This window comes from Alosa alosa, chromosome 18, assembly GCF_017589495.1.
Source record: "Alosa alosa isolate M-15738 ecotype Scorff River chromosome 18, AALO_Geno_1.1, whole genome shotgun sequence".
Taxonomy (NCBI): Eukaryota; Metazoa; Chordata; class Actinopteri; order Clupeiformes; family Clupeidae; genus Alosa; species Alosa alosa.
The window spans coordinates 29,401,888-29,670,383 of record NC_063206.1 but is presented as its reverse complement, the minus strand read 5'-3'; the positions used below and the strand labels follow the sequence as shown (position 1 = coordinate 29,670,383).

General features: G+C 40.1%; 4 protein-coding genes across 9 annotated transcripts; 2 read left to right on the top strand and 2 right to left on the bottom strand.

The window, feature by feature from the left end:
• Positions 1-10,876: 10,876 nt before the first annotated feature.
• Positions 10,877-82,541, top strand: LOC125311190 (centrosomal protein of 55 kDa-like). Of its 5 annotated transcripts, XM_048269011.1 has the most exons (10): positions 10,877-10,971; positions 11,558-11,645; positions 27,803-27,946; positions 28,040-28,138; positions 52,617-52,667; positions 52,894-53,047; positions 80,627-81,075; positions 81,289-81,360; positions 81,689-81,814; positions 81,904-82,541. In XM_048269011.1, exons 3-10 carry the CDS (start codon positions 27,803-27,805, stop codon positions 82,117-82,119), a joined length of 1,311 nt encoding a protein of 436 aa, XP_048124968.1. In that variant the 5' UTR covers positions 10,877-10,971; positions 11,558-11,645; the 3' UTR covers positions 82,120-82,541. The 5 variants fall into 5 exon arrangements, with proteins under 5 accessions (XP_048124968.1, XP_048124967.1, XP_048124969.1 ...); XM_048269010.1 differs by lacking the exon at positions 11,558-11,645 and having other exon boundaries at positions 81,904-82,540; XM_048269012.1 differs by lacking the exon at positions 11,558-11,645 and having other exon boundaries at positions 27,803-27,940; positions 81,904-82,539.
• A 5,280-nt stretch (positions 82,542-87,821) lies between these two features.
• LOC125311604 (cone cGMP-specific 3',5'-cyclic phosphodiesterase subunit alpha'-like) lies at positions 87,822-99,551 on the top strand. Its single transcript, XM_048269823.1, has 22 exons — positions 87,822-88,623; positions 89,769-89,921; positions 90,624-90,713; positions 90,800-90,940; positions 91,052-91,126; positions 91,238-91,302; positions 91,390-91,456; positions 91,539-91,586; positions 91,703-91,852; positions 91,938-92,081; positions 92,226-92,291; positions 92,984-93,130; positions 93,259-93,366; positions 94,124-94,233; positions 94,333-94,420; positions 94,558-94,658; positions 95,662-95,769; positions 95,891-95,954; positions 98,505-98,579; positions 98,707-98,790; positions 98,913-99,072; positions 99,171-99,551. The coding sequence occupies exons 1-22, from the start codon at positions 88,156-88,158 to the stop codon at positions 99,206-99,208; spliced, it is 2,550 nt and encodes an 849-aa protein (XP_048125780.1). The 5' UTR covers positions 87,822-88,155; the 3' UTR covers positions 99,209-99,551.
• Positions 99,552-110,643: 11,092 nt separating this feature from the next.
• Positions 110,644-151,180, bottom strand: LOC125311648 (serine/threonine-protein kinase MARK1-like). 2 transcript variants are annotated; one of them, XM_048269910.1, is made up of 18 exons: positions 150,799-151,176; positions 142,573-142,767; positions 138,797-138,850; positions 133,645-133,693; positions 133,456-133,521; positions 132,886-132,956; positions 125,763-125,819; positions 125,432-125,668; positions 125,215-125,334; positions 124,990-125,089; positions 124,774-124,886; positions 124,158-124,311; positions 123,301-123,482; positions 123,096-123,184; positions 122,817-122,966; positions 119,092-119,343; positions 113,408-113,452; positions 110,644-112,464 (listed from the first exon to the last, which is right to left on the bottom strand). In XM_048269910.1, the coding sequence occupies exons 1-18, from the start codon at positions 150,847-150,849 to the stop codon at positions 112,122-112,124; spliced, it is 2,328 nt and encodes a 775-aa protein (XP_048125867.1). In that variant the 5' UTR covers positions 150,850-151,176; the 3' UTR covers positions 110,644-112,121. The 2 variants fall into 2 exon arrangements, with proteins under 2 accessions (XP_048125867.1, XP_048125868.1); XM_048269911.1 differs by lacking the exons at positions 110,644-112,464; positions 113,408-113,452 and having other exon boundaries at positions 119,095-119,308; positions 150,799-151,180.
• A 5,786-nt stretch (positions 151,181-156,966) lies between these two features.
• efemp1 (EGF containing fibulin extracellular matrix protein 1) lies at positions 156,967-233,350 on the bottom strand. Its single transcript, XM_048270252.1, has 11 exons — positions 233,173-233,350; positions 232,506-232,592; positions 232,312-232,357; positions 231,516-231,791; positions 181,103-181,225; positions 180,342-180,461; positions 178,854-178,973; positions 178,613-178,732; positions 175,380-175,503; positions 168,854-169,046; positions 156,967-159,353 (listed from the first exon to the last, which is right to left on the bottom strand). Exons 2-11 carry the CDS (start codon positions 232,581-232,583, stop codon positions 159,192-159,194), a joined length of 1,362 nt encoding a protein of 453 aa, XP_048126209.1. The 5' UTR covers positions 232,584-232,592; positions 233,173-233,350; the 3' UTR covers positions 156,967-159,191.
• Between the last annotated feature and the right edge of the window lie 35,146 nt (positions 233,351-268,496).

The following is a 268,496-nucleotide window of genomic DNA, read 5'->3' as shown; positions in this document are numbered from 1 at the left end:
TAGCTTTGTTTAAAGATGATGATAAATATGGAGTTTTTGATCCACATTCAAGAACACCTCATGGATTTCCAGCAAACAATGGCACTGCTGTGATGTTGACCTTTGATGAACATTTGTTAAGGGCCTGGAATGCAAACATTGATATTCAGTTCATCCTGAACCCTTATTCCTGTCTGATGTACATCTTGTCATACATTTCCAAAGCTGAACATGAGATGAGTGAGTATTTGAAAAGAGTTGTCTCTGATACTTCTCAATCCAATACCTCTGACTGTGAGGAAATGAAACAAATCATGCAAGCATACCCAAAAACAGAGAGGTTAGTGTTCAAGAGGCTGCTGCACGAGTCTGTAGCTTGAAACTGAAGTCTTGCTCTCAAACGTGATATTTATACCCACTGATGACAATGCTTTGAAAATGAGCGTCCCTTTAAGGTACCTGAATGACAGAATCCCTGATTCAGAGAATGTTTGGATGTCCGAATGGCAGACAAATACAAAACAGACCAGATACACCAGAGTTTGCGACAAATGTTTATGGCAGAGTTTGCTTCCACTTATAGAGTTGTGTATGGAAGGCAGAAACAAGGAAAAAGGTTTTGCCACTTCAAAATGAAATGGGCTTCATTCAGAAGCTTAACGAAAGGAAAGCCTGCCATTATCAGATACCCCGATTTTTCTGAGCAAAAAGCTCCAGAGAAATTCTATGGCACATTGCTCAAACTGTACCTCCCTTTATCGCTCAGATTCACAGCTGAAACCCAGAGGTTTTCCAACATATGAGTCATTTTACACATCAGGTTCTATATGTCTTCCTGGTAGAGACTATAATGACAGAGTAGTTTCTGTTGTCAAGGAGAACAGGTCACAATTTGAAAAGAACAGTGATGCAATAGAGAAAGCTATTGAGAACATAGAAGAAAATGGACCTATGGAGGATGCATGGACAACACTTGCACCTGAGACAGAGCTTCTTCGGCTTGAGTGCATTTCTGAGCGTGAGGAAATAAATCCAGACGAAATGAATGAACGGGATGACATTCCTGAATATAGCTCAAGGACCACAGACAGAGGAAGTGCAGCACCAATGTTTGAGGCTCCTCAAATAGACCCTACTGTAGTCCGTAACATGTATCAAAATCTAAATCAAACGCAGGCATCTATATTCTATACAGTGCGTAAGTGGTGCATGAGACGAGTGTGTGGACAGAGTGCCGATCAGTTTTTTTACTTTGTCACTGGTGGAGCTGGAACTGGCAAATCTCACCTTATCAAATGCATCTACACAGAGGCATCAAAGATACTCTGCAAGTTACCCCGCATCACAGAGGAAAGAGACATGTCCATGCCCACTGTCCTTCTTACAGCATTTACCGGCACAGCAGCTTTTAACATATCTGGCAAGACACTGCATTCTGTCCTGAAACTGCCAAGAAGCCTTAAACCACCTTTACCAGTGCCTTGGAAACCGCCTAGATGAAGTGAGAGCAACCTTGTCCAATGTTGAAATAATTGTCATTGATGAAGTGTCCATGATTTCAAAATCACTCTTTGCATATGTCAATTGAGACTGCAAGAAATCAAAGGCAGCAAGAAACCCTTTGGCGGAGTCTCAATCCTGGCCTGTGGTGATTTCAACCAGATAAGTCCCCCTGGTAAAGCCAAACCTCTCTGTGTGTTTGAGGATCATGTTCTTGATATCTGGAAAGATCGATTCCAAGTAGTCACTCTCACAGAAATCATGCGCCAGAAAGATGATGTGCCATTTGCTGAGCTGCTCAACAGGATAAGGGTGAAACGCAAAGGAGAGGCATTATCTGAAGCAGACAGAGCTCTACTTGGCCAGGCCATATGTCAAGTTGATGACTGTCCCAAAGACATTCTGCATGTTTTGCTACAAATAAACAAGTAAACCAACACAATGCAAACACAATATCTGCTCTATACTCTGAACTGGTCAACATTGATGCACATGACTATAAGAAAGATCTACAAACTGGTCAGATGGAAAGGCAGAGAGCACCTTTTGAAGGACGTAAAGGGGATTTACCAGACAGACTACAAGTTGCTAACGGTGCCCGTGTGATGCTCATGAGAAACATAGATGTGGAAGATGGACTGGTGAATGGTTCATTTGGAAAGATTGGTAAAATTGTTTATCACGACCAAGATGGCAGATCACTTGTAAAAATGCTTGGTGTTGAATTGACAGTCCCAATGCAGGGCAAAGACATCGCAATAAGGGACCAGAAGGACCGGACAATTTGGTATACATTGAAAGAGTAGAGGAACCTCTTAGTAAAAAGGGTGTGGTTCGTCACCAATTTCCAATGACTCTAGCCTTTGGTTGTACCATACACAAATGTCAAGGCATGACGACAGTTTCTGCAGTGGTCTCGTTGCAGCATATTTGAACCTGGTATGGCATAATGCTGCTCTCAGCAGAACGACCTCACTACATGGTCTACGATAGTTGATTTTGATGAAAACCAAATATATGCTGATCCAGAAGTCACGGTTTCTGTGGACAGTATGCAAAAAAGTTGACTTTGGAAACGCCATGCCCCTTCTTCACTGCCTCCCCACTCTGAGATCACCATCTTTAACACTGGTCCATCACAACACTGAAGGACTGTCAGCCCACATCGATGACGGAAGAGACATCATGAACTGTGCCTCGCAGATATTTTGTGCTTTACTGAAACACACCTTTTGGCACATTTGTCCCAGAAAATATCCAATTGGAGAACTATCAAATGTATAAGCTAATAGACATGTGTCATACACTACTCTTTCACATTTTGCACAGAAAAATGGTGGGGAGTTGCTATGTTTGTAAAAGCCATGTTCTAGCCCATCACGTGCCATACATACAGGGTGTGACTGATCTCGAATTCCTGGTATTGAAAGTTGTTGCTCCAGTTCCACTATTAATTGCAGTGATTTACAGACCGCCGGATTACAACACAAACCTATTTTTGCCAAATCTCTGCCATCTACTGGAGTCTTTACATGTTATTGCTGATAGTCCAGTTATAGTCTGTGGGGATTTTAATGAGGACATGTTGACCAATGGAAGGAAGCCAATCTATGAGTTGTTCCAGTCAAAAGGATTCACAAATCTCATTACTACCTCCACCACTGAGAAGAACACATTGTTGGATAACATCTTCATCTCTGATCCTCAGCACTGTGCCCATTCAGGTGTTCTACAAACATATTACAGTTATCATGATCCTGTTTTCTGTATTCTTCATTAATTTAAATACATCAGCTAATTTTACATTCCTCCAATCCATTATATCAGCTTCAGAATTAGGTTAGGCACAATGTATGAAATATCGATGTGCATGGTGTGTCAAGAAGTATGATAACATTCATTAATTTGGCAGATGCATTTGTCCAAAGCGACTTATAGCAATAGAATAACATTTAAGCTATTAACATTGAAGCATTTAAACATTTAAGATACAGAGCTATAACTACAACAATATAATAACATTTAAGTTATTAACATTCAAGAATTGTAACATTTAAACTTTTAAACAGCAGTTATGACTACAGCATTAAAAAACAAAATTTAAACTACAATGAAGAGAAGACTACGGTGTGTGAGGTTGTCAAAAGCACAAGGAGAGGAGGTATTCATGGAAGAGTTGTGCCTTTATAGTGGAGCTGACAAATACAGATCAACATTAAACAAGTTACACAAAGTATATTATGCAGAGTTAACTAAAATATTGTTAATCTTTTATTGTTAAAAGATTGTTCTTTGACCAAAACATACTGGCACGATTTTAATTGATAGTAAAGCTCAATAAAGCCTTTTTACTTGCAAATATCTTCTTGAGTGTCTCAGACTCACTACTAAAGATTGATTGTTAGACATTACAGGGTTCCTTTGTGCAAATATAACAGGTATAAACACTCATTTCTCCCTTTCGGTGAATGTATGTCAATGAATGTATGAATGAATGTATGTTTATGACTGACAATGTATGTATGGTTATGAATACAGGAATTAATACATATCTATGATTGAATATATGAATATATATGAATGGATAAATGAAGGTATTTGTAAGACTGAATGCATGGATGCTTATGAAAATTTGTAACAAGTTTGTATGGTAGAATAGAAGAAAGCATGAAGGATGGCAATTTACACAGCACATTTTGAGTAGCCCAAATGTTTACTGAACATTTTCCCTTTATAACGTTTTTTTTTCTTTTTTTTCTTTTGTGTGCTGGTTGTGTATCTGTTTAGCATTTATTGCAGCAATTTTCCTGACCAGGTCAAATTTCTCCCTGGGAAAACTAATAAAGTAACTTTTGCTTTTCGGCATTATTAAGGGCAATTCTTGTTTTTTTAGAATCGGCATAGCATTTAATTGCAACGAAACTTGCCAACTAGATGACAGTCCAGAGGTGCAATACAACATAATAGGTAAATATGCAGTATGCTAATAGAACACTGTATGAACAACCAATTTAATGTAATCATGTTGATAATGTAGTGGGACAAGCATAAAAGTTAAAAAAATAAAAGTTCAAACGGACAATAACCAAGCTAAGGTAATTGTAGGCTTGGCCCATGACAATGTACACATACCGTAACAATCAACAAACAAACAAGCCATCCAGGCTATAAAATGGCCACACAAACTCCCCAAGGGGAGCCTTTTGCCACACTAGGCCAGGATGTGCTACATCATAGTCACTCAATCTCCCCACTGGGAGAGTAGTTATGCACTCAGCACACACTACCACTGTAGTACCTTTAAAATGAGCAGGTCAAGATCTCACAGCATGACAGCAGCTGAGGACAAGACCCAACATAAAACATACACACTACACACAGCCATCCATGGCTCTCACACAACCAATGCTGGCGGGCTCAAAAGGCACTGAACTAACGCCATCTTTTAAGGGCTGTCCAATCAACCCCAACTAGCTGACACGCTGACAATTTGAAATAGAAGTTTGTCTACTTAATCATAACCTTTAAAATTGTATATTGCATTAATCAATTAAACAAACAATCCATATATTTTTACTGATCTCATTTGATACCTTATGAAGGAAAATGACATTGGATGTTAAAACTAGATTTCTCTCCCTCTCTAACTCCCTCATTGTGGTGCATGAACTATATTATAAATTGAATCTCTTACTTTACATCTGAATTCAATTTCACATCTTTGCATTTTTGCTTTTTCATGCACTGTATTTCCTTCAGGAAATGCTTTTCTAGTTACAGTGCATGAAAATGCACTGTACTGTTATTCCAAGGCTTTTTCTTCTTCTTCTTCTTCTTCTTCTTCTTCTTCTAACGCAGTTAATGCAGCTTAAAACCGTGTAACGTTAAAACTTCATTCAAACTATGTTACGTAGGTCTTACTTAGGACATGTGGGCTTTGTATTTTTCAACTTTGTAACTTTTATACTTTTTAAACTATTAATTAAAAACTAGTCAAAATTTCCCCCATAGACTTAACATGGGCTGATGACATCACAATAGAGCCAAGTAAGCAATTAGAATCCTATGGCAGGTGTTCGGGCCACCTGGACCAACTGCCAGTCTCAGGCTTTAAGCATACAAACTGGCCCTATTAAGACTACACATCCTGTTCAACTGCTTCCTCTGCCAAAAACTGTTTCAAAATAAAAGTCCTCACTACAATATTTCACTGTTAAACAATTTAACGCTTTAAACTACTGAACTTTTTAACTGTTCAGCCATTGTAACTGTTACTTGTCATCAACTATGACTCCTACCCACTGTAGCTAGTTAGCTAAGTTAGCTAAAATAACATGGTTAAGATAGTTAAGCATGCTAAGATGTTAAGACGCTTAGTTAGCATTTTTAGCAAAACTGCTAAAAATGATTAGTTAAGTTAGCTAAGTCACATGGTTAGCATAGTTAGCATGCTAGCATGTTAGCATGCTAGTTAGCATTTTTAGCAAAACTGCTAAAAATGATTAGCTAAGTTAGCTAAGTCACATGGTTAGCATAGTTAGCATGCTTAAGCATGTTAAGATGCTAGTTAGCATTTTTAGCAAAACTACTTATAATGATTAGCTAAGTTAGCTAAGTCACATGGTTAGCAAAGTTAGCATGCTAGCATGTTAAGATACTTTAGTTAGCATTTTTAGCAAAACTGCTAAAAAATGATTAGCTAAGTTAGCTAAGTCACATGGTTAGCATACTTAAGATTTTAACATTGTTAGCATGCTAGTTAGCATACTTGGTTAACATTATTATCTTTGTTAACATAGTTAGCATAACTGCTAGCAAACATTAGAGCCATTCCAAGTGTCAGTTATCACAACTATCTACCTAAATAATTTAACCATTTAAACTATCCACTTATTTAACCGCTCAATCATTCCAACTATATTAAACCTTATCTACCAAGTAAATTATTTACCTATATAAACTATCCACCTATTTAACTGTTGAGTCATTCCAACTATATTAAACCTCATCTACCTAGCAACCAATATAGTTTGTTTTTACTCTGTATGATATTTGACATCATATTTTTTGCATTTTCATGCACTGTATTTCCTTCAGGAAATGCTTTTCTAGTTATTATTCGTCTTCTTCTAACGCAGTTAATGCAGCTTCAACCGTTTAACGTAGAAACTTCATTCAAACTATGTTGCGTAGGTCTTACTTAGGACATGGGGGCTTTGTATTTTTCATCTTTGTAACTTTTATACTTTTTAGACTATTAATTATTAACTTTTATAAAATCCCCATAGACTTAACATTAGGCTGATGACATCACAATGGACTAATTAACTTGATTTGCACCTGTATCAACTTCCAGCTGCTCATCTAGGCCCCATCAAAGAATCAGTTCAACTGATTGCACCTGTATCAACTGCTTTCTGCTGAACTAGGCTAACTCTCTCTGTGTCTCTCCATTCTACAAGGATATAAGGCACATTTCATCCAACTTTCTATCCATTCATCCTCTTCAAACCATTCACTCATCCACCCATTAAACTATCCATCAACATCCATTAAACAATCTGCCTATCAACACCCATTCAACTTTCTGTCTATCAACATCCATTACACTATCTACATTTTTTTAAACTATATAATCTGTCTCAGGCTTTAAGCATACAATATGGCTCTGTTAAGACTGCCGTTAAGCAATTAGAATCCTAGGCCAGGTGGCCAGGCTATATTAAACCTCATCTACCTAGTTCAGTCATTCCAACTATATTAAACCTCATCTACCTAGTTCAGTCATTCCAACTATATTAAACCTCATCTACCTAGCAAATAATTTAACCTTTTACACTATCCACCTATTTAACTGTTCAGTCATTCCAACTACATTAAACCTCATCTACCTAGTTCAGTCATTCCAACTATATTAAATCTCATCTACCTAGCAAATAATTTAACCATTTAAACTATCCACCTATCTGTTCAGTCATTCCAACTATATTAAACCTCATCTACCTAGTTCAGCCATTCCAACTATATTAAACCGCATCTACCTAGTTCAGTCATTTCAAATATATTAAACCTCATCATGTTGGTTGCCAATTAACACATCATCTGTTTTAACAATATATTTCACACCATATGTTTTGCATTTTCATGCACTGGTAATTCCCTGGAATTGCGTTTTCTAGTTTAAACATACTATTTACGAATGTAACAGGGTAATACTTGGAAGGGCCAAGGGGCCAATCACAGTAGCCTGACTACGCCACCCTGAGGCCTAGTGCATCAGGGAATCTTTAAGAGATCGTACCTCTAAACCGAGACAGCTCTTTCAGGTTCGTAATTACACCATGGAGACATGATTCCAGGAAAACAAAGGATTTATTAATACACAAACAGATGGGGATCTGAGGGTGGCAACTATGGACGTCCACACAAATATTTTACATGCAAGCATTAAGAAAAGCTCACCTATTACACAGCAAAGGCACACCGCAAAGCGATAAGCAATATACAAAACCACACCACACGTATGCTCAGAGTAGCCCCCCTCAGAGCCACCTCCCTACTAAATAAACATAAAAGTTACAAACAGAAGGACAAGACAGGCAACACAAAAACCAAACATAAAATAACCAAAGCAAAACCAAGACAAGACAGCAGCACGACCCATGTTCCCCATCAGCATGACTGTGCTGCCTAAAAGAACAGAACACAGAAGATTAAACAAAGAACACACCACAATATACATAACATAAAACCACAAATGTCTATGGGGAGACAGCATAACTGACGGTAGCACAGACAGGGGCTACACCAGTGGAGTCTACATTGCTACTGGCTGCTGCCCCTCTTAAGTAGTACTCCACTGGTGCCAGAATGATCAAATGCCTATGCCCCGCCCCCTTCATTAGCACTTCCAGGTGCTATGGGGAAATAGCAGGCAGAGAAGGTCTACCTGCTACACATACATCATAATAAAATATTAAAAATGAATTATGGAAGTTTAAGTGTAAAATAAAAAACTTTGACATTTCAAAAATCGCTTAAATTACAATCTGATTAAACCCTTTTAAAGCTAAACAGTTAATCACTATTTAAATTATAAAAATAATATAATTGGCACCTAAAATGACATACTCTTGGCCCTGAATCTGATCAAACTGGTCTCAAACAGAAAGGAGTCAATGGTGTAACCGGTTACATCATTTGACATGTCTACTTAAAAGCAACATTTGCAGGCATTATTATGGACAACAATGTACACACTTGACCTTTATGTGAATATAGTTTTTACATTAAATTCAATATTGTATGATTATTATGATTTATCAATATTTTCAGGAGGTCATACCATTTGACATGTAACCTAAGCTTGCCTGACCATGGCCTAAAACACTATTTTGTTAGTTTTTTTAAGAGAGTTACTAACCTTGACTCAGCAGTGTGGGTCTTCAAGGGTCCTTCTCTGACATCATTTTCTGTCACATGAAATACATAATACTTACAAAATGGCTCCTTAAATGGTGGTTACACCACTTGACATTTCAAGTGGTTGATGTGACAGACATGATTCCCCATATTAATTAAAACAATGGGGTTCTATTACTTCTATTAAATATAGAAAAGTTATTGTGCAAGATCATGCCAGATTATTTTAGAAGGGATTTTGGGCAGAATTTCACATTTGTGAAAGTGTAATTATTTGGTTCATGTTTTTGTGGTTACACCGTATTGACATTTTTACCCAAATTCAGTTAATACTCTCTCAAAATGTAATAAATCCAAAACTTTAAGATTAGGGTTTGATGAAAATGATATTTGAAAATGTTAACAATTTTAAATGTATCTATATACAAAAAAAGTCATTGACCCAAACATAAAAATATAAAAAACATGCAATACAATTTTTTCTCATCTTAACATAAGTAACCGACTGAGAAAGTTTCATGGTGATCCGGTCCGTGTAACGCTTATCAGTTTGATTTTCTAAACAATCGGACATTTGGAAAAACAGAAAAATGGATTCAAATATCGAATTTTTCATTTTTTCCACCTTGACAAATGAAAAACTTGGATCTTGGAACTGTTTTTCCAATTTTCTGTTTTTATTCAGAGGATCAGGACTTTAGAAAATGAAAAAATTGCATCTGGGCTCCAATTAGGCTATTCAATACTGCAATGATATTCTCTCCCTTGTTCCACCTAGTTACCAACGATTGGTTTGCTTATCATGGGTGTGATCTGGACCACTTGAGGCTGCCGCAGACCGAGAAGTTGATTTGTCCATTATGGGCTAGGCCTATAAGCCTACTATGAATCTCGATTAGTGGCAAGGCATGTTGCGCTCTAAGCCAGGGTATGCTGTGACTCAAAGTGGCTGTTTTAGCGTCGTATCACCAGTGTCTTATGCTGCCAACCAAACCTGGTCGGGAGCATGTGCTCACGTGTATATGTGTACTGTAGCCTATGTGTCTGTCATGCCTACTGGTTAGTAGCCTGACGAGCCAGACCCACATTAAAATGTAGGGTCTGGGCACTCACCGTTCGCAGTGCTCAGTCCGAGGGGCGGGATCAGTTGTCTTTCAAATTCCCTCTGCACGCAATAAGACAGCGGCAGCGCTATGAGTCCCATGCGTTTCCCACCAGCTTAGCTAGTTGGCTAGTTCAAACGTTTGCCAACTTAATAAAAGCTTAACGCGTATCACACTGTTCGCCAACAGCAACATCCATCTTATTTGTTTTCAAGTAGCAGGGAATTCAAGCCAAACCGTTGCAACTCTGCCATCAATCATTATGCTAAGCCCACCTAACGACTCTATACATGATTTCATTGGCCTGATTGAGTTTCGATTTCTGGAGCTCACAAGCCAACGGAGAGTTGCTAGACTAGCCCTGGCCCGCTAGGGGCGCGTCTAGATTTCTTGGCTAACTGGTTAGCGCTTCGGACTTCCAAGATCCAAGTTTTTAATTTGTCAAGGCGGAAAAAGTGAAAAATTGGATATTTGAATCCATTTTTCTGTTTTTCCAAATGTCCGTTTGTGTTTAGAAAATTTAACTGAAAATGAACTGATAAGCGTTACACGGACCCTATACGACCTTACACAGACAGTGATATCTATTTATTTTTTTTACCCTCACCTGTAGGCCTACTGTGTCTTGCCTTTGCCTATTTATGCTAATTATGCAAATTGCTCAAAGTGCAACTTTAGGCAACCAAGTTGAATTCCATCCACTAGGCCTATAGATGACATTTCTGCAATAAAACTTTAGGGTACTCAACATTTCTGGGTTTATTATTGGGCCTATTGGGATTATGACTAGACAAATGGGGAAACATAGCAGCTGGTGCATCAGAGACGTTCCTGACATGCAACCGTGACGCAGTAAGTTAGCACTACACGAATCAACACGATGTAGGCGGTAAATGAGGAGTAGCCTAGTCGGGTGCAAGTTCAACCTGCAGGAGGATACCAGTGTAGGATCACCTTCATTTAAACAGTATGTAGTAACATATGGCTTGGATGTTAGTAATCATTCCGTAAATACAGAAAGAAATGAAAAAGCACCACTGATGTGCAGGGTGTCAAGCTAATTGATTGTTTATTATGAATAGAAGCTATTGGTAGCTAACCTAGCTAACAAGTTGTCACCATTGAGGAATGTAACCGTTTCTAGATTCTAACGTTACCATTAACTGATAACTGTATGTGAAGAGGTAACTCTAAAAGATGGCTGCATGCCTAATATACTTTGTCATAAATACCTAGAACTATTGTTTGCGGAATGGTGGTAACTTAGGCCTATCATCTCCCGACTTTTGAATGTTTGTAAATATCAATGCAATTTAGCATTGACTTTACTTAACGTTAACGTTAGGAATAAAGCTATCATAGCTGCCCAAAGCCTGTTTGTTAACTTAGCTCAGAGGACGATCTAAATGTAACCTATAGCTAGCTGGCTAGCTATCACATTCAGTGAGATCTACTGGCTTTAGGGTGTTTGCCAGCGCGGTGAAGTTGGCTGGACGTTTGATATTCAGTTGATATGTAAGGGACTAATGTATTGTCCACCGGGTAATGATCAGAAAATAAGTCCCGACAGGGAGAACAGAACCCCTACGCGCAACGGACAGGGCGAACAGGACCCCGACGTATTTCATTCATTGATTTTAGGTGAATATTTTTTCAAAATTTGAATCCTACAGTACTTCCATGTAAGTTGATATTTCAAGATAATTTAACTTGTAGTAAGTATGTGAGAGTTTGGGAAGTACTACAGAATGAGAAAAAAAAATTCATTTATTTTTGGTTAATATTTTTCAGAGAAAATTGAGTTCTGCTTCCATGACATTTCAGGATAGTTTGACCTGTAGTGCTAGTAACTTAGTGTGAGAGTTTGGGAAGTAGGCCTAGGCTACAGCAATCAGAATGAGAAGAGCACTGTCATGTCATCTGGAGAAATATAATTTGGACGCCGCCATTGACCGATCCGGGCTCCCATTGACTTACATTGAACACATGTAAACAAAACGTCAATTATTTGCTCAAACTAACGCTGCTGACTTATGCCAGCAACCATTTCACTTTGATAACAAACTACATTTTCGTACAGCATTTATACAGCAAAAATAACTGAATTTGGATCAAGCAGGATTTTGGATCAAGCAAGATTTTGAAACAGTGTGGGCAGTGAAAATAGTTGGCAGGAGTCATAGTTGATGACAACTGACAGTTTGAATGGCTGAACAGTTTAACTCATTATGCCAAGCTGTTTTCGGAAGCTTTGTCCTAGAGTGCCAGCAATCTAGACCATTGTTGATGATTTTTGTACAGCCACAGCATATTCTGTGTTATAGCTATGAACACATACAATAGCTCGATTGTGGTGGGTGCAAACTTTCTCAAAAATTTCTACATGGCTCTGTTCCTGAGAAATCCCAAGCTAAACAGTGGCTAGTTTTCATCAAAATCACTGTTTTTTTTTTTCTAGAAATGGAGATATAATGTCTTTCATATGAAATATGAAGTGTTGCCTGTAAACTTTCCAGGAAGTGATCAGTGAGACCTGGCGAGACTGCCACCTAGTGATAGACCCACGAAAATGGCCTGGTTTTGAGATGACGTGCATGCATCAATGATTCGACCCAAAGCCGCAACCGAGTTATGATAAAATGTCCAGATAAAATGTCCAGATTGTGCGTTTTCATGAGTTTTTGATCGTCATATATTTCATTTCCATTCATCACAGAGTTCCCAAAATCACATACAAGGTGTGTTAGAGTGTCTAGTTTCGTAATTTAAAAAAAAAGCTAAAAACGTAGGCTAATATTACGTTTTTGGCACTCAACGCATGGGAAGGAAGGCACTCGATGAGTTAATAGTTGAGTAGTTTAAATGGCTACATTATTTAATAGGGAATTATTGTAGTGAGGACTTTTATTTTGAAACAGTTGTGGGCAGAGGAGACAGTTGAACAGGATCTGTAGTCTTAAGAGAGCCAGATTGTATGCTTAAAGGAGCGATTTGTAGGATTGTTACTAAACGTTCTGTAGGCCAAAATCAAAACACTGGTGAACATTCTCAAGACTACCTAGACGCGAGCTTCTTCTGGGTTGCCAGATGTAATGCAGACTTAGTTAACATTTGTTGACCTGCAGCTGCTTAAACATTTCTCCAACCATGACCCAGCTACAGATTACGGAAACAGTGAAAACAAAAAATACCTCTGTAACCAACGTAACATATTTAGCTTAAGTTAGCGATGCAGATGAAGTTTAGCCTATAGGCTAGCCTACCTGTCGTGGAGAAATATGGCCAGCATGCGTCAGACTTTATATTCTTTGTTTAACAAAGACGTCGCCATCTCAGGAAGCTCCTCCGATGTCCACTTAATTGGTTTCTTGTTTTAATTTTGGAAATTTGCCTGCCTCTCGTAGGCTACTCGTTCATGACTACAACTGACAGCTGTTGACAGTTGGCCTTTGCTAATTTGGCAACCCAAATGGGGGGACGCGCCAGCCCATTATTAATACGCTATTCTATAATTAATCGTTCAAAACATAAACGAAAATTCCAAGAGATTCCGCCCCGTAACTAATTATTTTCACTGGTTTTGCTTTGATATATGAAGTCCAAACTTGGCAAGGGGACTTGTTAACTGATTGTGTTGACACACTAGGGAATAATTTGGCCTCTATAGGGGACGCTGCAATACAGGAAGTGAGCTAATATCTTAGCAATGGTTTGATGTACAAACTTCAAACTTGGTATAAGGACTTGGTACATGATCGTGAGGATGCACTAGGAAATTTGCATCATTTGGCCTCTATAGGGGGCGCTGCAATACAGGAAGTCAGCTCTTATCTCAGCAACGTTTTGATGTAGAAATTCCAAACTTGGTATTCACCCCTTGCAAGTGACGTCACGTTTTGTTCGCGCCACAGCAAAATAGCCTAGTGGACGGCAAGAACACGAATCAAATCAATGGGTTGTAATGGGACATATCGCACAGCTAGGAGATTATAGTGAGATTTAACCGTAGTAATGCCCTTCCACGACTGTTGGCTTATTGTTTGGAATACAACAACATCCCATGTTCTTGCATAGATATATTTTGGTTTGTTTTCTTTGTGTTTCGGGAGTATTTCAACCACAATTGCATGCTTATCTCCTCAGTGTATGAAGCACAGCAGCGGTTGCTATAGCAACCATAGACTCTGAACAGGACGGCAGATAGCACTTAGGCAAAGTCTTTGGCAAGATTTGAATGTAAACAGATAATACCGTTCAAGTTTTTTTTAAATTTCCTATTTCTTTTTATTCTTTAACTTAAGACATGTAAGAAGTAAGTTTATTCGCTGGGCAACGTACAAACTGACGAGTTACATTAGCCCTAGCACTATGAGCTACGATAAACGTTAGCTAGAATAGCTAGCTTCTAAGTGTAGCAGCTAGTTATTATTTCATGTTCTGATATGACATTCTTAACGTTTTGACTATGTTACAACTGATAAAAGCAAGACAAATAAAGTAACCAAATCGCTTTGCAATATTTTAGTCCAGAAATACTTATTGGTGTTCATTTACCATAATGTTAATTACAGTAGCCTAACGTAACGTTATCTCCCCTTGCTGTTACCACCAGTTTTAATAACTTTACATTTGCGATCATGACCCATTTCATCTAACAACACCACTGGCATCTTCTTTGACTATCAGACCCCAAACAGCAATACATTGAACTACAAAGATGTTATAGTAATGGTGGTCAGTTCATCATAATCTTTATGACATAATGTAATTTGCCGTCCGTCTCCCATTTTTTTGCCGTCCAGCATGGAGCCGTCACGTGACTTAAGTCACGTGTCTGCAAGGGGTGAATAGGGACTTGGTACCTGATTGTGAGGATGCTCTAGGAAATTGGCATCATTTGGCCTCTATAGGGGGCACTGCAATACAGGAAGTGAGCTTGTATCTCAGCAACGCTTTGATGTATGAAGTCTAAACTTAATACAGGGACATAGTAGCTGATCGTGAGGACATGCAAGGGAAGTGGTCTCATTTGGCCTCTAGGGGTGCTGTAATAAAGAAAGTGAGCTCACATCTAAGCAACGGTTTGGTGAATGAAGTCCAAATTTGGTAGAGGGACATGGTAGCTGATTGTGAGAATGCACAAGTCCTCTAGGGGCACTGTAACAAAGTAAATTAGCTTATTTCTCAGTCGTTCTTTATCCAATTGCCATCAAACTTGCTGTGCTTGCTCATGCTGCTTGCAGCTGGGTAGATGACAAATAGCAGAATTCAGACTGTCCATGTGTCACACACTTATAAAAAATGGCAATTGTTAAGAATTGATATGGAAATGTTGTAGGTCTGGTAGGTTCAAGTTCTGTCATATTAAATTTATTGGATTTGTATTTCACTTTTGACTTAAAATAATCATCCAAACATAAAAATGTCATATGGTGTGACTGTCCACCATGTGTCAAGAACTTCCTAAAAAGAGTGTATATCCATAAAAGGTATAATTACTTTAAAGTTTTACCATGCATATAAAATAATTGGATGTTTTTTACAACCACAGAAAGTTTTGATGTTTATGCATGCTGTCCAACTAAGTTATAATCAAATATATTTTGTCCATAAAATGGTTGTCATATGGCGTGACACTATATTGTATATTTTGACTGGGCATTCATTTGGACATTATTATTGTGAAGAGGACCCTGCTTAATCAGGAAGTAACAATAGAATGTCAGGAGTAATTGGCATGGTCAAGAGGTGAGTTCAGCTTTTTTAGATTTTTATATAAAAGCTTTGAATTGGACATCATCAATCGTGGCCAAATTTTAGTGTCTTATGGTGTGACATCATTTGCCTAAAAAGTAGCTATTTTCCACAAATATTCTTCATGAATTCTTAAAAAGCACTGCTGCCATGTGGTCAGTTGCATGCTAAATAATAGTTAGCTGTATTTAACTGTCTAGAAAATTAGCTTAACTGTCAAAATGTCATATAGTGTGACGCTGCATCATATGGTGTGACAGCTTTTTTCAAGTCACACTATATGACATTTCTGTCACACCGTATGACCAAATTGCATTTTTACATAAAAGTTCTTGTAAAAACATGTTTTAAATTCAGATATTATTTGTTTTTTTGTTAAATCTGTGATAATTGGGAAAAAAATGTATCTGTACAATTCATATTTCTCATACTTTTTTCTTTTATGTTACCATGCCATGTAAGTTTAAAAAATAAATACTAAACTTTCATCTATTTTGCTGTTACATGCATACACCATTCATAGAGTGACTTAAAAATTCATTGTTAATGATTTTATTGTCATTAAAAACCCTGTTTTGCTCTGACACATGGTGGAGTGGTGCAGTTCATCATATGGCGTGACACCATGTCATTTGGTGTGACATTAAATAATGTCACAAAAAAGACTTTATAATTGAAAAATCATTAAAACATCAATAGCACACAAAGGAAATGGTATCTGCAAGAACCTCAAGAATTTTGAGTGAGTTCTTACAAGAAATATCAGAATTAAGCTAAAATATCTGGTTACACTTAGGAGCATTCTCCACCTTGACAAAATAACTTGTTAAATTTTAGGTTTTTCTTCTAAATATTCACAAGGAAATGTTGCAAATCAAAGCAAACATGATTAAAATGTACAGTGACATAAATTAAAGTAGAAAAAAGTATCTAATTTTCATTTTATTTCAAATTATTTTCACGTCACACCATATGACAATTTTAGGCACTAACATGACAAATTGACATATAAATATATATTTCACTTTTTAAAAAAAAAAAAAAAAATGTATATTAGTCAAGTTTAGAGATACAGCAACACATATAAACACTTTTTAGGGATGATATTTGAAGTTTTTTTAAATTCCTTTTTTCAGGCTTATTTGTCATCCACCCAGCTATATTTTTAAAGTTTTATTTTAAGGATTCTCCCCATTCTTCATCTGAAATCTCTATACACAACTCTTTCCCCCATTGTGTTTTTATATTAATTTCCATAGGTGTTGCTTCCATGTGTGTTTTCTGCCATTCCAAATAAAATGAGCTGTAATCTTGTTCCAAAAATTAAAAAAAGACTCTGGTAGGGTAACTGGTAATGCCTGAAATAAAAAGAGGAGTTGTGGGAGGACCATAATTGTTTCCACTCTACTATATACTCTATTAGGGATTAATGTCTTTAAATCCTGTCTTATCCTGTCTTGCAATAATCATTTTTATATAGTTTTTATACCAAGGTACTTTATCACCTCTATATCCCACTTAAAATTATAGCATTTTTTAAGACTTTTTCAGGCGAAGTTAAATAAATAACTATGCTATTATGTAAGGGATAATGTATAGAACGCCGGTCATTATGGGGAAAATAAGTCCCGACAGGGCTTAACCGGACCCGACCAGTGGAGGGGTCTTGTTTCGCCCCCTGAAGGGACTTATTTTCCCATGATGACCGGGCGTTCTATAATGCTATCCCGCTTTATTATATACGGCTACTTGCCAAAACGAAAAAATAAACTCCATGATATGTCTCTTTACACTTATTTGTTACCGCTTTAAATTCGTGGCTTTTGCTGAGAAACAAATAGTTCGCAACACACGCTGAACTTGAATCAAACATTCTTTAGAACACAGCTGATCAACCGTCTACTTTCACATTTGAATGAAGTTCCAAGCACAAACTCCGTTGCCATTGACAGCGGTCATTCTTGTTTTCAGAGGTCCTTTCCCAAGAAATAATGACCGCTACAACTTTCGGAAATCCCATTCAAGTCAATGGAGCATTCTACTTGCATTGTGAAGAGCCGTATAATAATTGCATATAGTGCCAGTTTATGTACTTACTTCCCAATCTCTACTCCTCTAATGTCTGGATTTTGTCTTATTGCTATTGCTAAAGCTTCAATGTAAATAGCAAACAAAAGTGGGGAAAGAGGATCACCTTGTCTGGTGCCTCTTTGGATACTAAATGTTCTCGATAGCCTACCATTTGCTTTTACTTTGGAAACAGGTTTACTATAAAGAGCTTGTATCAATTGACAGAATCTCTCATTTAAGCCAAAGCCCCTCATTGTCTTAAACATAAAGGTCCAATTTACCAGTCAAAAGCTTTTTCTGCATCCAAAGTCAATAAAAGGAGGTCTGTTTTTTTTTTTTTTTTTGTGCGTGATTCATTACATTTAGAGTTCGCCTAATGTTATCGGCCAATATTCTCCCTGGTATAAATCCACACTGGTCCGCTGTTACTATGTAATGGTGTCTTTTAATCTATTGGATAGGATTGAAGAAATTATCTTATGATCAGTATTAAGTAGTGATATAGGTCTGTATGATGCACATTCTGAGGCATCTTTTCCTTCTTTTTATGTACAGTTAGTGTAATTATTGATGATGCCCATGTTTGTGTCCATGTTCCCGTGTCTAATGCGTAATTATATGCTTTCACTAACAACGAGCTAATTTGATCTTTAAAAACTTTATAAAATCATTTGTAAATACATCATTCCCTGGGGATTTTCCTAGTTTTAGGGCTTGTATTTGTTTATTTACCTCTTGTATTGTAACTCATTTTGTTAGCTTCACATTATTTTCTTGTGCTACTTTGGGTAGCTCAAGTTTTCTCAAATAGGCCTGTATAGCTTTTTTATCCTCACTTGCCTCTGGCCTGTGTAAGTTTTCATAATAACAAGCAAATTCTTCTACAATCTGATCCTTATCGGTTAAGTTATTATTTTTAATTGATGGGTCCTTAACTTTGCAATATGTGAGTTCTTCATTTGTTTTTTAAGTTTATAAGCTAATATTTTAAGGACTTTGGTCCACCATCATAGCCTTCTTGTTGTGTGAATCACATTAGTTTCTATTTCTGTTGTATGTAGCTTCTCTAGTTGTGCCTGTTTTACCTTTAGCTTTAGTTTATCTGTATCACTATTTGTTATACTGTGTCTATTTTCCATATCCTTTATTTCTTCAATTAACTGTTTCTCTTGTGCCTTTCCTTTATTTTATCTTAGCTGAAGAATATGAAATGAAATATGAGATGAACTCCTTTTAATCATCTCTACAAATGTTGTATCTTCTAAAAGTGAATTATTCACAGGGATTTGCCCTTGCTTGATTGTAGAGTTTCTTTCACCAAAGTTACATTATTATTATACATAAGGAAATAATCTAGTGTGGGGGGAAGGGGCTGCTGTCATTGCTGGGACCTCAGTGCAGTGCTAGAATCTTCCTAACGTTACCCCCCCCCAAACGGCGCACCTTGTATTGCCAGATTCCAGACAATCGTACTTGTACATAATATTTCTACTGGCATACTTCCAGTAGTGGTGAGATTCTTAGTGAGATTACTACAAAAATATGAAGAAATAAATGAGACGCAATTTTTATTCTTTATATAAAGCCTGACAATACAAATATTATTACATCATACTTTCCCAGATATGGTTAGCCCAGGCTACAGCATGTATGGCCATTGCAGGACTATTAACTATCTTATCTTAGATTAAAGGAAAATTCTGGTATTTAGCACTTTGAGTCCCTTTTCTGGTTTGTTTTGGATAAACTAGAGTGGTGGACACCGACATTTTGTCACTTGATGGTGCGTTGAGGCAAGGATAATTGACAGCATTTTTTACTTAATAAATGAAACGAAACGAAAAAGAAAGAAATACCGTTGTCCTCTGTGGTAGATACAGCCATGTGACTGCAACTAGGCGACGACGGTGCGTTTAGGCAGTGATAATGGTCTCGTCAGCTAGTTTTACTTAATAAATTAAACGGAACTCAAAGAAAGAAATACATGACAGGGCTCCAGACTAACTTTTTGCACTGGTTGCACTGATGCGCCTAACTTTTTTTCTTAGGTGCACCAGCACAAAAGTTAGGTGCACCCAAATTTTCAACCACATCACATTTAACACCGCAGCAGGTTCACTTTTTTTTCCCTTAATTACTGTCCTATATAGGTTGTCCTATGACTTGTGATTTACAATTCTACAAGAAAAGTAACTTAATGAAGTGTTGGTGCTTTAAGTGCTTCACTGAGCTGAAATTTAAAGGAGAATTCCGGTGTGATATTGACCTAAAGTGTATTGAAACATGATACCGAGTGTGAACGTATGTCTCATAGCCCATCTCGGCTTGTCCCCTGCACTCCAAAATCTGGCGCTAGTTAGCCGATGCTACCAACAGCTTTTTCAATAGTGGTGCTTCGGCATCGGGCTAGCCATGCAAATAAATCACTGTTTTACACCCATTTACGAGGCTCAATGTATCTCCACACTTCATTGGTAGACTTCCGAGGGCCCTGACATTTAAAACGAGACATTGAGAACTTTGAAAAAGCACTGGTAGTTTACTTACAAGACGATACAGACAGTATCTTCACGAAGTTTAGCGTTTGCAAACTTGACGTACGATAGTCATGCTGGTTTGCTAGAATGACCAACATAAGCTGGCATGGCCAGTTAAATCAGCAATGTAGACCAGCAACACAAACTAAAATGACCAGCTGAGGTGGTACGACAAGGCATAAAAAACAAATTCTTGGGTTCCGGTTTCCGACCGACCCTGTCAATTTATGTGCGACCCAAATTTATTTTATGAGCTTGGGGAAGAAATAACACTAAATAGTCTAGGCTACATTAAATAAATCCACAAATAAAAGGAGAACTATAATTACATTAATTACCCCTTGCGTTATGTAGGCTATAGGGATGAGCGTATTCTCTCTTTTACAAAGTAGCCTATACACAGCTGTTCACGAAGACGATTGTTTTCGTCACTTACCAAGGCACTCGCAATTTTGTCCGAACACCGCAACTTTTTCGTAAATTTGACCAATCATCGTAGTTTCACCGTGAAATTTCACCTACCACAACAGTCCCTCATGCAGAATATTGAGCCAGATGGCACACTTCTGCACCTTCTGTGACACCAAAGACTGCCCTAACGTGTTCGTTCCTCTGCAGTTTTGATGACAATAAATAGAAGGCTAACGTTAATAATCTGCTTACTTGCATCTCTCAACCTGGTGTTGCTAACCAACCTACCTAGGCTATGAAAGTAAGTACGCCTACTTGGTTTACTGACATTTGAGTAGGCTATGCAACCCATTGGCAAACGTTTACCTGGATATGTCCTTTTAGCGTCATGTTTGCTAGCTTGTGGGCTTAGTTTGAGTACAGTAGTGCTACCAAAATCATAGAAATTAATAATATTGCAAGACATTTACCTCTTCTATAACATTTATTTTAACTAATGACATAGAAGACATTCCCAATTGCATCCACATATCGTAATGCACTATGCAAAAAGTGATTTACACTCGTAGCCAAACACAGTGAGATGCAAGCCTTCCAATCCACCCTCACGTCCTTAAAGGGGCAGGCTGTCAATTAGACGTACACCACCAATGTAATGACATTAAACAGAAGTGTAGTCAAATAGTTTAAATTAATATGAAATTACTAGATACTTACTTGCTATTAGTAATTATACATTATGCAGGCCACAGACTATGAATTATTAAAAAGATATGAACTTAATATGAATTACAAAATATATGAATGTATTGAAACATATGACATGATGCCATCTCTTTTTTGGACAGTTCTCTGAAAAGGTTATACTGCTTTGTGAATTACCTCAGTCAAAGCATTTTCACAAATAAAGTAGGCCTACTTTGATTTTCTGTAATCCTTACTGTTTACCTTTGATTATCCTTTTTTAATCAGCATCAAGATAAGTGTGATTTTGGTCTTACTAACCTTAATTGCCCTACATTAAAAAAAGAAAAACTCTTTTTACTGCCACTGGGAGAAAAAAAAAAAAAAAAAACCCTACCGACCCATGGCCTCAACTGACAACCAACAGGAACCAATTATTTTTATTTTTTTTATGCCCAAGCAAAACCAGTTGAATCACCATCGTAAGATGGGTAAACCAGCTGAAGATTTGCCGGTCTAGCTGGTCAACCATCATAGGGTGGTCAAACAAGCTGGTCAACCAGCAAACCACCTTAGGCTGGTCAGGCTGTTTTTTTCAGCAGAGATGTATTTGATTTTTGAGTTTTTTTATTTTGAAGTAATCCAAAAGTATTCAGATTACATTACATTATTTTTGTAATCCAATGGATTACGTTACTGATAAAAATTGTGTAGTCTGTACTCAGTAATGGATTACATTTCAAAGTAATCTGATCCAACACTGCTAGTAGCCTACAAGCAAGAAAACTATGGGAAGTAGTGCAATCATCATGAAAATGAGTAATTAGTGAATATTTTTCCCCATAAATGGCCTACGTTTCGTATCCTTACTACCATTGGCGATCAACCAGAACAGTCAGACGTCCCTTACACAAACCATAGCGACAGAACAGATGGTGAAGTACTGTGAAGCTTTACGTCGGATACAAATCTCTAGCGATAATAACTGTAGTTGTTTTCTCTTGATACTCTGTAATAATGTCAACTTTCTTTGACCCTGATCACATCATTGACCTGATTTGTGTTGTCGTTCTTGAACGAAGGAGAAGTTAAAATAGAATATCAAACGTCCAGCCAACTTCAGTGTGCTATGGGAGGCTCTCTAATAAGGCTTCATTTTCAGCTAGCATTCCATTGACCCCCATTCATTTTGGCGTCATTTTGATAGCAAATAGGGGTGGGCGATATATATCGTCTGCGATAATATCGTGATTGTTGTTTTAACGATGTGCAAATTGACATTATCGAGTATTTAAATTACTTATGGGGGAAAAAACACTCGAAATCACGCAGTGAAGACTCATACATTCACAGGAGGTGTATGCGGGAGAAGCCCCTGGCTGCAGCAGAGCAAGTGTCACGTGATCACTAGTGGGTCACAACGTTGTCACAAGCACGCCTAATGTTTATTTTGTGCAGCGAGAGTAGCCTATTTGGGATTTTATGCTGCTACTTCTGTTCAAGTAGCATTGATGAGACGGTCACGTTTTTTCCTACACGGTATTATATGGAGAGAAAACATTAGCCTTTGAGTATTTTAATAGTCAGTTGTAAACAAAGAACTATTCTCATGTAACTCTTGTAAATGGACTGAAGTTAGCACTAAATATCTACGTTTACCGATTATGCTAACCGTTAGCATCTCTATGGGATTTCTCATATACATTAGCCATAAGCTAACGCATTAGTTTCTATACTGTAACTTGGAATGCCTACATGATTGCAATTAAACAAAACATCGAAGGAAATAACTGAGATGTACTCTGTTGGTCTGCCTAGTTTTACAGTGAATCCTATGTAAAGGTTTGAAAGGAACTTCAGCTTCAGACTTTCTCTTGGGAAACTGTTAGGCCTATTCATCTTCTCTAATGTAGCTGGCTAGACCATGTCATTGCCACACACACAAGTAGGGGCAGAATTGGAAATGTACATAGAGTGACAATGCATTGGTTGATTTGGTAAAAAAGTCACAGGTTAGGTTATTGGTTATTATTGTAAAGATGCTATTCATAAATAATGAGCTGTTAAGTAACTCAGACTTTAACAAAACATTTTTTTAAAGGATATCGACTAATTATCGTTATCGTCAAAATCACAAAAAATATCGAGATATTATTTTTTGTCCATATCGCCCACCCCTAATAGCAAATAACTTTACATTTGAAACATTTAAAGACTCTGTCCATTGTTTATTTCTAAAGAAACACAACAATGTAAGAAAGGCTCCATTACCTTGTATCTCACGTGATGGCCCCATATCAGCCGTTTTTGTAAAAATAGACTGACAATGATGTCATGACCTCACATTCTGTTGCACAGTAAAGAAATTATCGTATAGTCAGGAGAAGCTCGCAATGAATATGGGGAAGTATGTGGGAAGCACAAAACCATTGACAGCGGTCATTATATGTTTTCAGCGGTAATTACCTGAATTCATTATCCGCCTCTTCACAATGCTAGTAGAATGATCCATTGACTTGAATGGGGTTTCTACCAGTCAATTATATTCATTTAATTATCGCTGAAAACATAATGACTGCTGTCAATGGCAACAGGTTTTATACTTCTGATTCACGTCTTTCATATCACTCAGCAAGTAGTCTGGTCACTTCTTGCAAAGGAACTTCATTCAAAAGTGAAAGCAGTTGATCAGCTGTGCTCCAAAGAATGTTTGATTCAAGTTCAGTGTGTGTTGTGAACTATTTGCAGGTCATTATCTGGAAAATAAGTCCCTTCAGGGCGAAGGAAGTTTGTGAAGATGAGGCCATGTTACGCAAAAAACAATTAATTAATTCATTAAAAAAACAAATGAACTATAACATTGTTGGGAAATATATATTTATTTATTCATTTATCTTAGGTGCCGGAACACAGTTCCGGACCGTTCCGGCCCACATTAACCCCAGGTTGCTTGTCTGTTTCGTAACTGCAGTGTCGCCAAAGATCCTTGACTACTAGCTCCGCTTTAACCCTCTCTGGCGTCATGTTTCATATGAACATTCATACCAGAAATGTCTCTGATGCGGAGCTGCTGCAGACAGTCTGATTATTACTCTCTTTACTGTCTCTTTTGGCTGGAAATGCTTCCAAAACACCTGCCTGTCGTGTAAAAAATAGGCCTATTTCTAGCTGGCACACGTTTGAAGCACGGCAATAAAAAGACAATACTGAAAATTTAGATGAAGGATCAGCAAATAGCAGAGGTGGGACCAAGTCACTGTTTGGCAAGTCACAAGTAAGTCCCAAGTCTTAGCAGTCAAGTCTAGGGGTGGGCGATATGGACAAAAAATAATATCTCGATATTTTTTGTGATTTTGACGATAACGATAATTAGTCGATATCCTTTAAAAAAAATGTTTTTGTTAAAATCTGAGTTACTTTACAGCTCATTATTTATGAATAGCATTATTACAATAATAACCAATAACCTAACCTGTGACTTTTTAACCAAATCAACCAATGCATTGTCACTCTATGACACATTTCCAATTCTGCCCCCACTTGTGTGTGTGGCAATGACATGGTCTAGCCAGCTACATTAAAGAAGATGAATAGGCCTAACAGTTTCCCAAGAGAAAGTCTGAAGCTGAAGTTCCTTTCAAACCTAGGATTCACTGTAAAACTAAGAGCAGACCAACAGAGTAGCCTACATCTCAGTTATTTCCCTTATATGTTTTGTTTTAGAGCAATCACGTAGGTTAGCATTCCAAGTTAAAGAATAAAAACTAATGCGTTAGCTTATGGCTAATGTATATGAGAAATCCCATAGAGATGCTAACGGTTAGCATAATCGGTAAACGTAGATATTTAGAGCGAACTTCAGTCCATTTACAAAAGAGTTACATGAGAATAGTTATTTGTTTACAACTGACTATTAAAATACTCAAAGGCTAATGTTTTCTCTCCATATAATACCGTGTAGGACAAAATGTGACTGTCTCGTCAATGCTACTTGAACAGAAGTAGCCGCATAAAATCCCAAGTAGGCTACTCTTGCTGCACAAAATAAACATTAGGCGTGCGTGGGACAACGTTGTGACCCACTAGTGATCACGTGACGCTTGCTCTGCTGCACTTCTCCCGCATAGCCTGCCTCCTGGGAATGTAGGCCTATGAGTCTTCAGTGCGTGATTTCGAGTGTTTTTTCCCCATAAGTAATTTAAATACTCGATAATGTCAATTTGCACATTGTTAAAACAACAATCACGATATTCTCGCAGACGATATATATCGCCCACCCCTAGTCAAGTCCAAGTCAAGTCCCAAGTAAAGACAGAGAAGGGCAAGTCCAAGTCCAATTTACATCAAAGCCAAGTCGAGTCCAATTCCAAGTCCCAATCTTTTTCAAGTCCTGAACAAGTCATCAGGTGCTCTTCACTTAATAATGCCATTATTAGACTTTTGATCATAATTTTAACACATCAATCTAATCTACAGTATTTTTTTTATAAATGCAGATTGAAATATGGTCAATGTTTCTGTCTTGAAATCCTTTACGATATGCACGCGCATACCTGTGAAATATACGCATGAGCATACCTGAGTAATCTGTACGAAATGGATAGCTGCCTGACACTCAGCACAGCAGCATATTGTTTTTCCAAATTGCGGCGTCCACTGTAAGGATGAGTAATAATTTGACTGATGGCATTTCACTGCGCTAGGACACAGTTTTGCCTGCAAGCAATTTATTAGGCTGTCTACCAGTGGCGACTCCTAGGGGAAGCCAAGGTCATGGTTAATGATTACAATAAATGGTGACGAGAAGTATCGTCACATAGGCTACATTAGTAAATTGCTGAGGTTAAATATTTTACATTTTTATTAGGGCTGTCAAACGATTAACTTAAAAAAATAACTAGTTAATCTCATATTTTGAAATTAACTAGAAATATTTGATCTAGATTAATTACGATTAAAAAGTAAATTTTCTCCCTAAAGACTAAGGCTTCTTATATGGCATATTTACAGCATAAATCACAAAATGAATGAGTAACCACAAAGGTAAAAGTTTGATGATGTTTAACTCATTTGTAAATGGGGCACTGTCACTTTAAGCCCATTGTGTGCCACTGTCCACACGTTCTCCTAATGATCTTTTTTTACCAGCTCCATTCTAATAGGTATGGCTAATCCACAAACTCTAACATTGTGCCACATATAGCACAATATTATGATAAGCATGATATTAAGTTGGCACAAAAAGCTTTCATTCCTTCGGAAATAAAAGCATGTAATGACATGATGCTTGCTAGACATTTTCTGTTTGCAATTAAAAGTGAATTATGAGCCTGGTAGCCAGTAGCCACCTAGCTGAGTGGAATGCGTTTCAATCGGTAGCCTATATCATGTGCTTCATGTAAACGAATTATTGAAGACTTCAAGACTCACCAGTTCCATTACAAGAAGGCAAAGACAACTCTTCATATTCTTGTCCATTTTCCAAATCACAGTGAGTGCAGCCTATGTGCCCTGGCTCTCACAGTTTAGGCTATAACAGTAGTGAGAACCGGATAAATCCGCAATTTTCTATAATCTCGTCTTTGTTGCCTTCATGATTTCCTTTTATATGTTACTTATGTTTAAAGGGAGTTATCAATCATCATCAACAATGACAGGCCAGCTGGAACCTGCCACTGTTTTCTCTCCCTATCCTGCGTGCTGAAACGCGTTCTTAATTATATGGAGTAGGCTAGCATTTGTTCAAGTTGGATCTTAATGGGGAGGACCCGAAAAGTATCATCTTTATGTAACATGCTGTTGGTGCATTTTGGTATTGTAAATGTTCTCTGACGAGTGCAAATCAGTTTGCAATAAAGCTACTATTTATTTAATGTTGGTCCTTCTTCTGTCTCGATTCCCTACACACAGTGCGTGATGCGTGTGGTGGTAGCAGCAGCACTGATCACTATGCTCTGCACGCTTGTGTCCACTGTGCTTTGTTTTTTCGTCGCGGAAGTGAAAGCATCTCTGGCGTGACTGGTCCACGATCAGGAAATGTATTTTTTGACTCGAGACATGTCAAGTCATTACAAGTCAAAGAGGCAAAGTCCGAGTCAAGTCTCGAGTGAATGGTATTCAAGTCCAAGTCAAGTCGCAAGTCATGCTGAATTTTATCAAGTCGAGTCTGAAGTCATTAAAATCATGACTTGAGTCTGACTCGAGTCCAAGTCATGTGACTCGAGTCCACATGTCTGGCAAATAGCTAATATTATCGGCACACCGAATTATCTACTTCACTCTTCAGTCTCATGCAATCAGAAAGGATAAAGTATAGTATACTTAAGTGCCCTGTCCTTTCAGATGAACCTGCACATTAGAGAAGTTGAGGAGCGAGCCAAACTGCTTCGGTCACTAAAAACTGAGACAGAAGACATCAAGAATAGATTGGTGACAGTCTCTGCCAGGTGCCATGAACTGGAAAACATACAACCATCAGAGGTACAGGTAATGTCACAGAACACTGTATTAGGCCTACATGGCTGAATTACATTTTTGTGCTTCATTATACATACTTCAAAGTTTGATTAAATCCAATAGGCGAAATCTGAACAACTGGCACCAGAAAGGTGGATTTCAGGCACAGAATGTAATGTAACTAGCAGAGGTGGGACCAAGTCACTGTTTGGCAAGTCACAAGTAAGTCCCAAGTCTTAGCACTCAAGTCCAAGTCAAGTCCCAAGTAAATACAGAGAAGGGCAAGTCGAGTCCAAGTCCAAGTCTCATCAAAGCCAAGTCGAGTCCAAGTCCAAGTCCCAATCTTTTTCAAGTCCTGAACAAGTCATCAGGTACTCTTCACTTAATAATGCCATTATTAGACTATCGATCATAATTTTAACACTTCCATCTAATCCACAGAATTTTTTTTTTATAAATACAGATTAAAATATGTTCAATGTTTCTGTCTTGAAATCTTTTACGATATATGCATGCGATACAATATACACATGTGCATACCTGAGTAATCTGCACAAAACGGATAGCTACATGACAAATAAAAATATTGTTTTCCAAATTTCGGAGCCCACTGTAAGGATGAGTAATAATTTGACTGATGGCATTTCACTGCGCTTAGGCCACAGATTTGCCTGCAAACAATTTATTAGGCTGTCTGCCAGTGGCGACTCATAAGGGAAGCCAAGGTCAACACTTTTATATTATTTAAAAGATAATAATGACACAGTAATTTTGTTTTAAAGTATTCATTTCTTAAGAAATACTACACATGTGATGCTGTTTATCTCATTTGTAAATGGTGCACTGTCACTTTAAGCCCATTGTGTGCCACTGTCCACACGTTCTCATAATGATCTTTTTTACCAGCTCCATTCCTATGGCTAGTCCACAAACTCAAACATTGTTTGTGCCACATGAATAGCACAATATTAACAATGATAAGCATTATATTAAATTGGCACAAACAGCTTTCATTCCTTTGGAAATAGATGCATGTATGACATGATGCTTGCTTGACATTTTCTGTTTGCAATTAAATGTGAATTATGAGCCTGGTAGCCAGTAGCCACCTAGCTAGCTGAGTGGAATGCCTTTCGATCGGCATATCAATGTGCTTCATGTAAACAAATTATTGAATAGGCCTACTTCAAGACTCACCATTTCCATTAAACAAAGGCAAAGACAACTCTTCATATTCTTGTCCACTTTCCAAATCACAGTGAGTGCAGCCTATGTCATAGTGACCTGGATCTCATAGTTTATAACAGTAGTGAGAACCGGATAAATCCGCAATTTCCCCTAATCTCGTATTTGTTGCCTTCATGATTTCCTTTTATACGTTTCTTATATTTAAAAGAAAATATCAATCATCATCATCAACAATGACAAGCCAGCTGGAACCTGCCACTCGTTTTCTCTCCCTCTCGTGCGTGCTTAGATGGGGTTCTCAATTAAATGGAGTAGGCTAGCATAAGTTCAAGTTGGATCTTAATGGAGAGGACTCGAAAAGTATCATCTTTATGTAACATGCTGTTGGTGCATTTTGACATTGTAAACGTTCTCTAACAAGAGTGCAAATCAGTTTGCAGTAAAGCTACTAGTTATTAGCTAAATGTTGGTCGTTTCTCTGTCTCTTGGTGCCCTACACACAGTGCGTAACGCATGTGGGGGTAGCGGCAGCACTGAACTGTGCTCTGGACTGGCCGCTTGTCTCCGCTATTTTTTTTTTTTTTTTTAGTGAGGGAAAGCATCTCTGGGGTGACTGGTCCACGATCAGGAAATTTAGTTTTGACTCGAGACATGTCAAGTCGTCACAAGTCAAAGAGGCAAAGTCCGAAATCAAGTCTCGAGTGAATAGTATTCAAGTCCAAGTCAAGTCGCAAGTCATGCCGAATTTTATCAAGTCAAGTCTGAAGTCATTAAAATCATGACTCGAGTCTGACTCGAGTCCAAGTCATGTGACTCGAGTCCACATGTCTGGTAACTAGCCTAGAAATCTAGACACGCCCCTAGCGGCCGCAAAATTACATTTGCTGCCAGGACTAGTCTAGCAACTCTCCGTTGGCTTGTGAGCTCCAGAAATTCGAAACTTAATCAGGTCGTTAGGTGGGCTTAACATAATGATTGATGGCAGAGTTGCAACGGTTTGGCTTGAATTCCCTGCTACTTGAATATTTCCTATTGCGTGCAGAGGAAATTTGAAAGACAACTGATTATCCCGCCCCTCGGACTGAGCACTGCAAACGGTGAGTGCCCAGACCCTACATTTTAATGTGGGTCTGGCTCGTCAGGCTATAATGTAACATTAAAATTGGTCAAATAATATAACATTTATCATGTATTTGGACTTAATGTATTTAACTGTTACAGTAATGTTGTTTATTTATTTGTTGTAGATTAGATGAGGGGTCTGGCTGTTTAAAGAAACTGATCAGGAAGGGGATGTTTGGATGACCATTCTACTGAATTCGTGCAAATGCAGAGGTTGAAACATTTTTTCAACCTCATCACTTTTTTTCCCCCAAACCTTTTTATTCACATGCATTGTATAACATCTAAGGTACACATTTCTAACAATTGGACATTTTAATTTCATATTGTCTTTTTGTACAGTTTTAGAATGTTTTCCTTCTCCCAAAATGTGTCACTACCAAAACACAATAACAATTAACAAAAATATAGCTGCCTTCGCAGCAATGAGGGGGCCAAGGTTGTTGCAGATACTTGAGCCGCCGAGATGGCAGATAAATTTGACATTGCCGAGGAATCAACTGCTTCGCCTGCCAATTGCCTAAAGGTCTACGTACCAAGTTTGGTGTCGATACGAGAAAGTGTTGTTAATTATAGCCCCCCTTGTGGTCAACGGTGAATAAATGTATTGTGCGTCCTCAGGATGTGGTCCCGAGTCTACGTACCAAGTTTGGTGTCGATACGAGAAAGTGTGGCTACTTATAGCGCCCTTTGTGGTCAATGGTGACTAAATTTATTGTGCGTCCTTAGTTTGTGGTCCCGAGTCCATGAACCAAGTTTGCTTCTGATATCTGAAAGCCTTGCCAAGATATTAGCTCATTTCCTGTGACTTTAGTGACCCCCTAGTGGTCGAAAGTCGAAAGGTTTTTCCGTGTCCTCAGGATGGTGTCCCAAGTCCATGTACCAACTTTGGTGTCGATACAAGAAAGTGTTGCCAATTATAGCGCCCCTTGTGGTCAACGGTGACTAAATGTATTGTTCGTCCTCAGGATGTGGTCGAGTCGACATTACCAAGTTTCCATGTACCAACTTTGGTGTCGATACGATCTAAATGTATTGTTCGAGGAAAGTGTTGTTAATTATAGCGCCCCTTGTGGTCAACGGTGACTAAATTTATTGTGCGTCCTCAGGATGTGGTCCCAAGTCTACATACCAAGTTTGGTGTCGATACAAGAAAGTGTTGCGAATTATAGTGCCCCTTGTGGTCATCGTCAGGGTCAGGGCCATGCTCTGATGGCATGTGCCAAGATTGGAATTTATAAGTCAAGGCACTGAAGAGATATGAGTTGACTTCCTGTGTGGCGGCTTTGCCGCCATATTTGATTGGCTCTCACCTGCCGACACTTTTGAAATTGAAAAATCTGACTTCTAACTTTTGTGAGGCTTGGTCTGAAGATCATGTGTGTCAAGTTTCGTGAGAAACGGACAAAATTTGAGACCCGTGAAACTTTTGGAAAGTTTGCACCTTGGCCTGTTGGTGGCGCTACAGCAAGCATGGTAAAGTCTTGGGAATTGGTGGGTGGGGCAGTACCTTTTGCCTTAATCAACTCTGCAAGTTTCAGCTTCGTAGGTCTAAGTTTTGCGGAGCTTCTTGCATTAATGTTGTTAAAAAATTGATGATTTTTGACCTGTTGGTGGCGCTAGAGTTTTGGGGTCTGGGGTCTGTACATTGGTGAAAGTGATCAGTGCTATGAGTAGAATAAGTGTGCCAAATTTCACAACTTTTCACCAGACGGTTCTATGGGCTGCCATAGACTTCAATGGCAGAGGAAAGATGTTAATAATAGGAAAAGCTAGAATCACTATGCTGCCCTACAAAGGCAAAAGGCAGTAACTGACCAGAGTGTCAAACTGAGAAAAATGAGTTTTTTGTTTTGTCTACACAAATGTATTATAGGTAGAGCAATAAAAATCTGGTGAATTGTTGCCCTGATGAAGAAATGTGTGTATATAAAAAAAACTTGTGCTCAAAGTTGACCGTTGACCCTTATTTGTCAGATACTGTACTCTGCCTTTGTATTATGTACTAAAAATAAGGAGTCGTGCAAAGGCAAAAGGCAGTAACTGACATATAATCAATATTTGCTACCAAAGGCAGAGTATGGTAACTGTACTTGTACGTCAAAGAACAAAGCCAAAGAACAGTAACTGCAGTTGTGGCTCTCTGCCATGGTTGCTTGTATGGTTTTGGGAGTTACGGTGAACACAACCCTCTATTTAAAAAAAACAAAAAAAAACAGTCAAATTGAGTATAGATATTTATCCACATGATAAAGGAAGTCTTTAATATCCCAAAAATGACATTAACTCATTTTCGACCAAAAATGACATTACTGCCTTTTGGCTTTGTAGGGCAGTATGGGTTGCCACGCAGCTTCGCTGCTTGCCCCCCAATAAGAAGTTTTATGATAACATAGGAATTTCCTTACCTTCTAAATATATTTATTAGAATTTTCTTAAAGCATTTCCATGATTCATAAAGGTCATTTATGAGATTAATTGCATTTTAAACAATATTTCTTTATAAAACGCATAAAGTTGATCATACCATTTTCAAATTTAAGTATGTATTACTATAAATATATTTAACCAAACACCACCATGTTATCTTGTCAGATGATTAGATATACTTTTTTTAGATGATTAGATATACTTTTTTTTAACAAAGACATTTGGGTGTTATAGGATGCAAGATAGAAAATGTATGCTTGGTTTTATTATCCTTTAAGAAAGTGTTAAGGGTAAGTGTGTCGAGGCGGGTTGAGCAAAAGGTGGAACACTCTCAGGAAGGACTCAAGGTGGATTGTGTAGAAGATGGGATTTTATTTTTCCCAAATTATGGCCCGTAGGCAATTAATTATTCATAAATAATAACAAAGCAAAAAAAATAAAAGATAAAAATAAGGAAAACAAAAACTTTTTGAATAAAGAAAATAAACTGACATGATAGTCAAAAGATGTCTAGACAACAATAACAATGACTTTGCACCAGTCAACATTACCTTAGGAAAGAGAGCTACAAGACTCACGTCTGTCCATGACCTGCTCTCCCTACCAACTAAGCCTGTTAGAGTCGCGATTCACTCAGATCTTTCACCCGTATCTTTAAATTAACCCATGAGTCGCGAGTCTCTAGTATCATTAACTCGGATCAGTTGAGTCCTACTACAATTCAATCTAAAACGATAAACAGCGCCACACACAAACCTCTTGCAACATTAGCTAGCCTACTAGCCATCATAGCTGCCAAAAATGTAACAATTTCGTAGGTAGGATAACCACATCCACAAATCAACTCAAGCGACTGAGTGAGCAGGCAGTCCGAGATAACTGGTTTACTTCCCGCAGAGCCGGAAACAGACCATGGGACTCAGGAGCTGCTGAGTAGCAATCCGGGTTAGTCGGATCAGCCGGCCAGTTAGGCTACATTGAGTACGAGTCGGCTACGGCTACGTTGTATGAGTGGCTGTAGACTAGGAGTAGCTCCTCCTCAAAGTGAAAAGCAATTCCACAACAAAAGCCATTCTTCACTTCTGAAATAACATTCAATGTTCTGCATGTAGCCTAGGCATACTTTAGATATGGTGTATAGATGTAGCATATTAAAATGCAATTAGGTCGCGCAGACAGTCCGAAACATTGCACGCTCTTAATGGAGCTGCTTTGTATACCCGGGTTAGTCGGATCGCCGGGCGGCGGTTACGTTATGTTGTCATGAGTGCGGCTACGTTGTCATGAGTGGATCTGTAGATGAGCGAGTAACTCCTCGTCAAGGTGAAAAGCAAATCCACAACAAAAGCCATTCTTTCACTTCTGAAATAACATACAATGTTCTACACGTAGCCATAGCCTACTTTAAAATGCAATTAGGTCACGAAGACAGTCCGAAACATTGCAAGCTCTGTATGGAGCTGCTCAGGCTAGCCGGGTCAGTTGGATCAGCAGGGCGGGCCGGTTATGAGTGCGAGTCAGCCGAATCAGCCGGCTACGTTGTCATGAGTGGATCTGTAGATGAGCGAGTAACTCCTCGTCAAGGTGAAAAGCAAATCCACAACAAAAGCCATTCTTTCACTTCTGAAATAACATACAATGTTTTACACGTAGGCATAGCCTACTTTAAAATGCAATTAGGTCACGAAGACAGTCCGAAACATTGCAAGCTCTATGGAGCTGCTCAGGCTAGCCGGGTCAGTTGGATCAGCAGGGCGGGCCGGTTAAGTTGTTATGAGTGCGAGTCAGCCGAATCAGCCGGCTACGTTGTCATGAGTGGATCTGTAGACGAGCGAGTAGCCTAACTCCTCGTCGAGGTGAAAAGCAAATCCACAACAAAAGCCATTCTTTCACTTCTGGAATAACATGCTTATACAAGGATACAAGGAAGTTTATTGTCACATGCATATAGTTACTGGAAGTAAGAAATGCAGTGAAATTATGTCTGGTGTCAGCCTATTTGTGCATTAATGGGGGGGGGGGGTAAAAAGTGCGCCCTTCGGTGCTCGGGCCCTAATATTTTACTATTTTATTCCTGATTATTTTTCTTCAATTATTGTAGATTCGTTAATTCAGCTGTACAGTTATAGATAGCCTTTTTTATTTAAACTGATTATTTTGTTTTTCCACACTTTTATTGCGTTTTATGAAGTCTGCCTCTAGTCCGAAGTTCTAACGCTACCTGCGCGCTTTTTTTTTTTTTTTTTTTTTTCGCCTGGTGATCAGCATTTTTTATTTATTTATTTTTTTCCCCACTGCCGATTGCCATCAGCAAGGCCTTCACTGCTATTGGACTTGCTGTCTGCTTGTGGGGTGGAAGCTGTGCTGGATTCGAGCTTGCTAGTGTCTCTCTCCTTTTCTATCCTGAATACGCTTGGGTTCATATAGTCGGGTTGATCGTCCAGCTGCTGGTTTAGTCGGTTGACTGACCAGCCGGAGATTGAGGCTTCGCGCTAGCTAGGGTGATTAAACTGCACACTTTGGACTGGCTGATGCATCAAGCCGTGGTCGGAGTTTGTGTTTTGGCTATGGGGGCTTTCAGTACACACCCCTTGAACCCGACAGTTCGCCTCCACCGACACCATCAACATCGAGGTGCTCCACCTCTGCCGGCAGCGGGGATCCTCCGCCGCGAAAACGCTTACTTGCACAGAGGCGCACGCCGCTCTATCATCCGTGCGACAGACGAAAACATCCCTCCATCATCTCCATGGGATTTCTTGCCTAATCAACGCGGTTTTTCCAGAGCAGTCCGGCCCCGCAATCAACTCGCCCCCAACAGTGTCAGTGGAGAATCTACAGCGACCAACAACGCAGCGAAATCTGTCTCTCACATCTTGGACAACTTCGATGGAGCTGCTGAGAATGTCACATCACCATGTCAGACTGCTTCCCTGAATCACGCCAAGACCTTCATTCGAAGGTAAAGGTTCTCACAGCTGGTTCACCGCAGGAAGTTCTGCAGTATGCATAAAGACCCTCCTCCGCCAAATTTGCATTATTGAACGCACAATCTATCTGTAACAAGACTTTAATTTTAAACGACCGCTTCACGTCTCATCACCTGGACTTTCTGTTTATAACGGAGTCTTGGCTCAGCAGAAATGACGTCATTCCACTTGGTGAACTCTGCCCTCCTCACTGCAGCTTCATGAATTCCCCTAGGGCTACTGGTCGTGGAGGTGGTCTGGTCACTGTTTATAATAACAACTTTAAATGTAGAATTGTACAAATTGATATGTTCTCCACTTTTGAGGTACTTGACTTAATAATGTGTTCACTGCGGGCATTTCTACGTCCCTGTTTCTATGTCTATGCCTACATTAAAAGCCTATTGCTTAGGAGACTAGGACAATAAATAAATAAACAGTCTGGCTCAAACAGCTTCCTTCCAGTGAGTGGGTGCAGGTTTGATGCATATTATATTATATTGTTACCTCACAGCTATTAGGTAATATTAACTAGTAATTATATGTTGCCTAATATTAGCAGCCTATTAATATAATAGGTTATTACTATTAGAATCCCATTAGTAGTAGCCTATGAGTATCCAGTAGTGGTAATACACATTGTAGTAGAGCAGCATTAGACCTAAGCAAACTTTTCTATTGTTAACAAAACAACAACAAAGAATGAATTATTATAATGTACCCTCTCTGTCCACAAAGAGCAATTAATTCTAATAGGTTTCTTTAAGCTTATTTGACAACATGTTGTTATTCAGGTAGTGTCATAAAGCCCTTCCCCCCTCTCTTTTGTAATGTATCTGGCTGTTTGACCCTCTGCCCCTTGGCTGCACGGAAAGATACTGAGTGAGTGAAGTTGCCGTGGTAATGTACTTGACCGGCCCCCTTGACCCCTTACCCCAATAACAGGCCTATCTGATTGGGAGGTAAGGGGGTAGTCCCCATCCCCCACCTATTGTCCCCAACCCCCAAGTCCAAGATTCTCTTGTAAACCCCTCAGAGAGAAGTGACAAGAGAAGTGAGAGTGGTGTCAAGATAATTTGGAGGTTCATTTCAAGGAGTTTTTGAAAATGAGCACCAGAAAGAAGAGCAATGTGTGGATGCACTTTGACCAGGAGAGCAAAACTCAGGCTAAATGCAAGATTTGCAAAAACCTTATTTCAAGTCATGGAGGATCCACATCCAACATGAGGAGGCATTTGAAAACTAAGCACCCCACTGCACTGCTTGAAGACACAAACGAAGGAGCAACAGCAGGAGCAGCAGAAGCAACAACAACAGAGGCAGCTACAGCTGCAACTACATCTGCAACGGCATCTACCAGCACTGGGGTGGCAGTTCCAACACCACAAATTGTAAGAAGGCGGACACAAGCTACAATGGGGGCATTTGTGAGACGGCCAATTCAACCTTTGCAGCAGAGCAAAGTTGATGAAGCCCTCACCAAGATGATTGCCATTGACTTTCAGCCATTTTCAATTGTGGATGACAGGGGCTTCAGAGCATATACACATGCACTGGACCCTTCATACATCTTACCAAGCAGAGGCACAATTTCTAACAGGTTGCTGCCTAATCTGTATGAAAAAGTCAGAGCAGACCTTAAAGACAGAATCAAGACTGCTCCTGCTGTTTGCCTTACCACAGATTGCTGGACCTCCAGCACAACAACCAGCTACATGTCGGTGACATGTCACTATATTCAAGATTTCCAGTTGAAGTGTCCAATTTATTGGACTGCTTTATAGTGACAGAAAGCCACACTGCAGAGCATCTGGCACACAAATTGGATACTGTGACTCAAGAGTTGGGCATAAAAGACAAGATTGCTGCTTGTGTTACAGACAATGCTAGCAACATCCTAAAGGCTGTGAGGGAGCTTCTGAAGTGGAACCACATCAGTTGTTTTGCCACATGTAATCAATCTGGTGGTCAGGAATGCTCTTCAGCAGCCTGACATAGTTTCTGTAATTCAAAAGGTGAAGGCCATTGTAGAATATGTGCGCAGAAGCACAGTGGCCTCTGCAAAGCTGCGTGAGGTCCAGCAGCAAATGGGACAGGCTACATTGCGACCAAAGCAAGATGTGGTAACACGCTGGAACTCCACATTTTACATGCTCCAGCGTATGCTGAAAATTAAAGAGCCCCTGGTCTCCACACTGGCACTGGTGAACCCACAGCTGCCAGCACTAACTCTGGCTGAGTGGGAAACAGTGGAGGAGGCCTGTGATGTGCTACAGCCCTTTGAGGAGGTCACAGTAGAAATGAGCTCAGAGAGGTATGTAAAATATACTGTACATATACAATGGGTTTTTATAGTTATACTTATAGTATTTTGTAGACATTTTGTCCAAAGTAACTTACAGAATATTAACATTACAATAGTAAAAGTAGAGTTAACAGTTTAAAAACCTACATAAAGCATAATAATAACAATAACATCAATACAAATATAAAATATCAGAAAAGAAAAAAATGAGTTTTAAACTAATCATATAAAACCCATAACTCTGTAAGATAATTACTTAAATTAAAGGAAGTAAATGTACTATACATAGAGTGATTGTCTTTCATAAGACCTATTATTATTGAAAAAAAAATGTAAATACTGTCTTTTGCTCAGCATACACTGATCATGGTTTATTATTTGTTTTCTCACAGCTATGTGACGGGCTCCAAAGCAATTTTGATTGCCCGTGGGCTTCAGAGGATTATTGCTCACAGGCAGAAATATCCTCCCAAGACTGAACCAGTGAGAAGGCTTGTTGGCACTTTAGCTTTTGAACTAGAAAAGCGTTTCGCAAACATTGAGCGTGTTCATGTCTTGGCCGAGGCAACTTTTTTGGACCCACTGTTCAAAAAACATGCCTTTGTAAATGAGAGGAACGCAGACGACACCATGTCAAGAGTGGTGGGGGCAACCGCTTAGGCGGCAGCACCAACATCGGCCACTGAAGAGAGTGAGGATGGCACAGCTGCTGCTGCTGAAGCAAGCCCCAAACGTCAGTCAGTACCTCAAGTTTGGGCTGACTTTGAAGAGAGGGTGACTAGTTTACGCCCAGACAATCAAAACCCTTTAACTGAGGCCATGCTTGAGATCAAAGGATTTTTATCAGAGCAGCTTATCCCCCGCACAACTGACCCACTGCAGTGGTGGAAAGTCAGAGCACTGGTGTACAAAAACTTGAGCACAGTCATACAGACTAGGCTCTGCATTGTTGCCACCTCTGTGCCCTCAGAGAGGATCTTTTCCAAAACAGGGCAAATCCTTTCACAGAGGAGGTGCAGCCTCAGCACTACGAAAGTGAGCCAGTTGGCATTTTTAAATGCCAACATATAATAATGATGAAGCAGTACTTATAATGTAAATAGTTATTTTGTTTTCTCTTAGCATTTATTATTTGCACATTTTGCATGTTTGTTCCATTTGATTGTTGTTTTTGTATTTAATTTATTGTATTGTTATATTTTATTGTTGTTGTATTATTGTTCCAGTAATTTGCACATTTTGCATTTTTGTATGCTTGGTCAATCTTTTAATTGATTTGCACATGTTGCATTTTTTTGTATTCTTGGTCACTTTCAAATTTATTTGCACAGTTTGCATTTTTTCCATCTATGATTACAACATTGCCTATGCGTGGCTAAATGTTGTTTGTTTCTTTTATTAGGTATGCCACTTTAAAATAAATACTTGTTACTACACTGGTAGCCAAAAGTCTTGGTCCATCTTTGTTTATCAACTCCACTTTCATTTAAGGGAAACACTGCAGAAAACTCTGCTGTCATACTGTAAAGACGGTAACATGGCAGACTAAAACATCACCTTCGTACATCTGAAATACTGAGTCTGCACCGAGTGAATCCACAGAACTTCATACTACGTTAGTGGTTAGAGACAATGGGCTAGGACTGAGTTTTCTTGGCGATTTAGCAATACTGACTCAAGTGACTCAAGTGACTCGCACAACCCGGATCAGTTTAGTGAGTGACTCAGAATAACCCGGATCCTTAAAAGGAATCGAGTTTGCCAGGCCTACTACCAACTCACTGGGGAGGCTTAAATTAGGCCCAAGTGCCTCTCTGAATTGGATCATACCAACTCGGTCAAAAGTACAGGGGGTATCACTGGTGAGCTAACAACAAATGAGCTAAAACAGCTAGAAAACACTCCAAATATCTGGACAATTATATGTGACATATTTTAAACATCTTAATTCCAGTCGGCATAGCCAACATTCTTTTAACAGTCTATACAAATTAATTTATTAAAACACGGGTTCACTTCCGGTGAACCCGGAAGTCAACACATTAATAAACCCGGAACTTGGCACGGGAAATCTCTTACCAAAACAAACAGAAGACGAGACGCTGAACGCTGGTGAGACAAACATTTTGCAATGTGACTTTTCTGCTGTATGGTTTTAACTTAAAATAAACACAACATTGGTGTGACAAGACAGGTTTGACGAGTGCTTATTTTAACGTAAATGACAATGAATGGAAATGTATGATTTTAAACTGTAAAGAGTTGTAATGGATAAAAGTAGCCCAGGCAAATTCACCGTTGTGTTGAATGTTTTAAGACGTCTAATTAACAGCAACGGGAATTACTGAAATTGTATGATGAATGACATGGTTAACAGATATGAAACATAAGCAGATGAATGGCATGGAAGACAGACATAACAAACACGTAAGCTGACGTTCACGCTCAGTCTCAGTTAACGTAAGCAGCGTGTCGCTGCGGTGGTGGTAGCTATGCGCCCCGTCACAGTAAGATTTATTAAGTGTTCAAAAATGGTCACATTTAAAAGTATTAGTATCTAACATGTTGACAATTGCTCAAAGAACACATACTGTATAACCTCTAGATCTCATTAGTGCTGGGCGGTATAACCAAAAATGTATATCACGGTATTTTTCAAAATTCTTACGGTTTCACGGTACATGACGGTATTTTTTTTTCATGCATAATCAGATGGTCACAGCATTTTCTACAGGTTGAGAGAGGAATTGCTGCAGTACATTGACTAAGGATGGTCTATTTTACTGTCATGATGTAGAATAACTCCACACTAGTGGTAATGCAGTTTTGCATGCCCCCAGAAAATGATGCTGTTTACAAAGAGCCACTCATGATTCTAATGAAGAATCTAATCAGAATGCAAAGACAATTGCAATCAAAATACATAACTTTTACTGTGCAAATTTCACAAACATCTTATATAACCAATAAAACGTATAAAACCAATACAAAAAGTAGTGCAACTTGCAATAATTATATATTTTTTAAAACCTCTCTGCTAATATGCTTACTCTTTCAAATAGGCCTATCAGAAACATGCCTTATTGTTATTGTGTGGTTTGCATGACGTTAGTGGTAGGCTAACATTAACTTCATGTAGATGTAGATGTCTTGTTAGCCTGCCATGAGCTTCGGTTCGGTTCGCTAGGCAAAACATTAACAAAAAAGTTTGTTTTGGTGCACTGATGACAAGTCAGGATCATTTCTAACTAGCCAGCTAGAATTGCTCAGTTCATGTCTATAACATGCTTTACTTGCTACCTGGATAATTTCAGCGAATATTCTTAAGGTGAGATAAATGATAAGATCATTAAACTTCACTGTGTTCGGTGGGTTGCTAACTAACGACATCACCTACTAGCCAGCTAGTTACAGCTATTGAACAATCTCAATAGAATTTTCGTGACGGTAAATCCCTTTCAATGCAGTATCATTTAACGTTTTTTCCTTAACTAAAGAAACAATTTCAGGTATTCTGTGCAACACCCTTAAATAAACCCCTTACCTAAGGATAAATTAAGCCTTAAGGGTCATACTTCAGGGGAAAAACTTAAGGTGTTTTGGGTTTACCCTCACTATGCCTGCCTCGCAGTCGCACAATGCGTGCGTGTGAAAAAAGTCCGGTCTGAAACACTGTCGCGCGGCGCAGCGTTCCAAACGTTGTGTAGGCCTAATCAAATACACCGGTATGGCGGTATATTAAAAATTCATATCATAATGAAAATATACACCGGTTTACGGTGTGAACCGGTATACCGCCCAGCACTAGATCTCATTTTAGTGTTCAATTTGTTACCTTCAGGGCCCTGTTTGAAGCATATGGTTCAGGTGTATCTAGGGAGTGTCTAGTTCACTTTTCCTAGTTTGACAGCGGAATAAGTGACGCCAGGTGCATGGTTCAAAATGATTGTTCTAATGTCCTATGGTTTAAGTTTGCAATACTTCGGTTTATCTGTAGGATGCCCATGGATACTATACCGCCGTGTGTAAGGCTATTTTGTTTTGATTGTTTTTACGCTGGAGTATCCCTTTAAGCATGAATGTTTGTTAGGTATAACTCATAACTGCCAACACTCCCGTCAGACAGCCCAAGTAGTTAAGCAAATCCGCAGTTCAGTTATTGTTTTTTAAATGCAAGGCAAGGTTCCTTCCCAAATTTCAACAACGAAAACAAAACGAGGGTGGAGGGGTGGTCCACTGTGTAGGAATCCTAGACCATGACCCGGATCAGGAGTAAGGTTTAGGGGGCTTTAGGAGTGTAACAGTAGTATGTTGGTAAACCTCCCTTCAGACGCCTATAGAGTAGAGTTGCAGGCTAGGCTTTTGTTATTTTTTTTTTTTTATTTAAAAATTAACAGGGAAAAGATTAGAATGTTGGTCAAACTATAATAAGGAGAATAGCAATAACTAGATAATGTAATTCCTGGGAATTACGAGTGCATGAAAATGGAAAAATGGCTGCTGAATAAAATATTGTTCAATATTGTTTAAAATCTAATCCAAGTAAAAAGATGGAGGTCAGATAGAGAAAAAAGTTTGGTGGGGAGTTGTAGTTGATGACAACTGACAGTTGGAATAGTTGAACATTTAAAAAATTGGATAGTTTAAATGGTTAAATTATTTAATAGGGAATTATTGTATTGAGGACTTATTTTGAAGTTGAGGACAGAGGGAACAGTTGGCGGGAGTTGTAGTTGATGACGACTGACAGTTGGAATGGCTGAACAGTTAAATAGTTGGATAGTGAAAATGGTTAGGTTATTTAATAGGGAATTATTGTAGTGAGTACTTTTATTTTGAAACAGTTGTGGGCAGAGGAAACAGTTGGTGGGAGTCATAGTTGATGACAACTGACAGTTTGAAAGGCTGAACAGTTAAATAGTTGGATAGTTAAAATGGTAAAAAAAATTAATATAGAATTATTGTAGTGATGACTTTTTTATTTTGAAACAGTTGTGGGCAGAGGAAACAGTTGACGGGAGTCAAAGTTGATGACAACTGACTGTTGCTAGAGTAGTAGAGTAGTATGGTGGTTGCTAAGCTGGTTGCTAGGTTTTAACTGTGAATGTGGTTGCTAGGCTGTTGCTAGGGTACTTGAAGTTGTTGCTAGGGTGTCCATGGTGGCTACTATCAGAAATAAAGGAGTTACTACAGTGGTTTGCTAGTATAATCATGTTGGTTGCTATGGAAACTGACATAGATGCTTAATTTCAATGGTTGCTAAACTGGTTGCTAGGTAGGTGGTGGTTTAATATAGTACTGTTTGCTAGAGGCATAGTTGATGATAACTGACAGTTGGAATAGTTGAACAGTTAAATAGTTGGATAGTTTAAATGGTTAAATTATTTAATAGGGAATTATTGTAGTGGAGACTTTTATTTTGAAACAGTTGTGGGAGGAGGAAACAGTTGAACAGGATCTGTAGTCTTAAGAGAGCCAGATTGTATGCTTAAAGCCTGAGACGGACAGTTGCTGGAGGTGGCCGGAACCATATGGCTCTGGCCGGAACACTTGGCATAGGATTCCAAGTGCCCTATTGTGATGCCATAATCGGCCATGTTAAGTCTATGGGGAAATTTTCAGTAGTTTGTAATTAATAGTTCAAAAAGTATAAAAGTTACAAATAGGAAAAATACATTCCACACCTGTCCTAAGTAAGACCTACGTAACGCAGTTTGAATGAAGTTTCTACGTTAAACGGTTGAAGCCGCATTAGACGCGGAAAAAGCGTTAGAAGAAGAAGAAGAAATCGGATAACAGTAGATTGTATTTTCATGCACTCTAATAAACAACAATGTCAATTCAATCAATAGCCTACAGTAATAAAATAAGCAATGAAAATGAGGGAAAAAGCAATAATAAACAATAATCTCCATTCAATCAATAATATAAAAACAATTACATGGTAAGACTACATTAAGGAGAATATCAATAATAAACAATGATGTCAAATTAATCAACAGCCTAATGGAAATAAAACAATATTATACAAATCATAACGCATAAGATGCGCTTAAAGAACTAAGTGCATGTTGAACAGGAATGTCTTTAGACCCCTCTTAAACGACCCAAAACTACTACAGGAACGGAGAGCACTGGGCAACTCATTCCACCAACATGGAACCACTGAGGAAAAGAGTCTTGAATTAGACCTAGTGTTTATAACTGGTCGACACAACAGGCGCTCATCAGAAGACCGCAGTGGGTGGTTGGGGATGTACAGTACGCCTTAATTATCAAGTTACGTGCTGATCTAGTTGGGGTCAGTGAAGTAGAGTCAAGCTGAAGGTGCCGATCTTTCATCCAGGCTGAAATATCCTTAAAGGTCTCATTCACCGAGAAACCGTTTAAATACTTGTTCCTTTCGAAATACTATAGCTCACTCCAAGTTGCATATGCATGCTGCACGTGAAAATGATCTTCTACCCCCATTGCCCGCATTAGCCAATGAAAGAAAATACACGGAAAAAACAAGCGAATCAGAAAAAGCCCTTCCCCAGACTCCCGCCCGGGAAAACAATTATTCATGGCCTCGCCCACCTTGACTTGTGACCGCCCACAGGAAGACAGGAAGATTTTGGCCAGGAGATTGTCTCTCTGCAGCTAGTTGGAGCTAATAGCAAGCTGCAAACATGGCGGAACAAATTCGTGCCTGTGTTATTTGTGGCAATAACACATCAATGTTGCATGTCTTGCCTTAGAAAGAAGAGTTGAGGAAGAAATGGTTGGAATTTATCGTTGGAACACCAACACCGAACTATAGTGCAACATTAGTTCTGTGTTCCAATCATTTCGACCACACTCACTGTGCCTGCCTACAGTTAGAAAGTGGTTTTGCATCGATGTTCTGAAAACCTGGACCTGTACGTCACAACAATCGACCACCAGCTCACAGGCTGTAAGTACAAACAAACTTTTCCACCTAACGACTGTTACAAAATAGCATGTTCATATTATTCACGTTAGCATGCATGAAAAGAGCACAAGCTAGGCTTAGGCTAGCCTATATTACAGGAAGCTACACCAGGCACGTAACTGAAGTGTTCTGTTTGCGACGTGTAAAATCAGAGAATGTCTAATAGGAAGGGCTCTGGTAAAATCCATTAGAGGAATGGTCTATTTTTTTTTTTACGTAGCCTACAGGCCACGCGCCAGGTGTAGCTACTTCCATTGGTTAGACCTATTGGAAGCTAATTGTTGCAGAAGATGCAACGCGAACGGAATGCTTCAGTTACGTGCCTGGTGTAGCTACGCTTATAAGAAACTGTATGACCACACTACCCAGAGATTTAGCTTGTTGAACCTATAATCATCTAACCTAAGTGTTAAACCACAAATAATAATATTGGCAACAATATCTTATGCTCAACTAAGGACTGGTATTGTTCTAGTCTAAACAGGGAAAATCAAAAACACAATACCCGTGCACTATTAGGCTAAGTTGCTATCACTAGAGCCCAGGTATTTACACTTCAGTCTAATTTATGTCTTCTTGCCATTATTACATTGGCCTTTGTAGGCCTACAATGATGTTTTGTTTGATTACTTGCTGTTTACTTAGTGTTTTGTATGTCTTCCAGAGCACATCCTCATGTCAGGCTACACAGCTTTCTAGCCTACATCACGTTAGAAGCAAAGGTTTGTGATCTAACTTTTATTGTTGTGCTAGTTAGTTTCTAGAAGTCTTTTTCTAGTAGGCTAATACAGGTTCTTATGTGCTTGTCAATGTTTGGGAAAGTCAATTCATGGGTTTCTTCAGGTCACTTTCCACGGGTGTATAAAATCAAGCACCTCGATTATGAATGCAGACTGCATGGTGCTTGATTAATACACCTGTGTAAATGGACCTGATGAAACCCATGAATTGCATAACAGATATAATTGATATTACTGAATGTCTTCTTGTGGGTGTGCTACTTAGTACATCATACACCTTACCACAGTCACTAAAATATTTTTGTTTCCATTGTGCCAGTACAGTTTTGTGTGAGATAGTGAATGTCCTGTGTACTATTAGTATCTTGTAACTTGACAGTAATACACATTTATTTATTTACTTTAGGTACCCAAACAGAATACTTCATGAAAAGTATGAGTATTGATACAAGCACTTCGGATACACCATGGACATGGGGGCCTGCTACTTCTACTCCCATCAAGCCTGTTCACCCAAGGCCAGCTAGAAGACCTCGGGTTGATCAAGAGGAGGAGGAGGAGGATGAAAGTGACATCTCCACAATAACACCTGATGGCTCCACCTATGGCCCAGCGCAATCAATGAGCAATATAATAGAATCATCACAGCCAACGAATGTGTTTTGTGTGTTATCCCTTCGGATACCCAGGACAACACAAGCCGAAACAACAACTCAGACCTTTTTCCCTAATTAATCCCAGCACCATCTTACAAAAAGGATCTGTAGGCCAGATGTCTGCATCGTCTGGCAAAAAGAGGACTTTGTTATTCTGTGCATACACTGTGTGCAAAATTATTAGGCAAGTTGTATATCTGAGGATTAATTGTATTTTTGAACAAATACAAAGAAAATCTATGTGTGCAGAATTATTAGGCAACTATTGGTGTGCAGAATTATTATGCAACTAAATAAAAAACTAAAATTTTCCCACTCCACTTGTTTATTTTCATTTCCTAGAGTAAGAATAAAAAATAAACAACTCAAAATGTACAAATAAACACTTCATGAAATATTCAGTGACCAATATAGCCACCCTTCTTTTCAATAACTGTCATGAGCCTTCCATCCATGGAGTCTTGATCTGTTGATGATGAACATTTTGTCCAGCAACCACAGCCTCCCAAATGCTGTTCAAAGGGGTGTATTGTCTTCCCTCACTGTAAATCTCACATTTAAGAAGGGTCCACAAGTTCTCAATGGGTTTAGGTCAGGTGAAGAAGGGGCCATGTCATTATTCTGTCATCTTTAAAGCCTTTGCTGGCTAGCCATGCAGTGGAGTACTTGGATGCATGTGATGGAGCATTGTCCTGCATAAAAATCATGGCCTTCTTGAAGGATGTAGATTTTTCTGTACCACTGCTTGAAGAAAGTATCTTCTAAAAACTGGCAGTAGCTTTGGGAGTTGATTTTAAGTCCATCTTTAACCCGAAAAGGTCCAACTAGCTCATCCTTAACAATAGCAGCCCATACCAGTACCCCACCTCCACGTTGCTGGCGTCTGACTAAGTGGAGCTCTGTACCCATTAGTGATCCAGCCACGGGTCCATCCGTCTTGTCCGTCAAGAATCACTCTTATCTCATCTGTCTATAAAACCGTTGAAAAAATCTGTCTTCAGATATTTCTTGGCCCAATCTTGACGTTAAACTTATGAGTCTTAAGTGGTGGTCGTGTTTCAGCCTTCTTCCTTACCTGGGCCATGTCTCTGAGCACTGAACACCTTGTACTTCTGGACACTCCAGGTAGGTTGCATTTCTGGAATAAGGCCGCACTGGATGTCAATGGGTTCCTGGTAACTTCATGTTTAATTATTCTCACGTCTCTAGCAGTTATTCTGCGCCTTTTTTTCTCCACATGTTTCTTGCAACCCTTTTGACTATTTGCAACAAAACGTTTGATTATTCGGTGATCAGCCTCAATATCTTTGCTTCTTCAAGAGTGCTGCATCCCTGTGAAAGGCATTTTAAATTTTTTTGCTTTTCAGAGTCTGTTAAATCTCTTTTTTGGCCCATTTTGTCTGAGGTAAAGAAGCTGCCTAATAATTATGCACACCTTGATTGTAGGGTGTTGATCACTTTAGGCCACACCCTCCCTCATTACACAAATACACATCAACTGATGATGCATAAATCCAATTAGCAGTCAGGTTTATATAGGTTGGAGTTGGAAATATGCATAAAAATTATGATAAGGTAAAAATACTCACTTGCCTAATAATTATGCACACGGTGTAGTTTGGATCTTCTTGTTTTGTGTTTGCATTATTTTAATAGACTGCAATATTACTATTTGTCAGTGTTTCTCAAACTTTTTCAGACCAAGGACCACTTAAACAATAATAATTTAAACAAAAAAAAATCACTGATCACTGACCACCTAGCAAAACAAAAAAAACAGTACCTACTTCAACAGTATACAATAGGCCTTCTCACTAAACCACCTTGCTTATTGTCTTTGCACCATGCTTATGCTGTCAGAGGATTCATATGATTTAAACTGGCATACTGTAGGTTACATGAATGTTGCAGAACTGTTTGGATTTACTGTACATACAAGTTGGCTCAATTGCAAACAACTCATCTATTATATTTTACCACATCTACTTGTGGAACACTTGAGAGAGCTTGTGGACCACACTTTGAGTACCACTGCTGTATGTAAATATAATAAAGCTATTTATTGAAAATAGACCTGTTTTGTATATTAGTTTTAGGAGTTGCATCAGTTTTTGTCCCTTTTAGGCTAAAGGTTTATCTTACCTTTCATATCTTCAGTCTCACAGGGGGCCATAGTCGTCATAGTCGAATGTTTAGTGCATTTTGAAGGAAGTACATTATGTTAAGGCAGACTGGTTCTAATCCTGGGTACAGGGTCATACAGACAACATGGGTACTCGTGTTGCCCATTTTTCTAACCACATGAGCAATCCCCTTATGAAAAAGTAGTATAGGAATCTTATAGTATTTTGGGACAAAATATTATAGTAATCTTATAGGAATACGCATTTTGGGACATGCTGTAGAAGTACTACTAATAACTCTATAATATCCTATAACTGCTATAGTCTTGCAGCACAAGTTCTCTGCTTCTGTAGGCATTCTGGTGCAATTCCAGCGAAATGTAGCTAGGAGTAGGTAAGTGTCTTTGCATTTAGATCTATATATATATTGAGCTATAACCAATTGGTCTTTCAATGATAGTATCATGGAATTCAAACCATAACTATCTATTCCGATAGCATACAATTAGCAGGCTAGGTCAGTGGCTGAACTGCATTTAGGGTGCTTATAACCTGTGTTGTGAAGTAAAATATCTACTAGGAAGATTGCAAAGACTTTTGACTGTGTAAAGAAATAGGTCTTTATTTTAAAACGTTTCCAACTGTTTATTACTTGAATGCAAGATGACGATTGCCACAAACGTTTACCTCTTTTAGGAGAAATTTTAAGCTGACATGCAATTGTTACCATTCTATTAAACCAACGTTCACCGACAAACGATCAGGAAGCGGTTCTTCTTCCTACTCGGATACTAGGATCAAACACATGAAGTTGTATCTCCGAAGACATTTTGTGCAACAGTTTTGACTCGAGTTTTAGCCAGGTTTTAGCAATGTAAAGTTGAATATGGAGCATAGCACAGGCAGAATCGGATGAGGACGCACTGGAGGGAGCGTCACAGTACTGTTAGCCAATCAGAGGCGAGATCATTAAAATGTCATGAATATTCATGAGCAAGATGCAAATCCTGTCGTCCCTCCCCTCCCACCTTCCCCACCAAAACTAGAACAGCATGAAATAGACACAGGAGAGCATTTTTTTCACCAAAACCGGCTCACAGGGCATTCATTAATACTAGAGACCATGGCAAAATTAATGAAAAAACGATGAGATGAGACCTTTAAGGCATGCAGAAATCCGGTGGGAAACGCTAGAGTCATCAGGTGGGAAAGACAGGTAAAGTTGAGTGTCGTCTGCATAACATGATAGTCAAATCCATGGGAGCGAACGGTCTCACCTAAGTAAGTGGTGTAAATAGAGAACACATCGCTTCCTAACACCCCGGTAACATTCCAATGAATGTTAAAAATGCTAAGGACATTCATCCAAGCACACCAGCACAGTCTTTGAATTGCGTTGCCAGGGACTCGTTGCTTAGGTCAGTGGTTCTTAAACGTTTTGTCGGGCGACCCCCAAAACATTGGCCAAGTCTCAAGACCCCCTTCTCTCCAGCCAATGACATTTGGTTTCATTTTGGAAAATGTTGCAAGACAGGGATTAGAGGCAGAGGCAGAAAATATCTTCTCTTATCAGTTAGCTACATATGTCAACATCAAAACCAAGCCTTTGGCAATCTAATTTATTGTTTTCCAAAAGATAACTAGCACTCATCCAATGTATAACTGGCAGTCCTGTGGCAAGAAAAGGCTGCATAATGTTCTGTCACTGGTAAGCTTACGTACAGCATCTTTGAAGTTATCGTTGCAGGAGTCGCAGGTAGAGATTTGAGTTTGCATAAACAAAGCATCCACATTCGGAGGAACATTATGGAAACACTGAATTGTAAACCTATATCTAGGTCTACCTATGTCTGTTTTCGCGACCCCTCCCATATTTTTGTCGACCCCCAGTTTAAGAAACACTGGCTTCCAGTAGCAGCAACTGGAATCCATGCATTTCCACAGAATTATTTTTGGATTCTGATCCCTTATCATACCTGTTCATTCCTACTCGTCGCTTGACCTATCATGACTAAATTCAAGATGGCGGTGAACGGTAAACTTTGTGAAGGTACTGTCTGTATAAATTGTCGTTGGTGGCATCGGCTAACTAGCGCCAGATTTCTGAGTGCAGGGGACAAGCCGAGATGATCTATGAGACGTGGGTTTACGCTCGGTATCATGTTTCAACACACTTTAGGTCAATATCACACCGGAATTCTCCTTTAAATAAGCTAAAATGCATTTTATTTATATAAATGTATTGTATGTTCTGAACTTACAAATACACAAATGAAAACTACATTTTCAAAAAAAAAAAAACAACTAAAACAACTTGATTAATTGAAAGAAATATGTGTTCGGTAGTGACATTCTTAAATGTTCCAGCCTGATTTTGAGATTTTGAGACTGCATTTACTCAAAAATGATTGCACTGATCTACTCACCATGTGGCCATGAGAGAGAGAGGGATGCACACATAGAGATATATATTTTAATTTTAATTTTAGTGAGTCGAAAATGAGAAAACTTCACGTGGCTTATAATGATGCACTAAGAATTGTGCTTAAAATCCCTAGGTGGAGTAGTGCCAGTGAAATGTTTGTGTCTAACAATGTGCCCACTTTTAACGCTGTTTTAAGAAATTTTATGTATAGATTCATGTGCAGACTGACAGGGTCTAAGAGTATGATTATTGTGTCCATAGCTGATGTCTCTAAGAGTGACACCAGGTACACATCTTGTTTTTGGAAACATTGGACCCGAAGCCTGTATATGTTTTGTAAATGATGCCTCATCTGCATCATTCTTAATGTTTTGTATTGTTTTACATTTATATATCTGTACTGTGTTGTCTCTATGGACCTTTGTGTCTTGAATAAAGTTGAAAGTAAAAAGTAAGTATATATAGAATGGCTAGATGTCTTATGGCGGAGTCTCCAACGGCATCACCGGCGGCCATCTTGTCTGTGGTACCTGATGGCTCTTCTACTAAAGGCAGAACAATGCCCCCAGGCTATAACAATGACACCTTCAGGTCATTACAGTGCACCATTGAAACACAATGTTATGAGTTAGCGAGCTGACTGTGGCAAGATGGCCGCCCGATGCGGACGTCGACCTCCATTGGCCAGCAGCGCGGACGAGACATCTAGCCATTCTATATATATCTATGGATGCACACACACACTTCCTGGTCCAAAATGGAGGGGTGTGGCTAAAATCATTACCATCCTATGGGCTAAACCTTACAGTGTTTCCGTTGTGACATAAAAATGCGGGACAGCATTTTTTTATACAGTATAATGATTTACATAAATATAAAAATACATAAATGGAATAAATATATTTTTTGGATTGCTTTTTATCATAGGTATTCAAAAGATCTTTATAAAAACATCAGTGGAAAAAATTACAAAATTACAAAAATGATTTCATATTTCTTTTAGGCCTTTGGGTTTGGGACAGCCACCTCTCAATTGAAAGTACCCTAAACATATTGATTTTATATTAAGCTTGATGCTACCTCAAATATTGTTTTAGTTCTTAAAAGATAATAAAAAGATCTTCATAAATATGTAACATCTTTCTGTATAAATGCTCTTTAAATTAATTTTTAGGATCTGGGACAGCAATTTGCACGAATTCTGTAGAAAAGCCCATTGTGCAATCACATGCCGCCTATTCTAACTGTTGTTCCTTACATAGCCACTGGGCTAAATTGTAAAATGTAGTCCCAATTAGAGGCACTGGTAAATAATCCATATTTAGTAATCCTGATAAGTCTGTATCTAGATCAGGGTGATCTAACACCAGAGTATTTTGAAAAACCAGCATAAAAGTAAAATGGATTATCTGATCTCCGAATCCGGATCATTCAGGTTGGTGGTACTGGGCCCAGCTTTTACAATGCTGCATCACCACCTGCTTTATTATTTACTGTATAGCTATATTTACTGTATAGCTATATTTATATATCCCCCGGGGTGGCAGTGGTGTGCTTGTGTTTGAACTGATCATCCCAGTTTTGAGCAGTCTATGGTCAGGAGTAGGGTGAATGTGAGCATGATTAGACCTGTAACTTCAAGATCACAGAGAGCTAACAGTTACAACAGTTACAACAATAATATAACAGTTTTTTTTATTCAAGCCTAGTTTTAGGTGTACATGTGTGATGAGAAGTTCCTGAAACAAGGTTGAACAGTGGTCTCTACTTTATTGTTATTTTGATAGGTCTATAAACCTACATCTGATGTTGAAACAGTTCAGGAGCTCCTGCGAGATGTGAGTGTGATTTCTCAGTTTCTCTACATTTTATCTCTCAAAGCAGATTTAAGACCTATATAAGTACAGGGTTAACTTGCTGTTTGTGCTTTTCACATCATCTCAATGTTTGAAGTGATGTGGTCATTTTTTGAAAAGGAGCTTTTGAACAGCTTCCCAAGGCACAGTGTCTCTGCTGGTATTCTTTCCTTTCCCCTCTCTTGCTTTTATTTTGTCTGTTGAAAAGGCCCTGGAGAAGAATCAACAGTGGCTGGCGTACGATCAGCAGAGAGAGGCTTATGTCACAGCAGTGCTGGCCAGAATCTACCGACTAGAACAACAGCAGGGTAGGACCAGTGTAGCCATCCAGCAGCAGCAGCACAAAGATTCTGATTCAGAAGGTGAGATTTGATCACCAGTTTATTTCAACATCACCACAGTTGACATGATAGACCACACTATTATGTGTATGTATGTATATGTATATATTTTTTTTATTTTTTTTTTTATTATTTGGATAGGACAGTGAGGTTTGACAGGAAGTAAGTTTGAGAGAGAGATGCAGTGGGATCAGGAAATGACCGCAGGTCAGACCCAAACCTGGGTCCCCTTGGGCACTTGGTACACATATGGATGCTGTAGCCAGTTGCACTACAGCACCCTCCAACTATTATGTATATTCAAGGAAGGCGAGGCTAATTCTCTCTCATCTGTTGGTCAACAACAGCAAACCATGGTTTAGGCAGGCAAGACAAATATTCAAGGGGGACACCAAATTACTGACATTGTAATGGTGTAAATGTAATTATTTGCTGGTATGCTCCCAGAGAAACTTTTAAGGGGAGAAAAACACAAAATAGTCAGACTAAAATAGGAAAGATACATTTTCTTTTCTTTCGAAAGCTTAAAGAGTAGGATAGTCTCACTCTACTCCTGAGCTTAACATTTATATTAATTTAGTATGGTTAAAAACATGTATAAGGAGTTGACTTGCTTTTGTCATTTTAGTCAGGGGAAGCCCAGATAGCCTGGTATTTTTTCCAAAACCAATTGGATGAACTTCATTTGCAAATGTTACAGATCTGGATAAAAGTTGATTTTGATTCAATTTAATGTAGTGAGTAGGGTATTGTCCAACAAGCAAGCTCGTTCAAGCAAACATCACGAATGTCCAGACTCATAAGATGGGATTTGAACTAACAGGGTTAGAATTTCTTTTTTCAATTTGTGCTATAGACCAGTGGTTCTTAAACTGGAGCCCCAGGGGGGTCGGCTAAAGGTTTTTAGTCCAAGGCTGCCACTGACATAATGCCTAATGTTGACATAGCCTACCTATGACAGAAGACTTTTTCTGCCTCTGCTTCCAATGCCCATCTCCCAACATTTCGAAACCAAATTCTGCTGGTTAGAGAGAAGGGGGTCGCAACACTTGGCCCATGTTTTTTGGGAGGTCCCCAGATGAAAAGTAGACTGCTATATACATGTTCTTTATGGTAGGGTGCACTTAACCCAAAATAAATTAATGTAAAGTATTCAATATCAAGACTAGAGCCTGGCCGATATGTAAGGGATAAAGTTAATGACCGGCATTCTATACATTATCCCGCTTATTATCCGGCTATTTGCCGACACAAGAAAAAGAAACTTCACATGATATGTCTCTTTATATGTATTTGTTACCATTTCGTTGTGGCTTTGAGAAACTAACCCTAGTTCAAAACACGCACTGAACTTGGATCAAACATTCTTTAGAACACAGCTAATCAACCGTCTGCTTTCACTTTTGAATGAAGTTCAATTGCAAGAAGTGACCGGACTATTTGTAGAGTGTTATGAAAGACATGAATCAGAAGCACAAGACCTGTTGCCATTGACACCGGTCATTACATGTTTCAGCGGTAATTACGGTGGGCATCGCTTTCAAATGACCACTTCAGTCGCGCATTACGAGGCGTGAAGCTGCGTGAAGCTTTAATACCACTTTCGGCCACTGTGCATCGCTCTGCCACTGTACATCGCTCTGCCTGCCGCCCCTTCTGAAAAATAAGGAGGCTACCATTAAAAATAATTGTTGCCGAGAGTAATCCCAGCCTACGAACTCAATAACAAAATAAATCATGCATAATTAAACATTACCTCAATTTAGGCTACTTGGGTATGGCTTAAGGCTTGACTACACGATGGTAACGAAAATCGAAATCGAAATTTGCTGTCTACATTATTGTCAGTGTTGGGGAGTAACGCAACTCATAAAATTAAAACAGTGTCTTGTGTGATAATTGAGCCAGTAGAGAAATAACTGTTCAGAATTAATCTGTAGCCTTGGGTAGGCTTCTGCAGAAAACAATGTTGTTGCCGATTTAATACTATCTGGCGATGTTTTTAACAGGCTACGCAAAAGAAGAGTAGACAACTATGACCCACGTTTTGGTTTCGTAAATTAATTTGCCCTACTTCTTGACTGCAATGTAGTCAATTGACTGCTTGACATGTCATTTTTATTTTTTCTGTACAATAAACAAATACATCTGCTTTATGCCGCAGAATTACATTCATATTTGGCTGACTTCTGCAGACGCGCAAAAAAACACTGCCAGGCCATCCTTAAAAATATTTTCGTTTGCCGTAACTCGACTGACCCTGTCAATTTAGACCAAATATTTTTTTTTTAAGTATTGTGAATATAAATTGCCTACATACAAACGTAGGCTCTCTTAAATAAAACCCTGTGGCGTCATCTCTACACCATTGGTTTACGCATGTCACTATGGCCTATACGCTTCGTTTCATTCACACAAACATCTCGACTCAACACTTATTACTTGGCACGAAGCTCTGGAAGAACTGTCTAACGGTGACCGTGTTGAAGAATTGAAATTAGTTGTGGTCTATTCAGCATTTCTCAAAATATGGGCTCAACCCAGATTCGAACTCTTGGACAGGGGACTGATAACTACTGCGTAGCGGGCTGTCATCAGCCGCCTTAACGCTCGCCACAGAATTGGCGGGCGTGGGTGAATAGGGATAAATAACAATAGACTACACAACTGTTTCACCAGCATTTTAAATGACTTGACTAAAACCGTGCATAACTGGAGGTACACCTGTTGTCTGAGCAGTCTATGCGTCCTCATTTTGCTTGAATCTTGAGGGCGATATGAGTCTGTTGCATTTAAGTTAGATGTCGAGTCACGCATAATGTTTGAAAACCACTGGCTCGTAATCACAATAATTTAACACACGACAGTTGGATACTTCATCATGTTCCCATGCCTACATTTTGGTGAGTAGCATAGAGATCGTTGAAATAATAAAGTATGGCTCTCCGTTTGGGACATCGAAAACGTATATTTTTAATAGGGTAGACCAGTGATTCTTAAACTAGGGGTCGCGACCCCAAATGGGGTCGCCAAAAACTTCCGTGGGGTCGCCAATTATTTTCTGTATTCAGTCTGAAATTATTATTAGGCAAGGGCGTAGGTTTGGTCTGAGCTTTGGTGGGTTTCACTACCCACTAACCCCCCCCCCCAAAAAAAAAGGCACTCAACTCTTTCACCAGCCCCTATAGATATATAAAATGATTACAATTATGTGTCCAACTACTATCCATGATTGAAATGTGTTACTGTCCAACTTGATATAACTACTGTGTAGCCTACATAATCTGATTTTAATATGTACAGATATGCAGGCTATATTTAACATTTAACATTTATTTTCTATTTGGTCTGTTATGAAATCATTTAAGCACAGCTCCGTTTTAAGAAACTTAAATACATGCATGCTTAGCATTTTGTGAAAAGAAATCATTAAGGCTACATTGACAAACTCTTAACCGTGAGCTGCCTATATATTCTCTGATTCTAATATTTACAGATATCTAGGCGATGTAAGCACAGCTCAGTTTTAAGAAATGCTTAAAGCCGAAAGACAATGTTGAATTTTGCTACAATTTATTTCAAAACCAACTATGCAACTATAGGATGCATTACACCTCTGTGTTCGGTAAGGTCTGCTGTTTATTCTGATATACAGTATGGTTTGTCATGTGTTGTGTGAAGAGTGTGTAGGCCTATGATATTCCACCGAGACAAATGGATGTGGAGATGGGCGCAGAGAATAATTATTACATAATATGTTAAAGTTATTTTTCTCGTGAACTGTGTATCACAGCAAATAGTGGCTAGCCAGCACCGTTTAAAAGCTGAGAAAAGCCTCTTTCATGTGACACATGTGTGATGAGTAACCTACTTCTCGAGGAGTTCAACAGAGAAGAATGGGTGAATTTGGACGCACTTCATATGCCTTGTGAAGTGAAGCTGAAGCGCTGTGCCATGCATGCTGCGCAGGAGATTGCGGCTGACTGGTAGTTATTATAGGTAACTTCAAATCAGCGCGATTTACCCTTATTGGCTACTGCACATCACAAGATCTGTACGAGATAATCCGCAGCACTGAAGTGAGAAATGATTTAACTCTTTGTGTAGCGCATGTGAGCGCTTTTTCCCCCATTTCAACCTGAATATTGGTGGGGACATTTCAGTCGTAATTTGACATTGGTGTGGACACGTCCTTCGGTCCCCACGCAAATCTACGCTCCTGTTATTAGGTGAAACAAAGGAAAATAATATTGCCCTTTTCTGCCTTTTTCTTATTTACACGCAGTTAAGAGAAGAGAGAGAAATGTTTTCGTCTTTCAACGAGATCTGGTTCAGTCTATGGGCTACTGGTCCGCTGATAGAAAAAATGTAACTATCTGCTCCCACTATGCAAACTCAACTTGTTCCCGCTATTTTAAGTAAAACAAAACAAAAGACAGGTAGCCTACTAGCCAAAATGGACAGGTGGCTGCTTAAAAAATTTAACAAAAGCTCGGAAGTGCCATCTACCAGTGCGTCTACTCCTCCGTGATCCTCAGATGGGACAAGTCTGCAGCCGGTGAGGATAAAAAAGAACAAACGGCGCGTCGGCTTTATCAGAAAGAATTTCTGAAATATGCATCACTTGCCAAGTTAAAGATAACCTCGACCACCCACAATGTGTGATTTGCGGCGATGTTCTGGCGAATGAAAGCTTAAAAGCTGTCAAAATGAAACAACATCTCAAAATTCGACAATCTCCTAGAATTAACTTGCTATGTTCACGGAAGCATGTCCACCCTTCCCATTGAAATTGTTAAAGATAGTAAACCAGAAAAGGGAAATAAAAAAAATATTGTTATTGTTATCGCCATAAATATAATTAATGTAACGTTGTAGGCCTAATGCTGCATCTGTGTATGTGTGTGCGTGCTTGTGTGTGCGCGCGCTACGCACATATCGCTCTGATCTGATATGGCGGCAGCCTACACTTGTTTAATCGTGATTGTTTGGTTTTCTCTGTTCTTGTTCATATGGAGTAAATAAAACAAATGACTTTGCTTTCTAGTTTTTGCTTGATTTAGTTGTTAACGTTTGAGGGGGGTATTTGAGTAAGGACTTAGAATGGGTTTGGGGAAAGTGGGGTCGCCAGACCTCGCCATACTTTTTTGTGGGGTCGCCAGGCAAAAAGTTTAAGAACCGCTGGGGTAGACTACCGTCGGAGATGCTGACTTGCAAAGGCCTCGGAATAACACGTTATCTCCACTATCATCAGTCAATGCCCCCTTGATCAAAGTGGGGAATGAAAGAAAAAGTTTGAGAACCACTGGCTTAACAAGTTACCTGCAGTCCAGAACACACAGAATATTGCAACAGAAAGTTGCCTTTATAATCAACTACTATTTGTTCCAACAGCATTCAAACAAAGCCTTTGGGCTATGCATTGGGTTAGACACCAGGGGCCATATTCACAAAGCCTTTTAGCCCTAAGCCCTAAATAGCAATAAAAAAAGATTTTAGCTAGGAGTTTCTCTTATTAAGTTATTCACAAAGCCTTTCAGACCTACTCCTTGTAAGGGAAAATGGCAACTCCTGAACAGATTCTGGAGCTGAGCGCTCTAGAATCTTTGACTAAGAGTGAGTGAGTCTTCGTTGCTATGGATGACGTTATTACTCATGCGAGCTTGACTGAAGTGACCACCTTGATTGGCTGATGATTATAACGGAATGATTCCAAACACCTCCCTTACGATGAGTGGCAGGTGACAGGTCTGAGAATGCGTGCGCTACACAAGGACGGAAGATGATGAATAACTGAATAAAAAGGCCTAGCCTAAATGAATCAAGAGTAAGGCAAAACAAATAGCCTTTTGCAAAATGCAAAATTGCTTCCTCACGATTGGAAGCTCCTGTAGCCGCATAGGATTTCAAAACAGGCGAAATGCCACAAAACCGGTTTGTGAATAGGTCTGTGAGTTAGGAGTCCTCTCGACTTCTTTTAAGCTGCCACAGTTGGTGGGAAGGTGTGATTTGTTGGGGGCAGGGCCGGATTAACTGGGCACAAATGTCTGATGGCCCCCCCTGCCCCCCAGTCAACGTGAATCAAAAGGAGTAATTTCGGCTTTTTGTTGGAACTGAAGAGTGGACGGCACAGCAGGGCATGCCCAATGAAAATAAAATAACGCAACGCAACACAACACAGACCCCGCTTCTCTCGCATCAGTCACTGAAATGAACGAAACACAGAACCCGCTTCTCTCGCGGCAGTCACTGACAGTAGCCTAGAATAAATGCATGGGGAAAAACACTTCCCCATGACAAAGACATTGTAAAACACTGAAAGTTAATATTTTGTCACTAGCAATATACATCTGTCCTTTGTCAAATGTGTTACGTTCCAAGTAGCCAAGTGCGTAATTCTTCATAAAGTTGAACAAATACCTTTGCTTATTTCACAGAAAAATATAAATAGCCAGTTTAGGGTCTACAGTGCAGAGTTGGTAAGTTATGGTAGGCCAACTTGGAGGGAACATAGAAACAGGGGCAATTCTTTCTCTAAGAGCTGAGTAACCTGATGGTGCGCTCGTAGACATACGGCCAAACATGCAAGTGCCAATGAATTGTGCTCTCACGACAATCACGCTGTTAAATTTAAATAGGTTAACATCACTCTGTTCGCCTTCAAGCAAGGAAAACGATGATTTGAAGACATCTGTTTCGTTGGAAGGGCAAGGGGGTAGCAGCAGGGCAACACAGAGACAGGCCCGATGGCAGGGCTAATGTTATGAGAGTATTAAAATATGGGATTTCTACGGGAAAACATTAAAACGGCAAGACAGCGGGGGAAAGTTAAAATATGTGATAAACACGGAAAAAGTTGGCATGCATTGTTTCGGTCCCTGTGCACAGGGATTATTTGTCATATTATTAACCACATATGATTATTTGTGAAATTGTGCAAACAGGTGCAACACATTTGAAAAGGAAGGACTGGTAGCATGCAAGCTCCCGGGAAAGATTGATTTAAGAACGTTATCACAGTGTATCTTCGTGGCGCAAAGCAGTGTGGGCGGAAGACAGCAACAATTGGCAGGGGAGGGTCATGTCTTTTTTGACAATTCTGTCGGAGGGTTATTGAACAATTTCTAGCAGGCAAGGGAGGGTCATGCAACTTTTGACTGAAGCACTCAAAATTCCTCCGGTGGCCCCTTCAATATATAACGAACAGTCCCTAGATTGCTGCTGGGCTATATGTCTTGGTTCATGTCTGTTAACAACTCATTGCCGTCAAACGCGTATCTCGCGGTTGCATCCATTACAAACAAACATGCAATGTGAACGTCTGGGATTGGGGAGAGCACTAAATGCTCTACTGAATAAACACGAAGTCAAACCTTTAAATAAAAAACACTCTTTAATAATCAAAAAAATAAACCGCTAATGAAGTAAACTTGAGACCATCAAAAATCGCCTGTAACTCCGTGATAACAGGATGTTACAGGAAGGCATTTGGCTGAGCAACGGAGGTTAATATGCTCTATATTTTGTCCAAATGATGTCTGTCTATCATCGTTGCACTCGGAGAAAACCAGAATGTTTAATTTGTCCTGCATTTCTTCTATGGCTGCAAACGGGATTCACTCGCAGTTAACCCTGCTCACTTGAGACATCTGCCGGTTGTTTGGGTTGTTCCAGCGTCGTTGCAGCGTCACAGGAAAAATACAAATTAAAGTCGCGTGATACCGTGTGATCCCGCGCGCGGACCGCGAGGCAAAAGCTGGCCAAGTCGAAGTACTGCCCACTGTACATGGTGCATATTTGACTGTAGAATGTTAGGAAATCCCATTCAAGTCAATGGAGTGTTCTACTAACATTATGAAGAGCAGTATAAATTGATTTATTACACGGCTCTTCATAATGCTGAAGAATGCTCCATTCACTTGAATGGGCCTTCCCAACGTTCGGTGGTCTGCCATTTCTCGATAACAGACTGTTGCTAAGTATAACAGACCTCTGTCAAGAAAAATGTGTTTTGTGCTTCTAATTCACGTCTTTCATATCAATACGCAAAGACTGGAACTTCATTCAAAAGTGAAAGCAGACGGTTGACCAGCTGTGTTCTAAAGAATGTTTTATTCAAGTTCAGCATGTGTTGTTGCGAACTATTTGTTTCTCAGCAAAAGCCACAATGAAACGGTAACATAGGTAATTACATGGTCCATATTTGACTGTAGAATGTTCAGCGGTAATTACATGGTGCATATATATATGAAATCCCATTCAAGTCAATGGAGCGTTCTAGCATTATGAAGAGCAGTATAATAAATTGATGTAATTACCGCTGAAAATATAATGATATAAACATAAGGGATTTTGAAGACCGATATCAACTTTTTATCGACTATATTTGAGGATTTCAAAAAATTATAAATTGGCCGATTTTCTTTTTTTTTTTACAAACACGATGTAAATGTGTGTTCTAATATTTAGCATAAAATTCTGATCAAGGTGGGATAATGTGTTTAAATAGGCCTAACTATCTGGTATCCTAATGAAAGGCTCTTATACAATACATTTTCATTCAACACCCATGTTAACAGGTTAGAGCAGCCACACTGCCACCATCATATCCAAGCAGAAATACTAACCCCCAGTCCCCACCTTTCTTTGTATTGGTACACTGTATTAGCAGGCTTCATTAAAGGAGAATTCCGGTGTGATATTGACCTAAAGTGTGTTGAAACATGATACCGAGTGTGAACGTATGTCTCATATCAAAAAGAATTCCGTGGAAATGCATGGATTCGATTTTCTTCCAGTAGCAGCAACTGGAATCCATGCATTTCTACGGAATTATTTTTGGAATCTGATCCCTTATCATACCTGTTCATTCTTACTCGTCGCTCGACTTATCGTGACTAAATTCAAGATGGCTGCAAACGCTAAACTTCGTGAAGATACTGTCTGTATAAATCGTCTTGTAAGTAAACTACCAGTGCTTTTTCAAAGTTCTCAATGTCTCGCTTTAAATGTCAGGGCCCTCGAAGTCTACCAATGAAGTGTGGAGATACATTGAGCCTCGTAAATGGTGTAAAACAGTGATTTATTTGCATGGCTAGCCCGATGCCGAAGCACCACCATTGAAAAAGCTGTTGGTAGCATCGGCTAACTAGCACCAGATTTTGGAGTGCAGGGGACAAGCCGAGATGGGCTATGAGACATACGTTCACACTCGGTATCATGTTTCAACACACTTTAGGTCAATATCACACCGGAATTCTCCTTTAAGATATGTGATAAACTGGTACTTGGTTAATGTGATAAATCATTCTGGGTCAACTCCTGTCCACTAGGGAGCAATAGTGTGTGCCAGGTCACCGCACTAACCGTGTTAGGCAGGATAAGAGAAGGAGTTTGGGATCCTACGTTGAATTCCATTGTCTCCATGCCTAAACACCTGCCTTCTTTTTTTTTAACTTTCAAGTGTAAAGAACTTGGTTTGTGCTGGCCCAAGTTCCCCTAGGCTTGAAGCCAGCTACATGACCACCAATCAGACTCTTAAAAAGTGAGGAAAATTTACCAAAATGAAGACACCCCCCATTTCTCCTCATAGGACTATTCTTATCTATCTATCTTTCTATCTATCTATCTACAGTACCCTCCAGAATTATTGGCACCTCTGCTAAAGTTGACTAAAAACTGGTATAAAAAATAATCTGTTGGTGATTTATTGTAATCTCACAATGAAAAAAGAAAATCCAACCTTGAAGGGAAGCAAATTTATTTTGAGAAAAAGAAAAATCATAAAGAAATAAATATTTTAAACAAAAACACCTCGCTCACAATTATTGGCACCCCTGCTTGTAATACCTTCTTAAGAAGGTATTACAAGCAATTGCCAATAAGACAGCTTGTAATATTCTCCTATGACACCCCATAAAGTTGGAGAACACAAAGCAAGGGATTTAAGACCGTTCATCTTTTAAATAAATCTCCACAGATTGTCCAGATTCCTAGGTCCACATTTGTGCATTCTCCTCTTTGACTCACCCCACTGTTCTCCTATGGAGTTTAGATCAGGGGACTGAGATGGCAATGTCCGAAGCTTGATTTTGTGTTCAGCAAACAATATTTGTTTTGATCTGGACATTTGTTTTGGTTCATTGACCCAATAAATGATCCAATCATGACCAACTTTTAGTGTCTTGGCAGAGATTGACAGATTTCCTTTGAAAATGTTCAGGTTTTTCTTGGTGTTCATGATATCATGCACCTTAATTAGGTTTCCAAGGCCTTTAGGAATAAAAACAGCCCCACAATAGCACAGCCACCATAATTCTCATTAGGCATGGGGTTCCTTTCAGTATAGCCATTCTTCTATGTACGCCAAACACACCTAAAGTGTTTCTAGCCAAAGAGTGCAATTTTCATTTCATCTGACAATAGACCACACTTCCAGTAACTCCTGCCGTTTACATTGGTAATTAAATGACTGGACAGGCTTTTACCTGGCATGCCCTCTAAATAATCTATTTGCTGTGAGGTTACTTTTGAAGATTTTTTTTTTGACCCCAAGATGATACCTTTGTCTGTAACTCTCCAACAGTGGTTCTTATGGAATTTTTTACCTATCTTACCATCCTCCATACTGTACATGGTCGCAAGATAACCATGGGTCCTTGTCCAAGCATGTTTGTCACATTTCCAGATAATTAGAACCTTTTAATCATTGTTTTAACTGTAAATATAGGCATTTTCAACAAAGTACCTAGTTGTCATAGACATTCTCTGACTTACAAATGTAAATACACTTTCTTTTTATTTAAATTAAGTGTATTCTCTTGTCTTTCCAATGTTGAAAAATGACTAGGGGATTTAGCCTCTGTGTGACTTTATTTTCATACCATAGTGAAAAAGTAAGTCATGAACTACTTCTGAAAGTTCACAGACAAAATGCTTCTGCAAGGTTTTGTATATACAATTTTTCAGGGGTGCCAATAATTGTGAGCGACGTGTTTTTGTTAAAAATATTTATTTCTTTATGAGATTTTCCTTTTTCTCAAGATAAATTTGCTTCCCTTCAAGGTTAGATTTTTCCTAAATGTTTTCATTGTGAGATTACAATAAATCACCAACAGATTATTTTTTGTACCGGTTTTTAGTCAACTTTAGCAGAGGTGCCAATAATTCTGGAGGGTACTGTATATCTATACAGCGGAGAAAATAATAATTTCTTGCCTTGTTTAGCTGTATGTTTTGGATCATTGTATAGTTTAATGGTCCAATGATGCCTATTGGGGCAGGTCTCATTGCACACTGCCTGATCTTTTCCGCCAGAATCTCAGTGTAGCCTCTTGCTTTAGTGTTACCGTTTACTTTGAGAAGGTCACCAGGTCCCCCTGATTGAAAAACATCCCAAAATAATACTTTTCTAACCCCCACGAAATGGACATGGTGTCATTGGAATTTAATGCTTCTTTTTTTAGGCTAATCTCAGGCCATGTCCCTGGGTCAAAAAAAATCAGCGAAAGCTAAATTCTTTGTCCAGGTGTGCCCTTATAAAGGTTTAGCTGAGCTGTGCATGTTTGGAGAAGAGTGATCCATGATCAGCATCCAAGATGATCAAGTGATCCATTTTGAGATGAAGTAAACATTTCAACCACCAAAACACCATCCACAATGTGGAGAATAGCTATAGAAATGTATTCGTTTTGGGTGTTTTTCAGACAATGGGACCTGGTGAACTTCTCAAAGTAAACGGTAACACTAAAATAAGGGGCAAATTGAGAATTTTGGAGGAAAAGATCAGGCTGTCTGCCGAGAGACCTGCCCCAATAGGCGGCATTGGACCATTAAACCACACAATGATCCAAAACATACAGCTAAACAAGGCAAGAAATGGTTAACCGAGAACAATACCAACATTTTAGAGTGGCCCAGCCATAGTTCAGACCTCAATTTGTCCTTATCCTATGAATAATTTTGGACATGTAATTTTTCATAAAAAATGCTAAAAAAGATAAAAACTATTATTTTTGTCTTACAACCTTTTGGCATGTGGCAGTGTCATTTTCAGTCAGAACAAACATATTGGTCAAGAGAAAATCAACATTACATCAATATGCCAGGGGTATGAATAATTTTGTTCTTAACTGTATATAGATATAGTATACTCCTATGATTTATGTTTTCAATTTGCTGCTCTGGCGCTCTTGCACGTTCCATGCCCGAAATTCAACCATGCTTAAAGGAACCGTATGTAAGATTGTTGCCAAAACTGGTACTGCCATCACTTTCAAATTACTGTAAAGCGATGTATCCCCTCCCCCTCCCCCCTAACTGGCAGAGCTGCCAACCCGGATGGCAAAACACTACTGACTTTGTGATTAGTAGACAGGTAGAGGGTGGCGCATCAGGTCAAAACACAACATGACAACATCAACGTCAGTTGAGGGCTGCAACTTCACTTTTTAAATGACAATATCCTGGCCGGACTACTGTTGTAAGACGCTCAGAAATGATATATATAGCCTCGGAAACATAGAGTCATCGAGCTATATCCTCACTATGTGAAGTAGGGTGAAGAGTTAAATGATATTATTACATACTCGTTAATCTGACTCCATTTGATTAATAATTTGTATCACCAATCAATTACCAAGTAACTAGTTTATCAGCTATGGTGGAGAATGGCATGGCACACTACGAGAATTGGGGATATCCGATTGGTAGGCAAATGAACAATTTATTTGGCATTAAACCTTAAAGGTAAATGTAACCAATATCACTTCAGTTGAAGGTAAAAGTAAACTCACATGGTCTACTGTAACAAAGTAGCAAATGGTAACAAAGGAAACTTAACCAATTCACAGAGGTAAACTTGACATATAAGAGATAATAGATACACCAGATAAAACAATACAAACCCAGAGCCTTTATTGTCTGAGGTGGATGGGTGTGGCCCAGTTGGATATCATAACTTTATGCTACAGTGTAATTCTTAGTCTACAACTATGCACAGATACATGCAATTGTAAGGAAACCATGATCAGACTGTTGCCCACATTACATTAATTCAAGACCAAACATGAATGTATTATTCACAACGCGTATTTACAGAGTAGTACTGTATGATAATGAGGTTGGCCTAATCTCACCATAAGACATCAAGTAGGCCCAGGACTGAGTTACCTCAGAGGGGCCAGAACAAGGAGCAAATGGTCACTTTATGCATGAGCGGGTGTTGGGGATCTTTGGCCATGGCCAGCTAAGACAATACAGATCAAACACGGGTATCCACACATGTAAATTGAATGCAAAAGGCATTCTTTAGAAATGCAAAAGGTTTGAGCAAAAGACGGGCCTTACACTGTTGTCAGTGATATAAGTATTTGAAATGAACATGATTTCTTAATGTCTAGTGACATATCAGTGCCATTTTATGATGAATTGAAATACATTTCTTACATACGGTTCCTTTAAGTTTGACCGTGGCACGCTGTAAATCATGCTTATTTTGCAAGGAGCAAACACAACACAAATTTTTGTCCCATTCACTCAATCCAGCGCAACCTAGCAGCGAGTGCAGTGCATGCCGCCTTCTATCTGTGCCTTATCACTTTATGTGCGACCGCAGAGAACGCATTGTTTTTTTGATCATCGATTGCTACTTATAAACCTTGTTTGCTGTGGAGTACTTGTCAAAAAGGCAGACAAACATCTAAAAAGGAGGACACTCTTCTTTGACTATTGCACTTCTATGCTTTTATCAGCTATTCATGTTTTCTTTTGTTTATGTAAAGCATATTGAATGACCTCTGTGTATGAAATCGCTATATAAATAAAGTTGACTTGACTTGACTTGACTCTACCTAGGTCCGGACAGAGGGCTAGAAATCATGGGAATGATCACCCTAGGCAAACAACGCAACCAATGCTAACATTGTTTTACTGTTGGACTTCATGTTAAGCTGGAAAGACAATACTGGATATTAGGGTGGTCCTTATATGGGGTAAAAACATTTTTTTTTTGGAAATGTTTAACTCTCACCCCCTAAATGTGTTAATAAAAACACACTGTGCAAATTTTTTAATTGTTCCTACAATATCTAGAGGTTGCTCAAGGCCTTTGAATGTTTCCGGAATCGCAAATTTTTGCAGAAATTGTGCCATTTAAGAACACACAAAAAATAAAATGCAATATTATGTTTAATAACACAGGCACTGTGGTAGTGTGGTAAACAACATACAACATCAAAATCATAGAAACAAACAAACAAACAAACAAACAAAGAAAAATCACTTGTCATGCTTGTATGACGTAATGACAGAATGTTGAACTCAGAACGATAGTATAGTATCATCATAATGTACAGTTGTACATCTGAGATGTCCATTTTCACTCTGGACCAGAAGAAAGACTCTATCTTATGGATTCTTGAGATGAATGAGTGCATCCTGAAATGCAATATCAATAAGGTCTCCTAACTGGTATATGAAGGCCTCTACATTGGACGGCTGAGTCTTGGAAGTTCTCTTGGCATTTTTCTTGGCTTCTGCCATTTGTCCTGAAGTGTTTCCAGTTGTTTTATGGCATGATGTTGGGGACGAACGGGAATCCTAGCCTTGTCCTAGAATACCAAGACTTCTTTGATCACAGCTGTTGCACTTTCATGAATAGTTTTTTTTCAATGTTTTATGTGATACCCTTGGGTCTGGCCCTTGAGTCGTGGATCTGCTTGAGGTTTCTTCCTATATGTATATCCAATTCTAGGGAGTTTTTCCTCGCCCCTGTTACTCATGGGCTCTCTTTAAATGTTTAACACTCTGTAAAGCGTCATGACACATGAGTAATGTTTTGCCGCTCTATAAGTGAAATTAAATTGAAATTGATATTACAACACACATGAAACCTGCTTCTTGGAGGGTAACTTGCAGTTATTTCAGTCTCTTCTGATCCGAGTAACCATATAGCGGACTTGCTTCGTGTTGCTTCAGCCATTGTCTCAGTGTATATTGTCTACTGTGCTTCATTCACATTGAAGTGTTCTTGCTTTGAAATACATATCACAACTAAAACAAGGATACAAGGAAGTTTATTGTCACATGCATATAGTTACTGGAAGTAAGAAATGCAGTGAAATTATGTCTGGTATCAGCCTATTTGTGCATTAATGGGGGGGGGTAAAAAGTGCAGTAGAAGAGGGGTTTAGTAGATTAAGTGGCAAGGGCTGCATAAAAAGGTGGGGAGGATTGGGATTGGGTGGGGGGGCACCAACAAGGAGCACCCAAAGAGCAACAGGGGCAAGGAAAAACTCCTTACCAAGGAAGAAACCTTGGGCAGATCCACGGCTCAAGGGCTAACTCAACTGCCAGGGTCTTGGTGTGTGTGTTGGGGGATGACAGGGGAGATGGGATAGTGTGCTGTGTATGTGGGGAGAGGGCAGTGTGCAATATGTGTGTTGGAGAAGCTTCCTCATGAGACAATGTGCTGTGTATTGGGGGGGGGGGGCAGTGTGCTGTAAGTATGTTGGGGATGTGTGTTGGAGAAGCTTCCTGATGAAATAATGTGCTGTGTATGTGGGGGGGGGGGGGGGGGCAGGGACTTACTATTGCAAGCAGAGTACTGTATGTAATGTATGTGAGTGATGACAGTGAAGATGTGTGTGTGGGCTGGAGGGGAGTGGAGCAGTGACTGTGTGTGTGTGTGTGTGTGTGTGTGTGTGTGGGTAGGTGGGGGCAGTGTGCTGTAAGTATGTAGAGGATGTGTGTTGGAGAAGATCCTGAAGACAATGTGCTGTGTATGTGTGTGTGTGGGGGGGGGGCAGGGACTTACTATTGCAAGCAGAGTACTGTATGTAATGTATGTGAGTGATGACAGTGAAGATGTGTGTGTGGGGCTGGAGGGGGAGCAGTGACTGTGTGTGTGTGTGTGTGTAGTGTGTGTGTGGGTAGGTGGGGGCAGTGTGCTGTAAGTATGTAGAGGATGTGTGTTGGAGAAGATCCTGAAAGACAATGTGCTGTGTATGTGTGGGGGCAGTGTGCAGCAAGTATGTAGAGGAGGCTTACTGTAGCAAGCAGTGTGCTGTATGTATGTGAAGTAATGACAGTGATGATGTAAGTGTGTGTGTTGGGGATGGGGGTGGGGTGGGGTGGGGGGGGGGGCAGGCAGAAAGGCTAGGCAATCAAGGACATGGGTAGATGGAGGAGAAATCAAAAATAATAAATAAAAAGTGTGCAAAAGTTGGAGAAAGTCAGATATGTGTGTGTGTGTGTGTGTGTGTGTGTGTGTGTTTTGACGTGTGATGAAATAAGAAAATAAATAAAAGGTCTGTAGCATAGGGAGAGGGATGTAAAAGTGCTAAAAGTCTTGTAGGTGGGTGTGTGTGTGTGTGTCATGAGGGCTGAGGAGTGAATGAGTGCAAAGTCAGTATAGTGTGAGTTCAGAGTTGGGAAATGTTTGAGAGTGCTGAGGAGTGAATGTGTGCAAAGTCAGTATAGTGTGAGTTCAGAGTTCGGATGGCCTGGGGATAAAACTTCTCCTGAGTCTCTCAGTTCTGGCTTTGTGACTACATAGGCGCTCTTCTTGATTTCAGCGGTAGGAATAATCCATTGTTAGGATGAGAAGAGTCCTTCAGAATCTTTTGGGCTCTTAGGAGTACTCTTCTGGAATAGATATCTTGTAGAGCAGGGAGTTGAGTTCTTATAGTACGTTCAGCTGAGCGCACTACTCTCTGCAGAGTACTACAATCTCTAACTGTGGAGTTCCCATACCAGGTGATGATGCTACCAGTTAGAACACTCTCAACCGCTGAAGTGTAGAAGGCCTTCATGATGGATGTAGAAACTTTGAATTTCCTTAGCTGACGAAGGAAGTAGAGTCGTTGTCTGGACTTCTTCAGAACATATTGAGTGTTAACAGTCCATGTTAACTCTTCAGTAATGTGGACACTAAGGTATTTAAAACTTGTGACTCTCTCTACAGGTTGCCCGCTGATCATTAGTGGGGTGTATCTGTAGTTCTGCTGCTGCCTTCTGTAATCCACTACCATTTCCTTGGTTTTATTGATATTCAGTGTCAAGCTGTTAGATTGACACCACTGTGCCACCTCATCAACCTGATCCAAGTAGAACTGTTCATTGTTGTTACTAATCAGGCCCAAGATCACTGTGTCATCTGCAAACTTGATGATGGAGGTATGACTACTGTTGGCTTTGCATTCATGTGTGTAGATGTTGTACAGCAGTGGACTCAAAACACAGCCTTGGGGAGCACCAGTGCTGATGGTTAATGAGTCAGATGTCAGACCCCCCACTCTAACCACTTGTGAACGGTTGGTGAGGAAGTCAAATATCCAGTGACACAGGGTGGTGTTCAGTCCTAAGGCCTTCATCTTTGTGACCAAGGTGAGAGGTACTATCGTGTTGAATGCTGAACTAAAGTCAATGAACAGCATCCTCACATAATTCCCATTCCCTCCTCCAGGTGAGTTAAGGTGGTGTGCATGAGGTTTGAGATGGCATCCTCTGTAGACCTGTTGGCTCTGTAAGCAAATTGGAGGGGGTCGAAGGAGGCAGGGAGGGATGAGCAGATAATGTTTTTCACAAGCTTCTCAAAACACTTCATCACTGTAGACGCCAGGGCTACTGGGCTACTGGTAGTCATTCAGACATGATGGACTTTTGTTTTTCGGTACTGGAACAATAACAGACTGCTTGAGGCAAGTAGGAACTGTCTCTTGAGCCAATGATGTGTTAAAGATATAAGTGAACACAGGAGCTAACTGAGCAGCTTGGGATTTCAAAACCCTGTTAGAAATTCCATCCGGTCCAGTAGCTTTTCTACAATTTACCCTCCCAAAGGCATTGCTCACATCGACCTCAGAGACACAGAAAGGTGCATCCTCATTTGCTTCACATGCTGCAGCTAGTCCAGTATAGTCTGTGTTTTTCATGTCAAAGCGAGCATAAAAAAAGCATTAAGTTCATCAGGGAGGGCTTTACTCACATTCATCATAGGAGGGGACTTTCTTTCAAAGCCAGTGATGGTTCGAGTCCTTTCCACACTTTCGTGCTGGATCACCCTCCAAGAAATCAGCTTCAACTCTGTCTCTATAGCCGCTTAGCATCTTTAATAGCTCTACGTAAACTATAAGATGCTGCTTTGTAATCCGTCATATCCCCTGAAATAAGCCCAGCATTATAAGTCATGGTGCGTGTCTTTAATGCCGTTCTCACTTCTCTATCCACCCATGGCTTCTGGTTAGGGGAAGCTTCGGATCTTTACAGTTGGGATGATGGAGTCAGTTAGCATATTGATGTAACTCAATGATACTTCCGTAAACTCATTGATGTCAGCAGAGTTCGTCTTGAACATCTCCCAGTCAACGTTGCTAAGGGCGCCCTGTAGCCTGGCTTCCGATTGGTCAGTCCAGCTTTGACCTCCTTCGTCACTGGGGTCCGTCCGACTTCTCTGTTTGTACATAGGCAGTAGGAAAACAGCGGCATGATCTGATTTTCCGAAAGCTGGTAGAGACTTCACTTTGTAACTGTTCTTGAACTGTGTGTAGCAGTGATCCAGTGTGTTGTCACCACGTGTAGGGAAGTGAATGTGTTTAATAAATTCAGGCATGGACCGGTTCAGATGTACTTGATTGAAATCACCGGCCACAATAAGCGCAGCTTCAGGGTGCGTGTGTTGTTGTCTATTTAACACTTCTTGCAATGAAGTGTTAAATAGACAAGAGAAAGGAGAAACAGGAGTTGCTATGAAAATTGCTCACAACAGCATATTATTGGGAAATACCGGAATCAGCAGATGAGATCAGCAAATCATCATTGTAAATTTGCATGGACAATATGGAATTCCCATTTTAAGATTCATTAGGTGATGTAGGTAAAACCACCACATGTGGTAACCAATAATCAATACACATTGTCATTGACTGCATGGTCAAATAAGTCCATTGCTGTCATAAGAATATATTGTTAAACAAATATACATGCTAGCACAATGTATCACATAATACGCGAAAAATCCCAAATATACAGTGGGCATCGCTTTCAAATGACCACTTCATTCACAAGATTGCGCCGGGCGTGAAGCTGCGTGAAGCTTTAGTACCACTTTCAGACACTGTGCGTCGCTCTGCCACTGTACATCGCTCTGCCTGCCGTCCCTTACATAATTGTTGCCGAGAGTAATCCCAGCCTACGAATTCAATAACAAAATAAATCATGCATAATTAAACATTACCTCGATTTAGGCTACTTGGGTATGGCTTAAGGCTTGACTACACGAAAATCGAAATCGAAATTTGCTGTCTACATTATTGTCAGTGTTGGGGTTAACGCAAACTCGCCAAATCAAAACAGTGGTGTGATAATTGAGCCAGTAGAGAAATAACTGTTCAGAATTAATCTGTAGCCTTGGGTAGGCTTCTGCAGAAAACAATGTTGTTGCCGATTTAATACTATCTGGCGGCGTTTTTAACAGGCTACGCCAATAGAGGCTTAGACAACTATGACCCACGTTTTGGTTTCAGTAAATTAATTTGCCCTACTTCTTGACTGCAATGTAGTCAATTGACTGCTTGACATGTCATTTTTATTTTCTGTACAATAAACAATTACATCTGCTTTATGCCGCAGAATTACATTCATATTTGGCTGACTGCAGACGCCACTTCCCTCCCCATATTCCAAGATTAAGATAGTATGAAGTGCTTTTTGTATAGGCTACTATCATAAAAAAAATAGTTAAAACGAATAGCTATTTGCAATTTGACAAAACACTGGTCCTCATTTTGCGAATCGCGAGGACGATATGAGCCTGTTGCATTAAGTTAGATGTCGAGTCAATGCATAATGTTTGAAAACCACTGGCTCGTAATCACAATAATTTAACACCCGACAGTTGGATAACCTACTTCATCATGTCCCCATGCCTACATTTTTGTGAGTAGCATAGAGATCGTTAAAAACAATAAAGTATGGCTCTCCGTTTGGGACATCGAAAACTTATATTTTTAATAGACTACCGTCGAAGATGCTGACTTGCAAAAGCCTCGGGATAACACGTTATCTCCACTATTATCAGTCATGCCCCTTGATCAAAGTGGGGAATGAAATAAAAGTTTGAGAACCACTGGCTTAACAAGTTACCTATAGTCCAGAACACAGAATCTGTTACAATATTCTGATGATGGGCGATGATATCGGCAAATGTTTGTTTTCCAAAGTAAAATTTCACTTCACCATGCTCCTTCGACAATACCTGGCCTACCTGGTATCATTACAAACATTATTCTGTGTCCTAAAACTGGCATATTTTATGACATTGTGTCATGTAAGTTCGTTGCAAAATCTAGAGAAATGTGTGAGGTGGTCAGCGGGGACAATTGAGACACACATTGGATTGTGTTATTACTTGAACATTCCACACTATCCACAGCTGTGGTAGGCCTATCAGGGGCAGGAGGATTACTGTCAGCGCCAGGCTTTATATAAAATTCTTCAACAGAAGGCCTCGAATGTTGTCTTGTTTGTGGGGCTTTGCTTCGCTTCTGTAATTTCGGCTTCATTGAAAATGAGGGCTTCCCTCAATGACCCTCGAGAATAAATAAAGGTTGAATGAATGAATGAATGCAGGCTTGCCCAAAATAAAAAAGGCATGTGGTTTGCGCAGCCTACAGTAAATAACAGACCAGCCAGAATAATGCGTTGATGCTTTTTTACGAGCAAGATGTTTTGGTACCCTCGCACACTGCATGTTCTTAAATAACAATGATCATCAGTAATATTCGACCATTAATTTGGGTAAATGGGCAAGCGTGACCACCTTGATTGGCTGATTGGCTGGCTGATTTAACGCGGGCATGATTCCAAACACCTCCCTTACGATGATGAGTGACAGGTCTCAGAATGCGTCGCTACACAAGGACGGAAGATGATGAATAACTGGGGCCGTAGGCTATTCACAAAGGCTTTTATCTTACTACTAGGAGTAGGCTACTCCTAAATCGCACTTAAAGATTTTAGATTGGAGTTTTCTCTTAAAAGTTATTCACAAAGCCTTTCAGACAACTCCTAAACTAGGAGTGAGTCTTCGTGGCTGTGGATGACGTCATTACTCATGACGTCATTACATATCCCTAGGCTACGTTTGCAAAGAGGAGAACATTTTAATTTGATTCACAATGAAACGTTACATTTAATTTACATGTTAACAATGAGTAGTTTTGGTTGTTGTTGGTGGCGTTATTGCATCCCTTTTATGAATGCAAAATTGTTCCCTCGCGATTGGAAGCTCCTGTTGCGCATAGGCTATTTCAAAACATCGCAACGTAAAATGCCACAAAAAAGCTGTTTATGAATAGGTCTTAGTGAGTTAGGAGTCCTCTCGACTTAAGCTGTCCCAGACGTAGGTGCTACTTTTAGGTTTAGGTCTAAAATGCTTCGTGAATTACTTTTTGTGAAAAAATTAGAAGTCCTAAAGTTAGGAGTGACACGCCCATTATTTTTAGGAGTTGCTCCTAAATTCGCCAGTTAGGAGCTACTTTTAGCCTTAAAATTATTTGTGAATACGGCCCCTGAATAAAAAGGCCTAGCCTAAATGAATCAAGGCAAAACAAATAGCCTAGTAGCCCAATGAAACATACGGATTGATGTAGTATCTTTGTAACATTATTAAATTATTCTGTTACTATGCCTACGTTTGCAAAATAGAACATTTTAATTTGATTCACAATAATTTTACATTTAATTTACATGTTGACAATGATTAGCCTAGTTTTGGTTGTTGTTGGCGGCGTTATTGCATGTTAGTTATGCCTACAATGCAAAATTGCTTCCTCGCGATTGGAAGCTCCTGTAGCTGCATAGGATTTCAAAACAGCAGGTTTGTGAATAGGTCTGTGAGTAAGGAGTCCTCTTGACTTCTTTTAAGCTGTCAGAGGTGGGAAAGTGTGATTTTTTGGGGGAAGGGCCGGATTAACTGGGCACAATTGTCTGATGGCCCCCCTTCCCCCCAGCCAACGTGAATCGGGTGGTTAGTTAATAGGCCTATCGTGAAGATTTTTCCTGCCATCTAAGGCACTAGCGCATCTGTGAGGCCAAGCCTCACCAAGTAGCTCGTTTGTTTACAACTAACATTCAATTTAATTAAACTGCTTTATAGGCTATGCCGAAATAGTTTTCAACATTTTGAATATTAGTGTCGGGTGAATTGAAATGTTCTCAAAGTAGCCTTATGGCTGAAAGCTGCTTGGGACACCTCCCCCCCGTCAAGCAATATAACCATACAAACGCGGCTTCCTGCACTCATTGTTTCAAAAAGGAGTAATTTTGGCTTTGTCAGAACTGAAGAGCTGTGGACGGACGCGGCACGGTATGCCCAATGAAAATAAATTAGCATAACGCAACACAACACAACAACACAACCCAGCTTCTCTGAGTCACTGACATGAACGAAACACAGAACCCGCTTCTCTCACGGCAGTCACTGACAGTAACCTAGAATAAATGCATGGGGAAAAACACTTCCCCATGACAAAGACATCGTAAAACACTGAAAGTTAATATTTTGTCACTAGCAACATTCATCTTTCCTTTGTCAAATGTATTATGTTCCAAGTACCCTATCGCGTAATTCTGCTTCATAAAGTTGAACAAATACATTTGCTTATTTCACAGAAAAATATAAATAGCCAGTCTACAGTGCAGAGTTGGTAAGTTATGGTAGGCCAACTTGCAGTGAACATACAAACAGGGGAAATTATTTCTCTTGCAGCTGAGTAGCCTCAGGTGCGCCGTGTGGGCTATAAGGCCGAACATGCAAGCCAATGAATCGTGCTCTCACGACAATCAGCGCGTTAAACTTAAATAGGTTAACATCACTCTAAGTTCGCCTTCAAGCAAAGAAAACGATGATTTGAAGACATCTGTTTTTAGTTGGAAGGGCAAGGGGTAGCAACAGGGCAACACAGAGACAGGCCCGATGGCAGGGCTGTTATCTGCGAGTATTAAAATATGGGATATTCTACGGGAAAACATTAAAACGGCAAGACAGCGGGGAAAGTTAAAATACGTGATAAACACGGAAAAAGTTGGCATGCATTGTTTCGGTCCCCGTGCACAGGGATTATTTGTCATACTATTAATCACATATGATTATTTGTGAAATTGTGCAAACAGGCTAAACACATTTGAAAAGGAAGGACTGGTATGCAAGCTCACGGGAAAGATTGATTTAAGAACGTTATCACAAAGTGTGTGGCTGTGGCGCCGGGTGGAAGACAATTGGCAGGGGAGGGTCATGTCTTTTTAACAATTCTGTCGGAGGGTCATTGAACAATTTCTAGCAGGCAAGAGAGGGTCATGCAACTTCCAACTGAAGCACTCAAAATTCCTCCGGTGGCCCCTTCAATAAATAACGATCAGTCCCTAGATTGCTGCTGGGCTATATGTCTTGGTTCTGTTAACAACTCATTGTCAAACGATAGCCTATCTCGCGGTTGCATCCATTACAAACAAACATGCTATGTGAACGTCTGGGATTGGGGAGAGCACTAAATGCTCTACTGAATAAGCACGAAGTCAAACCTTTAAATGAAAAACACTCTTTAATAATAATTTTAAAAAAAACGCTAATGAAGTAAACTTGTGACCATCAAAAATCGTTTATCGCTTGTAACTCCGTGATACCAGGACGTAACAGGAATGCATTTGGCTGAGCAACGGAGGTTAATATGCTCCATGTTTTGTCCAATTGTCTATCATCGTTGCACTCCCCGTTTCAATCGTCCCGGTTGTACCTACTCAAAACGCAGATAGAACCTTATTATTCTAAGGTAGCGAAATAGCGTTCAGCATGATTCATGCCCAATTAATTCCCCTGTTAAAGTGTTCTTCGCCTTTGTAGTTTGGTTTAATTGATAGCCTATGATAAACGGCTTATGGCCAAATATGTGAAAACGTTAAAATACAGTAGGCGATAAACCCGGAAAAAAAGTTGACAGTGATTTTTTTCATAATCACTTTGGAGGGTCATAGAAAAATGTATTGCTGGCGAGGGAGGGTCACGCTTTTTTGGACTAATGCTCCCAAAACTCCTCCGGTAGCCCCTTAAATAAATAACGAACAGTCCCTAATGAAGTAAACTTGTGACCATCAAAAATCGTTTATCGCCTGTAACTCCGTGATAACAGGGCGTAACAGGAAGGCATTTGGCTGAGCAACGGAGGTTAATACTCTATATTTTGTCCAAATGATGTCTGTCTATCATCGTTGCACTCGGAGAAAACCAGAATGTTTAATTTGTCCTCGCGTCTCACGGCTGCAAACGGGATTCACTCGCAGTTAACCAAATATTTCTTTATTAGGGCAGGGCAGGCATATTTCTGGCTATTACATTATTTCTAAACCAGTCTGCTAAAGTCTGTAGTGAAGTCTGTGTAGGGTTTTCCAGGCTCCATTTCTTTTTTTGGAGACACCCTGCTCACTTGAGCCATCTACCGGTTGTTTGGGTTGTTGCAGCGCCTCACTGGAAAAATACAAATTAAAGTCGCGGTGATACCAAGGTGATCCCACGCGCGGACCGCGAGTGAAGCTGGCCAAGTCGAAGCACTGCCCACTGTATGCACATTGCACAGTATGTGTTAAACTTCAAAGGTCTTGAGCAACCTCTAAATATTGATTAATATTGATAACATTTTGTTTTTTTTATTTATTCAAACATATTTGTGGGGTGAGAGCATGAACTTTTAAAAGTTGAAAAATAAGGACCACCCTACTGGATATGTATCACTATCACTATTTGGCTGTCCTTAATAAAAAATAATTATTATTATTGCAAACATTCTTACCGATACCTAGGCTAATATCGGCACACCGATTTATCGGTCAGACTCTACTTTAGAGATGCACCGACATGGAATTTTAGGGCCTTGAAAAAAATTGTGAAAAATGAATCAGGGACAGCATTTAAAAAGCATAATTTAATTGCAGTAATTAATTACCTACCACCAATGATGGACAGAACTCATAATAGTCCTCAATGGTACATCAGTCAACAAAAAAGCAGTAGCCTAGCCCTATGTGTGGCTCCTTTAAGTAAACCTCACATCAGTGAATTGTGAGTGAGTGGCCACTGGCCAGCGACAGTGAGTAAACGCAGATAAACTAGGCTAAACTGGGAAAAAGCTATAGTGGCAAAATCGGACTGTATCTTATGTTTTGAGGAAGAAATATAGCCAACCAAGCTGAAGTAGCTCAGTGTAGCCAGGCAGGCCTTACATACAGCTAGTTGGGAAATGAGGGCTTTAAAAAATATCGGTGCAAATTATCAGCCGGATTTCTGTTATAGGAGCAATAATGTTATTAAGTATAAATAAGTATAAGTATATATACTCTTTTGATCCCGTGAGGGAAATTTGGTCTCTGCATTTATCCCAATCTGTGAATTAGTGAAACACACTCAGCACACAGTGTACACACAGTGAGGTGAAGCACACACTAATTCCGGCGCAGTGAGCTGCCTGCATCAACAGCGGCGCTCGGGGAGCAGTGAGGGGTTGGGTGCCTTGCTCAAGGGCACTTCAGCCGTGCCTACTGGACGAACCGGCAACCCTCTGGTTACAGGTCCGAAGTGCTAACCAGTAGGCCACGGCTGCCCCCAAATTAAAAAAAAAATAATAATAATTAAAAATTTAAAATAATTAAAAATATTATTATATTACAATGAAATATTTTCATTTTTTCATTTGTCAGCCACCGATATATCATGCATCCCTACTCTACTTCACTCTTCAGTCTCATACAATCAGAAAGGATAAAGTATAGGACATGTATAGTGCCCCTGTCCGTTCAGATGAACCTCCACATCAAAGAAGTTGAGGAGCGAGCCAAACTGCTTCAGGCTCTAATCAAGACCTGTCATGGAAAGTGATTTGGGAGGCAAAAATTGTCAGATGGGTGCAACTTTATTTGTGCGTGCCTGACAAATGCATCAATCTCAAACTAGCAAAGACACTTTCGTCACACCTAGCACCCCGTTGCCCTGGACGGAAGATAGGGCCCTCAGACATTTGTGCATGTTTTCTGGCAAGTTACCAACCTTTGATAGAGGAGTAGTGGGCCATCTTGTATTTTTTTCCCTTAAGTCTGTATCCATGGTCTACACACTAGATAAGGCTCTCAAACATTGCAATGTTGCAGTAGAATGTGGAGGTGAAAAAATAGTTGTTTACCTTTATGCCACAGTGTCTGTAGAAACAAGGAGCAACACATGAACTAATTAACTAATTAATCAATACTAACACCATCAGGTACGCCATGCACTAGACCCGTTATAGTTTGCATACCAGGAGAAAGTGGGCGTGGACGATGCCATCACTTATCTTCTACACAGGACACATTCTCACCTAGACAAGGAGAAAAGTGCTGTGAGAATCATGTTCTTTGATTTCTCAAGTGCTTTTAACACCATCCAACCCCTCAGACTGGGAGACAAGCTCATGCAGATGGGTGTGGGCGCCACCTGGTAACCTGGATTACAGATTACCTGACCGAGGCGACCACAGTTCGCCAGACTGAAGAACTGTCTCTCTGACATTGTGATCAGCAGCACCGAGCCCACAGGGAACTGTGCTCTCCAGTCCTGTTCACCCTGTACACATCTGACTTCTGCTACAACACCGAGTGATGCCACATGCAGAAGTTTTCTGACGATACTGCAATTGTGGGGTGTATCAGGGACGAGCAAGAGGAGGAGTACAGGACCCTGGTGGAGGACACCTTCACCATGACACTCACTCTCTTGAGCACCTTACCATGTTTTTGCATCTTCACCATGACACTTACTCTCTTGAGCACCTCACCATGCACACAGAACTACAGGCCAGTCCCGGCCCTGTCACTGCAAGCGTCTCATGCTTGATCACCCTCAAGCACACTGTGGATTTATTATATATATTATGTGGATATATATAAATTTATTTAATTTATATAGTATATTTAGTATTTAGTTTTGTTAGTTTTCCTTATATTCTACTGTCTCTATTGTACAGTGGAGTTTGGTTATATGTTTATACTTATACTTACCATTTCTGCTGTAAGTGCATGTTGTGTGTGATGTCTGTATGCTACTGAGACCTTGAATTTCCCCTTGGGGATCAATAAAGTATCAGCCGCTGCCACTGGTTGTGTACAAAAGCAGTGTTCAGTGATGCTCCTCTGTCCTCACATAAAACCTGTTCCGTATCAGATAAGCTCTTATGATTTGTTCCTGAAATTGCAGTGATTTGTCAATTTCGAATTGCTTTGCCTGGTGCATGGATTATGGTACAGCGGATTGGATGGATTACGTACAAACAACAAATCTACCATGTTAAATGCTTGTTACGAAATAATGTTTTCCATGAAAACAAGTACTAGACATTTTTCGGTAGGCCAAGGTGGCACAAATTCTCCTCTCATTTCTCTATGCAGGAAAAACTCTGGTTTTCTCACATTTGGCATGGTGCTTTTTAAAAATGTAATATTTGCATTTTGTAATTATGTGATCATCAGTCTAATGTATTGACTAATCACAGCCCAAGCATTTGACATTTTCTGACATTGCAGATAGAAGCTGTCAAGAAGCACAAGGGCAGTATGAGAAGGCCCTGAAGTCCTGTGAAGAACAGCTGAAGCAGGAGCTTCGAAGTATTGCTCAGGCACAGGCAGAGCTGGGTCATGTGAAGAGAGAGGTTCATGACAAAAAGGAAGAACTTTTCCAAGTGCAGATTCTGATCCAAAGCAAGCAGAAAGATCTCGACCAGGTACAGACATACACCCAAGAGAAGCAGGAAGAGCTGGATCAGTTGCGGCTCCAGATCAAAGAGACCCATGGAGATCGGAGTGAAATACAAGACCTTCTTTGCTGCAAATGGACAGAGCTAGAACAGCTGCAGAATGAGATCCAGGTCAAGCAGTATGAACTTGATCAAGTGCAACACCAGGTCAGAGACAAGCAGAGCGAGATGAGTCAGATGCATCAGCAGCTGAAAGACCATAAGAGAGAACTTAAGAAAGTGAGTTATAAGCCACAGCTTAAGTTTTGATTTGACAGTATTACTATTTATGGTTAGATATTTCTGTGTCACAATAATACATGCCACACTACTAACTACTCACTACTGTTGTGTTCGTAACAATCTGTACCACTGAACCAGAGAGGGTTGTTAGTTATCAAGGATCTTTGGCTGAACCATTGAAAAAAGTTACTAAATATTTCTTTTTTATAGGGGGTGCAGCTGCAAGAGGTGTTGCAGAAACAGCAAGAGGAACAGACCAGGATTGCCGTCCTAGAAAAGCAGGTACAGTACCTAAACATAGCATTCCTCAGTGCTTTTCAAATGCCCTGGAAATCATGCCAGGTATCTAATTAAGCACCTAATTTGATTGAACACTACGGTTAAATAGAAACCAAAGATTGTGTCTAATATCCTACGTGTGTCATGATCCTGCCCATTAAGTCCCTGTAATCCTTATGGCCCTGATGAAGTTGGACACCTGTCATTGGAAGAGTTTAATTTGATTTTAAACTGTTTAGTCAACAGACCTCAAAAAGCAAGTTTGAACTCAGAAACTCTTCACATTTACATATTCTTTCCTAAAAGCATTGTAAAAGCCTTTTGTCTTAAGGTTTCACGCTTTGCTGAAGATGTGGAAACACAGACATGTGAGAAACAGCATTTGCAGCGGCACCTTCACAAAGTTTTAAAAGATCTAAGCAAAGCACAGGAATACATCTCCAAATTAGAGGATGAGGTTAGTATTTGGATAACATCATGGTCTGTATTGGTGTTTATAAGGGTCTATAATGCTGTTTTTACCCTTTTTTTCTTAACTTTCCTCAGTTGGATAAAGCTCAGAGTAAAACTGACACCTTTGAGGAAATGACCAGTCCTGGGCTTGAGAAGCAAGTGAGACAGAGTGTTCAAGGCCTCAAGGGATCACCAAGAGTGTCCAATCCCCTGAACGAGAGCTTTCTGGAGTGTCCTAACTGCAAAATCCAGTATCCAACTAGTCGTCACAGGGAGCTAGTGATTCATATTGACAAGTGTTGTGGATGATAGCTTACTTTTTTATACACAATAATACAGTATGTTTTAATCATAATAAGACTTTCAGAATACATTCATTAATGTAAGAAGTTGTCAGGTTTATAGGTGTACCTTATAGGTGTTTATAGGTGTTCAGAATGCAAATTTTATTTAAGTTAAATTTTCAAGGAATGTTTTTATGGAAGTAAATGCATTTTCAAAATATTACATTTGTATTTAAATAAATTCCTTAGGGTCTAATCTTAGGACACCTGCTGTCTCCCAACACAAGACATTTTGCAAATCAGATCATTGGCTCACACCAGATTGCATGAGTAAAGCTGCATATTATACTATTTCAGGCTAGGGATTATCATGGCATGGTGGGGTTAGAGGGCAGGAGAGGCTCCTGGTCATATGAGGAGAGAAATAGAAGCATTGGTGTCAGAGAGGAATAGCAGCATTTCAACAGCCTCTACCATGAATGCTTGTTTTGAGTATATGGAAAATGAAATGATAATCATAACAGAGAGTCTATGAGGCATGTTTTTAATGGGCTTGAGTGGGCTTGAATACAGAATGAGACTGCACTGTGAACAGCATCAAGCTTTTATTTGTGTCAAGAGAATTGAACATGTGCTTTTGCATACAAAATTATTTGTATACAGTACGTCAAATTTGCTAAACACTAAACTGTTGTGGAGAATCAGGTGTTGCAGTGATGCAAAAAGTTAATGAGGCTTTTAGGAGAGTTTTTTTTTTTTTAATTATCTACGTATATGTTCAAGCCAGGGTTGGAATTTCACGGTGGCCACGATGGCCATGGCCGTCATTGCCCCTTGCATTGTCCGTGATGCCCCTTTGAAAATCGGAGGTTCAAAGTGAAAAGTCAAAGTCAAAGTCTGCTTTATTGTCAATTTCTTCACATGTCAAGACATACAAAGAGATCGAAATTACGTTTCCCACTATCCCACGGTGGAGACAAGACATATTTTACCAATTAAGTCCACAGACAAACATAACATTCAAGTAAACAATATAAAAAGTAAATAAGAAGGCACATACAATGAAGAAATAAGAGCAGCAAAATTTGGGTTGAAATTGTGCAATTTTGCATACAGTAGACAGTCAATATAATAGTGCAAAAGTCAGGCCAATAAATGGCTGAGGTAGTTCTGTTTGACCTAAGTATGCAAGTGGCATAGTGGTGCAAGTTATGTAAGAGTTATGTAGAGTTATGTCCCCGAGGGCAGTAGATCAAACTAATTGTGAGCGGGGTGACTTCACTCACAATTGTGGTCGCCTTGCGGGTGAGGTGGGTGGTGTAAATGTTCACAGGTCAATGTGGTTTTGGTGGCCCCCTTCTTTCCATATTCTGCTTTGCATCTGACTAATAGCAATTTTTATTTACCCTATGGTCTGTCAAAATAATCTTAGCATTCACAGTGCAAATGAATTTAGTCTTTTACGCAGTGGAGAAAGTGACAGCGCACGACAAGAAAGAAAGTGCGCCCAAATTCACCCAATCTTTTCTGGTGAACTACTCGCGAAGTAGCCTACTCATCACACAGACATTACATGTAGGCTATCACATCACATGAAAGAGCTTTTTCTCAGCTTTTAAATGGTGTTAGCGAGGTTCACAAGAAACGTAACTTTAATTCAATCATAATTCATCTCCCTACCCATTCATCTCGGTGGAATACTTGCCTCAACACATGACAAATATATCAGGATAAACAGCAGACCTTACCGAACTCAAAGGTGTAAAGCATTCCCCTGTACAGTTAGCCATTTTAGAGTAATCCAATTTTCGAATTTTCAGCAAATTTCTGCATGCATGTCTCCAACTTTGGCCTTTAAATTTCACAGTCACAATGTGTTTAAATTGTTCAGTACATTATTTCATAAACGGTCAAATACAAAAATAATGTTACAAATATCGCCTAGATATCTGTAAATATTAAAATCAGAGGATATACAGCTGACTAAGAGTTTGTCAAAGTAGGCAATGATCACAAAATGTTAAGCATGCATGTAGGCTATTTGAGTTTCTTAAAGCTGAGCTGTGCTTACATTTTTACACATACATGATTTTATAACAGGCCAAATAGAAAATTAATGTTAAATATTGCCTAGATATCTGTAAATATTACAATCAGATGATTATGATCATATTCTATGTAATATGTCATGTTTCATGTTTTTGTCATGTTTCACAGTGATGCAGGTATACTGCTGTGAATAGGCTAAATACAACTTTGATCATTTTTATGTAGAGTTTATGTTAAGTTTGGCCTTGGTGCCCTGACGTGTGGCCTTTGTGCCCCCCGCCAAATATGCTCAACTGAAGGCCATGTGGCCTTGCCCCTAAAATTATGAAAATCCAAGCTTGGTTCTAGCCTAGGCTAGCAATTTGGAGCTGTTTTTGAAGTCACATGGTGAAAAAGTACAACAGAACAGCTAGGAATAATGCCCAAGCATCATCTTAAACTGCTATATGATTTTTTAAATATTATTATTGTTTATATTTCTCTTCTTATAAAGGGCATTTTAATTAAACAGTTTAGCTAGGAACAAACACTAATGAAAAAGGTGTAGCAATATGTTCTGTATTGCTTAGAAATGTAACCACAAACAACAGATATCAGACATCTCTGAACAGATGGTATGTGTTATCTATAAGACCCTCGCATCTTCTTTACATTCTACTCTGAGCTGCATCATTCCCACGCGCTGATGTCTTTTTGCTCTCTGAAGAATCTGATCATGCTCAACCTGGCACTGGTCAACGATCAACTGACCAACCTCCTGACCACTGCCACTTGTGAGCAATTCTAATGGACAATTTGATAGATATTGAAACATAGGAGCACCTTCATTTGGAGTTTTTTTTCTTGTCTGTCATTCTTCCATTGACATCAGACGGTGAGGATTTTTTTAATAAGGTCACCGGTTCAACCACACTTTTCTGTTCATAGCAGACCGGCTCTTTATCGCCATCAATCTATCCATTGTCATGGTCTGGCATCTGAGTCTGGGGATATGCCTGTACAAGCTACCATAATAGTGGTAATGGAGGCTTTTTTTGGTCCAACAGTCACATGTGGAAGTATACCCTGATATTAACTTCACTAATATATAAGCAAAATCAGTGTAATGCGCACTGCGCAGTACATGTAATTAAGAGCTTTACTAAAAATGATGGTGAACTAAACTGCATTTTGGTATTTAGCATGAATATTTTTCACGCCCATCTAGCATTAGCGTGAAATTATTAAACAGTAATAATTTGGAAGTAACATTTAGGTTTTTAGATTTTTACATTTATTTAAAAGTACTAATCTTGATTTAAAGTCTCGTAAAGGAACTGTATAACCTTGTGGATATTAATGTCTCAATACAGATTTAATTAGCTACACTTATATGTTAGTCACAAAATGTCAGTCCCTCTCATCCCCCTTTGTCAGATCAGCAAAAGGTCAAAATGAAGTCTGGACACTAAGAGGATCATCTATAACTGAGATGCCCTATGTACCCAGACAAGACTGCTGACTGCAGACATACTTAGCCTGATGATTTTTTTGATCCATTATGTGGATCCCCATCTTCATCCTTACAGGTGAAAGTTTCTGTTTCTTCCAGTATTAATTTTTTTTTATATTAAAACACCTCCATCCTCAGTGAAAGATGGATACATCATTAAAGGAATGTTCCTGAGCAAAAACAACCTACTGTAGGGTCTATTTTCAGAAGCTAACACGTTCAAAATGTTGTTTGAGAGCATAATTACGTTAATTGGTGGAGTTTTGAGCAAGAACCTTGTTTGCATTAACACCAAATTGTCTTACAGTGAAAGCGTACCGGGCATAGGCTACACTCGAACCACTTCGAAACAATTACAACATTTACAATACTTTGATTTGCCTGTAGACAACCTCACCACACTACCACAGAAGAGTCATTCTATTGACTCCATTAATGGTGTATAATAGTTTGTTTTTGAAGTGAGTGTATGCCCGGTTCGCTTTCATTGTAAGCCAATTTGGTGTTAATGCAAACAACGTTCTTGCTCTCAAGCACAAAGACAGTCACCTATTCACCTAATGCTGTGAAATGTAGGAAGTGCACTGCATACATGAGTTGGTAACATCAGTGAAGAATTGAGAAAAATAGTGCCAAGGTTATGTGAGAACACTGGCACACACTGTTTGCCAAACAGTTTTAGATCAGCAACATACAGGGCAAGAGTAGCAGCTATTTATATTTTGGCACCAAAATAGATTGTAGTGGTTGCCAGGTTTACTTTAAGTACACCAACATTACTTATTGAGCTAATGAATCAGTGATCCCTTCTAAAAATAAAAGAAAATAGATCCTGGTGCCAGGACAGTGCTCTCCTCTTCCTTGCTGTCCAGAGATGTAGTATTTTGCCTTCTTTGATAAATTGTGTTAAGACATTTAATAATTATGTACATTCATGTAAGAAATATTCACAACCATCTTCAGATAGATGGATATCCTTAGCAAAAAGAAATTAATGGAAGTGTACTGTTGGTCTACTTATTTTGAACTAAGCATACGTCTATCTTATTTGATTGATTTAATACTTTATTGATTTATACTTGGCTTATTAAGAATACACAAAGGTTTACTTATACCTAATATACTTACTGATGGAAAAGTCCAAGTATATTTACTTGTACTTGTAGCCAGAGACTGATCTTTGAGATGCAGCATGAGAGACTCTCATTTCATTTCATTTTATTCACTTAGCAGATTCTAATATTACCCTTCCGGTTAATGTATAGTTTACCGAGGATATACTTTAAGCATACTATCATAAACATAAAAAAGTGGGCAGCATCAGCAGTGGGTAGCAGTGGCTCAGAAGGTAGAGGAGTTGTCTAGAACCCAGAAGGTTGCAGGTTCGAGCCCAACTCCTGACAAAACACTTAACCCCAAAAGTGCTCCTGATGTGCAGGTTGGCACCTTGCATGGCAACCAATGCCATTGGTGTGTGTGTAATTTAAATAACCATGTACCATTAGTAAACTACAGTTCACTTATAAGTTTGCTTGTAGTGCACCTAAAGGTTTACTACTTTTACACCTTAACATATTTTAAGTATACTATGATTAACTAAAAGATGTGCTAGAAGTATAAAACTGAGGCCAATTTAGTTCAAATAAGTATTAAAATAGTACATATACAAGTGTACCACAAGCACATTTATACTAATAAACTTACTACATAAAGTAAACTAGTGAATTATACTTCAACTGCACTTAAGTTTACTTGATAAAATGAACTTTAAGTATATATTTTTTTATAAGGGAAAGACAGGATATGTTTTAAGTGATTTTTGTATATCTCTGCCATACTGTCTTTGCACTTTTATTGTTATTCAAAGAGTTTTGGGCAAATGACACAAAAAGACTACTGAAGCAGCTTGAGACTAGGTTAGTGTCACAACTTAATCAATGAGAATTGTAATTCCTGGGCAGAAATATAATACCTACATAAAGGTGTTATGGTCTGGAATAATCAAGGGTTTGTGAGAGAATGATGAAGTTCACTACAGTATATGCTTAATAATCCTTAATAATGTACAAAAGAAAGATGTACAGTGCATTTATTACATTTGACTGAGAAGAGAAAAAATAAGACTACATCTAACATCTTTCCACAAACAAGTCAGAGCTCACCAGATACACAACTCGTTATCTGATGATAGGATTATTTACACTAAAATGACACCCACTAGGATTAAAAGGTTAGGAAAGCTCAGAGATTTATGGCTATGATGTCATGTTCATAAGCCCCGCCTTGCCTTATGGATCAACTCAGAAAGCCAATACTTACTCTCATCTTGTTCAGGAGAGATTCCTGGTTACTTTTGCTCCCAACACAGAGAAGCAGATTAGACAGATTAGAGTGATGCTGCTTGGAGCCACTGGCAGTCACTCGGTGTGAAGTGCTGCTTTTTGTTCAGATTTTTTGTTATGCTACTCAAGTGATGTATTATTGATATCTGGTTGCGAAGCAAGAAGAAAATCAAAGAAAATGGCAGACCAGCAAGCGGTGGAGACGTTCCTTGATAACAACCCGCAGGTTGCCAAGGCATACTTTGAGAGGAAACTGAAGGCTGATGTAATAGGGGCTGCATTCACAGAAAAGGTGGATATCAAAGATACAGCCTCTTTCAAGGATGCTACCCAGATTGTGGAGGCTGCATTTATTTATGAACTTGTGAAAGAGTTGCAGAGCTCTGTCCCTATGGAAAAATCTTTGCATAAAGTCCTGCAAAGAATTGCCTTGCTGCTGATGGCAGACAAGTGCAGCTACTTCAGCAGCAGGTCCCGAAATGGCACTCCAGAGCTCTCCACTCTACTCTTTGATATTACGCCAACCTCTTCTTTTGAGACAAACCTGGTACACCCTGATGGAGAGATTGTGTTTCCTCTTGACATGGGGATAGTTGGTAAGACAGCAGTGTCAAAGAAGTTTTTCAATGTTCCTGATGTGAAACAGGTGAGTTGGAAAGTGAAACCTCTCAATTAGCAATGAAGTTGGAACTTGGAGTTTCTTTAAGTATCAATCAGCTAGCACAGTTGTGTACTGTTCTGCAGATTTATGATTCTGACTGCTCAGACTGTGTTAGTTTCATGAAAGAAATCTCTTTAAAGAGCAGCATGACTAAGCTGGTAATACTATTAAGTAAAACCCCTCTCTTTAATTGTGGTTGTGGGGATAGGGGATTTCATTTACATGACCACATACATGTAGAGCAGATGAAAGTTGTTCAGATGTAAATAAAATCACTTGGACAATAATTTTCATATTGTTTCAACTAGTGAAAAATCACATACGTATAAGGGTATTACATTTTGCGATAAAAATAAAGGATACACTTTTGTATCCTTGATTTAAAAAAAAAAAAAGTTTAATTCATTCAAGAGCCAGTAGGTCTAGCTATTTCATTGTTCATTGCTGCATTATGTAATCATTTCAAAACACAAACTGGTGAAAATGTTACCAGGGTGTTCTAAGGCAAAATGAAACTAATTACTATAATTTTCCTATTATTTTGTTTCAGTGAAAATGATATGTAGGTACAATTAGCCAGAATATATTAATCTGTAGATTCATGCTAAAGTGTAACTCTTGTCAAAATGCAACCTAGGGTCTTTTTGTGAATGTACCCGAGTCAAACTTTAGTTTAAAAGCATAATTACATCGGAAGCGCCACTTTTAAGATTGATCGTACAGTATAATCGTTTTCAGGTCAAATGGCCTTTAGAATGGAATTGCTAGGGCCACTACTATATTGATGCATGATCGCATCAAAATCGCTATTTTTAAAACACTAAGAAGGCTCGACACAATATGAAACTTTGATCAAAGTATCACTAGGGTCTCTAAACATGAACTCCAGCATTTCGAATATTGTTTGTGTACACAGAGTTTACTCTGAACAACAACTCACTTGGTTTTTCCGCTCGCCACCATCTTGCCAGTCAAGAAGTGAGTTGTCCAACACCTTTCTTTTTAGTACAAACTCTCTTTCACTCCGGAACATTTACAAAAAGACCCTAGGATGCGTTTTGGCGATAGTTACGCTTTAGATATGAAATGTTGCACTGTAGAGCTAAATATGTCTCTAATGTGTTTTGCAGAACTCAAACTTTAGTGACTTTGTGGACAAGCAGACAGGATACACTACAAAGAATGTTCTCACTGCTCCCATTATAAGTGGGAAAGAAACTATTGGCGTTGTGATGGTCCTGAACAAGCAGGGAGCCAGTGAATTTTCCAAAGCAGATGAGGATGTAAGATGCCAACTTCATTGCGTGACTCTCTTGACGTACAGCAGCTGAGCTAGTGAATGCCTCAAACAGCATATTCTTAATTTTTGAAGTTTTTGTTTTCACATGGTCAATTTTATCCACTGTTTGGTGATGCATGTTATATTCCAAGTGATAAATCATGACCTATACTGACCCATATTATGAATTAATTATTTCTTTCAATTAAATGTTCAGATGTTCCATGTGGGTATACACATAATTATTATAACACAACAATTATTATTTGTTGTTAAAATAATGTATTTATTACCACTTGTTTTTGTCAGTCTTCATAAAATATGCATAAACTTTTATTTGATATTCATTATGGCTGTCTCACAGTACATGAAGGGTTACGATGAGTTTCCAGAGATCTTAGACAGTTTCCTGTGCTTGACCTGGAAAATGGAGTGAGACAATAATTAGAATATGCAGTATTATCTGTGTCATGTTACAGAGGAAGTCTGGCTTTAGTATGAAAGCCTGGCTAAAGCACATTACACAACTATGCTATATTTGGTGATTGTACTATCCCACGCAACGATGAAAAGGTAATTCGTTATGGCCCATTTAACACTATCAAGTATTATTTAACACCACATGCCTTGCGGCTTTCATTACAGAAATTGCATTCAATAGTTTAAACTGATTGATTGATTGATTCATTGATTGATTTAATTGCAGCTCTTCAATAAGTATATGGCCTTCGCCAGTGTGATTGTTCTTCAAGCCCATACAGCCTACATGCACAATGTGGAATCCAGAAAAAGTCAGGTACCTGCAGTAGTAATATTTAATGGTGTGGTTTATACTTTCAATATGCTTCCATTTTGGATTAACTCACCACTTTGAATTCAAAGGTGCTCTTGTGGTCAGCCAGCAAAGTGTTTGAAGAGCTCACAGATATTGAGAGGCAATTTCACAAGGCGTTGTACACTGTCAGGATTTACCTCAACTGTGAAAGATACTCCGTAGGTCTCCTGGACATGACCAAAGAAAAGGTTTGTTCACGGAAAACAGGAATGATTTATTCAATATATAACCTCAATATACTGTATATCAACACAGTAAACATTTTGAATGGTTATTTATTTGAATCACTGTTTATGCAGGAATTCTTTGATGAGTGGGCAATCAAACTGGGAGAGGAGGAAGCATACAAGGGTCCAAAGACACCAGATGGAAGGGTGAAAAAACTCAAGTTTCTGTTGGAAGTTGCCTGTTTTGTATATGCAGGGATAATTCACAGCATTTCTGTAATTGTTTTTGTTTATTACCCATTGGCTTTTTCTATACAGGAGGTGAACTTCTATAAGATCATTGATTATCTCCTGGAAGACAAAGAAGAGATTAAAGTTATCCCGTCAGTAACCATTTTATTGACATTATTTTTCATTAGGTTTGAAGTAAATGATTCTATTCAAATCCAGTGTCATGCTATTTATTGCAGAACTCCAACACCAGATCACTGGGCACTGGCCAGTGGCCTTCCAGCATATGTTGCGGAAAATGGCTTTGTAAGTGCTTACCCTTTTTACATCTGTATTTCTGTTTTGTCCTGTCAAATACATTTCTATTAACAGAGATATTTCTTTGCAGATCTGTAATATGATGAATGCCCCTGCCGATGAATACTTCACCTTTCAGGTGAGAAATTGAATAATTAAAGGGTTTTTGTGGTGACAGAGCATTGAAATCTGCCTTGAACAGAGTCCTGACTCAATTTTTGGAGCTAAATCTAACAGATACATATTCTTTTTCAGAAAGATCCCGTAGATGAAACTGGCTGGAAGATCAAAAATGTTCTTTCACTTCCAATTGTCAACAAAAAGGAAGAAATAGTGGGTGTTGCCACTTTCTTTAACAGAATGGATGGTAAGCCATTTGAGGAGAATGATGAACAAATAACAGAGGTAATTCTTATCTCATATTATGAATGCTTTCTATGTGTTATAATTCAATAGGACTGCTACAAAAAATTTCCCTGTGACATTTTAGGCACTCACACAGTTCTTGGGGTGGTCAACACTGAACACTGACACCTACGATCGCTTAAACAGAATGGAATGGAGGAAGGACATTTCTCAAGAGATTCTCATGTACCAGACCAAAGCCACCCCTGCAGACATGCAAACAATCCTGGTGAGCTATGCAAAAATGGATATAGGGATATATTGGGTCATGTTTTCCGCTTACATATTTAATGTTTTATCATTAATCAAATGGATGCTATTGAGAATGCCAGGGAACATCATTATGATGATCGTTTTCTGTCCATGTGTGCAGAATACAAAGGCGAAGTTTGACAAAATGCCTGAGGAATGTGATCAGAAGGAGATGTACAAACTTTTGGTAAGACATGTATTTGTTGCACTACAGGTTATCAGTTACACTATCATTTTTTTATCTACAGTATACTCAATTTGTTTCTCATCTGACATGTATGGTGTTACAATGAAATAACATTGTAACCATATCAATATTGATAAAGCACTTCTTAGTTGACTTAGTTGGCCATGATGATATCCTTTACCAATCCCACTCTCACTCGTGCAATATTGCTTAATTAATTGATAGTTACAATTCATTAAGCAGTAATGCCACCCGTTGCAGAATCTTTTCCTGCCTACAGAGCTCCCTAAATGCCAGAGAGTTTTCTTCCTCTATTTATCTCTTTTCATTTACATAAGGGATCATAGGAAAAGACAAACATAAAGAGAAACATAAAATGCCAAACTGAACACTGACCACTGCTCCATCCTTTTCACCCAATCATCCTCATTCTTTTTTCCTCTGACAAAATGTCATGCTAGAAAGTTATCTTATATTTTGAGATTCAGCCATTCCCCTTGCCAAGTGAGGATTTAATAAATACTGTAGATGATTAGCATATCTACAGTATGAGTTCATGGAAGATATACACTGCCTTCATTGACAGAGAGCAGTACACACTTATGATGAATTCTGAGTGAGTTTCACCCTGTCTAGTTTGTATGTACAGAGCACTAACACCATACCCCAACACTATACCCCATCCTTTACAGAGGTCAAGTATTCCTGAGTGTAAAGATGTTGAACTACTGGAATTCCGCTTCAGTGATTTACCCTTGCAAGAATTTGATCTCATCAAATGTGGCATCCGCTGTTTCTTTGAGATGGGAGTTGTAGAGAAGTTCAAAGTACCTGCGGAGGTATTCTATGGCATGTTTATTATTCTATTAGTTCTATGTTCTCATAAAAATGTTGAAAATGAAAAATAGGGTTGGGCATCAACATACCAAAGAATGAAGTAATATTTCTCATGAATAAATGTTCACAGACACTAACAAGGTGGATGTACACAGTTAGGAAAGGCTATCGTGACATCACCTACCACAACTGGAGACATGGATTCAATGTGGGTCAAACAATGTTCACCCTCCTAATGGTGAGTTAAATTTATTTTAGTTAATATACTTTTGTAACCTAAACTCACTTGCTTTATTCTCTTTCCCATAAACTTTATACATCTGTATCTGTATCTGTATACATCCGTATTTCATGAAATATAGAATATAATTTAGAATAAACAGGATTAAAATAGGATTTTCTTTTTCTTTTTTTAAATCTTGGAATCTGTGCCTTTTTCCCCAAATTGTTTTGAACATTCCATTACACAGTACATCAGTATTGTCAGTACTGCTTTCAATGGTAACATAAACAATGGCCCAAACATAACTTTTGTCAGACCTCCGCAAACAATCAATAATAAACTCAGTTATGGCAGTGAGCAAAGGTGCAGCGGCCCTCTGCTCTCTATACATTTAGTCTTATAGCACTATTTAATGTTACCTTGTTGTTGTTTGCTTTGCTTACAATGACAATAAAGTCTTTCTTTGTTTCTTTCTTTCTTTTTTTCTAAGAGTCCCTCTAGCGTAGACTATTTCTGATAACAAGCAAAATAAATAACAAAAAAATAACTATAACTTGATTTGCACAGCAGTGATCCATGGCTACAAGCATTAGGGATCCAGAGGCCTCTGGAATATTTTCCACACAGACATTCAAATTTAGCCTTATTTGCTCTTAAATACTATGCAAAAGTTGCAGCAGGTGACAATGATATTTTTGTGTATCTTTTTTGTGTACTATTTGTTAAGTATTTGCATATAACTTCTTAAGAACTTCTCTCTTTTCTCTCTAAGACTGGCAAGCTGAAGAAGTATTATTCTGACCTAGAGGCCTTTGCCATGGTTGCTGCTGGATTTTGTCATGATATTGATCACAGAGGAACTAACAATCTGTACCAAACAAAGTAAGTCACATAGTCATTTATTTTGCAACCAATAACCACTGACCCCTTGCCTTCTGTCACAGATTTAAAAACACATATAATCTTCTACCATGTCTTCAGGAGCGCGTCTCCTCTGGCTAGACTGCATACTACATCTGTGATGGAGCGGCATCACTTGGAGTTCAGCAAACTCATAATGGAAGATGAGGTGTTTATATACCCATCCCACTAAAAGTTGTGACAACCATACGTGATTTCACTCATCTATGTTATATTCTTGTTCTTGTGAAAAGCTTAATAGCAAGTGTTGATGTTAAAGGTTGACACTTCCTCCTATACTTTTAGAATCTAAACATCTTCCAGAACCTTCAGAAGCGCCAGTTTGAGACTGTACAACATCTCTTTGATGTATGCATCATTGCCACAGATCTGGCTCTCTATTTCAAGTAAGTATTGGCATCACTATGATTTAGACACACATTTATTTTAATAATTATTTATTCGGAGTGTCTATTTACACCCCTGGTATGAATAGCCTTGGCCACACAGCTGAGCTATTCACACCCTGTGACATAACAACAAAAAGACGTTGCTCACGTGCACAAAAAACATGGCCGGACATTTTAGATTGAAAAATTGTGTTTTGTTTTCATAATCTTGGTTCAGTGAACACATACAACCATCAGTTTGTTAGTTAACAGAAATTTTGTGAATATGACACTCAGGCCTATAAACTGTTAGTTTGTATAAGTTAGATAGTACGGTGGTCACAGACATGGTTTAGCACGTGGGAGACCGGGGTTCAATTCCCGCATGATGCATTTTGGCAGAGTGAGTGTGCATGTGTACCAACGTCTCTGGAGAGAAGGCGCGCAATTTGAACAAGAAATCGGTTCTCAAACGGAAGTTTTGATTGCAACAATTAGCTAGTTCACGAGGTTTAGTTTACACCAGGGTGTAAATAGCATACATTACTATATACACCAGGGTACGAATAGCATCCACTTCTAACTATACATTGATGCAAACAGCATACCTTATTCAGAGTGTCTATTACACAGCTGAGCAATTCACACCCTGTTACATAACAACAAAAACATGTTACTTGTTTTTTTTTATTATGACATTGTGTGATCAATATGCCAGAATAAATGCACAGGGGTGCAAATAGCATACACTGATATTTGTACCAGACGGGGTATTAATAGAACACATTGCTGTGTGCACCGGGGTCCAAATAGCATACATTGATATTTGTACCAGAAGGGGTACTAATAGAACACAGTGCTGTGTGCACCGGGGTACAAATAGAATTCACTTCTAATTGCACCAGGGTACGAATAGCATACACTGCTAATTGTACCAGGGGTGCAAATAGCCTTACCCTTATTTATTTAGCTCAATAATTATGTTCGACTGATATTTACTAGTATGGTCTTTTTTTACCAGGAAAAGGACCATGTTCCAGAAGATTGTTGATGCTGTGGAGCCAATGACTGATGAAAAAGAAGCTGTCAGTTACATTGCTAATAATGCCACAAGAAAGGAGATTGTTATGTAAGTACTCTTATCTGAGAGTTATTTAACCTTTCTGAATTCTATCCATAATCAGTTGTGCTATTTGGAAATAAGATACTGTAAGTGGAATGTACAGAACTGAATATTTCTACATTGGCAGGGCGATGATGATGACTGCTTGTGACTTGTCTGCTATTACTAAGCCATGGGAGGTCCAAAGCAAGGTATGCCCCCATTTAAACCACATTTTAAGGCAAATATGGATATAAATATGTTATGTACACATGATTTGTCTCTGCAAACGCATACCGTACATATCTTTCTCAAAGATGAAATATGTCCTCTGGTGGCATGGATTTGTGAAAAAGCCTATGTTAATGTAACGGATGCCAGTTAGCTTAGCTGTGTGTGGAATGCTGGTAAACCTCACTCCCCGACGCCTCAAGAGTGCTGCTGGCATGAAAGCTAGTAGCCTGGGCTTTCAGCTCGATTGTCAGCTCACTCGACTCCCAATCCGAGGTGCTGTTGTTTCGTGGGTTTGAGTCGGGGCGTGTGCAGGGCTGAAACGCGCAGGTTGAACACAATGCAGGTTACATTAACATAGCTCTCAATACAAATTTCAAGTCAAATGTTGGACCTCTATAGAAAGCTGAGAACCTCTAGTTTTCGTAGGAAACAGTCAACATAACTGTGTGATGTACTCACACAGAGTTACAGAGGCTAGAATATAGTTTTTTCTTTCTGCCGGATTACAAGCATCTCTGAACTGGCCACATTTCAGCCCTCTGGGTCACTTGATATCCCTTAGAAACACAACTGAGCCCTAGCACCAGGTCTTGTGAGGCTGTGTGCAAAAGAAGATCAATATAGAATGAAAATATGAGTGCTTTAGACCATTATTTGCCAAGGTATGCTCATGCGTTTTGTAAAATGCCTATGGAAACTCCCTATAGGACTTTTTGTTATCCAAAATGCATACTGACACTCAAATGCTTACTGCACATGAACCCCTTTGTGTAGAAGCATAATCCTGGTCTCAAATGAAAGAGGTTTCTTGTGGACTATTTAGATTGAGGCTTTGAGGTTTCTTGTGGACTATTTAGATTGTATGTCAGGTGTTCTGATATAGACTGACTACACAAAATATGGAATAATTACAAAAAAGTATCTATTATTGCATTTACTTTGTTGGTTCAATGAATGTGTATAAGATACACTATACATCTGTACAACTAATATTGGATAATACAACATGAAGATTCCATTTCTATGGATTCTTGTGAATATTTCAGTACCCAATATGTTGCATCTACTTATGGTGCTGCAGCTACACTGCAACCAGAAGTCAGGGTAGCACCAAAAGCGGAGGGGGGTCATTTTGGATCAAATTTAATTGAGACATAATCAAATTAATCTGAAAATGTAAAGCACTATACACATTGTACCTGAAAAAAGTTGTCATTTTTGGATTCCCAAGAGCCAAAGCTTTGAAATGGTGTATAACATTACTATGCTACATAGCAATATGGTGCATACAATTGATTTAGAATGTTGGGGAGGGGGTAACCGTCCCTTGTGGTCATGAGGGTTAAACTGTTAACACATACACATGCAAATATCCAAATATTGGATTTACAGTAAACTTAAGTGATAGAACTTTACATTACCAGCTTTGGTAAAAGATTAGCTCATACCTACACTGGTATTTTTAATGTAGGATCTGTAACGCATTCTGTAATAACTTGACCAAATGTAATACATTTTCACATCATTATGTAATAACTGCCGCATTTTGTAATAAACTGCTTAAACACATTTATTTTATACATTTTAACGCATCATGTAATAAGTTATTACAAAATGTAGGTGTTGCAAAGAAAAAATGGATGTAAATGTAATAATAAGGTGCATTATGTAATAACCAACCAAAATTAGATAGATAGATAGATAGATACTTTATTGATCCCCAGGGGAAATTCAAGGTCTCAGCAGCAGCATACATACAACACAAACACATTCTTTAACAGCAGAAAGAGTAATTAAAGTATATAATATAAAAACACAACTAAGCAGTAAGGACAGTAGAAGATAAAGAATATGCTAAATATACTAAAATACAAATTATACTAACACTTAATACAATATATAAAAATATACTAACTAAATTGACATCTTTATTGATAAAAACAGCATAACAATGTGTATTTTACTCAAAATTCAAAGTGTTTAAATGTTCACTTGTTCAAATGTACGTTTAAGAAAAGGCTATTCAGTTAATCTTGCTTACATTTTCCAAATTAAAGACTGATTTGTGTTCTTTCTGGATTTAAATGGCATTCAGAAGGTCAATGATAAAGTCCACGTTCCATGTTTTCATTTCAACCTACAGTAAATTAACTAGGTGGTGCACGCGCATTCACGCTACAAGTAGCCTATGTTCGGGAAACATTTGGTAAAAACAAACACGATCTTAATATGAATCATAGAAAACCCTTGTAACATGTGCGTGTATTCATCGTTATGGGGGAACCAGGCCCTGTACAACCGTCACAGAAAGGGGTGGAGTCCTTGGGCTCTACATTTCCGAACATGATGAATGATACCGACAGGATTTCTGTAGGACATTCTACAGTGGCCCAAGATATAAAGTTCATTGAACAATAAGTTTCCCAATAAGTGTTCTAATTGTGTTAACATGGTAACAGGTTTTTGTAAATTCTGTGAAACCCTGTCATCATTGAACCCCTAAATCTGCATCATCTCTCTTTTAACAGGTTGCTGTCATGGTTGCATCTGAATTCTGGGAACAAGGAGACCTTGAGAGGACAGTGCTAGACCAACAGCCTATTGTAAGACATTTCCCTGTAACATGCTGCTATGTATTATTAATACCATGTTACATGTTCCAGCGACACCAGTGTTCTCAGTGCGGGCTATAGTTTTGCCAATGAAGTTTACACATTCTTTGTTTTATAGCCAATGATGGACAGAAACAAGGCTGATGAACTTCCGAAAATGCAATGTGGTTTCATTGATTTTGTGTGCTCATTTGTTTATAAGGTAAAAATAATACTTCTTAATTCTTATTTATTTGTTCATTTAAAAAAGTTATACTTATTAATTCCTATGTATTCATTTATTTTTGAAAAACTTTTTTAAAGTGACCTCATATGCTTCCGCAGGAATTTCAAAGATTTCATAAAGAAATTTCGCCAATGTTCGACGGAATGACCAACAATAGAGCGGAGTGGAAGAAGCTGGCTGATGTCCATGAAGCGAAGGTCAAAGCTCTAGAGGAGGCCCAGAAGAAACTGGAGGGTGCTGGTGAGGGTGCTGATGGCGGTAGGTTCAGTTGTGCTACATGAAAACATATACTGTATGTACATTACTTCTGTTCATTCAATGTTCATTTAATCATTCTCTCCCTGTCTGTCACTCAGGTGAAGGTGGAAAATCAAAGACTTGCTCAGTATGCTAGCCCTCCCATTTCAGAACATTCCATCATTGCCATTCCATCTGAAGTGAAGGCTGAACCTTTCCACTGATCTGGCAGGAAGATCACAAGCTGGGACCCTTGCTATGTATGTGAATACTCCTAGTGTGACATTCTGCAAATAATCTTAGAATTAGACTTCATATTTATTTTTTTATATAGCCTGGTTAAAGGAGGTAATACATTATTTTTTGACATACTAAAATACATGTATGACACTGGGTAGTTGCAAATATTGCCAAATGTTGTCATATATACATTACACACAGTCACTCAGCAGAATCAGAAAAATGTGGAGTGGTCTCTTAATTTTTGGATTTTCATTAGTTGTCAGTTATAATTATTAAAATTAAAAGAAATAAACATTTGAAATATATCAGTCTGTGTGTAATGAATGAATATAATATACAAGTTTCAGTTTTTGAATGGGAATTACTGACATAAATCAACTTTTTGATGATATTCTAATTATATGACCAGCACCTGTATATATTTGTTTATTTCTTCTTTACTAGAATATACTGTGTGTATATTTACTAGACTCCTATAATGTAACATGTTGGTAGATCACCATCAGCAACTGCATGTAAAGGTTAAATAACCACAAGTTATTATACTCTTCAAGTTTGATATCTCTTCATTTCATAATATATGAATGATACAATTTACTGTAACACACTATGTCTCAGTTAAACATATACTTTTGTCTACAATAATATGTGCTATGAGGTAAAACACCTATCATCAAACTTAAATGTATGCAGCAGAAATAGTTCATCATCGTGGTAAATAAATCACACAGCCTCCTGCACAACTTTGCTGGCAAATGTGAATGTAATTGCCTCTTTCAACTTTAAACAATTAAAAAAGGTAAATAAGTAAAGTGTTTCTCCCATTTTTTTCATAAACTTACAAAGGCTTCAAATGATTTGACAAAATACATTAAGCATTGACAAACTGAAGAAGTTAACCTTTGCATATCTTCCTGCTTGATTGATTGGCTGTTGATTGCTAATGGCTCATATTTGTACATTAATTAAACATTAATCATATTGTGGATAGTTGGAAAATCTTCAAAAGGCATATATGCCGCTCTAGTTTTAAAAGGCTTGCTATTATAGTTGTATATATGTAATGGTAACAGAGGTTTACAAATGTAAGAAGATTGGTCAGGACTGGATTTTGTTGTAAGCCTGCTTTGAAGATCCAAAAAGATTTAGTTATTAGGGACCTGGCTTATGGACAGTGAACTGTATGTACTAACTAGTGCCTGTCACCATGGGCAGAGCTATAAGTAAACTCACAATGGTTGAAACAAACAGCATAGTATAATGTATACATCATCACGTTCATTGATAAGATATCACTATGTCACTGTTCAGATGTCACATCATCACAGTTTACCTTTCGGTGAATTCATAAATGTCAACCCACTTTACACTGTATCAAACTGTTTAATCAGTTTTCAAAAAAGAAAACAATACTGTAATTTCCAGGTACATTGTATGATTACATTCAAAAAGTTGGATGGGAAAATGAGATGTGATGATATTTATACCACAACACAACCAGGTATTATCAGTGTAATCCAATCAAAATGACATGCTCATTCATGACACTATTACTCAACATTGCTAAAAGGATTCAGTAAGAGGGACAGTTTGTTAGAAATGACATACACATCTGTACCATTTAACATATTTGATCACGTATACCACAAGTTAAAGACATTTTGAGATAGAAATTCACATTCTTATTATACATGGAACGTTTGTTTGGTGTCCCACTTGAATGTAATAAAGAAACTTATTGCATACATTTTTGTGTCTTTATAAAAAAATAAAAAATAAAAACGCCCTTACAAAGTTAATGACTGAGATTTTGACATTTTACAAGCAGTCACTCTTCCTCTAATTTCTGCATAGTGTTTCACAACAGGTAGTTAGGGGATGTTATAATTACAGTGGCTAACACCTGTTAGGCTTTCTGAATAGCATAGGCTGGTTTTATATTCTCAGGAGGGATTATACTTGTACAATACGAACATAAAGGCAGTGACACATAGGCAAGGCCTCACAAGGGTAAATCTCTGGTGTCTATGCAGTGTCAGAAAAGTGATTTTACATGCCATCTAATTCGCTTGATGTTGATAGGTTGGATTACGTATCCTTAAGTGCAAAGAGAAGGGAATCCTCATGCTCTGGGCAACTATGAGGAGCAGTGTTTCAGATTAAATGAGCAACAAGAGTACCAAGAGTTGCCTTACATCATTATGACCGCCGCTAGCGAAGCTAGCGAAGCGGTCATATAGGGATTGTACCCGGGACACCGAACCACCGGGGCACATGAAATTTGGTAGGTATGTAGCCCCACTAGACTTTTACGGAAAAATTTTGTTTCGTCCCAGGGGCCACTCCCCGTGCTGGGCCCCCGAACCGCAAAAAAAAGCAGTTTTCCTAAATAACTACCTGAACCGTGGCACTGAGGATGAAGAATCTTTTATGGTATGTTGGTCTCAAGGGCCCACATCAACCTGGCCCATAATCACTCATTTGTGATTTGCACCCCAAAAAAAAATGAAAATGCAATATTATTCGGCTTTAATCGCCTCTATCTTCAGTTAAGATGTTCAGAACTGCACCAAATTGTATGTGTATGATTGACCTGGCATTCTCTGGGGGTATGCCAAGTTTTAAGTAGAATTTCATCCATGGGGGTCTAAAAAATTACGTTATGTGTACATTTAGTGACTGTACACTCATTGGCCTGTAGATGGCGGTGCACACATATACACATGCACACACACACAGGCACCCACATACTATCGGTATTAGAACGGCCGGTACATAATTACAAATTCAGTAGGATTAAAAGAAAGCCAAAATAAATATTCATCATCATCATCATGGCTGCATTTCCATTGGCGATAAGTAGTCGTTTGTCCACTAGATGGCGCATGGTTGCAGTGAGACGTAATTTTGTTGGAAGTTAAAAGTGGGTTGGAAAAACAATGGACGCTTCCTACAAGGACTATAGTTTACGAGAAACGCCTAATAAGGATAGGACGATGTTCACATGAAGTGTAATTCCCATTTCTTCTTGAAGCCGAAATAAATCTGAGGATGTTTATCGGACATGCTTGGTTTTTACTGCAGGTAGCCTACGTTAATCTTATAATATCAATAAGGACCTAGGTAATGTTACCATTAGCGTTGGTTGAGTGATGGAGGCCAATTTGATTGATTGCATTTGTAGAAAACTATAAATGCGGTTATACCAAGCAAATTGATAGCAGCACTGTAATTGTATCTTTCGACTGTCATTTGTTGCACGTGCTACAAAAATCATTCTGTGCAATGGAAGATTTACCAACGTTACACCAGTCTGATACAGTTTTGCCTATACATGCGTGAGACTGAGACGCCTGTTTATTTTGTTTTAAGTGCGTGCAGGGTGTGAGAGGGGAATCGATGTGCTTTGATTACAGCTTGGTAGTTGTAGGCTTAGTCTGTGAAATTAAAAAGCACGTGTGTGTGAAGTATCCAAACAATGACACCTTCATTTCATTATGGCTGCTTTAGCAAAACACCTTAAGCTACTGTGTAGTTGGTCCCATTTAGAAGTGGCTACTTCATTCGCGCTTTCCTTGACTCATGGAGCAGCGTGAATTTTATTACAACTTTTCGCCATGATATGACAGTTTAAGTCCGCTTGATACTGTAAGGCGTAAGCCATTGGTTTCCAAAGGAGATTTTATTTGTGTCGCCAGCATAGCCTATTGACAATTTATGGCCTATACCTTATAAACCTACCTGTAGCTTAGGGAAGCTAACAGCTTTCTATTAGGATCTAGTTTGTTAGTTACAGTTTTGTCATAACTCCCTGATGCATTTTTGCATTTAGAATAGCCAGAGCGTGGATATCTCAATCGGAAAATTAAACAATATCGGGTGCCTATGGACTAGGCTGGGTGAACCCAGTCTGATCTGCCCGCTTATTTATTTTTTGATTTCTTAAAAGATTGAGCTTGGTCTGGTGAAAGCCAGACTAGCCATGGACCTCAGTTACGCAATGCAAGGGAACATGAATCAGCCTATATTTGCACGAACAATAACGGACAACAGCTCTTCAACTTTGGCCCGTTAAAATGTGTATGAACAGTCTAGCGACAGCATTTCATCAAGGCCCATTTGGACATGTCGGTTATTTGCACCACTGGTTAGATGTAAAACAGCATTTCGTTTCAGACTACTGTTACTTAATTTGTGCATTAACAATAACGTTTCAGACTACTGTTACTTAATTTGTGCATTGACAATAAAGTATTACATGAACTAAAGATGACTAAAATCTTATGTAGAAGAAGAAACATTCACAAAAAATCCATCCATCCAAAAATGACATTTGTTTTTGATAGCTGTTGAAAACGGCATGGAACTGACAGAGATGTTTTTGTTTATAAATAAATAAATAAATAAATAAATAACATTATGCTGATACCTTTTGCTTTTCCCAAATACAATGTAGCCTACAGGTGTACAGTAAGTGACCTTTCATCAATCCAGTTGCAATGGATGAACTGTGATGAACTGCCCTACTTGTGATTGTTTAGAGATTTTAAAGGTTTTGTAACAATGCTACATCTTCTTTGGCTCTTCTACAATCTATTCACCTTTTCAGCACCAGAAGGCTACTTTCTGTGCAGCCGCACACACACACTCAGGCATGCCAAACAAGCATACACAAAAGTTTCAAGAGTGGGGGATGGAGTAAAAGATGGAGACAAATTGAAGTGTGATTTATTTTCGCGGAACGGATGTACAGGACTGAGCGGCGGTCATATTTTGTACCGCTATGCGGTACATCTAGTTAATTATTACGTTCTTTGTATGTCACCTTATCCATGCTTATACTTGATGTTTCAAACACTGCCTCCTCAGTCATGTTCTGAATCAACCCTTCAGTGAAAGTCTGATATTCAAACAGAAATATGTCAGATGATTCTTTAACACAATTTCACATCAGCCGGACAGTGTGCGCCGAAGTCCTCTGTCATGCACAAATTCACAGATTCAACCTTTCATTTTTGACACTCCAAAGACTTGTGCTTGCTTTGCTCTTTGCCAGCTTTAGCCTGAGTAGAGGCTTAACTCATATCATCAGCACACGGGAAGATTTGTCATACTGTCTGCACATGTCCTCAAAACATCCCACTTAAGACCTCCTAAGTATGGGGATTCCCATCATCCTGTTACACTTGTTTCTAGGTTTCAACGTGTCTCTAAAATTAGGATATTGACTACAAAAACGTAACCAATCTCTTGTTACCACTCACCTGATAGAATGAAAAGTGTAATTTGAATCTACAATGCTGTATTTGGTGCTGGATAACTGGAATACAGCGAATACAATATTGGACAACAAGTGCTTGGCAATAGAATTACTACACCAGTTCGCATCAGTTATGGAGCTGTGTGTTACTACAAGAAAACTGTCTGAATATGAATATGACAAATAGGATCTTATGACTCATTGTCATGGTCATTATCATTTTTCTGCATTGGTGTCAGAGTGTTATTTTATTTGATGATATCAATTATGAGCAAACAAGTAGGCCTACAAATAATATACCGGTACTGCTGTCATATACTGCTCTTTCTCTCTTGAAATGCCCTACTTCCATGTTAGTTTTTCAGCTTCTTTGTTCCTGAAGATGGTTTGTAGTGCTAGGTTTAATCAATTTATCATATCATAGAGATATTGCTTATTACACATTGTTGAAGACAACTGGATGTGAATATCTTTTTTTTTTTCTTCCTACCTTAAACATCTGGGGGGCCGTATGAAACCTGCTGGCGGGCCTGATCTGGCCCCTGGGCCTTATGTTTGACACCCCTGGTTTAGGGATTTACAAACAGACTCCACATTTGGTGGAAAGTACCAGAAATGAAGGCCAGCTACATCCATCCATTTCTAATGTTACAATAAAACCATTTTGTCACACATATAACTGAATTATTGAAATGTTCAGAACCTTATGCTTCATGTTCATATAAGTCTTAATTAGGACTCGTGTAAAAACCTGTGAAGATTTGCTGCTGATGAGTAGAGAGAAAATGAGTTGAATAACGCTTAAAGATCTATTTAAAAATCTATCAATTTCTGCACACCACACATAGTACAACTGTGTGTAGCAGCTTGTTTTACTACTTGTTTTGTTGTCGTCTTATTTTGAACATTCCAATCTCACTCGAAACCTCATAACTTCATTCAGAGCATACTCTTTAATATTTTTAACTTCAGAGTCTGTGATTTGTGTAATATTCTTTTTATATAACTTTCATGGCGTAAAATATGTAGATGTCATGTTGAATCATTTAAACCATAAAATTGGATTTTTATAACAATTATAATTTTCTCACACCAGCATTGTAGTTAGTCATATCCTTTAGTTTAAGCTCAAAAACACATGTAAATGTACCTCTTGTAAGCCTAACAGTTTGAAGGGTGTGAAAAATGTGTGAAACCTGTAAAAAAGTGTTTAAAGACTAGCCATGCAAAGTAGGTGATGATAAAGGTCAATTTTACCAGTTTCATATGGCGTTTATAAATGATAGTTCGAGAGGAGCGTGACCAAATGTGTCATGCCTCCTTCTTCAGTCAGTCTTATTCGTACCTGCAGCTTAAAGGAGAATTCCGGTGTGATATTGACCTAAAGTGTATTGAAACATGATACCGAGTGTGAACGTATGTCTCATAGCCCATCTCGGCTTGTCCCCTGCACTCCAAAAATCTGGCTAGTTAGCCGATGCTACCAACAGCTTTTTCAATAGTGGTGCTTCGCATCGGGCTAGCCATGCAAATAAATCACTGTTTTACACCCATTTACGAGGCTCAATGTATCTCCACACTTCATTGGTAGACTTCGAGGGGCCCTGACATTTAAAAGCGAGACATTGAGAACTTTTGAAAAAGCACTGGTAGTTTACTTACAAGACGATTTATACAGACAGTATCTTCACGAAGTTTAAGCGTTTTGCAGCCATCTTGAATTTAGTCACGATAAATTAGAACAACGAGTAAGAAGGTATGATAAGGGGATCAGATTCCAAAAATAATTCAGTGGAAATGCATGGATTCCAGTTGCTGCTACTGGAAGAAACTGGAATCCATGCATTTCCACTGAATTATTTTTGGAATCTGATCCCTTATCATACCTGTTCATTTTTACTCCTTGCTCGACTTATCGTGACTAAATTCAAGATGGCTGCAAACGTTAAACTTCGTGAAGATACTGTCTGTATAAATCGTCTTGTAAGTAAACTACCAGTGCTTTTTCAAAGTTCTCAATGTCTCATTTTAAATGTCAAAAATCACTATGAGACTTATTCCCCTTGAATGGTACCGATTGACCAAAATTAGGGGTCTCACTCAAGGACTATATGACAGTGACATCTTGGGAGGAAATTCATGCTGTGATGCTTTCTTGCCGTTTTGTACATACAATATGGTGCGGTGGTACTGTAGTGTAGTGGTTAAGGAGCTGGGCTAGCTAGCGTGCAGTAGCCTGAAAGTTGTCGGTTCAATTCCAGGCTTCCACCGACCCCAAGTTGCTCTGGGGACAATGTGATCCCTTGTAATAAAGCTGACATATGTAAGTCACTTTGGTCAAGAAGTGTCTGCTAAATGTAATGTAATGTAACAATATGTAAAGTAAATTATGGTTGAACCTGTTCATATGCTTTACATTATGTTGTCCGTTGATTGATTGAAAGCAAATACTGATTGTTGTGAAATCAGAAAGAGATATTTGTTTCTATGTATAATTGAGATGTTTTGTGTTATGTGCCATATCTGCCAGTGTGCCTTTGTTAAGGCCTGTGTGTAACTTGTTTTGAAAGCAGGTGTCAGGATGCTTGCATACTGTTTCCCAGCCTCCCTCTTGTGGAGGTTTAGGTGAATTACCGTGTTGGCATTGAGGAAGAAATTTAATGGAAGTGATCTGATTGAATGTTAATATGATGTCTGGTGGACATCAGCTTAGCTGCAGAGTAACCACTGCTTTCTTCACGACTCACCCTTAAGTGCAAAGTGTTTGTCCTCATCCTGCCAAGTAAGTCAAGACAAATGGACTAATATTTTGTAACAAACTAGATACATTATATGAGTGTCTGATACAACTCAGCCTTGGCTCAAACAAGCATGTGTATAAAGTTTGACAGATGTTCTTGCTGTACATTAAGATTTTATTTCATAGAAATGGTATATATATTATTATATATTAATACTTATTTCAAATGGAAGTTGAAGAAAAATATTATATTTTTGTACAAAGTTTATAAAGTTACGACTTTCTTCTGTTGTGCTTTTTATGATAAAAAGAAAATCTCTGCATGTTTTGGGATGTGGGAAGGGGAGGTATGAAAAAGATTAGGTATAATCATACATGTACAGTTGAACAGGTGTATTACTTGTGCAAATTTACAAAAGATTAGACTTCAGTTGCTACAAATGTAGTTTAATGCTACACATAATTGACAGGCAACTGTTGATACAGTTGACAACTCTGCCATGTGAGTTTACATACCAGTGAGAAATATATTCTTTTTTTACCTGTCCCCCTATTTCAGATATGCAAATCCATTTGCAGTTCTCTCTTCGTGCCAGCAGACCACTTCAATGCTCAAGCCTGCATGTTCTCTCCCCACTTTCCAAAATGGCTTCTTTATTGTTTCTTCCTCCCAGTTACTGATCAATTCAGACGTGGGCGGTGGTAGTGTAGTGGTTAAGGAGCTGGGCTAGCGTGCAGTAGCCTGAAAGTTGTCGGTTCAATTCCTGGCTTCCACCGTTGTACCCTTGAGCAAGGCACTTAACCCCAAGTTGCTCCGGGGACAATGTAATTATTATAATTAGTAAATGTAACCCTTATAATATAGCTGACATATGTAAGTCACTTTCGTCAAGAAGTGTCTGCTAAATGTAATGTAATGTAATTCAGTTTCTCCTGCAGTGCAATTTCATTATAGAGATTCGCCTCAAGGGCACTCGCTCTTCTCCCACCTTTGTTCAGACTACAAAATAAGGTTGCAGCATGGTCTTTTTTCTTACTTGTCCAGCCCACTTGCAGCTCTTCCTTGAGAATGCCAGTTTCACAGTCTTTTCTTATGAATGCAACAAGCTACATTTATCTGGGTTCACATATATGATCGAAACTTCCCTGTTTCTGCATGTCACAACGGGTCAACTGGGGCAAGAGGCCTGTTAGATCACCTGCCAGGGAGGTTTCTTCCTTACAACTCATATTAAAGTCTAGCTCTCTTTCAAATTAGGTGGTATCCAAGACATAAAGTGTATATGAAAATATATGGTTTATATAGTTGAATCAGTTTTCCCTTCATGGTGCAGACCAAAATGTATTATGTGTACACTTTCTTCACCTAAATCCATAAAATACCATTCATTTCAATGGGAAATTTACTTAAGTGGTCTACCAGGTACAGTGTTTACCAGGTACAGTTATTTCTTGTTAACATGACTTTTCTTAAACTCTGGGACCAGGACTACAAGAAAATACCACTTAAAGGGATATTTCACCATTTGGGGAATTACGCTCATTTTCCACCTCCCCTCGAATGAACTTTTAGCTGATTTGTACCTTTCTCCAGTTCATCCAGCCATTCTCTGAGTCTGGCAATACCACTTTTAGCTCCAGCCTAGCATAGATCATTGAATCGGATTAGACCATTAGCATTTCGCCTGCTAGCATCACGCTCAAAAGTGACTAAGATTTCCGGTAATTTTCCTATTTAAAACTCGTCTCTTCTCAAGTTAGAAAGTGTAATAAGACTAACTGAAAATTAAACGTAGCGATTTTCTAGCCTGATTTGACTATAGTCTCATTCCGGCGTAATAATTAAGTTACGTTGCGAACATACCATGGGCGCAGCAGCACAATGATATCATGCAGCACCTGAAAATAGTCTATGTAGACTGCAACTTCCAGCAACAAGTTTGAGCTGCAACAGATTATTACGCCGGAATGAGAGTATAGTTCCATGTCAAATCCTAGAAAATCGCCACGTTTCATTTTCCGATCACAGATTTTTCATACTAGAGCCAAATAGAGCAAGATAAAATGAAAACATTTAATACCTTTATCATGGTGTGCCAGTTAAAGGGATAAACAAAGAGGTGCAGCATAGCATTCAACTGTGGCTATTCATGAAAACAGCAACATTTCAAAGTGGCTTGTTTGGTCTTGGTGTACTGGTGTGCATCCACAGTAGCTGCAGGCATTGTCCTGTGCTGGCAGCTTGTAATCCTCACATTCTTCACACTTCAGGCACCTACCCCTCTGCACACCACGTTTATCCTTCATTTCCTTCTTTCCTGCAGGGTAGGGGAGTTAAATAAAGGCCTCGCGCTGTGGCTGTCGAGTGGAGAGACTGAGGGTCCTGTAGAGGGCACTAGCAAAGATTCTAGAGCGAAAGTGATTTCTGGCGCCATTACGTACTCTTCAAATATCCTTTCGGTCCTGGTGATTATTTGTGAAATTGTGCAGCCATTTTAAGGAAGGAGTGGTAGCATGCAAGCTCCCAAATTGACGCTCGTCTGAGAAATTGTATTTATTAGTTTTGGATGTTCATCTTGGGCAGCTTTACCTATATGCTAAAATATACAATGACTGAGGAAGCCTAGTGACGAGTCCATAGCAACCAGTTCATGTGTTGCATTTGTTATTACCCAATGTGCTTTGTTAAATGGTCTCAATGTTTCATTTCATGTGAATACTAGTTTACTAGAGGAGTAACTTAGTATTTGAAGTAATGCAGTAAGTGTGCATTTAGTTTCCATGCTTATTGTGTTTGCACAACAATGTTAGTGAGTAAATCTACTGAAATTGCCACCATCTTGGTGGAGTGTGATGTGTAAGATGAGAAAGCAAAGGTTAAATCATGTATGTCATGGTGTAGAAAAACTGGCTATCTGTACATCTTTGCCAAATGCAAACCAGTACAGAAGGCATCGAGAAATAATTGGGGAGGGTCATGCCTCTTTACTCAATCATTGTGAGAAGGTCCTCAAAAAATGTATTGCTGGTGAGGGGTGGGTCACGTCTATTTTGACTAAAGATCCTAAAACTCCTCCAGTAGCAAATAATATAAATCTATTAGATGTTATGGGCTATGAATACAATTGTAGATCCTTGTTTATTTTTTCTGTAAATATATTGTGGACATTGGGCCCTGGGAAGGCGTAATGTGGCCCTGCACATGGTTGCAGCAGCTTTCTGATTGGACCCCTACAATAACTTAGTTTATTTTATAACTATTATCTGCTAAAAATCCTCAACAAGCAAGTTGACACATGCTCATTACTTTGTTCATGCAGCAGCCAGAATGAGAACAGGCATCAAATCATTTTCTTTTATTTCTTCCAAGTTTTAATATTGTTTATCAGAGATGGAATCCAAAATGACTCATTCAAACTTTTTTCAATGGAAACTTCTTGTTGGAATGTTTTCATTGAACATAAGTAAATGTTATGGTAACACAACCACAATTCTGTAATATTACAGGTTCTGAAATGATCTCTAAATGTCCTGACTTCAGTGCATGTCTCATTCTAGGGAGTTGGTCAGGATGGGTCATGATCGAAGCAAAAGGAGCAGATCTAGCACAATGCCTCTGAAACACTATTTGCACATATGAATTCCATGTCCTAGAGGTCAACACCCTCTTTTAATTCCCGATTGATTATATTTGTAAGGGTTTGGAATGAATCACTATGTCAACTTTACTGTAAAAGACCCACCAGTGAGTGGACTAGAAACAAGAGCCTTGAAAAACATCAACCGCAATTTATTTCTTCAAGTGCTCATTTCATTCCCGTTTCATTCATCCTTATTCACAACAGAAACGGAAACAAAATGTTTTTATCATTGCAAAGCAGTGTCTGTCTTTCTCTTTCTCTCTCACTCACTCACACACAAACACATACACAAACACTGAATATAATAAATACGTATTGTCAACAATTCTTGTAAAATCTAAACTGAACTGGAAAAAAACATCGTATGAGATGTGGTGATCAAAGTAAACCTGATCAGCAGGTTGTACAAGTGCAACAGGGCTTTGTGAATACAGTACATCACTTGCTTACAGAAAACAGAGGAGTGATAATAATAAAGATAACTGATGGGCATGTGTTGTTGAGTCTTTTGGGAGTCTGTATGAACATGTGATAAGAGTCTCATCATCATCCAACTTGCAATTTCACATATTTCAAGTAATTTATATACAGTACAGTTTGTTTTGCATGTACAATATGAACATACAATGTTTCTTATACAAGAATAAAATAAAACTTATCTGTTAGGGCACAAATCTTTAGAAATTATAGCTATTATACAGTAAGCATAGATTTTTTAACAGATATCAGAGCAACTATACAGTACCTGTGGGCGCAATGCATAAACTTGTAGCATAGTATAACCATAACAAGATTAAGCGTAAATGAGCAATTTCACATGTTCACCTATACAAGAGGAAAAGCACGTTTGGTTTGCTCCTTTCATGGCCATTCAGTAGACAAAACTCATAGTTCCTAGGAGGTGAGTGACATTATTGCCTGGATGGTTGTCTTCAAGCCACACACTGCAGGAAACAGACTGGAGTACTGAAGCAGGCTGTTACTAAACGAGGGTTGAAACTGAAGTGTTTCTCTTCCATCTTCATATTTGTCAGTGGACAAAGACCTCCACTATATCCAGATATAGACAGACATCGTTATCTTGTGTCCAAAGTATGTTGATCTAAAGAGAGTAGATGCTCATCTGATCTAACTAGACCCCTTTCGACCCTCAGATTATTTTCTCACCACTTCATTTTCAATCCTTTCACAACTTTAGCTCATTTGCGATTTTGCAGGCAATGTTCTTAAAGGCAATGGATGTACCAGATATTCTCTTGAAACGCACACCATTAAGTGAGAGGCGGGGCAGCTTGCACACCTCCATTTCCCATTGGACAAGGCTATCCTGCCGTGCATCACCATGGACACAGAAGAGGAGGAAACGCTCACGCTGCTCATAGTCGCAGTTATTGGCATCCAGCACCTTGCGAATCTCACGCATCATGTCCCCTGGGTCCATAGAAGAGGTGGTCTTCATGCTCCAAGTGAAGCGCAGCGAACGGGGCTTGCAGTCACGGCTCTCCTCTTTGGGCTCTCCAGACGCACTCCTGCAGGGGGAGAAGGAGAAGGGGATAAGGGACAGCCCAAGACTATTCATCATGACGTTGGCACACAGCTATGGAAGAGGCATATCAGTCAAAATGCTAAGTGTCATTCATAATGTCTATGTTCATTATAGAAGGGGGCCTGAAGGGCCTCAAGTAAAGTTACTTTCATAAATTTACATTTCAAAGGTGTCAAAAAGAGTACAGTGACAGAGGGGGCATTTGCAATTTCCAAGGGGGCACAATTCTTTGTATTGCAGAGGGGGTGGGGGGGGGGGGGTAGCCTAATGTTATTTGCAACCGCATATGTTGACAAGTGAAACAGTACTATTATTATTAGAGATGTTTTTCTAATTACATAATTAGAGCCATCAATGTATATCAATGTTATCTGACAGACGTTCAGAACATAACATTGTAGCATATGACTGAGGACGCTTTTAGCTTAGTTACATGGCAGTAGGCTAAGTAAAATAGTTTCCAAGCTAAGGTTCATTAGAAATTTGGGATTTGCCTGCTTGACAACGAGAGAGATGGAACTAACGACTGGCCTTTGGCCATACCAACCATCCATTAAGAACTAGTAACGTCAGTTTGCCCTGCAAGTTGAGAAATTAGTTGATAAGTGGCAAAAGAAGTTCTAAGTAAGTAGTACAGAAGGGGGTACTGCATTGTTTTTATCTTAATCAAAATTGGTGGGTGTCTGCAATGGGTTTATTATTTAATGGACATGAAATATATGGACTATAGATTCAACTACACAACCGACATGTTACTTGATGATGTAATATATATTTAAATTTATAACTGGCGTGTATCCCTGTTTGTATTTGGAAGATATAAAAAAATCTCCAAAGATCAACAGCCTCTGAGGTCACATGAAAAGCCAGACTGGTCAGAACTGCTCCAAGCATAGATAGAGGAGAATCAATGAAAAGGCCTTTACCTTGGAGTGTCCGTTCTGCCACTTGCTTCTCCTTCACTTGGAAACCTCAAAAATAATAAAGAGATTTTAGTTCAGTACACACATGCACGCACGCACACACGCACACACACACACACACACACACACACACACACACACACACAAAGGTGAAATTATGCAGGCTAGAAGGGACAGGGCTGCAGTGCAATAAGTGGCTATCTCTGATTACCATATTAGGAAAGAATGGGTGCTACACCTGGATCCCAGCATCGTACAGCAATTATTTGTAAATGTGCATGCACAGAGAACCTATGAGCATGTAAGACAATTTTTTTTGTTTTTGTTTGGTGGGGGGGGGGTTGGGGTAGATATGGTATATTGACTAAAGAAATAAGAAATAACCAATGTCACCAAGCCTAGCAGTTATTGTAACTAGATGTACCGCATAGCGGTACAAAATATGACCGCCGCTCAGTCCTGTACATCCGTTCCGCGAAAATAAATCACACTTCACATTTGTCTCCATATTTTACTCCATCCCCCACTCTTGAAACTTTTGTGTATGCTTGTTTGGCATGCCTGAGTGTGTGTGTGCGGCTGCATAGAAAGTAGCCTACTGGTGCTGAAAAGGTGAATAGATTGTAGAATAGCCAAAGAAGATGTAGCATTGTTATAAAACCTTTAAAATCTCTAAACAATCACAAGTAGGGCAGTTCATTACAGTTCATCCATTGCAACTGGATTGATGAAAGGTCACTTACACCTGTAGGCTACATTGTATTTGGGAAAAGCAAAAGGTATCAGCATAATGTTACTTATTTATTTATTTATTTATTTATTATGTATTTATAAACAAAAACATCTCTGTCAGTTCCATGCCGTTTTCAACAGCTATCAAAAACAAAGGTCATTTTTGGATGGATGGATTTTTTGTGAATGTTTCTTCTTCTACATAAGATTTGTGTCATCTTTAGTTCATGTAATACTTTATTGTCAATGCACAAATTAAGTAACAGTAGTCTGAAACGTTATTGTTAATGCACAAATTAAGTAACAGTAGCCTAGTCTGAAACGAAATGCTGTTTTACATCTAACCAGTGGTGCAAATAACTGACATGTCCAAATGGGCCTTGATGAAATGCGTCGCTAGACTGTTCATACACATTTTAACGGGCCAAAGTTGAAGAGCTTTTGTCCGTTATTGTTAGATTTTCAAAATATAGGCTGATTCATGTTCCCTTGCATTGTTTAACTGAGGTCCATGGCTAGTCTGGCTTTCATCAGACCAAGCTCAATCTTTTAAGAAATCAAAAATAAATAGCGGGCAGATCAGGCTGGGTTCACCCAGCCTAGTCCATAGGCACCGATATTGTTTAATTTTCCCGATTGAGATATACACGCTCTGGCTATTCTAAATGCAAAAATGCATCAGGGAGTTATGACAAAACGCTAACTAACAAACTAGATCCTAATAGAAAGCTGTTAGCTTCCCTAAGCTACAGGTAGGATTATAAGGTAGGCCTATTTACAACATAAATTGTCAATAGGCTATGCTGGCGACACAAATAAAATCTCCTTTGGAAACCAATGGCTTACGCCTTACAGTATCAAGCGGACTTAAACTGTCATATTGTGGCGAAAAGTTGTAATAACATTCACGCAGCTCCATGAGTCAAGGAAAGCGCGAAAGAAGTAGCCACTTCTAAATGGGACCCACTACACAGTAGCTTAAGGTGTTTTGCTAAAGCAGCCATAATGAAATGAAGGTGTCATTGTTTGGATACTTCACACACATGTGCTTTTTAATTTCACAGACTACAACTACCAAGCTGTAATCAAAGCACATCGATTCCCCTCTCACACCCTGCACGCACTTAAAACAAAATAAACAGGCGTCTCAGTCTCACGCATGTATAGGCAAAACTGTATCAGACCGGGTGTAACGTTGGTAAATCTTCCATTGCACAGAATGATTTTTTGTAGCATCGTGCAACAAATGACAGTCGAAAGATACAAACAGTGCTGCTATCAATTTGCTTGGTATAACCGCATTTATAGTTTTCTACAAATGCAATCAATCAAATGCCTCCATCACTCAACCAACGCCACGGTAACATTACCTAGGTCCTTATTGATATTACAAGATTAACGCATTCCTGCAGTAAAACCAAGCATGTCCGATAAACATCCTCAGATTTATTTCGGCTTCAAGAAGAAATGGGAATTACACTTCATGTGAACATCGTCCTATCCTTATTAGATGTTTGCTGCGTAAATTACAGTCCTTGTAGGAAGCGCCCATTGTTTTTTTCCAACCCACTTTTAACTTCCAACAAAATTACGCCTCACTGCAACGATGCGCCATCTAGTGGACAAACGACTACTTATCGCCAATACTGAAAATGCAGCCATGATGATGATGATGAATATTTATTTTGGCTTTCTTTTAATCCTACTGAATTTGTAATTATGTATCGGCCGCTATAATACCGATAGTATGTGGGTGCCTGTGTGTGTGCATGTGTATATGTGTGCACCGCCATTTACAGGCCAATGAGTGTACAGTCACTAAATGTACACATAACCTAATTTTTTAGACCCCCCCATGGATGAAATTCTACTTAAACTTGGCATACCCCCAGAGAATGCCAGGTCAATCATACACATAAAATTTGGTGCAGTTCTGAACATCTTAACTGAAGATAGGGGCGATTAAAGCAGAATAATATTGCATTTTCATTTTTACTGGGGGTGGGGTGCAAATCACAAATGAGTGATTATGAGCCAGGTTGATGTGGGCCCTTGAGACCAACATACCATAAAAAGATTCTTCATCCTCAGTGCCACGGTTCAGGTAGTTATTTAGGAAAAACTGTTTTTTTTTTATGTTCAGGGCCCAGCACGGTGGTGGGTGGTGGTGGTCCCCGGGATCTAAATGAAATTTTTCCGTAAAAGTCTAGTGGGGCTACATACCCACCAAATTTCATGTACCCCGGTGGTTCGGTGTCCCAGGTATCAATGACCAAAAATTCAGGGAGTAGATGACGGAAAAAAATTTTGAATTGTGTGCATGTGTATGTACAAATTTATGTTTATGTGTGTGGGTGTGTGTGTGTGTGTGTATGTGCGTGCTTGTGTGTTTGCCTGCGTATGTGTGTTTGTGCATGTGCATGCGTACATATGTGTACTGTGTGAGTATGTGTCATACGTATGATTACTGTAAATGTATGTGTGTGCGTGTGTATCTGTTTATGCACATGTGTGCACATGGAATGGGTTAACATGACCCTGGAGGCAAACATAATGGAAAAATTGGTAATCCTAAGCCCTACAGTTCTCAAGATATTCACAGAGAACTGTGTCTGCCCTACCCTCCTTTCGGGGGGTCCAGTCCAGCTGGGGGGGGGCTACAGATCAAAACGAAGAATGACGGTTCCATGCTATCCATGTGGGGGTACATGCCCACCAAGTTTTGTGTACCCGGTCTTTCAGTGTCCCGAATCCTTGTTGGTGTACGTCACTAAATGTACACATAAATTATTTTATTGTAAGGCCCCCCATGAACGAAAGTACACAAAACTTGGCATGCATTCGGAGGGTGTCATAATGATCCTACACTTTTAATTTCGTGCAGTTTTGACCTTGTCAGCCAGAGATATTGTGATGAAAACACCACATTTTTGCTTTTGAATTTTTAACTAGGTGGCTATACATGAAATAAGTGGTAATGGAATGGGTTGACATGCCCCTTAAGACCAACATACATAAAAAGGTGGACCTCCTAGGCCCCACGGTTCTCGAGATATTCACAGAAAACTGTCTCCGCCACCTACAGGCCAGTTGGTGTATAGTAACATAAATTAATTTATTGTGTGGCCCCCCATGAACGGAATTCCACAAAACTTGGCGTGCATACAGAGGGTGTCATAATGATCATACACTTCCAATTTCGTGCAGTTTTGACTATGTTAGGTCACAGATACCTTCAATTACAACACCTCATTTTTTACTTTTTGTGTTTAACTAGGTGGCGCTATACATGAAATGAGTGGTTATGGAATGGGTTGACATGGCCCCTTGAGATCAACATACAAAAAAAAAAATGGTCCTCCTAAACCCTACGGTTTTCGAGATATTCACAGAAAACTGTGTCTGCCCTACCCTCCTTTCGGGGGGTCCAGTCCAGCGGGGGGGCTACAGATCAAAACGAAAAACAATGGTTCCATGCTATCCATGTGGGGTTACATGCCCACCAAGTTTTGTGTCCCGGGAATCATTGACGGAAATTTGGGCATGCGAAAAAGAAAAAAAAAACTGACTGCGCGGCGGTCATAATTAGGAGCTTTAGCTTGATCTGTATGTATTATCCGGCTCTGCACAATGCTAGAAGAACGCTGCCTTGACTTGAACTTCATTCAAAAGTGAAAGCACAGCTGGTGATCAGGGTGATCAGCTGTGTTCTAATGAATGTTTGATTCAGCGTGTGTTGCCAAGTATTTGTTTCTCAGCAAAAGCCACAGTGAAACGGTAACAAATAAATGTAAAGAGACATAGCATGTGAAGTTTCTCTGCTCCGCATCAGGGTCCGGTTCGCCCTGTCGGGACTTATTTTCCCGATAATGACCGGCGTTCTATACATTAGCACTTATGTATTATTAAGGCCCATAGTATTTTAATGCATATGTCTGTGGATCAATATTTGTGAATACATATTCTTTTTGAATGTTCAGTTATGGCTTACAGCAAAGACCACTCCTTGAATATATTTATATTTTATCTAAACTTCTTTTTTACATTTTGGAATCGAAAGGAATCGATAGGAACCGGAATCAGCAAGCAAAACCGGAACAGGAATCAGAATAGATAAAATTTGAAACAATACCCAACCCTACTAAAAACCAAACCATTCCATGATTAGTCCTTTCAGACAAATGTTGCAACACTAAAGAGTGGCCCAGAAGGGCCTCAAGTAAAGTTACTTTCCTAAATTTACATTTCAAAGGTGTCAAAAAGAGTACAGTGACAGAGGGGGCGTTTGCAATTTCCAAGGGGGCACAATTCTTTGTATTGCGGAGGGGGTGGGGGTGGGGGTGGGGGGTAGCCTAATGTGTTTTTGCAACCGCAAGTAGAGACCCTGCTATGATCTAACATTAGCTTACCAGCTATGGCTCTTCCATGCATGTTGCTGACTGCTGATAACTTTGCCAAATTTGTTTAACAAATCTTATCTCCGTGATTTACTTTGTTGTGATAAGAATAAACTAGTTCATGTGAAAACTGTTCAGTAATGCCTTTGGGAAATTACATTTGTATGTGACTCAAATAAACTACTGTAACAAAGATCATCATAATCTTTTCCATTCATGTACAAAAAAGGAACAGGAGACGTTTATCTTTTGACCAATTGTACAAAAAAATGCTTATCAGTGTTCTTCCCAACTATTTCTTGCATGTTTTTGATGCTCTGAAATGTCTTGTTGAAAATGTAGCCCGTGGCAAGTATCCAGAGGGTTGAGACAGAGAAAAAAGATTAAAATAAGCCATGGGATGAACACTGAAACGAAGAGCAGTAAAGAAGTAAAAAAAGCAGACTGAATGCAGAAATATCAGCAGCATAAAGGAAGATGAGAAAAAAAGACAGAGCAAGAAAAAGCAAAGGTGAGAGTGAGAGGAAGATACAGAATGGTGCAGGAGTCGCCACTAACCTTCGTACAAACTTGGAGGTGATCTTGCTGATGATGCCCGTGGATGTGCCACGGCAAACCTGAGCAAGAGCGGCTGTGTCATGGGAAAGGGTGGGTGAGGCAGGAGGCCCATTGTAGGTGGCACTGCGACGGTCACGGAGCTGAGCACCATGGAATGTACTGCGGCTGGAAGTACCTCGTGGAAACCGTGTGCGCTCTGGGGTGCTGATGCTGTGGGCTGAAGGGGAAGTAGAAGGGGGACGGGGTGTGGAACTGGGATAGAACATACATACACACATATGCACATAAATAAAAATGCACACAGAGACACGTACTGTACTGTATAGGTACAAATGACCATATGGCTAAATGACCATAATATGGGCTAGCTAGGGCATACATTCTTAAACTTGCTAGATACTACTATTGGTACTAGTCCTCTTAGTATTGGTTAGCTGGGTTAGCCACCCGGGTTTGTATTAGTGAAACATGTGTAAGGTTAGCCAGCTAAATCACAAATAACTGAACCTAGTCTACAATAAACAGATCCTCTCTACAGATCCTCTACAGAATCCCTGTGCTATTGGATAGTAGGTTGCTTAATAGGCCGGGATGTTTTTGGCTACCTTTTTTTACTATTATTTCCTATTTACTTATACCTTGGGCCATCACAAGTTGATAATGACCACCCCCAACTCGGCCCCATTTGGTTTCAGGGGCCAAAAAACACCCTTTTTGGGAAAAGCTTTTGGCGGTGAATTATATTGTGAATATTAAGGTACTGCTGCTACATAAATGGTCATATAACCCTAATATTTTGCAGGGTGTATCCTGACACATAGGGGAAACAGGCAAAAAAAAAAGATTCTGGGGATTGCTGCCTTTTTCTGCCAAATACCACCCTCAACATACCCCAAAAGACAAAAAAATGTCTGTCCGCCTGACAAATTGTCATAAAAAGTTTCAAGCATTTTATTATACATATCACTGCCTCAAATGTACATGAAAAACTTCCCAAGTTTATAAGCTTCAATTTACAGTAAGTAAGTAAGTCAAATGTATTTTTAGAGCACATTTAAACACAGCTTTCACTGACCAAAGTGCTGTACAGAATAAAATAAAGAAACAAAAAAGAAATAAAGCAGAAAAAAGTAGACAGACACAGATCAACAATGACAACAGGAGACATGTACAGAGTTACAGACAGGGCAACAGACAGAGAGTTAGGAAGCTGGCGAGGATAAGGTAAAAAGGTGGATTTTGAGCCTAGACTTAAAAACACAGATGGAGGGAGCATTTTTAATGTCCAGGGGCAATTGGTTCCACAGCCGTGGCGCTGCAACTGCAAAATTAACAGGGAGCCAATGCAAGGATGCCAGGACTGAAGTAATGTGGTCATGTTTCTTAGTACCTGTCAGCAATCTAGCAGCTGCATTTTGGACCATCTGAAGTCGATTTAGTAGGGACTGGGGGAGGCCTAGGTATAAAGAGTTACAATAGTCCAGCCGTGATGTAATAAAGAACTTTGGTTATACCAGCTGTATAGAAACCAGCTCTAGATAGAAAGGTCATCTCGGACTTAAATGGAAGCTTACAGACTTCTGAAGTTTTTCATGTACATTGGAGGCAGTGATATGTCTAATAAAATGCTTGAAAATTATCACTTTTAATGATAATTTGTCAGGCGGACAGACATTTTTTGTCTTTTGGGGTATGTTGAGGGTGGTATTTGACAGCAAAAAGGCAGCAAGCCCCAGAATCTTTTCTACTAGCTTCCCCAATATGTCAGGATACACCATGCAAAATTTGAGGGTTATATGACCATTTATGTAGCAGCTGTACCTTAATATTCACAATTACATCATTCCATTCCATCAGTTTTTCCCCAAAAGGGTGTTTTTTGGCCCGAGACCAAACGGGGCCGAGTTGGGGGTGGTCATTATCAACTTGTGATGGCCCAAGGTATAAGATAATAGGAAATAATAGTGAAAATAAGGTAGCAAAAAATAAGGGTAAAGCAAAAAACATCTTCATTTGATTCAATCCTCACTGCAACTTGATTTTAATGCTATTCAAAAGTGGTTCTCGGATAATGGACATACTGAATAAAAGAAAGTCATACAGCATGTTATTTGCCACTAGGTCTGTCCGACATACCCAAGGTAATAGTTTAACAATTAAATTCTCAGATGGTACATTTATGGAGAATGTTGAGGAATTTAAATATCTGGGCCTCTGGCTCGACTCCAGTCTCTCCTTCAGGCCTCATATTGACTCTATAGTGAAAAAAGTAAATTATAACTTAAGCCTATTATACTGTTCAATTAATTGCTTCACACAACAGATTAGATTAAGAATTGTAACTCGGCTTTTATTTCCTATTATTGATTATGCTGACATTGTCTATATGAGTACAACAGAATCACTCCTTAAATCCCTAAATGTTGTCTATAACAGTCTCTGCCGATTTGTGTTGAGATGTCCGTTCCTAACCCATCATTGCCATATGTATTAGCAACTGAACCTCTTATCACCAAAGGCCAGACGACGGCTACACTGGTTTCAGTTTGCTTATAAATGTATCTTTTTTAATTATCCTTCTTATTTGAAGCAACACTTAGTCCTATATAGGTCAACTTATGGCCTTAGACACCTTGATCATCTCTTTTTTTCTGTCTCAAATATTTCTAAAGAAATTGGAAGACGTGCTTTCAAATTCAAAGCCCCCTCTGACTGGAACAGCTTGCCTTTGTTTCCTAAGGTCCATCTCTTCCTTTCCACTCTTTAAAGGTGCCATGTGTAATGTCCGCCAAAAAAATCAATTCATACTCCACATTCCATAAAAGATGGGGGCAGTATACCTCCAGAAAGTGAGTTGGTCTACCCTAGAGTAACAACCGAGAAACGTGTATTGCAGTTTGGCTGGTGGTTATGTTGCCCGCATACTGCCTCCCATGGCCGAAACTGGTATTATGACACCTGTCTGGCTGTGGCTAGTAATTTAGCATGCTAATTCAGGTTGATATCTCTGCAGCACTATACCTTGTCATTTTTTTAATGACATCATCACCCTTATTTCTTCTCATTCTTTTGATGCATCTAGCTCATTTTTTGGATATTTTTACCTCAATTCTTACACATGGCACCTTTAAGGCATCCCTCTTATCTTACCTGCAATCCTGTGACCAATGTAAATGTTTCCCTTCTCTTTCATTAATGCCCTTATTAGGAGATTATGTATGTGTGCACTAGTGTATATGTGCATGTATGTGTACATGTGTATGTTGTATGTATATGTATGAGTGTATATGTGTATATGTATGTATGTGTGTATGTATGTGTATGTATGTACGTATGTGTATATGTATGTATGTATGTATGTATGTATGTGGGTATGTATGTATGCATGCATGCATGCATGTTTGCATGTGTACATGTATGTATTTTTGTATATGTATGTATATGTAGGCTATATATTTGTTTGTTTTTGGTGGCTTTTCTAAATTTGGTTCTCTCCTGTAATATCTTACCATTCTGATTATGTGAATATGCTTTGGACAGAGGTGGGACAGGCTGGGGTGGTTGGTTGTGAGGAAGAGCTTTAGTGTGTGCGAGTGTGTAAGTGTTTTGTGTTACTTTGAGGACCCCCTCGAAAACGAGATGTTCATCTCAAGGGATTATCCTCCAATAAATGAATTTGAATTTGAATCCTGAGGAGTGGACCTGGCTCCCGGCCTATAACTCACCCTGGATTGTATTCGCTGTTATCCTGGATGGGGGGTAGAGTGCTTTTGGAGGGGTGGCCTGAGGCTGACATGGACTTGGTGTGTCGGGGGCGTGGAGGCACCGGATTGGAAGAGGCCCCAGACGTAGAGGAACTGGCGACCTCAGTTAGACTGTGGGGAAGAGTAAGCAGAGTTAAATACATGCACAGCTCCTCCTGTGCTTCAGCAGTCAAGTGTTCTATTCTGTTCTGTGCAGAGCAATGGCCTGCTAATCTGTGGGATGTTCTGTGCAGTGGTCACCTGCTGTCTTTTCCATTGGGGATAGCTGAGAGGCGGTCAGCTGAGCGCTCACACACATATGTGTTTCTGCGGGTCATCCCTCCATTGGTCTGACAGGAAGAGAAAGAGGGTAGAGAGCTGTGAAGGTTCCTAGTATCAAGCAACATAAGGGGGTTGGGCATCAAAACCAACCAACGACCAATGACAAAGTATTGGGTGGGATTACCCCTGATATGGTGGACAGTTTCTTCTTGTCAACAGCATGTAATGGCGAGGCTTGGAGATCAGCTTTGGAGCCAGCAGAGGTCGACTTAGATGAACTATCTTGTTCATCCTTCTGTTCACTCTCCACAATGCTGACCTGAGCATGCTTTGAGCCAGACACTGCTGGAGAAACAGATTGGCCCACTGCCAATTGAACCCCCCAACACACACACGCACGCATGCACACGCACACACACACACACACAGAAATGGAGAGTTATGAAAAGATGTTATGTTATGAAGTTATGAAGAAGTTATGTTATGAAGTTATGAAAAGAGAGTTATGAAAATAAATGTGTATTCTGTTTTGTATCTTTTCTACAACAGCTGTCCAGTGTAAGTCTCAAAATGATCCCAAGTCTTGCCCAGTCATTGTGCCAGTAGCTTGGCCTTCAAATTCTTCTTGCTGACAAATTCTTTCTTTGCAAACAACTGGTGGAGAGGCCAAGGTCTTGTGAGAGAAAGGGCTACATGCACTTGATACTGTACATACTGTATGTATAAGTCAAACTGAACTGAACTGAATTGAATTTAAGTAGCAGAATTAGTCAGACACTATTTATTCTACCTCCACTTTTATGTAGATAACTGTAAGAAATGTAACTCCTAGGTCATCAATGTATATACACAGGTGTTGCATATCTTCATGTCGAATAAAAGTTATTTTATCCACCAACCTAACTTTCTACAGCTGTTTGAGCAAAATGTTTTTGAACATGAGTAGCCAGCCGGTCTGGTACCAGCAAGTAAGCAAGCATAAGAGACCACACAATAGTATTTTAAGAGAGTGAGTAACCTATAGTGGCCAGTCATCCTCACCATGATCACTGAAGCGTCGTTGCTGCTTCTGACTGGTCAAAATGCTGCGCTGAACATTGGATGGGTTTGGGGGCTGACCAAGGCTGTTGTTGAGGTCATTGCTGGGCCGTGACCTCTGACACAGGTTGGTAGACACAGATTCATTTCCTTCAAACTGGACAAAAAGGGAAGAATAGGTACAATTGATGAGGGAAGACCTGCTGTCAGGACAGCATAAACATACAGGGTTAAACATGTACATGTCAACTTGCCATACATTGTAAAACTAGCATGTTGAACAGTGACACCAATAATATGACTGAAGTAATAGTGTTTTTGTACAGGCCGAATAGCTTGTGGAAGAGAGCTTCAGCTCTTTTGCGTTATCATGCTAACAAATCATGCTATTTTCACATATTTTATAGGCCGTGCCATTCTGGTCCACAAAACGACATGGTGCATAGCCTGGAGGGCTAGTGGGGTTGGATAGTGTGTTGATTGATCACATGACCATATGCCATCAAAATGAATGTGAAGATGACACCAAAACTAGTTGGTCACAAAAACAAACTTACAGTAAAAAGGGGAAACTGCTGCAAAGTACTGTACTGCTTTAAGTCAGTGATGATGCACAAACCTCTGGGGTTTTTCTACCAAGTAGCAGGTAAGTGGCCATAACCTCATCGTACTTCTGTCCCAAAAGAGAGTCAATGACCTCATCCTTAGGGAATCCCATTGTCACCATCAACTCTGAGGAGCAAGACATGACATCAGAGATCGGTAATGAAACAACATCACCAGCAGATGGAGCAACATGCCAAATATGGGCATGGACCCTGAGGAACTTACTTACCAATTCTTTTAGTGTCACTGTTGTTTTGTTCTGGCTCCGTATATGGTTTCAGCGCTTCCTCCTCATGGCCTACATTCATCCACCTGTCCTTCATCACTTGCTGGAGTGAGTGGGGTATGTGAATAAGGAGGAAATTATTAATTTCCAATGCAACCTTTGATTTGAGAGCTTTGATAAATATTTTTCAAAATTAGGTGTTTTTTGTTGTGCAGAGACTCCAGTTACCTCCAAGCTGCCTCTCTTTACTGGGTTCAGCACTAAAAGCTTCTTAAGCAGGTTCTCACAGTCTGTGGACATGTAGAAGGGTATGCGGTATTTCCCTCTCAAAACTCTTTCCCTTAGCTCCTATTCAAAGCAACAAATGGGTTTTTGAAGGTCTTACACTGATAAGAGTGTGTAGTTTTAGAATTATTATCTGTGTTATAAACTATGCAGAACAAACCTTCAAGTTTTGGCCATCAAAAGGTAATGATCCGCTGACCAGTGTGTATAGGATGACTCCTAAGCTCCAAACGTCCACTTCAGGCCCATCATATTTCTTTCCCTGGAAGAGCTCAGGGGCAGCGTAAGGGGGTGAGCCACAGAAGGTGTCCAGCTTGCTTCCCAGGGTGAATTCATTACTGAAGCCAAAGTCTGCTATCTTTATGTTCATATCTGCATCCAACAGTAGATTCTCTGCCTACAGGACAGCGAGAACGAGAACCATTGGAACATGGTTGCCTGAGACCACCTATACACAGTATCATGGTGTTATATGCTGAATAAACACTGACCTTCAGATCTCTATGCACTATCCTCTTCTGATGGCAGTACTCCACTGCAGACACAATCTGAAGTGCAGTAGGACTGATTGTTATGCAAACCCCATTCAAAGTATTTTTTTAGCATGCTGGATTCATATTACTGCAATATCCTTGTTTCAGCATACAGTATGTGTAATACACTTCTGTTGACTTTCAAACAAAATAGAGAGCTAGCTCGCTACTTCCTCCCCCTCCCTCCCGTGCTGCTCCCGTGCAATTGAAACTCTCCTAAACGCGCATCTCATCTGTGATTTGCTGGAACAGTTTGTTATGTTTTTATCTGCTAGGTTTGCCCAGGTTGTTTTGGTTGCCGTTTTTGGAGCCTGGGCTGTCTACAGAGATCGCGTTTTTTTACAGTGTATTCAGGACACAGACAGCTAGCAGTTGGTTAGGTGATGTTTGTAGTAAGTGACATAAAATGTTTTAGCTAGGGCTTTTAGCTTTCAGGCCACAGATATAACCTAGGGGACACAATGAAAATAAATTAACACTCCCCTCAATGTCAAAACTTATTTCTTTGCATTGATGTGCGACTATAGAGTTGATGAACTCCGGTGATATGCAAATTCCTTGCTGCAGACATTGCAGAGGACTTTATTTTCAACACTTTATTTTTTATGAACACCATCAGGCCGTTTTAAAAAAGTAAATGTTCCAATCAATGATCCAGGCAGCACGTTTTCTTCTCTCTCCTTCATTTTACAGTCTAATTTTTACTAACTAGAACAGCTCTGGGTCAAAGGTCATACGGAATCGATTAATCTGCACTAATTTTTTTAATCAGTTATTTTTTCTCAAATTAATTAATCGAAATTAATCAGTTATTTTGACAGCCCTAGTTTTAGCCTAAAAAACACGTACCATCGCTTAGAGTACCTTTAATAGATTGATTAATTGAAAAATTAAATGAATGAATGCCTGATCTGTGACACTAACATAAATGTATCTCTCTCTCTCTCTCTCTCTCTCTCTGTGAAAATATGGCCCTTGCAGTCCATACTCACACACAGGATGAGTGGCTAGGACTCACTGAGGTGAAGTGATGATGGGGTGAAGACACAGCAAGTAGGGATGTGACGCTCAAAACTGACGTTTCGAATCAGTGTCGAGGCTTCGAAGCACAATTGTTTCGAAACACTGCTTTGAAACATGGTTCAAAACAGGCATGTCGTGACCACTGCTTCGAAATATCGTTCAAAATGCCCATGTCATGTGACCAAAGCTAAGTGAACCTTCGGTACATGTCACCTGTGGTGGAAGCAAGCTACTATGTGCCCGTACGTTTAATTAACAATGTAGACTTTTCTTAAGCCATAGCCATGATTGGTAGAGTGGTTAGTGAGGGTGTTTTTGCACAGTAGCCTAAGCTGCTCAAATGTGGTTCGCTCCCCGTTTGGTTTGTAAGGTATTGCTTCAGATAATATCTCTATATATGGTCAGCTTCTTACTTTATCATTAACCTCACAGTTTCAACTAAACTCCCCAGAATGGTGAAAAGCACATTGCAACTTCGAGAGTTTTTATGAGAAGAAAATGATTTAGAGAACACTAGCGGCAGCAATAAGCTTCTCTGGCACTTCTCATTGTCACTTTATGTGGTCTCCAATCCAAACTATCACTCAATTCATGTATAGCGCCACCTAGCTAAAAACGAAAAAGTAAAAATGAGGTGTTGTAATCGCAGGTATCTGTGACCTAACATGGTCAAAACTGCACGAAATTGGAAGTGTAGGATCATTATCACCCTCTGAATACACGCCAAGTTTTGTGGAGTTCCGTTCATGGGGGGCCATACAATAAATTAATTTATGTTACTGTACACCAACTGGCCTGACGGTGGCCGGACACAGTTTTCTGTGAATATCTTGAGAACCGTAGGGCCTAGGAGGACCACCTTTTTTTTGTATGTTGGTCTTAAGGGGACATGTTGGTCTTAAGGGGACATGTCAACCCATCCCATTTTATTTTTAAATTTAGAGATTCAATTGTCTCTGGGGTGCCAGGCAGTATTTGCTGCCAATTCAAATGTAGTCACCGTTAGAGCGAAACTATCACACAAATTAAACACAAACACGTTTTATAAGTTTCAAATCATATATTGTGATAGTTTAAATTAAACCAAAAATATTCATACACAACTTAAATAATCGATATCCCTCCATACAATCAAAAACAAAAATGCTATTTAAACAAAAAGGGAAAGTATGAGAGAGTCTGAGTCACTGAAGGAAAGTGAGTTGTGGAATATGTTGAATTAGTTGTATACTGGTGGAAAGGAAACGTGAACTCGGAGATGAGTGTTGAGTTACCAGCGGGAGACTAGCCAGGGAGCTGCAGAGTAGGCCTCTGACTTGAACCAGGGATCTTTATAACACACAGCGACAAGAGAAAGGAAAACATCTTGCCATGCTGCCGATCCATTCCGTTCGTGCGCAACACAAAAGTAGTTTGAGCCGGTCCTATTTTGCTCAGGATCCGCACTGCTTCATAGTAATTCCTCAAAGGGATTAATCCACAAGGGAATGCGATCCAAGGAATCCAATGTAACTTATCCAGTGTGAATGTTCTGTTTTAAAATGCTCCCTCCATGTCTCACATGCCCTCGGTAACTACCCTCTCCGATAGAGCTTCCTGTAATTAGCTCTCCCGCAGGTTAGGCCAAGCAGCCTTTTATCGTCAGCTGACTGCGTGGACGTTAACCTAATTGGCCTTTAAGCAACCCGGTTGGATAAGCCTAAAGTAATACATTTTTATTATAAAGAATATGGAGCGGTCCGCTACACTCTTCCCCCCATGGAAGGACAACCCATGGTTGGTTAAACGTCAGCTAGTCAATTGAAATCTTCATCGGAATCCGACAATAGAAAACTCAATACAGACTGCTGTTTCCAGGCGATCCCGGCCTCTGTTGGTAAACACTGGTTATTCTGTGGTCTAGTGAAATCTCTGACGTCCTTTCTGACCACTGGAAAAATTGGATGTACGAAACGTTCAGGAGCATGAAAGGATTTCTTACGCTTCTGACGCTTGGGTAACATCTCGACCGTCCGCCTGGATTCAGATGGTGGCGAATGGTGTCTCGTCCGTACTCCATCTCTTGGGAGGTAAGTTACTTTGTTTCTTTTGGAACTTTGTCGTTGGCTTCGCTTGTCTTTTCCAAACTGTTGAGGTTGAAAAGCATTTAACACAGGTCTATTATGTATAGCATTAGACACATGTGAAAGTGGAACAAAATGTTTCATTTTCTTGCAAAATTGACACTTCTCGCAGGCTTCAATAAATGCGTTGATGTCACTCCACATTTGTGGCCAGTAAGCCACCTTACGAAGTCGCTTAAATGTCTTAAAGATGCCTTGATGTATGTTATCTGACAAAACATGGTAGGCTTGCAGAAAAGAAGAAACTAGAGACTTTGGAACAAAGATACGTTGAAGTCCTGACGAAGTCTTCTATGAATAGCAGCTCGTCCTGAACAACATACTTCGATTCTGACATGTTACATCCTTCATCTAACTTTCCAACAATGTTTTGTATCAGCTGATCATGTTTCTGTTGTTCACAAATCAAGGAGATGGAGATTGAAAAGTCTTTAAATTCAACATAGCTCTTGCACGGAGGAACAGCGGAGAAAAGAATGAGACCTCCCCGTAGATCCACAGGAGATGTCGCGGAATTCGCGCACACAGGCCCAGCAAGCGCGCAACTAGCTTCACCAGACTGCTGGCACGGTTCAAGGGAACGTTGATCCAAGAGAATGTTGACCATGGAAGGTTTCTCATGGAGATCAGCAGTAGTGGTTGGCAGTAGCGGGGTGCTCTTGTCGACAGCAATGCTCAGCTCACCTTGCGTCACATCGCTGTCCAGGTGGGCAAAATCTACAGCACAGACACGTCCGCGAAGTAGACTTGAAAGTTGCTGAAGTTGATGTTGCAACTGCTCCACCTTGCTGCGAATGTCAGCAATTTGGTGCGACGTTTCTTGCAGTTTGAATTCTAAAAACATCGTTTGAAGCTTTTTTAACACAAAGTTAAATCCACTGTCTATACAATTGCTCTCTGCTAAGGTTGCATGAAGCGCTGCAAACTTTTGCTCAATTTTTTCAATAAAAGATACAAATCTTGCTTCCAAGTGGAATCTGTTCCGCGTCATCTGTTTTGACAGCAGATCAAGATGATTCTTCTGATCGTCCAACTTGTTATGAAGAACTGACCAGCTCTCTAATGGGTTAAGCGTAAATCCTAATTTCTGCCCAGAAGTATGCACACCGACACCAGGTGGTAGTGGAACTTCGAAGTGGCAGATTGAGTAGGCCTAGGCATAATAGCGCTCTCCATTTCTGAATGTAAGGAACGCGAGGTAAAATTCAAAGGAACACTTGTGTTTCAGGAGACAACTCGTAATCTAGCCTATGCAACAATGTTGTGCACTAGATAGAGGTGATTGGAGACAGCTTTAGTTAAAGTGGCGTGAAGTGCTAAGGAAGCGCTCAGGGAAATAGGCATAAGAACCATAGCATATAGCAACTCTTAACAGCAAACCCCAATATTTAACAGTCCATAACACATATCACATTTCAAAAATCACAGATCAATAAAGCTCAGTCCATTTATCATGAAGTCTCACAAAAATCACGTTTTTTTTTTCTCTTGCATGTGTTTTTGTTTTATCCACATAGGGCAGAGAGTTCTTTCAATGTTCAAAAAGGCTTTTCAGTCCTATAATCGTATCCCAGTCTTTCTGTAGCGCAGTTCAGCAAAACACCAGTGTAAGTTAAGGAATGTTCGTTGCTTCTTTGGGAAAAAACGTCTGTGTGGTTAGTTAGACAGTGTCCCGCCTGTTAACTATGTTCAGGTCCCATCTGGGGTGCCATTCTGTAACGTGACTAATCTGAATCTTTTATTTTTAAATTTAGAGATTCAATTGTCTCTGGGGTGCCAGGCAGTATTTGCTGCCAATTCAAATGTAGTCACCGTTAGAGCGAAACTATCACACAAATTAAACACAAACACGTTTTATAAGTTTCAAATCATATATTGTGATAGTTTAAATTAAACCAAAAATATTCATACACAACTTAAATAATCGATATCCCTCCATACAATCAAAAACAAAAATGCTATTTAAACAAAAAGGGAAAGTATGAGAGAGTCTGAGTCACTGAAGGAAAGTGAGTTGTGGAATATGTTGAATTAGTTGTATACTGGTGGAAGGGAAACGTGAACTCGGAGATGAGTGTTGAGTTACCAGCGGGGAGACTAGCCAGGGAGCTGCAGAGTAGGCCCACGACTTGAACCAGGGATCTTCGCAACACCGCGACAAGAGAAAGGAAAACATCTTGCCATGCTGCCGATCCATTCCGTCGTGCGCAACACAAAGTAGTTTGAGCCGGTCCTATTTTGCTCAGGATCCGCACTGCTTCATAGTAATTCCTCAAAGGGATTAATCCACAAGGGTACGATCCAAGGAATCCAATGTAACTTATCCAGTGTGAATGTTCTGTTTTAAAATGCTCCCGCATGTCTCACATGCCCTCGGGTAACTACCCTCTCCGATAGAGCTTCCTGTAATTAGCGCTCTCCCCGCAGGTTAGGCCAAGCAGCCTTTTATCGTCAGCTGACTGCGTGACGTTAACCTAATTGGCGTTTAAGCAACCCGGTTGGATAAGCCTAAAGTAATACATTTTTATTATAAAGAATATGGAGCGGTCCGCTACAACTCAATTCATGTATAGCGCCACCTAGTTAAAAATTAAAAAGCAAAACATTTAGTGTTGTAATCACAATATCTCTGGCTGACATGGTCAAAACTGCACGAAATTGAAAGTGTAGGATCATTACGACACCCTCTGAATGCATGCAAAGTTTCGTGGACTTTCGTTCTTGGGGGGCCATACAATAAATTAATTTATGTGTACATTTAGTGACCGTACACCAACAGAGTTTTCTGTGAATATCTTGAGAACCGTAGGGCCTAGGATGACCAATTTTTTGCATATGTTTGCCTACAGGGGTCATGTTAACCAATTCCATATGCACACATGTGCATAAACAGATATTCACACACACACATACATTCACAGTAATCATACGTATGACACATACACACACAGTAGACATATGTATGCACACACACAGGCAGACCCACAAGCACATGCACGCACGCACGCACGCACACACACACACACACACACACACACACACACACACACACACACACACACACACACACACACACATAAACACGTACATGCACACATGCAGTTCAACAATTTCTCAGAATTATGAACAGGCGAGATGGGGGTGGGGTTGTATAAAATGTATTTTACATGTGAAATCTATGAACTAATCATGTTTTGATACTTGTTTTCTAGCAGATACCAGTGAGAATTGAGTGTGCATAATGCAATTCAGTGAGACACTGAATCATATATGCCTTTCACCTTTTGTTTTTAGCCAGCAGCCAGACCAGCAGATACCCTGACTTTGCTGAATTACTGAAGCTAAGCAGGAACAAAGTAGGAAATGAACACAATTTGACAAGCGTGACTTATTTTTGTGGAAAAAATGTGCTGGACTGGGCGGGGGTCATATTTTGCACCACTCTGCGGTACATCTAGTTTAAAATGGGGATACCCCTGCACAATCAGCCACTTTCCAATCAGGGAACAAATTAGTGAAAGTGTCTTGGGGCAAAGATATTGTGCAGGAGCAGGACGTGTAAGCTGTCAGTGTTTACATGGTACTAGTTAGAAGCTAGTGCCTGTGTGCGTGTAAGCGTGTTTCCTTTGTTTGTGCATGTAGGAGAAAAACAGTTGCAGGAAGGGTCAGGTGGATTAGGGAAAAGGAGGGGCTACCTTTTCACACTCTCTCTCTCTCTGGATACTGAACAATTTGTAATAAAGTGAAGTGTGTCCTGTTTGGCAAAGGACAACATACAGTAGAATTCCAGTGACCATGGTATTATGTCACTGTCCTAGTCAATGGTTACCTATAGGTTGGTGGTAATGTTTGTCTTACCTTACTGTCAACTGATCAAAAGAATTTTCAACCTTTTTCTATATGGGGATGGAAAAGAGGGGTGGGGTTGCACGTACTTGTCGAAACTTTGCCCGAGCCTCTTTCTCTTTCATTCGTCCATGAGCCACAAGGTAGTCAAATACCTCACCTGAAAGGGACAAATTGATACCAAGCAGAGGACTGCCATTACATAAAGTACAGAATAGTTATAGTGATGTGCAACTGTACAGTAATTAGAAATGAGTCCAAAAAGGTGTGGGAATAGCAGGGAAAGACAACAAATGGCCTTTTGTCCTTAAAAACATTAGTACAAAACACAATATACAGTACTGGGATAGGTACTCTTGAATCAGCAGCTGCACAGGCCCTTTGCAGATGGATAACCTGACGCTTTTGACTTATGTTCTATATTGGCGTGGGAAGAAGCATTCATAAAAACAGTGAAATTTAATTTAAATGACAAAAGTGCAAACTATTTAATACCATGAACAAGATCATAAACACAAACATCAGTGGGTCAGATCAATGCTCCCACACACCAAACAATAGCACCATGCACAAGACACTATGCTACTGTATGACTGAACTTTGCCCCAAATTAAGGACCAATGTAGAACAGAAGGATACCATCCACTCTATGCACTCACCTCCGCTGGCATATTCCATTATTAAGTAAAGTGTCTTCTCTGTTTCTATGACTTCAAATAATTTAACTAGGGAAGCACAAGGGAAATGTGATTAGAAAATATGTAATTCCATCAGGTGAGCTTAATTCATTTGAATACTGTGCGTCACTCCGAATACTGTGAAAGAATGTTGACAGAAGGTCACAGTACCTATGTTTGGATGATTCAACAGCTTCATTATCCGAACCTCCCTAAAGAGCTGTTGTGGGAAACAAAGGGGATTATTAGCATCAACATAACATACAAATGTACAATTTTATGAGTGAGCAAGAACAATGAAGGATTTCCTCATGCATAGGCGTTCTTGAACAAATGTCGGTGAAAGACCACGGCAGCCCAGCATTAAAGCCAGCACTGCCAATCACTGAAGCATCTTAACAGAACCCCTACTTCACCAGAGTGGAGACAAGACACAAACAGGGCCTCAGTTCCCTGGTCAAAATATGTGATCACTAGGCTATTATATGTTACAACACAGACTAATTATTTTGTTCAGATAACTTGGTTCAAAGATAAGTATACAGACAAATAGAATTATAAGGCTTCAGATAGCATAACATGGTCCATTTTGTTTGCCCAGATTTACTTACTGTACACCTACTTTCATTTGCAGGAGTAATACACTGACTCTGTGTATTAAAAGATCCGCTCAAGGCATTCTTGCTTGAATGCATAACATAGCCATCTCATGTTTTCCTTGTGTGCCAATTTAATTATTGTTATTATTGAGTTGCAGCAGTAAGGGATGGAGAAAACTTGAAAAGTGTGCTTTACTTTCCTCGCATAGCAGGTGGCAACATCATGTGGTGGTCATATCATGTACCACTATGTGGCACATCTACTGTAGTTTAAAGTAAAATGTTCCTCTAAATTCCTCTAAAAAGTACTTCACGACTCAAGGCTTTATCATGCCCTATGACATGTCAGGAAATTAGCAAATATTGGCATCACTGCCTGTTTTTACTGTGTGGTTACTGGAGTTTGTTCATGCTGCTGATTCCAATTAGTGCCCATGGTCAACACATCGTGAAAATGTAGGCAAACATTTTGGTAGATGTTTTTGCAGTTGCCAATATTGTCTGAACAAACTTTAATTTATTTCAAGGATTACGGATTATCTACTAGTTTACAACTGTTACTAGACTTATTGTCCTGTGGGTATATGCCTCCACAAACCATTTCATTTTCAGTCTACATTTGTGTGAGATGAGTATATCTGAAGGAGCTGATATGCTTTACAGATACGCACCAATTGCAATTTTCTGGGCCGATTCCAATTTTTCATAGAGTTTAATCTGCCGATACGGATTTAGGCAGATTCTGATTTCATTTCTTATAACCATTTTACAGCACACACAAAGATGTATTCTCTTTCTTTTCTTTAATAGAACATTTTAACATAGAAATGTAATCAACTTTTTAATAATGGAATGGCTGTTAAAAAACAGGTACACCTGGAACAGGTGAACAGACAGATTCTTCTTCAAGTCTAACTTCAGCTGCAGTATCAAACTAAAATGCTTCCCAGTGTGGGACATTCACACACTACTAAATACACTGTGTTATGGAACAACCATTTTTTTCTTCTCACATCAAATATCCAACAAAAAATACAAAACCAATTTTCATGATACATTTCAACATGCTGCCATGGAACATATTTTCATATACATTGATGAATATGCATTTATGGTGAGCGCTGTTTACATAATGAAGTGACATCTTAGTAAATTAAATGCAATATGGTAAAGCACAGCATTCGTTTTCTGCGCATAGAAAAACTCAGTATTAGTGCTTTCTTTGTACATCCAGCCCTGAGTGTTGGCCTTTGCTAGCTTCTTCAAACTTTGCAAACTCAGCTGGGTGATGTTGTTTCAACTGCGGCGCACAAGTGCATTTGACCAGCATAAAATTGGCATGTCTCAGACTGACCGGCCAGTCACTGGTCTTGGCCGATCACACGAAAATACCGGTCACCAGCCGATCAATCGGTGCATCTCTAATGCTTGAACACTGATTGGCCAGTCAGGCCTTTGCCTGAAAACCTATTGATGGAGCATCAATTTTCACACAATCACAGGAGATCTGACAAACTTAAAATGATAGTACATAACCTAGACAAATAGTCAAATACATTTAGCACTTTGCTGCATGACACATGCCTGGCTTTATGTGAATGAGTGACAGGCACCGTTTAAAAGGAACACACTCAGGGCCAGATGTACTAATGCTTTTGCGCCCACTTCAGGTGTATTTGTTTCGCAACGTGCGTGTAAAAACATTGCGAGGTATGTACAAACAGGCCGCATTGAGGTCAAAGCGCAGACTGCCTTTCGCGGGAGCTGAAAATGGCAAACTGCGCTTTTCTGTGTCATGCATATGCATTCATGGGAGGATCCAGGGGAAAGTGGGAGTTTAGCGTAAAGAGATGGGAGGGGAAGTGTAAATAGCGCCTAATTATGTATTCCGCGGTATGTACAAAAACTGCTCGTGAAAGCGCACGTCTATTCTGCGCCTAAAAACTTCCACCTTGTAAAAGCAGGTGTTAATCCAAATTGTTTTGTGTCTTTGTTGTACTATTACAAAAGCAAACTTAACTTTCGTTGGCCTTTCGAATGTCTTACTTTCACATCATTCACTTAAACTTTCCTACTTGCTAGATTTGACCAATCTTCCATAGCCTATGTGCACAAGTAGTTTGAGTAGAACTACTGATCTTCATTATCTCCCTGCTTGTTGACATGTATGGTATTATTTCATGATCGCTAAACGTTTGATTCTTTTTAACACTTTGAATGCTGCGCTGTTTTCGGAAGCTTTGGCTCAGTGCCCAGCCCGTGGTGGAGATGGAACTCCCTCCTCAGCACGGTGATCAGTTAGGCCTACTCTTTCTAATGTTTTTGACCTGGCATGTGGTGCCCTAACGAGACCTGGCGAGACTGCCACCTAGTGATAAACCCACGAAAATAAATGGACTGGTTTTGACCTGACGTGCATGCGTCACTGATTCGACCCAAAGCGGCAACCAGCCGAGTTATGATAAAATGTCCAGATAAAATGTCCAGATTGTGCGTTTTCATTCGTTTTTCGATCGTCATCTATTTCAGTTCTGTCCATGATAGTTCCCAAAATCGCACATAAGGTGTGTTAGAGTGTCTATTTTCGTAATTTAAAAAAAAAAAAAAAGCTAAAAACGCAATATTGCGTTTTTGGCACTCAATGTGTTAATGATGTCATCAGTAAACTTCATTCAACTGCACTTGTATGTAGCCTCTGCCGTTCAGTTGTGGACGTTCGTAAATTGCGGTAGGTGGTGGAGAAAGGCAGAGAAAGGTGCAGATTACACTATGAATTGAAAGTTTGATAAATACGACGTATACTTGGGTCTGACAGCGTTCGCTATCTGCGGTTTGTCCATGGCACTGATAACGCTACATTCGCAAATGTACGTACTGGCCCTCAGTCTCATTAGTGTTTGGTCAGTCAAGATGGACCTCACATCAGTTGATTTTTTCAGCCTTGTGCATGCCTTTGAAGTTATACTGATTGCGAAACCGCTGTAGGACATAGAATAATACAGACTACCTATATAACCACTCTCTCTTAGATACACATAAAGAGGAAACACACGGAAACACACAGAAACACACACATTAATTAAAACTATGTCTGGAGCATGAACAGGACCAGTGTCCATCATACAGTTACCCAGGAGCACCTAGCTATTCCAAATGTCTGTGAATTACTAAAATGTCACTAAACATTTACAGTACAGCAATTTCCTGTATATTATCCGCATTGTGTATAAATCGCAGAACACAGTATTTTATGCTAGTAAAAAAAAACAAAAAAAAACATATTAATACCATATTAACTGCCCCCATGTATTAACCTCATAGCTGAAGAAATTTTGCAAAATCAATGTATAAACCGTAGCTAATGGTTGGGAAATTATGGTACCCTAAGAAGACATTCTAGAAATCTTTGGTTTGCATGCAGCACTTGGGCCTCCAGCCTCATGCCTACAAATCACAGACATGGGGATATCCTTTACTGTACATTCTGTTGGAATTCAAATAATGGAAAACTTGAAATCAGATCAGAGATGTAAGGCTTAGAATTTCAGAATTGGATGTGTATAGCATTTCAAGGTGATTTGGCTATGCAGATGTGCTATATGATCACATTGCAATTATATGCACAAAATCAGACTTTAGTTTAATTACTCCAAATCAGTCATAAAATACATCAGAGCTAATTATTTACTCTTTCTGAGGGTGTTTTTTGTGAACACGCCAACCGAACTCAGACCCCTCTAACGCAAACCGAACTGAGACCACCTTGGGAGCCTAGCTATTGAAGAATTAGTGAACTTGGGATTACATTGCTCACCATCATGATCTGCAAGGATCTGTCAAACTCTTCTTGCATGTATAAAACATACTAGTAACCTACATACTGAGCAGGGCAGTGAACAGGCTGCTGTTCACTAGCACCAGTAACCACCACTGAGTTAGACAGTGTGATTGTCTGGCATGCTGACTGACAGTTCAAGAGCATATTTGCAATAACTTCAGATCAGAATTCATTCTGAAAATATATTATCATATATACAGTATATTTCAGAAGAAAATTAAACAAAATCACCACACTAATTATGGGTTATGATAATATTTTCAAACTGATAATGAATGATGATGAAAATGAGCAACTACATAGCCCATAATCCAAAGCAGTAGCCTATAAGGTCTGAGCCAGAGAAGGTATAGTGTGAACAGGAAGGAAATTGAGGCCCCATCAGAGCTGAAGTGCACCAGAAAGAGATCCGAGTCCTCTTTCAAATTAACTCATAATGTGAATACAAAAAACCTTTTGTTTTGGTCCACTTTCTGGTCCCCTTTTATATTTTAACCAAGGACCAAAGCAGTGGGCTGCACCCACTTTATTTGTTTCCAGTTTTCGGAGGCTGGGCTGCCTACAGAGACCAGGTTTTTTTTACAGTGTAATTACGGAATGGGCAGGTAGCGGTCGTGAGGAGATGATTGCTGAATATGACCAAAAATGTTATGGGCTTGAAATCGCGTAAAATCCCTGACTGCGCCTTTAATAGTGAGTGTGAGGCTGAGATACATACAGAAAGTGCAAGTCCTATGTTCTGTATGTCATGTTGTAAACCTATAATTTGGCAATGTAGTCTTCTCCTCTTACATAACAAAAGGCTTCCTCTTTTTATAATTACTAGGTTGGTTTCCCTGATTCCCTATTTTGAAATGCAAGCGCAATAGGCTAGCCAGGTCTTTACCTTTTGCAGACTGGTGGGGTTCAGCTGTGTCTTGTCTATTATCTTCACTGCGACCTGTAAAACAATCAAGTGCGGAGAATCACTTCATTAATTAGTAGTAAAAAGACTTTGTGTAACTGATAACGTCTACATTTTATGAAGACAAAGTGAAGATGGGAAGGTCAGGTGCTGGGTCTCATGTCAGATGTGTGTGGCTGAGGCTGAACTGCTTTTGTTTATTTTTTCTAGTTAGCCTCTGCCTCTTTATATGTCCCTTGCATTGCCCTGTTTTGATCAGGTGAGACAATATGCCATTGCCAAGATCCTTGTATTTGGATAATAATTCCCTGTTGTAATTACAGACGGCCTGCACCTTTTCACAGTTGAGCTGAGCCTTCAGAGTCTTTGGTGCTCAGGGGGACTTTTCACAGTATTGTCAAGAATCCTGATGAACAGGAGAGTGTGAGCAGCTGCCTGGCTGCATCTAAATATCACTGCCAGCTCTTTGTATAACCAGGCAGAGAGAAGAAGTGGAGAGCAATGAGAAGCAGAGTGAGGAGTCATGATGTACGCAGGTGGCTGCTATTCTCAGCATGCTTTAGGTGGGCAGATACATTGCACTTCCTCTCTTCACAGCCACTCAAGGGTAAGGTTAAGGGAGGGAGGGTAAAATCATGTTTTTGTACAGTTTGCCTTGTTTGTGTGTCAGTCAGGGCCAGGCTTGCAAATCTGTACTGAACAAAAATCTATCAAAATGGACACACTGAGCCAATTACTTAACTGATATTGGGTGCATGCACATAAAAGCTGTTGTTTTTTCGGAATAAATAATTCACCATTGTTTCTTTGACAGAAGGTGAACATGCATAGCCACTCCTGTGAATTATTCACTAAGTCAGTAACATATGGCATTTGCAGCATCCTGCAAAGAGTCTCCAAAGAGGGCCATGATCCCTCTCTCAGTAAGAAGACAGCTTCTTGATGTAGTGTAAGGGGAGCGGCAGGCTCCTTGAGAACTAATGTTGGCAGGCTGAGGGAGAAAGAGAGAATGTATAGCCTGATCATGATGGGCTCTGAGTAAAGAACAACACCACCCTGAAGGAAAATGTCTTGTCTTGAAAATGTCTTTTCTTTGTCTCTCAAGAAATAAATCAGCTCAGATAAAATATATCAAATATGATTTATAACATAACTTTTGATTTGCTCCCTTCAAATCCAAAATGGAAGGATTTTAATGCTTACCTTTTTTACACAACTCTTGCTAACCAAAGACTGTTGTTATAATGTTATAATAATGTAATAATAATAATGTATAATGTTAAAATAAGGTAATAACTACACACTATTAAGCATTTGTAAGCTATTAGCTAATGGACAGGTGCATAAAGCACAGGTAAAGCACAGGTAAAGCACAGGTGATCACCTACCTGGACCCATTACAGTTTGCATACCACCCAGAGGTGGGTGTTGAGGATGCCATTGTCTACCAGCTCCATAAAGCACATTCTGACCTGGACAGAGCTGGCAGCACTGTGAGGATCATGTTCTTTGATTTCTCAAGTGCTTTTAGAAGTATTTTGTTGTTCATTCACGTCAATTAACACTAACTTAGCCTACTCAACTTAGCAAGTGAAAAGATGATCTAGTTACAGTCCAAAATTACTTTAAGGCTTAAAATGCACATTGATAAGTACATATTCCATGAACACTAACCTTGGATCTCTTCGGAGTGTGATGAAACAATGAAATTATCATTCTGTGTTTTTTCATTTCACTTGTTTTTAATGTTTGTTCTGTTTACATTACAGCCTGGTTGGAACGTTTCAAAATAAAAAGCGGTTTCAAAATAAAAGTCCCCCGAAACAAAAAAGGCCAAAAAAAAGTAAATAACATAAGGAATGCATTAATAGTAATATTTCAAAAAGATAATAGAATTGAATCGTGACTTTAAAATCGAAAATTAAATCGAATCGAGGATTTGGAGAATCGTGACACCCCTAATTATAAGTGCTGAAGTCAAAAACGTATCCCAAAAAGAAGGCAGAGTTCCGTGCAAAATTTATTTAATGACTACATAGCGCAAAGCCTGAATGGATCGCACGATCGCACTCCAAAAAAATTGTTGAACACCAATATTTATACCCTTCCTTAGATGCTGACACAACACACCTGCTTTCAGCAAGCACACTAATAATACGGAAAACTTAGAAACACAATAGGGCTTCGCTGCTTGGCCCCCAATGACTCACCCCTGATCAGAAAGAGAAGAATAATCTTTTAAGAATAATATTGGGGAATATTAGCTTACCCACTCACAACTGAAATAAATAGAATCTTCTGTCATTTCTACAACCGGCTTTATTCACCAGAAAAAGATCCAGACAACGAAGAGATTAACCGCTTTCTCAACAACATCAATTTACCCAAACTTGACAAAGATCAAAAAACAAATTAGAAATTCCAATATCTCCAGATGAATTCTATGCTACACTTAAATCAATGCCAAACAACACAGCACCAGGTCCAGATGGCTTCCCTTCTGAGTTCTATAAGCATTTCTGGTCAATTTTAGCCCCACTCTTAATCCAATTGGTAAACTAATCAAAACACAATTCCAGACTTCTGGCAACCTCTAACACTGCAACAATTTAGCTTCTACTCAAGCCCAATAAGAATCCAACCCTACCATCAAGTTACAGACCAATTTAATTAATCAATGTAGACACCAAAATAATCGCCAAAGCTCTAGCAGTCAGATTTGAAAAGGCCATTCCATCCATAATTCATCCCGATCAAACAGGTTTTGTTAAAGGCAGGTTAGCCTCAAGTAATACACGCAGATTATTTAATATTATGTATCACTTTACAACCCAAAAAAGCAACACAGTCATTGTCACATTAGACGCTGAGAAAGCATTTGACAGAGTCAATTGGAAATTCCTGTTTTCCAGATTAGAGCGGTTTGGCTTTGGGGACTTATTCATTAATTGGGCCAAACTATTATACACCTCACTAAATTAATTGGGGCAAATTATTATACACCTCAGCCACTATCACCACCAATGGACTACAGTGTTTCCCCTATTATGTATTCAGCAGCGGCTTAGCGTCGCTCCTAGAATTTAAGCGCCACCGCAAAAAACGTCGCTTAATTAAAAAAAACAAAAAAACACATGTGAACTTTGGGAACAGCTGCCGTTCGTTCCTCTCCAGGTTTGATGTCAAAAAATAATAGTAGGCACAGTCAGGGATTTCACAGGAAATCACGTTTATTTGTGTTTATGTTTAAGTTTATTAGCAGACGCAATTTTGTGCAAAAAAGCGTAGCCTACATTATATTTTAACCAAGGAACCAAATTAAACACGCCAGCAAGGTAGCTCACCCCTACCTCCAGTACTCCCAGATAAATGCCTGTAACAACACATTATGTAACAACACCGCATTATGTAATAACTCAACAAAATGTAATACATTTTCCCATCATTATGTAATAACAGACTCACCACTAGCAGGCCTAGGCTACAGCTGAGTGCAAAATCTCATCATCACTGTCTTTTTATCTGAAATATTTCATTTGGTATTTCAAGGAGCATGTAACATGACACTTTTATTGAAACAAAACAGCTATGCTCTTTGGACCACTCATAATACCACAAAGTAATAATTTAGCACACACCAAGACACAGTCCTCCAGTATCTTTGGAATACTGTTTGATATAATTAAATTACACATAAAATATAACAGAAACATCATAGAACTTCCGGATAGAACACTCAAGACCGAAATGTCTCTCACCTCTCTTCCTGTTAGAACATGCCGCGCCAGCTTGACTTTGGCAAAGTTGCCCTTGCCAATGGTCTTGAGGAGACGGTAGTTTCCAATATGTGGATGCTCATCAGATGTGGAATTGCGGCACCGAGAAAGACTCTGGCGGCTGCCGGACTTCATGGGAGGGGTCGGGCCATCTCGGAGTCCATCCACGGACATGTGCTACAAGCAAAAAGGCAAGTGAATTATGATGATGACAATGAGAATACTTTTATTGTCTGCCATATTGTAAATGTCTAGAATATGAATCAGCATCTTCTGCTATACAACCCTGCTTATAAGCAAAATGGTTTAGATCATGTTTATTTTTTGTTATATTAACTAGATGTTGGAGCAAAATTCTTCCAAGAAAGGGTTCCGGCCCACCGGCCAATTTTCAAAACTCAATGTGGCACTTGAGCCAAAAACGCACCCCTGGCCTAGGGCCTACATAACTTCAACTACATGGCCATAGGCTGCAAGTTTAGATCTCAATAAAAGGGCACTTTGTAACTCAAAATGTTCCACTAAAAAGTAGCCTACTTTTTTGTAGATTCATGTTTCATTTTAAATATGTGTTGCTTTCTAGAGCATTTAGCCTACCATCTTAGGCACACATCTCCACTGAAGTATGGCTACATGATGGTAAGGCGCTTTATGTAGCGCTATCTCGTGAGTGAGAATCTATTGCAGCACTTTTTGAATGGTGGGTCTGCGCCAGTGTTGGCTGGTGGTTATACAAATAACGGAGGAAGGAAGGTGCGCTTGATTGGTGTTAGTGGCAAATGTGAGGTTGTGATGGTGTTGGTGGCATATGTGAACAATAGAGTATGTAGGCCGCCTACCCAGACACATTTATAGCCGCAGTTTTGTGCAATAAAAGCTGTTCTGACATTCTCAGGGGTGGTCTGACCTAAGGAGCTAGCCTAGCTTCCACCATTGTGCATTTGAGCAAGACACTTAACCCCAAATTGCTCCAGGGACAATGGACTTTGTAATATAACTGAAATATATAAGTAACTTTGGATAATAGTGTCTGCTAAATTAATGTAAATGTAAATAAATGTAAATTTAGGTTTGGGAAGTCAGGAAAGACATGTAGGTCTAATTATGAAATACGGAATGGACGGAATCACAGAATCTACTACTATTGTTTTGGTAAGGATTCTTATTCTTGTTCTTCACTTTTTTTAGGACATTACTTTGCCTTTTTTGAGGTGGTTCCCTTGATCGAAAACGCAGGAAATTTGGTACATACATCAGTCGAAGCGCTCGCTACTCAGTTACAGAGGCTTTAGCCCCGGGTGTGGCCCACAGACTCCATACCGCCCCCTTATGTCATTGAGCTCTGTGGTCGATATATACTGTAGTTTCAGCTACACACACCAAATTTGGTAGGTGTGTGGGGCTCAAAGAGACAATCAACTTTTGTATGTACTGTACATTGCATTAGCCACGCCCAACAGGAAGGGAGGTAATTGGGATTTTATGCGTTTGGACACATGGTCAATTTTAACATACTCCTAGATGGTTTGTCAAATTCATGTGAAATTTTGCAAACATGAGTGCAAGATGTGTCCATTGCATCCAAGAAGTGTACATTATTAGTCAGAAGGTAGGCCTAAACCCTTTGCTTCCCCCTTTGTACACACAAAGCTTACAATTTCATTAGACATTAGTTATATTATTCTTCCTCGGCTCTTAAAGACTCAGATTAACTCAAATGTCATGGTATCTAGTTGCAACAATTAGGCATAATCAATTAGTTGTCAACTACTGTAGATGAGAAATTAGACAAAAAAAATCCTGAATCCTGCATCGTCAATTTAAATATTTTTTGGTTTCTATCTTTTCTCCTCAATGACAGAAAACTGATTTGAACATTGAACTGAACTGAATATTTTAGAGCATCACCTTGGGCTTTGGTAAACACTGTACTGATCAAGATATTTCACCATTTTCTGTCATTTTGTACACCAAACACCCTACTCCTTTAATCAGGAAAATAATCAAGAGATCCTACATGAATCGACTAATTGACAAAGTACAGTATATGCACATGGCCTAGTCATGATTGCATATCATATTAGCAGCAAGCAGGGGTGCCGTGAGGTCAAAAGAAGAACATAATGACTTAACACTATTATTATTGGGTGAAGGTGGACAACACTGTATTCTTTCAAAGAGAGCCAACTCTGCAGCACACCTTCTACCAAACACTCTTATCATCAAAGCTATAGTCACATGCCTAAATGAACACATACACAAAACCAGTCACACACAGTTGACAGCTAGGCCTAGTCTGTGCAGTAGTCTGACCAAGTTAAGCATAATACAATGTTGTGACCCTGAAGCATCAGCATTGCACACTGAACACATACAGTGCCTATAAAAATATTTATAAATATAATCTTGATCAATTTAATTTGACCTTTTTTACTAGCCTGGAAAATCCAGACCCTGATCATTTAGAAAGATTAAGGGTCTGGCAAAGAACAATGTAATGGCCCAACTTGAGGGGCGGCAACAAGCATGCATTTAAAAATCTCACTGCACGCAATTGGATAACACTAGACCATGTTTACTCTGAATGATTTCGGACTTCGACGCAATCGGATAACACTACGACCAATGTGTACTGTCCTCCAACGTTGTAGCGCTGTCTTCATCAGTTTAGCTGGTTCCCCAGAATGTTGGGGTAAAAGTAACGTGCATCATTGCTCTTTGCCAGAGTGTCTCGCAGAGACAATTCCATTGTGCTCTCGCGAGAACTCTGGACTTCCAGGGTACTTTTTTTACAATAATGTACAAAAATCCCCTCTTTAAAGCTACATTGTATAATTGTATGGGTTAATTCTTGGGGGAAATTCTTCCATCTAGCAGTAAGATGCAACAGATGTTGTCGTTATGGATTTGTTATTTTGGCTTATATATTCAGCGAGCAACTTATCAGTGCTAACATTATTCGGCAATACTGTACAAGATATGTAGTTCAAGATAACGCTAACGTGGTCTTCTATCTCTGTACGAAGAGTCAGAGATCATCAGGTGATTCAATGTTAGGGATTTCCCGGCAGCCGCAAGCACAACTCTGTCGTTCGGTAGCTGACCGACAAACGCGAAAGGCAGAGCTAGAATTTCAGGTATGTCCCTCCTTGGCTAATGTATTCTAAAGATGGAGGCCGAAACATGGGTGCCGCCATACGGGCGACTCAGCCATATTCTGAATGGCAGATTCTACGCCAACGAGAATACTTTGAATTGCTAGTTGAATACACATGAATGAGCACATATTTTTGAAAGAAAAAATGGGTTTTTGATAAGAATCAACCAAAAACATTACACAATGTAGCTTTAATGTCAATGTGAAAAAAGATTTCTACAAAGTAATGTTAATAAAAGACACCAGGCAACATTTTTGTGTTAATTACTCATCTTCGTAAGTCGGTAAATGGTTAAATGACTCATTACAGGGCGAATGAAGACTCTCTCGCCCGCCCGTACTGCCTATAGGAAGAATATCCCGCTTGCAAGTTCAGTGTATCGTACCCGCCGACCGAAGCAGGATCAGTTTACATCCTGCATCCACAGCACAGAGGCAGGCTAACGAAACGCTAGCGATTGTTGCAAACGTGTGTATAATGGCAGAGCCAGCAAAGAAGCCGTGAAAACCCTTGACGGAAGATGCAAAGAAAAGGAAAAGAGCTTCAGACCGAGCGAGGGGGAGTTTCGTAGAGAAAAAGCATCAGGCTTGCCTGGTGTCCCTTTAATTAAAAATAAATAATGCAAAATAAGTGATTGCATAAATATTCACCCCCTTCAAGTCAGAATTGAGTAGATGCACCTTTGGCCACAATTAAAGCATGGAGTCTGGGTGGATAGGTCTCAATTAGGCTTGCACATCTGGATCCTGCAATTTTACTCCATTTTTCTTTGCAAAACTGCTTAAGCTCTGCCAGGTTTGAAGGGGATCGGGTGTGAACAGCCCTTTCTAAGTACAGCCACAGATTTTCTATAGGACTGAGGTCTGGGCTTTGACTCGGCCACTCCAGAACATTCACCTTGTTGTCTTTAAAACATTTCTGTATAGTTTTTGCTGTAGGCTTCGGCTCATTGTCTTGTTGGAGAGTAAATCTTCTCCCAAGTCGTAGTTCTCTTGCAGACTGAATCAGATTGTCCTCCAGGATTTCCATAGCCTGGCGGGCCATCCTATATCATTGAAATGTATAGTCTGGAATCGAACCATTCACCTCGCTTAATCCAAGGGGAGGGCAGAGAATTGTCTTTCAAACTGCCTAGGCATGCAATAGGTCAGCGCTACGACCATATCCGTATCCGGTCGGCAAAACGGCAAATACATCCTTCTTCGAAAGTAATGACTTAAGTGCATTGTGTTGCTCAACTTTCAAAGAAAAGCACAAGTCCAACTCCTCCAAAGTTGACGCCAACAACCGCTCTTCGTTCGCCATAGCCAACTTTCCTTGTTGTTCACAGTCGCAGGACTGTTGTTATCCTGTTAAGCCTGCCTTAAGACTCTCTAACAAAATTGAGCGCTGTGATTGGATGAAGTCCACGGCATCAGCCAATAGAAATCCCTATGGTTTGATACTAGACGTACAGGCTGAGCAAATTAATTTGCCGCTGCTAGGGTGCGTCTAGATTTCTAGGCTAGGATTTCCATATATTTTGCTGAATTCATTTTACTTTTACCTTTACAAGCCTTCCAGAGCCTGCAGTTGAGGGCCCCACAGCATGATGCTACCACCACCATGCTTCAAATTAGGGATGGCGCATTTTAGGTGATGTGCAGTGTTTGGTGTCCACCAAAAATAGGATCTAGTCTGATGGCCAAAAAGCTAAATTTTGGTCTCATCAGACCAACAAACCTTCTCCCATTTGACCTTGGAGTCTCCCACATGTCTTTGGGTGAACTTTAGTCGAGATTTAATAAGACTTTCGACTCACTTTTAGAGCTCTGACTGGTGAAGAACTTGGGCAAACGTTGCTGTGTGCATAGTTTCTCCCATCTCAGCTGCTGAAGCTTTTAACTTCTTCAGAGTTGTCATGGGTGCCTTGGTGGCCTCCATTATTCTTTTTGAACAGTCACTCAGTTTGTGGTGATGGCCTGCAATAGGCAGATTTGCACATTTGCCATATTCCTTATGTACGACGCTCAGAAATTATAAATATAGCCTCGGAAACATAGAGACATCGAGCTATATCCTCACTTGAAGGAGCTTGTGTGGACAAATAGGGTGAAGAGTTAAATGGCAATGATATTATTACATACTCGTTAATCTGACTCCATTTGATTAATAATTTGTATCACCAATCAATTACCAAGTAACTATCTTATCAGCTATGGAGGAGAATGGCATGGCACACTACGAGAATTGAAGATATACTATTGGTAGGCAAATGAACAATTTATTAGGCACTAAGCCTTAAAGGTAAATGTAACCTATATCACTTCAGTTGAAGGTAAAAGTAAACTCATATGTTCTACTGTAGCAAATGGTAACAAAGGAAACTTAACCAATTCACAGAGGTAAACTTGACAAGTTAGAGATAACAGATACACCAGATAAAACAATACAAACCCAGAGATAGAGAAAGGGGGAGAAAGAAAGACAGAGAGAGAGAGAGAGAGAGAGAGAGAGAGAGAGAGAGAGAGAGAGAGAGAGAGAGAGAGACAGAGAGAGGGGGAGAGAGAAAGGGAGAGGAAGAGAAAGGGGAAAAAAGAGAGAGACCCAGAGAAGAGGTCCAAGATGGAAAAGAAGAAGCCAAAATGGGAAAGAAACTGCGAGGAGGACAAAAGCCTCCACTTTTATCATTCACTTGGGCCACCCCCGACTCATCAGAGCCTTTGTTGTCTGAGGTGGGTGGATGTGGCCCAGGTGGATATCATAACTTTATGCTACAGTGTAATTCCTAGTCTAGAACTATGCACAGATACATTCAATTGTAACGAAACCATGATCAGACTGTTACCCATGTTACAAGTATTAATTCAAGACCAAACATGAATGTATTATTCACAACACATATTTACAGAGCAATACTGTATGATAATGAGGTTGGCCTATCTCACCATAAGACATCAAGTAGGCCCAGGACTGAGTTATCTCAGGGGCCAGAACAAGGAGCAAACGGTCACTTTATGCATGAGCGGGTGTTGGGGATCTTTGGCCATGGCCAGCTAAGACAATACAGATCAAACACAGGCATCCACACATGTAAATTGAATGCAAAAGGCATTCTTTAGGTTTGGGCAAAAGACGGGCCTTACACTTACATTCCTTAATGATAGATTTTACTGAACTCCAAGGGAATCAGGCGATCTCCTTTTCACTAATTGTGAGACTAGCACCAATTGGCTGGACAGCTGTTGATTTAGGTCAGTCACTTTAAGGGGGTGAATATTTATGCAATCACTTATTTTGCATTATATATTTTTACTTAATTATCATTACTTTGTAAAAAAACGTTTTCACTTTTACATTAAAGAGGGGATTTTGTAAATTAGTGTAAAAAAAGCCAAATTAAATTGACAATATTCCATTTATTAAAGCATTAAAAGGAAAAATATCCAAGGGGTTGAATACTTTTTATAGGCGCTGTATGTTCATCCTGGAAAGGATGTGTGTAAAACCCAATAAAGAGACCACAGAATTTTAACTTTTACCTTTCCCTGTCTGTCGTCACACCAGAAGAACTTTGACTTGAAAATGTTTTGAAAGCCTGAGTGCTGTTTCACAGAAGAAAAAAAACTACAAGGAAGGACAGAAATATAGTAGCCTACACTGTACACACGTGTGTGTGCGCATGTGTAAAGACCCTTTTATCTTACTTTTAATTCAAATTAATTTGCAAAATTTGCAAAAAAGCAAAATATTGCTTTTAATTAATAAGAAGATGCTTCATTATACTACACAATGATGTAGACCTGTATCAGACACCACCACACCAAACCAGTCACACTGGACTCCACCACTATGCCTACCTGTAGTCCTATGGCATAGAGCAGTGGTTCTTAACTGGTGGGTCGGGACCCAAAAGTGGTTCGCGGAACCATTCTGGAAATCGCCCATTTCAAATAGACTTAAATTGAGACGAAATGGTGCAGAATCCACAGTGTGCGATGTTCACAATTGCTGGAACATGAGTGAAACACTATACACTGTACACCTGTCAAAGACAGATCTGTCAAGTACTTTAAGGTGATATCAGTAGTTGGAGACTTCACAAATGTAATGCCAAACAGCATGTTCCAAACAAATAGGCCTACAGGCACTTCGCCTTTCTTAGCATGTAGCTCACCAAATATGTTGTCTTGAATGCTATTAATATATATGGGTCGTGACTTCATGAACATGGGAAATTGTGGGTCCCAAAGCCAGACCATAAGAACCACTGGCATAGAGCACCAGAGTCGTAGCCTACATTCATTTACTATACGTATTTTTCATTTTAATGTTCTGTAACCCAAGCTTCAGGTTGTCTGTAGTCTTCCTAACAATGTTTTATTTTCAAGGACTTCATGATTAAAAACATTCACAACCTTTCAATGATAACAACTTTTGTTACAGGTATTGTTCATTCCCGCAATAGCACAAACAGCCTAATTTACATGCATCTTCCAAAAAGACAATCGTTAATTCTTAAACATAGCTTACTCTAGCCTATTAATTGTAAACTGGCCACTATAGCCTACACTAGGCTTCAGTTGCTGTCATAGTAAGCTATAATAGCTTGTAAGTGGCCAAATAAATTGCGATTAGTGATTGATGCAATTAATCTACGTTATAGCTAGCCTACTGTCATAGCCTACTTCATACAATAAGTAGCTATGTATCGATATGTCGGTAAGTCTGTCGATACAAGATTAATTATGACAACGATAAAACAAGTAGGCTACTGACCCTCTCAGCAGATTCAGCTACAGAACAGTTTGAGGTGTCATGCAAGCTGTGGCAATCTGTCTTTCGTTAGCGATACTAATATGCGGTCTCGTCGCTTGACAGAGGAAGACGTTTGCTCCATTACTTTCATCTCGTCCTGACGGCTTCGTGCTAGTGTTACTTCATGAGGCCTTAACGCTAATCTGCCGGGTACCAAGCTAATTCAACTCATCACATTGCAACGAAAGATCACAATTACTCTTGATGTTAGGCTGCTTCTCATAGATATTACTGAATCTAATTTGGTACTTACATTTTCCGCATCACGCTCATTCACGGTTGGTAAAGGTGTTTTGGTCGACATTTTTTGGTTTTCGGCCGTCTATCAATGCAACACGCCGTGCAGCGGAGTCTCATAAGAGGCGATTTGCACACTACTACATCTCGGTATCCTTCAAGAACAGTCCGGTCATCAGCCTCTTTTCCGCAGCATGTTTCAGGTCCACATTTGAACCAGCCTGTAGCCTACGGTTCTTTCCAAGAAAACTAACCTTGGTGAGGAGACAAAATCCTTGGCTGTCAATGTCAACACCAGCACCGCTGATGAAATCTGCCGTATCAGAAGGTTAAGGGAGGGAGTGGTGATGGTGGGTTGAGGGGTGTGGGGAAAATAATTCTCATCCACGAGCTGTCCTCTGTGAAGTGGGCACATTCACGCGAATCTTGTTTTGTGATCCGTTTTGGCGAGTGTAGGCTATACACGAACTTGCTGCCACAAATGTGAATTACAGTGGCTTCTGAATTTTTTTCTTTCTTTTCAGGCTATTTAGGTTAATCAAGTGAATGTCTTTGTCTCTATTAAGATGTTATTGGCAAGTCGGCCTATAGGCCCTTTTAGTCCTATGCAACTTTTGGTCAAGCTTGTCACCTAACCGACTGTCATTGTGAAGGCTCCTTCAAAGAATCCTCCACAATTTTGTTGGAGGACGAATGTTTTTTTCTCGATGTAAGGCATAGCCTTAGGCTACATTGATTGAACACATTCACACACGCTTACCGAGGCAAACCTCCCCACCCTCTGCACTAAAATATTAATGTAGCCTATCTCTCAGGTCACCAACAGGTAGGCCTAGGCCTAGATTAGACTGGATTGGATTCACTAACATTTGGCTGCAATTGCAACAGCTTGGTCAATCAATATGGAGTGCAAACAGACCTAAAGACAAACAACCAAGTCATATTGTTGATTTTTCAATTTGCTCAGTTCAACAAAGCAGGTCTGGGATACAGGCTCTATAAAGGCCGATGGTTCATTTTGGCTAACGGTGGGCAGTGTGTAAACTGACACCCTAAAAGATGTGCTTGTGGCTGCTGACAGTAGCAGATCTCATTGTTTGCATGCCTGCACCTCCCATTAGATATACAACCTGTAGTAGGCCTACTGGCTACCTACACTTCATGTCACCTAATGTTATTGGCTTACTAATACTATTCCTCCTAACAGTTGTTGTCAATACAACCCAGATAGAAAAATCACATTGGCAGATATTGGCCGCTGGTAGTATGCCGCCGGTGGCGTGCCACTTGTGGTCTGCTGTTGGACCACCATCTCTTTAAATTTAACTTATTAAGAAAAGTTATTAAAATGATGGAGTATAAGTGAACAAATGAAAAAGATTTTAGACCATAGTGGCAAAATAATATTGGGCAATTTTGTCTGCAACCTGCCAGCGGACTGCTAGAGAACCGGTGAGCAAAATGTCAATGGACTGCCAGATCTGCCCCCAGTGGGAAAGCAATATCAACTGAACTATTTTCAAATAGAAACTGAAATTCCATGAAAAATGTTTTGAATGGGGAATGAGAAATCCCCTTTCTGCTTGTATTATCATTTCACCAGTGTTTCTGAGGCTAACACTCCACAATGTCTGCCTCCTGAACTTACATTCCCAGGATCAATTGACTGTTCTTTTTGTCACTCTCAAAACATTTACGACCAGTTGAGATCTTATTAACACAGGTCTTAAAGACCTAAGAGCAATCCCAAAAAAAGCCATGTGTGCTTGAAGCTGAGCAAGGCAAATTCATATAATGTCCTATATAACTCCTCTTACCTGCAGGCCTTCTAGTATAGTCTATCTATATGCAAAATTTCAGCAAGTTTAAAGGCAGCCTAAAATACAAAATTGTAGCAACAGTTTAAAGGCAGCTCAGTGCATATCCATGAATTTTAAAATGTACCTAGCTCTGTGTTTAATTATGTCATCACATTTGAAAAGCTGTTTTTATCCTGTTAGAAGGCTCATCACAATGACAGCGATGGCAATGACAACCATAGCCTTTGATGAAACAGCCACTTTTGAGACACAATAGACTTCAAGATTATTTACACAGAAGTGAACACTAGATGGCAGAGTTTAATATTAAAATGAGATGAGAAAAACAAAGAGGGGAGGGAAACGGAAAACAGAAAAGAGATGAGTGGGGTAGTGAGCGGTGTGCACTACATTGCACTTATCACATGTTTTATATTTTAATCTCATTCAAAGACTACTAACTAAAACTAATATTACATCTGCATTATACTGACAGGAGAGAGGATACTGATCAAAACAAGGGATAGGAGAGATATATGACAGTATCACAAGACTAATGATGTAGAAATAGTTCTCTGATTTACACACTCTTATATAGCTTACATCTCATTTCTGTTCCAAACATTAATACAGTATACAACATGTATTTGAAGAGAAGCACCAATATAAAACTTTTTACACGTTTCTGGAGGAGGATGTCCCAGGATGCCCTGCATCAAGGTCCAGGGCAAGATCTTGAGGTTTTCGATATAAACAAATATCAAAATCAACAACCCCACCCCTCAAGAAAAAAGAAAGCACCCTTACACATACACACATAATGAGACAGTCATGCATTTCTATCAAAATAATGTAACATTACCTGAAATACTGTTTGAAAAGAGGTAGGCTGTAGAATCTATTTTATAAATAAACAAAACCTTTTGTTTCTGTGTTTGCATAAGTGCCAATCTAGGACAATGAAAACGGAAAGCAGATAATAACATGGTCAAAACAAAAGGGGAAAACATTGGCTGTTGGCAAGGATATGGGCATTGCTGGAATTCTACATCTGATCCACACAGATCACGCCTGGACAGGGCAGATCTTATCCAGTCAGCAGCAGGCACTCTATTCCCTGTCTTCTCATTTCTCATGATTTATGCAATAATTTGTCTTAGTTTGTTGATCAGACTTCCTGACTACTCATCAACATGTAGTTTGAAAAAAAAAAAAAAAAAAAAACATTTGCAATGTTTGACACTTGCCACACAACTTTTTATTATAGTGCCCAGCCCAATTAAGATTGCACAGACGTAAATACAGTTTATGTTTAGTATACCATTGTTACTATGTAGAACCAATGGGAATATCATGTTAAAAGATGTTATAAATGTTTACATGTTCAGTGTTCAATATTACTTCATAGTTTTCATTGGTTGACCTGTGTTCACATCCCCTCAGATAAGAGTCTAATGTGTGTTTTGCCTTGAGGTCATGGAACTAAAGACACCATCATTCAGGTATACCTTACAAGGCAGAGCATGCATTCTCTTTCTGCTCCAACAAGTCAATAGAAGCCACTGGTATGCTAAACATTTTTGGAAAGTGAGAAACGTAAGACACGACTGGAATCTGATCAGGGATAAAGGTCATCCAGTGTGCTGTCAACTATCCAACTGCTTAAAAAAGAATTAATGTCTGGACCATCAGTGGGAATCTGGCCTTGCTAAGTCTGTCAGTCACATTCCCTCCCCTTCAGCATCTGGGATTTTTGGAAAGTGAAAAAATGTAAGAAGTTGCTCATCCAGCCTGAAATCCAGGACAGATGTGGAGAGTAGGAACGAGGAAGAATGAGAGAGCAGAAGCCACGAGTAATGCTCAGATTTGGACAGAGTCCTGAAACATTGTTATCTGGCAGTTCCCCTCCAGCCAATCATAGCACCCAAATGTTAATGTAGGCCTACATGTATTACTCTGACCTTATTTGTTAACATATTGAGCTTGCATGATTGTTTTCACCTAATGCAAGGATTTTTCTTTTCTGATTTTACACATATATTAGAGCAGACCAGTTATTTCTCCCCAGGTCTCTGAAGGAATATTTTTCATTGGGGGCCAAGCAGTGAAGCCCCGTTGTGGTTCTACCTTTTCTTATTATTCTTTCTTTCGCCATGAGAGTCTATGGCAGCCCATAGAACCGTCTGGTAAAAAGTTGTGGGATTTGGCACACTGAATGGGGACAGTCCCATGACTAATTTCACCAAGTTTCATGTTGGCACCTCGAGAGCTCTTAGTGCCACCAACTGGTGAAAGTTGGACATGCGTTCACACAAGTAACTTTTGAACCGTTTGCCCGATTTTCAGAATTGAGGTATCCTTGGAATCTTTGGACCAAGCCGAGTTCAACACACCATATAACATCAATTTCTGCCATGATGGATTTTATGTTATATTGGATTTTAGCGAAAGTGAAACAATTTTCACGTCACAAATTTTGATCGTTACCAAACTTTATACACTTGACCAATGTTCACACAAGTTGTGCTTTTTGTAGCCATACTCAAAACCGTTCTCCTACAGCCAATTGAAATCGGTGGTATACCAAATGCGATATACATTTTTAGTACACAACTGTTAAGTCATTTGTAATCACTGAAGGACTTTGTTTTTTAAGCCGTCATGACACTACAGATTTTCAGCCTTTTGTTGGACAGTATATATAGTGGCTGTATTACTTCTGTATAACAGTAATGGAAAATGTCCAGATGAAAAAAAAAATCCTGCATCCAGATTGTTATGTAGGAGGATAGGGGAACAATATACCTTGCATGAAAAACTGAAGTATATCGGACCAGTAGTTTAAATTATGTGAGTGGCCACACATAGAGAGATACAAACAGATTGCTGTACCTCAGCTCCCCATCAGGGTAATACAAATTTAAATAGTGTAGACGCTGATGTAAATTACAATAGATTGTTTACAACATCAAACAACAAGGCCCTATGTTGCATTCATGCTGAGTTCTCCTTTAAGTGACATATTTAATGAAAATGCAAAGAGGCTTTACCCTTAGAGTGGTAAAATATTTTACAGCTGTGGGTGGCAAACACTAACTTATGAAAACTACCATTTCCCAAAAGTGTGTGTGTGTGTGTGGGGGGGATCTGTGCATTATATGTAGCATTTGCCAGATGCAACAAGTGACATCATTCCATTTCAACTTTCTGGTTTCAAATCTAAGCCAAGCAGCTCTCACTTTTTCAACTTTTCAGCCATTCAGCATTTCTGTTCTACAGAAAACTGAAAATTAAAATCATGAAATTTACTCTTTTGTGATCGCATATCTATGACACTCTTTTGACATTATTTTGTCTGATTGTCATCTGTCTGAGATGGAAAAGCAAGTGCAAAGCCCTTGACTATATCCCATGGCTATGTTCTCCCCATGTGATCCACATTCTCTCCACATGGACATGCAAGTTGGAAAGGCTCTGTGCCTGTGAATAAATCCACAATTAATCTCATGTCCATTGCAGTGGCAACTTAAATAGAGGAAGGGGAAGCTAGTTTTACAGAATTAAACAAATTAAGATGTGAAAATATGCGGTACAATACAGACAAAAAAAGCTTTAGTGAAAACATTTAACATAATTTTCAACCATGACTATAATCAAAAGAATGCTTTTTAATGTGATATCGTAATATGTTTCTGGCTCTACAAATGCTTCCACATACTTCCAAGTGGAACCCAAACTAGCTTCATACCCACAAGTTGCCACCTTACCAAAATTAGCCAATCACCATTGTGTGTTGTACTGTTCTGTTTGGACTGCATGCCACTGATGTTGAAATAGTTGACAGGGACCTCTATTGCAAGTCCAGATTCTTCTGATGTTTTTGCCATATTCTGAGATGTGAATTAAGAAATCATAAGGAGTCATAAAGACTGTTGGCTCTGTCACTGAATCATGCAAATGCAGCAAAATCTAACAGTTTGATTTGAACTATCAATTATGCATCATTCAATACTGGATGCAACTGGCACTTCAATATGGAAAGAACTTACATAACTTTGTGAAACTAACCTTTGAATTAGGAAAACTAACACAAAGGCCTCAGGAGGGAAAGTACTGGCATCTAATTACATCTTTAGTTGTAGATCACACAGGGATAAACACTACATTGACAAGTCAAATAAACTCCCATTGACTGTTGCATACATTGCATAGAATGAGATGTAAACCCAAGCCTAGAGAACAGCACTCTGCCATTATGTTAATAGATCATCAATATTTACACACATGTTAAATCTGATGAATCTTGAGAGCAAACAAATAGCCTAAACATATCCATGAATCCTAAACTTAAACATCAAAAGTCATGAACCAACACATAATTTGTAGAAAAACAATGGATTTATTAATTAGGGTTATTTTTCACAACACATTTCATTTAATAGATGGCATTACCATGGTTAATGTGAGAAATGTGAGAACATTTTAAATACAGAAATACAAGTGTGGATTTTGCTATTTGGCATAGAAATCATACTGACAAAACTGATAGTTGTATGCGATCAATACTGTAGACTTCAACAGACAACTAGTAAAGAAAAACTCTCAGATTCTTCCACTTTTTCCATTCAGTGCCTGTTGCCCAGTAATCAGAATACAGCTCTCATGCAATAATCAACTTATAGGGACTAAATGTTAGCTAGGTAAGAGACTTGGAAGACTTGGATACAGAATTGATGAACAATCATACTGTTACACATATAGGTTAAGAGGTGAACGGAAGCATGGTTGTCTTGGTAGGGATCTTCTCTAGGCTGGGTAAACCCAGCCGATCTGCTGGCGATTTGATTTCGCCCTGCAGCTCAGGCTGGAAACCTCCAAATTTTTCTATCCTACTTCCGTTACAAATCTGTGGGGACCAATCACAAACTGGCGTATCCACCTGGTGCATCTGGATTGTTGGTCTGATTGGTTGAAGGACTATCCAATTGGGCACAGTCATTTGAACTATGCCCGTTGATCATGCCTCTTGTGCAGTAGAAAATACAGAGCAGACTCCCCAGACTAATGTTCAACCTTAAAAAATTGAGCTTGATCTGGTGATTGCCAGGCTAGATCTTCTCCATGATACAAGGCACTTTTAATAGAAAAAAGGAAAATTGGCCTAGTCAGGGCCTAAAGCAAGTGGATTGCTATAATGTATAATGTATAATTTAACTTTACTTGTGTGAAAATCAGTAAAATCATGAAATCAATAAGGAGAAAGATAATACCAGAAAAAATAAGTTTTTACACTCAGTCCTTGAGTAAATATAACCGAAAGTGCTAAAGGTGCCAAGGACCACTGAAGAGACTCTATTGATGGCATTTCTCTATCAATTATACAGTTTCATTATAATATGTTTTTTATTAAAAAAGCCAGGTTTATCAGAGAGAGATTTCATCAATTATTGGTTCAAGTTACACACTATACAATGCTTGTTAACATTCCACATGTTGCCATGACATGACATTTCTAACTATTATGCCCAATACTCCACATTAACAATGCAAATGTATGTTTTTGGAGTGTTTTGTTAACTACAGCACCTGGTTGCCTGTAACTTTCTAAATGCACTTTATAGAGGTTTGAGTCACTAATTATGACTGTTTTGAATGTTTGACTATGTGACAAAAAAAGCCACAAAAGGAGCAAATTACCACCACTCTGTATAATGAGTTATTTTGCTCATAAAACGGAGAGCCTTACTGATATATGGCACTGCCTTGTCAGTTTGCCACAAAGACTACTTATGAAACACTTCATAGAGAAATAAAAGCTTATTAAAGAAGCATCATACAAAAAGCTATACAGTCATTCACTGACACCATTTATGGACCCTCTGATCTCAGCTCCCTTGAGCATGTTTTTTTCCCTCTATTCCTGGTTATAACATTACATTTTTCCACAGTGCTTCAGTCTGACTCTTAAAGCGACCAGTCTTCATTATGTTACCCCTGCTACATGTACAAAATAAGGCATCATATCTAATGAAAGGGTATGAGTGTACAAGTTGAAAGTTTGGTAGATTGGTTTAGAATGCTTTGGCTAAAATTGAAAGGCAATTTTACAAACATATTTTAGCATGTCAACTGTATCAACATCCTCCCTTTGTTTCCAAAAACTGAAATAAATTCTTCAATAATTTATTGTATATTATATTATATTATATACAATATTGCATTTAAAACACTGTAATTCATGCAAGGTAAGGTGATGGTAACAAAGCTACAGCTGATAAGGTGTTCTGGGAAGCTACATTTGATTAAATCAACAACCTTACTTTGCCTGGGACTACATAATAGAGGAGCATGTTTCAATCCAATGATGGTTTTGTTTATTTCTCCCATTTCTTTCAGGTAATAAGGGACACTCTTCATTACAACTATACTTTGGCCTGTGATCATCATTTGGTTGTCAGTGCTGAAAAGAGTGTGTATAGAGCCAACAAATTCACTCCACACCTTACTCACACAAAAGCAAGCCATCTCTTCAGTCTTGTCATTGCTGCATTTGATAGCTATATTGTAGCATACTGTATATGTATACAAGTTGAAGCAGCATATGTTACCACTAGAAGGGGTAAGGCCCCACAACAATGGTGAGCCGTAGTAAGGAGCTGGAACGGTGGTTCATAGCCGTTTGGTAAGTAATCATTTCCAGGTCCAGAATCAGTTCAAGAGGTCCACTCAAGGACTTGGTCATGACCAGCATGGCACCAACATTGCTGATACGCTGAAAGTTAAGTTAGGAGAAGTTCACAAATCCATCCAGTTTTCTCAAGACATTCATACTACCAGACACAAAACATATGCCATTTTAAAAAACTGAGAATATGTTTATTTAATGTCAACCTAAGCAACACTGACAAAGGGGGAAAAAAGAGAGCAAGAGCGAGAGAGAATGAGATACAGTATGTTAGCTATTAGCTTAAGGCAGGGAAGTGTTTAAATAATTAAATGAATAGCCTTAAATTGTAATTTTAAAGGAGAATTCCGGCATTTTTTTCCAGCAATTACAGCAAGGAACAAAATGATTACCCCTGGCATATATTGATTTAATGTTGATTTTCTCTTGGCCAATATGTTTGTTCTGACTAAAATTATACTGCCACATGGCTAAAGGTTGTAAGACAATGGCCACAATGGACACTTCTATTCCGATTAGAAACTGAATAACGGCTCAATCAGAGATCTGGACTCTGGCTGGGCTCCTCTAAAATGTTGATATTGTTCTCTGTTAACCATTTCTTGCCTTGTTTGGCTGTATGTTTTGGATCATTGTGTGGTTTAATGATCTTATGCCGCCTATTGTAAACGTAATGTAAAGACTGTGCTGGTATGCTTGGATGAATGTCCTTAGGAATTTTAATCAGTCATTTGGATGTTATCAGGGTAAACATTGTTTTTTTTCTGGCTGTGTTTTCGATTGCAATCCCTTGTCAGTCAATACTGTGAAAGTAAATAAGTGTAAGACTTAGTAAGACTGCTTTGTCTTTGTAAGACTGGCCCGCCCACTGCAGTCCTATGGTGAGCATATACGTCGGACTTCCAACAACACTAAGAGGTCACAGTCAAGACTCTTTTCTTCTTGGATTCCTTGTTGGTGGAGTGATTTACCTAAAGTATACTGCTCTTCATTCTAGCAATAGTTCTGGGATCTTCAAAAGTGTTATCTGTTTAACTTGTATCAAACTAATTAATTCTTAGAGAGTTCTGGTTTGTGTATGTTTATGGATATCGTTATGATTCTGTTCAATTGTATTCAGTCTATAGTCTCTTTCGCACCGGAGGGATTTTTGCACCTAGAACATGCAATAATGTTCCTAGAACCCTTTTTTCTCGTGTTCGAACCGGACCAATTTAGGGATTATTAAATTCCTCTGACCGCAGTTCCTATAACTCTTTCAGCTCCTACCTCAGGGCAGGGTCTTTTCCTTTTTCCCGCATAGGAACCCTTGGTGACTTAGGTCTATGTGATTATTTAAAATCTGCACTGTCTGTGTAAGCAAAACATATGAAATATACTAGTGTCAGAGACCTTATTAACGAGACTGGACGGCATGCAGAACGCACTCTGCTCCAGCCCGGACCCAAATGGATGGTGGACAGCCTTGTGCAGTGGCATTACGTCTGCTACACAAACGATACGTCACTTTCTGTTGCAATTTGCCTGAATGCGGGCCTATACTACCGTATTTTCCGGACTATAAGTCGCTCCGGAGTATAAGTCGCATTAGTCAAAAAATGCGTCATGAACAGGAAAAAAACATATTAAAGTCGCACTGGACTATAAGTTGCATTTATTTAGAAATTTATTTCACAAAATTCAAGACCAAGAACAGACATTTAATCTGGAAAGGCAAGTTAGGCTGAATTGGCTGAAAAGGTGTCCAGTATGTTAATGTAACACATTAACAGTTATTCAGCTAGACCAGGGGTCGGCAACCTTTTTTGCCTGGAGAGCCACTTTTACCAATTTTTTTTTTAATCTCAGAAGAGTCACATAAAGACGGTTACAAGAAAAAGTTTGGATATTTAACGTACAGTTACTTTCATTCAACAGAGGATTTTTTAATACATGTTCTACTAGTTTTAAAAGTAATGTGCAAGTAACTTCTCATGTAGGCTAAACACCACCCCCTATTTTCCCAGTGTCCTTTGGTATGCAAAGTAACATCATAGTTAACAACACAACACTCAATTTTCGTTGACATGTCATTGGCGAAATTGAACATTAGGCCTACCAGAGATTAGATTTGGTGATGGCCTTGGAGTCTGGCTGGCTCATATTCAGTGAGGTGAAGTTTCATGCAAGAATTGAGGCTGTCATCATTTAGGGGCAACTCCACGCAAAACTGTCATATCCATAACGCCAACTAAATACCATGGCATTGTGTTGGCATAATGGATGTGACAGTTTTGCGTGGAATTGCCCTTAAACGTGAGCGCACGTTTGTCTTTATATTTTTCATATGTGAGAAAGATTTCTCACATGCAAGTGGAACCGAACAGGGTTAACAGAGCAATACTAACTCTTTGCAGTGTGCGAAAACGGGCAGTTCATTTCGTGTTTTCAGAATCAGTCTTTGGATGGAAACTTTCCCATTTCAGTTCGCTTGTGTTCGCGCTCGCAAGCTGTGGTCGCTGACGTTTCCTTTTTGACATTTTCCTAATCTAGCCTACAGTAAGCGCACACATCAACAATCACAATTAAAGTGTTCTCGTTGACTGAAATGGAGGGAAATCTGTGATTTTGTTTGATATTGACATGGCAATAAACCGCGAATGTAACAATATTGTGCAGGCTACGGTTACTGAGTCAAGTGAGGTGGAAAGTTATATAAATTACTCAGATAGACCTACAATATTACACTTTGAAAATGAACGAACTAAAATAAAATACATTTTAATTAAATACTCATTAATTATTTTCAAAAGCTGAGCAGCATCAGAGGGATCAAAGAGTTGCATGTGGCTCTGGAGCCGCGGGTTGCCGACCCCTAAGCTATACAATAGCACACAGAAGAGCATGCTGAATCGGTGTCCGGTATGTTAATGTAACATCTTAATGTATATATACTGTATTGATATATAAGTTGCATCTGACTATAAGTCGCAGGACCAGCCAAACTATGAAAAAAATTGTGACTTATAGTCCGGAAAATACGGCACACACGAATACAACTCGCTAATGTTAGAGCTAGTTAAAACTTCTCCATTGTTTCAGTTTAATTTGCCCTGTCCTTGATCTCTGTTAATTAATCTCTATCATTTAAGGGGCTGGGACATGGAAAAGCAGTTTTAAGAAATATGTTAGGTAGGAGATCGAGTTTTGCCATGTTAACCTATGGAGACTGACGGGCTGTGGGTCGTAAAGGGCAGTTATTTGGATGTGAAGTGGCTTAACCCATGTATAAACATAGTGAAATAACATATTGCACTGTAGAAACTCTACCCCCACTGTCACCAACACCTCCTTGCCTGATGAGCTGAACCACTTCTATGGCTGCTTTAATAGGGACAACAAGGAGGTGACCATCAAGGTTGTGGTCTCTGCAGATCACCAGCCCCTCCAATGTTTCCCGCAGTACTTTGCAGCTAAGGCGGCCGCCTAAGCAACACATGCCTGCCGCCTTAACTACGTCGTCAAAAATGAATAAATGTATAAGAGGGATATCCACCATGTTACTCTGTCCTGTTCTCTCCCTTTCATTCCAAACCAACGCCAGTCTCCCTTCTCTGCAGAACATTAAAAAAAAAAACATGTGCCATGAATTGGAAGTTTTTACAATCTTTAAATGCCGTAAATCCTCAAATTATGGCCGTATTCTTTTATTTACTTAGGCTGCGCAAAGCACAGGCCATTTTTTGGGGCAGGCTTGTAATCGGGCCAGGCCTTTATCAGGGGTGTGATTTGCAAAGGTCAAAAAAGCAGAAAAATATACGTAGTGCAGAGTGACCATACCAGACACCCATTCCCACCACCACCACCACCACACACACACACACACACACACACACACACACACACACACACACCCCAGGGTATATGGTTCGAGTACTATAATGTATTATAGTGTTGGCTACTGTATGCATTTACATGACCTACAATTCATAAAATTCATGAGGCAAATCCTATGCAGGGTTGGCACTAGAAAAGGGCCTTATGCAGGAAATATTTTTGGCCCAAATACTAGGGGGAAGATTTTGAAAAATAGCCTCTTAAATGATGACATTGGATGACTTTTATGGGAAGTATTGATACATTGAGAAATATATATTTCAAACATTATATAGCATACAATACAGCATAAAAGTCCTAAATAAAACAAATGTATAATAGAGCAAAGTATAGCCTAGGTCTACACAAGACTAAACCAAATATATAGGCCATCATGATCACTTTGCCAACAGTGACGTTGAACCATAGATTTTTTCCGTTTATAACATGTTTTGTTTATAACTTAAACCAACCTTCTTTGAATAGCCCTCTAGTAAAGCAGTAATGATATTCTGAATGAAGGCCTTCAGTGGCTTGTGTGGACCAGGAGTACACCTGCTGTAAATTATGTGGGAGTTGACCTCACTGATGCTTAGAACCGCATTGAAGATGTGCTTGTACCATTTCCTAGATTGGTGTGGAAAGAGGTAGGTTTTCATCCTCTGATCAGCTGTATCTACTCCTCCCATAAAGCTGTTGTACCTGTCCACACACACAGGTCTGTTTATGTCTCGGAAACCTACACTCTGTGCTGGCGACAAAGTGCTGTCTAGCTAGACATCCCAAGTGCCAAGTTCAAATCGCGTGTGCATCTAAGTGTAACACGCACACGACAGAGTGGGAGAGAGGGGTGGTGCGTGTGTGCCTGAAACGCATCCAAGACAGAAAGCATCCTGGCCTGTTTCGCTAAATCAACCAATCAGTTTTCAGTGTAGGTGGGCTTTTATCTCTTTTCTCTACTACCAAAATGTACATATTTTATCATCACAATCTATCTATAGGCCTTCCTTATTTTTGAATAAAATATTCATCTGTACTTCAGTATCTAAGTAGGCTAAAGGGATACCTTCAGGTTGGGATGTATGCTATACATTGTTGACATTACTGTTAAAATGCACTTCCAATAAAGTGAGTATTGGCAAAACCGGTTGTCATTTTTATGTTGAGGCAGCAGGGGTGTTGTCGGCAGCTGCTGAATGTAACTAATAAAGTAACTTGTAATCTACTAGTTACTTTTTAAATCAAGTAATCAGTAAAGTAGGCTAAGTTACTTTTTAAAGGAGTAATCAGTAACCAGATTACTTTTTCAAGGTAATTGTGGCAACACTGACCATAGGATAGCTGTGACATAAATGCTGTGATGAAATTCGAAGTGTAAATATTACAAACTTTATGTTGAAAAAGAGACTCATATGTGAGATTGCTGTTTATAGACTTCAGTTCTGCATTCAACACCATAATACCACAACAACTCATCTGCAAACTTGACAAACTGGGACTCTGGAACTGGCTACTGGACTTCCTCTGTCAGAGGCCTCAAGTAGTACGTGTTGGCAACAATACCTCAAGCAGCATCACACTGAGCACAGGGGCCCCCCAAGGCCTCGTGCTCAGTCCGCTGCTCTTCACCCTGCTGGCGATGACTGCACTGCAACCTACAGCAACAATCACATAGTGAAATTTGCTGGCGATACACACTCTGGTGGGTCTCATCACCAAGGCGTGAGACTCAATACAGGTTGGAGGTCGACCATCTGACCACGTGGTGCAGGGACAACAACCTCCTGCTGAGCGTCAGCAAGACCAAAGAGATTGTTGTTGACTTCGGAGAGGTCACACCCAACACCTGCCACTGACCATCGGCGGTGCTGTGGTGGAGAGAGCGAAAGCAGCACCAAATACCTGGGGGTGCACATCAGTGAAGACCTCTCCTGGACCACCAACACTGCATCACTGGCGAAGAGAGCTCAAGCCGCCTGTACTTCCTCTTGGAAACTCAGGCGAGCAAGTGCTCCACCAGCCATCATGACCACATTCTACCGAGGCACCATTGAGAGCATCCTCTCCAGCTGTATCGCTGTGTGGGGGCGGAAGCTGCACTGAATACAACAGGAAAGCCCTGCAGCGCATAGTGAACACAGCTGGAAGGATTATTGGTGCTTCACTCCCCTCCCTGAAGGACATTTACACCCCCACCTCACCCATAAGGCGACCAAAATTGTGAGTGATGCAAGTCACCCCCGCTCACAATCTGTTTGATCTACTGCCCTCTGGGAAGAGGTACAGAAGCCTGCGCTCCCTTTTACCAGACTCACCAACAGCTTCATACACCAAGCTGTAAGGATGCTGAACTCTCCCTCCTCTCCCCCCTCCACCCTCAGCTACATAACATCCTGGACATTGGACCCACAATGGCCGCCTGCACTACTCCACTTGCACACTTGCACACTTTACAACTTGTTGTTGTTGTCCTGAAAACACAACACTTCTGCTGCTCTTACATAACTTGCACCACTATGCCACTTTCTTTCTTACTTAGGTCAAACAGAACTATCCAAGCCTTTTATTGGCCTGACTTTGCACTAGTATTTTATTGACTGTCTATGCACAATTTCAACCAAATTTTGCTGCTCTTATTTTTTCATTATTATATGTGCCCTCTTATTTACTTATTTACTTACTTTTTTGTTTACTTGAATGTTATGTTTGTCTGTGGACTTAAATTGGTAAAATACGTCTTGTCTTCACCGTGGGATAGTGAGAAACGTAATTTCGATCTCTTTGTATGTCTGGAACATGTGAAGAAATTGACAATAAAGCTGACTTTGACTTTGACTTAACAGCAACCTTTTCCCATAGGAATGAATGGAAAACATAGCCTCCATAACGAGACCTCCCAAAATCAGAAAAATGTATTAAAATGTAGGCTAATTGACATTTGTCCTGTATATAGGCCTATATTGGCTCTTTTCCGTTATAGGCCGGGGCTGGCCCAAGGCTTTTCTCCAGTCTTAAACACCGGTGCGTGGCCTCTGTGTTGTTTCCATAAGGAGCTGTAACATCGGGGAGATTAGCTAACAATGCTATTTTTTTAAATTAATTACAAGGACATTTAAACAAATTAATTACAAGGACATTTAAACAAGTCATAACATTGTAAGAACCCGTATCCTTAATTATTTTGTAAAGTTGTTATACATATGTAGATCGTTTCTCTTCACAAAAATAAGTCACTTATGTTGCTAGGCAACCCTAAACAAATGCTACTGATCTATTTGTAGATTTCTCCCGTTTTATTGTTGCGTCGTATTCCATTCCAAAAGTCCTCGGTTCAGCCCCGATTCGGCCCTGCTCTACTCCAGGGCCGACCTGCTGCAAACGTTTCATGAGTTACACGTGAGCGCCATTGTAAGATGATTCCTGGTTTCTATTCCTGGCCTATTTCAAATCTCCCCTTTAGGGAAGGTTATTGAAAAAGTAGTTTTTAACCAGAACAGTAACTACATACATATGAATTCACTTTTTGACTAATACCAGTCAGGCATTCGTCAACATCACAGTACTGAAACTGCATTGGTTAAGGTACTAAACGACATCCGCTTAAATACTGAAACAAAACTTAATGTAGCCTAACTTATTTAACCGTCCAGAAACCAAATAAAATCATTCATATGCATACAATCCCCAATATGCGTGAATTAGGCCATTCGAAGAAGGCTGCTCCTTAGGTAGGTCTTAATAAGTTTGAGTTTGGAAAAAGATCGCTTAGCTGTTGCCACAGTCACAGGCAATGTCAGAAACAACATGAGTACACACTTCCCCGAATGTGGATGTTACACTGTCATAATCTACCACCAGCATTTTGGCAAGTTGAAAAATAGATGACTTCTGTGAAATCTCTACTTTAAAGCAAGACGTGAATGAGAGGAGTTGTGTTGGGAATGTCGATGCAATGCCCCTGCTATAATGGTCTGACAAACGTCTTGCCTTTTCAAGCAGTTCATCATCACCTGCGAGTTGAAGGGTCATAGGACGTAAAGACTCAAACACAAGACAAGTTTCCCGCATACTTGCAAATCTTTGGGAGAGCTGACTGATTATGATGTCCAGAGTTGCATTAAATACCTGCACTTTGAAGTATCTATCTGCATCGGTTAAGCGCTCATCTTCCGATAGATCGTCAAAGTGATGCTTCACTCTCCGTGCTCTAACATTCTAAAGTTCTAAAAAAAAAAAAAAAAAAGACAGAGGCAGGGCGGGGGTAGCGACGGGCCCCGGGAGGTCACAGGCCCTGGTGCGACTGCACTTGCTGCACCTACTAAAGTTACGCCACTGCTGGTACTACTAGATCTGAGTGCAGCCTTCAACACAGTTGATCATAAGATGCTGGTCATAAAACTCCCCCTGGTACCCTGATTTGCATTTGTATAGCTCACAGCATTTTCATTTACATGTTAAAGCCTCCCCTAGAATTAGGAGGAGGGGGGTCATGGGGGGACTGCCAAGCAAGGCCCACGACAATTTCCAACAATTCACGGCAGTTTTTGCTGTTGCCTGCAAATTGCCGCGTGCAGTCGTTTACCTGAACTTCCACGACAATCTACAGTGCCGCATTCTGATGAAAATCCCACTTTTCATGCAGTGTCAACAGACTAGAAAACTGTGTCGGACTGTCAGGAAATGTCCTTAAAGGAGAATTCCGGTGTAATATTGACCTAAAGTGTATTGAAACATGATACCGAGGGTGAACGTATGTCTCATAGCCCATCTCGGCTTGTCCCCTGCACTCCAAAATCTGGCGCTAGTTAGCCGATGCTACCAACAGCTTTTTCAATAGTGATGCTTCACGAAGTTTAGCGTTTCCAGCCATCTTGAATTTAGTCACGATAAGTCGAGCAACAAGTAAGAATGAACAGGTATGATAAGGGATCAGATTCCAAAAATAATTCAGTGGAAATGCATGGATTCCAGTTTCTTCCAGTAGCAGCAACTGGAATCCATGCATTTCCACTGAATTATTTTTGGAATCTGTGGGGGTGCCTTGCTCAAGGGCGCTTCAGCCGTGCCTACTGGTCGGGGTTTGAACCAGCAACCCTCCGGTTGCAAGTCTGAAGCGCTAACCAGTAGGCCACGGCTGCCCTGTCCACTGTTGGAACAAGCTACCAATAGAAGTAAAATCTGCCCCAACTGTAACTTTTTTTTAAAAAGAAACTAAAAACCCATTGATTTTCTATTGCTTTTAATTAATCCTATTTTACTCTTGTTTTAGTCTTGTCTTATTCTTATTTTATTCTTGTTTTATCCAGTTGTTACTTGGATGTGTTACTTGATATATATATATATATATATACACATTTCATGTTATGTTATTTTATTTATTTAAAAGCACTTTGAATTGACCTCTGTGTATGATACTGTGCTATACAAATAAATTTGACTTTGTCTTTTACTATGCTCGGTTGATAAATGAGGGCCAATGTACCTTACCAAAAAGCATCAAACATAGTGTTCTACCCACTGAACTATCACACGTGTATTACGGTGCTGGACCAAACTAAAATTAGTCACTAAGTAGAGCTACTGTAACTGTATGATATCCAGTGAATTCCTATAAGCATACATTTTTCCATGGCTTAACAGCATTCTAATAAACAGGAGGCCTTTATGTGACTGACAGACTTTAACACTTGAACTGCTGGGACTCATTTCTGAGGTTTTAAGTCCATACTTACTCTGAGGAAAAACTCCCCTCCTTCATTTCCAGATTTGATCCTGAAGGTGTTGTGTGTGTTGGGGTAGATGTTAGTGGCCTGGATCTGGAAGATGTCGGCTGGTACAGAGCGGTCTGAGTAGATGTTCATGTACTTGTATACAATGGATTGGGCGATGCCGCGGCACACACTTGAGGATGGGCATACACATCGACTGAGGAGAAAAACAAAGTAATTGCCTCATATCAGGCTGGTTAATATTTTATAGGCTAGTTTTGATTAGACTAAATGCTCTGCATCATCTGCTATCAAAGTCCACTTAACGTATTCCACATCAGTTGTTGGTATAGGTCAATGATTTGGTGTCCGTTAAACATGCTGTATAGAATTGTGGCTAAAATTGTTGACACCCTTCCAAGAAAACCCCTCAATTTTTCTTTGAAATAATTTGAAAATTACAAAAGTTAAAGTGTAACTCTGAAGTAAAAACGACCTATGGTCTATTTACAGTAACTTACAGTGATGCTAACAGGGCAATCCCATGGCTTCCTGGTTTGGTATCGTCAAATCAGCGGGCTTGTTCGCAGATCTGGCTAGACGTGAGGCATATTTGTATTGAAATATTCAGCCAGATCTGCGCAGCACTGCAAGATCGAACGTGCCCGCTAATTTGACGTTACCGTATCAGGAAGCCATGGAATTTTCTCCTACAGATACAGGTCTTGTTATAACTTCTCTGTACATAATTTCAAAGTTTTCAATACTTCGGTTTGTCTGTAGAAACCCTCACCACACTACCACAGAAGTGTAATTATATTTTAAGCATTGTTAGTGGTCTAAAATAGCAATGTGGCACCTTGCCCGGTTAGCATCAGCACAGTATAAACCCATTCAGTGATAATGCAAATAAACAGTCTTGCTCAAAACGCCACCGATTAACATAATTAATCAATCAAAAGTTTGGAGTTATTTACTACCGTAAATAGACCCTAGGTTGTTTTTACTCCAGAGTTACACTTTAATTAGCATTCATCACTTTTTGCATGTTAGACTTTCAATTTTGACTCTTCCTGAGCAAACTTCTGCAGCCATTTCAGCTTTAACGCTTCCACAGACTGCATGTTTAAACTCTTTCCAGAGATGTTGAATGGGATTTAGGTCTGGACTAGGTCTTATCATGTGTTTGTAACGGAGGCGAACTGAGCTAGCGTGCTAGTTGCCCATGTAAATCCTCACACCCCTAACCTTAAAGTGGAAATGAAGCAGTCAAATAAAACAGATGTCTATAGCACTAGTTAAATATTTAAATATACCATAAATACAAATAAAGTCAGAAATATGACCCGTTATTTAGAATCAAGCACAAACAAGTTGCATTCATTTCAGCTGTGGGCCGCCATCTTTGTTTTCAGAAAATGATGACATCACAAGAATGGTTGGTACAACATTCTATGCTGTTTACATAGCGGCTGTCATAGACTCACAGTTAGCTTACTGCCTCAACAAAATGGATATGGACGAATGGGATAGACCCACCAATGAGGACAGGCATCCAATTGCCTATACTTTTGAGCCAGTAAGAACAGTGGGACTTTTAGTGCCCCCCACAGAGCCTGACTATGGAGGAGAAATAGATGATCGAGAGAGAGGTGTATCTGAGCGCACAGAAAACAATCGGTGGTGCTTATGTGGAGGTTGTGTCCCTATGTTCACTGACATGGCACACATGGAGAGTGTCTGCTGCCAGGAAATTAACCTGGGACATCTCATCCAAAATAACAGATATACAGTATCACGTCCAAATGCTGTCATTAAAGCGAGATGCTGGAGATCGCAATGCGCTCGCTGAGGGAAATCCGAGCCGAAACACTGGAACGCCCAATAAACAGAAGTTAACCAACTAACACACTCTTGATAGGTTGTGCGGAGGGAGTAGGCTAGGGGACTACACTGATCACCTGAGACTACACTCATTTCTGCAATGTATTATCATCGTAGAAGCTGCGATACAGTACTAGCATAGCATAACATAACAAGCACATACTGTAACTAGCATAAATGAACCCTAAAATCTATGGTTGCTACAAGCGGCACATCCGTGCATTTATTTACTTAAAGTGAACAGCATGTTATTTTATGTCAGCTTACATAAACAAATCAAAACTCAGACGCCTAGCCTACAGTCCAGTAAACAACGTCTACCCACAAAACCATGCCTGTCACAATCACAGACCTAGGCTACTACAGAGTAGCCTACAAGTCAGACGTAGGCTAGCGTAGAAGCTACCCACAACAGGTTCTCACCAGGTTCGCAAGTCTCTGCAAATAGTTTCCACTACTATTTGAGCGAAACAAATGCAATCATCGATACTACTCAATCACAAAAAGAAACCTCTACTGATACTAAATGATAGGCTATAAAAACCTGATACTAAATGATAGGCTATAAAACTGTACTTTTTTATGTGTGTGTCGGTTTGTTGTGCGGCCCACCGGCCAATTTTCAAAACCCAATGTGGCCCTTGAGGCAAAAAGTTAAGGTGACCACCCCTGGATTAAGGTGACCATTACATTCCTATTTTTTGCTCTTTCCAGTTTACTAACAGGAGTGTCACAAATGTAGTCACAGTCAAGCTACCCGTGGCTGACTGTTTAACTAAGTTCGTTAAGCTTAACTTTACATGTCATAACATCAACTAAACACCTTAATTGTATCACTTGTAAAATGAACGTATTTCAACAAGGCTATGTATACTGAAGTTCCACAGTTAGCTAGCTAGCAAGCTTACCATTGTACATTGGAGATTATGGTGAGTGTTAGCTACAAGCTAAATTCATCCTTAACATTGGGGTATTGGAAACAAATTAGGTTGTTAATGTACATAGTTTCGGCATGAGTCAGTTACATACATATTTCTTCATAACCGTTGTGTTAGTAAAAGGATTGAATGTCCTGTGAATTAATAACTAGATGTAACGTGTGACTACTAGCTGTATTTCCCATTGGAATCAATGATATAATGCTTGCTTGCTTTCCACTAAAGGGGTGTGATGCAGAAAAAATTCTCTTTATGACGATGCGCTGTTAGTATGTATGCATTCAGAGGGTGTCATGCTGATCCTACCCTTCAAATTCCATGCAGTTTTGAACCTGTCAGTCAAAGATACCTGCGATTACAATGCCTCGTTTTTGCTTTTTCATTTTCAATTAGGTGGCACTATACATCAAATCAATTAGGTGGCGCTATTCATCAAATGAGTGTCCCCTGGAGACCAACATACATAAAAAATGTATCATCCTAGGCCCTATGATTCACGTGCTATTCACAGAAAAAACGGCCATCTGCAGGCCAGTTGGTGTACAGTGACTAAATGTACACATAAATGAATTTATTGTATGGCCCCCCATGAACGGAATTCCCAAAACTTTGGCATGCATTCAGAGGGTGTCATACTGATCCTACACTTTCAATTTCGTGCCGTTTTGACCATGTCAGCCAGGGATACCTGCAATTACAACACCTCATTTTTGCTTTTTCAATTTGAACTAGGTGTCACTATACATCAAATGAGTGGTTATGGGATGGGTTGATATGGCCCCTTAAGACCAACATACAAAAAAATGTGGTCCTCCTAGGCCCTACGGTAACGGATCAAAACGAAAAACAATGGTTCCGTGTCATCCTTGTGGGGCTAAATGCCCACCAAGTTTCATGCACCGTGGTCTTTCAGTGTCCCGGGAATCGTTGACACAAAATTACTGAAGAAAAACGAACATGCTCCTGGGAGCTCTCGCAAAACTCCCACTTCAAGGTGGGAATCTCCAGTTCAGGTGTAACATAACCCCAACCCCTTGACTCTAGATTTCTCCCACTTCCCAGTTGCTTTTGCTCCACTGTTTGTTCCTTAACCATACTTGGGTGCTTTTAGCTGTGTGTTTTGGATCATCATACTTTTGGGGGACCCATGACCTGCGATTGAGACTGAGCTCCCTGACACTGGGCGGTATGTTTCACTCCAGAATGCCTTCAAGTCTTAAGATTTCATAGTACCCTGAACAGATTCAAGGCACTGCGGGCCAGATAAAGCAAAGCAGCATGAAAACATCCTCAAATTTTCAAAATGTGTGGTGTTCTTTTCTTGGAAATGTTAATTTTGTTGTTTGTGAGCATAGAGCTGATGTGACTTTTGTCTTATCAGTCCAAAGGACATTTCTCCAAAATGATTGTGACTTAACCATATGCATTTTTAGTGGGCTTTTTTTAGTTTATTCTTTCAATAGTAGAACCCAGAGATGGGACAAAGTCACTGTTTGGCAAGTAAATAAAGTCTTAGTGCTGATGTCCAAGTCAAGTCCCAAGTCAAGACAGAGATGTCTCAAGTAAGTCCAAGTCAAGTCTTACCCAAGCCAAGTCAAGTCCAAGTCCAAGTCCAAGTCTTAAACCAGTCACTGTTGTATTAAGCAACCGCATATTAATATGTCATCAATCAAGCTTTCAATATCATCCTCATCAATATTTCATACTTTACAATTTGAAAAGTTTTAAAACACTTATAATCACGATCCCAAAGGCAAATGTCACAAAGGTCAGTTCGTTCACCGCTCTCAGGCCTCGAACCCGCCACCTCAACACACACCAGCATGGGAATCGAACGCTCTAATCACTGAGCTAAAAGCCCAGGCTTCCAACTCAGCGGTTAGAAGCGTGTGTCTGAGTTAGGGAGTGAAGTGTGTAGATGACTATTTTGGATGCGTGAGTGAATTATTTTTTCAACATGTCATAATGTTTCCATTCATCATATTAAAAATGTATATTTCAATAATTATTGTTTTTTGTTGGCAAATTGGGCAATAGCAAACTAGAATACAATAGGCCTACACACAACAAAAATGAGCAGGGATAGGAATAACAGGGGAACTGTCATGTTAGACTGTCATGTTAAATTTGTTAATTTGAGATGATCAAATTAACAGTAATCCTCCTTGCTAAGCAATGAAATGTGTATTTTGGAGGCAATCCGTGGTGTGATTGACTTTATAGCCCATTAATTGCGTTAGTTGTGCGCTATTCCCCACTCCAGTAGGGAGACGTGTAGCTATCCCCTGCCCCCTCCTCCTCCTTCTAACCTCTGAAAACCGTTTGGCAAAAATGAAAGCTAACAAATACTCTGATGTTTTCCCTGCAAGTGTGCATATCGCCCATATCAGGATGCACCACCATAGTTATTTCTGAATCCTTTGCACTGCACTCAAATTACTCACAAATTAATCCCAACCTTCATGTCACTCCTGTCCAAGTAGCCTTCAGATAGCCTACATGTTATACAGGAGTTTGAAAGACATGCATGCAGGAGTTAGCCTAACAAATACCTACCTATGCATTCCAACAAGCATTTTAATGTCAGAAAGGCCTACTCAACACCAGGTGAATAAACAGTTTTTTACCTTCACATATCTTGTATTTTATTTAGCAAAAACACAACGCTGATATGGGTGTAAGTTTGAAATGCCATGAGTCATTGATGATGATTCTGTGATAGTTTCGGTTAGCTCCGTGGAGCAAATTAAATTGTTTAGGCTATCCTTTATAACAAACCACATCACAGGATCAGAGTATCGATCCCAATATCACAGGATCTACCTAGTCAGACGACAAATGGGAGAATGTTCAGTGATGCTCATCCCTTTTCCGTTCTCATACTAGATAAGAGACCCTGCATTCCATGCAAAATAAGGCTGCGTTGCAGATGTAACGTTAACAGTGAACTTGAGGCTGCTGAAGTTGGTATGGGGAGAAAATAGTTATATAGTTATAAGATACAAACAATTTTACCCATGCCGCAGTCCAAGTCCAAGTCGAGCTGCAAGTCATTTCTAATTTTGTCAAGTTGAGTCTGAAGTCATCAAAATCGTGACTGAGTCTGACTCGAGTCGTGTGATCAGACACTGATGTACCTTGAACTTGGAGTTCACCTTGGAAGTTTTCTTTGGCTCTTTGCCTTCTAATTTGCCTTCTCCTTCTGTTCAGTAATCTGGAGTAAATTGTCCTTTACCAGAACATCAAACTGCTTGCAGATATTCTGATAGCCTTTATCTTTAATAATCTATGCTAGTCTATCCTTTTCTTTCTGATTTTCTTTCTAATTCTTTCCTTTGATTTATCTGGTCCATGTTCATTTAGGTGCACACCAAACTGCAGAGTGACTACTTTTCTCCATTTAAATAGGCTGAAAGACTGAATACAATATAAAATACATCTGTACTAATAATTAAGGTGAAACCATTAACCGTTTTAAGCATCACTATGACAAATTTATTTCACACAGTTTTTTATCCCTTTTCAAACTTCCTTTTCTTTATTCCTTGCTCTCTTTGCTTGGTATTACATACCAAATGCACACAGCTTTGTAAATGAAAATAAACATCCTTTTAATAATCTGTAGGGATACCAACAAATTCAGCCACAAATGTATTGGTAAGATTTTGAAATTGACATAACAAAAAGGACACTTGTGGGCACTGTGGAATACACTGGGGAGGACTTACCTTTCTGAGGTCCTCACATACGGCTCCTGGCAAGGATTTCTGGGGTAGCAACGGAAGCCTCCATAGTAATTCCAACACATCTCATCCTCTGTGCAAGTATGACCTGTTTCACACTCATTGATGTCTGTGGGATGGTCAGAAAAGAAGAGACACTCACATTAAGTACGTTTACATGGACATTAATATTCTGATATTAACCAGGTTAAGACAATATTCAAAATAAGAAAACCGCAATAAGCTCATATTCAGAACTAGAATGCATTTCAGAGGAATTGCGAAAGTGTGCTTGCTCAGGTGCAATTCACCACTGGGAGCAGATAATGAAATATGGCGCGTTGGACTAGACTTGATCCAAGAAATCCTTTTTTAAAAATCGGGCGTACAGGTCAAAGTGCATTAACGTACATCCGAAACACCAAAACACATTTTTGCTAGTTGTGGCGAGCCCTAGGTCAAAGGGCACCAAATTATATGTAACCTCACAATGGAGTCCCGAGTCCCTGTACCAAGTTTTGTTTTGAGAAATGAGAGTGTTGCTTAGATGTGAGCTAACTTCCTTTAACTCTAGCACCTCCCTAGTGGTCGAATGTCACCAAATTTATTGTGTGTCCTCGGGATGGGGTCCCAAGTCCATGTACCAAGTTTGGTTTCTATATGTGAAAGCGTTGCTGAGATATGTATGAGTTTTTCCTCGCCCCTGTCACTCATGGGCTCTCTCTGAATGTTTTACACTCTGTAAAACGCCGTGAGACATGTGTAATGTTTTGGCGCTCTATAAGTGAAATTAAATTGAAATTGAATTGAAATATGAGCCTACTTTCTGTGGTTATAGGGCCCCCCTAGTGGTCAAAAGACACCAAATTTATTGTGCATCCTCAGGATGGGGTCCTGAGTCCATGTACAAAGTTTGGTTTCTATACATGAAAGCATTGCTGAGATATGAACTCATTTCCTGCTTGGCGGCTTCACGACCGATTTTGATTGGCTGTGATGGGTAAACGCTTTCAAAAATCAAAAATCCTTTCTGCAACTTTTGTGAGGCATAAAATTTGTGACCTGTGAAAATTTAGTTTCGCTTTCACTAAAATCAAAAATATGGCTGAAATCCACCGAGGTCCAAATTGACGAAATAGGCTTGATCCAAGGATTCTAGCAGTACCTCATCTTTTTTAAATCTGGCCTATGGGTCAAAAGTTACATGCATGAACGCAATGTCCAAAACCCCTTAGCTAATTGCAGCGCTCCCTAGGGGTCAAACCAGATTTCTTTTGCATCCTCACATCCACCTTCCTGAGATATTACCTACTTCCTGTTTGCCGGCTATGCCGCCAATTTCGTTTGGCTGTGACTGGCAAACGCTTCCAAAAATCAAAAATCCTTCTTGTAACTTTTGTGAGGCTTGGTCCAAGGATCATGTACCGCTTGCGTGACGGATATCAATAAGTGCTGCTTTCAGCACACTTAATAAGCAATAACCGAGGTAAGCTATGGAGTATTCCAATCTTACTCGCAATACTGAGGTACGTTCTAGACATGTAAACACCTTATTCGCAATGACATTCTATTGGAATATTCACAGTATTTCGCGACAATTAAGCACAACATTATGGCAAATAACAACAAACAGTTTGACAGCACATGGTATGTCTTATGTCGCGGCCTACTGGCAGCAAAGTTTTTAAAGTTATTTATAAAGGAGCTTCAGAAAAGATGTCGGGAATGAAGAAGAAGGTAGGCTACATTTTGGGGCGAGGAGGAAACATGTAAGACAGCATAGTAGCAACATAAGTGACAGTATAGCTTAGGTAGTGATAAGGTTACTATGGAAACATTCAGGGAAGGAACGTTTAGAACTTTGACAAAGTCATTATTATTAATCAGAATATGCTGCGTCACATGTAAACAGGAATATGAATGGAATATTCTGTTAACGACTCATGTAAACACCATATTCGCAATATTCTAATCTTATTCTAAATAAGGTCAATACTCGGAATATGAATGTCCATGTAAATATACTCTATAATTAGCTTTCCGCTATACAACACAGCTTGGAATAGCCTGTTTCCTTGTGACCACTTAGATCAGAGGTTCTCAAAGTTTTGATTGGTGAGGGCCAATTCAGGAACCCTACATTAACTGAGGGCCGCCAAAGAAGCGGGGAGAAAAAAAAAAAAAAAAAACCTGGAAAAAAAATCCCATTTGTAATCATTTTAATGACCAAGTTGCATCTCTACAGTTTATATTTATTGCATTAGATAATAAATGTAAGCTATCCATTGAAAATGGAAGATAAATGTATGAGGAACAATGAAAATGCTAGCTAGTAGACAAATTGCTAACAATTTGTGTTCCATGAAATCCACAATGCTTGGCTTTTCTTGTGTTGTCATGCAGTCTTTGGATGCACTACAAATTCTGTGAAATTCTTCTGTCTTTAGAGGACACAATTTCTGCTTAGACCCTGACATTCCCACTAGTGGATATAATACTATTAAACATGGATTCTTATTTGGATAAAGTATACATGGGATTGTTCAAAAAAGTTGACAGAACTCTGACAATTAATTTATCATTTATGTCCACAAAGCAGGAGTAGGCAAGAAGATAGAACTTGATGTACAGTAAGCTCTGGAAGAACAAGAACATTTTAGCAAGAAATACTTGTAGGATTGCTGAAAAAGCAAATAAAAGCTCCCCAAAAAACCCTCAATAAGATTTGGCAGATTCTGAGGGGGTGGTGGTCTATTCTACTGATGATCTTTATGGAAGAAATCTTCCCTACAGTACGTCCTCACCACAGTGTTAAAAGCTTGCAAGAAACATCTGATCAAGTCTGCTGCATTTTGTAATCAGGTGCTGTGGTCTGTAGTTAAAATGGAGCGTTTTGGCCACAATGAGCACAGGTATATTTGGAGGGGGTGTTTCTAAGTTCTGACCATGCAGGTTTCCCAAACTTTTTGTTATTTTAAAACTGTAAATAGGGAACATTTTGTACAAATACATTTATCTTACTTAAAATATCAAAAGAAACGTCTCATTTTTAACTTTATGGAAATCAGATCATCAGGTTAGCTATACTTGTCTTTTGACCAATGGTTCCAAATATTTGCATGCCACTATATCTGGGTGGCTGACTGATTAGATTCTACACGGTAAGAAGGGGACTGTTGGGCTGGGTTCAGTGGAGAGTGATTGAGCACAATGGGCATATATTTTAGGGAACACAATACCTTGGCACATTCTTGTTCCCTGCAGCTGATATCCATCCGGGCAGGTGCAGGAATATCCGCCTGGGCTATTGAGGCACAAATACTGACACATGTAGCTGGAGAAGGCACACTCGTCAATGTCTGGAAAGGAAGAGAAGTGAACAAACACATACACATGCATAAAGCACAAATATAAATATTACATAAAAAAACAACATAAACAGTATATATGCATGAAAATGTCAAGTCAAGAATTATATACCTGCACAGTTGGCAGAGTCTGTTGCCAGCTCATAGCCCTGATTACACTGGCATATGAATGAGCCCATGAGATTGTAGCATTGGTGCTCACAGGGATTATCAGCCTCACACTCATCAACATCTGAAACACATGGATTCAACAATTATTTTTTTCTAAATTGGAGTACATCAGAATTTATATTATGTATAGTTTGCACCAAGCTTTAACATTTCCACTTTTTGGTGGGTATACTACCAAGAACATGATGATCATTCATACATTGGTAATGAGCCTTGCAAAAATGTGTCGTTTCCTATCATTTGTATTTAAAATGCTGTCAGGGAAAGACTATTTAACCAATATACAAATTGCAGCAGAATCACAATGTTCTTGATTATGGTCTCTCCTACTATTAAATAACACTTTTGCACATTGAATAATGTGGCCTATGCTGATGGGCCTGATCCATTGTGCTTTATATCAACGGTTTAGGCTGATGGTCATGGTGCAATGGTCGGGTAGGGGATATTTTCTTGGCACACTTTAGGCATCTTATTACCAATTGAGTATCGTTAAAATTGTTGTTGTTGACCATGTTCATACTTTTATGACCACAGTATACCCATCTTCTGATGGCTACTTCCAGCAGGATAACGCACAATGTCACAAAGCCTGAATTATCTCAAATTGGTTTCTTAAATAAGACAATGAGTTCACTGTACTCAAATGGCCACCACAGTCACCAGATCTCAATCTAATAGAGCACTTTTGGGATGTGGTGGAACAGGAGATTCGCATCATGAACATCCAGCCGACAAATGTGCAGCAATTGCATGATGCTATTATGTGAATATGGACCAAAATTTGAGGAATGTTTCTAATACCTTGTTCGATCTAACCAAAAAAGTTCTGAATGCATATATATATATATATATATATATATATATATATATATATATATATATATATATATATAACTAGCATTTTTCTTTGCCCTTTTAAATTAGGCTGTCAGCAAATACCAGAGGGTGTTTTTGAATCTGAACAGGAAGGGAACATGCCTGGACAATGAGTTTCACAGTGTAAACAATAGTAGTCTACCTACATCTACGCTAATAAGAGCAAAATGATTGCAATGCAGTTTCACTCAGAATGGTGTGATTGAGAAATCCCAAAGAAGGATGGGGACCAGGACACAGATGTCTACTGGGAGTAAACAAACCATATAAAACCCACTGACAACTTCAACACTGCTCTTGTGAGTTGATTGTGACCAGCTGCTCCTGTTCTCAACAGGATGCATGACCAGAGCAGTCAAATGAGACCACTGGCAGGAATAAAAAGGCTGATGTATTGAAATAAACACATACTGTACACAAACACACACAAGTGTGCTGACATATCAACACACAGGCAAACACACACAAATAGAAACCATCCTGTGACAAACTATTAGGAAGATCTTCTGGGGATGCAGCTGTATACAACAGGATAAGCCAGACCACTCACCCACACAGCTGTGGTTGTTGCTGGACAGCTTATAGCCAATGTCACACTGACAGTAGTAGGAGCCAACAGTGTTGACACATCTGTGCATGCAGTAGTGGGATATGAGACACTCATCTCTATCTGCAGGAAAATGCGAACACAAACGCATACACACACTCACATCAATACACAAAGGAAAACAATATGTCCTTGGTTAACCTTTGACGATTTTAAAAAACAAGTGGCTGATAGCAGCCTAAGTGTGGAGGCAACAAAACGGCATTATAATGCTACTCCAAATGAAAGCACTTTGTAAGACAATTTAGTACTGTGATACTTTACTGATGAGCCCAAGCTCATGTAAACCATACATGAAGGTGTTCAATAAAACAGAACTTAGATGTCCTTTGATGATTTTTAAAACTTACATTGTCAGCTAAACTACTGACTCAACTCTTTGTCAAAATTCTATAGTGACTTTATATTTTATAAAATATATGTTTTGGTTGATTGATAGTTGATAGTGATCAGTTGTTTGTGGTTAGACAAAGTTGTTTGAGAAATGCAGTCCAAAAGGGGTTTATTTCTTTCTATAGAGCCCAATTAACCAATACAATACAAACTAAGAAAATAGACATGTTGATCATTTTGGACAGTAAAATAAGAACTTCTTTTGCCTTCTTAAAAAGACAAAACCTCAAAAAAGTTTTAAGAGTGGATAATATTGAGACTAGAATACCGATTTCTGAGCTTTGAAGGGAGGAAGTATTCAACATACACACCCACACATTGGTCCCCACTCTTTTGGTATCCCGGCTGGCACTGACAACTGAAGGAGCCTCTGGTGTTGTAGCAGGTCTGATCTGCACTGCAGGTGTGGGAGCCAGTTGTACATTCATCAATATCTGAAATGATACAGGGTCAACTTATTCATTGTGGTTCCAAATGATTCCCTTCACCAATCTCTAAAATCTAAATCTAAGTTGGATTGCATCATGAAAGTCTATAACTAAAGACTAAGCTATACTAAGTTAACAACTTGACTAGCGTGTACAAAGAACCAAAGAAGAACAAAAACATAGGACTTTCTATTCTAGTTTTTCTTGCTATCTGATCCACATATCTGCAATAGCCACCATAGTGTGGAGACAAGATACAGATCAAGACTGGTTGACTCTTCTCCAAAAGCCTACTGTGGTGTGCACATGCTGGGCAGGCAATTAGGACTGACTACATCCTTTCCAGAGACTGTGGAGTTAAGTAGGAAACATGTCTCACAAGAAACATCCGCTAACCACCTCGGCTGTACTATATGCCTTTTTAATTTTCTCTATATGATTCTGCAGACTCCACCAGCCATTTTAACCGTCCTCCCTTCAATTTGACAGGGAGTGTGTGCAATGTGCATGCAAAGTATGGCAGATGTGAATGCCAACCTTGCATTTATTTGCAGAGTCCAGGAGAGACAGAGAACTACCTCTCAGAATAGTAAAGTATTTTTTACAAAACCTGTGACATTTTAAACTCCACTGATTTTAACACATATGTCAATGTTGCTAACTCGTAGAACAGAATAAAGTTACACTTACTTTCAACCAACTGCAGTTACTCTCTACCTCCAACTCTATGAACAATGCTTAGTTTGAATTGAAAATGGTACAAGTTGAGGGACTCTACCAGGCCTCATGACTAATGAACACGTATGGTATCGTAAACCTTCATATGAGCCGGCATGGCAAGTGTAGCAGCAACAAAAGGCTTTAAAAATAAACATGTATCTCAGTCAGGCTTTCCCACTGCGCTGCTGCAGCCAGCCTCTCTGGCTTGTTGCTCATGGCAGCATGGTGAGGCAAGCGCACTCACACAACGTGAGGATTATGTCACTCTGGCTGCATGCCCCACCTGGAGCCTGTAGTCTGAGTAAACAAGTGCAGAGGCCCCCAGCTCCACTTCCACATTACAAACCTGGGCTGACCTCTCGCTTGGCGAGAGAAAGGGCCGCTGGTAGGGAAGCAGGCCCCACAGAGCAGGCCCCCGTGGGAATGTGTGCGGAAAAAGTGAAGAGGACACTCCCTGACTATCTCTCTTTCCCTCCCTCCCTCTCTCTCTCTCTCTCTCTTTCCCTCCCTCCCTCTCTCTCTCTCTCTTTCCCTCCCTCCCTCTTGCTCTCTCTCTCTCTCTCTTTCCCTCCCTCCCTCTCTTTCTCTTTCTCTCCCTCTCTCTCTCTCTTTCCCTCTAGCATTGACTTAACTTCTACCACACATTCTTCCTTGTCTCCTTCAGAATATAGTCCCTTACCTAATGGTGATGTTGATTTCAAGATCATCCATATAAATAAAACTATCCCATGGTGCATAACTGAGGGTAAATAAAATAAATAGACTGCCTACACATCCAAGTAATGAAGGAGTCTATCATATGACTCACAGACAAAAAAATCTAACAATTAAACACCTTTTCGTCATTAGCAAGCCTGTTTGATGAGGTTCTCTGCTCATTTAATCTCATAATCTCATCATTTAATCTCTTAATCTCAGCAGTTCTCTTTTGTAGACTTGGGAAAGGCTAAGGCCAGACTGGCATCAGATCTGATGTTTTATGTCCATACATTTCTAAGTGTGTGTCTATATTCTGTATGTGTTCATAATGTGTCAGATAAAACACAAAGTGAGAGAGAACACAGAGACAGAAATTGGATCAAATATTCCAGTTTCCCACCAAATCCTTACAATCCAGTATGAAAGATTACCCAGATGGATTTCTACAGGCATGATAGAGCTTGTCGTTATAACCGCACCAGGGCAGTTGGTGTTTTTGGGGGCCAAGCAGCGAAGCTGCGAAGGCACCCATTGTGATTCTATGATTTCTTATTATTATACTTTCTTCCGCCATGGAAGTCAATGGCAGCCCATAGAACCGTCTGGTAAAAAGTTGTGAAATTTGGCACACTTATTAGGGACAGTACCATGATTAATGTCACCAAGTTTCATGATGGCAACTCAAGCACTCTAGCGCCACCAACAGGCCAAAGTTGGATGTGCGTTCACGCACGTAACTTTTGACCCGTATGGCCGATTGTCAAAAATGTGGTATCGTTGTAATCCTTGGACCAAGCCGAGTTCAACGCACCCTATGACGTCATTTTCCGCCATGATGGATTTTCCGCCATATTGGATTTTATCGAAAGTGAAACTAAAGTTTCACGCCTCACATAGTTTTGTCCGATTTTAACGAAACTTAATACATATGATCTTCAGACCAATCCGCACAAAAAGTTATCGATTTTTGTCTTGAACTAAAACCGTTAAGCCCGTAACAACCAATCGAAATATCTTGTGAAGCCGCCAAACAGGAAGTGAGCTCATATCTCAGCAACCCTTTCATCTGTCATAACCAAACTTAGTACATGGACTTATATCCCCATCTGTAGAGCACTCAAAAAATCTGGTGACCTTTGACCTCTATGGGGCTGTAATTAGCGAAAATGCATTTTGGCCTGTAGCTGTTGATGTGTTTGGAATTAAAACATACTAGTGGTGTCTGGTAGTACTTTTGGATGTCCTTAGGCTGACCCAGGCCAACTTGTGATGTCAACATAATTGATTCGGCCGCCATATTGAATTTAATCAAAAACACAAAAAAGTTTTCACTGGTCACAAATTTTATCTGATTTTCACCAAAATTGGCTCAGACCATCCTCAGACCTTGCCTTATCAGTGTTTAATTTTCTGGAACGATTGACAGAAGCGTTCGCCTGTAACAACCAATCGAATTTCGCGGTGAAGCCGCCAAACAGAAGTGAGCTCATATCTCAGCAACGCTTTCATGTATCAAAACCAAACTTAGTACATGGTCCTCAGGACCCACCAGGAGGACGCTCAAGAAATTTGGTGACCTTTGACCTCTAGGGGCTCTGGAATTGGCAAAAATGTATTTTGGCCTGTAGTTGCTGTATTATTCTGCAATGGAGGTCAATGGCAGCCCATAGAACCGTCTGGTTCATCCTGATGATGCACAAATAATTTGGTGACCTTTGACCTCTATTGGGGCATTGAAATCACAGCAAAGCATGATCATATCTCAATCGATCTTTTATTTTTGATGTGAAACTGTTGACAGCGAGTTCCATCCAGTTAATTCTAATGCGTCGTGCAAGGGTGGGGCGAAGTAGGGGCCGGGCAGGGCGATTATTGGGCGGTGGGTTGGCTGGGTGAGGGGCGGCAACACTCAGCCCTGGTTCAGCCACACAAAAATCAGTTATGTTTTGATGTGAAACTTGACCTTGTAACTCAGCCAATCTTGGGTTGTTTGACATGGAACTTGTTGTGACTGCTTAATGCTATATGCCTGATGCCACGGCATTGAGTTGCATGGCAAATCTGGACTTCTGGACTGCTGAACTGCCTGCTTGGCCCCCTCATTGCTGCTTGCAGCTATATTTTTCATAGCCTTTGTAATGGAAAACAGGCCCTCATCCAAAGAACAACCAGAATCATATCATTGGATGATTAAAGGGTTTAAAATAATAATCCATTATCCATTAATCTGTATCACAGCATACATTTATCAGTTATGGAAGGAGAATTGTTTGGTCTTAAACACCAATAAATGATATATAAAAATATCAAATGATTGGTTCATTGAGGTCAGTGTAAAGTAAATGTGAGAAAATGTGCAGAGAATAAGTGAAGCATGAATGAAAAGGCAATCTGGATTAATATGGTGAACCAAGTTATTAAATAGTATTGCATGAATAAAAGTGGAAAAAGTGATAGCATGTGTGTTTAAGAATATATAGCCTACAATTGAAAATGGTTAAGGAAAATGTACAGAAATTCCAGGGTAATAGTCTGTTGAGAGTAATTGTGTAACAACAGATTTCATTTGACCCTCATCCCAAGAAACATCAGCAACTGATTAACTATTCAGTTAAGTGAAACAGGCCAAGGAATTTCAGTCCCGTTATCACAGCCTTTCAGCTGCAAGAAAGAATGCCAGAAGAGACAGTGGTGGGGAGCCCCTTTTCCGCTTTACACTAGATGCTTACTAGTGTTGTAGTGATGTGAATTAGGTAGCATATTACAGACCATAAGCACACAAGGGTGCATGACAAGAATATCAGCCATAGGAAAAGAGCAATACATGCAGTTTACATAGAACTTGCATGGTGCATTGAGTATATCTGGACAGGGGAGCCGAGGATGATGCATTGCCTAATCATCTGTGAGCAGCATTTTGATGTAAGAAATGTCAGCTCTGTGAGCTAGGAGCATTTCCATGATGGCGTCAATGGAAAGATCAACAGCTTAACACACAGGGGGCAGGAAGCAGCTGGACAACAGAAAAATGTTGGCTTAATTGTAACAGCAGCATTAAACACTCACATGGACAAATCTGTTTTAATCTATTGTCTTTCAACCTATTGATTTTGCTCCAGTTAAGAGGTCAAGATAATTTCCCACCAGAGAGAACACAAGCAAAAGTGCAACAGACACTAGCACTCGCTGCATTTTCTATGACTGAAAAGAGGATTCCAGTCCAGGTTATTTTACCAGTGTATTGAATTGTACAGTGCAAGTATAATACACTGATTATGATTGATATAAGGTAGCTATCTCTGGTCTCACTTAATGCAACTGCACCTATATTAACCAGCTCAATAGTAGCAACATGCTTATTGTCACTGTCAGTCTTTGTATCCAGATGTTGTATGATAATTGTTTGCTTTCATACAAATCTGATCAATTGCTTTGTGTTGTAGCCTACTATATAAGGCTTTGTTCTTTACCTAACCAGACTATAATCTAAAAGTGAAAAGAAAAACTCTCTCATATGGTATAAAAACTATGTTTTGTGTCAGTGTGTCTTTTCACCCTCTTCTAATGGATGTTTTTGGAGAGATAAACATTGATGACATCTGATCCTGAGGAATTTCCTGTTCACTCCAATCTCCTTTTTCTTGAAGGTGCTGTTCAAAACAAAACGTTCCAAACTTACACTGGCTCAACAGGAAACATTAGGATGGGTCTTGTTCTAATGGGCTTGCCAAGTCACATTCTCACCCATCAATGAATTCAGCCAAATACTTCAAATTTTTCTATATTTCATCGCAAGTCTATGTTTGGTTACATGTGTGGCATAAAGAATCAATCTAATCCTTCTTTGAGTGAATCAATTCCCATCAAAGAAAAAAATGGAAAGATCTACTTCAAGCATTCCGGCTACATTAATAATAATAAAAATGCACCTTCGTGGAAAATTGTAATTTCTTTTCAAAGAGATTCTGAATGGAAATACACACATTTGTCATCAGTTACGGCCTAAGATCTTTTGATGGCTATGTCTCTGTTGCATTCCTAGCATGGTTTATGAACTTTGCTTCCACACACTTTGATCCACAGACAAGAATACAATTAGGGTAGAGGAGTAAGTGCCAATACGAATACAATATGAATCTATATCAGATCATGAGAAATTCAAAGAAAAGTTATTCAGTTCTCAAAAAGGCTGTGAACAAGGGAATTAAAAGGAACTCTTCATCCCTGACCACGTGTGATAGGCATTATACTTAGTAGTACATTTCAAAGTTTATACCACAAAACTGCAACCTATTGCCCTTAAACATTCCTCTGTCCTCCTCAATTTTCAGCAAATTGCATTGCATTGCAGTGATTCATGATTAAAATATAGCAGAAATATCATTATTAACCCATGCAGACTCATGTAGACTTATTTCATAAATGGACAAGCTCAAAGCAGACATAGAATGTAAACAATTTGACCTTGGCTTTGTTGAATAAGTAGAGTTTAGTAACAAAGATACCATGAACCAGAAACACGGTTGTTTCCTCCTTTATATGCACATGTAGAACTTTGGATTGATACGAACCATAAAGCAAGGGGTATACTGAACAAAAACAAAGAGTGACACGAACAGGCTGTGACACAAACCATCCCTCTGATCATCACCCCCCTCCACATGTTATGTTATCACTTCGAGTTGGATATTCAGGTAGAAGTTACTGGAGCCTATTGTGAGCATTCTTTGGTCAATCAACATAAAGCTCACTTAATTATTCATGTAGATGCCTGATAAGCATAAGGGGGCAATAGATATCTGCTAAAATGGGCCATTTAATTCCCCAGCCTAATTATGGTTATAAACGGGATTGTAAAATAGCATCTGAGCATGTTTTTGACAAACCGAAGTTGCATACTTTCTAATCTATGTTAACATCAGAGAACAAGGCAAAATACTCCATTCATCCATTCTACTGTATATCATCTTTAAATTTGTGAAAGAATGCATAATGATATTATAAATATACATCTGCCATGTTTTACCAGCGTTGGTTGGTGATCTGACTATCCAGCTAAACAATCTTATTTTTCAAAAGGGAAGTGACTTCACCACAGTGAAAAATAATAAGTGATCTCATCAGCACATATTCTACAAATAGTCATTCATGAGCATCTACAATGCTGTAGTGCCAAAACCACCTTGGGAAAAGAAATGACTATAACTGAGCTTAGCATCAAGGATCATACAGTGGCAATCTCTCCTATCAACAGCCTGTCTCAGCTGGAGTGGAAATCAGCACTCAAAACTCACACACTCAGCCTTTGTTTAACTTAACTTTACACTGGCCAAGTGAAAGCCATGATGACTCACAGGATTCAGTTTTACTCCCTCATTTGGGTACTGCCCCTCAGTGCCCACTGCTTTGGTTTGGCCTCCAGATTTCCTCTGTAGAACGGTGAGTAAGCATGCAGTAAGCACCATTTGATACCCTGAGGTTTCTTCATTAACAATTTCTATGAAGACAAACCAAACTCTGCAAACCAAGTGCAAACTCTAAGCACTAAATACAGCATGTTAAGCAGTTGCTGTGGAGGGAAATTCCCTCAAAAGGGTCTCAGTGAAGACGAATGTGTTGGAAATTCACACAAGCAAACTTCTCATTTGGTTAGCTTTTTACAGGATGAAGTTACTAAAGAAAATTGGTCTTTTCATGTGACTTTTAAAACTTTTTTTCTTCTCAAACAACTGCTACTCTGTTCCATAATTGTGCTGACTCATTTCTTGCACAGGCATTTCTTACACAGGCTTTTCTTCCATTACATATCTGCTTATGAACTGTATTACTGTTCTCTGCTAAAAAATTAAATACTCACACTTAACAATATGCCTTTCAATAAATACAATGTTCTTACCTGGTTACCAGGCATTTATTTCTATGGTGTGTGCTGTCAAAAACAAATAATGGTTGAGTATCACTTGCAGATTTCAAACAGAATTGTTGCAGCACTGTTTTAAATTGACCATGTGCGGTTTCAGTTCAGCATTTCTTTTCATTTATAATCCTTCAGGCAAACTTGTGAGGTTTCATGCTCATGTTCTAACCCTGGAGGACCAGAAAATATGGGCTAAAGATCCAGGAAACACTCTATGGTAGTAGTTCATTAAGTGTATAGGAAAAGTTAGATGAGAACATAGGAGAAAATGTGGCCCATTCATTGGAAGAGGGATGGATTAAGGATGAGGATTACCCCTTTAAAACACACATGAGTGTTTAAAGTAATGGAGCAAGTGACTAGTTCTAGAGGTGACTCATCCTTTTACTCCTTTAATCCAATGGAGTGGGAAAAAAACTTTACGGTCTGATGGGAGTGCATACAATCACTGTCAAACACTGCATTTACCATCAAACACACACATATGAACACACACTTGACTGTACACTGAAAAAGACAGCAAGCAGACATAAACACACATCCATACATGCAGAGAAAGAGAGAGAGAGATTGTGTTGCGAGTTTCAACATCTATCAAAACAGGCACATAATAGCAGTAGTTAGGAAAGGTGACCGTGCCATGTTTAATGTGAGAGTAAATGGAAATGTGATGGGCCTATCTGATTAAAACAGATTTTTTTTTGTGAATTATCATTTCTTGAACTGTATTGCTACACAACTGGTTTTAACACACCAAATATAAAACAAGTGAGCACTGTTACTACATCTTAATAGCCTAGAAATCTAGACGCACCCTAACAACAGCAAATGTAATTTCCTGCCAGGGTAGTCTAGCAACTCTCCGTTGGCTTGCGAGCTGGAAAAATTAAACTTCAAGGTCAGGCCAATCACATCATGTATAGAGTCGGTAGGCGGGTTTAACATAATGATGGCAGAGTTGCGACGGTTTAGTGTGAATGCCCTGCTACTTGAAAACAAAGAAGATGGATGTTTTGCCAACTTTTTTTAAGTTGGCAAAAGTTTGCCAAATTTGCAATTTCAAAACCGGATTACTCTGGAACGGCTATAACTTGTATAAGGGAATGCTTTACACCTTTGTGTTCGGTAAGTTCAGCTGTTTATTCTGATTGAATTTGGTTTGTAATTTCTTGAATGAAAAGTTTGTGAGATATTCCACCACAACGAATGGGTGTGGAGATGTCCGTCTGTCTGCCTCATAGGTCTAAATAGCAGGCTCACTACGAGTTGTAGTGGTAACGTTAGGCTACATAGTTGTAGTGGTAACGTTAGGCTACATAATCCCTACAGACACTTTCTTATTTTTAACCGTCAATAAGTATGAAAATTAGACCGGATCTGACTATTTGTGGTATGCTAGCTCTACCTGCCACAGTGGCTGGTAAGTTGACCAAATTCACCCGCCAGTGCACAAAACTACCCGCATTTGGCGGGGGGTGGGTGGTTAATTTCCATCCCTGGTAGGAACGGCTGAAGTGCCCTTGAGCAAGGCACCTAACCCCAAACCGTCTGATTTATGTTGTTCTGTCGGCACATAGTGTTGGTTTCAGTGAATATGATCCAAAACATCTTGCCAACTGCAGCTTTAAGTGCGTTTCCATTAACCCTGAAAATACTGAAATTTAAATTGTGAAATAAAAACGACATATTAAAACGTGAATTTCTTTTTTTTTTAAAGAACTCACAAATATCCCAAAAAAAGTTTACATACAGTAAGGTGTTTTTTCAGATGAGTCGATATAGCACTATTTTGTAAAAGTGAAATGGAGACACATTTTGCACATTCAGCCTAGGTGAGTCTATACACATCCACTATACACTGTATACATTCAAAAAGGTGCCACATTTTGTGTGGTCTGTAGAACAGACAGATTTTTTTTCATAGTTGGTCCGAAGTGAAGACATCACTGCAAATCTGCATCAAGTAATAATAAAATGCAGGCATTTTTAATGATAACTGTGGACAATGCCTTCCCATAATTGTCATACGTTGTCGCCATATATGCCGAAATGAGTTTCAGAGTGGAGGGGTCAGATGATGCAAATCCTACCAAGCGATAACAATTTTCTGACACACAAATGCTACATTTTTTGAGACAGAATGGAAAGCACAAAGGCAGTGGCATTACGAGGGATATATAGCGGAGCTATATAAGTATATAAGTATGACAGTTGTGCACAGAATGACACAACCATGAAACTTTCAGGGTTTGTTCTTGATTACATAAGCTTTGATTTAGGTTTGTGGAGGCATTCTCAGTTTGACCTCTGAGGTCAGCTGGAAGTCATTGACCTCTGCGATATGAAATTTCCAAGCACAAAATTAAAGGGGTGTATCTTGGCATCTAAATGCAATAGAAATGTAAACTAAACATGCATTTCCTTGTTTCTAGGCTCTAGAAGCTTATTTATAACATTGGTCTCAATATTAGAGGTCAACATCATGGAGTACAGTCAAGGTCGTTGGTCTCAATATTAGAGGTCAACGTCATGGAGTTCAGTCAGTCACTATAAAAAAGTCCAACATTTTGGAAAATCTAAACGCAAAATGTACAGGTCCTCTTCATGGTGTTCTGTGTGTATCCCATTATTTTCCCACGTTTCTGGAGTGCAGGGTGGGGCAAGAGGTGTGGCCTGGGAGTGTTTTGGGAGGTTCCCCCGCTTGGGACCCTAAAAATCTGTATGCTGCTCTCCCTTTCTCTAACGTGATTTAAAAATACACCAATCATGGCAAAACGTCACATGCTGCAAGCAACCCAAATCAAAAACTAATTGGGACCTCTGGGTCAGTTAGACACTAGTGAGGCATTGCAATGCCCTGCAAGGTGTACCAAGAAACCTGCTGGTGGTGGTTATGTGTCTTTAGCTAATGATCTTCTGCAGTTCAAAGAACTTGGTATTCTTGTGAAAATGGATCTTGGCCGACTAAATGAGGGCACAGGCTTTCATGATTCACTGTCTACAAACAATGCAAAGTGGCACAAGTCTTGTCGGTTAAAATTTTTAATCAGAATGAAATCAAGAGACAAAAGAAAACAGTGCAAGATTGAAAAGCAACCATGCACTTCAACATGCCGCACTCATTCAGCTGACAGTAAGCCTGTGCAAACTGATCAGTCTGTGTGCTTCTTTTGTGATGGATCTGAAAAAAACTACACGATGCAGCAACAAAACGGCAAAAAAGAGGACACTGAATTTCTTGCAAAGCTATCTCCTGGGGACATGCCCTTGAAGCAAAGTACCACCTTACTTGCCTAAGAAAACTGTACAACAGGGTAAGAGAAGCTTTTGCTGTCAATAATGATGATGATGATGATGATGATGATGAAACTCGCCTTCACAGCTTTGCCTTTGCTGAACTGGTTGCTTTCATTGAGGACATGCGTGATGATGAATGTGCTCCTATATTCAAAATGGTTGACTTAGGTGAGATGTACAGAAAACAATTAGAGCAACTGGGTGTTCGTAATGATAATCATGTTCACACCACCAGACTAAAGAACTGACTGCTCTCAGTCTTGCCTGATCTACAAGCAAATTCTCTGGGAAGAGACACACTGATGGGGCTATGTATTTAGTCAGAGCTGCACAACTGGTCCGTAGGGATTTGTTTGCCAAAAAGTTTGTGTTTGATGGATCCTTTCACCCTGAATGACAAAAAGATTCTGTACAACATTCACTTTTGGCTCTCATTATTATATGATACTGGAAGGAGGGGAGTCAGTATAAACTAAAGCATCAAGCCCAGTTACAAAATTCCGTTGCAGCATTATCAATTTCACAGCTGGCTGTTTTCAATAGCACGAAGAATGCACAGGAAAACAAATCAACACAAACAGTGCGCCATAACCCGAGACCAAGAAACTTCCCCTGTACATTGCACAGAGAGTTCATGGTTTAACTCGCAACAAAAGTCTCATCGATATACTGTACAGTCTTTGCATGTGTCTCTTCTGACCGCTTTCTGCAAATTTCAACTGACATAGCTAATGGTGTTTGTCAGCAATTTTGCATAGAGGATGTGGTATGTCCTCCTAAATTGTGCCAGGGTATGATCACAACAGCAGATGTGGACAACATAGACCACAATCCCGGGGTGGTCATTATACCTGACACCTCAATGAGATCAGTAGCACCATTACCTTAGCGATACACTAATGTCACTCCTGCTTGTTTGAAAACAAAACAATTCACAGCACCTGCAGTGTATGGGCCTATATATCCATCAGACCATGCAGTTGTAGCAGCTAAAAAAAGAGGAATGTGAATGGCTGAAGGCAGTTCATGCTGCAGTAAAAAAGCAGCAGGTGGACACTGATGAATTGATTTAATGGTCAGCTTACCATGCTGAAAGGCAGAGAACTAAGATTCCTCCTCCAGCTATCATCTCCCTCACGGCACTATTTGTGGAAAATGCACATTCTGTAGCCATGATTTGTCACTCTAGTATGGATGTAATAAAGGCAACAGTGCAACATCTCAACCCAGAACAGGTGCCTTCAATAGCCGTTGATCAACCACTGTATGCCATAGCCAAAGAAATCCAATGGACTTAGATAGCCATGGACAATCACACTTTGTCATCATGTTCGGAGGTCTCCACATTGAGATGGTAATCCTAAAAATACTTGGAGAGTTGTTAGATGAAAGTGATTGGACCAAAGCACTTGTCCAAGCTGGTATAGCAACTCCTGGAACTGCAGAGTCCTTCATCAAGGTAAGCCATGTGACCAAAACTAGTCATGCTCACCAGGTGACAGCTACCAGTCTTTTAGAATTTTCTCCAACAGGCCTATGAACAAAGTACATATGAGTCTACAGTGTCGTTTGAAGAGTGGTGTCACCAGCAAGCTGAAGCAAGTGTCCACTTTGACTATTGGTTCAAAACACTGATCCTGGAGATTCACATGCTGCTGTTTGAACGTTCATTAAGGCAAGCAGACTTTAGGCTCTATCTTGCACTTTAGCGCAATTGACTTTGCGCAAATCGCTTTGTGGGCGGATCTTGGGCGCTGTTTCTATTTTACCGGCGGGATATTGACTGTTGCGCCCGACGCAAATCTAAAATGGGGTGGTCTGTAGTAGCTACATTATTCATGGGTGTGGTTTGGGCTTAACGTGCAATAAACCAATCAGAGCGTCATCTCACATTCCCTTTAACAACAGGCACGCTTGTTCCATAGCGGATTGCTATTACGATGGCGGATTTGCCAGGCGCAGCCAGGAACGGTTCACAGCGCTATAGTCAGTTAGGAACAGTTTGCTATTGATTTTTCCTCTTGACAAAATGTAGCCTAATACAGAAATGTCACTTTCCGATGTTTTGGGATCACTCTCACTGAATCACGAGGTTATGAATGCATGGTGATAGTTTGGCAATGTATTTTAACATTACCTCACTATAAACAATGCAGATCTTCTATCAGGTAAGCTCTCCTCTCCCGTGCTGCTGCTGGGGCATTTGGGTTAAATGGCATCGGCATGCAGTTCAACATCACGTCTCATTAAGTCCTCTAATATTTCCTAATTTATGTCATCAACACATCCGTGATTCGTGGAAATGTGTACGCTAGATTTATACCTGTTTTTTCACATCGGACACCACACTGATTTCCCTTGTGTAGCAATATTTGTCCATGTAATTATGTATGGTTTGGAGAAATGGGAACTGCGTCGTATAGATGAGAGGAGCAAAGTGCATTGCGCAACACAGGCGCCCAAGCAAGCGCTCCTGCAGGTGTAAGCTACGGCTGTACCTTACCAACAGGCAACAACGAGAAACAGTTTCCAAGTTGACCTAACTTTCCAACTCTGCACAGTATCCCATTAACTGCAGGACAGTAGGCTATTTACAATATTTATTTTATGTAAAGTAGAGTTTGTAAACACGTTATCATCAACTTAATGCACGCACAACTTTTGTTTGAGCAGGAGAGAGAATATGAATAAATGGACGCAGAAACTACAGAAATTGTAGCCAAGGCTACTTGCTGCTTTGTTTTACTGTCTATGGTTGCTGGTTAACAGCACATAATAAGCCTATTTAAGCAAATTCACAAACTCAAGATTTCAAGGCCATCATGTATATAAAACGTTTTTTGAAAACAACGAAAGGATGGAGGGAACATAGCAAAGTTTGGAGTTATTTCAGATAGGCTACAACAAGGTAGGCACAATTGTGGTGCTTGTCAAAACCTTAGCGCAGCTGGAATAATGCTTATAGGCTGATGTTAAAGCGCACACAATGTTTAAAGCCATACACAACAGTAAATTGAAACAAAACCAAAGGTAACTTTTGCCTTTATAGGGTTGTATAAAGTTGTCCAAATTAATAGGTCGTAATTAGGTGTTGTTGTTGAGATATTGCATGTAGATGTACTATATATAGGCTACTAAATTTTTAGTTGACCAATGCACGAACAAAACCGGGAAACTGACAAATATTATCAAGGCTTTGAATGTTTCCATCTGTGCACAGGGTGTCTGTAGATCGGTGTGCATAGCATTCATTTCTGCAGGCCTGTGGCCATGCATGCGCCCTTAAAATAGCATCTGAATTTGCGCCACTGACTTTAGGCCAGGAGGTTCCTGGTCTGTGGCGGAATTGTTTTCTGAAACTTCAAAATAACAACAGGGACTGTTTGCGCCGGAACATGCCCCCCCCCCCCCCCCTGGCACACATGTAGGCCTACCTGTGGAGGGAAAATGTCAATATGTGCTGACTGCAGAATAGGAAAGACAAAAGCGCGAGTATACAAAGTCAATTGCGCTGGATGTTTGCTCTTGACCACACGCATTATGCTAGGTGGCTCACAGTCCATGTAAAGGACTGTGAAAAATGGGCCTTGCAGCCCACGTCCACACAGGATGGTGCCGACACACTGAGTTTGGGTGATGATGGGGTGAAGACACAACAAACAGCAAATGTGGATTGTGGAGAAAAGTGCAGATTTGTGTAAAGTGCTATAAAATACGTAATCCGGCACACTGCCGACAAAAAAACAAGCAAACAATCAAAAATTAACCCACAGGTTTCTCAATTGAAAGGGACACCAGGCAATGTTTTTGTGTTAATTACTCATCTTCGTAAGTCAGTATATGGTTAAATGACTCATTACAGGGCGAATGAAGACTCTCTCGCCCGCTCCTACTGCCTATAGGAAGAATATCCCGCTTGCAAGTTCAGTGTATCGTACCCGACGACCGAAGCAGGATCAGTTTACATCCTGCATACAGGCTAACGAAACGCTAGCGATTGTTGCAAACGTGTGTATAATGGCAGAGCCAGCGAAGAAGCAGCGAAAACCCTTGACGGAAGATGCAAAGAAAAGGAAAAGAGCTTCAGACCGAGCGAGGGGGAGTTTCGTAGAAAAAAAGCATCAAACTTGCCTGGTGTCCCTTTCTCTATCTCAACAATTGTCTGTATACAACCTCTCAGCAAGCTGACGCTATCCAGAGTTGGACCGGTGGCAATATCTTAAAAGGTCTAGGAGCTGGCAAAAATTTGGGGAGACGGGAATAATGCTGCTTTTGGAAGCACACTAATAATTAAAATAAATTTCCAAGGAACTGCAACGTGTGCTTGCTCAGGTGTGGTTCACCATCGAGGGCAGACAGTGGAATATGCATTGAATTTAGCTTAATCCAAAGACCCCAGTACCTCATTTTTGAAAACCGGGCATCCGGGTCAAAAGTTACGTGAATTAACATGATGTCCAAAATACATTTTTGATAACTGTAGCGCCCCCTAGAGGTCGAAGGGCACCAAATTTCTGGTTTTGATACATATAAGTGTTGCTGAGATATGACCTCATATGACCCTTGCTCAGCTGCAGTTCACCAACATGAGCAGTTTACAGTAGATGTTTTACTATTATTTATTTATTTTAGAATAATTTAGGATAATTATTGTTAGACATTTTAGAAACTAGTGCAGTGCCTGTTCAAACATGCCAATTCTGTAGAAAACCTGTATCCCAATTACATGCCTGATTTAAAAATAGGATGATAGGGAAAACATCATTCCAGCTAAGCATTAAATAATTAATACTGAATATTATATAATATATTAACCTATAATTATTAATGTGCAGTAGGCCTAAGCAGAATTTAGGCATGGCTGCATGTGACATTTCTACAGATCAGAATGACATATTATTAAGTCTAACAGCTTTTGAGTTTAGGCTATATTATTATTAAGCTTATTGAATAACTTCCTGATACTGAAGACAAACCATTTTGTTGAATGATGCATCATCATCAAATTTGCAACGATGGGACTCTCTGGTAGGCTAGCCTAGGCCTAACTGACATCACGCTCTGTCTGCAACTCGTTGTCTGTAGCTGATCGAAATGATCTATTATGAAGAGCTTATGAAGCCTAAAGCTTTGATGTAAAGCTATATGTTTAGCCTATTTAATTGCTTAACGATACAGAAGACAAATCATTTTGAGATTTGCAAAAATGGGATTCAAAAACAGTCTTTGGTAGCATAAGTGACGTCCTACGTTGTGCTGTGTGAGAGGGGGAGTGGCTACGGTTGAGCGGAGAAAGCCCATGTGTGCTTCTTTTACCGATAGATTTAACAATATCTTTTGCTTTTCTTATCCAAACACTGTCAAACTTGGCACTGCACTTACTCGTGCCAATAGCAAGACACAAGTTTGAAATCAAACGAACGGTTTGAGAGATATGCGGCACACACACACAGTGACACACAGACGTTCCTGCAATTTATAGATAGATTAGGATGATTCTTGGGTTTGATCTGTATTATTATCTAAAGTAATGGCAGTGTTTTGTAGTCTACTAAGTTCTACTATATCTTTATGCTAATGATGCAGTTCCTGTCCTCATGTGTGATTTAAATACAGTAGATGTGTTTTGCTGTGTGCGTGTATACTTTTGCTGTGATAGCCCTGATAGGATGCTACCATGTCGCCAGTGCATTTAGCTGTCAAATGCATGCATTTCTAATATTAGAAACTTCTTAATGGCATTACGTGTTATTCTTTTTTAAATGATCCAACATGATCATCACAAGGAGGATAAAATGTTGAGGTGAATGTGTGCATGAATGCAAATAATGAATATATGGGAATATATATGAATGTAAGTAAGTATGTAGGCTAAGGGATAATGTAAAATAAGTCCTGACAGGCCGAACAGGACCCCACGGTCTTGCTTCTTCCTGAGGGAACTAATTTTCCGATAATGACCGGCGAACAATACATTATCCCACTTATGACATGGCTACTACTTGTCAAAAAGTTAAGAAACTTAACTGATTGGGTCTTTTAAAATGATTTTGTTACCATTTTGTGGCTTCTGCTGAGAAAACAAATAGTTCGCCACACAAATAGAACTTCAACGTTTCAGGTGTTGCGTGGCAACGTATCACTTGCTGATGTCCACTTTCCATTGTGATAAACAAACCAACTACTCGTGAAATGATATGAAAGACGTGATTAAAGGGAAACTTGGCAGGATTAGCTTTATTTCCCCCTCTGCTGGAGAAAGTGTGCATTATGCTATTTCAAACTGTGGAAAAAGGTAACGATAAAGCACATGGATTTGTTTACAAGCTAGCGAAAGAGTTAGCATAAGTTCGGCAGAACAATGTGGATGTTACAAGGTAAGAAACACGATTTTAAACGAGTTTCTTGTTTCTCACTTCTCTTACCGGGACATTAGTCCCAAAGTTGTAAGGTTGGTTTTCTCCCTAGGGACGCTAGGGGGAGCGGGGAAAGCCACCATTTTCACCAGAACAGGTCAATTAACCATCCAAATGATTTCTAAACAGGGTTATTAAGTTGAAATAGTTGCCAAGTTCCCCTTTAAGAAGCATAAAACCAATAATACATTTTCCTTGACAGGGGTCTGTTATACATAGCAACAGTAGCAACATAGCAACAGTCTGTCATACAAAATACTCTTTTCTGATTGGCTGGTGGGGTGACTGTCAATTCTGAATAACGGGACACCTATGAAGTAGCCTAGAAATCTAGACGCACCCTAGCGGCAGCAAATTACATTTGCTGCCAGGGCTAGTCTAGCAACTCTCCGTTGGCTTGCGAGCTTGAAAAATTAAACTTCTATCAGGCCAATCAAATCGTATACAGTATACTGTAGCCTAGTCGTTAGGCGGGCTTAACATAATGATTGATGGCAGAGTTACAACGGTTTGGCTTGAATTCCCTGCTCCTTGAAAACAAATAAGAGGGATGGGTAACACTTTATAATAACTACACACAATTCATCATTTATTAAGCCTTTGTTACTTATTAGTTAATGTTTTTTTCATCATTAGTAATTTCTAATTTATCATCAGTAAAGCATTTGTTCACACAGTTATAAATAGTTTGTTCATAGTAAATAAGCCTATATCTAAAATATGTTTAATGATATTTTGTGAGCTCATCCAAAGTGAGGACATTTTATGCCTTGCAACACATTTACAAATGAGTTACAGAAAGGTAGGGCAGACCCAGTTTTCTGTGAATATCTCAAGAACCGTAGGGCCTAGGAGGACCACATTTTTTGTATGTTGGTCTTAAGGGGCCATATCAACCCATCCCATACCCACTCATGTCATGTATAGCGCCACCCAGAGCCATATAAAGGTAGAGTTGCGACAATGGGTGTTCAAAATTCGTTAAGGTCACGTGGTTCATGTAAACTTCAAATAGTTCCGGGAAGTGATTGACAATGGATTAGAATGCATTAAATAGGCTACTGTAAGACAGAGCCACGATTTTGGTTAATTGACAGTCAATAAATGCATTGATATACAATATTTATAACACAGTGTAATTATTGTGTAAACTATGTAGTTATCCTACCATTACAACAATATTAAATTAAATTCCAGACCTTATATCTTAGCCTGCTATATAAGGTGACGTTTTTTTCCGCCCTTTTACGTATGTGTCACTTAATATTAATTTCTGTACAAAAGAAGAGATTCTTTAGAAAACGCTATTGCACCCACCCCATAAGTGTATAAGCTGTAAACAGTGTTTTTGAGACTGCGTGTAGCCTACAAAAGCGCATGGAGCTCCTGTGAAATTTTGATTGCAACGAGAAACTGTAACACAGCTAGTCTAACATTACTTGTTTGAGCTTTCTACCCGCGTTTCCTCTGGTAGTCACTGATCTGAGCTAATGAGCGAATTACCTAGCCAAGCCTAGCCTATCGTCGCGGCAGAATAAAAAAAGTTTAAAAGTGTTTTAACATCTCCAGTGTAATGGTGGGCATTCTAAGTTAACCGTAGCATTAGACCTACCTATTTAGTAACCCCATGGTAATGCGAGTGATCATAATAAAATATAAAACGTGACATGTAAGTCCTTCGATAAATAACCAGGATATGAACTCATAAACATGAACAGCATTTTGTCATCGTTTGTCATTCACCGTGCTGTGAACAGCAGATGCTAGGCTAAAGAGTTTGAGATTCAGACAGGTGAGCACCTGGAAATGGTGTGCATTGTGTCAGAAAATAGCAATTTGATCAGTGATCATGCATCATCAGCAAGCTTGGTTTGAAACTTTCTGGGGATGGGGATTTTACACGATCCTTCATCACTGGGCTAGCCATCACTGGGCTAGTGTGCCCTGCTGTGTTAATATGACCTGCAGATGCTAACAGCTGCAGCTCCCTCAAATCTAGGTTCTCTCATGCATAGGCTAGCTTTTGCCAATGAAAATGAATGCAAAATAAAAAAAAAAACAGTCCTGTTCCTAACTAAAGAAACGCTTACGCTACCAACAATGTTAACAACAAACTCAGTTTCACTGCTGCAAGTAGGCCTACAAAGTTGGCTGTAAATATGCTTCGCCATATTTAACTAACCAGCTAGCTTTGTGATAACAAAATCTTACCTTTTATGTGTTTAGTCCACTGAAAGTTATCCACATATCAAACGATTAAATCCACAGTTATGGAGGAATTGTTTTGGGAAGCAGTTGCACTTTATCCCACTTTTGCTGCCCTTTTAAAATTAAACCACTAATCCATAGCCTAGATGAGCATTGCATAACGTTACAACTATGTTGACATGATGGTAAAGCTAAATGCCCAAGACACGCCACGCCATAAAAGTTGTAGGCTACAAACGCAAAAAACTTAATGACAGCTCGTTTGTGGTGTTGCCTAGTGCTGCCTAATTGAAATGGTATAGGCATCTTATATTAGGTTATTATGTGTGGCACATTTATTGGGCTTTAGCCTCTTTTAATTTATTTGATAAGGAACTGATAAAAACTGAGCAGCAGAAAAGCTGTCATAGTCGATACATAAATAGTTTATTATTATAATTAGGTTATTAATACTATTACTTTACTACTATTACTGTTGTTACTGTTATTATTATTATTATTCAGATGAGCCAATAATGTAAATCTGAGTCTGAAATGTTGGCTACAAACAGTCTGTAACTGCACTGCTGCTATTATAAATTGTTAACTTTCGGGAACTATGAGGCTTCCATTAGCCGCCATTGTTGAAAAAAAATGGAACATTAGCGTCAATGGAGTTGTCGCAACTCTACCTTTATTTGGCTCTGGCGCCACCTAGTTAACGTATTGAATGCCGTGCTGTTTTTGGCAGCTTTGGCCCAGAGTGCCAGCAATCTTGATCATTGTTAACGATTTTTGTAGAGCCACAGCGTATTCTATGTTATAGCTATGGACACATACTATGGCTTGTTTGAAAGGTGAGACTTTAAGCTCTCAGTGGATACAAACCGTTTATTTCTACATGCCTCTGTTCCTAAGAAATCCCAAGCTAAACAGTGGCTAGTTTTCATCAAAATCCCTGTTTTATTTCTAGAAATGGAGATGTAGCGTCTTTGATGAAATATGAAGTGTTGCCTGTAAAGTTTCCGGGAAGTGACCTAAGGAGACCTGGCGAGACTGCCACCTAGTGATAAACCCACGAAAATGGCCTGGTTTTGACCTGACGTGCATGTGTCACTGATTCAACCCAAAGCGGCAACCATCAAATATTACGTTTTTGGCACTCAACGCATTTGGCACTCAATGAGTTAAAAATGAAAAAGCAAAAGTGAGGTGTTGTAATCGCAGGTATCTTTGACTGACACAAAATTGACACAAAATTTGAAGTGTAGGATCCTTATGACACCCTTTGAATTCATGCCAAGTTTCGTGGAAAACCGTTCATGGGGGACCATACAATAAATTAATATATGTGTACATTTAGTGACTGTACACTACGTATGCACACACACACACTCATAAACGCACGCACACACATAAATTAACACACACAAGCATCAACACACACACACACACACACACACACATAAAGACACACGCACACACATACACACAGTAGACATGCACGCACGCACATGCACACACACAGGCAGGCACGCAGACTCACATACACACACACACACACACACACACACACACACGCATACACATACACACAGTAGACATGCACGCACACGCACGCACGCACGCACATGCACACACACAGGCAGGCACGCAGACTCCCATGCACGCACGCACACACACACACATAAACACAAACACGCTACACAAACACACACACAGACACACATAAACACAACCACACACCCATACACTCACACACATACACATATAAATACAAACACACACACACACACCAGTGTTTCCTCTATGTTTTTTTCAGCAAGGCGGCCCCCCACGGTTTAATTAATACCGCCACGGTATCAGAATCAGGGCAGACGCACAATGTAGTTGCAGTTGCTTTTTAAATAATCGTGCTGACGTATCCTCCCCTGCTGGCTGCCGCTCACATTGCAATTTAACAATAAGTAGCCTAAAACTAGTCAGAGGTTATTATGGCACGTCCAGTTTCACTTCACATATTATATACTGCATTGATGTAGCCTATTTAAAACATTAACTTTCTTCTCAGTGTTTCCTCTTTATTTAGCGGTGCCACTGCTTCAGGGGAGACGCAAAATATTGTCCGGAAGCATAGTAGGCTAAATGCCCTCCGCTGGCTGCTGAAAATTGCAGTTTAACAATAAACAGCAATGCTAATCTGAGGTACCTGTCTATAGTTTTATTCCATAAATATATTGTTTTTATAGACATTAGTGCCATGCGCTATCAAGAGCTTCCATGTGCTACGCATGTTTGTCAACATCGCAAAAAACACAATTTTCGCACAACTTGGTGGAAAGGTGTAGCCTAGCACAGGCTAAGGAAAACCCATTTATTTCTGAAGCCGATTGTATTGAAAGTATTTCCCATATCGTAGCCTATTAGCTTGCTCGTAACAACAGCAAAAATGAAACTGGAGAGTTAATGTCTCCGCGAAGACACCGCTGTTACATTAGATGCACGCTCAGTCGCGAATTGACGCAGTAAAAAAGCAACGATTGGTAATAAGGAAGGTAAATTGGATTAAAGCAAAACTTGACCAAAAACACTTGTATGCACTCACGGTGATGGCCTAGTAGGCCTAATGTGAATCACGGACTATAAAGAAAAGGAGATTTGCACCAAATAAAGGCAGTGCTGTGGGTTGTGTTTCTACAACATGTTGGCACAAAACTTAATTTCTGTCATAAACGAAGTAAGCTAAGCGTTTCCCCATTGTCAACGTGAACTACCGGTATGTTCAAGCAGTGACATGTGCTTTAATGCATGGGTTAACGTGACGCGAGTCAGACAGAAGATGGGCCTGTCCTGAATCCTGTCCCTCTCAAGTCACGTTAGGCTTAATGGTGTGATTAGAAACTAGAATTAAAAAAACATCCCCGGGAGTGACACCCGACCCCGAGCTTTTTCACACTAGCCTTGTAACCTTTTTTTTTTCTTCTGGGGTGGGTACCTGCCGCCACTGTTAAAAAAAAGTCTAGCGGAACTAGACACTAGACACAGACACTAGACATGCAAGCACATGCACACACACAGACATGCACGCACAAACACACCCACACGCACACACAGACACACACACATATAAAAACACACACATGCAGGCAAACAGGCACACACACACACACACATAAACGCACACACACACAAATCCCATTACACACACATTCACAAGCGAACACAGCCACACACACATAAAACACACACACACAAGCAAGCAAGCAGACACACGCACACACACACACTCACAAGTGAAAACTCACACACAGAGAAGCACACACACTCTAAAAAATGCTGGGTTATTTTCTCAACCCAAACGCTGAGTTAAAACTGTTGGGTCATTGTGTGGGGTTGTTTTTACTCATGTTGGGTTATTTTCTGTAACCCAGCTTGTTGGGTTGATAGTTTAGGACAGCCCCTCTCCTCTCCCCACCTGGACATGAGCACACTACTCAGCACCAGGGTAACTTTAACACAGCTGCAGTTATTTGAGAGTTCGGGGGAAATCGTTATTCTTTCAACCGTCCATGCAGTCCAGCAGCTTTCAACATGCAGTGGAAATCAGGCGATTTTGGAAGGTATGTATCTGCTTTTAACTTTTTATTATTATTATTCAGGCCGGATTTTAAAAAAGTAGCCTACACCCAGAGATACCTTCGTTGATATGAATGGATATTCTGCCTGCCAATTTCGTTCAGCCTGAGCAGGTTAAGAATTGTGACATTCAAGCCAGCTAACGTTAGCTAACATTAATTTTCAGTCTTACAATTACTGCTCATGTTAATGTTAAATCTACACAAAGACAGGCTCTTAAAACATAGTTCTGTGTTGACTGGGTATGAACTGCTGAACAGAAACAAAACAAACTTTTACAAAGAACTAAAATTAGCATACCAACAGCTGGCTAGGTTAACGTTTGCAGACGGTTGGTATGCTAGCTTCTAGCTCTTACAAATGCTTCGTGTTAGTGCAGCATGTGTGTCAGCTAATGTATACAGTCGAAGTAGTCTCTTTACGTCACGGTAATCATCATGCCAAACAACATTTTAATTAATTCAGGGTAGCTTCATATTATAGCCATGTAACTTACTGGGTGGTTTTTGGTGGTAACATTAACGTTACAGACAACTTGAATTTAACTAACTGAATGTGTTCATGAGCATGAACATGAGCTAGCTAACGTAGAACTATCACTGCCACTAACGTTAATATTACTGAAACGTATGTTTGTCAGTCTGTTGTTAAACAACTCCATGAGGTGGTCATGGTTTCAGTGTGTTGCACTAATATTTTGTCTCGAATTTTAATGTTTGTCAACATCATTCACTGATCATGGTTCGTGAAAGTCTTGATCTAAAGTTCTGTCAATAGCAGTGATTCATTTACTCTTTTTCTTTCTTTGATTGACAGGGCTGACCCCCAAATGGACCGTGGAATCTAGCTGTCTTCATGGAAGTAACTTATCACATGCTGATGCTGCTTTTAGAGTAGGCTATCCATTCAAAAATAAAGTAAACTGTCAAATAAATAATTATGTCGAACTGTTTTATTTCATTGCATGGCCATTTGTTGCCCATTTTCTCTCAATGCAACCCAAATACTGGGTTTAGAAAACCCGACAACTGGTTATTTTAACTAGCAGTTCTGTTGATATAACCCAGTGGTTTGGGTTGAATCTATACCCAATATACTGTGTGAATTTTACTCAACATTTATATAGTTATAACCCAGCACATTGGTTACCTTTACCCAGTCTATTGTGCCAATTTAACTAACGTTGTGTTGATATAACCCAGTGTTTTGGGTTAGAATCATACCCATTCTGCTGTGTTTAATAATGTACCCAGACCATTGGGTTAGGATAACTCAATGTGGTGTTGGTCCAATAGTTAACCAGCGGCTGGGTTATATTTGGGTTATTTTTAACCCAACATTTTTTAGAGTGCATACACAAAAGCAAACGCACACATCCACACACTCATTTACATACACAAAAGATGCAAGAGTAGGGGATTGTTGCGTTTTGTATCCATTATGGTGTCTCCGGGGCTCCCGTAACAAAGTAGAGATCGCTACTCCTGTAAGTGTGGGTGCACTCGTCTTCGGACTGTGAGGATTTCACAGGGTAAAAGAGGAGGTATGCATTTTGTCTACTCTGGTGTTTAAAGGGGCTCCCTTTAACACAGTTGAGATCGCTACTCCTCTGTGTGGTTGTCTGCGGACTGTGATAATATCACAGGGTAAAAGAGGAAGTATAGTGTGTGTTTCAGTGTGTGTGTCTAATGCGGTGTGTGTGTGTGTCTAATGCGAGGGCCCCTTTTCAGCAAAGTCTGAGCAAAACACTTTAAGTTTAAAAAGCAAACTTTCTTTTTTGTTTAAGAAAAACACTCTCTAAATTTAAGCAAAATCATAACAGGTTATTCTAGCAAAACCAATTTATGCTTTTAATTAAGAAAACACACTTCAATTCTAAGCTGTATAAAGTTTTTAAACATTATAAGTAACTTGTTTCACACTTGTTGTCTATCATTACCTTGCAGCATTTGCACATTTTTAATTGTTTTAGAGCAAGCTGGATTTAAGCAGTTATATGACTAAAAATCTTTTAATAGTAAATTATGATTCTGATTATACATTATGATCTTCACATTGTAAAGACACGCTACAGGATGGAGTAGGAGATGGAGACAAATTGACAAGTGTGATTTATTTTTGCGGAGAGAATGTACAGGACTGAACGGCGGTCATATTTTCATATAGTTTATGTTGACTAATAACAACAAAGAGGGAAATCTGCTGTGTTTTCTGCGTATGAATGTCAGGGAAAAGTATCTGATACAAGCAATGTCTCATCATCTCATTTGTATTTACAAAAATTTGCCTGCTAATTTTCTACCTTCACTGAGCTAGCCTAATGTTAGTCTGAGGCGCAAAAAGTTAGGACAAGTTGATGGTTAGTGAAAGAGTGCAACAGGTTCATCATCACTAAATTGTTCCTGGCCAACGCACCACCGGGTGCCATTTCCTTTTAACCTTGTAATTTTTCTCCTGTTTTTGGTTAGTTAGGGAGTGAGGTTAGTTTATGTTGTTTATTTTATCTTTTGTTTTGAGGTAAGTTAATTCCACTCCTTAATACTAGATACTTGGGTTTGGTTTATTATTTTGGCCTTTCCCCCTTCTGAAGTTTTATGTTAATGCTTCCTGTATTTTCTATTATGTAATAAATTGAAAATATTATTTCAAATCTCTTGTTGTGTTGTGAAGCGCTGAGGTCAGGAGAGGGTCATTTCTACTTTTTTCAGTTATATCGCCCTAACCCCCTAGCGCCAAAAAGGGGGCAACATAACAGAATTGGGGGATCGTTTAAAAACAAAATATTTTTCATTGTTGGTAGTTAAACCACTTGTGCCATTGTTGCTTTGTTGATAGGGTAAGTAGTAGTCTTTTTATTTATAGTCTGGCTGTGAGAGGAGATAGTGGATTGTTATGGCTTTTGATTTCATTTCGTTTACACTGTTTCCTAGCACTGAACAGCACTGAAAAGATGACCTGCTGCAGGTTACAGACTTCTTTAATATAACAATTCCCCGCCATAAAACTAAGCGGATTATCAAGGAAACCCTTTATAATGAGCCGGTAGAGCAGCGTATCTTGCCAGATGAGTCTGAGGAAGAAGGGGCTAGTGTAGCTGTTCCAGAACAAGACTCTGAAAGAAAGCCTCCCCCTGCCCCTCAGTCTCCAACACCTGAACGGCGCATGCTCTGCTGCGACGACACTGTCCGTACACTTGTCTGCCTCTGTTTGTCTGCCAGTCTAGTCTGTGTCCAATCGTAAACTTGTCTTTCGTGTCAGTCGATGTTTTGTACAGTCCTGTGTCCGTCTAATCACCTACAAGTATTATCATGAGGAATGAGGTGCTAAAAACAATCTGGATCCTAATTATCACCGTATGGATCATCACCGGTGAGAACTGTGCGCTGCTACAGGAGCAGGATAACACCAGGGGACTCACCTTCACCCGGGAAGACCTGCTACAACTCCGGCTGTCCACGCTAGGCAGGATGAAACCATCGGTGTCCCTTCCGCCAGAAATCCGACGGAGGAAGAGAGGTAGGAGAGGGGGTGTTCGCACCCGGCTGAGGAATCGACCCTTCAGACCTCCGCTACCATCCATCATCCTGGCTAATGTGCAGTCCCTCCGGAGCAAGACTGATATACTCCATGCCAAATGCAGGGTGCAGAGGTCCTACAAAGAAGCCGGTATCCTGGCACTAACAGAGACCTGGCTGAACGACACCGTTCCTGACAATGAGGTACAGCTTGACAACTTCAACATCTTCAGGGCGGACCGGACTGGGAATTCGGGCAAGGAGCGGGGTGGGGGGGTCTGCATGTACGTTAACGACAGATGGTGCAACAACATCAAAGTTCATGGCCAGGTATCCACACCGAACCTGGAGATGCTGACACTGTCCATGCGCCCCTTCCACCTCCCAAGGGAATTCCCCACCATAGTGGTCAGCTGTGTTTACATCTCGCCCAGTGCGAACGTCACAGCAGCAGCTGAGCTAGTTGTTAGCACCGTTATCAGCATGCAGGCGAAGTACCCCGATGCTCCGGTGTTCATTATGGGCGACTTTAACAGCTGCAGGCTTGACAGTTCACTACCCTCCTTCCAACAATACGTGGACATTCCAACTAGGAGGAAGAACACACTGGACCTGTGTTATGGGAACATTAACAACGCATACACCTCCCGTGCTCACCCGCCACTCGGTTTTGCAGACCACAACGTCATCACCCTACTTCCGCTCTACAGACAGGCTCTGAAACGAGAGAAGCCTGAGACCCACAGCGCCAAACAGTGGTCGGAGGACGCCACGGCGGAGCTGCAAGGCTGCTTTGCATGCACGGACTGCTGTGTCTTTGAGGGGAATCTGGAGGAAAGGGTCCCTGTCATCACGGATTATATACAATTCTGTGTTGACACAATCATACCAACAAAGACCATCAGGACATTTCCGAACTCTAAACCCTGGATCAAAATGAGGGAGAAGCGGGAGGCCTTTAAGAGGCAGGACCATGAACACAAAACAAGCCTTTCAAAAAATAAGAACACTCACAGGACTGAACAGTAAACACAAACTACAGGATAAATCAGACCCAAGCTCTTTTGCCATAGAATTAAACAACTTCTACTCCAGATTCGACACAGTGGACCACTCAGACACCTGTAAGACTCTACTGGAGGCCATTCCCACCATGGAACCAGACCCCCAGGTCCCATTTACAACCGAGGACGTGTGTCAGCAGCTGAGGAGATGCAAGCCTGGGAAAGCTCCGGGTCCAGACGGCATCCTTGCCCGGGTGCTAAGGGACTGCGCAGCTGAGCTCTCCCCCACCATCTATTCATTGTTTGCCGAGTCATACAAAACCGCTACTGTACCAGTGCTATGGAAAACATCTACTATTATACCAATACCCAAGAAACCCCGCCCCTCCGAACTCAACCACTACCGGCCAGTTGCACTCACCTCAATAATCATGAAATGCCTGGAAAAACTGATCCTCAGAACCCTCCTCCCAGTTGTCAGCCCACAGCTGGACAGCCACCAGTTTGCCTACAAGGCCAGGAGAGGGACGGAGGATGCTGTGGCATGTCTCCTCCACTCCCTCCTCCAACATCTTGAAACACCTACAAACTTCGCCAGATTACTCTTCATTGACTTCAGTTCTGCCTTCAACACCATCCAACGCCACCTGATGATCAACAAACTCCACCACCTGCACGTCCCCCCGACCCTCATCCACTGGATCCACAACTTCCTCAGTGACAGACCACAAGCCGTCAAGATAAGTGCAGTCACATCACCACTCACCACAATTAACACCGGCGCCCCGCAGGGGTGTGTCCTAAGCCCCTTCCTCTTCACCCTCTACACCAATGACTGCGTCAGTCCCACACCCATAACCACATACTTCAAATACTCTGATGACACTGCTGTACTTGCACTTCTCAATGACAATAACTCCATATCTGCATACCAAGACTCCATTTCCCACCTCACACAATGGTGCACCGACAACTACCTTCAGCTTAACATCAGTAAAACCAAGGAACTTGTAATCACCAACACCAGAACACCATCTGACACAATCCACAACCCCACCTGCATCAACAACGACACCGTAGAAATAGTGGACTGTTTCAAATACCTTGGACTCACCCTGGACAATAAACTCAGCTTTGAGCAACACACCACTGACATACAAAAACGCAGTCAACAGAGACTCTATGCCATCCGTAAGCTCAGATCACTTTCTGTTGCCCCCTGTCACCTGCTCCTTCTGTACAAAAGCATAGTCCAGCTAAAGCTAAAAGAGTTGGACCTGGAAATTAAAAGACAGGAGCGCGAAACACAGATGCTTCGCGTGCATGAGGTGGAGTTAATGACTGTGGGCTCCCAGAGGCCTCGTCAAGGGCCTAGACCTACTTATGCTCCTGTTCCTCCTCATACTCCAGCTCCTGCTACCTCCTCTGTCCTCCTCCTCTGCTGCCAGAAATGCACCTGATCCTGCTGCTCCAGTTTCTACTGTCTTTGATGTCAGTAAATATATAAAGCTTGTGCTACCTTTCAGAGAGTCTGAAGTACACTCATATTTTATTGCTTTTGAGCGAGTGGCTGTCAAATTGAATTGGCCAAGAGACATGTGGGCCCTGCTTTTACAGTGTAACCTTGTTGGTAAAGCACAAGAGGTGTGTTCAGCCTTGCCAATTGAACTGTCCCTTGATTACGATGCTGTCAAAACTGCAGTTCTTAGGGCCTTTGAGTTAGTTCCTGAGGCCTACCGGCAGAAGTTCCGTAATTATGTGAAAACAGCCAGACAAACTTTTGTTGAATTCGTGAGGGAAAAGAAATTTCTTTTTGAGAAATGGTGTTTAGCCACACACACAGAGAGCTTTGAGCAGCTCCAAGAATGAATGTTTTTGGAGACTTTAAAAATGGTTTTCCAGAAAATGTTGTTCATTTGAATGAGCAGAAGGTGACCTCTCTGTCTGCTGCCGCAGTACTAGCCGATGAGTTTGTGTTGACACATCGCTCCATTTTTACTCCCTCTATGCGTCAGGACAGGACTCAGTCCTCAGCTTGGCTGCCTTAAAGTACTGTTGCACACTGTGTATTTGAAATGTGATTTGGTGAGCGGATATGTCAAATTGGGTGTTCGCAAACAGTTGCCAGTTGAGGGTGTCACTGTCATTCTTGGGAATGACCTTGCAGGTGGTAAGGTTTCCCCGCATCCTATTGTGTCTGGCAGTCCATCTGCTTGTGATGTTGATTTAACCAGGCAATTTCCTTCTGTATTTCCTGCTTGCGCTGTAACGCGTGCTCAGGCAAGGAAATGTGAGGATGCTGTTGATCTCTCTGATTCCTTCATGACTGCTCCTTGTGAGCCTATTGAGTGCAAGCTATCTGTTGAGCCTGATTTTCCTGTGTCTGATCCTGTTGACCTGCCTGCCACTAAAGAGTTTGCTTTAGAAATGGGCAAAGGACAATTAAGCACTGCACAAAGGTCCGATCCATTTTACTTCACTGTATTGAGGCTGCAGTAGAAAAAGTTAATGTCCCTGAAACTGGTGTATGTTTCTTTTGGGATGATGGGGTACTCATGCGCAAGTGGACATCCCAGCTTGCTGAGGCGGGGTGGAATGCCACCTATCAAATAGTGTGCCTACAGGTTACCGTGACCATGTCTTGAAGTTGGCCCATGATCATGTTCTGTCTGGTCACCTAGGTGTAAATAAAACTTATCACCGTATTGCTAAGTACTTTTTCTGGCCTGGTTTAACCCTTTAGGCGCCAGAGGTTTTTTTCCGAAACGATCAATTTTGACATCTTCATTTCAAAAAGCTATATCTTAAAAGTGATAAGAGATATAGACTTTCTGTAAATTAGAGAAATATGAAGGATGACCCAAAGTTTATGTAGAGATTAAATGTTTATATCTAATTTGCATATAATGACGTCATATGGTGGCGGCCATCTTGGATTATAAAATTTTCATGAAAAGTCGCATGTTTGAATGATAAAATGCACCACTTCTTTCCCCCCAAAATGTCCCTCACCTTCTGTATGCTATATTGCACAATATTGAATGCTCAGGTAAATAGTAAGTAGTGAACAAACTGTGTAAATCATTACTAATAAATGGCAGAAACAAACCAAATGCATGTAGCAGTAGACTGGCCTTTTGCTGTAGAGATTTTCCATTTACTACATACAGTAGGCACTCTGATTCCATGTATGGGGCACATATATATTATTCAGATGACACACAAACACAAGTAGACAAGACCTGTTTAGTTCAAAAGCTCATTTGCCACGGCAAGGCACAGATCAGGAGTGAGATGACGAGACAAGACAAGAGACAATGTCAGTATTTTTTTCTTTTGTTGTTTTTTTGTTGATGTTTTTTTTTTTTTTTTCTTAGCTGACAAAGACACACACATCACAAGGACATGAACACACAAAAAGGAACACATAGTGTACTGTATGTCCTAAATGATCAGGGAAGTAGATAGCAAATCAACCGTGTAAATCATTACTAAATGGCTGACATTTTTTTTTATGTAGCAGGCCTTTTGCTGTAGAGATAATGACTCCCTATCCCTATCCATACAGGGCCGGCATTCCCATCATCTTGTGATAGACTATGCATGACCTAATGCGTGTGTGTGTGGGAGAGGGAGAGGGAGAGAGCGTGTCACCACCTCCACCATTCGAGCAGCATGGCCAGATCTGCCTCACAAGGCCGGAGTGGAAGAGAATTTGCCCAGCTCGGACTAGGCCTACTGTCATTCTCATTGCGACTCCCCACACTGCCACTACATTCCCCCCTAACTGTCCTATGAGCACGTCGACCTCGTCTAACATACCCAGTGGCATTAGACAAAGGCTTCACCACGTTACTGTCGCCGCGATTGTGGAGAGGCACACGTTCATAAGACAGAAGCTAGCGCTATGGACATTATGCTACCTCCATTATGCTACCTCCAGCCTCGTTCGCCACACCACTAACACCCTGCTAACTTCCGATGAATACTCGAACCCGCGAAACATTATTCCCACCAGTGACATTGGGCAAACGATTCAACGTTTGTGCTTGGTGTAAGCTAAACTATGGAGTAAACTCTCACTTTGTCCAGCTGCATCATTGCAAGGCAGGGACGCATCTGAAGCCTCACTAAACGAATCACCGTCATTTTCTGAAGGCAGATATTCCCCTTCAGAATCAGGGTCCGCGGAATAGAAGACCCAACACTTCATTTCAGGTAAACTTTTTTGATGCCATTAGACGATAATCTAATGCAAATACTCGCTGACGTTGACAATATCGCTCTGACAAAGTGGCTCACACGCACACTAGCTCCGGTATTTCACGCACTGATTCAATGCGCTGTAGCTAGAAAGTTTTGTTTAAAGCGTGCCCTTTTTTCGACTCGGGATGACGTATGACATGTCTGCCATCTAGTGGAGTGGAAGTTGAACGAAATATGACACCCTATTTGACTAAATCGGCCGTTTTATTCAGTACCGCATCTTGTCGACTATAGTCGCCTGTGGCGCCTAGAGGGTTAAAGTCAACTGTAGCAAAATACTGCCACTCTTGTCACACCTGTTGTCACGCCCGGCTATGCCGTGCTGGGTGTCTCTCTCCCTGACTTGGCTCTGTGTGGGTAATCCAGCCTGCCACTTTGTTTGTAAGGTGCGATTGCTGTTTATGTAGTGGGGCAACTAATCTTGTGGAGCTATCGTTATCCCCGTGTCGTTATCCCCCGGCTGAATTGGCTTTGGTCGGGGCAGTACGTCTCTGTCGGTATTGGTGAGTAAATTATCCTGATTCTTGGACTCAGTGTGAAGATAGGTTTGTATAGTTGGGGGGGGAAATGTTTAGGGGGAGAGCTCCGTGATTTTTTGCTCTGCTGCTTGAACTGCTATTCCACTTTGCAAAATTGTTACTGGAGTCTTACTTACTTAAGAGTAACTGGAATGCCTATATTTAGTTTGATTTTGATAGTGTACACATTGTTGATCGTTTATGGAATAGAAGGAGCGCGTTGGAGGACTTTTTGGCTGCTCCTTCGGAGAGTTTGTTAGTGGCGCTAACAAAAGAGCAATTGCTGAATGTTGCAGATCATTATGGGATTGAAGTGACACTGCCAAAAGCAGCAAAGAAAGATCAATTAATAGATTTTATTTGTGATCGTTTGAAAGAAAATCAGGTGTTGCCTGGGGGTACTCCGGCAGAGCTTACCCCACCAACGACATTTCCAACAGACCCGTCTGTTCCAAGTTCCTCGGCCAAAAGTAATGAATTGACCTATGAGCAACAAAAAATACTTTTGCAGATGCAATTGGATCAAAAGAGATTTGATATAGAGCAAAGGAGATATGAATTTGAGCAAAAGAAACTGGAAATGGAACAAAATAGGGAGCAAAAGAAATGGGAGTTAGAACAAGAGTTAGAACGCATGAAAATTGAGTCTATCGAAAGAGAAAAAGATCGTTTGTTTGAAATGGAAAAACTGAAGCGTTTGGAGTATGAACAGGAGCAGGCTCGTGAACTTGAGTGCACCAGGCTTAAGCTGGTGGCCGAAGGTAAAACCGGTGGAAATTCCACTTCGCAATTGGGTGTAGCAAATATCATAAAGTTTCTTCCAAAGTTCAACGAACGAGATCCGGACATATTTTTCTCTTTGTTTGAAAATGTTGCTGCCGATCAGAATTGGAGTGATGAGGATAAGACTTTGCTTTTACAAATGGTTTTAGTTGGTCGCGTACAAGAGGCATTTGTGGCACTGCCTTTTGTAGAAAGAAAGAGTTACCAATCAGTAAAAGAGGCTGTGTTGAAATGCTATGAACTAATTCCTGAGGCATATAGACAACGCTTTCGCAATTGGAGAAAGTCGTAAAAACAAACTCACGCTGATGTGGCCAGAGAGCTTAGTAGCTTTTTTCATCGCTGGCGCACAGCGGAGGGGATTGATTCGTTTAATGACTTGTGCGATTTAGTTATTTTGGAACAGTTTAAGAACATCTTGCCCGAACGGATTGCTACATATTTAAACGAACATCAGGTGAGGACAGCTGCCGAGGCTGCTGTCCTCGCTGATGGATATGTATTGACGCATAGAAATCATATGCGGGACTTTTCTCCGCGTTACGATAATCGCAGGGAAAATCAACCTGTCCGCGTTAATGCTGGTCCTCCTGGGAGGTCCTATCCTGTGCCTCGTAACAGAACACAGCAAAGTGATGCCGACAGTAAGTGTCATTATTGTTTTGAATTGGGTCATTGGAAAAAGGAATGTCCAGTCTTGAGTAAAGCAAGCCATGTCAGAGATGTTGCCTGTGCCTCGTCGATTCCTGCCGTACAGTTGAGGAATGTTAAGTTAAATGGGACTCAAACTGACCCTGAGCATTCTAAAATGTTGTGTGGTGAACCTAAAATCACAGTGTCTGATTACGCTCCTTTCATCACTGAAGGGTTTGTTTCACTGGTAGGAGATGCTCATACAATACCAGTTAAAATATTACGTGACACTGGAGCTTCGGAAAGTTTCATTTGCCAATCGGCCCTGCCTTTCTCCACTTTGTCTCATACTGGGAGTTTTGTGTTAATTCGAGGAATTGAGCTCCAACCGTTTCCAGTGCCATTGCATCGAATTCAGTTGCAGTCTGGGTTTGTGAATGGAGAGGTGACTATAGCTGTATGTCCGACTCTACCTGTTGAAAATATTGACATGATCATTGGAAATAATTTGGGAGGGGATTGTGTGTGGCCGGAGAGGTCGTGTCCGCCTCCTGTGGTCAAAACAATTGCTACGCCATCAGCTGAGCCGGACAAAAGTCTTAAAGATTTTCCAGAGGTGTTCACTGCCTGTGCGGTGACGCGAGCAATGGCTCGTGCTCAGACAGCGAATCCATCTGATGGATCTAGGGCTAGTGCAGTTAAAGTGTTTGTTCCAGATTTACCAGCACCGTTATCTCTCAGTGAGGTAATTGAAGCTCAAAAGAATGATTCTACTCTCGAAAAGTATTTCGCTTTGGCCTCTGGCGAGGATAATGTCGATCATGGTTATCTGATCCAAAATGGTTTGTTGCTGCGCAGGTGGTCACCTCTGGGAGACACTGATGTGGCAGATCAGGTGTTGCAGGTGGTGATCCCTGTGAAATACCGGGACTTAGTCTTAAAAACAGCGCACGGGGAAGTGTCTGGCCATTTTGGGGTGAGGAAAACGTACAATCGTGTATTGCAGCATTTCTATTGGCCAAGGATAAGAAGGGACATAGCAAGTTTCGTAAAAGGTTGCCATGCTTGTCAAATTGCTGGTAAACCAAATATTTCGATTAAACCTGCGCCGCTACAACCCATTCGGTCCGTGGGCACTCCGTTTGAACATCTGGTCATAGATTGTGTGGGCCCTTTGCCACCGTCAAAGTCTGGCAGTGTTTATCTTTTCACTGTGATGTGCCAAGCGACACGTTACCCTGCGGCATATGCCCAAAGGACTATAACCACGAAATCAATTGTGAAGGCTTTATCTCAGTTTGTATCAATTTTTGGCCTACCAAAAGTAATCCAAAGCGATCGTGGGTCAAATTTTACGTCCAAGACATTTACGGCGGCGTTAAAAGAACTGCGAGTAAAACATAATTTAAGCAGCGCATATCATGCCCAGAGCCAGGGGGCTCTGGAACGTTTTCATGCCACATTGAAATCGTTGTTGCGTGCTTATTGTATTGAACTTAAGAGAGATTGGGAAGAGGGCTTACCGTGGCTATTACTGGCGGCCCGTGCGGTAGTACAGGAAAGCACGGGGTTTAGCCCTAACGACTTATTTTTTGGGCACAAAGTGCGCACCACTTTATCGGTGTTGAGTAGTGATTTAGATGGTGGTGCAGAGATACCTAGGACTTTGGCCGATTATGTGCATGGCTTTCGCCGAAGGTTGTTCTTGGCTTGGAAGTTAGCTAATGAAAATCTTTGTGAGGCGCAAACAAAAATGAAGCTACGGTACGATTTTAAAGCAGAGGTAAGAGTATTTAGCCCTGGTGACCAAGTGGTTGCGCTGCTGCCAATTCCGGGTTCAGCATTAGAGGCTAAATACACCGGTCCATACACTGTGGTGCGGAGAATATCGGAGAGCAACTATGTGGTGTCCACCCCTGAGCGGAGAAGGAAAACACAACGTGTTCACGTTAATTTACTTAAACCATATTATTCCTCAACATCGCAGGTGGTGGGTGGTAAGACTGCTTATAGACCTGTTGGACTTGCTATTGGGGAGGGCGTACCCGACGCTTCTCAGGTGGCAGCTGATGGGGTGCGGGGTCCGGATGATGCGGTCCTTCAGGTTCGACTTAACAATTCGGACACGTTGGCTAGCTTGGATAGCCTCTTGGGGCATTTGGATGGGGAACAACGTGATCAGTTAAAATCTTTACTTTCACACCAACCTGCACCAATCTTATCGAACACGATATTGACGTGGGGAACACAAAACCCATTCGACAGAGATTTTACTGTGTTGCTCCGGACAAACGTAAAAGCTTGGATGTCAGTGTGCAATATCTGTTTGATAATGGCCCGGCAAAACCATCATATTCGAGCTGGGCTTCGCCATGCTTACTTGTTAAAAAACCTGACAAAACATTTAGGTTTTGTACGGACTATAGAAAGATAAATGCGCTAACAAAGGCTGATTCCTTTCCATTACCACGTATCGAAGATTGTGTGGATCAGGTTGGTAGTGCTCGATATGTAAGTAAATTTGATTTATTAAAAGGATATTATCAGGTACCGGGCGCAGGAAATCGCTGCATTTATTACACCTTCGGGGTTGTATTCCTACACCCGCATGAGTTTTGGACTGCGTAACGCCCCCTGCACATTCCAACGTCTCATGAACCGCGTCTTTGCGGGGTTGGACGGGTGTGCAGTTTACATAGACGACGTGGTGTGTTACGCAGACACCTGGGAAATACATCTGGCGCGCATCGTTAAGCTGTTTCGAGGGTTGGTGGCAGCAACGTTCACGGTGAATCTCGCGAAATGCGAGTTTGCCCAGGCCACCGTGGTCTATTTAGGCAAGGTGGTGGGGCAGGGGCAAGTGCGGCCAATTAGTGTGAATGAGTTTAGTTTAATATTTTCTTTGTATTTATTTGTTACTTTGGTGATTGGGAGTGTTTAGTTATGAATCCAGAGTCCCGCTAACGTGGGCCTCTGTTTTTTTGGGGGGGGAGTGATGTCACGCCCGGCTATGCCGTGCTGGGTGTCTCTCTCCCTGACTTGGCCCTGTGTGGGTAATCCAGCCTGCATTTCCTACTGCTGCTGTTCTGTCGCCTTTAGGTGGAGCTGTTGCTGTGGGCCGTGCCGCGCTAATTGGTGGGCCGATGAGAGGGTCTTTAAAATCACCGCCTTCGAGTCGGCTCGGTCTCTCTTTCGGCTACCCCGGCCTGACGACGAGAGGCTGGCTGCGCTCGTCGCTCCTTGCCCGTTCACCTTTTTGCTTTACACTTACATCATACTGATATGCACGACACTTTTGGTTTGCTTACCATTTACTGACTTCGGACAAATCATTCGTTAATAAACCAACATCATATTTAAACATTAAGTTCAGTGTGGTCTCCCCTATGTCAGCTCTACTTTGAGCCAAGTGGTCCTGACACCTGTCAACTTGCAGGTAAACCAAACCAAGTCATTCCACCAGCCCCACTTAAGCCAATTTTTGCAGTGACTGAGCCATTTGAATGGCTCATTGTTGATTGTGTGGGCCCATTGCCTAAGTCTACATCTGGACATCTCTGATAGAGAAATATCCAATGTTGTTTTCTGATGTTCCATCCCAAACTAATGTATTGTGTCATGATATTGATGTAGGTGACAGTCCTACTATTAAACAGCACTCTTACAGAGTGAATCCTCAAAAACAGGAAGTGATGAGGACTGAAGTTGACTAGCTGTTAAAGAATGGTTTTGCTAAACCCAGTCAAAGTCCCTGGAGTTCTCCCTGTTTACTGTTACCTAAACCTGATTCAACCTTTAGGTTCTGCACTGACTATCGTAAGGTTAACAGTGTCACCAAGCCTGACTCCTTCCCTCTTCCACGGATGGAAGATTGTGTCGACAGGGTGGGAGCAGCCTGTTATGTCACCAAGTTGGACCTCCTTAAAGGTTATTGGCAGGTGCCCCTCACTCCCCGTGCAACTGAGATCTCTGCATTTGTAACACCAGATGATTTTATGGAATATTCAGTAATGGCCTTTGGGATGCGAAATGCACCCGCCACATTCCAACGCCTCATGCAGAAGGTCTTGTCTGGGGTACATAATTGTGAGGCATACCTGGACGATCTAGTCCTCTATTCCAACAGCTGGGACGAACATCTGGAGTCCTTGACCAGGTGTTTTGCAGGCTTGCTGATGCTGCATTGACCCTAAGCCTGGCAAAGTGTGAGTTTGCAAAGGCAGTGGTTACTTACTTGGGTAAGCAGGTGGGACAGGGCCAAGTGAGGCCTGTTGAGGCAAAGGTGACAGCCATCCTTGATTTTCCTTTACCGACCAATAAGCGTGAGTTGCGCCGCTTCTTGGGAATGGCTAGATACTACCGTGGGTTTTGTCCACATTTTTATTCTGTTGTCTCCCCACTGACTAGTCTCCTTAGTTGTAAGGAAAAATTTGTGTGGAGTCCTGAATGTGTGATTGCATTTGCCGCTGTTAAAGATCTCCTCTGCCATGCCCCAGTTCTCTCTGCTTCCAACTTTAGTCTACCGTTTAAGTTAGAGGTAGACGCATGTGCTGTGGGTGCTGGAGCAGTGCTGTTGCAAGAACATGAGTCTGGCATTGATCACCCAATCTGTTATTTTTCAAAAAAATTCAACAAATGTCAAATAAGGTACAGCACCATAGACCAAGAAGCTCTGGCTTTGTTGCTGGCACTTCAGCATTTTGAAGTATACTTAGGTGGTAGCTCCTCTCCAATTGTTGTTTACACTGACCATAATCCCCTTGTTTTCCTGTCACGCATGTCCAATGCAAACCAACGTTTAATGCGCTGGTCACTTATCATCCAGGGATACAGTCTTGACATTCGTCACAAAAAGGGCAGTGAGAATGTTATTGTTGACGCTCTGACCCGAGCTCATGTTTCTGACCTCTAGTGGCTGAGATGAGTGGTACGGGGGAGGGTTATGTGGGTAAGTAATTTGTTATTTTACAAACATCTGTTAGTAATCTAATGGTGGTGTTAGTAATCTAATGGGGTGTTACGTCCTAAGACGTATATATTTGTTTGTTTCTTCACTACACTACGTAAATTGTTAAACTTTATATTCATGCATTGTATTTGTGTGGACTGTGGTTGTGGTTTGTTGCATGCTGTTGCATGTTGTGCTGTGTTCTCTCTGTGTCTTTCTGCACCTTCCAATTAAGGTCACATGGAGAAGAAGATTTGCCCATTGGTGAAGTCTGTTCCCATTGGCTGAAGAGACAACGAGGCAGTGGATAAAAGCCTGGCTGCCCTCTTCACTACAGATCTTCCCCTCTCCTGCTTCAGACAGTTGTTGGCTGTTGCAGCGTTGGCTGTTGTAGCGTTGGCTGTTGCGTGTTGGTTGTGGTTGTTACACGGTTGGATTGTTGATAGGATTGTAACATTGATAGTTGTTAGTTGTGGTGACTAACTGTTTTGCTTTTTAGTTTTGTGTTTGTAACTTTCTGTTTAGCCTTAAACCTTTCTGGGAAGCTTTGTAGGGAGGCCGGGTGCCATTTCCTTTTAACCTTGTAATTTTTCTCCTGTTTTTGGTTAGTTAGGGAGTGAGGTTAGTTTATGTTGTTTATTTTATCTTTTGTTTTGAGGTAAGTTAATTCCACTCCTTAATACTAGATACTTGGATTTGGTTTATTATTTTGGCCTCTTGCCCTTCTGAAGTTTTATGTTAATGCTTCCTTTATTTTGTATAAATGTAATACTCGAGGTCAGGAGAGGGTAATTTCTACTTTTTTCAGTTATATCGCCCTAACCCATACCTGTCAACATTTAGCTTTCCAAAAATGGAAGATTTTTTTTTTTTTTGGGGGGGGGTCAGTGTTTATACCGGATATGTGTTTGCATATTTAATACGTTTCATACACGTGTTTCAACACTGCATTTCGGTCGTTGCTTTTACCTACCATTACCTTACGCATGCCAGTTATGTACCTACCTACTTCCAAAACACCAAAGCTGCTTGCTGTCAGATTTGGTTCCGAGGGCACAAGTTCAGTGTATCAACAACACTCAATAACAGTTTATGTGATGTGTTAATCAATTAAATTCCAACAATTTCACAACAGCTAGTCCTGGAGTAGGCCATTCAACTAGCCCGCTTGCTTACGACGAGACTCAGGCTGCGCAGTCGGCACCCGCTTCCTTATTTGGGTTTTGGGTTGCCAGGTTTTCGCCTATAACAAAACGGTTGAAATTGAAACTAAGTGATCGTGTATGTGTAGGGTGTATTTTATATACGCAATCTGGCAACTTGGAAGATGTCAGACTAATAGAAAAAATGAATGGATCAATGATTTTAAAATGAAGTTTGATGACCATGCAAATTATGTGAGTTTTCCGGGAGAAATAACAAAACGGGAGGGTGCTGGGAGATGACCTTGAAATACGGGAGAACCCGGGAAAAACGGAAGTGTTGACAGGTATGCCCTAACCCCTAGCGCCAAAAAGGGGGCGACATAACAAAATTTATCAAGTTCAGATAAATTATATCACATGATGTACATGTAAAATACATAAATCCATATCAGGTTAAACAGTTGCGGTTCTTGGTGGCATGCTTAGTCATACCCATCATTCTTGAGCTGCAAGGGCCAACAGTAGCCTAGCTAAAACACAAACAAGTGCAAGATAAACCTGTGTATTTCATTGCAATCAGTACTCATTTACATTACATTACATTTGGCTGACGCTTTTTTAGCCAAAGCGACTAACAACATGGTAAACAGTTTAAGCTTTAGAGCAATTCTCAACAATTTTAGGACAATTTAAAAACATTAGAGTACAGTAAGAATAAGTGCATCAGTGAGTGCTGTTTTTACCAGTTACTTGTCAGTTTAAGACGGCTGGTGAGTGCTAGGATCCGTAAGACTTGGTGTAAGTGAAGCTATGAGAGGAGATGTTCTCTAAAAAGCTGTGTCTTCAGGAGTTTTTTGAAAATGGAGAGGGATGTCCCTGCCCTTGTAGGAACTGGCAGTGTGTTCCACCAACGAGGAACAACAGATGAGAAAAGTTTGGATTGGCCTGAGCGTACCGGTGGTAGAGCTAGACGTTGTTCGTCTGAGGAGCGCAGCGGTCTGGAGGTAGCGTATGTCTGTATGAGGGCATTCAAGGAGCAGAACCGGAGACTACTTAGTAGGCAAGCGTTAGAGCCTTGAATTTGATGCGGGCCGCCATAGGTAGCCAGTGTAGCTGGATGAGCAGCGGGGTAACGTGCCCTTTTGGGTTGGTTGTAGACCAGGCGCGCCGCCGCGTTCTGGATCATCTGAAGTGGTTTCACTGCGCAGGCTGGGAGACCTGTCAGGAGGGCGTTGCAGTAGTCGAGTCGTGAGATGACTATTGCCTGAACCAGAAGTTGGGTAGCATCTTGAGTCAAGTAAGTCCTGATTTTCCGTATGTTGTAGAGTGCGAAACGGCATGACTGGGCGACTGAGGCAACATGATCTGAGAAGTTTAGTTGGTTGTCGAGAACAACTCCTAGATTTCTTGCAGTCCTGGTAGGTGAAACAGACAGGGAGTCAAATTTGATGTTGATGTCGTGGTGTATGGAAAGTTTAGCTGGGAGGACCAGCAGTTCAGTCTTTGAGAGGTTCAGCTGGAGGTGGTGTGCCTTTATCCATATAGCTATGTCTGAGAGGCAATCCGAGATCCATGCTGAAACCAAGGGGTTATCAGGTGGAAAGGACAGATAGAGCTGTGTGTCGTCTGCATAGCAGTGGTGAGAAGCCATGCGAACGGATAATCTGTCCCAAGGAGGTGGTGTAGATAGCAAAGAGAAGGGGGCCCAGCACTGAGCCCTGGGGGACCCCTGTGGTGAGATGGTGAGGTGCAGATAGCTGACCAAGCCATGATACGTTAAACGAGCGTCCTGTGATTAACCGTGTCAAAGGCAGCCGATAAGTCAAGCAGAATGAGTACTGATGACCGAGCGGTCGTCCTGGCTTCTTTTTAAGGCTTCTGTTACAGACAGCAGAGCCGTTTGGTTGGAAGTGGCCGCTTTTGAACCCAGACTGATTTGGATCCAGAAGGTTGTTCTGTGAAAGGAAGTCAGAGACCTGTTTGGAGACTGCTCGTTCAATGCCTTTGGATAGGAAAGGTAGGAGTGAGACAGGGCGGTAGTTCTCGACTTGAGCAGGGTTGAGAGAAGCTTTCTTAAGTAATGGTGTTACCTGGGCCATTTTGAACGCTGTTGGAAATGTGCCGGAGGTTAGTGAGGCATTGATCACATGTGTGATAGCTGGTGCGATGGTCGGGCTGATGGACTGAAGTAGGCTCGTAGGTATAGGGTTCAGCGAGCATGTGGTAGGACGGCTGCATGTCAGGAGTCTAGATACTTCACTCTCGGAGAGAGGCGTGAATGCTGAAAAAGATGTTCCAGCAGTCCCTAGAGGTTGTAGGAGTGCGGTATCTGAGTCAGATGCGTTGAGTGGGCATGTAGAGAATTGACTGCTGATTGCCGCCACTTTGTTTGTAAAAAATGAGGCGAGGGTATCTGCAGTAAGGCTGGATGGAGGAGGAGGCAGCTGAGGGTTGAGTAGCGATTTGAAGGTTGAGAAAAGTTTTCGAGTGTCTGTAGCGCTGTTGATTTTGTCGTGGCCGTCTTAGCAGCAGTGATGCTGGCTGAGAAGGAGGTCAGGAGTGTCTGGTAGTTTTTGAGGTCATCAGTTAGTTTGGATTTGTGCCATTTCCTCTCCGCGGCTCTGAGTTTGGTGCGCTGCGATCGGAGGGTATCATTTAGCCATGGATGAGAGTGTTTGGATCGAGCTGGCCTTGTGGTAAGAGGGCACAGCTCGTCTAGACACGAGCTCAGTGTGGAGCAGAGCGAGTCTGTGGCCTCATTAACCTCCAGAGAGGAGAAGGTGTTGAGTGGAGGTAGAGCGGAGGCAACCACAGAGGAAAAGTGCGTTGGAGACAGGAACGTGGCGGAACGTGACCATCGGCTGAGGAGCCGGAGGCTGTTCTGTCAGGCTGACGTTGAACTGGATGAAGAAGTGGTCAGAAAGATGGAGAGGCGTCACCAAGAGGGTGTCTGTGCTGCAGTTCCGAGTGAAGATCAAGTCAAGCGCTTTGCCAGCTTTGTGAGTCAGTGGGCTTTGAACCAGTTTGAGATTAAAGGAGTGGATCAGGGCCAAAAAGTCCGCTGAGCCTGGGGCATCTAAGTGGATGTTCATATCGTAGAGAAAAAGAAGCGGACAGTCATGCTCAGGGATGGAGGACAGCAGAGTGTCAAGTTCGTCCATAAAGTCGCCTAGTTGGCCTGGAGGGCGGTAGATGACCAGCACGTAGAGTTTTGCTGGGGCGATTACTGTGATGGCATGGAATTCGAATGCGCCATATTTGTTTGAAGGCAGTAGTAGCGAGGTGAATTTCCATTTGTTGGAGATCAGCAGGCCCGTCCCACCTCCTCGTCCAGATGGGCGAGGGGTGTGGGATAGTGGAAGGTTAGTGGAAAATGCAGCAGAGGTGGCAGTGTTCTCTGGTTTGATCCAAGTCTCAGTGAGAGCAAGGAGTTGCAACGAAAGGTGGTTGGCATAGCCAGCTATGAAGTCCGTTTTGTTGACTGCGTATTGACAGTTCCACAAGCCCATGGAGAAGGAGGTTTCTGTAGGTGAGGACCGTTGAAGTTGCTGGAGGTTAAGGCGATTTCTGCCCCTTTTGGCATGATGCCGTTTTCTGCGATGGCCGGTGATAACAGATATGGTGGTACACATATAGTACATCGTTTCCTACAAATACAGACCTGGTTTGTATCATATTTATAACTTTAGGCTAGTGAAAGACTGAAAGACAGTGAGTGACTTAGGCTTACTATTCACATTATAGGCAATAAACAATTACAAAACAGCCAGATCTGCAAACTCAAACAAGACATACAATTAATAAACAAAACCTGTGGTATTGTTAATTCATTCAGTTTAACCATTTGTTTTTGCATGTCTTTCTCTTTTTTGCGGTAAGGAGTCCTAATGTTTCTATACTGATCAAACTCCTGATCATGTGAACTGTTGATTAATTACCCTACCACATGATGGTATGACCTCATGGTGGGCCCATTGTCACATATTGCTGCTACAACAACTTCTGATTATATCTCTAACCTTTGCCTTTTTCACAGGAGAAACTAACTAGGAAGCAGGAAATGACAATGTACACATTAATTACATGTCTTGATTAATGCACTCTCACTACAACAATGGTCGCAAGTCTCATCAAAGTACTCTCAAATCAGATGACCTCCAACCATGTGATCCCAAATCAGCTGACCTCCAATCATGTGATCCATATCAATGTAACCAACCACAAACTAGGTAGCCTATTTAAGTGAGGTTCACAGAGCATTCTAGGAGCCATTCTGTAGTCAGAATCTCCCGCACCACTAAGGTGTGTAGTCATCATCCTCTGAGCTGGTATGTTCATTCCCTGATTGCTTCATATGGTTTCCTAAATGTTCCTTTAACCTGTTTTCGTAACTTTCACACTATTCATTTAGATGTACCTTCTATAATGTATTGGATGAATAGCTTGTATCTGACAAATAAATTGTTATGCTTTGACCCGCATAGTTTTCTAGAATTTCTTTAGATATCCCTCAAAGTTTAAGATGTGCCAGGGGGAACGGCTAGGATTATTCCCTAGGGCCGTGGGGCTAAATCAGTGAAAGTAGGCATGCTACCAGGAGAACTACTGGCCATCGTATTGTACTGTGGTGGGTCACTGATTTTATTAGTAGTCTGGAATTAGACAGCTAACCTTAGCACACCCTGAACCCTCTGTAGCTTCGGTAAGATGTTCTGTCCAGATGAGTATAGTGGTCCAGGCCAGCACTATAGCCTCTGACCAACTTTCACACTAGGATCATTACTCAGTAATTGGTGCCTCCCGAATTAGTCGGCCGAGGAGGGCCTTGCACACTATTCTTGAGGAAGTTGAGTCTAATTAAATAGCTAGAAGGCATTCTTGTAACAGTATCGTGGGTAAGCTTACATCGGCCTACTATGGATAGTAATATTACTTTGACTGAAACTTCTCCATATCTAGCGGGGTCAGAATCACTAGGTTAACAGGGGTTCTATAATCAATTGTTATTTCCAACAGCGTGCGGACAGCTTCACGATTTCCTTCGACCACTCCCAGTTCCCTCATTGGTCCTGACGAGTGACGTCTTATATTGCCAATCCATCTAAATTCCGCAAGGCTCAGACCAAAATTCATTATGAATGAATTATAATTGACATTATGAGTAATCATTCCCTTTCCTTTGAATTTACACGGTATTTCACACAAACAAACATAATAGCAACAGCGACAGATGGTAACTATTGATTTTATAACACTATTGGCTTAACGAGACACAAAAGGACAGCATGCGGTTGCTCCAGTAGAACATAAGTTACATCTTTGCCTAGTTCGAATATAAGTAGGCACTACGTTCGAATTTATAAAGTAACTGAAGTTACTGGAGTTCGTCAGGAAACTGGCTATAGGGGACATGTGGGTGGACGTGGTGGACGTGAACATGTTGGACGTGGATATGTTGGACATGGACGTGATGGACGTGGACGTAGCAGACGTGTTGGATGTGGAAGTCAGCGTGGTGTAATTGGACTTGGGAGTAGACAAATGGACCAACAACAGTTACAATGACCCTGATATCAGCAATGTTTTGCCTCCATTTACACCTAAACGCCCATGTGGTGTTCACTCCTTAGAGATTGCATGACCACAGCTCTGAATTTTTTCCAATTATTTTTCACTACTCAAATGATAACTGACATTTGTAACCACACCAATCGTATGCCCATCTGTACGTCGCAGGTCAATCACACCAATCTTATACCAGTACTGATGGTTGCTGGGTAGACACAACCCCTGAAGAGATCCACCGACTGATGGCACTTTTTATGCATGTATTTGACTGGTTAGGGTTACTCCAGACACTAAGGGCCCTATTTTGACCCAACACAAAGAGTATTGTTATCATGACACAAAGCTTATTCCTATCGTACATTCTGATTTTTCACCATGCGAATCTGTTTTATTGAACAATGCGCTCAGGGGTGTGGCAATTAACGACAACTAAGGTGAGGTCTTGGCGCATTATCTAAAAATCACTATCTTACACTATCTAAAAAGCATTACGCCACTGACCAAGAAAACCCTGGCTGAAGACACAGCTGAAGACACACTGTCACGAGATGTACAGTAAGCAGCAACTCCTCTAATGTCTTTAGGTTTTTTATTCAGTCATTTGGGGTATTATTGGGGTAAGTATTGCTTTTTTCAGGCTATGTTTTCGATGGTAACCCATGTTAGTCAATAGTGAAAGTAATTAAATGTATATAAAGAAGCCAGGGCGACCGCTCGGTCATCAGTACTCATTCTGCTTGACTTATCGGCTGCCTTTGACACGGTTAATCACTGCATCCTTCTCTCTATACTCGCTAACATGGGAATCTCCGGTTCTGCTCTCTCCTGGTTTGAATCCTACCTCACAGGGCCTTTCGTTTAACGTTATCATGGCTTGGTCAGCTATCTGCACCTCACCATCTCACCACAGGGGTCCCCAGGGCTCAGTGCTGGGCCCCCTTCTCTTTGCTATCTACACCACCTCCTTGGGACAGATTATCCGTTCGCATGGCTTCTCATACCACTGCTATGCAGACGACACACAGCTCTATCTGTCCTTTCCACCTGATGACCCCTTGGTTTCAGCACGGATCTCGGAATGCCTCTCAGACATAGCTACATGGATGAAGGCACACCACCTCCAGCTGAACCTCTCAAAGACTGAACTGCTGGTCCTCCCAGCTAAACCTACCATACACCACGACATCAACATCAAATTTGACTCCCTGTCTGTTTCACCTACCAGGACTGCAAGAAATCTAGGAGTTGTTCTCGACAACCAACTAAACTTCTCAGATCATGTTGCCTCAGTCGCCGGTCATTCCGTTTAGCACTCTACAACATCACGGGAAAATCAGGACTTACTTGACTCAAGATGCTACCCAACTTCTGGTTCAGGCAATAGTCATCTCACGACTTCGACTACTGCAATGCCCTCCTGACAGGTCGCCCAGCCTGCGCCAGTGAAACCACTTCAGATGATACAGAGCACTTGCCCTGGTCTACAACCAACCCAAAAGGGCACATGTTACCCCGCTGCTCATCCAGCTACACTGGCTACCTATGGCGGCCCGCATCAAATTCAAGGCTCTAACGCTTGCCTACAAAGTAGTCTCCGGTTCTGCTCCCACCTACTTGAATGCCCTTATACAGACATACGCTACCTCCAGACCGCTGCGCTCCTCAGACGAACGACGTCTAGCTCTACCACCGGTATGCTCAAGCCAATCCAAACTTTTCTCATCTGTTGTTCCTCGTTGGTGGAACGCACTGCCAGTTCCTACAAGGGCAGGGACATCCTTCTCCATTTTCAAAAAACTCCTGAAGACCCAGCTCTTTAGGGAACATCTCCTCTCATAGCTTCACTTACACCAAGTCTTACGGATCCTAGCACTCACCAGCCGTCTTAAACTGACAAGTAACTGTTAAAAACAGCACTCACTGATGCACTTATTCTTACTGTACTCTAATGTTTTTAAATTGTCCTAAAATTGTTGAGAATTGCTCTAAAGCTTAAACTGTTTACCATGTTGTTAGTCGCTTTGGCTAAAAAAGCGTCAGCCAAATGTAATGTAATGTAATATAACTGTTTTGTTGTTGACTATGACACCACGGTGAAGTTAGTTACACTTTGCCAATGACTTCAAATAATAGACAAGTGCAGATGCGTATAGGCTATACTCTGCTAGGTTTTAGTAAAGCATGGTTTAGTGGAATACCTGTTCCATACGGTCTCGCGTGCAAGCAGATTCCTTCAAATGCGCCGCTGACTATCAAAATACTAATGCGCTGTTTGAAGTTGCGCTTCTTGATGTTAAAGGAAATGACAGATGTCATTTTCATTGGTTTAAAGGATGTTACGCCCAAAACACACCCATAAGTGATTAAGAAACATAAGACCAACCTTTTTGCCCCAGGTGCCAACGTTTGATAACAAAACCACCCCATTGTGGACTGGACAAACCCCGAAATTTGTTTAAGCTATTTACAAGTGACCATGCGTTTTAGATTGCTAAGCTATAGCCCTAACAAATACTGGAGCGTCAAATCCCTATACCACAGCCTTTGGGCAAGGAAAATCATGCCGAGAATACGACTCAAGGCACTAATGGCTCTGTTACAAGTTGTCGATCCAACCACCGAAACTCCAGGTAATAAACTAAGAAAAGGGCAGTCTTTTGTTGATGACTTCAAAGCCAGGTGTCTTAGTTTGTACCAGCCCAGCCAAAATCTTGCATGAACTTATGGTTAAATCCAGACATCGCTCAGGCATAAGGCAGTACATCAAAAACAAGCCTACTAAATTAGAGATGCACCAATTGCAATTTTTTGGGCCGATTCTGATTCTTTAACCTGCCAATACCGATGTTATCCGATTCCGATTTCAGTTCTTCTAACCACTTTACAGCACACATCTTTTCTTATAGCTTATCTATCAGGCTTTAAGAAAAAACACAAACTTTTATTGAGATTTCATTAGGTCTCCAACAGCAACAAGAAATAGTTAAGGAGTCAATTTTTGTCCATTTTTGCTCAGACCAGAAAGAGTTAAATGCGACACTTGTTTGACCCTGGGTCGATTAGTTAAGTTGTCTTAAGTTATGGTGGTGCAACTGAAATTTAGAACAGCACTAGTTTGAGACTAGCTATTCCGAACATTAGGTTATCAACTTTGCACTCAAACTTACCATTGACGTTACGTTCTACTGGTGCAACCGGCTGCAAAATTAAGCAATAAGCCCCGTTGTAGAAAGCGTAACCTACGGACTCTATCTACAGCTCACATTTACTCTTAATGGGAGCAGCCATCTAGGAAATTCGAAATCGGGGCACTTGACTGACAAGTAGAAATGACTTAAAGGGGCTTTCCATTTGCACCTTCCTGGCTCAGAGGCCCACAGCATGCTGAGACACCTGCTACTGGCACTATAGCAGAGAAGGATAGGTCAAAGGACTTCACTTCATCCGCGAACAGAGGGTCAGGGAGGGGAGAAAATACATCAGGCTATGCTGTGAGTGTGACACTGATAGGACCCCAATGCATTTAACTATGAAACTTTTAAAAAGTTTGCATGACACACACAACTCTGGCAAAAGTAACATTCTTTACATTACAAACAATACTCATTACATTATGCATGATCACTGAAGATAGACCTAACAGTGAGGAACGATTGTCATTTTCAGCGGACCACAAAGCTAAGCTTAGCCTAATTAGTATTTATTTTATTTTGCTGTGTTGTTGATTGCTGTGCCCATAACAAACGTTGTTGGTTGTGCGCTAAGATCATTGGTTGTGCGTGCATGTATGTAAACAAATGAGTTTTCATGGCAGCAATACAATTAGGAGCTTTTACATGAGTAATACTGCCTTCATGCCATTCGTAAGCTCGGAAGACCCGACTTTAAAAATCGTGACACCCCAAAAAAAGAGTCTTCATGAGATTAGCTCAGAAAGCAAATACAGGAAATAAATAAATTGTTAGAACTGTTTACTATGGTTTAGCAAGAAGGAAAATGTCTCAGGTGAGTGTTTCTATCTGAAGTGTTAATTTAGTGATAGTGATTAATTTAGATTGAGTGAAATTCACCTCGTGTTGTTGCAAGGGAGGCCCGCGTGGTTGGAGAATATGATAGTGACGTCAAGTCGGATACCTCGGAGCACAAGACTTCCGCACGAGTCTCCGAGCAAAAAATCCGACCCGACTTTATGTTCAAGTCATTTTTTTCTCTGGTCCGAATTCCCGAATATCCGATGTGGCATGAAGGCACTATAAATGCATGTTCCATGTAAATGCAGACTAAACGCCAATCGGATTATCTAGCGTTCATATAAACAGTTCGGTTGAAATCTTTCATCAGATTCATTTCAATCGGATTGAAATAAAAATGTCCATGTAAACGCGGCTAATGAAACTAAAAACACAAGTTGATCTACCAATAGATAATGGCAGATGAAATTTTGTGTTTTGATGTGTGGACAATAATCCACAAGAAATATCATGCCGAAACCTTAGGTCGGGAATTACAAAAAAAAAGACAACAATTAGGCTAGGTCTAATAAAAAAGAAATACAAATTACAAACATAAAGTTTGTGTTTCTTGCTTCATCGGTTTCACATTTTTATGACAAGTCCATAAAGAAGATCTGATCACTTTTTAGGTCAAATCTATCAAAATTTCATAAACCTCTAATGGGTTCACAAAAATGCTAACACTGCCCTGGATGACTTCACTGAGAAATAAGAATCTCTGCTGATAAGGGGAGAAATCACACTTGCTTTCAATCTCGACTTTCAAGTAAGCTCTATTTCCTGCTATATTTTTCTTCTATCTTATCAGTTACAAGAAACTTTGTTTGTGTGTTTTACCGAAATTTAGTTTAATTTATGTGTTGATCTGTGCTATGTTTTGTATTTAAATAGAGAGCTGTGTGAGTGTATGTATAACATGCAGTTTGTTTCTCACAAGCAACTTGCCCCTGTAGGCTACATACAATCTCAGTCACACAGAGGTAACAGCAGCAGCGGCAGCAGGAGCAGGAGAGAGCAGCAGCAGTTCTCACCTCTGCAGAGGTTCTGCTCATCAAGGGCGAAGCCAGGACTGCAGCGCACTGTTCTGCCTCTACCAGGTTGGACCACTCTGCGGTTAGTCTGGGTCTGGGTACGGGTAGGCTGGTTGGGGACACTGGGGGAGTTTGGGTCAGCAGGCGTACTGGGCTCATCACCATTACTGACAAATATCTGTGCACTCTGAGGAAGGCAAAGGTATCCGCCAAAGTGGTTGATGCACTTCATGCCTCCTTTGCAGGCATCAGACAAAATGGTACATTCATCAATATCTGAGGGATAAATAAGCAGTGAATAAGATACTGAATGTCATACAGACAGTTTCCGATTATAGTATAGCCAAAGCACTAAACAATGCTGAATCTGAATATGCTGTGAAAAAATGACAGTAGGCCTAACATACACCACACCTTTAAGGAACCGTATGTAAGAAATGTAATTCAATTAATCATAAAATGGCCCTGATTTGTCACTAGACATTCTAATTTCAAATACTTATATCACTGACAACAGTAGTCCGGCCAGGATATCGTCATTTAAAAAAGTGAAGTTGCAGCCCTCAACTGATGTTGTTTTTTACATATTGGTGTTTTAGCCTGATCCGCCACCCTCCACCTATATAGTAATCACAAAGTCAGTAGTGTTTCGGCATCTGGGTTGCCAGCTCTGCTCTAGTTACCACATGGTGTACACCGCTCTACAGTATTTTGAATGTGATTGTAGTACCAGTTTTGGCCAAATTCCTACATATGGTTCCTTTAAAATACAGTTTAAAAATAACCTTCCATTTACCTTTGCACACTTGCCTAATGGGATCATACTCATAACCATCCGTGCACTAGTATGGGAAAAAAACAAATTGCCTGTATTATTCCACAGAATGTTTGGTTAATACAACAATATTTTGGCGTTGTAATTATAATATATAATTAATATTATTATAATATAATTATAATCTGCATGATAAATTATTATCGAGCACTTGCCGTATATGTTATCGGCACCTCTGCCTCTTGCGAGACAACACCGGTGAAAACTGCAATTATCACAACGAATCCATGCATTGTGATACTCTAGACGAAAAGCAATACAGACAGTGTAAGACTTTTTAAATTCATTCGCAAAACTTTCTTGACAGTCTAAGTTCTTACACTCGTTATTACACCATGGTGGAATTGCTGAGCAAGTGCGAACATCTCCCCGCAGTAGAACTGCCTAAACTACTATTTTCGTTGGCCTTGGTCCAGGATCTCAACTTCAGCGTGTTTTGGGCACCTTTCCTTGAATCGAGTTAAGATTTCGTTGGCAACATGTTTTATATTAGCCTACTGCATCACAATTTCAATCAATAACCTTAACGAGATGCTAGGAGTCTAAATGCCAGAACAAGTAGCCTAGGTTAGACTGTAAGTAATCAATCACCTGTCAAATTTTGTAGGTAGCCAAGTCTATGGGCTACAGTTATTAGACCTAGATTAGCCTACATTTCACAACGACAACTTAATTAAGGCTGTAACGTAAATCAGATACTAAAAGATGAAAAACAGATGCTGATTAACAAGATTCCTGTCAACAGCCCACACAAGCATCACCTGGAGTAACCTCGAACATAACGTGTCAACATGTTTTCATGATAATCTGACATTAGCCTACCGGCGGTTCCCCTGTCCACAGAAGTTCTGAAGTAGATTAGTTATTCAAGTGATGCTCCAGATCGTTGCGGGAACTTCACGGGAGAGAAAGCATTCAGCAACTTCAAGATTTACGTGAACTGTTTAAGACTTGCAGAAGTCATTGTGAACATGCGGTCTCTGGAATGTTGGAGGCGGTGCCCGGGACAGGTTTCATACAATTGCAGTATCACCAGATTTCTCTTATCGGGCATGGCTGTACGTGCATGCCTATTTCAAGACATGGCGCCATCTATTGGCGTTTTAAATCGACAGTGACTTTAAGCAAAGCCTGCATATAACCGCGGCGTCATATAGTAGCCTGGAAAAACTACAGGTAGCCTACAACATATGATCACCGCTCACACCAGCACATTTTTTCCACAAAAATAAGTCACGTTTGTCAAATTGTATTAATTTCCTACTTTGTTCCTTTTTTGTGTTTGTAATTTAATGTGTGCAGAGGGTGTGGTTGTTTTTGTGTATAGGCCTATGTGTGCTTCTGTGTGTGTTTATTGAGTGTGTGTGTGCTTGCATGTAAGTTCGTTTTTTTGTGTGTGTGTGTTTTGTGTGTGTGTGTGTGTGTGTGTGTGTGTGTGTGTGTTTGTTTATGTGTGGGTGCATGTGTGTAAGGATGTGTGTGTGTGTTTGTGTGTGTGTGTGTATGTGTGTTTATGTGTTTTTGTGCGTGTCGTGTGTGTGCATGTGTAGTGTGCTATTCAACTTTAGCAGTAACCTAGCCCATCTGTTACAATAATGCATACAGAACTGGTTCCTTTCTTCAAAATACTGTAGGGGACTAGTGAATCACCATAATTTAACAAGGTTAACAAACATCAAATGTAAGATATATATATATATATATATATATAATTTAATGTAAAAACAACATATTACAGTTATAGCACTTTATGACACTCAAAGTGCTTCACAGGAGAAGCGGAATCTCACTAAGCACCACCAATGTGTAACACCCATCTGAGTGACGCACAACAGCCATTAAGGCCTATGTGCCAGAATGTTCACCACACACTAGTTTCAGGTGGAGAGTGAAGGAGTGAATGAACCAATTACAAACTGGGAGGATGATTACAAGGGCAAATTGAATGAACCAGGTTGGGAATTTAGCTAGCAAATCAGGGAATCACCTACAGTACTGTACTCTTTGCGATTAGGGCCATGGGATCTTTAACAACCATGGTGAGTCAAGACCTCAATTTAGCATTCATGCAAAGGAAAACATCTCCTGCAGTAGTGTCCCTGTCACTGCAATAGGGCATTGGGATTTATATTTGTTTGGTGGCTTTTGGCCACAGGGAAGAGTGCCACCTACTGGCCAGCCAACAACACCACTTCCAGCAGTAACCTTCTCTTCCAAGGCGGTCTCTTATCCAAGTTCTAAGCCTGCTTAGCTTCAGTAATTCAGCAAAGTCAGGGTATCTGCTGGTCTGGCTGCTGGCTAAAAACAAAAGGGGATCTGCTAGCAGAGATGGGAAATAACGAAGTTCAAATACTTTGTTACTGTACTCAAGTAGATTTTTCAGATATTTTTACTTTACTATTTATTTTTGAGGCGACTTTTTACTTTTACTACATTTTAACATGAATATCGGTACTTTCTACTCCTTACATTTGACAAAACTGGCTTGTTACTTTAGTTTCAAATAATTTCAGTGGAGTTACCGTTATTATTTTTCGCGTCATCAATAGCTAATTGGATGGGAATATACGTTCCACTTGACGCACCACTACAAGATGACTCGACAGATTTGGGCGGCATTCATTCGCAGCAAATCATTGCAGCTTGATGGCAGTAAAGTTAACGTTAGCACATAGTAGTACGTCTCAATTAAATTTTTCAAAACAATGCCCTCCTCCTCTCCTCACCTTTGGCGCTTCCCTAACTTCTAGCTGCATTGTAGCCTATATCCTTAGCAATAAGTAGATGCAGCATATTGGGTCTTGAACAGGGATGTGGTGGAGGCTAAACGCAAGTAAACACAGTTTACCCACCTCTGAAATTTCAGAAATAGTTTATCCACCTCTTATTAAAGTTTATCCACCCCTCAAAAGAGTTTATTCATCAATTACAAGCCAGCCTGTTAGTCATTCTATATCAAAACCTGACATACAATCCAAATAGTCTACAAGAAACCTCAGAAATGCATACTTTTATTGTCAGTATGCATTTTGGGTAACCAAAAGTCCTATATGGCGAGTTTCCATAGGGCATTACAAAACGCATGAGCATACCTTGGCAAATAATGGTGTAAAGTACGCATTTTTCATTCTATATTGATCTACTTTTGAAGACCTGATGCTAGGGCTCAGTTGTGTTTCTAAAATCATATCAAGTGACCTAGAGGGCTGAAATGTGGTCAGTTCAGAGATGCTTGTTATCCAGCAGAAAGAAAAAACAATAGGCTCTGTAACTCTGTGCCAGTGCTTCCTAAGAATCTACAGGATCTCAGCTTTCTGAAGATGTCCAGCATTTGATGGTAGGCCAAAAGAACACACTCACTGCCCTCTAAAGTAGGCAGTGCAATGTTGGGGGGGAAAGCCTAGAAATGGCCCAACAGGTTATAAGGGGAAGATATAAAAACAGAGACTGGCACTCTTGCACTCAAGTAACATTTGTGTGGTCCAGGTTCCATTACATAAAAAATGGTTGTCATTCACAAGACTAATTTTACTTATATACTTTAAGTAAATTTCCAAGCCTGTACTTTGTTACTTTTACTTGAGTAAAGAAGTTAAAACAGTAATACTTTTTTTTCCAGAGTATATCAACACAAGTATTTCTACTTCTACTTGAGTACAGGAAGTGAGTACTTTTGCCATCTCTGTCTGCTAGACAAGTACTAAAACATGATTAGTTCATAGATGCGATCAACCTGTGCAACATGAGGGACGAGTGATAGGCCCTAATAACTTGAGGATTTCGATGTGGAAGTAGGCCTACTTCGGATTTTATCAAACTATGGAGAAGAACAAAGCGGTTGAATGAAGGGAGTTTGCAAAAATTAGAGTATTTTTCAAGTCAATAAACATTCTTACGAATGTCTTTGTCAGGGAACATTTGACTTTTCAAAACCATAGGCCTGGTAGTCGCTCAGACAAGGAGTTATAAGATAAAGGCAATACCATTTGTCACCTAATGCAAGACAAAATGTTGCTTGCGTGGTTAATTAATAGGTGATTTGATGACGGTTTTTAGCGAATTGGAAGGGCTCAAAGAGATAATGCGCTGATCGGTCGGTCTGGTTCATAGTTGTGCGTATTTATTGCAGGTTCCATTTTAATGCTATGAAGTGTGCAAAATTATAGCCTTTATTTTACATGTATTTTGCACGATTGGTTGTAGTGTAATGATCATTGGATATGAAATGCGACTTCAAATCAAAACAAGTACTTGTTTGTGAATGTTTGACAACTCCTGCAGCTGTGGTGAGAAACGCGAGCACGCGCAAGGAAACCAGTAGGTGGGAAAAACCAGAAGGCACACAACACCTGCAGCAGTAGCCTGCAGGCACGAAACTTCACGCCAATAAATCATCAGAAATATTGCTGGCTTGCGTCTACAAAATGCCCCTCTTTACGTTAGTCCTAATGCCTGTTAGTTGTTTGTGAATTGGCCTAGACCTATATTTGCCGTTGAAAATGGAAACGTCTGTAGACATGAAAAATCGATTTTACAATCGATTTAATGAACACTTATGTCTCAAAAATCGAACAGGATTTTTTCACAAAAGTAACATCCCTAATTACTATGAATGTATGTGTGTGCATGTGTATCTGTTTATGCACATGTTTGCATATGGAACCGGTTAACATTGCCCCTGGAGGCAAACATGCAAAAATTGGTCATACTAGGCCCTACGGTTCTCAAGATATTCACAAAAAACTCTGTTGGTGTAGGCTACAGCAGGGATCACCAAATGGCGGACCGCGGTCCGAGTCCGGACCCTGACGTTATCCTATCCGGACCCGGACCATAATAGCCTAATTTAGATTTTCACGTAAGATGTCAAAGCTGCGCTAAATGTTGCGTTGGTTAGGATAACAGCATTTACTTCAGGAGCTTCAGGAACCATCATTTCGCTTGCTGCTACTCAGCCAGTGAAATCTGTGAATTCTGTTATTGTCGAGTCAGAGTAAAGTAGCCTATGGGAAGAGACTCACTGAAACGAGCGAGGAGAGGAGACGGGAAACAATCAGATGGATATCTAAGTTAACGATAAGTAAGTTATTTTCAAATCATCTCAAAGAGCTCAAAGAGGAGAAAGCTAGACAGCAAGAACAGAGCTTTATATAACGATACGGGGGCAATAGGCCACGCAAAACTGTCACGTCCGTAACGCCAACTAAGGGGCCGTTTATACGAGAACGATTGCGAAGGAAGACGACAAAATCTTTTATCATAAGTGCCTTTCGTTTACACGGCGACCCCGCCATCAGGGCTTGAAGACGCAAAAATCTGAAGACTCCTTCCAGAGTGTAGAGTTTTGAAGACGACCCGGGTTGCGTCTCCGTCTAAACGGCTACACCAAAGATCCTTGATTACCTCTCTGGCTAAACTGTCAAATTAGAATGTCTGCGCCGTGGCGTGCCGGGGTTCTATCACACCACCACCCAGCGGTCTGGAATGCATATCCAATCGAATATCACATACTCTTGCGTCTTCATATAAACAAAGATTTCCCCCTGAGAATGCTCGTCTAAACGCGAATAAAAAAATGAAGACGAGACGCCACTTCTGTGTCTTCTCTTTTCATCGTCACCGTATAAACGTAGCCTAAATATGGATGTGACAGTTTTGCGCGGAATTGCCCTGGACCTCTTCTACATATTCTAAGACAGGCGATTTTTAAAAGCGCCAATTTGAAGCACCTCTACTAGACAAAGCATATATTTTGAGCAAGCATAGGGTAGGCTAGGCCCATTCAACAGTGAACTGAGACCACAGAACATTTTACGATTTAAGAAGGCAATATGATTGATCCACCACAATCTAGTTAAGCCTACATGCATTCACTGCCCAACAACGTGATGTTCCTGGGTTTCCAGGATTTCGGGTCAACATAAAAAAACTAAAAAAATAAAATTAAACTTGCTGATTAATGAGTTCAAGGAACCAGCTGTGGAATATCCATCCTTGTTTCAGCTCAAATTTTATTTTAAGTTCACGTTAAGATCTTAAAAATAGCCAAGGCTACTCAGTTTTTCTCCCTAATTACTCTTATCTTGCCTTATTTCTCCTCATTTCGAATGTTGCCTTTAGGCTACTTATTTTATTTCACATTAAACATTAGGCCTAGGCCTACAACTAGGCTCCATCCATCCATCCATCCATCCTAATATATATATATATATATATATACATACATACACAGCCTAAACACGCATGTTAAACATTATGATGCTCCGGACCTTTGCTTGAGGAAATTTTCCGTAACTGGACCTCGCTGAAGATTAATTGAATACCCCTGGTGTACAGTCACTAAATGTACACATAAATTAATTTATTGTATGGCCCCCCCATAAACGGAAGTCCACAAAACTTGGCATGCATTCAGAGGGTGTCATAATGATCCTACACTTTCAATTTCGTGCAGTTTTGACCATGTCAGCCAAAGATACCTGCAATTACAACATCTAATTTTTCCTTTTTCATTTTTAAATAGGTGGCGCTATACATTAAGTGGTTATGGGATGGATTGACATGTCCTCTTAAGACCAACATACAAAAAAAAGGTGGTCCTCCTAGGCCCTACAATTCTCGAGATATTCACAGAAAACTGTGTTCTATGACCGCCGCTTCGCTGGAAACAATGGGGTAGACTGAGTACAGTTAAGACAGTTTTTGCCCACACAAAATCAAACAAAAAATAGATAGCCTACTGAAAAGAAGTGAACATCTTACTTTGAAAAAAAAAATTGTTTGCCGATATCTTTGTATTGGAGATACACCTGTGTCCTAGACCTGTCGTTCAAATTTTCCATGATCAAAAAGGACACTAATACGCATGTGCATAGCAAAAATCACAACTTGTGCTAGTTATAGTGCCACCTACTTAAAAAACGAAAAAGCAAAAACGCGTTGTTGTAATCGCAGGTATCTTTTGGCTGACATGTTCAAAACTGCACAAATTTGAAGTGTAGGATCATTATGACACCCTCTGAATGCATGACACACACACTTAGAGATAAACACAAACACACACACACACACACACCCCATTACCCCCCCCCCACACACACACACACACACTCACAAGCGAACAAACACAAACACACACACAGAGAAGCACACATGTACACACAAACAAACACACACTATGCACACACTCATTTACATAAACAAATGTTGTAGGGGATGGAGTAGAAGATGGAGACAAATTGACAAGCGTGATTTAATTTTGCAGAGAGAATGTGCAGGACTGAGTAGTGGTCATATTTTGTATCGCTTTACGGTAGGCTACATCTAGTTACAGTGTATATCTTCAACCTGTAATATAGGCCAACACAAGATTACATGTTTACGTTGTTCTTTAAGAGGCCTGTCAGCCAAGTAGCCTGCTAAAATGTCATTAAACGCCATTGTCTCCTTATCACTTATTTCTATTAGCATGGCATGGCATCACGTGCCAGAAATCTTTATCATAAATAGCCCCATTGGTAGGCTATTTAGAAGGCTGATCATCACAGTAGCCACATTCCAGCGCAGACCTTCATCATCCACATTTCCCCAAGTGACTTGTAGGCCTAGGTTGTAAAATGAAGTCATAGGCTACGTATATGTCAGGGCCCATTTCAATCATCACAACGCAAAGTTTATTCCTATCGTAGACTCAAGTTTTTCGCCATGCCTGTCTCTTTTATTGAGCAACACGCCAAGGGGTGTGGCAATTAACGACCTAAGGAAGGGTCTGGCACATTATCTAAAAATTTCTATCGTACACTGCCTACATGTATTGCGCTACTGACCCAAGAAAACTTGGTCAGAAATCCGTGGCGAGTTGTTTATATGTTATTTTAAGAGCGCATTATCAACAGTGATATGGGCGGGTGCACAGCGCACCCTGCTTCTCTCATGCACGGGCACACCAGCGCACATCCATTGCAAATGATGGTAAACAAGGCGTTAGGTTTCTTAATCAGTCATTGGTTTGTTTTGGGCGTAACATCATTTAGTCGTCAGACTGAAGAACTGTCTCTCTGACACTGTGATCAGCAGCACCGGAGCGCCACAGGGAACTGTGCTCTCTCCAGTCTTGTTCACCCTGTACACATCTGACTTCTGCTACAACACCGAGTCATGCCACATGCAGAAGTTTTCTGATGATACTGCAATTGTGGGGTGTATCAGGAACGGGCAGGAGGAGGAGTACAGGAGTCTGGTGGAGGACTTTGTGCAATGGTGCAAACTCAATCATCTTCAACTCAACACTTCAAAGACCAAGGAGATGGTGGTAGATTTCCGCAGGTCTAAGCCCACTCTGCTAGCAGTCTCCATTGATGGGGTCAATGTGGAAGTGGTAAGCATACAAGTATCTGGGTCTCCACCTGGAGAATAAACTGGACTGCTCAGCCAACACTGACACACTCTACAAGAAAGGGCAGAGCAGGCTGTACTTCCTGAGGAGGCTGCGGTCCTTCAATGTGTGCAGCATGCTCCTCAGGATGTTCTACCAGTCTGTTGTTGCCAGCGTCCTCTTCTATGCAGTGGTATGCTGGGGAGGAAGCACAAAGAAGAAGGATGCGGGGCGACTTGACAGGCTGGTAAGCAGGGCTCTACAGTGTGCCCATTTCACTCGCACATGCGAGTAAAAATGATGCCGTGTGAGTGCAAAAAAATATTTAGGCGCACTGGTGCGAATGACTTCTAACCATGTCAATGTTTGTCTACAAAATACACCGCAACATCGAGAAACATTACTGGTGCAAACCATAGAATCACGTCGCGAATGCATAAAAACTACACTTCTCCTCAACGTTAGCAGTTTCGCGTTGTGACTCGCTAGTAGTCGCTTCTATTAAATCCAAGAGCGCGCAGAAAAAGCGGAAAGTTAGACTAGCCAGCCAAGATGCAAAGATTGAAGAAATTAGTTCTTCTTATTACCGAATTCATTTGGATATAGGAGGAACAGGATGAGATTCTGAGAATGCAGTGAGAGAAGGAAAGGTAACCTACATGCCTTTTAGCCCAGTTGACATTTTGGCTGCAATATGCAAAATATAGCTGTAGCGAACCGGCACAAAAGTAGCCTCCCGTAATACTCCCATTTTATTCAAAGGTAGAACGCTACTGACAACTCCAGGCTTCCACGCATGCTTGTTTGTTTACACCGAATACAAGCTGAAGTGCAAAACGAAAGTAGGCCTAACGTTTGCCTATACTGCAAACGTTAGGCCTACTTCAATCAATGCAGATATTTGAAATAAAAACTAAAAGTATAAAACATATATCCTTGATTAGCCTATGTTGGGTTTTGTGGAAGAGAAAATGGACTGTTTTAGTAGTAGTATTAGGCAGTATGCAGTCAGATAGGGCACCATAGGCATATTTGGTTTAGCTATAGATGGATTAACAAATAAATAAATTCGCCTACATTTGGCAGGATACTTGATATACAGGCTAAAGGCAAATATGGCAATGTATTATATTATTTTACATTAACAAAATGTAGGAAAATAGAACAGACTGAAAATAAAGTAGGCACTGATCTTTAAAATCCTGTTTCCTGTAGCCTAAATGTTGTCAGTCATTCTTAATATTCGCAATTGGTGCACTGGCATGTTTAACTGTTAGCTGCAGTATAATGTTAGATGTGTAAGTTAAGTACAGAACTGACTGTGCGCCCAAATTTTTGTCTGTGCTCCTACATTTTTTAACTTGGGCGCACAAGTGCTCCTGAAAAAAAATGTTAGTGTAGAGCCCTGCTGGTAAGGAAAGCTGGCTCTGTAGAGGAAGCTGAACTGGAGTGCATCTGACAAAAGGACCCTGAACAAACTGATCAACATCTTAGACAATGAGTGTCATCTACTCCACAGCACTATTGTAAAGCAGAAGAGCCTGATCAGCTGGAGACTTTGCTCACTGCCTTGCACAACAGACAGACCGAGGAAGCTATTTGTCCCCAGGGCCATTGAACTGTTCAATGCTTCACTTAAGGGAAGAGGAGAGATAGACTTCTCCGGATAGTCTGTCTGCCTCCTCACCCCCTCCATGTTTGGATACTGTCTGTCCACTAGCCACTTTTTACCACTGTCTTTCTGCCTCACTGTTTGCGTGCTATATTAGCACATATGCACAACCCCTCCCTTTATGCCACAGCCGAATTGTGGCCACACTTATACCTTTTCTTAATATAGTTAGATAGATATAGTTTTTTCTATAGTTTTTTTCTTATATTACCTTGCCTACTCGCTGATATGTCCATATTTATTTTATGCTGGTCTCTAGACTTTATTCTTGCACTGTTGCACTGTTGCACTGTTACTTACTCATTTGCACCATCACCATGACACTCACTCCCACAGAACACCTTACCTTACTATGCACAGAGAATCACAGGCTCAGTCCTTGCCTCAGTCATTGCAAGCGCCTCTTGATTAATCACCCACTATATGGATACTGTTTTTAGAATTGATTTAGATTAAGTGTTATTTAGTATAATTTGTATTTTAGTATATTTAGTATATTCTTTATCTTCTACTGTCCTTATTGCTTAGTTGTGTATTTTATATTATATACTTTTGATTACTTTTTTTTGCTGTTAGTGAATGTGTGTGTGATGTCTGTATGCTACTGAGACCTTGAATTTCCCCTGGGGATCAATAAAGTATCTATCTATCTATCTGTCTATCTATCTATCTATCTTAAACTAATGAGAATGCCATCTGCCATTCCCTTTAACAGATAGCGGCGCAACTTTAAACAGCCCATCTGTATTTTCTAGTCAGCAGCGCATTTGAAGGAATCTGCTTGCGCGCCAGACTGTATGGAACAGTTATTCCACTAACCATACTTTACTAAAACCTAGCAGAGCCTACATGCATTTGCACTCGTCTATTATTTGAACTCATTGGCAAAGTGAAACTATCTTCACCGTGGTGTCAGTCAACGACAAAACACACAGTTAATTACTTTCACTATTGACTGACAATCATCAGCGGCGCAGCGCCGCTCTTAGAATTCAAGCGCCACTGCAAAAAAAGTTGCCTAATTTAAAAAAAAAAAAAAATAGACGCAAGTGAACTTCAGGGGGGTATTCCAGAAAGCAGGTTTACTGGCTTAACTGGGTATGTTAACCCAGAGTTAGCGGTAAACCTGGGATTTCAGTTCCAGAAAGCTCAAAAATGACCAGGCTATGTAAGTAACTATGATAACATAGGCTCTGAACTGAACTGGGTTTGTAAACCCAGAGTAAACGATAAACCTGGGATTTCAGTTCCAGAAAGCTCAAAAATGATTATGATAGGCTATGTAAGTAACTATGGTAACATAGGCTCTGAACTTAACCTGAACAAAACCTACCCCCTACCAGGTTATGTTCAATTATGTTCGGTTATTTCAGTGCATGTTCAATCAGGCCGCTATTTTTACACTTGTCACGAAGGTCCGATTGACAAAGAAGCACAAAATCATGTAATTTTCATCCGTGCAATTCACCGTGAGAGGGCAATAAGACCACGACATCACATGATAGCCTATCCATTCTTTTCCAAACGAGTTTTTCAGCTGAATCCTAAATATAAGCTACTTGAAAAGCATTCTCCATCCCTACATTACACATGGTGGATTAGAATAGAATAAAATAAATCTTTAATGTAGGCTAGCCAGCCTACACCATAGTGGACATTTGTGTTTGGCTCACCAGACAGATGGACAAACAACATCTCAGACACATTGAAGATATAATTAAAACAAGTACAGTACAAAAAAGGGGAAACAAAGCCTATAGAAAATTAATAAATAAGTTTAAATATAGCTGTACAGCTCAGCCGGGTATGCATGTTGTCACTAAGTTTGGTTAAGAATGCTGATGGCATTTGGGATAAAATATTTTTTACTTCAAGTCATTTGCATAGCTACCGTCGGGAACACCCACTGGCATGCGTTGACGGAACACAACTGTGTGTAGGAGAGTGTTAGCTTAAAACCGTGACGGTACCGATCCACTTGCATGACACGTCATACGCATGGGGTTGCGCTGCCTCCCCTCGTTCAGTCGTGTGTGGCCGTTTTGTTTAAAATGTCAGTTACCAGCTCATACTCAGTTCGTTTTAACGTATCTTAAGTGTTTTTCCACAAATGGACCACCATTTTAGGCATGTACTTAACAGATACAACACATTAATAGCCTAAACAAACTATGCAAGCCATTTCGAAATCTTGTTTTATTTAAACTACTCAATGCAATCTCAAATCCTCACCAGAAACACCAACAGTCAATATATTCATCCAAATCCTAGTTCCGTTTGTTTTATGGACTACTAGGTGGTCGTGGAAGAGATTGTTAAAACATTATTTGTCTTGTAAGCGGAACCATAGTTTCACAGGCACCATTGTGGTAGAACAAAGGACCTACAACCTCGTCCTTTCATTGGAGAGTCGCCTCGCGTTCAACGGATTCATTTGCATAAAGATGGGCTTCGCCCAGCTTTTTGACGCGCGACATATTTTCAAATGCAGCGCTGCCTTCCCGGAATGCTTTGCAGGCGCATTAAAGTCGCTTGACGTCACCCATAGGACTAGAGTGGAATGCGACACGACAAAATGAAGTGAAGTACAAGTGGATCTGTACCGTGAGAATTAAGCAAGCCTCACACGGCATGAAAGTGACAGGCACTCAATTCGACTTGCACAGCACCAATACAGTGGTAGTCTTTTGGAACCTAAGCAGAAGCTTGAGGAGTATTTAGAGGGAGTGCACAAAGATAGAGAGCGGTTCAGAGAGATGGTACTTCCTGCTGACATCCCACCTATTGGTGAATTAAGTAGCCAATGCGACGATAGTCCACCAAGGTGGAAAGAGGTGCAAGAAGTAATAAAACGTGCAAGGGCCTCTTCAGCCCCGGGACCTAATGGAGTGCCCTACCGGTTGTATAAGAGTGCACCAGATGTTTTAAGATTTCTATGGCAATTAATGAAGATAGTTTGGAAAAAGCAGAGTATTCCCAAGGCTTGGCGGAGGGCTGGGGGAATATTTATTCCCAAAGAAAAGGATGCAGTGGAGATTAATCAATTTAGGCCAATTAGTCCACTGAATGTTGAAGGGAAGGTTTTCTTCAGTGTGGTGGCACGGAGACTGACAAATTACCTTGAAAGGAATAAATTAATTGATACCACGGTGCAAAAAGCTGGAATTCCTGGCTTCTCCGCCGGGTGCTTAGAGCATACCAGCATGATTTGGCACCAAATTCAATTAGCAAAGCGTGAGAAGAGAGACCTGCACGTTGTGTTCTTGGATTTGGCTAATGCTTTTGGGTCTGTGCCGCATAGTCTGTTGTGGGAGGCCTTTGATTATTTCAGAATCCCGGGTAGCATTAAAAGCCCAGTAAAAGCATACTTTCTGGATATTCAATCCCCACTTGCTTTTACAATGGCAATGGAGGTCATCATTAGGGCCACAAAATGGGTAGTGGGTGGGGAGAAGTTGCAGGGAGGGCCACGCCTCCCCCCGATTAGGGCTTTCATGGACGACATGACAACCTTGACGTCAACCGTTCCATGCACCAACAGGTTGCTGGATAAGTTAAATAGCAATCTGCAATGGGCCAGAATGAAGGTGAAGCCAAGTAAGTCTAGGAGTCTCTCAATTGTTAAAGGGAAGGTAATAGATAAGAAGTTTGCTATAAATAAAGAGGTGATTCCCACAGTTCTGGAGAAACCAGTGAAGAGTCTGGGAAGGTGGTATGATGCAAGCCTTAGTGATAAATCACAGGTTGAAGACTTGAGACAGGTCACTAGGTATTGCAAAAATTGACAAGTCAGGGCTGCCAGGTAAGCTCAAGCTGTGCAGTTTGGTTTATTGCCTCGGCTAATGTGGCCATTGACAGTTTATGAAGTTCCTCTGTCAAAGGTAGAGAGGTTGGAAAAAATGATCAACTCCTTTGTCAGAAAATGGCTCGGAGTCCCACGCTGCTTAAGCAGTGTAGCCTTGTATGGGAAGGGCATTGTAGAGTTGCCAATATCTAGTCTGACAGGAATTTAAGTGTGCTAAGGCTAGATTGGAAATGTCTCTTACTCAGTCCAAGGACCCAGTGGTGACGAAAGTTGCACCCACAGTTAATGCAGGGAGGAAGTGGAACCCAGAGCAGGCAGTTAAGCAAGCTCAATCAGCATTGAAGCATAGGGATATAGTGGGCCATGTGCAGCACGGGCGGGGGGGTCTAGGGGTGGGCATGAGTAAACCCTTGTGGAGTAAGGCTTCTGCAGGAGAAAAGAGAAAAATGGTAGTGGAGGAAATGCATAGACAGGAGGAGGCTGTAAGATGTACTAAGGCAGTGTCGCAGGCAAAACAAGGGCAGTGGGTGAACTGGGAAGGGGTGGAAAAAAGACGGATTAAATGGAAAGATCTATGAGGCATGGAAGCTGGTAAGATCAGATTTATGTTAGGTGCTACATATGATGTGCTCCCATCTCCCAAGAATTTAAGTCAATGGTTTGGTGAGGATGATAAATGCATACTTTGCTCGTGTGTGGGCAGTCTCCACCATATCCTATCAGGGTGCAAGGTAAGTCTCACCCAGAGGCGGTATACGTGGCGTCATAACCAGGTATTGAAATGTGTGGCAGCGGCAATAGAGGATAAAAGGAGAGAAGTCAATTCATTAGCAGCTAGTAAAGGGGTAAGGCAAATTAACTTTGTACGTCAGGGGGATAAACCTTGTTCCGCGAAGGCCAGGTGTAAAACCGGCCAGTTGAAAAATGGGGCGGGCTGGGAAATGAAGGCTGATCTTGGCCAGCAGATGGCGGTACCTCCACATATAGTGAGTACTAAACTACGACCCGACGTAATTCTATGGTCGGATTCAGAGAAGATAGTTTACTTCATTGAACTCACTGTTCCTTGGGAAGACAGAGTGGAAGTGGCCAATGAGCTGAAGAGAGCTAAATACACTGAAATAGCAGAGGAGGCAGCCAAGCGAGGTTGGAGTGCACGATTAAGGCCTTGAAATCGGTGCACGTGGGTTTGTGGCCAGATCTGCTATTGGCTTGCTGTCTGAATTGGGCATTTGTGGGCGAAGTCTAAGGCAGGTGGTTAGTAACATGTCTTTAGCAGTAGAACGGGCAAGCGAATGGTTGTGGGTAAGGAGAAGTTACCCTTTCTGGGGCACAAGCTAAGGTAAGCTAACTGGCTCATTTGTTTTGTGTTTGTGATGGACTGTGCCTAGGTTGATGGTACTTGGCTAAGGTTTTTTATGGTTTATGGTTCAGTCCGCATCAATTGGACGGACCCACCTAGCCAACTTAGACCATGCCTAGGTTGGTTAAGGGTATTTGGATGTTTGTTGTGGTAATATGGTGGCAGCATGGGGCGTAAGCTAACTGGCTAATTTGTTTTGTGTTTGCGATGGGGCCTAAGCTAACTGGCTAAGCTAACTGGCTAATTTGTTTTGTGTAACTTCTTTTGTTTGTGATGGGCTGTGCCTAGGTTGATGGTTGGTTGCCCAAGGTTTTTATGGCTATGGTTCAGTCCACATCAACGGGACGGACCAACCTAGCCAACCTTGACCATGGCTGGGCTGGTTAAGAGTATTTTGGGTATTGGATATTTCAATGTGGTAATATGGTGGCAGCATGGAGGGGAGTGTCTCCAGGATGCTGGTTTCACTGTTAAGCCTTCATGAGGTGTCGTGGGCCTAACTTAACAAAACGTCGGTGAATGAGGGTGCCCACTTGATAACCCCAATGACATGCCGCATACTATATACTGCTGTTGGATGGGCCATTTGTATTGTGTTTGTGACCATTTGTTGGCGGATTTGTGGGTAGTGTGCTTTTTTAAAGTTAAACTTGAGCAGGGGCATCTGAATGTGTTTTTACCTTAGATTTTGGCACAAGGGATTTTAACATCTAATCCTGTGTATTAATGTAATGACATGAAAGAGAAGTCTATTTAGTTTATACAGTGCTGTGCAAAAGACACCCATGCTGAAATTGACTAAAGGGAGCATTTGTCTTAATGCCTTAATTAAAAAAAAATAGGACATCAATAATTTTTTAATGTATCATGTAACGTAAACAAAAAAAATGTATTATATAAATAAATGTCTTAACTTATGCACAGCATTGTTCTAAATAGTAATAGTTTGTACAGTGGCCTACAGTGTACAGTTGTACAGTGGCTAATTACTGATAATGTAAATGAAAAAGGTGAAAGAAAAACATGAATAATCCTGTTTAAGTACTGCAGTAATCATTTTTTTTTGGGGGCTTCCTACGATCAACAGCACCACTGCTGGAAAAATTTCAAGGGGAAACACTGCAATGGGTTACCATCGAAAACATAGCCTGGAAAAAGCAACACTTACCCCAACAAGATGTAGATGTACTGCATAGCGGTACAAAATATGACCGCCGCTCAGTCCGGTACATCCGTTCCACAAAAATAAATCAGACTTATCAATTTGTCTCCATCTTCTAATCCATCCCCCACTCACAACATTTGTGTATGCTTGTTTGGCATGCCTGTGTCCTGTCATGCCATGGATTTTTATGAATGTTTCTTCTTCTACATATGCAAGATTTTAGTCATCTTTAGTTCATGATATTCAACTTTATTGTCACTGCACAAATTAAATACCGGTAGTCTAAAACGAAATGCAGTTTTACATCTAATCAGTGGTGCAAATAACTGACATGTCCAAAAGGGCCTTCATGAAATGTGTTGCTAGACTGTTCATACACATACAGTAGCTGAAGGTTTGTGGCTAAAGCAGCCATAATGAAAGTGTTATGTTAGGGATACTTCACACACACATGCTTAATCGCATAGACTACAACTACCAAGCTACCCTGGAAAGAGTTCTTCCGAGAGCACAATTTGAATTGTGTCTGCAAGAGACTCTGGCAATGAGTAATGATGCACGTTACTTTTGCCCCTTGCATCGCCGGGAACCAATCACATCGGTGTATCTGATATAGGCGGGCCAGAGGTGAGCTAAACAGATGACTGCAGCCCTGCAAATGTATGCTTGGTGCCTCCTCTCGAGTTGGGCCATTACATTGTTCGTGGCCAGACCCTTAATCTTTCTAGATTACCAGGGTCTGGATTTTCCAGGCTACTACCAAGCTGGAATCAAAGCACATCGATTCCCCGCTCACACCCTACACATGCACTTCAAACAAACAAGCATCTCAGTCTCACGCATGTAGGCCTATAGCCATAGGCAAACTGTATCGGACTGATGTAACGTTGGTAAATCATCCATCCATCACACAGAATGATTTTTGTAGCATGTGCAACAAATATGTGTACAGCCCTGCTCTGGATACATCTCTCAAAGTGCCCTCTAAAATATTTGTTTTAAATGGAGATGTAGATCATCACGGGTGCATTAATAAATCTACATTGCAGTGAGTTGACACAAATTATTCACTTTGACAAATTTATGTAATCAATTACTTCATCTCAGCCCTAGTTACTTTACTTTTACCCTTGCTCTTCCTTAGGGACTGTTCGTTATTTATTGAAGGGGCCACCGGAGGGATTTTAAGTGCTTCAGTCAAAAGTTGCATGACCCTCCCTTGCCTGCTAGAAAAAAATTTCAATGACCCTCCGACAGAATTGTCAAAAAAGACATGACCCTCCCCTGCCAACTGTCGCTGTCTTCCGCCCGCACTGCTTTGCGCCATGAAGACAAACTGTGATAACGTTCTTAAATCAATCTCTCCCGGGAGCTTGCATGGTACCAGTCCTTCCTTTTTAAATGTGTTGAACCTGTTTGCACAATTTCACAAATAATCATATGTGATTAATAATGTGACAAATAATCCCTGTGCACAGGGACCGAAACAATGCATGCCAACTTTTTCCGTGTTTATCACGTATTTTAACTTTCCCCGCTGTCTTGCCGTTTTAATATTTTCCCGTAGAATAGGCCTATCCCATATTTTAATACTCTCATAACATTAGCCCTGCCATCAGGCCTGTCTCTGTGTTGCCCTGTTGCTACTCCCTCGCCCTTCCAACGAAACAGATGTCTTCAAATCATCGTTTTCCTTGCTTGAAGGCGAACTTAGAGTGATGTTAACCTATTTAAGTTTAACGGCGTGATTGTCGTGCCCAATTCATTGGCACCTGCATAGTGTTCGGCCGTATGTCTACGTGCGCACCTGCCTACCATCAGCTACTCAGCTACTAGAGAAAGAATTTTCTCTGTTTATGTTCACTCCAAGTTGGCCTACCATAACTTACCAACTCTGCACTGTAGACCATAAACTGGCTATTTATATTTTTTCTGTGAAATAACCAAATGTTTTTGTTCAACTTTAGAGTTGCATAATTACGCACTAGGCTACTTGGAACGTAAAACATTTTTTTTGCGCAGGAGAGAGAATGACAAATTGCACTTGTTGCTGTTTACCAAATAAATACCATATATAAAATACTATATATTTTTGCAAACAACAAAAACAGAAAGGATGGACACAGCAAAGCTAGAGATTGGGCAGGAACAAGGTCAATTGGTAGATAGGCTTGTCAAAACGTTAGGAGCTGGATGTGGATGAATGAAGCACAAGTACTGTATGCTTTACTAATGTTAAGCATGCACTGTTTAACGTTACACGGTATACCAAAAGTAAGCCAAAGGTAAATGCAGCCTTTTTAGGGCTGTGTAAAGTTGACCAAATTAATGTAATATAGGCTGTTAGGCATGAATAAAGTAGGCTACTTTGTTGCTACAACTGCAACCCTTCCGACGTTAAAATGGGGACGAATGTTGACATTTTCCCGTAGTTTGGGTGAGAAACCCGGGGCATCTCCCTTATTTTCAATGTTCAATGTTGACAGCTATGGAACGAAAGAGAACGTAATATGGCGGCAGAAATCACATTCCCTCTAGAACCTTTGCTAGTGCCTAGATGTCCCTCAGTCTCCATTGAGTCTCTATGAAAGCTGCAGCGCGAGGCCTTTATCTTGCTACTCTGCAAGAAAGAAGGAAATGAGGGGTAAACATGGTGTGCAGAGAGGGGTGCCCGAAGTGTGAAGACTGAGACTGAGAGCTACATGGAAAAATATACACCAAATAGGCCACTCTGAAATATTGCTGTTTTCATGATTACAAAAGTTGGGTGACCCCCCCCCCTCCTAGACTAAAAAAAGTTGGGTGTCCCTCCCCTTAACAAAGAATAAAAAGACATGGCCCTCCCCTATTTTCCTCTGGTGGTCCATTCCATAAAGTAGGGCAGCCGTGTCCTACTGGTTAGCACTTCGGACCTGTAACTGGAGGGTTGCCGGTTCGAACCCCGACCAGTAGGCACGGCTGTAGTGCCCTTGAGCAAGGCACCTAACCCCTCACTGCTCCCCGAGCGCCGCTGTTGATGCAGGCAGCTCACTGCGCCGGGATTAGTGTGTGCTTCACCTCACTGTGTGTACACTGTGTGCTGTGTGTGTTTCACTAATTCACGGATTGGGATAAATGCAGAGACCAAATTTCCCTCAAGGGATCAAAAGAGTATATATACTTATACTTATACTTAAATACCGAACGGTCCCTTACTTGAAACACCTTTGAAAATAGAGGATTGAAGCAGCCTAACGTTAGTGGGTGTTTGGGAATGAACGTTAGCTCAGATGCTTTGTGAGACTTTTTGTGGTCTTAATGCAACATTTTACAAAGCACTGACAGGGCCACTAAGAACTGTGAGCAAATCAACAGCAGAAAAACCTATTTAGCAAGCAGAAATGTCCCAGCCCGATGTTTAGGATGCATCATAGACAGGTTTTCTTTCAGGTATATTTCACATATTAGAAAACCATCGCGTTAGTGAACGCTAGGGTTGCCAACTTTCTCTGATATGAAAATAAGGAACGGGGGGGGGGATCTTATTTTACTAGATGCACAATCTAGTAAAATGAGATAATAATTGAGTAAAACGAGTGCACAATTTGGTCAAATGAGTGCACATTCTCACAATATATTTTTTTTTTAAATCTTGCAATGACGCCTCCAGGGCTCCATATTGAATTAATGTAGCCTACTAGCCTACTCATTTTCTATCTGGTGCAAAACCATCATCATTTCGATGCAAAAACACTTAATAAAAAAATAACTGTTTGTAGACTATTGTACTCAAACCAAAGAACTCTGAAAACTGAACTGGCAGATATGCCGTCATAGAAAAAAAAATATTTTGAACATCACATGCAGCTCCAGAAGCTCTGAATTTGGTGAAGCCTTAATTTATTTATGGCTTTTTTCTGGCTAGCCTATTTGTTTATCTTGCACAGATGCACTGTAAAACTCTGAGCAAGACATGTCATCTCACGCTACTAGGCTATCAGTGACATGACTCACAGTGGCTCAAACGAAAAGTGCATTCTCTGTTAGGATGTGAAGACAAACTGAGAGGGATAAATGACAGCAGCAAAGTTTCCCTTTATCTCATACAAATCGTGTATTTTTCGTTCATAGCTTAACTTATAATACTGATCTGTCATGGATTTGCACAAGTTGATTCTCAATAATACGGAACAAAATGCGTTCCGTAGTAGTTCAATACGGAACACATCTTTTTCCTTGCCAATACGGGACGTTTCGGTATTTTACAGAACGGTTGGCAAACCTAGCGAACATGTTGTGGCTAACTCACTTAGCTCATGTTAGTAGGCTATGGTCAGAAAAGAATGAGATAACAGTCAAAAGATACAATTACAGTGCTGTTATCAATTTGCTTGGTATAACTGCATTTATGGTTTTCCACAATCAAACTGGCCTCCATCACTCAACCAATGCTAATGACATTATTTTACCTTGGCTGATTAATATAACATTTAGCTTGTATAAGATTGACGTACCTGCAGTAAAAACCAAGCATGTCCGATAAACATTCTCAGGTTTATTTTGGCTTCAAGAAGAACTGGGAATTACATTTCATGTGAAAATCATCCTACCCTTAGACATTCTCTGCCGTAAACTACAGTGTTGTCCTTGTAGGAAGCATCTATTGGAAAGGCAGCCTAAATGATGATGATGATGAATATTTGGTTTTCCTTTAATCCTACTGAATTTGTAATTATCTGCCGTTATAATTGGCGATACCAATAGTATGTGCGTGCCTGTGTGTGTGTGCGTGTGTATATGTGTACGTGCATGTGTGTCTGTGGATTTGTGTGTGTGCATGGGTGTGTTTCTGTCTGTGTGTGTATGTGTGCGTGCGTACGTGTTTGTGTGTGTGTCTGTGTGTGTGGATGTGTGTGTCTGTGCCTGTGGATGTGAGTGTGTGCATGCGTGCGTGTGTATGTGTATATGTGTGTCTACAGGCCAATGAGTGTACAGTCACTAAATATACACATAACTTATTTATTTTTTTACCGGGGGCACCCCTAAATCTCATCTCACTAAGTCATTATCATTGTGATTTTAGGAAATTGCTTAGTGCTCAAACCTTATTAGTTTTTCAAACTTGATTTAAGCAATGGAATAGGATAAATGAGTAGTAGGCTAGGCTATGCCTCTGATTGGTGGGCGTCTCAGTCTACTGTTCAGTGTACTACGCAGATAAGATAACTTTTGGGAACGGTCGTCAGAGTAGACTACCTTCTACCACTGAAAAGGTATGGCTAATGGAGTGAAAATAAAATCTAATCGAATGAATGAACACATTAAAGTAGGCTACAGGTGTACTATTTGTGAAACAAATCTGTGATTCCCTGATCACAATGATGGCAATTATTTCCAATTTTGTCTGACGTTGCACAGTTAGTTACAGTAGGCTAACATTTCATATTTTTAACTGTCATTGCCAATGAATGAATGAAAAAATAATTTGACCAGACGGATCATCAGACTTATTCATATCAGTGAACTGAAACACTGGAACAACAAATCCTGATACACAGTCTGTTTCCCCATAGATGGATATACAGTATGTTTCTTTGTAAAAGAAAACAGCCAGGTTCAGGTGAAAGTATAAGATAAGTCTTTAAAGGCATAGCTCAAAGGATGAGACAGACGTGCTGATGCGCTAACTGTTGCCTACGAGGGTTTTCAAGGGTCATAACTACAGCCTATAAAAAATAGTTAGCTCACCAAACTGCAACCTTCTGTGTCATTACACAACTTTACCCTTTACGAGTTAAAATGGTAAATAATTAAAGTGATGGTTCGGAGTAATTTCACCCTAGGGTCCTTTGCACCATGACCCCGAGCCAAACACCCTCCCAGAACTTGTTTTCCCTTGGTTGAACCCTGGTCGAGTAGCGCTGTCAGAAACTAATAATGCTAACTAAAATGCATTTTTGCTAGTTACAGCAACCCCTAGAGGTTAAAGAGCACAAAATTGTTTCTATACATGAGAGCGTTGCTGAGATATGAGCCTACTTCCTGTGATTATAGCGCCCCCTTAGTGGTCAAAAGACACCAAATGTATTGTGCGTCCTGAGGATGGGGTCCCGAGTACATGGACCAAGTCTGGACTTTATACAGCCTTGCTGAGATATGAACTCACTTCCTGCTTAGCAGCTTCGAGACTGATTACGACTGGCTGTGATGGGTGAACACTTTCGAAAATCAAAAATCCTTTCTGTATTTTTTGTGAGGATAGTCTGAAGACCATGTATGTCAAGTTTTGTGAAGATTGGACAAAATTTGTGACCTGTGAAACTTTAGTTTCGCTTTCGCTAAAATCAAAGATATGGCTGAAATCCACTCAGGTCCAAATTGATGAAATAGGATGCGGCTTGATCCAAGGATTCTAGCAGTACCTCATTTTTTTAAATCTGGCCTATGGGTCAAAAGTTACATGCATTAATGCAATGTCCAAAATGCCTTAGCCAATTGCAGCGCCCCCTAGGGTTCAAACGGCACCAGATTTCTTGTGCATCCTCACAATGGAGTCCCGAGTTTATGTACCAAATTTGGTTTCAATACGTGAAAGTGTTCCTGAGATATTACCTACTTCCTGTTTGGCGCCGATTTCGTTTGGGTGTGACGGGCAAACACTTTCGAAAATCAAAAATCCTTCTGGTAACTTTTGTGATCCTTTGTCCAAGGATCATGCTTGTCAAGTTTCGTGAAGATCGGACCACAGGACGTTTTAGAGTTGGAACGGTGTCGATATCTTTAAAGGCCTAGGGGGAGGAGCTGGCCAAAAAAGTGGGATGAAAGGAATAATAATAAAAATGTGTGCTTGCTGACAGATAACAATAGTGTGTTGCTTTCAGCAAGCACACTAATTATAGAATGAGCAATAACAACATGCAAATAAGAAGCCAATATGAAGATCAAATGCCTGTTGTACTACAATTGCTGGTGACAGTTACTCAAAGGCCATTTACTGATATATGTTGGTAATAACACCTACATAACCACAATGTTGGTGCCCCAACATCATTCAAATCGATCAGTTTTTGTTTGTTCTTGTAGGCCTATTCCGAAATATCTTTAAACTGGACTGAACTGCCCACTTCTTGGTACGAGATCCACTGTCAGCTGCTCATTAGGGGCCAGAACCTGCCCCAGTATTGAACTGCTGTGTCCCAGACTGTCCTGAAAAAGGAATGTATAGCATGTGTAGATGGCCGAGATAACAGGCTTATATTATTAACTAGCTGAACAACACAGGTGACCACTACTGGATAATTTCATCAAGTGCTGAAATGTACACTATTTTTGACCATTACTGAACTATAAAACTCAGCAAATATGTTTTGTGGTTGTAAACTTATTGCAGGCATCATCATAGGCTTTGAACAAGGCTTTGTTTATTGCTTAGCAAACTGTGTAACCGATTGGCCGAAGTAGCCTGAGCTATTAATACTTGGGAAAATTTGAACAGACATCAGGAACCACGATCAGTGAGGAACAGGAGTTACCTCCACTTATTTTACTCCTAATTTGCTGTGCAAACAGTCATTTCAAGGTCTCCGATGACGCGTCCATTGAGGCTAGTGCAAGACGGCGGGGCTTGGATTTAAACACGTAAACAATTTCATCATAGATTGCTTTCAGGAGCTTCTGGGAAATGGAGTTGCCTTAATTTATTTAGAGAGTGAATAAACTTATGAAACAGAGAAGTATCGTCATGTAATCCATTGATTTCAACAATGTAACTGTATTCTAAATACCAACTATTTACCTTGTAACTGTATCGGAATACAGTTACTCATAATTTGTATTTTGAATACGTAACGCCGGTACATGTATTCCGTTACTCCCCAACACTGAATGTTAGCAGGCGTTGCTACCAGCACAGCCACTTTCGATTTCGAAAATGTGCCCTCTCATCGCTGTTTGGCCCATCCTTTTTGGGGTCTGATGGAAACTTTTCTGAATTATGCCGTTCCAGACTAATATCTCTCTGAGAGGAGATCTAGGTGGGTGTAGCCAGGCTAATAGGCCTAAAGACTGATGCTGTGAACAAGTAAACTTACTAAATTGAGCATAATGGTCTTTCCATGTGTTTAGCTAGAGGTATGACACAGTGAATTCACCTGTAGCATTTATTTGGCTAACTCAAACAATAAAACATAGCTTTATTTAAGTGCTTTATTATCACCACAATCAAGACATAATAAAAAAAAACATCTGAAGTAAAGTACTATATAAATGCTTTGTGGTGTTTTCTTTCGATGCTGAAGGCAATGCATCAGGAATTGATGGCTCCTCAATATTATCCACTCAGTTCCTGATGCAGTAACATCAACATCAGAAAGCTCTGTGTTTAAACATCTTGCAAGGTGGAATGTCAAAGACAGAACTGAATAAGCACTGAGTGACAAATAGTCCCAATTATTTTGAAGATAAACACAAGAATCAGAGCTACAGAAACACACATAGAGAGCAACGTTTTGACAGTGAAGGGGTTAAGCTACTACTCATGTTTCCATAATCATAGTGACATATGAATTCAGATCTGTGACCTGGGCCAAGCTTATGATCAGTTAAATACTGCTGACAAATCACTGTGTTTAGCATAATCCCAGTGGCTATTGTGAGAGCAGAAAATGGACCACTCACAGTTGCCAGCTGAGATTTGACCAGGGCACAGCAGTCAAGGTCTGGTTCTATAAACCCTGAGAATGGTGCGGTGATGGCTGATCAAAATTGAGAGAGTAGTTCAACCTTGTTAACCTGATGTGGCAATCATCCTAGGACGTGCTTTTAGCAGCATGATTTATCAGTGTAATCAGTAGCTCCATTTGTTATTGCCCAGGACTCATCTTTTTCTTTTACACCTAATGCTGCAGACAGTGTAGATTGGATAAAACAGCAAATGTCATGCAAATGCAATGATTTTCTTCATGATACGTAAGGATGTTGATGGTTTAGTATGAAATACATCAATATGAGTTCATATGGCCTATTTAAAACCAGTTACAATGCAGATTAATGTTTTTAAAGATTTAGGTCATAAACATGTGGAGGAAAGTACAGACAGACTGCCAAATCTCTTCAGGTTAATGTGAGGTATGATATCAGTCACAGTTGCCTGCAGAGATTACCCAGGCTGCCTCTGTCTTTCAGTGATCAGTTAGAAATGCAGTTGACAGAGTGGCTTTATTCACTTGTGGTATAAATAAAACATTGAAATTCAAGTTCTGCTTTAGTAATTTTGACTTTGACCAATAATAGCAATGTTTTCAAATAAAAATGACAAAATTACATTACTGGTAGTCTTTTTTTTATCTTTCAACACATGCCATTTCAACTGCCACGAGGCAGGTGTGAAAGCACCTAAAATAACAACTGTGATAAACTGTATCACTAGTCCCTCATCATTTTATACAAAATATTGCTTGAAAGTAAATATTTACCTCCATGGGAAAGTCCTGTAAGTTCTCATGTTAACATCATGGTATTCAGGTTTTTTTGTTCCATCAAGTGATCTTTGAATTGCACATGCCTCATTGTTGAAGAACAGTCTGACCATATGTGAGGAATAGTGAAAACATCGCTGCAGTCTTCAACCATCAACTGCAGGCCAAATGCTGAAATGAAACGAGAGACAGCACCAATGTTTCTGTGCAGGGAGGAGGTTATTGGCTCGAACTGGAGTCTATGTCGGCACATACAGTATACAAATCTGGAGACTATATACAGTGGGGAGAATGAGTATTTGAACCCATGCTAAAATGCTCATTGGGTTCAATGCAAATCAAACCAGCTGATAGGCTAACTGAAAAACACACCATGCCAATCTCTAGGTATGGTGAAGGGTATCTGATGATGTGGGGCTATTTTAATTCCAAAGGCCAAGGGAACTTTATCAGGATGCATAGTATCCTGGATCCATGAAATAAGTGGCCTTTAAAAATAAAAAATCTGCCTGATATAGGGGTCAAATACTTATTGCCCCTGTAATTTAAGGAAGAACATTTATTTATTTACGATACATTCTTCATTCACTAAGAAAATTGGTGTCCTTAAAGGTTGGATTTTTACTATTTGTTTTAATTAAGGCATTACGATCAATTTCTAACAGATGTTTTTATATTTTTCTTTTTAGTCAACTTTAGCATGGGTTCAAATACTTATTCTCCCCACTGTAGGTACAGTACATATCAACAACGAAAGAAGAAACATGCTGATAAGACATATCTGATAGGTGTGTCTTAGTACAGGGGTTCCCAAACTTGTCCATGACAAGGAATCCCAAATGGGCTACCACTAGGTTCTGGCCAAGGCCCCCCTTTTGCCAAATGTCTTATGAAACCCATCAACAATACTACAGCTAATGTAAAAATAAATTAAGCTCATCCTCCATCCGTTTAACCTACTTAACCTACAACCTGCACTTCACGATGGAGCATACAGTGTGTGAAAATTGCATTCTGCTTGATGAGAGCCATCACTACACTGTTATTCCCAGTCATAGCCACAGTCTGGTCTGAACACACTCCCACACGACGAGACAAATCAAGTCCATTTGCCTCAGTGTAGCCTACTCGTCCAAAACTTGAAAAATATCTCTCCGCTTTGCTGTACTTTCACAAAGGTGTCCATTTCAGCAGAGCTAGCCAGCTAGCTAAATAGCAGGAGCGCTTGTGGATGTCATGGACTTTACCAGGGCTACTGACAGTTTTCGTGATGATAAAGGTGTTTGAATACCACCCAAGATTATCAGAAAAGATGGAAAATAATAATGTTCAGATATGCAACAAATTATTATAATGGTATTTTTACGCCTGAGTATTAGGGCCACACATTGAGAAAAATTTCAAGAATAAAGTTGAAATATCATGTTGACTTTAATCGCGATGTGTCGACTTTAAAGTTGACATGCCGACATTAAACTCGAAATACAGTTTAAACATACAGTTTAAGCTATGTACACTTCCTGCAACTTCAAAATGTGACAATCATGAATAATAGGCCTACTTCAAATAGGTGTTATTTCCGATAGATTGCTGCTATACGTCTTGGTGAATGTCTGTTAACAACTCATTGCTGTCATCGTGAAGCGCCTATCTCACGGTTATGGAAATACTATGCATTATGCCATTTATGTAGCTAGAATAATACATGTTTCCAATGATATAATGTTTCTATAGTACAAAATGTTATTTCACTCTGTTTTACGTGGGTAAGGCACCGCACATCCAAATAAGTGCCCTTCATGACCCACAGGCCGTAGTCTCCATAGGTTAACATGGCAAAACTCATCTTTCTAAAACTGCTTTTCCATGTCTCACCTACATAAAATATAGTATAAACACAGATATGTGTGCATTTACTTAGAATACATGAGGTTGCCTGGTCGGGACGACAGCTTCATTCGTCCCTCCATAGACATTTATCAATAGCCTAGGCTGTTTTGCATCCATTACAAACAAACATGCAATGTGAAAGTCTGGGGGGGTTCTCATCTGTCTTTTTGTCTATCCTCCCTCCCTTCCTTCCTTCCAGTCTTAGCCCCGCCTTCTCCAGTCTTAGCCCCGCCTTCTAATTCATTTTGTGAAGGAACGATAGGAGGATGGTCTCTCCCATTCCTCTATCCTCCTATCATTCCTTCACAAAATTAATGGAAGGAGGGGCTGGAGGGAGGGAGGAAGGAAGGGAGGGAGGATAGACAAAAAGACAGATGAGAATACCCCTGGGAGTGGGGAGAGCACTTAATAGTCTAAGCTACTGAATAAGCATGAAGTCGCATGAAGTATTTGGCTGAGCAACGGAGGTTAATATGTTCTATGTTTTGTCCAAATTATATCTTTCTATCGTTGTTGCACTCGAAGAAAACTGGAATGTTTCATGCGCCCTCCAGTTTTGTAGTGTTCTATCCTTGCTGTTGTCAGCTATGTCATTCCAAAATGTTAAAACATATAGGAAACATTACATATTACACATTACATACATCCTCTACTATCTCTAAATAAACCTGATTAAAGTGTAATTCTGGCAAAAAATTGACCCCAGGGTGTTTTTCTACATTAAAACACATCACATAAGCCATGGAGACCATAGACTGTATATATATAGTCTATGGTGGAGACAGTATTTTTCGTTGATCAACCACTACAGAGCTTGGCCCTGTATTTGCTACAGTATAGCCCCAAATCGACAGTGGATTAGCTAAGGGCGGTGAGCCAAACGCTTCCTAAATAGCGTTTTTTAACCAGTAATATTGTTTAAAACAGCACCAAACCTCATCAGTAGCTTGCTCAGGGTCCCTACACATAAAACGAAGCACCAACAACCTAGTTAGCAAACTCGGAGTTTATTACAGAAGACTGTTAAGAACTACCAGCTCCTCTCGAAGAAAAGTCGATTATCGAATGTAATGCAAAACGAGGGAACCCATTGAAGATTTGTTCCAGAAAAAAATAAGTATACTTTGTTGTTTGTGGCAGTTTGGACAAATATAAGTTAATAAAAGATGATAAAACCTTTGGAATAGTTTGTATGAACTTTGAATAATTTCACCCCTCGTTTTGCATTGCATGTAACGTAGGCTACTACTGTACAGCCAATTTTGACATTTCAACATGTCATGCATATTTGTATTTGTTCATCTCTAGCAGAGATGGCAAAAGTATTCACTTCCCGTACTCAAGTAGAAGTACAAATACTTGTGTTAAAAATTACTCTGGTAAAAGTAGAAGTACTGATTTAACTTCTTTACTCAAGTAAAAGTAACAAAGTAGCCTACAGGCTTGAAAATGTACTTAAAGTATAAAAGTAAAAGTAGTCTTGTGAATGACAACAATTTTTTATGCAACGGAACCTGGACCACACAAATGTTACCAGAGGGCTAAGTGCCAGTCCCTCTTTTTTTAAATCTTCCCCTTATAACCTGTTGGGCTATTTCTAGCCTACCATCAAATGCTGGACATCTTTAGAAAGCTAAGATCCTATAGATTCTTAGGAAGCACTGGCACAGAGTTACAGAGCCTAGAATATTGTTTTTTCTTTCTGCCGGATTAACAAGCATCTCTGAATTGACCACATTTCAGCCCTCTATAGTCCATCTTATACACACCCATGAAGCCAACATAGAAAATGCAAAAATAGAGACTTTGGTGTAATTATTCCATTTTGTGTAGTCATTCTATATCAGATCCTGACATAGGCTACAATCCAAATAGTCTACAAGAAACCTCAGAAATGCATACATACTTATTGTCAGTATGCATTTTGGGTAACCAAAAGTCCTATGGGAGTTTCCATAGGGCATTACAAAACTCATGAGCATACCTTGACAAATAATAATCTAAAGTACTTATTTTTCATACATTGATCTACTTTTGCACACAGCTTCGCAAGACCTGGTGCTAGGGCTTAGTTGTGTTTCTAAAATCATATCAAGTGACCTAGACACATCTGTACAACAAATATTGGTTAAAACAACATGAATATTTAATTCCTATGGATTCCTGTGAATATTTCACCAGGAATGTAGTAGTAAAATCAGAGGTGGGTAAACTATGAATTCTGTGATCACGGTACGGTGGACTGCACCATGCAGTATAAAATTTTTAGAAAAGGCATTCACAGACATCCCAACCTGCAAAAAGCCATTTCAGGGAGGTACCCCCCCCCCCCCCCCCCCCAAAAAAAAAAAAAAATAAAAAAATAATAATAAAAAAATTATATATATAAAAAATTATATATAAAATATAAAAAAAGCCTTCTTATATACTGAAATAGTGATGAATATCCTATGTTTGTTAATTACTTGTCTCTATTCAGCACACCAAATAAGGAAGGCCTATAGTTAGAAATTGTGATAATAAAGTAGATTTTGGTAGTTTGGTCTTTATGTAGCCTTGGCAAATAGCCATCTAGTAGGCTAGTCCTGAATAATATGCACATGAAATGACACTTGTTAAACTCACCTCAACATGTCTTTAGCAATCATTTAACCCGCCATGACAATGCTAAAGTCACTGTTACAAACACAGCGTAGTCTGATGTGAAATGGGTCTTAAATGTTCCTATTTGGGGGGCACTCTTCCTCTGCCATGACGCTCCTGCTCCTACTGAACTGAACTGAAACAGGCCAATCAGGATGCTCTCAGGCACACACGCACTACCTCTCTCTCTCTCTCTCTCCATCCCTGTCGTGTGCGCGCTACACTGAGATGCACATACAATTTAAAGTTTCGTTCTTGTGTGCGTGCTCTTTATCGCTCGTTCTAGATTCCGGGAGATTTTATCTAATTTGCGGGCGTCAGGGATCCGTTATCAATATGTGGGAGACTCCCGGAACTTCCGGGAGACTTGGGATGTCTGTCATTCAGAACATGTTTGATGATGGTGGAGGTTAACAATATAAGTGCCATTAAGTGGTTCAGAGTGTTGATGAGTGTACATATTGTTATTGTGGATAATACAGTGAGATTTTTAATGTTAACAGTTGTATTGGTAAATAAACTCTTTTGAGAGGTGGATAAACTCTAATAAGAGATGGATAAACTATTTCTGAAATTTCAGAAGTGGAAACTGCGTTTACTTGCGTTTAGCCTCCACTACATCCCTGTTCAAGACCCAATGCTGCATCTACTTATTGCTAAGGATATAGGCTACACTGCAGCTAGAAGTTAGGGAAGCATCAAAGGCGAGGAGAGGATGAGGGCATTTTTGACTAAATTTAAAGGAACCGTATGTAGGATTTTGGCCAAAACTGGTACTACAATCACTTTCGAAATACTGTAGAGCGGTGTACACCGCAGATGTGGTAACTAGAGCAGAGCTGGCAACCCAGATGCTGAAACACTACTGACTTTGTGATTACTAGATAGGTGGAGGGTGGCGGATCAGGCTAAAACACAAATATGTAAACATCAACATCAGTAAGGATATAGGCTACACTGCAGCTAGAAGTTAGGGAAGCATCAAAGGCGAGGAGAGGATGAGGGCATTTTTGACTAAATTTAAAGGAACCGTATGTAGGATTTTGGCCAAAACTGGTACTACAATCACTTTCGAAATACTGTAGAGCGGTGTACACCGCAGATGTGGTAACTAAAGCAGAGCTGGCAACCCAGATGCTGAAACACTACTGACTTTGTGATTACTAGATAGGTGGAGGGTGGCGGATCAGGCTAAAACACAAATATGTAAACATCAACATCAGTTGAGGGCTGCAACTTCACTTTTTTAAATGACGATATCCTGGCCGAACTACTGTTGTCAGTGATATAAGTATTTGAAATTAGCATGATTTCCTAATGTCTAGTGACAAATCAGGGCCATTTTATGATTAATTGAATTACATTTCTTACATACGGTTCCTTTAATTGAGACATACTACTACGTGCTAACGTTAACATTACTGCCATCAAGCTGTAATGATTTGCCGCGAATGAATGCCGCCCCAAATCTGTCGAGTCATCTTGTAGTGGTGCGTCAAGTGCAACTTATATTCCCATCCGTTATTGATGACGCGGTAGATAACGGTAGGCTAACTCCACTGAAATTATTTGAAACTAAAGTAACGAGCCAGTTTTCTAAAATGTAAGGAGTAAAAAGTAGGCTACCGATATTCGTATTAAAATGTAAGAAGTAGGCTAAAAGTAAAAAGTCGCCTCAAAAATAAATAGTAAAGTAAAGTAGGCTAAAAATATCTAAAAAATCTACTTGAGTACAGTAACGAAGTAGGCCTATTTGTACTTCGTACAAAGGTCTGGTCTCTAGTTTATATCAGAAAGTGACAAATCTGCACATCTGTCGAAGACTCGTCATCAATTGTGAAACGTCATCAACGCAGCCAGTTAACATGGGAGCCAGTTGCCATGTAACACCGGGCCAAGCTCTGTGGTTGATCAACGAAAAATACTGTCTCCACGGCTTATTTGATGTGTTTTAATACAGAAAAACAGCTGGGGGCAATTTTTGCTGCAATTACACTTTAACAGAATACTTTTACTCATTCAGATCTCTGACTATATCCTACAAAACAAGATGAGAGGCATATTCCCCTCTCGAAGCCCATGCAAAAGTACTCTTATACCTTCTTAAGGTGGAGGAATCATAATTTTTGCTGTGAATTCATGTGGATTTCTGAGCAGAAGCAAAGAAAACGGGTGGTTTGGAGTTGAGAATTGTTTTTTAGAAATCTTAGGTTCATTAAAAGGAACAGCCAGGCAAGTCTACACTTTGTTATTCACTGAGTGGACAAAGTCATTTTGACAGCTCTAACCTCTTAAGCTTCAGGTCCTGTGGAGCACAGCATGCTCTGAAAGCTAAATGCCCATCTGTTGGAACTTCAGATTTTTCCCTATGTTTCTGTCAGTGTATATAAAAAATGTGAACAAAACACAATTCTTTGAAAATCATTCAAAAGCTTGTGGCCACTTACATAGGCATATCCATGTTTTCGATTAAAACAAATGAGTTTCACAAAATATGCCAAAATGAGCAAGAAATTATAATAACTGACACAGTTAAAAGTATTATTGTTAATCAAAATATATTGTACTTGTGTCATCAAAGAATCCTGTTTTTCTTTTTCATCGAAAACAAGGACATTTCTTGAGGAAAGTTACCCTAAAACAATTGTGTTTAAACAGTGAGTAATACATTTTAAAGTATTCCAAGTACTCCAAATGTAAAATAATATAACCAACCAAATACTCAATTTGAATCCTGCATAGCAACAAGCAAATAACTGCACAGATTCTTCTGGATATCTTTAGGGGCAGCTAGTGACATGGTATGTTAGTTAAAATATGCATTACACAACATAAATATTACCGATAACAACCCTGTAATACAGTAAGGTTGTGTGTACACATGACATAAAAAGGACACAAGCTAAAAGGTAAAAGACACACATTTTGAATACACTGTACTTATGTTGTCATGTAGCAACCAGGCTGCAGATTTATTTTATTTGTGAAAGTACCAACTTCCTTTCATTTTTTTGTTTCTACAACTGTTAAGGTTTTATCACTTTGAAAACAAATGCTTTTGGAGCTTACTTGAAAACAACATGAATATGAAAGAACCACCTGTGGATTTTCTTTTATTACTTTAATGGATATTTATTTTATTACTGCTATCAATATTTCTACATATAACATAACCATATTTTTGTTTACTTTTCTTTTCCTATCTTTATCAGGGTATGCTAAACAAAAGGCTCGCAAGTTCAATTTTACACACCACTTAAAGCAAACAATAGTACAGATTCAATTTAAAAGTTCAATGATGAGAGAACAATCTCACAACAGAAGATCATTGCAATGCATCCTGATACAACTTTGGACCAATCACCAAATACATTATTTGGTCCTGCCAGTTATATTAGGTTCTTCACTAATGTAAAAATAAGATGTACTTTGTCAGTTGGACGCCATTTTCAAAGGAGTGCAGCACAAAAGGCTAGCCATCTAAATTATGAAACACTTTGAGTAAGGGCCTCCTGGGGTCGTGTATTGTTCTGTCTGGGGCAGGCAGCTGAGGCAAGCTGGGACTGAGACTGGAGGGTGTGGATGGGGGATGGAAGCGAATGGAAGAATATCTTTAAAGAAAAGCAAAGACTCAACCCCTTCAACCCCTGGGGTGTAAACTGTCTTCGAACAATTGAAATCTAAATGATTTATCTTGACATTCTGTTTTGTTGATGGGCTTGTCGTTAAGCACACCCATTGTTTGATAGGATGGGTTGAAGAAAACAGGTGTCACTCGACCACAAGGGTGTTTTGCAGAGATAGCAAGGACTGCACAGGTGTAACCATATACACAGACATACTGTACAACTGATATGTGATCAATCAAGTGACGAGTCTACCCTGAAGAAGATGAACTGCTCCATCAGCTATGCATGTCTTGCTAAGCTATATAAAAATAGAAAAAAGTGGGTTTGTTGCATATGCATCAGGCTCTTGTGTCCACATGTCATTATTAAAGTAAGTAATTAAGTATGTGTTTATTCATGGTTCTTTTTTTTCATGCACAGAGTGCAACACAACATTGTGTGTGGGTACTATATGTACACCCATGAAAAGGGTAATATCTGCACATCAGCTAACATAACATGGCCACTGGCCAGGGAAATGTGAATATAATTTCATGGGCTGAGATCCCTTCCCTTTAACCCATGCAAAAGAACATGAAGTAATCGGAGGCCAAAAGGAAGGAGGCCTGACCTTTTGTAGCTGGTAGCTCTTCTATAGACTCATAGAAATTAAAACTGCTATCATCACTCAGGAATGGTGGCACAAATCACAATATCTATGTGTGTGGTGTGTGCCATGTTTTTCCTCTTTGTGTATGTTTATCTTTTGACAAAATGAATTGGCCTCCATAACCTGACAGTGGTTAACCATACATTTACATGTATTCATGGACAAATGGACACACCACTGCACTGCGCTCACTCAATCACATGCTCTGTCCTTTCAAAATTTTATTTACAGTCATGCTATTTCTTTTTACTTTCAACTCCAACACAGCACTTCACGAACACTCATCTCTCTCCTATCGACACATAACATGCCTCAAGTGCGTGTCACTAGGTCAGTCTCCACGGCCCTCCACCCATGTGCCCTCATACAACAATGGCTTTGGCCAGAGGTCCTTCATACATACGGCTACCAGAGTTTGGAATGGCATTCCTCAACACATCAGAGAATTACAATCCACAATTAAAAAAAAACTATAAAATGCTACTCCTCAATACATACACTTGCAAACACTGACCTCTATCCATCACTGTCTGTGCTAAGTCTGATGTCTATATGTTTGCTTTGTGTTGTATGTAAATGTGATGTGTGATGTGCCCTGTCCCTGTTACTTGTTATATGTGCTGCAGAACAGGAACCTGCTGGAAATCAGTTTTTTTACTGAGTCAGGCCCGTTTTAAACTGTAACTTTGTTACTTTTAATACTTTCCTGTATAATAAATATGAAATGAAATGAAAATGAAAAATTCCTTTAGCAAACACTTTTAATCCAAAGTGACTTACACATGTCAATTATTTTACAAATGCTTACATTGTCCCCAGAGCAACTTGGGGTTAAGTTTCTTGCTCAAGGGCACAACAGAGCCGGCAACTGAACCCACAACTTTTCAGGTACTAGCCTAGCTCCTTAGCCACCACGCTACCACCACCCCTTAACCATTTGCTGATATGTTCCTTTACAAACTAAATCTTTTTTCACTGGTTATAAACAAGTCAATTTATTGAGATAGGATAGTGACAGGAGATGAGGGGGAGAGAGAGATGAGATGTGATAAGTAAATGACCCAAGTCGGATTCCAGCTCAGGTCCGCCACAGCACCCCCATGGCAGATGTATTTTAGCTGATTTAAGAGCACATACTAAAATGCTAGTGACTGTACACAAACAAAAACAAAATGCAATAACCTACTGCCATTCCTTGGTCATCACTATGGCCTTTATCCAATAACATTGGCCATTTTAAACAAGACAGGTGTTTTTGTCCATGCCTGGGTATAAAGGCATAGCAGGTTGAGCAATGAAGAATATAGTGTAGATGATTCAATAAAAAAAGGATATATTTAGTCACAGAAAGGAATAATAAGGATCTAAGCAATAACGGAAAGCCTAACGAACACCAAGTGTAGCCTGTAGATAAAAACACCTCTTCAGTGTTTGTAGCAGGTCACTGTTGTGGTGGATAGATAAGACAGCTGTGTGCAGCAGGCATGCCCACTGAAGGTAA

What these genes read in the sequence shown, in the direction of transcription:
- LOC125311190 (XM_048269011.1), top strand. Translation starts at nt 27,803, where the DNA reads ATGAACCTGCACATTAGAGAAGTTGAGGAGCGAGCCAAACTGCTTCGG. An exon ending in TTGCCGTCCTAGAAAAGCAG is followed by an intron (nt 81,361 to 81,688) that starts GTACAGTACCTA and finishes TTTTGTCTTAAG; the next exon opens with GTTTCACGCTTTGCTGAAGA. An exon ending in TCTCCAAATTAGAGGATGAG is followed by an intron (nt 81,815 to 81,903) that starts GTTAGTATTTGG and finishes AACTTTCCTCAG; the next exon opens with TTGGATAAAGCTCAGAGTAA.
- LOC125311604 (XM_048269823.1), top strand. Translation starts at nt 88,156, where the DNA reads ATGGCAGACCAGCAAGCGGTGGAGACGTTCCTTGATAACAACCCGCAG. An exon ending in CAAAGACACCAGATGGAAGG is followed by an intron (nt 91,127 to 91,237) that starts GTGAAAAAACTC and finishes TTTTCTATACAG; the next exon opens with GAGGTGAACTTCTATAAGAT. An exon ending in GATCTGGCTCTCTATTTCAA is followed by an intron (nt 94,659 to 95,661) that starts GTAAGTATTGGC and finishes TTTTTTTACCAG; the next exon opens with GAAAAGGACCATGTTCCAGA.
- LOC125311648 (XM_048269910.1), bottom strand. Translation starts at nt 150,849, where the DNA reads ATGTCGACCAAAACACCTTTACCAACCGTGAATGAGCGTGATGCGGAA. An exon ending in GTTGAATCATCCAAACATAG is followed by an intron (nt 133,522 to 133,644) that starts GTACTGTGACCT and finishes GTGCTTCCCTAG; the next exon opens with TTAAATTATTTGAAGTCATA. An exon ending in CAGTGACACTAAAAGAATTG is followed by an intron (nt 124,887 to 124,989) that starts GTAAGTAAGTTC and finishes CTTGCTCCTCAG; the next exon opens with AGTTGATGGTGACAATGGGA.
- efemp1 (XM_048270252.1), bottom strand. Translation starts at nt 232,583, where the DNA reads ATGCATGGATTCGTTGTGATAATTGCAGTTTTCACCGGTGTTGTCTCG. An exon ending in AGGTGCCGATAACATATACG is followed by an intron (nt 232,358 to 232,505) that starts GCAAGTGCTCGA and finishes TTCCCATACTAG; the next exon opens with TGCACGGATGGTTATGAGTA. An exon ending in CAACAACCACAGCTGTGTGG is followed by an intron (nt 178,974 to 180,341) that starts GTGAGTGGTCTG and finishes CATGTGTTTCAG; the next exon opens with ATGTTGATGAGTGTGAGGCT.